Genomic DNA, 265,442 nt, shown 5'->3' on the forward strand with positions numbered 1-265,442 from the left:
AAGAACCGTTTTGATTTGGGACGTGCGTTGTTTTCATTCTGTCACAGTTTCTGTGTCTTCCTCTGAAACGGTTACCTGGTGCCCTACTTGTGTTTACTGCTGACTTGTCTCGCTCCTGTTTGGAGATAATTGCCTCTGAGTAGCTGGGGATTGAGAGAGGGCTACTTTAAATACCCCAGAGTCCCACACTGTTATCTCTCGATGCATTATTCACAAACAATCACGGTTTTACTATTTCACTCCAAAGCCTCCATTGTGCTTGTGTGTACTCACTCACGAGCCCTTAATCTTCAAACTCACTCCCACCCTCGGTCCAAAAAATAATGGAATGTTTTGAAAGGTGGACAAAGGATCTGCTTCTTTGTTTGATAGTTGCAATTAACCACCAAAGGATTTGCACAATTACACTTCTGATGGGAAAATTAATAAGGCTGCAGAAAAGATGAAAGGCCTCAAACTGTGTCTAACTTAGTTTTATTCGAGTCTTTGGGCTGTTTTGTTAAATTAAGCTGGACCTGATTATCGCTGTTTATCGGATTTGCTTCTTCACTTCAGACAGTCAGGAAATCCTCAGTATGTATCCTGCAGGGACGTCATGCCTTTTAGTAGAGGAGGACATAATTGAGGCCACCTGTTCTCAAAAAGGCAGACATTTATAGGAGTAAAAGCTTTTCCATGGTGATGAAGTTGAGCATCCTCTGCTGCTTTATAAAAGATGTGTTGCACTGACAAACAGAGGAGATAATGAATGAAAACAGCTGAAAAGAACGCCACCTGCACATGCTTGAATTTCACCTCGTATCAAATTATCTTATGAAACTGATAAAGCCACATACCAGCCTTTGAGTCTGAGTTGCACAAAGCAGTAGTTTGCTGCAAACACAAGAGGGAGCTCCATCATCTGTTGAGTGTTTGTGAATGGGCGAGAGGTTGGAGTTGTCAGTAAATCTGCAGGGAAATCCTCTCCCGAGCAACTGTGACTTTCTGTTATGTAATATGACAAATGTTGAGCGACTGCTTGTGTGATTGTGGGGAAAAGTCAGGTTTGATATATTGCGAGTCGCATGTGTGGAATTAACCCTCCGATCCCAAAGTAGTTCATTCACTGTGGGCTCATTTTTCAATGCGATATAAAGTCCTGCACCTCTGTGGAAACAGAACAACCATGAAGAGAAGGAGAGAGAACTCAAAAGTGCCTTATGTGCATCAAGACGCAAAATATGCCAATAAACATAAAAATGAAAGCTGATTATCTTTAATTATTTTAGAAAAAAAGGGGGGAAACCTGTGCTCATTGTAAACACTGCCTGCAATTCAACCGAAAAATCTTACATTTTTAGTAAGGTGATTGTTGGATAAACTTGAGACACTAATGGCCTCTCAGTTACACCAAGTAGCGCAGAATATTTAGTGTTTTACAGGATCCAGTTATTATAAATGATTTATTTTGGACCAGTTTTTTAATTGAGACATGCAGAAGAGAGATACTTTGATGAAATATCACAATGTTAAGCTCACATTTGTTTATTTTTGTAGACAGAACTGCATGTCACAGATGATTAATAAAAGAAAAGCTGAAAATCGCTGATACTCTCTGATCTTTTTAGTTTCTATCTCTGATAAATGGTGTAATTTTGACTATGTTTTTACAAGACAACGTGTCTTTCATGCTGGCTGGTGCGGGTTCCGTTTTTTTTTTTTTTTTGCTCTTTGGCAACAATTTTTGTCAAATTAATTATTTGACAAAAAAATCTAAAAACTTGGAACTGACATTCACAGCACTTTCCAAGTTCCCACAGCTGTTACGAATAATTAAAAAAAGAAATCCTTACCCTGCAGAGTACAGATATTTTACCACTACCATGACAACAATCATAGAGTTTTCAGTTTTTACAGAATCCAGTAAGTACAAATGATTCATTTTGGGCCAATTATTGAGATGTGCAGAAGAAAGCTATCTTGATGAAATATCACCATTTAAGCTCAGATTTAGTTAATTTTTGGAGATGGAACTGCACGTCAAGCATGGTTAATTAAAGAAAAGCTGAAAGTCTGATGATTCAATTTTTTTTAACTTTCTGTCTCTGGATAAATGGTGAAATTTCGGCTATTTTTTTCATAAGACATCATGTCTTTCATGTCTGCCGGCAGGATTGTTTTTTTGTTTTTTTTTTTTGTTCTTGGGCAGCTGCAGATGATACCAAATTGCAAATTTAGGGACTTCTGTGATGTGATGTCATAAAGCTAATTGATTTTTTTTCTTATGTGCATGTGGGTCTAGTAATACTGATGCACAACGAGAGAACAGGTGCAGTTTCCACTCAATAGTCCCCCTGTGTGCAGCCATAACATCCTTATGTCACAGTGTCAAGCAAATCCCCGCACAATGGCGACGTGTAGAAACATGCACATTAAACAATCGTGCAAAAGTGCAACAGATGGTTAGCAATTAAGAAACATGTCGTAACATCAGCGCTCCTACATCGGGAAGTGAGAGACGGGCTGCGTGTTTAAACTGGCAAGTGTTCATGAATGACAGAATGAATTAAGGTAAATGTGTTAATTAGTGCACAAGGGGAGGGAGGAATTAATATCAAGGTGTGATGGCAGGAAAGAGGCAACAAGCAGGGGTGGCAGTAGAAATTTTAGGGCCTGAGAGGAGATTCTGGATCAGTGGCCCCCCTGAACTTTTGAAATTTAAGAAAACTGAGTTGAATATTTGCAGTGAAAAAGTGGAGAAGGAGCTCATTTTCAGCTCCTCCTGGAAGCGGTTCAAAAAGCATTAATTCATGCCTCATTGTTCAGGTTGTTGTAGCTGGAGAGGTACACACAAACATACCCACACACTCACGTCTGGCAGTTCTGTGGCTCTTCCCTCCCACCGGCAGATGGATGGGGTTAATATCATAATTAAGCACCTCAGCCGACGGTTCCTGTTTACCGCTGGGTTGCTAGGCAGTGACATCAGCTGATCCCTCCCTCCTTCCTCTCTAATCCCTTCCCTCTGCCTCACACTCCCTCACACACACTCGCCACTGTCTCTGCTCTCTCTCTCTTCCAGATAGGCAGCACAGACGTGGACAGAGTGTGGCGGTATAGGAAGAGGAGAGAGCGGGAGGGTCGGTAGTAGAGGCTCAGACAGCATGGTCTGGGTCTGAGGACGAAGCAGCAGCAGCAGCAGCAGCAGCAGCCTTCACAACTCCATGTAGACCTGAGTGGTGACATCCACACAGCACCTGGACCCGTCCGCCCAGCAGCACCACCCAGGACGACACCCGCTTTTTTTGCTTTTTTTTTCCAGAGGAGCAACAGGAGGACGAGGGTTTGTTTGTATTCTTTGGCGGGTTTTTTTTCTTTTCTTTTCTCAGTTTTTTTTTCTTTTTTTTGTTTGTTTTGGGAGTAGGCTCCGGGCTGGACCGCATGCATGACACAACGCAAAGGCGAGAAACCCACCATCAGCATCCAGGAGCACATGGCCATTGACGTGTGCCCTGGCCCCATCCAGCCTATCAAGCAGATCTCGGACTACTTTCCCCGTTACCCGCGGGGCCTCCCCCCTGCTGCGCCCCACCAGGCGGGCCACATCGGGCCCCTGCGCTCTGCCCTCTCCACCTCCTCGGCTGCTGCCTCCGCCACCACCGCTGCTGAAAGTGACCGCCCAAATGAGGATAACCCAGACCGGGCTTGTGCCGGAGCCGCCGCCTCCTCTCCGGCCGTCAGGAGGGACGAGGAGCCCGATGTGGAGGGATACGACTCCGATGACTCCAGTGAGTGATGACTGTTTGGTGTTTTCCAACATGTCTACATGTGCGTGCGTCTATCCCTTTTAGTTCTCCCTCTCTCTTGTTACTGCATCTCCATTTTTTTTTTGCCACCGGTTGCCAGGCATCCCTCCAGCCTTGTGGCTTTGTGGCTTTATCTGTCACCTTTTCTTCTCTCGGCTCCCTCGTCCATCTCTTTCTATCTCCGATCGCCTGCTGTATGTGCGCGTGCATGTGTGTTGTGCGTATCTCTGTGCTGCAGCTAACTCTTTGCCTCAGTCGACAGACAGCCAACTGTTGCTGCTGCAAAGAATACAGCTCCCCCCTCCTCTTCCTCTTCTTTCTCCTCAGCTATCGTCCAGCTGAAAGGAGGATATGTGTGATTTTATGACTGCATGTGTCTTTCAACCACTGTATGTGAGCATTTTTCATCTTCCTCGTGTCGACGGGGTGCTTGATCTGTGCCGTCGATTAGTCTCCTCACCGGACCGAATGATTCATGGCTTCTTGATGAAGCCTCAAATTAGTCGCAGTTTTGCTCTCAGCGGAGTCTGAGTGCGTCTGTAAGCTCATCCACACTCTGCACTGACATGACGGGCAACTTCCACTGTTTGTGTGTTAGTTCTCAAATCATAAAGATGTCTGTGTGTCCATATCAGTCTCCATCACAGGAGGAAGCCTCCTCTCAGTAAGCCTTTGCCAAATATCACTGCTTTAGTGTGACAGGTTTGAGTGGCTGAATATTAATGGAAATTAATGCGCAGCAACTGCAAATCACAGAGACGGAACAAGATTCCTACATCCTGCAAAACCATTTTCACTCTTGATAGAAAGATATTATGACAGTCTGCACCAGCGCTGAGAACTTGAGTAATTGTTCTGCCAAAGCGAACCTCCGGATCTGCCAGATGATTGAGTGAAACACAGCGAAGGTGTTTCTGTTTCAGCATTCGGCCGAGTGTGTTATCGTGTCAGACTCTTGCAGCTCTCACTGGAGGTATACCTTAAGTGTCCTCTGCACAAGAGACTTGTGATTGCAGGTTAATGTGTGACAGCAGTGCAGCTTCTGTGAGAACTAATCCATGCAGAGCGGCATGCTGAGGGGGCTTAGGCCAGCTCTAATCCAGAACTGGACAGGAGCTGCCCGGCAGGGCGGGGGATGGTAGAGAGCAAGAGGAGGCAGGTTGGCTTGGCAGATGTTGCTCTATGACCTCTATAACCAGGACATCACTGAGGAGAGAAAAGAGATGTGCATACATGCTTTTTCTAATTTGTGAGAGCGGCCCTCCATTAACGAGAGAATCGACTTTTGCACCGAGATATGACTCTCAGAGGGCGTTTGCTCTTTTGTTTTTGACAATCACAACAGCGTTCCTGTTGGTTCATTGTGAAGAGTGTGTGGGAATTAATATTATCAACTGTAAAGTGATACTTGTGGTCTCTTTGAGACTAATAGAGTACCTCTAGCAGCTATTTGCGTACGTTTTCAGTCTAACAGTTTTTTTTTTCCAAGGCATTTACACTGAACAAACACAGAAATGCAGAATGCACCTAATTCTTTTTTATGATCTAATTTAGCCAACTGTGCACCAAGTTTTTGAGCTGGTAACAAAGTCTCAGTCATCGAGTTAATCAACACAGTTCTCAGATGTGGCTTTAAAGGACAATGATCAGATAGTGTGACCGGTACTTTGACTCTCCTTTGACCAGTTACTACAAAATCCAGCTTTATTCTGATGACATAATGCCATAGATGACAAGATGAAGAGGAGAACTGGTTGTTGGATGCTAGTATGTCAGCCTCAAATCTCCACAACTACACCGTTTGTCATAGGAGCTTCAGTAGAAACCAGCTGGACTTCTATTGCAGGTTCTTTCAAAAACCTACAACAGAAGTCCAGCTGGTTTCTACTGAAGTTCCTACAGTTACCATGACCTGGATGACTGAGAATCTCCACAACTACACCGTTTGTCGTAGGAGCTTCAGTAGAAATCAACTAGACATCTCTTGAAGGTTGTTTCAAGAACCAACAAGAGAAGTCCAACTGATATCATACACCGACATACATTTTTTGTCATAGGAGCTTCTTTCAAGAACCTACAAGAGAAGTCCACTTGGATGATTGCGAATCTTCACAGACGTACGCCGCTTGTCGTAGGAGTCTTCAGTAGAAACCAATTGGACTTCTCTTGTAGGTTCTTGAAAGAACCAGCAAGAGAAATCCAGCTGATTTCTACAGGGTGACCCAAAGTTTGGAAACAAATGAAAAGTCTATCATCCAAATAATATAATGTTATTTCAATAAATCAGTACCACAGATATATTCAGAAAAGTATCAGATTAGTGTAAAACAAACATATTTCAACATGTTCATGTTTGTTTCTTATACAAAGTTGTGAACGTTTCCACCACCTGGTTACACTGGTATCTTCTGGAATGTATCTTCATTCATGCTTATGAAGGTTCCTCAAACTGGCCAGTAAATGTTGCCTCATAGTACTTTTCAATGTTTAAAAAATTAAAACTGTCAGATACTTTACCATCAAGAGTTTTGAAATCTGACACTGATGGCCTGCATTTTGAAGTTATGCTCCAGCATACCTGTACCTTATGGTTCTATTAATTTTCTTCCGAGTTATTGCACTCGGCAAATACTATGCTTTTAAGTTATTTTATTATGGTAAAACAAAAATGGGTAAAATAAGAGTGAATTCATGCACCCCCAACTGAAATAGACACTGCAGTTAAACTTTGTTTCCAAACTTTTCGGTCACCCTGTACTAAAGCTCTTACAATTGCCATTATCAGGATGACTAAGAATCTACACAACTACACCGTTTGTTGTAAGAGCTTCAGTAGATATCAACTGGACATCTCTTGTAGGTTTTTGAAATCAACTTAACTTCTCTTGTAGATTCTTGAAAGAACATGCAAGAGACGTACAGCTCGTTTCTGCCTGAAGCTCCTACAATTACCATGACCTGGATGACTGAGAATCTCCACAGACACACATAGATGTTCTTCAGAGAAATCGTTTTCAGACTGCATGGTATGACAGATAATCTGCCACATGATGATTGTGAATGATCGACAACCTCATTAACTCTGTCTGTTGCAGATGTGTGACTCGTTACTGACCTTTAATTTCTGTTCCATCACCTCGCTCTTCATCCGTCCATTATCTTTTCCAATACGGTGGTTGTTTCATGACCTGTTGCAAAGATGCTGTGTGTTGGTATCACCTTGTGTTAAAAATAATGGATAGCATATGGAATATCTGGTCCTAAGATTGGGGTCGGGGCCAACAGTGGGAATTTTAAAGCAATTTACACAAATCAATGTGCAATTCTTTGTTTTGTGTCTGTTGTTGCAGAGAAATGTGATTAGCAACATCAGATGTTGGGCTGTGACACAGAATCACTGTTCTACTTTAACCCAGCTTAATTTAACACTTAATCACTGACCTGAGGTCAGTAAGCTTTATACAAGTCTCTGTGCTCCTTTACTAGCTAAACTCTCCATTATTTTGTGCTTGAAATGCGGAATACCTGCCTCCTCTGGTTGCTACAGTATTATACAGCTCTTAAATCAGGTATTATGGCTCAAGTGAAATACTTGATGTGTGTATTCTCTCAGAAAATGATCCTGGGTATCGGTAGATGATTCAAAACTGACAGGGAGCAACAAACCCTTGATCAGGACGTCCCTGGATAGAATTAATATTTTTGTTTGTTTTCAGTTCTTTGTTCAGAAAACAGAAAACATATGAATATGCAGGTATACATAGCTGTTGTTGCAATTTCAGTATAAAATAATCAGGTTGAAATTATTTAATATGCTGTAAATGCCACCCTTTCCTGTTGAATTATAATTCATTTAGGCTAATTAGGTGAACAGGTAGAGTGCACTTAGCACACTGTAGCTGATTTAGTTCATCTAGAGATAATACGCAGATTGTTTTTTGTTTTCCCTACAACCAGTTGATTGGTTGGAGAGTCGTTACAAATTCACACAAGATTTTCTTTGGTTGACTGCAGCCTTGGCAAAGATGTATTTGCATTCTGGATTTAGATAGCAATGTAAAGTGAATCTGCTACTGCTAACGTGAGCAATCGAAGGGTTTATGGGTAAAAATAGAGGAACCAGCACCTCCACCTTCATTTATTGTTTCACAACGTCCATTCTAGAACAACAAATATTAATATGTTGACATTATATGCTGTATTTTTATGCTTTTGCTCAGTTTATGAAGTAAAAGTTCACTGACTTCCTTTACTGACATTTAGCTACATGTATGATGCAAAAATCCACTTTGATTTTGCTGTGACACAAACAACTCAGGGTGTCTCAGTCAAATAAAGTCCAATCAAACGTACAGCATCACTGTACGACTTCTGACGACAAGCTCTGAAACCATTTATTTGTTGTACAACTCTTTGTCTGTTAAGGCAGAAAAGCACTGCCCATTTAGAATTGACTGCTATTATGAGTGGATGCTTTGACACGCCACTTACTGGAGAAGTTGTTATTGGGAGGGCTGAAAAGCTCAATGTGCATCAAACCAAGTGTTTGCCTGATCCTCTAAAAGCATCTGAAAACACCTCTGTGACAGTGGAATCCAGCAGGAGGGGCTACATCTGCCAGTTTCAAAGTGTTAAAGCATCTGGATAGAATGTTAGTTTTAATCCATCTCTAAAGTGGCATTTTCTCGACAACAGTGGCCGTCCAATCCGTTAAGGACGCGAGAAATGGCGAGTGCTTGCTACATGCAACAGGTGACACACCGTGTCACATGTGTGTACCTGTAAGTTTATTAAAGAGGATTTGGTGCGCAAACATGAGGATCAGTCACACTACAGGTTTATGGAAACGTCAAACCGCCGGCTCCTCTCCATCCTCCCTGCTAATAAGACAATTAGACACAAACATCTGCTCGAACATTGTCTTAATGATTTTGCAATCACCTGAAGAGTCATCAGTGGTGCAGGATAATTACAATGTCAACTCCTCTTTCAAGAAAGGAAAAAAAAAGAAGAGCCAAACAAGGAAGGAGCATAGAAAGTGTCAACTGTATTGGATGAGTTATCCAAAGTATGACTCATCTGTGTGCTTGTCACCAGCCTCAAGTACTGTCTAATGAAGGTAGGCACTAAAATATATAATTAAAAAAGGAATAACAAGTGGCTGTTTGGGTCTGATGCAATGTCCCAATAATCCCAGGCTGCTGCTGCTGCCATGGGAGCTTGAAAGGAGAAACATAATGCATATAAACATAATACTGCAGCAGCACACAAGTGTGCTTTAAGAAATGGAATCACAGGCTCAATGATTAAGACCTACTGTACTTTATGTAGAAAAATGAGCACTTCAAGGCTTTAACACTGCAGGTGATGCATGCATATGGTGTTCCTGGCTTGGGTTTGTGTACGATTCTTATTTCTGTGGCGACATTAGCAAAAAAACATGACCTCATGCTGGGACACTCCAGGCACAGATGCAACGCAGTTTTATATTGGAAATTGCTCAAACATCAACAGCAATCATCAGGTTTTGATCTCAGATTAGCCATTTCAGACTTGTCATTTTTTGCACTGAAGCTTGACAGGCATCCAGCAAGAAATCGCCTCAGCGGGCCAAAAACACAATGCAACCACAAGACATATTACAGCTTTTGTGTCTGTATGCATTTCTTTGATTAGGAACAACTTGTTCCTCGCTGGCAACAAAAGCCTCCGCAATTTCTTTCAGTTCAACATCTACGGCATTTGAAAATACTTTGCTGGATATTCACTTTCTGACGTCAAGACCTTGTGAAGCAGACAAAGGAAAAGAATATTATTAAAAGTAGAAGGGGTTTCTTGAAGATATTTAAAATGTGGTGACAAATAAGCCCTGGAATGCAACAACAAACATCACAGATTGCTGTTGAAAGGGTTTTTCCTTTAAGATACGCTGCTGCTATAATTTGCAGTGCTGAAAGACTTGCTGAAGGACAGCTGAAACCAAGGCTATTTGATAAAAACTCACAATAAAAGCGAGGAACATCCTATCAGTCTGGCAGACATAACAGCTTCTACTGGATGACAACAAGCTTATAAGAATTAAAGAAAAGAAAATGGAATTTTAACAACTTTCTTCTCTTATCAGCTTCCCTTGTGTGTGTGTGTTTCCAGCTTTATTTAATCTTGGAGGGTTAGTAGCATTTTATCATTGTTTGTTGTGCAGCTGATCTGATAATTCCTGGACTCATACATATGAATCACACACCGAGGTGAAGTAATTTCTCCCTCTTGGCGGTGAAGCAAGCACCGCTGTGATCCAAATGGGGAAAAAAGCTGCTTTCATTTCAATTTGTTTGTCTTTGAAAAAAGTTGTAACTTTTTACCCCTGTTGCGGTGCAAAATTCAAGAGAAAAGGAACTCTGTGCTTCCTGTTGGTGCTCTAAAAGAACCGGCGCTGCCCCAAATTGGCTCTTCGCGGTCCTGCGGGACTCGATCCAGTATCTGCATGCTTCCTCTGGAGGGTGGATGGGGGGAGGGGGGAGCAGCGTGGCGGCGTTCTCCCTCCTGAGCCAAATCACACGGGGACATCTCAATCCTCGCAAAGAACCTGCTGGCTAATCTGCATAACAGCAACATTTCCACTGATTTTCTGTGACTCAACCTTGATTTTAATTGAAGCGGAAAAGTGCATCGCCCACCGAGTGTCCCAGCTCCCCCGCCGAGGAGGGAGGGAGGAACCAGAACCGTTCGGTCATCCGGATCTGTGCCACATTAATTAATGATTGTTTGTCGCGTCCACGAAGAGGCCACATCCTCGCCGGTCGGGAGGAATAGCCGGTGTGACCCACATGACAGAGCGGGCTCTTGTGTTTTTGAGAGATAAGCCTCGGAGCCGTATGTGTTGACAGGGCCGGTGCAGGGCGGCTGGGGGGTTAGAGGGAGCCACTAATGTATGCACTCACTGGTCTCCCCCGAGATGTTTTGCTCTGGCAGCGCTGCCGTCTCCTCAGCACAGGAGTTGAGCTACAGTGTTTGCTTGTAGTTGTCATCTGGTGAGAGGAGATGCAGCCGGAGCATGACAGAAGTGTCGAAAACGAAAGGATAGTGATCCGTCAGGGAAAGTGAATGGAATCAGCAGCTGTGTTTTTTATGGAGCTGCAGCCAGGAGAGTTTCCTCATAAAAAAAATGTTTATTAGGATCTTAATTAAGATGATAAATTATTCAAAGATGGTGCATGTTAAATATTGATGCGCTTCCATATAATCATACAGTACACTGACATTTTTTATTGCTTTTTCTGTCATGCGTCCACCTACAAAGATAATGGAGACTTTTTTCCAATCTCCTATATTGATAACCTACATATAGAGCCCCTTTAAATGTCAACTAGGTTCTACAAAGCACTCTACATTGTGTTTCTAATGCGCTCTTACACAGTGGTTAGCACTGTCACCTCACAGCTAGAAGATCCCCGGTTCGCGCCCTGGATCTTTCTACATGGAGCTTACATGTTCTCCCTGCACATACTTGGGTTTTTTCAGGTACTCCGGCTTCCTCCCACAGTCCAAAAACATGCAGAGGCTCATGATGAGCCCCAGGGTATGGACCTAGGACTCTGGGGTGTTCTCTGGTGTTTTGCGACATTGATGAGCATCCTGGATCTTTTGGGTTTTGTGGGTAACAGGATGGAGCTTCTGTGGATCAAGTGTGTCCAGTGGGATCTTTTAGGATCTTTGGAGTTTAAAGGCTTGAGCTCTTTGTTGCTTTCCTGAACAATTTTTGGTCAGGGTCTTCGTTTTACCTTGGTAGGTCGTACATGTCAAAGTAACATCCACATACATGAGTATTATACACTTTACCTGTTAGTGGTTTCATGTTGTGACTGACTGATTCTTGTGCGTGACTGACCAATGAAGGACAGTACAGGGTTTAGACAGACTTTCCAGTGCGGTTTTCAGCCTTATGCAGAACTTTAAAAACATGGCATCATCGTGAGTGGCGACTCTGGTGAGCTATGCAAATGTATTCATCCTGAATATTAAAGCACATTTCTTAACTTTGCTGTTATTTTTGGATATTTTATTAAAGAACTTTGACCAAAATATATACTGAGTGGGACATTCCCTTCTCTCTCATGTCATGAAAAGAGTGTTTCTACATTATTAGTGCATTTTTTGTTCCTTATTGCCTGAAAGATCCACCAATACTGATACACTGGATAACAATTTAATTGGATGCTCTTTGTAATAATGTTACATTGAACAAAAGTCAGACTGTGGTGGGGATTCACTGACTAAACCACTGGACTGATATCAGAACTACATTGACCTTATTACTAGAATCCTATCAGCCAGATGTGGCCCATCTGCATTAACTCAGTATTTAGCATCATAGCAATCGCTGGCCTCTGTGCAGTGATTTTTACAGCTTTTAAAGCAACACAGATGATAATTTAGACAATCAGGACATCTAAGCGTAGATTGCAGAAGAGTGTCAGCTGGAAAGAAGTTGAATCGATGGTCATTTGAGACTACTAAAACTGTATCTTCCTAAGGTTTAAGTTTAGTTTTTGGGACAGTTAAGAAGGCTTTTGGGATGACCATGAAGTATTTTGTGGAATTTTAAGGAGTAGCTACCACCAGTGTTGCCATCGTGATTGTGCTGCCATCTAGTGGTTCCTCTGCTCTACAGCTTAATGCTACATCACAGCTGGATGTGCTCAGAGGTTTAACAGACTATATCCCACCCTGTCTTCACAAAATTAGGCTCCTATACAACTAAACTGCAATGTCATTTAGGGTTGGCAAGATGAGTAATTTCAACATATTTTTGAACCTGTATAGAAAAAGACAGAAGCCTGAAGGTTAAGAAAGTAAAAGACGAGGATGGAGGCAGAAATTCATCCAGGAGACCAAGACTTGCTTCTTGCATCTGACCATTATTCTTAAGTTTCATTTTTGACTTGTGTATTTTTTGTTTTTTGCTCAGTGTTTGGTTAAATTTAGACCCAAAAACAACATGGTTAGGCTTGGTTGTAATTTCCCCAATGATAACGACTTAGTTGAGGTTCGGCACTGGAAGTACTTGGTTAAGTTTTTTTTTTTTTTTTTTACAAAATATCACCCTTTCACAACATGTTTGAAGTTTTTCCTCCATTTTCTATGAATTCCGCCCTAGCTAATATATGATTGGTTCACTGAAAACATACAACAGTAAAACAGTGAAGTGAATGACAAAGATGTGTTGATTTGAATGTAATCCAGCAGAAAATACAATTCCCTCAAAACATGATTGAAAACTGAGTTCCGCTATATGGAAATGTAAATTCTGGGAGACCGGGGTGCTACATCACAACCTAAAAGTGATGAAGAAATAACCAAAGTGTGTAGCGGAACTTCAAACTATTCAGGTTAATTCAGCAGTGCTCAGGATTCAGGGCTTTCCACAGGATTTAGTCTGACTTGAACTTGTTTGAAAGTTCAGCAGTACTCTGGGGCTCTGCCATGTCGTGCCTCGTAGTTAATTAAAATCATTTTAAAATTGCTTCTAAAACAAATCGGGAGCCTGAGCAATGAGGCTAAATCTAAAGTAATTTTCTCTCTAAGCCTTCAGAACCTCCTCGGTGGTCCAGCGAGAGCACATATCCACAAAACCTTGATAATGCCAGGAAAAGAAATGGCAGGTGTGAGAGACGAATAATTTAATATTTCCCTGTGCACCGTACCAATTTACATTTAGTGAAGAACATTTTTTGTCTTTTCTGTGTTACATAAGTAAAAGACTTGCAGCTAAATCAGAGACTAAGTTAGGAATAGATACTAAAATCCTCAACGATACTCGGTGGAACCACTTAGCAGGCTGTAGAGTCACAGAAGCATTTTTCCAAACACACTAACAATGCGTCTTCGAGTGGGAAACACCTGCTACTTAGCAAGCAGTTTAGCAGTAACGTGGAAATGCTTTGGGTATCTGACCAGCAGGATAATCTCCTAAAAACTCAGCGTATTCCTTTAAGGATGGCAGCCGAGGAAGCCATCTGTTGCCTCTCCGTGAGAAAAAAACAAAAAACAAAAACGCCATTTCCAGACCTCTGTGAAATTGAGGCCTGCATCAATCCACTTGAAAACATCCCCTGAGCCTCATAATGCTCAGTTCAATGTAAAGAGTGGGTTCAGCGCTGCCCTACCCGGCACAGGAGAATCCTATTAAGAGTCTATCTGCAAGCTGTCATGCAGTAGTAATGAGTCACTGTGGTGTCCCGTGCTTTCCTGTGACTAACAAAGCAGGCCAGATTGTCAGCCCGGTCACATTATGGGTTATTATTATTGGCGCTGTCTCTCTACAGGAACCACTGAGTGTTTTAAGTTAGCTGCAGCTCGGCTTCATCAGATCCAAACTCTTGCCTCTGCTCCCCTCCGCTTCATCCCGCTAAGCACATTATGTAATGATAATGCCAGCTATTACACAGATCCATTTGGCGTCTGGGGCTGTCATCATCATGTGGGGAGAAATGTTGTTTGGCTTCGGTTTGTCACACTTTGCATGCACATGTTGAGAGAGTGTGTCTAAATATTGCTGGTAAAATACAGAATCCACCTGTTGTTTTTTTTTTTTTTTAAATCCCAGAGTGGCAGAGTGCTTCATCTCCCCACTCACCGAGCAACAGTAGACTCGCTCCATTTGCCAAAATTTAATCCCAGAGTCTGATCACATCTCTGCCCACACGCGGCGATGAATCAAAAACTTAACAAACTTAACCGTTACTTTATCGAGTGTGCGCTCGGTCCGCAGAGAGTTCGGTTGGATTTTTTTAGCCTTTAGTCTCTTCAGTATCTTCGGGTCTGATTGTGCAGTTTAATGAGGCCACAGTTGGGATGTCTGAGGATTAAAGTTCAAAGCTTTCAAGTTGTTACTTCTGACTGTTATTTTCAGTTCAGGGCAAAATTTGTCTGGAGTGCTTGATGATCAAATTTACATTATAGTCTCAATGAGAAGCCATTATGGTTCCATCAAAGGACAATGTGGAGCAGTGGCTTAGTCTTGTTTTAACTCTCTCATGTTAGAAGTTACTGGGATTGCAAAATTGCAGCTCAGACAAAGGTTGGTTCGGCTGTAGAATGAGCCACTGCAGATATGAAACCCTCATTTATCCGCTGTATTACAGAACCTGAGTCAGTTTTATTTCTAGTAGCAGCAGCAGGAAGCCATTTCCAGGAAGTTAGCAACTAGCTGGTGAAAAACACAAAACCTCCAAAGGCTTAATAGATAGATTTTTATTAAGTAGATGTTGGAGACCCAAGCAGAGCAAAAAGGAGAATTTAAATTCATCAACTGGACAGAATCAAGACTTCTAATATGTGCTGTTCCATGTTTTGCCAATTTGTTAGCTATTCTAACTTTGCTTTAATTATCATGGTAGCATAAATTAGTCAGGTTACTTTGTAATATTAATCACATTTTTTTTAGAAAGCACTTTGACTTTATTGGTTAGTATGTGTTAGTTCTTTAATCTGTGCTGGTGGTTAGCACTTTCGCCTTGCAGCAAGAAGATCCCTGGTTCAAATCCCGGGGTGGGCCTGGGATCTTTCTGCATGGAGTTTGCATGTTCTCCCTGTGCATGTGTGGGTTTTCTCCGGGTACTCCGGCTTCCTCCCACAGTCCAAAAATATGCTGAGGTTAATTGACGACTCTAAATTGCCTGTAGGTGTGAATGTGGGAGTGGTTGTTGCGACAGACTGGCGACCTGTCCAGGGTGTCCCCTGCCTTCGCCAGAGTCAGCTGAGATAGGCTCCAGCACCCCCCGTGACCCTAGTGAGGATAAAGCGGTATATAGAGAATGGATGGATAGTTCTGTAATCTGCTAGTAGAAATTCCATTGATACAAGTGTGATAGAGGAAATATTCTTTCAGTATGATCATAGTTGAAAATATCCTCCTGTTTTCTTGCTGTGTTGGCATCAGTTACTGATTAAAACAGACACTGTCTTGATTACTCATCACTATCACCTAGTAACCATTATAAGAGCTGCAGTGTATGGACCTAAATCGATGACTTCAACATATCTGTAATCCTTTTAAACCCAGGAACACACAAAAAATTTAACTTCCTCTCCTGTTTTGTCAACAAAAAAAAAAAAACGAACAAAACGACAAACAACAAGGGATTGTAATCACTATAGGTGGGTCTCATTAATCTGTTTTCAGTGAGGTACAGTTTGGTTTTCATGGACATTTCAGTTTGTAGCCTAATGGATGTGAAATTGCAGAGCTTTTTGGGATTTTGGCAGCAACCTGTTTTGTTCTCTGTGATGTGTTTGGACCAATATTGGTGCTGAAATGTGGAAAAAGGCTTAATTAAATCACTTCACACACCTTGAAGTACATCACTAGTGCGAGCCCATTAGTGAGGGGCCAGCTCTAACTTGTGCCATGTTGAAAGTGGTACAGAAACTAAGCAAGAGTGGCGTTACAACTTTTATGGAAAAGCATTCATTAAAAAATGAAGCCGACACGTTCACATGCCTTCAGATTAATGGAAAGGAACATATATCTGTAATACAGGGCTGTAAAAAGAAAAGTATTTACAGAAATCTTCTGTTGTTGCATATTTGTCACATAAAAAGATAAACTAATTCTAATGTAAGACAAAGACAACACAAGAAAACATAAAATGCAGTTTAAATGATGATTTTATTTTTGGAAAGAAAAATGCTGCTCTATGTGTAAAAATAATTTCCCCCTTAGCTACCAATCTACCAAATGACTAAATGCATTTGTCAGTTGGGTTCAGTTTCACCATCCTCACTCACATATGGTTATTGCCAGGCTTGTTGAATCTGAACTTATCTAATTAGAACCTGTCTTCATTATGAACTAGCTAAAGGGTCTCAAAAGCAACAAATGATGCCACATTCTGAAGAGATTCAAGAACAGTTGAGAGAAGAAGTCACTGACATTCATCAGTCTGGAGGGTTCCAAAGCCATTGCTGAGGCTCTGAGACTCCAGAGTGAGAGACATTATCCACAAATGGAGGAACATGGAACAGTGGTGAACCTTTCCACCCAGGAGTGGACCAACAACCAACATCGGCATCTAATCAAGGAGTCACAAAAGAACCCAGAGGAACATCTAAAGATCTGCAGAACTCGCTGACCTCAGTTACGGTCCATCTACATGATTCCACAATAAGGAAGACTCTGGGAGGAAATGGATTCATGGGAGAGTTGAAAGGATCAAACCACTATTGACCAGAAAGAACATAAAGGTTCTTCTGGCATTTTCAAAAAAAATATCTGGATGAGCTGCAAGACTTTTGGGAAAACATCCTGTCGAATGATGAGTCAAAAGTGGAACTTTCTGGAAGACATGGGTCCGTTACATCCAAGAAGAGTGGACCAGAATTCCTCCATGGTGGTTCAAAAGACTGATCACAAGCTGGAACAAACATTTAGCTGCAGTTCTTTCTGCCAAACCACTTATTAGATTCAGGGGGGAATTACTTTTTCACAGGGATGATAGAGGTTTTTAATAAATCTTCTATAAATCCTCATTTAAAAACTGCTTTTTGTGTTTTGTGGGTTATCTCTGTCTAATATTCAAAAAATATGACTATTAGTTTGATGATCTGGAACATTTGAGTGTGAAAAATATGCAGAAATAAAATATTTCTGTACAGCACTGTATAGTTCTGCACGTACGAGAACGACAGACACCAAACACATCCATTTTAGAGCATAACTGCACCCGAACACATAAATCACCCATTTTCTTTGTGTTATGACCTGATCACATGGCCAATAACGACAGTAATGATACCATTTTCATTTGTATGGTACAGTTCATGCAGAAAGTGCAGCTCAAAGGGCTCTACATCAACAAAAGTGAAAGATTAAAGATAAAACATAAAGATATAAGTCTTACCTCAGCTTTAGTTGTCATTTTTTAGATTAAAAAGTTCAGAATAAGTGATTTCTTGCTCTTTTCCTCTGTTTTCTGGATGATTACCGATTATATAATGGTGCAAAGGAACCCCACGTTGAGCTGGAAGCTTTGTTTTCATCTCTTGGGACCCCATTTAGGAGCGTTGTATATTAGTAGATAATTAGTAGCCTGGTCTTCAGTCATTTCACAGTTGTTCCATCACTTGTTGTGTTTTTACTCCTAGTACGACGCATATCTGTGCACTCGATTTTTCTTGTGTTTTTCTCAGTGAATCAAAGGTTGAGCTCAGCTACAACCCAGAGGAGCTTCTTCTTAATCAGACCCAGACTCTTAAACTCTCACTCGGTCAAAGAGGCTTCCGTTCTTTCCTCCGAGTTCGTCACAATACTCCCCGAGAAGATGCCAAACTTGTGCTCTTTCAGAGTTTCTGTAACCCACCTCAGCTGGATCGATAATAGGTCTCTGCCCTCCTTCTTTGGACTCTTAGAAGCCACATCTTTCAGTCTTTCAGTGTGTTCTCCCGTAGGAGGGGAAGCTCATTGAGTTGTACAATGCAGCTCTGCAGCAGACGGACCACAGCGTCTGGCTTCACAGAGCAGCGCCGGGCTGGAAATGCTTTCTGAGTTTACCTGGACTAATACCAACCACGCAGGAGGGTTTCCTTGTGTAGGTGTATTGTGTGATTTGCTTTATTGTCTGTGAAAGTGGATTTGATTTCGTCGGGGTGGGGGATGTCCGTCCTGCCAGATGGTCTCCAGACGACTGCGTGCTTAAAGATTATGTATGTAATCTCTAATCACGCTGCGCTGAAGTTAAAGAGAAATGACATTTACATGGTAATTCAATACATTTTAATTTGGAATGGAGTGACGAATGAAAGTGGGCGAGTAGTAGGACAGAAAGGCCATCAGATCCTTAAAACCGAAAGGGTTTAACCCTGTGGGAACACGAATGTGCTGAGAAAATGTCAACGAGACAAAAACAAACCCTGTAGTTCTCATGTCATGCTGCAGAATGTCGGCGTTACAGTGTTGCCTTTGTGGAATCTGCAAGACAAGATCAGCAGTTTATATTTTAGATGAATTTTTAGAGTTTTGGTTTCATGTCTACAACAGGTGTCCAACACATAAACCTCTGGTATCTTTAAAATGTTTGGAATTTTATGATTTTTGTTTGTCCTTTTTTTCTGCAATAAGTTGAAATTTTGGCTCAAAAGTGGCAAAGAAACTTGAAAATCCCGTGAAAAAAACACAAGCTCCTCCTCTTGGGAGTAAAAAATATGGTCCTTCATTCCAAAGAAAGTGCAAATTTTGGTCTTATAGTGGCACTAGAGAAAATTTAGAGAGGGTCACAAGAAAGATGGTCAATCTTTCTTTGTTTCCTCTTAATTACTGATGAAAAAACGTAGGTCTGGACAGTATTTTCATTTTCACACTTGCTGCTAGTGCTTGCTGGTATGGGTGACAATTTTTAAAATGCTTAATTTCAGATAAATTTCATGACAAAAGACCAGGAGAGCAAAGGTTTAGTTCGAATTTAACCACTTTGCTTTAAATTCAACCAGTCTGGCCTATTTATCAAGGTACATTGCTGATAATTTTACCATTAAAACACAAAAATACACGTTTTCACAATAATGACATTCAATCGAACAACTTTCTTATTAACCATTGATGAAGCATCTTTTGCTCATACACATTGTTTTATCTCCTCGCGCACCAAGTGGTGTAAAATTATCCAGCAAGTTGAAATTTAGGCACTGTGATTGAAATTAGCTAAAAGGTTTATGAGTAAAATGACATATTTATGGAAGGAGATATTTCTTAAGGTGAAAGGATGAGATACAACTACTGCAAATCAAGCACTTCTGACAGTATGGTGACATTTTCTTGTCCATTCAGAGCCCATTTAGCATGCTTGTTGTGCCTCAGAAAAAGAAAAGCTCATCACAGAGAAGCTCACATACGGATCCTCGACAGCAACGCTCCATTTTTATCCTGATGTTGTTACTCAACAGCCTCAAAAGCTGCACTTTAGTTGGGGAGTAAAGTGCGGAGGTGTTGCAGCTTTACCTCATCTGCAGAGGTTGTTGGACCTCTTTTATATTTCATCAAACCATATACTTACACCTGTTTTCAATTTCCTCCAGTATGTTGTGACTGAAAATACAAGATGCATCTTTTTTCCTCTGATTATTTGTCTTTGCAGTTTCACCTAAATATAAAGTAGTGGATTTATTTCTTGCAGTTTTTTTTAACTCATACAGTCGAAAAAGTGAGTAAATGTACCACGTGAAGGTCCTTGGCAAGCCTTCACTTAATTGCTTTTTCATCCTCACATGCGTGCTGTGAAATCACCGGAGACAAGTTGCAGGACACGCTGTCCTCTGGTCACCGGAGATAAATCCACACGGCAGCAAAGGGTCAAAAGAAACCACTGTTATCAAATCGCCAAAAAAATCCCATCCCGCTAAGTGCATTCTTCTCGGCTCGCAGAGATTAAATATTTGACTACAGGAGTCTATTAGTTCCAGCTGTTCCGTCCGCTGCTTCGTATTCACACGATCACTCAACTTGATTTAGATTCTGTCTTGAACTTCTTGCAGCGTGAAGATAGATAGAAGTCAATGAGTAGCAGCTCCATACTGTTCCTTTGGATTCACAGTAACTTTGAAGTCTCTGTGGCGGTGTTGTCTTCCGTTACGCTCCCTGAGGTGTGACATGATAATGAAGCCGAGCAGAAAAAAGGCCTGTGTGCTTATTCTCCAGTGCATTAGCAGCAGCAGTCAGTCAATCTCAGTGTGTGCCATAAGAAAGCGCATCAATACTTCTTTAAAATGGAAATCTACTGCCGTTAGTTTGAACACAGTTTTTGTAGCTTGGTGTTGGGCCTCTCCATAAAAACACATCACAGTCACTGTACAACCATGTTTATCTACCACTGTGAAAAAAAATCTAGTTCTGGTTGTAATTTGAATGCAATCTATATGTAACAGGGTCGATTATACATTAATATATGTGTGTGTATATGGAATACAGTATATTGTACTTTAGTTATTGTGATAATCACACAAAATCTGTGTCTGTGGATTTGTTTTTGTTTGTTTTTGTTTCAGTTAATGCCTGACTAGTTGAGCCTCCTTGTCAGTAAGCGGAACTTTGGTTCGGTTTGCATTACTACAGCCACATTCTATGTAACACTGCCCTCTATAAGTGGCGTTTTCGCGCCGATTTTCTCCCCTTTTGTCATGAATCTCTGTGGGAGAGGTAAGCGGTTTTGCTGTCCGGTGAAATTCCTGTTCTGGCAAGCTAAAACTTGTCACAAGATGCTTACTTTGTTATCATTTGATCTGTGTAGGGGCATGTGTTGTGGCGATCACTGACAGGAGGATTTTCTGTTAATATTTACATGTCAGGTATGTTATTTTCTGTTTGAAAAACTTAACGTTAGCCCTTTTGTCATGAATCTCTGTGGGAGAGGGGCATGTGTTGTGGCGATCACTGACAGGAGGATTTTCTGTTAATATTTTCATGTCAGGAGCCGGAAAACAAATGGAGACTGCCTCCAAAGAGATGCACGCCTGAGTCTTTCATAACACAACGCAGAGACAGAAACAAACCGGTCACATATATCCTGTATAGTCATACATCTTTGCATATACAGTGCCTATCATAAGTATTCACCCCGTTTGATGTTTTACCCTTTTATTGCTTTCATAAATCAATCATGGTCAATAAAATTTAGCTCTTTTAACAAAAAATTTTTTGGAAAAACTCTTTAATGTCAAAGTGAAAACATATTTCTATAAAGTAATGTTAATGAAAGAAAATTATATAAATAAAAACAGTTGTTTGCATAATTATTCACCCCCTTTTTAATTTAATGGTCTAATTCAATAGAGGTCCATCAAATTGTTGCCAGTAGTCTCACAATTAGTGAAATGAAGATCACCTGAGTGGTGTGGGTGTGTTTCAAGTGACTGAGTTGTAAAACAGCTGTGTCTGAAGGGTCCAGAGAGTGGTTGATCAGTATTCCTGGTTACCATTACACCATGAAGACAGGAGAACACTCTAAGCAACTCAGAGAAAGGGTTATTGAGAAGTACAATTCAGGGGATGGTTACAAAAAAAATTCCAAGGCACTGAACATCCCCCGGAGTTCAGTGAAATCAATTATCAAGAAATGGAAGGAATATGGCACTTGTGTGAATCTGCCTGGATCAGGCCGCCCTCGTAAACTGAGTGACCGTGCAAGTAGGAGACTAGTGAGAGAAGCCACCAAGACCCCTACAACTACTCTGAAGGAGTTACAAGCTTCAGCTGCTGAGATGGGAGAGACTGTGCATGTAGCAACTGCTGCCCGGGTTCTTCACCGGTCAAAGCTTTATGGGAGAGTGGCAATGAGAAAGCCACTGTTGAAGAAAAGTCATATTAGATCTCGACTAGAGTTTGCCAAAAAGCACGTGGAAGACTCCATGGTCAAGTGGAAGAAGATTCTTTGGTCTGATGAGACCAAAATTGAGCTTTTTGGCCATCAGACAAGACGTCATGTTTGGCGGAAACCAAACACTGCACATCAGCAAAAACACACCATCCCCACTGTGAAGCATGGTGGTGGCAGCATTATGCTGTGGGGATGTTTCTCAGCAACTGGACCTGGAAGGCTTGTAAAGATAGAGGGCAGAATGAATGCTGCAAAATACACTGAAATCCTGGGGGACAATCTTTTTCAGTCTGCAAGAGAATTACGTCTTGGGAGAAGATTTATTTTCCAGCAAGACAATGATCCAAAACATACTGCAAAAGCTACACAGGAATGGTTAAAAAGAACCAGGTAAATGTTCTGGAGTGGCCGAGTCAAAGCCCAGATCTCAATCCTATAGAGAATTTGTGGCTCGACTTGAAAAGGGCCGTTCATGCCCGATACCCGCGCAACCTGACAGAGCTTGAGCAGTTTTGCAAAGAAGAATGGAGCAAAATTGCAGTGGGCAGATGTGCAAGACTGACTGAGACCTATCCACACAGACTCACTGCTGTGATTGCAGCCAAAGGTGCGTCTACTAAATACTGACTTGAAGGGGGTGAATAATTATGCAAACAATTATTTTCATTTATATAATTTTCTTTCATTAACATTACTTTATAGAAATCTGTTTTCACTTTGACATTAAAGATTTTTTTCGTTAAAAGAGTTTAATTTTATTGACCGTGATTGATTTATGAAAGCAATAAAAGGGTAAAACATCAAAGGGGGTAAGTACTTATGATAGGCACTGTAAATCTAGCTTGGAAAATCCAAACTGAATCTCCATGTAATCTCCTATCTCCATGTTGGGAGATAGAGGAGAGTCAGTTTGGCATTGTGCGAATTGAATCACGTTTCCCTCCCGGTACAGTTTGGTACGACCAATCATAGCATGGGAGGCGGGAGGTAATGCTGCGTCATCTTCAGTGCCTGGATTACCCATAAAGATGATGCCGGAGGAGGAGGAGGGGGGCCACCGACGTAAAACAAGAAGGAGAGAGAGAGAGAGAGAGAGAGAGAGAGAGAGAGAGAGAGGAGGGGGGCCAAAGCGAATCTTTTTGTGGTCTCTTGGTGTTTTGGATGGCGTTAGTCGTTGCCTCTTTTCACTTGACGTTTCCGACGATGAGGAGCCAGTGGATGGCTCGTTACTTTCGGCTTCTTGCCATTGTTTGTACAGAGGAAAATCCCGTTCGAAACATGTGAGTAAATTTAAGCAACTTTTACACATACGCACCGACTTGGTTTGGCTCCGATTTAAAGTTATTCCTAACACCGCTAATCATTCAGAAGGAGTCTTTTGTTGCGTAGCCTTTTCAAAAATAAGTGTTGTACTTGAGAGTACCCCATGTATTCCCAGATTCTTGTGACAAAAACGGCAGTAATCATTCACCGCGACGCTTTCTCGGCTGCATGCCATTGTTGTTTGGACTACATGGACTACAAGGTCGATTTGTTTGTGCGTCACATCGTGTTACGTTCTTTCTCGTTCAAGCTGCATTCGTTAGCCCCTCCTTTTTGAAATCGTCTCGTATCATCGCAATGCCAGACTGCCTTTATTTGTATTTATATTAATACATAAGTAAAGTCAGTCTGGATTTTCCAAGCAACTGTAAATCATCATTAGGCTTGTTTTACCTTTTAATGAGCCTTTGCTAATAATCATCAGGACACTGGCGAAGTTTCAGATGAGGTTGTACTCGGATCTTTGGCTGGTAAAGTGGCAAAATGTGCCCTCACATTTGTAGTTGTAGAGTTTGATTCTCCAAATTAAGACTGAGACGATGCGTTTCTCAACCAGCAAATCTTTAATTAGAAGAGCACATAGGGTACATAGGTAGCTCAACTGATTGAACAGACAACCCATAAACAGGAGCTACAGTCCCCTGCCTGCTTCTTGACAAAATCTGTCTCAAAAAGGCCAAAAATATAACTTGGAAAAAAGAACACATAATCCATAAATTTGTCTTGTTGGTGTTAAGCTAAAATGTAGACTACCGTTCAAAAGTTTGGGGTTACTTAGGAATGTCCTTATTTTTGAAAGGAAAACAGTTTTATTCAGTGAAGATAACATTAAACTAATGAGAAATGCAGTCTGGACATTGTTAATGTGGTAAATGACTATTCTAGGTGGAAACGGCTGATTTTTAATGGATTATCTCCATAGGGGTACAGAGGAACATTTCCAGCAACCATCACTCCTGTGTTCTAATGCTACATTGTGTTAGCTAATGGTGTTGAAAGGCTAACTGATGATTAGAAAACCCTTGTGCATTTATGTTAGCACATGAATAAAAATGTGAGTTTTCGTAGAAAGCATGAAATTGTCTGGGTGATGCCAAACATTTGAAAGGTAGTGTAAATCGCCATGGGCTTGTTTAACCTTTTAATGAGGCTTTGCTAACAATCTTCAGGATGTTGAGTAAGTTTTAGACAAGGTTGTACTGGAATCTTTGGATTGTAAGCAGGAAAATGAGCAATCGAATTTGTAATTGTTGTCAAGTTGATTCTCCAAATTAAGACTGAGACAGTGTGTTTGTTGACCAACAAATCATTAATTAGAAAAACACATAATTTGTTCATTTGGATTGTTTGTGTTAGGCTAAAATGTAAAGCAATGAAATTAATTTGCAATGTTTCGCCTGTATGTTTGTACATACAGAAGGCATTCAGTCACAGTTTTACTCACTGTCGGCTCATTTTTCCCTACTATATAAAGCCTTGCCCCTCTATGGAAACAGAACAACCATGACTAGAAGTACAGGGAACTCAAACATGAGTTCTTTGCAGTACGGATACAATTATGATGCCCGAAATCTTAAAGAAAAAAAAGTTACAATGAAAGCCAAATTTCTGTGGTTGTTTATTCTACAAAAACTTGAAAAAGAAAAAAAAACTCTTCAATAAACATACAAGACATCGTTTTAAGTACATGTTGGTGTTGCTAGGATTGCAAAAAATGACTTATTAAAAATTAAATAAAAGAGGAATTACACACACCTGACCAGGGCACATCTAAAATGTGCTGTAATTCCTCCACCGTTCACCTGATTTGGATGTAAACACCCTCAAAGTAAAGCTGAAAGTCTGCACTTAAAACACATCTTGATTGTCTCATTTCAAATCCATTGTGACAGTGAACAGATCCGAAATGCTGAAAATTGTGCCAATGTCCAAATATTCATGGACCTGACTGTAAACTTTACTACTACTTTCTCTTCTTTATAAACACAGCCTGCAGTTCAGTCGAACAGTCCCCAAATTTTTGTTGTGTGAGTGTTAGTTGAAGCTGAGTCAGTACTGGTTTCAATTTTTAGGTGTCTACAGAATCTGGTTTGGACAAACGGTTTAGTTTTTGCAAATTTTTCAAACAGGCATCAAATATAGTGATTTTTGATAAAATGCCACAATTTTGAACTCAAATTTGGTTCCTTTTTCAAAGAAACAACACAAAGATGAGTAGTTCAAAGACCATGAGGAAGCGAAAAACTGACAATTCTTACTGTGATGGGAACCACAGTGATACAGAGTGGATGGTTCTCCAGCCATCAACAGGATCAGTCATGTTTAACTGGAATCCAGCTGAAGGACAAAGTGGGCCACATCAAGCAGTCGAGGTTTTCAGAGGACCGCTGACCCTGACCTCAAACATCTGTGCAGTAAAACATCTCTCTGTATTGCAACTTAATGTAATCCAGACAGCAACTACACTGCAAAAATTTCAAAGTTCATTCAGCTTAGAAATGTCAGTTAATCTGCTGCCTTTAAAACACAAATTTTAGTTGATGAATTAGTTTGAAGTCGTCAAATGAGTTGCGAAAGTGTAAAACTAGCTCAGTTAAGAAAATATAGATGGATAGATAGATAGATAGATAGATAGATAGATAGATAGATAGATAGATAGATAGATAGATAGATAGATAGATAGATAGATCTTTATTGTCCCCAAGGGGATATTCGTTGTCACAGGCACTGTCAAGTACATACAAAATACACACATCATGAACAGTTAGACACAGGACAATAGGACAATACACGTGCTGGTGAGAGACAGGTGGGAAACATACTACAGGTGATTAAGAGTAGCAATGGTGGAGGGCAAAGCATTTGCTGAAGCGCACCCGTTTCCAACTAAGAGTCCTGTACCTCCGGCCAGAGGGCAGTAGGGAGAAGTGAGTGTGGAGGGGATGGTCCGGGTCCCTGCTGACTGTCCGAGCAATGCGTGTCACAGCTCTGTTGTCAAGGTGGGAGAGGTCTATGGTGTGCAGATTAATAATTTTGGATGCTATGTGTGTGATCTTAGTGAGTCTATTTCTGTTGGAGATAGAGAGCATGTTGAAGTAGCAGGGAGAGCAGTATAAAAGGATGGGTTGTATGATGCTGGTGTACAGAGAGGGAAGAGCGTACGGAGGATGTGGAGTCTTTTTTCGGAGTGTTTATGGATTTCAGAAGCATGTTGTTCAAAGCTAAGTTTATTGTCAAGTATGAGTCCGAGGTATTTGAAATGATGAACACGTTCGACTGTTTGGCCATGAATGGTGGTAGCAGCCAGGTCCAGGGTGCTTGAGTGGGTGTGGATGAGTAGCTCCTTTGTTTTGGTCACATTCAGTTCCAGGTAGTTCTCTGAGCACCACCTGGTGAAGTGCGTGACAAAATAAATGAAAAGATTTGCTTTCCTTTTTACATTTTATTTAAAGTTTTAAAAAGTTTCTTCATCATTTAACGTTAAGAACTTACAGCCTCAGGTATCAAAGTCATTTTTAATAGAGTACAAGTTCTTATGGTTAAACTAGTTCAGATTATTGTGAAAACAGATGACTGTAACGTCATTAAGCATGTACTAAATTCTGTTTTCTCAAACCACAAAAACCATGACTTTTTTTTCTGGGAAATTTGCTGATATTGCTTCTTGTAAACTTCATTTAGTGAATCGAGTGAACTGTTCATTCATTTCGTTTGCTATTTTAAGTCGAAATGTCCAAGCGGACCCATATTTAAGGTGTAAAGTGATCTGAACATAAAACATTTGAACTTTTACATTAACTATAAATGAGCAAAACTACTATATTTGCATTAAGTAAACAAAAAAGCAGATATGCTGCTTAGATTAAATTTCTTTATTATATTTCACAGTGTGATTTTTTTCTCCAAACATATTTGCAGAAGATCGGGTGTTTAAATAAATGAGGATGACTACTTGTGGACAAGTTCTACTGAAATGCTGAGTTCCTCAACTTATTCAAATGTAAGTTTAATGTTAAAATATCTCATGAGTCATGAATTCAGCAACATTGATGGCCTGTCCTGGAAAATGTCAAAGTTTAAAAAAAAAAAAAAAACTAGTCTTGACATGTTTTTTTTTTTTTTGAAATACTGTATAGTTTAACTTCCTTTAGATAAGTTTTACCTGTTTTTTTTTTTATCTTTATCTGTATTGTATTTTTAAAAGTTTGTTGTATGTTTTTTTGTTTTTTTTGGAGCTGAGAGATAAATTTCGCAGACAAACAAGTACAGTATTTACCTCTGAAGTACACAAGTTTCTGTAAATTGTCCTTAGGTTCAGCCTCATAGTCCACACATTTTCCACATCTGCTCCAAAGCAAACTTTACCGTACAGAGGGGAGAAACGCCTGCAGCTCTTTGCTCGACTCCACTCCATTAGCATTTATTCTTCTCCCACCAGGTAGAAATGTGTGTGCTGCTGAAGAGAGTGTCAGAAAAAAAAAATCCCACACAGCGCTCTGAACAATAATTCAGAGAGCTGCTTCATCACACCATTTCCAAGAACCGATGCTGTGATTTTCAAAGGTCTGACTCCCTGCAGCTTCTTGTCTTTTCCTTGTGTGTTCTGACTCATGGTGTCTCCACAAGGCTCTTAGTTTCCTTTTAATTGCTTGTTAGTTTTTATTTGTAATCTACGACACACGCTAATGCACAAACAAAACTCAGTAAATATTGAAGTATTCTCACCGTTGTTTGCAGGAAGTAGTTTACTTCATGGCAATCGGTGACAGCTTAGAAAACATGTAATATGGAGACTTTTATTATTATTTTTGAGTGGGTTGATCTTGGATTTCCGTCTAAAATAACTTTCAGGCAATGAAATGTGACTTCACAGTGCAGTTTTTTGTACATCACAGCCCTAATCGCCTACCAGAGGACCGGAAAAGGGTGCCAAGGAGGAAATGGGAATGCTGCCCCACATTATGTAGACGGGGAAACTGACAGAAAGATAAAAATACATACAGTATACGTACACCGAGGTAGAAATACATTTTACTTAATGGGTCTGGAGTTGCAGCTTGAATACTACACTCACAATGCTACGCAAACTCCCGTTTCTCTTATGTAAACCTCTTTATTCAACAGAGCGGGATTAGAGAATTGTGTAATATGGCGTATGTTTTAAATCGAGGATTTCTTTTTCGCTCCCGACAGTCAAAGCTCTGCCATTAGTGAATGAAATCTGCACATAAAGTACAGCAGGACTTATTGCAAAACGGCCTCATCAGCAGAAATCAATATTTGTATCAAGCACTAAGTGGGGTGTTCCCCGCTTCATGCAATCACATTAAAATGAACAAAAACCCCAGACGTTATGCATAGACTCCGAGCTCTCAGCAGCTATCTAATCACATAACCGAGTAGAAAAAATGACCACCTTTCATCTCCTAATGTACCCACGCTGTCTGCAGTGAGCTTCAGGACCACCTGGTGATGCAGTGGACTTCAGGATGAGACAAACAAACCAGAACTTGTGCGTGCAGCTCATATCAAAAAGCCCGTTTCGCCCTCAGAGCGAATCAGACTTTGGCCGGATCCGGTGTTGCTCTGACGCAGGAGAAGCAGTCAATTGTGAGAACATGAAGTGTGATAAATAAAGAGTGCTGCTTGGCTGTTTGAATCATCCATGAGGCTAAAGTACTGCAGCAACCCTGCACTGACCAAATGTGCTTTGGCTTCATGACAGACTCAGAACTGTAGCATCCCTGATATTCTGTCTCTATAATAATCATGTAGTTCTCTTCTTTGTTGGCTGTTGCATTGTGTTTATTCCCAATTAAAGTCTCAAGTTGCTCACAAAGGTCCTGAACAAGCTGACTTCAAACTAGCAACAGATGGCCAGCTGACAGCAAAAGCATTTTGTGAATGAGGAAATAATTTCCCATAACAAAGGATCCAACTGATACACTAATTTCCAGCCTGAAGTGCTAATCAGGAAGCTTTTCAAACCAATAATTCAACAGGACACTCAGTCAGTAAAGACGTGGTGACCTTTGAGTAACAAACTTTAGATGTTAAAGGTAGAGTAAGTAACACAGCTACATTAGAATGTGGGGAAAAAAAGACCAGACCAAGGATTTGTGCACTTAAATGGTCCCAAATTTGCAGCAATGTTCAGAAAATTCTTAAATTATTCAGTGAAATGGTGCGTTTCGTTGTGGTCACATGCCATTAAAGTCATATCGCACAATAAAACACGAACAGTATGAAACATCAGAGAGTCCAGAAGACAAACTAGCTAGCCAATCTGTAGTTTTGTCATTGTGTTGTTTGTATTGATTGATTTAGTCTTGTCACATTAGCTACAGAAGCTATAGTGGATTCATCTAATGCTAAAAGTTATCCATTAGAATTACGTCCGGTAACTCAACCTGCTGCTACTTTATAGAATAAAATGAGGGTTTCAGAAGCCGAAACCAGAGAATTGGTCACTGCTATAATTCATGCTAGCCCCAAAAAAATCACTTCCCTAACCCTATCTTTCGACATGTTGTTCTTTCATGTCCACTGAGAAGTACCAGTTCAACTCTTTCTTTTTTTGACAAAGCCATATTTAATCTGTGGAGGCAAAAAATACATAGTTATTGAGATTTCCTGTGCGTCCAGACTGTAGGGACACCCCGTATAATTTCTGTAACATTTTATGGTCTAGATTTTAGTGGGAAAGTGATCTAACCCACAACCCGAGCATAGTGTTACAGTGGAATGTTAGACCATTCTTCAAAACACAAAACTTCAGAAAGTGAATCAGACCACTCTGCTTCCAAACCCTTCAAATGACATAATGTAAATATACGTGGCTATGACGTGGATACAGCTTTATAATGTCACTTTATTATTTATTTCTGTCCTAATCAGTCAAACAGATTAGCATCTCTAATAGTGGTGAAGACACCAACTCCCATGATGCTCACAATGTCATCTTTTAGTCCTTGCAGCAACAGGTGAATATCAGACTGTGAAAGTAAAATCAATTGTTGGCTTCTAGGTCACTGTTTATTTAGATATCAGCTGAGGAGAGAGAAAAGTCCGACATGATTCCAGGTTCAGCTGAAAAGTGTTTTAGTGATGTGAGTTGTGTCTCTTACACAACTAGGATCAGAAAATAGAGACTTGAGGCCTCCAAACCTGAGGTCGACTTATGTAATGTAAACTATGTTCCGGGTCCATCTAGGGTGATGCCTTCTCATCTCCAGGAAGCTGCTTCGTGTCAGGAATGTAGGACTTAGTTTCTGATGTGGTCGAGAATAACTCGGAAGGTTAAGGTTTACAGAAACCATTTTCAATAAACCAACAGGAAACTAGTTTTGTGGTTGCTGTCATGGTTTAAAGTAGCTGTCATTCTTGTTCTTTTCTGAGAGAGAGGGGGGTGATGGACAGCATTAGTAATGAAATATATTTACAGAGAAGTGTTTTTTAGGTTCAACATTTGTTGCATTTTCCACAAGATGCTGAAGCTTCCTCATCTCTAGCAACTTCCTCCACCATCTCCTGGAGGTTCCCCAGCAGCTCTCAGGCCTTATAGGTGATATAAGCCCTCCAGTAAGTCCTTTGTTGGGCCCCGGGGCCTCCGTCCACCAGACCATCCCTGGTAGACGTCTAGATTGAAATGTGTTGGGAGGATCCTTGTCAGGCGCCAGAACTTCCTCAAGTGTTGGAGCAGCAGGTTTAGTCTGAGCTCCTCTTTGCAGTTAAACCCAGCAGTTCTGCAGAGAAAACTAATTTCAGCTGCTTGTATTTGCAGTTTTGTACTTTTAGAGTTCATAAGGACACAGACCAGCTCCTTCATCAGCTCTAAGGTGAGGTAGAATGACGACATTACTGCAGAGTCTGCATGTTTCAGCTACGTCTTTAGTTATTCCTTTGATTGAAAGACCCCTAGCAGCAGATTATGCAGCACGATACATTGCATTGCTTTTTTTTCTGTCATCTGTAAATGCCTATTTACTCGACATCTGTAAGTATCCATCTACTTGCACACCGGCCAGACAGTATTTTACTACACTATTCCACAGTATCCATTGCTTGTTTTTTAGTGTCTTTGTCTATTTACTTTTTTCTACTGTCTTGCATGTTTGCACTTGGGTCTGACAGAATTTAAATCATTTCAGTCCTGTCTATGTCCTCTACATATAGCAGAATTGACAGTAAGGTTGGCAGAACCAATGACAGAATCTCCCACAACCTAACATCCTTATTGTCTGACTCACCGGTTGTAGGATGTTGGTATAATTCTCCTTCTGTTACCTACGTAATGATAATAATACCTTTATTTAAAGAACTGCTAAAGAACAGTGCTAACAAAGTGCTTTGACAGTCAAAAATTGCGACACAGACAATCAAGCGAGATACAGGAGACAAATCAGAACAGTTAATACAATAAATAGTAAAAATGATAAGTTAAATGAATAATTAGTTAGATTAGCACTCATATCAAACAAGGGAACCCGGTGATTTAAAAAATTAAGAATAAAATTGAAGATTAAAAGTTAGAAATCAAAAATTAGATGATTAAGGAATTAAAGACGACATCACACCAAAGAAACAGGCAGTTAAAAGTAAAATAAAAGGAGTGAACATCTAAAATAAACAGGACATAATATATAAAATAGAGCACTAAAACTGAATGAAGCAAAAAGTAAACTTCACACAAAAGCAAGTCTGTAAAAGTGGGTTTTCAGAAGTGATCTTACATGTTGCTGTTTTCAAAATCCGCTTCACTGTGAGAAACAGCAGCAACCTCAGCAAACAACCACGCTGAAATCTCAAGATTTGCAGAGGATTTCTATCCATCTTTAAGGTCACATAGCAAGGTTTTTCCTGTAAATTAGCCATTTTAATGACGTGCTCGCCTCCCTGTATGCAAATGTTCCGCCAAAACAATTACACTTGTCGCTATTTTAAGGAAACCTGAAGCTTTATCCTCACATTAGCACCACCTTAAGTGACTGTGATTGGTTTCTAGTGTGTGTTTTCCCCCTTTATACCAGTATGTCACTGAAGTGCAGCCACATTATTTTGTTCTACAGAATAAACTTGCAAAACATGACCAATCAAACCTCTACTGGGCCACAACCACAGTGCACTAGAGAATTGTTTTTGTTGGCAGTTTGAAAGGTATTAGCAGTATTTACAGCAGCTTTGCTTAATATGTTACTGATGACACAGGTAACCATTAAAAGCTGTTCAAGTAAACTGAATCAAATATAATATATGAGATATAAAATATGTGAAAAAGCAGTGATTTGTAGCTACGATTCAACAGACATGTTTGCCATAATTTGTTCCTCATCATGTTCAAAGCACCATTTTCTAGCCTTAAAGCGTTTCATAGACATCTCAGGCTAACAATGGGCTCAAAGCGTGCTTTACAGTAAACTGGAGCTTTGTTGTGAAACTCCGTCTCTCATCAAGGTCAACCCTCCCACCTCCTGCTATAGAGAATTCTCTGAAAAGCTCCGTTTGTATACATCTGAGTGCAGTTTGATCTGAGCCTGCTGCCTCTAATGAGTCGGCAACACCTTGGTAAGCTGCCCCTTGAGCTCCCCAGAGATGTGTTTACACTGGTAAAGGTCCGGATGTAGCGCAACGATACAGAGCCGCTGTTTGACGGAGGTTTCAGGGTCTTCCGTTTTCATTTTCGTTCATGCTGAGGCGGACATGTTGTGATTTATTCAATAAGCGCATTATGTGCAGTATGAAAACAAGCTGTGCATTGTACTAATGTGGTGTGCAGCATCTGTGTAAACAATGTAGTGGAGAGAAATAACACACAAATAGATACCGAGACGTTTTTGGACAGTTTTCTATTTTTGAAGTGGCTTTGGAGACATGAAATGATTTTCTGTTGCCGTCCGAAGATAGACTGTTTATATTTTGTTATCCTTCACCCACTTTCATGGCTTTATGGCTTCTCAGAGTCCGGAATTGAAGCATTGGGTAAAAGATTTACATGCATTTTTGCTGATATTCCAGGCAGTCGGCCTTTTCTAGGTGCAACCAAAGCTGATAACAGAGCTGCCTCGCTCTGGGAGGTTGCAGCTACAAGTAGAGTTACAGGCTGAATAAAGCCTCCTACAGGTCGTATGACATTTAAAATCAAAGCAGACTCCCCTGGCAGCAGAACACTCCTCTTTGTTTGATAAATGTTAGATTGATTGCCTGGAAAATTGAGTAATTTAATTCTATTTTAAAGCGCAATTTGAAGCAATGAAGGTTCATGCCGACATCGCTTGTTTAGGTTCTTTTTCGACCATCGTGTCGGATTAAATTCAGGCAGTGGCAGATCTAGAAAATTTTACTTGGGGTGGCAAGGTGGCATGGGAGGATGGTAAGTGGTAACCCACATACGTGCAAACAGATTCAAACTATTTATTGTTAAATGATGCAATGTTTCAACACAGTACCCAAGTGTTCAAACAAAACAAAACTACAACTCTTAAAAAGTAAAAGTAAAACCAAGTATAAAACAGCAGATAATACCTGCTTAATTACCTCAAATTAAAGTTTGATTTAATTTTCCCAATACTGACTCGGTCATGGGCGATCCGTGAAAAGTGCTGCTCTGTGCTGAACTCCGCCTATTTTGCCCATTTTTGAAGTTGAAAATTATTGTTATTCAATGCTTTTTATTTATTTGTATTATTTTCTACATTGTAAAAGATTTTTTGTTTACCACATAATTCCATATTGTTCTTTTATAGTTTTGATGTCTTCTATATTAACGTACAATATATAAAATAATTAAATTAAACCATTGAATAAGAAAGTGTGTTTAAACTTTTGACTGGTAGTGTAAGTATTTATGTATATATTTGAGTTCCGTTTTACAGCAAAAATTGCATCATGCTGTGCCATGGAAATGAAATTTTGACGTAACTATTCACTTTTGGTCCATTTATCTGTTTTTGTCATGTATTGAGAAGCTTGTGGACATAGTGGTGATTTGTTTTTACAGGTACAATTGCAAGAAGATAAAAGTTAGGGGGGCATCTTGTGGGGTAAGGCTCTACAGTGGGGGAGCAGCTGCCCCTCTTGCCCCCCTTTATATCCACCCCTGACTTCAGGTGTTTTCACTCTAAAAAGAAATATGTCAGTTTACTTTCTGTTGATATTACTGGAAAGTAAAATTATAGAGTGGTCAAAATTTCAGTGAGAGTCCTGTTTTTCTGAGTTAAGGATTGATTTAAAGAAAAAATAAAGACACACACACAAAAAACCCACTTCAGTGCACTTTGCAGCTTTCTGTTTAATCGTTTTGATCTCTTACGTTTTTAGCGAGTTTCAGTTGATACAGATCTATAGGTATTGGCTCAGAGCATCCTAATTGAGCAGTTTAGAAATGCATTCACAAGCGTTTCCTAAATCTACTGTAAATCCATTGAAGATCAGACTGAACATCAGATTACGGAGCTGCTGATGCAACAAACTTTAAAATCCAAACTGACTGCAGAAAGCTTCGGAGTCCAACATTATGCTTCCTCCGTCGTTTTACCAACTGAAAACACAGACTTGCCAGATTCCAGAAAGTTAAAAATGTAGTCAGTACAGCTCCAAGTCTCCTCTGCATCTCAATCTGGAGATTCCCACAACCTGTCTTATTCTGCACAGCCTCTCCATGATGATGAAAATCTATTTTTCTAGCTTAACTGGAGCTATAATCAGCTCTCATACTGCGTGGAGTGTTCCCAGGTAAAACATGATCCGACCATAGACTGTATATAAAGATGGACGTAGCATTTGGCTCCAAAAATGAAGCCCACCCGGAGGTGTCAAAAACTTGCAATATCACGCTGTCCGCTAGGGTTGGCTCCAAAAAGCTTTTGCTCCATAAACCCCAATTCATCACCGGAAAAAATAAAAATTGATAGACTGATTTTCTACAGCTCAGGATTTTTTTTCCTGTTAGTTTTCATGGTCAAAATGAGAGATCAGGTGGCCGATCTTAAAATAAATCAATACTGAATTTTAAATAAATCGTTAAGTTGGCGGAGCCAGGGGGCGTGGCTATACTTGATAGACAGTCTTGTCTGGAATGATTGACAGATCCTTTAGGGCGAACAGAAGCCTCTGCGATAAAATGTGGGTGGGATAAGAGAGTCTTCAGCTCTCAGTCTGGCCTGCCCATAGACTGGTCCTGCCCCTAGTTGCTCTCCGATCCAGCCTGTTTGATGACGCTTTTTACGTCACTGGCTCCAAAAATCCAAAATGGCGACCAGGAAGAAGCAAAATCCGGGCTTCATTTTCTCAGCGTTGAAACCAACGGGTGACGTCACGGTTAGTTCACGCCTGGATCAGACTGGATGTGAATGGCTCAGATTCAAACTGTGGGCATCAACTACACTGGGATATATTATCTTTTGCAGGTGTATCTAATTGCTATAATAACCTCTGGAGATGCATTATAAACCAAAATCTCTTCATTCTGTTTAATGGCGACTTACAACCATTCACAATTCCAACATTAATGCACCATTGAAACCCTTTATATTGAGGTTTTTTTGCAGACTTTGTGGAGTTTAGAACTGTAGATGCACGAGTGTTGTGTGGTGACTCATTATTTAGTTAGATTTTACAATTGTGCAGTTTTGCAAAGTTGGTTTTTGTGCTTGATATCATGGCAGGGTTGTTATTCATTAGCCTGCTAGCTTTAAGTCTGTTTAGTTTGGGTTTAGGTGCATACAGTGCAGGACTTTTGCAGTCAGCAGACCTCACATCAAGCTACAACGAAGGTCTGTAAATGCATCCAAACTCCAGACTTGGTGCTACCACTTTGCTTGAAGCTATTTTTCAGAATTTCTGGTTGAAATGTGACAAGAAAAAAAAGCGTGGATAAACTCCTGATGCTTGGATAATGCAGTGTTTCCCCTACCATTATATTAGGGGGGCACCCCACCCCCCAACGGCACCCCCCCCCGCCCCCCAGAAGGTCAAGTTAAATTAAAATAATTGTTACTTTTTTACACGCAAACTTTAGTTTTCCTGCATAAAGGCCGCTCCACATGCTGTCCTTACAGCACTCGCTGCAGCACTCCACTGTGTCTACTCCCCCCTCCCTCCGTCTTGTAAACAGTCCCACTGCCCCCCACCCCACAGTCCCCACACACACAAACACCAGTTTGCAGTGGCGTGTCTCGTGTTTTACTTTCTACAACAAACTACGGCCAAAATATAGAGTTATTTCAGCCATAAAATAAAGAAGCAGAAGAAAAACCACCTCTGATGACAGTGACGCGCGCCATGAGGTAATTACGACCGTATAGCGGGGCCATGTGTTGTTGTTCTCAATCGTGTAGGAGTGTTAAAAATGAAAAAAGAACGAAGGGAAGTGGGACCCGCGATGAACCTTCATAGAGATAATAAAAAAAATGAAGACGCTCTTTTTAACAGCATGACTTCTTATGATGCAAAATTGGTCCTTTGAGACAACATCTGTCGTAATATTGGGCCTAAAATAAATAAATTATTATTATTATTATTATTATTATAAAATAACTAGATGAAGCCTTTCAACACCGTAACGTAAAAATGGGCTAAAAATGATTCACACGCTCAATAAGTGGTACAAAATGGTGAAAATTATATATTTTAATATCGGCATGCACGCACACGTGTACACACACACAAGCGTGAGCGCACATGTGAGCAGACTCCCGCCAGCGACTGTCGGAGAATGGCACATGAAAAACAAAGCAAAATCTCAGCGTTTTTTAAACGTTCACAGTCACAGGGTGATAATGGCAACACCAGCCGCCCCTCTGGCTCTTCAAGCAGTAGCACCCAGAGCAGCTCTGCCTCTCCCGGGCCAAGTGACAGCAGCCAAAGTTCTGCACGGCAAGCCCCCCCACCTGCCCCGCAGCAAAAGTCATCATCTCACCACCGCATGTCGGGCTTTGACCCAGCTTGGTTGTCAGAGGGGAAATATTCCCCCTGGCTGTACAAAACTGATATTGGTAAGTAATTAATGCTTAGAGCACACTATGCGATATCAGGCCAATTTTAGTTTAGTGTCGGGTGAGACAAGAGCAGACAAGCTCCGACAAAAAACCTAGCCAAAATCGGCCTGATATCGTGTTGTTAGCTCTAGGCATAAGCAAGTAATTAATAAAAATACATACATAAATGTAGGTAGGTAGGTAGATAGATAGAGAGGCACTGGAGATGTTCTTCCAGAAGCCCAGGAAGATTCACAGCAGTGACAAAAGCTGCACACTTTGTGGACAATAGTCCTGAAAACACCCTTATTATTTCTTTCAGATTTGTTCATTTTTTTTATCCAAATGTCATTTATTTATTATAATTTATTTTGTTACAGTTTTTTTCAGTATTATGTATATATGTTATATTGTAATTAAAACATATTATGACTCAAATTCCTTATTTCGAGTTTTTGTACAACGGCGACAACGACCGACGCGAAAACAACCGCCCCCCCCCCCCACTCCCCCACCCCAAGGCACCAACCCTAGGGGAAACACTGTAATGTGCCTGCAACATACGCATAATGACCATTTCTACTGCTTTAAAGTAATAAATTCAACAATATTGTCATGCTATATCCGACATTTTGATCAGCTAAGTTACTCTAAAGTATTACTGTCCAAATGTGGCATCCACTTTGTTTAATTGTCCTCTAATCCCTACAGGTGTTTCACAATAAAAGTCCCGTTAAGTAATGTAGGGTTTCTTTCCACTTAAGGCCTACTGGGCTATTAATTTGAAGCCCTGCTCAGAGTGTTGACCTTACATTAGCAGGGTAATGCTGAAGCTTTAACAGGGTGAACGGGATCAAAGGAGGCTCCTCGCTAAAATATGACCAATCATACTCATCAAACAGTGGGAATTAGAAATAAAGGGCCTGCCTCTAATACAATACTACTTCAAATAAAGGCCTGTCACGCTCCGCAGTTTGGATAAATAAGGGACCTGCTCACTGTTTGCATATCCAAATTTAATCATAATATGAAAAAATGAAAAACATATAGAAGAAGAGGCACGTCTTCCAGAGTGAGACGCCAAAAACTCAGACAAAAAGTGAAATTTTATACTTTTGCCTAATCAAAACTGTAAATTAGAGAGTGAATAACTAATCTGAGGCAGCAGAAATTTTGGTTTTAAAACACCATCCTGCTGCTGGAATCCTTGACTGGACAGAGTTACACAAACCAGTATCTTATCTTCTGTTTTTAAATACAGAAGAAGAAAAATGTGGAGGATTTGGAGCTGTTTCAAGACACGTTTGGAGGTCAGGAGTAATTAATCTAATGAGTAATATAACAAATTGCTTTCGCTGTTAATGTATTGATGAAATAATTTTTAATTTCCCTGGTAATTTGTCCAGCTGTGTTAATGACTTACCCATAATGGCTGCTGATTTAACACTTGATTATTTTCGAATTGAAATTCCAAAACCGCACAATAGCTCACGCCAAAACCGCGATTTCGGAACGAGATTTGCTTTCTAGCGTCCTGAGATTTGGATACAGACCACAACAAATAGCGATCGCCAGGTAATGTGGAGGTTTTCGTTCACTTCTCATCTCTAGTATGTTGTGGGACACTCGTTGAGACTATCCGAGCCGGTCAGTGTGGGGAAAAAAGCATGTTAGGGTGGACTTTGACGCGGGGGGGGCAAGTTGCCCCATACTTTTCGCTAGCTGAGCTGCTAGCTGAGCTGCTAAGCTGCCTGCCTGGCTAAATACTGGAGCTATGTCGAAAATTCATTTCTCCATCACTCACATGTATGAAAAGACGTGAAAACAGACCCCAGGTTGAAAAAAACGAAGTTCCCCTTTAAGCGCACCAGTGCAGCCAAAAGTTAGTCTCAAATCCTGCAAATAATATATGTTTAATTCAAAATTACTTAAATTCACAATGTATAAATCTGTTGTTGGGGTGTCATATTAGAAAGTGGTACCAACACGAACGTGTCAAGGAGGGGAGGGAGGGAAGGACGAGGCTGTAACTCTGAGAACAGATACTATCTTCTAGCATCAAGGCAGCGTCTTCAATCAGAAACATGAAAAGAGCGAGCGCTTCACAGAGTGCAGCTGACTTGTCTTGCTTGAATGCACTTCATGATGAAGCCCAACCTCTAAATGCTCTCTCTGGGTTCATGTGTCTGCGAATGTCTCACGCCGTGGCATTGTTTCACTTTCATCGTGGCTCGTGTGCTGTGTTTATGTCGTGGTATTTTTCTTTTTATCAATGAGGGCTCGGTCTCTCCGCCTGTGTTTTCTGTCATTACTGGTGCACGCTCTGTGTTTCATATGCCCTGGGTGGGTTGGTGGGTGGATTTTTCAAGCAGAAACTACACATTCTACAATCTATACCCAATCTGCACTTCGTTTGGCCTCGGTGAGTTTCCAGATTTTTTTTTCTGCGTGTGGCATTTTAGGTTTTTCTTTTTTTCTTTTTTTGTGATAGAGCTCAGAGAACTTTATGAGACCGAGAAAGAGGAGTCAAAGCAGGACGAAGGGGATACGGTGAGGGTGTGGGCTGGAAACAAACCGAGGATGTCTAGTTTACATCCCTGCAGGCATCGGGATGCCCTCTGAGCAAAAAAAGAAAAAAGAAATAAAACCACACAACCTGGACCCCTCTCTGGAAGTCTGAGTGCACAGATCATTTTAAGTGTCAGATAATGTCCTCGAGGTCCGGCATCGCACAGTCTGGAGCCACATTCAGCCCTCAGAGAAGCACAGCATGGATAATGGTCAGTACTTTTCGAAGCAGACTGGCCTTACATTTCAAGTACCACACATTTTCATTGTGTGGATGCCAGTGTTGCTCTGGACACCGCTTTGGCGCAGACTGAAATGTTTCAGCAAATATAGAAACAATCAAAGTGCAATGAAATTTTGTAGACATTTATGTTTCTCAGATCTCATCAGCAGGCTAGAGTTTCCCCTCATGATGTGAAACCTGCCTTCTAATGTCAATTATATTCAGTGTCCATGGTTCCCTGCTGATTTATTGTAATGATGCAGGTTAAACGCCACTGTGATATTTACATATTAACATACATTTTGTATGTATTTTGTAACTCAAATAGTCTGAGAGGAAACGACTTCTACACCTCCTCTTGTTTTCAGGCTTTAAATCAGGCTTTTAAAAGAATCTAAGCTGAGAAAAGAGACACTGACCGATCACAGGACATTTTGGGGAGCAAGGATTGTTGCTGTTGGCTTCATGTCGCTTCAGAAAGCTTGATTCAATATTGAAAAATCCTGCAGGAAAAGTGGCTCTACCTACAAGTGATCTCAGGCACAGTCTTTTTGATCAATTCTTGTTCATCAGTTTGTCTTTTTTGGGTTGACCAAAAAGACTGCATCTTTTAAAAACTTACCTAATTTCGATCCCCACTGAAGTAGTCTCCTTGTGCAGCAATACAGCGTTGCCTGTGCTTCTATCCCAGAAGTCCCACTATGTAAATATGTCAAGCACCATCTAAGATCTGTGAATCTCTTAAAAAGAACTCTTCAACGTGAATTTCATTTTGGAGAAGAGGAAGCAGTCACAGGGAGGAAATCTGGAGATGATTGTGCTGTTGTAGCCATGCATAATAGCCCTGCTGCACTGGAGTATTTGCGTGCCATTATGCCACAGTTCAGGTGATTTGTGACAAATGTTTTCCCTCAAACACCTCACATTATTTCAGTAAAACTCTATCATAATAGTCTGATTCTGGGGGATGAATTCATGGTACGAAACCATGTAAATGTTGTAGAAAATAGTGAGCTAACTCCTGGTCCTCCATTATGGCGTGCTGTCTGGTTTTGGAAACTGCAGTTCTAAAACTATGTTGTTTCTTCACTGAATGGTAGCTGCAGACCCACCTTTATAACCTGTGATGATTCTCCACAAGAAGGTTGGATCGTACTGGGCTTGTTGACTCTCTTGTTAACATTTATTAATCAATTGTCTGGTAACTTGAAGGTAAATTGAGGAAAATGGTGCATATCAATGAAAGCAAAGTCTGATCCTGCAGTAAATATGTCGTTGTTTCTCTCTCTGGTGTCCATGATGTGCAGGTGAAGGAGAAAATGTCCATGACACTGACTTTCTTTAAAAGTATTTTATTAAAGGAAAGAGCAGCATCAGTACAGACAGAACCTGCCTGGAAGGAGCCGGCCAATTGAATCCTCCTTGCTTGACAATGACCAGCAATCAGGTTTTATAGGTTTTCAACATATAGGAGGGGTTAAAACAAATGGTTCTTTATTGCCTACCATATGGGGAAAGCAGAGAGCATCCCCAAACAAACCCCCCATGTCTACAACAGCTGAAGAATCCCTAAATCAGTATTTTGGACAAAAGAACCCTCCTAAAAACACCTCCAGCAGGGCTCTGTAAACAGGAGAACACTTTCCCATGGCATGGGTAGGATATAATGCAGGTTCCATCTGTGGTCAGAGGCACCAGAGCAAACACTGCATCTCCTTTCAAATACTAGAACAAACAAAACAGATTCCAGTCTACTAACTTAATAAGTAATACATGTAACAGATCAGATACCACAAATACATCCCAACATCCACAGAATTCATACTGGTTGTTAGGAAAGGCATTGAGAACCGCGACCCGGCCCCGGATAAGCGGAAGAAAATGGATGGATGGACTGAGAACAGAAACTTGAAGTTGCTTCCAAACGTTTGGTGCAATGTATATTTTTTTTACTGTCAGAAAAAAATATTAAAACTTTTTTGATCACTTAACTTCTCTTCTAATTTATCCTGTGCTTTGATTTTACCTACATCCCTGCAAAATGAGCAATATCCCACCAGCCACAGCTGTACTTTGTGTTCAGGCTATAAATGCCAAATGCTAGCATGCTAACAAGCTAAACGGAGCTGGTTTATTTCGACAAACATCTGTTTTTTTAACTCTGACATTTTGGCTGCAGGTTCTAAATCCTCTCTTATCTCCAAGACCTTTTTAAGTCGTTATTTTTTAAGTTTTCTCATAATGATTAAATATAGATTAATGAATTCTGAGATACTTAGTGCATCACGGTGCTGGCGCAGAAAAAGCCACTTGCGCTGCTGTTTAGTATGAAACTCCATTTACCCATCTGATTATGATGTGCTTCCTTGTGGCTGCTCTCTGATTGAGAATGACTTCCCCATCTCCATCACTTGTCTCCTCCAGCTCAGCAGGAGCACAGGAATGTGAATTTCCATCTGTATGCGTCTGTTTATGAAGTGCACTCTCTATAGTCTAAAATACAGGCTTCTCATGAGGTTTTCACGTGAGCATGGGGACTTGTAATTTGCAGGTTTAGCAACAAATCTTCCGCCTCAGGGTAACCTCTGAAGGAATAAACAGGCTCTGCTCATTGACTTTATGTGAAATCTCTTGAAGTCCTTCAGCAGCCAAGAGAAAAAAATCCACCAAAATCACATATACGCAGTGTGAGCGGAGACATATTTCCTCCTGTTGATTAAATCACTTTTCTGTTGATTAAATCATTAGCAACAGTCCACTCGCTCACAGGGGTATTTCGGGTTCCGGCCTTCTCCATGTGAGTGCGTCCCCGAAGTGTCTGCTGAATAATTATAATTAACAGTATCAATACTTCTGCACAGTGCTTTCATTAGGTCAGCATACAAGAAATAAATGTGTTGCATATTCAATCAGCAGCACAAGATGTTTGGTAACAGGAAGGTTCAGGAACACAGAGTTCATTAGAGTTTATTCTGTAAATGAGACCAAGATCTTGCCTTTAAGATGCCTTGTTGCAGTGATGGACCAGATCTAAAGTACCTGCAGTGCTCCTGTAGAATCTATAAGCCTCTAAAGTCTTTGTGTTACGATTCTTCAACACTGTCTGGGTGTTTTGTCCAGAAAGGCTGTAACTTTGGAAGATAAATCCAATTCATTTTCTCACTTAAGACCCCTGAAGCCTCATATTGGCTTCATTTGAAATTCAGATTACACAGAATGAGACTGTGAATTTTCTCCCCCATCTCTGAGACTGGAATAAGATGAGGGATGATGGCCAGGAAAAGCAATTAGAGTCACCAATAACTCTTTGAGCAGATCTACAGTATAGAATTCACAAATTGATTTAAGATGTGAATCCGTCCTTTGAATAGCCTCCATTTAGTCATTTTTACATTGCTGATGCTACATACAGAAAACACAATCCACATGGTATTATATTACTGTTATTGTATTATAGGGGGAAAACAGTATAATGTGGATAACATCTGTGTATTATCAGCTCTTTGATGAGCAGAAAGTCCTCATAGTGTGTAAATCACAAACGTATTTCCATGTATTTATTTGCTGATAATAACAACTATTCTTTTTCTTCTTCTTACTATTATTATTATTATTATTATTGTTACCAGTTGATATGTTCACAGAGAATGCAATGAATTAGGAATCTTGGAAAAAAGGTAAATAAATAAAAAAACATTTCCTCCTTATTTTATTTCAACATTTCTAAAATGTATTTTTACCAAAGCAGTTTTTTCTTTTTACTTTTTTGTTTTTAACAAGAGTTAATACCACTGTGAAAAGTACAAATTCATAATCAATGAACAAAACAGTCTGGGTTTTTTTTTTTTTTATTGAAAGTACAGTACTGGAAAAAAGTTTTAATTTTTTATTTACAAAACAAAGTCTAGGTAATGAGCAGCGAGCAGATTGACTGTTGGTACACCCCTAAAAACAAAACAACAAAAAAATATTTTATTACAGATTTTCTGTTAAATATTAGATTTATTTTTACAATTTTAAAACAGGGTGCACCATCATTTCAACAAAAATGTCATTTTTCAAAAAGAAAAATTAGTACATTTTTACAACAAAATCCTCTTTAAATAACAGGCAAATGTTGATGCAACAATAATTTTCTTTTTTTATTTTTAATGTCTTGTTTGTTTTCTATAGATACATCATTAGAAGTTATAATTACTATTATTATTTTCAGTGAAATCCCCATTAAACAAAATAATGGGAAAATATAATTCTGTTTTGTTTTGTTTTTTACTGTTGGCACAGCATTATTTTATTTTATTTTTTCCAAAATGTCCTGTATTTTACCATAGAAACACCGTTTACAATGTAAATTTTCTGTATATTTTTAAAAAATATTATTATTACCTTTCTACTCTTCCTACGCCATTCATTTTTAGAAAATGTTCAGTTTTTCACTATAGATACACGATCATTATTATTATTACTATTTATAAAATATTTATTTATTATATTTGATTGTATATTATTAATATACACAATTTTAAACAAAATAGCAAATTCCTCATTGAAATACTGAAAATGTCCTGTTTGTTATTCTATTTTTTATTTTTTATTTTGTGGACACTGTTATTTAACAGAAAATTTCCTTTTTTTATTTTTTATTTTTAAAGCTAACCTGGTAAATGAGCCACCAGTGTGTTTTCTTTTTATTTTAAGGGTCCGGGGTCATGCAGGAATTCACTCAGGGCAGGCAGTCTTTTTCCATTTTTTTTCTTCTTTTATTGGAATTTAAAAATATTTCATTTCATTTAGTTATTGCTGATTATCGGCCGCTCAGGTGAAAAACCGGCTGCCTCTCCGGACTCTCAGCAGGCTTAGCAGGCTACGCGACTCTGAGTGCTGTTTCTTTGTGCGCCGCTAATCAACCAGCATTTAAAACACCTGTGAAATGAAGCTGCGCTGTGAGGTGATCAACCCACCTGTGCCCATAAGTGCCATCAATCACCACCAACAGCGACACCCACACATTCAAGTTTGACTTCACAGTTATTTTACAGATTTATTCCTCAGAGTGCAGGAGTGAGTTGTGTCGTTCAGATGCAGCTGAGGTTCAGATTGCATCTTGAGCCCGTTTGCTGCAGATTCAGTAAGGTGTGGCACTGGCGGCTCCATCTTCAGCTCTGCTAACAGCGCTTCGGTCTAACAGCACATCGCTCGCAAACGTACAAAATGGATCCAGTGGATAAAAGCAATTAGAGCTTACTTTTCCTCTCTCTCTGCGGCTCCGTTGATCACGCCCAAAGAATAATCTTTTCTTTCCTAAATCCCCTCCTGATTTCTCACTTCCCGGAAGATGAATCGTGCTATTAATTGGAATTGAAATACCGAACATTATAATGAGCCCCTGCTTACATTTTGTTGCTCATTTTTCAAGCGCTTTTTTACTCTCAGCCCCCATTGGTCATTTTCAATTAATCCCGGGGCTCGCTGTATTCGGCATCCACACTTTTAGACAAAGATTTATCGTGCCCTCCTTCCTCCTCGCTGTCCACCTGCAGCCTTCCTGTCGCCTGCTTCCTGCCAATAAACTGCCTCCCGTGGCTTAATTCAGTACAAGTGAGGTGAAAAAGCATTAGTAATCATGAGTCACTTTCACCCCGCCCTTCACAGCGCGGTCACGAGCCTCCACATTTTTGGGACTTTTGCTCAGCGAGAGCTCCAAGGATGATCTGACAGACGAAACTTCTTCTTCAAACTTCTGAAGCGAAATTGAGATATAGAAAAGCAAACAGCAGCTGATGTACACACAGCAAAATGTATTTAACACATACATCACTCACGCTTGCATCGAACAAACACAGTAAAAATAAACAACAGCGAGCAGCATTTAAATTCTATATGTATAAGAAACTTCCTGTTTTCTGTGAAGGAGAAAATAGAATTCAGTAGGTGTATCAATAGTGAAAATCCATGCAAAAGCACTCAGCAGGAGCTTTCCTGCTGGCTTCTACAACACAGTATCCGACCACAGACTCCTGCTGGCTAACATAATGTAATCCGTCTGTCTGCTGCTCTCCACACACTCAAAACTCACAAATGCTTTGTCCCCCTCCATTTAATCAGAGACACTGAAACAACCGGGCTTCCTGTTTTGGCACTCACACACCTTCTGCTCCTTAAACCTATGGCTGCGAGACGCTCCTCAACACAAATCCGATCCCGATGGTTGGTATAGCAACAAGTTTGCAAGGTCGCTGTTTAAAAGAAACTGTTCTTAGTCATCTTAGTTTTTCTTCAGTGACGGATGAGGCTCTGTTTTTAAAAGAAATCCTCAGTAGCTATGTTCACATGACTGGCGTTTGTTTCCTTATGTATAGGCTGCACGATAATCTGCACAACTGTAAATGCGACTTGAATGAAGGCAAATGCATCAAATATTTTTGCTTAAAACAATAAGAAAACTCCCATAGTTCTCATTTTCACCACCAATTTGCGAGAAAAGTCAGCGCGATTGAGCATAATTCACTCTAATTTGCAGGTTATTACCAAACCTAAGTGTTATTTTTTTGAGTTTATTGATAAGAAACAGATGCAGGCTTCACATGTTCACAGCAAAATGAACAAGAAAACAACACAAGAAACACTAAAAAGGATTTGGTTACAAAAAGAAATCACTTGCATGGAAATGTTTTGGCTGAAGAAAAGATGCTATTGACCAAAAACAAACTGCTTTTTTTTTTTATAGAAGTACTTTTGTTTCATTTTTGGATAGATAGATAGATAGATAGACTCTTTATTGTCATTGTATAAACATACAAAGTGCACCATGCTCAATAAACAAATTAAAACATTAATGCAGATATACTCCCTTACCCTCCACTCCCCTTTAGCTTATATTACTTTCAAATTTATACATTGTATGTGTTGTATGTACAGGGATTTTTTGACTTACATCAGAATTCCGTTTCATATGTACATAAGTACAAAAATGCTGTAAAATAAAAATGCTTTGCAATCACAATTGATTTCATAGAAGCAGATCTTTTCACATGTTCAAGTGGAAGTGGCTTTTTATTGCCAATGAGGATCAAGACAGTCATGCGACTTAGGTCAGGCAACCAGCTGATGTTTGTCGGTGTTTGGCCCTTTTCTGAGCATTTTATTTTACCTAATTTCACTTCCACGGCGATGGCTTTCCTTTTCTTTGAAGCACTGCCATCAGAAGAGTCTGACTTACGCTTGAGAGTCATAATGAAGGGCGAAAAAGTTTCCAAATAACAACACAGATGAAAGAAAGTGAATGTACCACAATCCAATGTGGCGTACAACCCGCAAATGTAAACAAAGCTGTCTTCCTCGTATAGCGCCACACGACAATGTATTCATCTGCTAACAAATTTGTTTTAGCGTTGCAAACACCGTCGGAATGATGGAACAACACTTTCTTATAAAGTTTATGGGAGATGTTGACATAACCATGGGATGCAGTAGGTCGAGGATATTTTACACACGACCAGTCAAAAGTTTGAACACACCTTCTCTTTTAATGTTTTTTCTGTATATTCTGAGAGTATCTACAATATAAAAAGTTATGAAAATAAAGAAAAAACATTAAATGAGAAGATGTGTGCAAATTTCTTACTGGTAGCCTCCATATATATATATTGGTGGATTTTTTTTACCAGTCTGATGGTGAGCAAATGCAGTGTATGTTATGTATGACAGTAAAGTGACTATTCCATTCTATTCTAGCAGCCTGGTACCACGATAAAACATTTGAATAGCACACCAAGTCATTTTGTTTGTCTCTACATGCTACGACGAATATCCCCCTCCTCTTGACCTGAAGCTTCAGTATTTTATGTCCTATTTTAACAGCTTGAAGCGACGTGAAAAGCATGAAATCCGTAGACGTGACACATGCAATGTGCCTGGAGTGGCATGCTTTTTGTACACAATCCCATGATGTAAATAAAAAAACACCCTGCCCATTCTAGGATGATAAAGTCTTTCCAAATTCTTGTATTTTGTCATATCACCGCCTTAGTTTTTTCTTAACGTGGATTAGAAAGCAGATGCTCCTCTCAGAGCCGACGGCAAGCACTCTCCTGTCCATGAGCCTCACTCGTATTCCCGGTGGCTCCATGTGTGACTGGGGGAGCTGAGCCTGAATTAAATCAGAGGGCAGAGCTCCACGTCCAGAGAGGAGGCCATCAGCACTCGGCTGTAACACGTACTGTACATGTGTTAAATGTTCACCAGCGGAGCATCAGGGCAGAGACCGGACCTGAATAAAAAACACACAGCGGTGAAATAAAGGGTGAGTGATTGTGACATTTTGTAGTGCAAAAAAAAAATAAAAATCATTCCTGCGTTAATGCACCACCCAGCTAGATTGTTCAGTAACACAAATCAAACACACCCAGGATGATCGTTGACCAACAGGCTGATCACGGTGGATCCCTCAAACAACATTTACTGACCTTCAGTGAGGCTTTTTGGACTGAAATATTTATCAGTGTCGCTGCTGCGAAGAATCTTTGAAAGTTTTGAGGAGCTCAGTGGAACAAAGAGGCTCAATACATGAACAATCCACGAGCAAACACATTCAAACCGGTGAGTGAAAGCGACAAATCTTGAATGGATGTAGCTAAAAATCAGACCATCAACAACCACTGTGTTGCCTAGCAACATGATGTTTTTGCATGTAAAAACTGTGTAGAGCTGGTTACTGTGGAGTTTATATTCTTTATACGACCCTGTGTTGTGTTAATATTCCATAGGCTATGTGCATGTTCTGCAGCAGCACTTTTTTGTGCTGTTCAGAGTTTTGTCCTTATTGCTGTAATCAAGTGGATGCAAATCAGTCCACAGAAAAGAGATTTACTTTTCTTCTGATCAGGGAATAAGGTGATATTGTTAAACAAGTTTGACTCCCCACTGCTCTTTTGAATGTAATGCACTTGCTCACATCCCATCTGACATATACATTTTACTCTCTTTTTAGAGTAACATTTTTACTTTCCTTGACAAATCCGCTTTAAAGTCACAGCACTTTTACTTGAGCACTTGATTCAACTTTGATTAATGGAAACCAGTTGCTGCATTAACAGTAGGAGAAAACATATTCAAAATCACTGGTATGGCTTGTTAATGCAGCCCTGTACTCTCCTACAACTAAATGACTGAACTGCATTAGTAACTATATTTGAAAGAAAACATATTTTCTGCCATATCCTGTTTGCTTGTTGAAATAAGTTTCAAATCAACAAATAATTAATATTATTTTATTGTCACTTATTTTCAGCCAACCAATCATGCAGTTGATGGGGTAAGAGATCCTTCAAATGTTATACCAATTTCTTAAACTTAACTATGTTATTTTGGTTCAAAAACTTAATCAAGCTTTTAACATATAGTTAAAGCTGCAGAAAGTACAATTTACTTCAACCCAGCCATGTGATTTATAGGTGCCTAAACCTAAGCAAGCATCCATCCATCCATTATCGATACATCACTTATCCTCATTAGGGTCGTGGGGGCTGGAGTCTATCCCAGCTGACTGAGGGTGAAGACAGGGGATATCCTGGACAGGTCACCAGTCTGTCACAGGGTTACATATAGAGACAGACAATTTAGAGTCGCCAATTAACCTGAGCGTGTTTTTGAACTGTGGGAGGAAGCCGGCGTACCTGGAGAAAACCCACGTATGCACAGGGAGAAGGTGCAAACTTCACACAGGAAGATCCTGGGAAGGCAGGGAAGCAATCTGGGGACCTTCTAGCTGCAAGGCGAAAGTGCTAACCACCAAGCACTATGGCAAACAGCTCAACAAAAGCAATGGGTGAAAATTAAATCTAAAATTTTTGTGCCACCATCTTCTGCTCAGGTGGACTTTAAATCTGAATCTTTTCCTTCGACGTCACAGTCTTACCTTTCAGGGAGAATACGCTTCCTTCAAAATGTAAATAAGAATGCAGTTCCGTTGCGTATTAATCTAATCTTTCAGAGACAGGGTTGATCAGTGTGTTGCAGGGAACGATGTTGGACAGGGAGCATTGTTGTCTCGCTGGTTGCTGGTGGTTTGACTCCAGTTTATTTGGCTGTTGCATTAAAAAAAAAAAGTCAATGACACGACTTTGCTCATGTCAGGCTTCTTTTGGTGTGATATTTCCACACCCAGATAGCAAACTATGGGTGAATCAATGTTGAATCTATGTTGAGACCTAACGTCGAAATTATACAGAAAGCGCAAGGTTGATAAAATGTTGAGTCAACGTTTGCTTTTCAACCATAAATCACACTTTACCCAGATAGCAAAAGATGTTAAATCAATGTTGAATTAGGGTTAAGAAGGTTGAATTGTGGTTACGGTTGAAGACTGATGGTTGGATCAACGTTGATTCAACAACATTTTGTCAACATTGAAGTTTGTGTTTAAAAGATGCCATTGAATCTACGTTGTATTTTGGTTTAATTAAAATGTTTGACAGGTCAATGTTTAATTAATGTTGAATCTATGTTTGCAAACATATAATCTATGTAAGCAAACGTTGACTCAACATTTTATCAACCTTGCGCTTTCTGTATAATTTCTACGTTAGGTCTCAACATAGATTCAACATTGATTCACCCATAGTTTGCTATCTGGGCACCTAATAATCGCTAATCCACACAGAACACCCAATAAATGTAGCAACTTATCTTAAGTGTTGCTGCTGTGATCTCAATCAGAAGAAAATGCCTTGATTTTTTTTTTCCTTTTCACCTCCTGATTCCAGTTTACCCATCAGATGAAGGCAGTGTGTGGTGGATATTGAGGCAGTGATGGTTTGTACGATTGGAGGGTATTAAAGGAGCACTATTCCTGTGGGGAATTCCTGGGCTGAGAGCATGCAAACTGGGGAAAAGAGCCAGATTCTCCTTTCAGAGTTCACAGAGTAAGGTTCAATTATTGTCTGAAAAAACAAAGGTCGAGTGCCAATCAAATGATCAGAGACAATGGCACTTGTATTCTTTAATTTGTCCTGAATGTCGCACTGCAATATGTAATATGGCTTTTTTTCTTGTTTTTTTTCTTTTTTTTAAACAGGAGATTGCAACAGATGAAAAGGGACTGTTTCACATTTTATAACAGTGGCCTTGAGGAGAAAACACAGCTGCTGTTTTGAAGTCTGTGCTGTGTGGAATGTTTAAAAGGAGGTCAGAAAGGAGAAAAAAATCAAGATGTTTAGCCTTGCTATTCACTGGGCTCGTTTTATTGTTCGGTCAGAAGTCACTGACGCAGATGGTTCAGACTGGAGACGTCAGAGAGAACATGAAACCTCTATTTTCCAGGAGCAGAAGTACACCGGTCCTTTGTTAAGGGAGATTTTACCTCAGTAATTGATGCAAGCAATGGAATCTTGAAATAATCCTGCAGTAAGCCTGCAAAATGTTTCACTGATCAACAAGATAAGCTCTTTTATCCTGATGATGAAGGCAGCAGCTCGGTGGAGGATAATCACAAGCCTGTTTACATTATGCATTAGCCGTCCTTTATTCACTGAGTTTCTTTGCGAGAATTACGACTGTAATTGAATAATTTAAATATAATCACGATGGACTTTCTATTTCTTGACTTATTTGCTTTTGTGCTCAAAGCGTGCCTTTCCATCCCTCTTTCTTCAGAGTCCCCAGGGAACCGGCGTTTTATGAAGACTCGTCCAATTATCCGATGCCAAAGTTAGAAGGACAAAGGCCAATCAAATAATCAGTCTGGAGAACACTTGTGCGCTTTAATTTTGCCTGAGGATCACACCTGAGGGCTATTGCTTTTTCAACACGAGAGCCTCTGTGAAGGGGCAATTTCACATTTTATAACAGCGGCCTTGAGAGACAGAGTCATCCCATTTGATGGGTTCTTTTCAGAACTGTGAGGATTGACAGAGAGTCGAGGCTGGTCTCTCGTGGACGTAGAGGCGTTTGCTCGCATCGTTTAATCATCGCTGACTATTATGTCATATTATGTATTTACAGTCGGTCATTTTACAGCTGGTTTCATGAGTCTGAACCCCATCAGAGCGCAACAGTGTTTCAACCTCGAACCTTTACTCTCATAATTTTCATCGTATTGATCAAACGCAGCTGCTTCGACTTAGATCCATACATGCTGCTCTGGGTGTCTTTGACTAAACCCTTCTAAACACATCTGTGAATGTAAGTTACATTTGTAGTTTTTCTCCATGAAAATAGTCCATTCCTGTATTAAAATTGCTTAGATGTAGCTCTACACTGTTGCTTTGCCTCAAATATTCAGTTCAATTTATTGTCATTCAGACATGTTGGGAACAAAGTTTGTAACCAGGTCCTGCAGCATAACAAAAGTAACAAGAAAAGAACTAAGAGAGTGCAGTACTCCACCATGGCTGCTCAGTCGTATGATTTCCAACGGATGAAATCTTTAATAGGAAATTACCTTGCAGTGTTGTGCATGTGTACGTTATGTACGGATGCCAAATGGCGTGATCTAAATATCTAGCAGGTAGTGGGAATTGATGGGACCCAGAAACACCCACAATTTAATCGATTGTTCCTTGTATCATTTCTAACGGATAAATCCCATTAAGTCCGCAGCGGTTGATCTGTAGTAGGATCGTAATCATGTGATCATCAGCCGGCAGCTTATGTAGTGTTCACTTGTCATATTTGCAGTGACGCTGTGACGCTATCTCGCAATGATACAGAAATCTTTAACAAGTCTCTGGATCCAGACTATAAGACGCATCACTGCCAAAATCTAATCACTAGATCCTTGTGCCATTTTTGACCTTCCCTGAAAATTTCATCTAAATCCGTTTGTCCACTTTTGAGTAATGTTGCTAACAGACAGACGAACAAACGTACACCAAGATAGACCATAGCCATCCTTTTTAGTCCCCTCCTTATTTTCGTTTTTTTTGTTCCTTCCCTCTGTTGCTCATAGGGAATCCAAAGATAACTTAGTATTGTTGAATTTTCTGTTTATTGTTTGGAATTCTTTAGGTCTGTACTTTGCTATGCTAAGCACTTTAAGATGACATACACTACCGTTCAAAAGTTTGGGGTCACACACACCATTTCATGTTTTCACTTTTACTCATGTGCTAACATAATGGAACAGGGGTTTTCTAATCATCAATGAGTCTTTCAACACCATTAGGTAACACAATGTAGCATTAGAACACAGGAGTGATGGTTGCTGGAAATGTTCCTCTGTACCCCTATGGAGATATTCCATTAAAAATCAGCCGTTTACAGCTAGAATAGTCATTTACCCCATAAAGAATTTCTAGACAGCATTTCTGATTTATTTAGTATCATCTTCATTGGAAAAAAAATGCTTTAGTTTCAAAGATAGGGACATTTCTAAGTGACCCCAAACTTTTGAATGATAGAGTATGTTGTGAATTTGTGCTCTATAAATAAGATTGAATTGAACCTTTGGTACACAAACAAATAACCTACAATACTGTGATAAATAGAACACTTAGTTTAAGAATATGCAGATCTATGAAGTGCATGATTTTCTTTTCACCGATCCCACCACAGCAAAATTCCTGGAAAACGTAATAATGAAGTAATTCAGCCATACATGTTTGAGCCATAAACCAATTTTGAAAGCTCCACTCCGCAAGTTGACCACTTTGGTTCTTTAGGTTTGTAATGTATGAAACCTTGAAAGTTTAAAATCATGCACATCTGTGGCATTGATTGCTTATTTCGCTCATGATGTGTCTTCTAATATATTAAAAATAGCACCATTTGGAGATGTTGACGGGGTAAATTTACGTACTTACAGGTAGAGGCAGTCTTTAAGACAGACATTTCTCTGGCTGTGTTTCCATTACCCTTAGATTTGCGCAAAAAGTAAATAGCGAAATAAAAAACTGGTAATGGAAACACCAGAATTTCGAAAAAGGACTAAAATATCGCTAAAAAGTTTTTACGCTCTCATGAGGTGGTTTTTAAGACGTTTCGATATTGAAAAATATCGCAAAAGCGCAATGGAAACACTTTTTCTGCAATTATACGTCACCAGACGTGACGTACCTGGTCACATGACCAGTTCTCTCGGAGTAAATGTGGCGCGGTACGTGTGGACAGAAGAGGAGACCGAGGCTTTTCTTGCCATTATTCTTGAGAAAAACATCACTGCCATACTAGACAGCAAACAGCAGAGGAATGCAGAGCGTTATAAGGAGATAGAAACAGGTTTTGGGCGTTCGTCTTCCTGCAGTGAAATCTCGCGGGATGATATTTTACGAGAGTTACGATGCTTCTGCCCAGAACAACCTTCAATGGAAACACGTTCAAAGTGAAAAAATACTTCGTCAAAATTTTAGAAATATCGCATTTATTTTGCGAAAAACTGTAATGGAAACCCAGCTTCTGACTACATCTGAATGTGTTGATGTCTGAATAAGCAACCTGTTCACGTCTCAGTAAACGTCAACAATCTCACTAGGTCACATCGAGTAACATTTACGTAGCTTTCAACTCTGACCTGCATGCCGACGCATTAATGTATAATCACACACAAGATTACAATGTAGTGACGATTTCATGCATTACAGTGGGTTCATGGCCCTGCGCTGATGTCTGCTTGTGTAGCTCTGTGTTTATGTAGAATGAGGGATTATGGGAGTTAACCAATACAGAAGTACAGAGACATGCTATCATGCGGTTCTCCTACACTCCAGAAAAATCCAGAAAAATGTAAATGATTCCTCTTGTATGATGAACAATGCATGCATTTATTAGAACTTTTTGTCCCTACTATTGCAACAGGCCTGCCTTTAACACTCTCCGATGTAGATCCATTGTTTATATTGCTTGGTTTCATCTCACTACAACTTCTGTCTTTTCTGTAACAGAGGTAAAAGCAACAGGACCAACAATAGCATGAACAGGAGGAGTCTGTATTTTTGGTTGTTCCACTTCCTTAGTCTGAAAATGGCGTCAGATAGCTGTGAAAAGTGGACCTGCATCTGCAAAAGTTCTGCAAAATTCTCCTTTTTATATCACTTTATGTACTGTAATGACACACAAATGGCAGATATGCTCTCCATCAGCATTGTGGGTAAAACTATTAGAAACATAAATGTAAAACCAATGTCTAAATGACAGAATATCATCACTTTAGCAGATGGATGCAATGTTGCAGATTCCATGACAAGGGCTGCTTTGGCTTCAAACAAAAAAACAAGAAGAACTTTTCAAAACTCAGTGTTGTTTAATGTGCTTTTCTGTACTTTTTGGTGCTCTTGCCTTGTGTATAGCAAATTAATCCACAGGCTTTTCCATGCAGGTTTAGAACAAAGGTTAGGTGCTGTATGTGGTCCAGGTCTGGGATGAATTTGGGGTTGTAAATGCTCACAGGGTCTAAGAATCAGCTAATCTGGGGGTAGGTTTTCTGTGGTGCAGAAGAGGAAGACACTAGGTTGCCAGTGAAATTATAATGTGAGGGATGGCCCTCTTAAACAGTGTTAATTTTTGACTGTTTGGTCACTGATATACAGTAGGAACTGCTCTTTGAAGATGCATTTTTACATTGATTTTTTTGCACAAAGTTACTTTTGTAATGTTGAACGTGATTTTTTCAGGTCAATTTTGATCCCCAAAATTTCCCTATGGTTGTTTTGAAGGCAGAATCAACCGCAGCCCTTATTACTAACTTTTTTACACATCTGTAAAGCTGCAGCTCGACACAATTTTTTGCAGTTTGTCACTGAGATCCATTGCTGAGCCACATCATTGCAATAGTTCCCGCTTTGTTGAAGGGTTTCAGTTACAGACTGAACAATTTTGTTTCTGTTTGCCCAGTTGGAACAACAGCTGAGCAAATCACAGGTTTAAAGGCAGGAAGAGGATAAAGGTAGCGATGCTAACCCGGTCCAAAGCTTAAATAAATGTCCCACAAAGCACATCAGTGATAAACTCAACTGATTAGGGAAAAATCACTTGTGGTAATAAAGTGATCACAAAATCAGACGTACTAACAAAATGACGATACATCTTTTTCAGCTACCTGTTGAGGGAGTGCTTTTGTTGTCAGATTTCTCCTTTTAAAGCAATAAAGCCTTTCACATCGTCGTGGTGACTTGTCTAATTACTGAACAGTCAGTGTGTTCAAAAAGACGAGATGTCGTTGTTTTTGGTTTTAACATCTCTGAAGGGTCTACTTGCTGAGTTTCTCGGAGCTGTCAGCGATACGATAAGGTGGACATTTGACTCATGTAATTATCATTTCCAGTCTACACCATAATATGTAAAATGTCACTCAAAGTCATATTATTGATGAACTTTCTCTCTCGATTCCCGCTAACATTCATGTCCATTTATTCAATTCATCCTCAAGGGCAAAGCACTGTATGGCGTCTCTTTCAACATGATCGCTGTATATTTATAATTGCTAATTGTTCTGACATTTAATAATGATAAGCGAGACGTCACCAGAGATGACGGGTTACAGGAACGTGAGATGAATTAATGATATGAGGCTGTAAATAGCCACAGAGATATAACGACAGCTAACCTCTCTGAACCAACACGACAGGGCTGATAACATTTCAGGTCTTCTTTACCTTCCTTTTTATTGGCAGGTCTAATAAAAGATGGAGCAGGTAGAGTTATCACTATGCAGATCAGCCCAGTGAATATGCACTCGCTTGCACATAGACTGATATTTATGAAGTGCATCTAGGTTAGAGGTCGACCGATGTGGGATTTTTAAAGGCCGATGCCGATGCCGATTTTTGAAAAAAAATTCAGCCGATGGCCGATATCTAAGGCCGATTTTGGAAGCCGATATTCAAGGCCGATATACCTATATATATATATATATATATATATATATATATATATATATATATATCAGTATATGTACAAAGCATTGATTATGAAAGACAATTGCGAATTTGCGACACTAAAAGAAGAAACATGTGTATGCTAAAAATTAAACTCTACCATTGCAGTAGTAGAACTCTTAACATTTATTTAACTTTAAATTGCACACAGAAAAATACAATATCAAAACGTAACCTGAGTGACATTTTGTAAACAAATCAAACTGTAAAACTGTAAATTGAAAAGTGGCTTCAGTGCAAATTGCTCAGTATCAAAGATTAATGTTATCACACAATAAAACTTTAAATTGCACACAAAAAATACAATATCAAAACGTAACCTGAGTGAGATTTTGTAAACAAATCAAACTGTAAAACTGTAAATTGAAAAGTGGCTTCAGTGCAAATTGCTCAGTATCAATGATTAATGTTATCACACAATAAAATGAACACTTCTAAAATATAAATAAAAATGTAGTGCAGTTTGGCATTAGAAATAAATAAACACAAATATACACATTACACAAAATAAAACACAAAATAAAATACCAGAGTTAAAAATAAAATGGACATTAACCTTCAGTCTTTGGATCAACTGTCCTCAGTGCCTTAACAAATCCTTTGTTCATATTTATGCAACATGGAAAAAGTGAAGCATCACACAAATATAAAGAATAAATATGTAAACAGTTGCAAAGTTGAAACATTTATGAAAAAACAAACTTATTTGCAGTGTGCTACTTACACTACAAAGATTTTAAAGAACTGTGCATGTAAACAGTGTTTTGTTGGATCTGACACTTTCCTTAATACTCCCATTTTAGAAGAGGAAGATTGCCTGCAGGAAAAAAAAAAAGGTTAATGTAAGTACCATTGGACAATTGTGTAAGAAATTAATGAGGAATAGACATTAAATTACTGTTTAATTTGTAAAGGCTGTCAATAATCCAGAAGTTTTCCATCTTATTTTTATAACAAATACCTTTTTTCACCAGTTGTTTTTGTAATAAAAACTTTAAAATACTGTTTGTTTTCCTGTATTATTATTACTACATTAAAAGTATAATAATTATATTGCAATACAGTGTTTTTTTTTGTTTTTTTTGTTTTTTTACTCCATTCATTACATAAAATATGAGTAATCTTGCACAACATGAGTGTTTTGTTATCCCACACAGCTTTTGATGAACAACTATATTCAATTACAGGATCAAACCAACACTAACTCATGTGTGGTGCTGCTGATATAAAAGTTATCTCTAGCATAACTAGACTTCTATTACTTAATTACGTAGCTCTTAGGCTTCGCTATTGGCTAATAATTCCCTTTACGTTTCCATCACTGTACTAAATTAAAGTTGAAAACTGATGACACCGCTAAAGGTGCGACTGCAGAGATAGCTTAAGCCGACTGTGCAATTGTTATTATGTCAGGAGGTCGTATGTAACTTAACCAAACTTTAGCGGACATGTTTTTAGTCCTGGAGCCAAGATTAATCCTGGAGCCAAGACGCAACAAGTGGATCTGTCATTGCCTACTGCACATATTCTCAATAATGCTTTTGCAATACGCATTAGTGCTCTTTGTATGTCTGTGGCATGAACCAAATCGTTAGTCTTTTTGTTGTTGAAGCCTCACTATGTAGCTAAGTTATTTGCTAACTATGCTAACATGGAGGATTGTTGCATGTTTGAGCCTGACGCTGGAAGTTAAACAGCTAACCTACGGTTTAATACCCACTCAGTAAAGATTTTTAAAGGCTACATCAACACTGTGTATTCGTTAAAACAAAGAAACAAATCTTTTACCTTTTCGGGAGCCTGATAGATTGCACTCGGCGTGTCCCATCTCCCAACTCCACGCTGCTCTGAACCCGGGGTCCTCCAGCTAAAGGACCCCATCAGTAAGCGGTGGCCTTAAGGGTGCCTGATCAAAAATCAGCTTTTTATTTATTCCATCGGCCGATGGCCGATGTTGAAAAAAATTCATCCATCGGCCCAAAACATCGGCCGGCCGATACATCGGACGACCTCTAATCTAGGTGAACATATAGTATGATTTAAAGATTGGAAAAGTATCTTTCAGTGAGTGTGTACAGCTGTGTACATATCTCCACTGGTCTGGTGACAACTCTAGATTTCGGGAACTCTAGTTTGCAATTTGCGCTTGTTTGCCCAATTTGGATGGTATCGGCCCATTAAATGGCTACACACATATGGACCCGTGGGAATTTCCAATTTCCTTATCGTTGATCATTGATAAACAGGAAGCATCGCTGAAAGCATCTCCAAACTTTGTGTGAAAAAGTGCTTGTGAAGTCTCTAGTAAAGTCATCTTTACAGAAAATGTACAAAATTGAGCTTTTAGACAATGTAAAAGCAGCATAAAGTCGTTATTTAACCCGAATCATGAGGGTTTACGAACCTAAACTTCGCCAACTGAAATTGCATAAACACGGTGAAAAAATGATGACTGTTCAAGTCTGGAGTTGGACTCGAGTCTTCTGACTGTGATTTAGTGTCTCTACCATCCTCTTCAACCTCCAGATGTGGACTTTGTTCCTCATTGTGAGTGTAAAATCACAGCTGCTCCATCATTAAATGAGGTGACGACGGAGCTCCATTAAATGAGGTGATAACAACCAGCTGAGCCAACTAGAGGGTGGAGGAGGTTCCTAATGGCCCGTATGAAAGGCACTGATTTGCGAAACAGTCAATTAACGGGCTGATGGCACCTGAAACATGCGGTCATTACTGGATACTGTCGTTTAGTCAAAGTTGCTGGTCTCTCCGAGATACAAGGAGGTGTCATCCACGTCAATGCTCAACACCGATAGACGTAAAAGTGCAAATCACAGGACTTGCACTGAAGAGACTATTTGGATTTTATTTTATGAGTCTTGCTGTTTGGTTACAGTGAAACACTGATACTACTTGGTCGGATTTGTGATTTTGGTTAAGCAACAGTGACAACACCAACTAAGAATGTCAGGCTGCAGTCTCTCCATCTATCTCTAATGTTCAGAAAATTTTAAGGGTAAACCACACCAACAATTGGAATAAAAGAAGCTAAAGGGAAACTAGTGTGTGTAAGTGTGACACCAAGGACCGTAAATAAAAGTCAACTGGCTTTCTCAGTGTGGTGCCTCCAACTGTCGCCTTCTACTTCATGTACTTCCTGACTCCTACTAACTCACAGCTAGTCCAAAAAGGAGCAAAGATGTGTGGTAGGAGTGGTCAGGGATGTTTTGTGTATCCAGGTTTCACCCTTGAATGAAATAGCAAACATATCGTTGGGTTGTCCGGGATTGTAATATTGTTAGCAACATGGAGAATAAAAACACATCATTGCAATTGGAAACAGACTTTACACCTATTTCCCCCTAACAGGAAGTACACATTTTAAAGCTTTCATTGTGAACACAAACTCTTTTCCTCTTTTTCCTTGTAAATGTATTTAAACCTCATTTCAGTGCTTTCATACCATGTAAGAAAGACTAAATCCATCTTTCCAAGAACAAAATCCTTCTACAGATGTAAACATATCTTCTCTGGTTGCCCTCAAACCTTATCCTTTTGCATAAAAGTAGCTCCAATAACATACATTTCCTCTCCAGCAACAAAAATGTACATAAAATGAACCGATAAATAATAAATGGCTCTTACTTTCACACCATGCAAATATCTCTAGGCCAGATATCATCCTGTGATGGCCCCTAACCTGTCATGCCAAACAACCTTGCCCTTAACCCTTTGCGCTTCAGTGCGTAGTAGGTGTACCGCCGGCGGTACACCTACTAATTTGCATAGGAATTTAAAGAATGTCCGACGGCTGCAAACGCGATTATACAAACGCTATACGCCGATGGAAAGCTTAGATTCTGATGAATCCGCCGGTATAAACCACTTTCAGATGTGATTACCACAGCGGGTGAGAAAAACACATTTGTCCGACAAAAACAAATATTCATCCATCCGTTCTCTATACACGGCTTCAACGCACACAGCGCGACTCACATTTCCGGGTTCATTATTACACACAGAAAAAAAGATTCCACAAAAAACGGCCATAATCCAACCTTTTACATCCAAACGACACAAGCCAGTAAACTATTTTATCCAAAACATGTCCTGAAGTCGGTATAAAATCCCCGAATCGGTCGTTTTCAAGGAAATGCACCTCGCGATGTGCGTCCAATATTCCCTGTATTTTTCGTAATTTTTTTTATTTAAAAATAGAATATTAGCGTTTTTTTTTAAATGGTTGAGTTGCATAATAATTCACCTGCTGTACAGTTGTCATGAAACTGTAAATTAACTATAAAGACTAAAATCCTGTTTGGTTCCAGGTTGTAAATATGTTCATTTGTGCTGCAAAGTTGGTCATTTTAACATGGAGTTCTTTGGGGATTGACTCACTTCTGCAGTCAGCCTCTAGTGGTCACATGAGGAACTGCAGTTTTCTTGACTTTCTAGCTCTAAAAGTTGCCACTTATTCTTGATAAAGTGACTGAATCTGACAAGTTGGGAGTAAGTTCAGGCTTTGAGATTGTGGATCACTTGAATATATCTGATAATATGAGGTATCATCTGGTTTTTAACTGCAGGGAGAAGCAACAGCCATCCGCCATGTCTGTTGTAGATATTATACCGTCTGTAGCTATTTTTATGAGGGATTACACAAACAATAATAAAATGAAGGCAGCTGGGATCAGATTGGCATGACTGGAAGTTTTCAGGATAAGATTTTTATTAAATTTACATCTGTTGAATCTCTACTGTATACTTCTTTTTGTCTTGTCCGGTGTTTTCTCTTTATTGTCTTTTGTCTCCTGACCTTGTTTCCATGCAGTTTGCAGACGCTCTTTAAAATAACCCAGTCAGTGTGGCTCCTTTATTGGTTTTTCTACAGTTCTGTAACATATTAAAATGCATTCTCAGAAACTTTATTACACTGATTATCACAGACCTATTTAATTGCTTTAAAAGAAGCTGCCCACACAATAAAAATCTGACTGAGTGGAATGAATGATCAAAAAAAAGAAAGATGGATCTTACAAACTGGCTTATGGACTCAGATCTAAGGGGTTTCCGATCTCTTATGTTCCTTCAAAGCAGCACAAAGAGGCACTACAGTGTAAAAAGTCAAATTTTTACAGCTGCAGCACCGACCTGCTGTGTAAATCATGTCCTTTTTTTAGACGGCCAGATACAGCCTTTACAAAAAAACAGAACAAAGCCCTTTATTCTGTATTGGGTGACTGTAACACCAAACAAAAATAAGCCACAGACTCACATGAGAGCAGCTTTCCGGCCTTATGACTCTTTCTTATGAGCAGGCAAATGCTTTATTTGGGTTTGCCAATGAGCTCCCAAAGTGCAACGCTACCATCCATTAGCAGGAGGCTAATTAGCGCGCTGTCCTTGGCTGGTAAGCTACAGTTGGCAGCACAGGTGTTAATAGGCCATGTGACCGCAGACATCCTGACATGTCACTGCAGGAAAACCACAGATGTTACTAAAAGCATCAATAATGACTGCATGCGCTCCATTTAGGTCCATTAATTACAAAGTTCTGTTGCTCACCTGAGAACTGCATCAGTGTTCAGAGTCATCCACTCATTATTTACCCTACTGTACAAAATGCACAACCTCACTCCACAGGCACTGTAAAAATGAATAAATACATAAATAACCCTTTTTTACAAGAATTTACTATTATCTTACATATTTTCCCTATTTTGTTAGATAATAACGAATAAATTAAAAAAATATACATGTATTTTTACAAATAACAATACAAAATTTCAACATACAATTAAACAATTTTTCACCATCTTTATATCAGCAAAAACGTTATTTTGCAGATATTTGCCATTATTTTAAATCAAAAAAATATTTGAAAGAACAATTCTGTACATTAAAGCTGCTGTCCGGAGTTTGAATCGCAGCGTCTCCCAAAACACTGTTGGTCCCTCCCTCCCTCTGATTTCGCCCCTTTATTTGTGCACGCGCTCAGTACATGAGAGGAGTGCCCGGAGTGCTGCAGCATCTTGCCTGTTTTGCTGTTTTCCACTCTTCTACATTTAGTACATTTAGTAAATAATAAAGGAATTACGTTAGAATTCTGTATTGAATCTAACTTGTCCTAATACCAAAATAACATGAGTCTGCTAGGACTAACGAGTAAAGTTTCAATATGTGATTACACTCGTGGATCCCTCTCGATGACGTTGTTTATCAAACTTAGTGCATTTACGCGTGTATATGTGTTACATTGTTTATTTGTTTCTATCTAGAGTTCAGAATTGCATGACTCCTCTGACGAAGAGTATGTCCCAGACGCCCCAACATCTTCCTCCAGAGGTCGGGCATCTAAACGTCAGCCGGGCTATGGAGGCCGTGGTCGGGGAGCGACGCGAGCACCCCGAGCCAAAAAACGTCCTGCAGTCTCTTGGCCTGACAAGCCGTGGGATTGGTAACTTTTCTGGAAGTTGCTGAGCCCTGATCCTCTCTCCTCCACAAGCAAAACAAATGTGCTCGCGGTTGTGTAGTGCGTAGCTCGCCCACCTCTGCATGGGCTTGCTTGCTGTGCGCGTAACCGTTGATTGACAGCATGACAAAGCTGAAGCTCGAACTTGATTGGTCGGCAGCGACCGGCGCTTTTTGGAATAACATGGGGGTCTATGAGAGGAAGGCGGAGCTCAGGAATAAATTTTCATATCGCATCATACTAACATTATATTATAGTATCGAACTAGCCTAACACATTTAAGCTTTGTTAAAAAATGACACATAAATTGAAAACAAACGGAAACTCCGGACACGAGCTTTAAGATATTAATATTTTATTTATTTTGTCTACTTTGTTAAGTTACTGATATGTACTAAATATGTATTTTTACAAATAGTAAACTGTTCTTTTACAACATTTGACTGTCAAATTATGCTATTTTTTACTGTATTTAAATCAGTAGGAAAGTTGTTTTAAAGATATTTGCCATTATTTATGTAAGAAAATGTATGTATATTTAGATTTTTGGGTTTTCTGTTCAAAATAGTGAGATCATATCATTAATTAATCACTATGAGATTACATGTGTTGTGAATTGGTACTAAATAAATAAATGGTTTGAAAGAAATTAACTTTTATGTTACAGATTTCCCTGTTTTGACAAATTGCATACAATAACTTGTAAAAAAAATAGAAGAAAAAAATATTAATTTAAGCACTAACCCTATAAAACAGAGACAGCCGCTAAATAAAGTTCAGATCAAAAATCTGTATTCTTACAAAGTGCAATACAGCATTTGAACTGTACTTAAATCAGCAGAACTATTGCTAGTTTTGGAGACATTTGCCATTATTTGAAAGAAAAATTACGTATATTGAAACTGAAAAATGCACATTTCTGTTAAACTGTTGTATTATAGATTTTGGATGGCATAAAAGACAAAAACAGAAAAACAAAAGAAAAAAATTCATTTATAAGTAATAGCCAATCAGCAATCTGTACTCAACACAATCTCACTCCGAATGCACTTTATAAATATATATATAACTATTTACTATTATTTTGAACTTTTCCCCTATTTTGTTTGGCTACGGATAATGAGTAAAATCACAAAAAAATATGCAAGCCCTATTAAACAGGGGACTACTGTATGTTCTTCTTACTATATTTAAATCAGCAAAAATACAGCCATAAAAATGATGTATGTTAAGACTGAAAAACACTAAGAAATAAAAGGTTGACTGTTGTGTTTTAGATTTTGAATCACAAAAAGAAATTAATTTACATGTGAACCTGAAAGAACAGGGAAAAACTGTTGCTAATGTCCACATCACAAATCAGTATTTTTACAGATAATAGTTTTTTATTTTGTAGCATTTGACCATAAAATTACACTTTTGTATTGTATTTAAATAATTATAAATACTTTTTTTTTACAAATATTTGCCCTTATTTTTTTCATGAATTTTAACATTGAAAATCGTAATAATTTCTTAAACTATTATGTTACAGATAGTGCCTGTTAAGTTAAATTACAGGTAATTAATAAAATCACAAAAAACACATTTATTCTTATTAACCCTAATAATCTGACTGTAAATAATGTTAGTATCGGCACTGCACAGGCACTGTAAAAAGACTTCTTTGGAGCATTTTACTATTATTTCACGTATTTTTATTGCCTGTTTTGTTAAATTACGGATCATTTTAAAAGAATGCAAAAAACATGCTCATTCTTGTTTTTGTTTTTTTTAAAAAAAGATAAAAATCATCTGCATCAGAATCTGTTTTCAGCTGTAAAATATCATTATTTTATAGGTGCCTGCTCTTCTTTTCAGTTTTCACAGTTTTTCAACATGATGGGGTTCCCTTGCTGCCACGTATTCTTTACTGTTGTTTTTTATTTATTTATTTATTTATTTTTACAGCTTAAAGGTACAATTACCTGCCAGCAGAACACTCCTGGTGCTTTTTTCCACCTTCCCTTACAATTTACTCTGAAACATAAAAACAAAAAGTCGATATCTTCTGCAGCTCCCAGTTTTAACAGCTACAAGCCTATTTGCACATTACTCAGGCTATCGATGTGGAGGGAAACACAAGGTCGCACAAGGATAACACAGTGCGCTACGATGTACGCTTTATCTCCCCCTGCCTAAACTTGCCTCCATTCTTGAACGGAGGCATCCACAGGCCTGCTCAGTGAACCGTGAGATGTTTTGGTATTCAACCCAGGCACGAGAGCGAAATCACTCAAGTCATGTCTGACGGCAGGTTATCGATCTGCAGGCAATTTTATTCCACTGCAATTCAGCATGCGACCAAATCCTATCGTTGGTGCACATCTTTAATCCGCCGGACGGCTGGCGGATTGGCTCGGGGGCAGAACACAGTCGAGATGGAGCGCAGCGTTTTGCCGTTTGTCGTTACGGCTGCAGGGGGGCTGTAGATCCTCATTCATTCATAAATCTCTGCTCTATGAGGTGTGTCTCTGTCAATTCCACTGCTGCTGGCGGCAAGAGAGCAGTCAGAAGACAACTACTGTGAACCCACACCTCTCATTTTGTATATTTTGGACCATTTTGATCAGTTTCCTGACATCCAATGTTGATTCAGAACCTCTAATCATGACAGATTCCTACTATTTCAACTGTTTCTAGACTATTTTCCCCAAAGGTACGTTTTCAGATTCATCTGTTTTTGAATGCAGTGACATTATTTGATTGAAAAATGTCATAAACACAAATTCGAGCTGTCTGCACATTTTAAAGGTCTGAACATCCAAATGTAACGGTGGAAACGTGTTTTGCGAGGGCAGGAATAGCTGACGTCTGAAACAGAGGCAGGGCGTCTGACACTGGTCGGTGGAAGAAGGCACGTCTTACTAATTATAACAACAGTGTTGTTGCTGCTGTTGTTGTGTTTGATGCCTGGTAGCTGCATCTTCACGCTGACTTAATAATGACAGCAGATTATATCGTCTCTTTCGAGGGAATGAGATGCTTTTTTGATTGTTTCTAGAAGATCTTTGGACACAAACAAAACCACAGGGTCTGATTTAGTTTTCTTTGGCTTTGGGAGCTCCTCAATACATGATTGCATCTTTATTTATTGACTGATTGTAGGTGTTTTAAGGTAATGACTACCTTTTTAAATAAGAAAATAGACTCCAGAATGGCTTCTACCTGCACGTTATGTGGTCTTACAATGTTTATATTTGTGGTATGAAACTGCATCACCAAAATAGATGTTTTCTCTGTTGTGGTGTCAAGTAGCCAGAGGATGGATAACACTTTGAGTATAAAAAGAAGGAGATGGTCAGTAAGGTCATGTAGCTGTGTGGTTGATTCATTCCTGTGCATCCCTCTCATTTTCACACGTTTATTGTTCTTGGTGACTCATGTTGCATATTTTATTTAACGAACGGTGTCCGTCATGATCCTTCCAAGCTGCATTAATGTACAAAAACCTGTGTAAAACCACGATCTGCATATCAGAAATTCTTTTTAAAAATTTTCTTTTAGTGGTGGGATACGATTAAAAGAATTAATCTTATTAATTAGAATTTTTTGTAATTAATTACATTTTTGTCAAATAGCAATATTTATCACAATAAGCAAAATTTTTCTATTCAAATAAATTTTGGTTGACGACCGAATGAACAGGCACAAACGTGAACTTAAACAGCAAAAACGTTTATGTGTCATTTCTACTTATCTGCATTTTTCATCTGTCTACTACATTCACAGATCACTGCAAACTCAAAGTCCAATTATAGCAATAATATTCAACATTTTAAGACTTTTTGGAAACTGAAGCACTTTCAGTGCGTAGAAAAGTGGTCTATTATGGGATGGCTACACCGTTTGTCGGTGCCAGGACTGTTGTAGCTAACATTAGCTCTGGTGCTATCAACAGTTTTGTATTGAGGTGATACCGTTGGCTTGAAGTGTTCGCTTTATCCAAGGTGCCATCGGGAAGATTTAAAAAAGAAAACTTTCCACCCAACAAGCTCAATGTGGCCTCGTTTTCCATCACTGTTCACCAAACGTTCTTGTCGCTGACATCACTCAGTGCTTCCTGTGCATCTTCCTCACGACCGATGAACAGACTTTCGATTCATTACCGCCACCTACTGCGCTGGAGTGGTCATCAATGTTACCAGTGTGCCAGAAATTAGGCAACTGAGAAAAGTGCGATTGAATGTCTTACTTTTTCTGTAATTAATTCAAAATTAACACATTACAGTCCTTGCCCTAATTTCTTGATAACAAATTTAGTGAAACAAATCCCATATTTACAGCTCGGTGAAGCGGAGAGGCTAATGAGGAGGGAGATGATCAGAGCTGAGAGATTTCAGTTGTCACTTATCATTCTGAAAAGATCCTGTCGTGGACTGGTATTTCACAGGGTGATAAAAAAAATGGAGTTTGGCAGTTTGTGGGAGGAAATCCACTTGGAAATATCAACCGCATGGGAAAGTTGTACTCTACAGGGTGTAGGAAATCTCCATCCATCCATCCTCTATACACTGCCTTATCCTCACTAGGGTCGTGGGGGGTGCTGGAGTCTATCCCAGCTGACTCAGGCGAAGGCAGGGGACACCCTGGACAGGTCGCCAGTCTGTCACAGGGCTACATATACAGACAGACAATCACACTCACATTCACACCTATGGGCAATTTAGAGTGATCAATTAACCTCAGCATATTTTTGGACTGTGGGAGGAAGCCGGAGTACCCGGAGAAAACCCACGCATGCACAGGGAGAACATGCAAACTCCATGCAGAAAGATCCCAGGCTGGGATTTGAACCGGGGATCTTCTTGCTGCAAGGTGAAAGTGCTAACCACTACGTCACTGTGCAGCCCTGTAGGAAATCTCATTAACTATAATTTTTTTTGCCTCCACAGATTAAATATGGGGCTGCAATGTTTGTCTTGCTCTGCAGTGACATCATTACAACCACAACTCTCACTGTAGTGGTTAGCACTTTCGCCTTGCAGCAAGAAAATCCCCGGTTCAAATCCCGGGGTGGGCCTGGGATCTTTCTGCATGGATTTTGCATGTTCTCCCTGTGCACGCGTGGGTTTTCTTCAGGCACTCCGGCTTCCTCCCTCAATCCAAAAATATGCTGAGGTTAATTGGCTACCCTAAATCGTCCGTAGGTGTGAATGTGAGTGTGACTGTTTGTCTGTATATGTAGCCCTGCGACAGACTGGCGACCTGTCCAGGGTGTCCCCTGCCTTCGCCCGAGTCAGCTGAGATAGGCTCCAGCACCCCCGCAACCCAAGTGAGGATAAAGCGGTGTATAGAGAATGGATGGATGGAGATTAAATATGGCTTTGTTTAAAGAAAAGTTGAACTGAGATTTCTCAGTGGAGGTGAAGGATGGAGATAGCAGATGGATTTAGTGCATGTCATCCAAGGAGGATTCCACTTGACTTTCCTACGTTGGTGAGGGTGGTTAAAAAGTTTAAAGAAACAGGCGGTGTCATGGACAAACCGTGTTCTGAATGAGCAAATGTATCAGCCGAAATTAAAGAAGTGGTCATGGCTAAAATTCATGCTAGACCCAAAAAGTCACTTCCCTAACTCTAACCCCTGTCCTAGCCATAGTCTGTATCTTCACTCCAATGCCAACCTCTAATCCTAACCCTAACCCTAACCCTACATATTCCCAACAGAACGAGGTCGACTTAAACAAAACACACAAACACACACACACAGAACACACGCCATCCCCCTCTCACCGACGCAATTAATTCCTTAGGGTTAGGGTTAGGGAAGTGACTTTGTGATGTTAGCATGACTTTTAGCCATGACCAATTCTTTAGTTTTGGCTGATGCATTTGCTCATCCAGAACGAGGTTTGTCCATGGTCCTTTTCTTTAATCTTTTTAACCACCATGGAAAAGTCAAACGGAATCCTCCTTGGATGAACGTGCATTAAATTCATCTGCTATCTTTTGATATGACCGTCATTCACATTCACTGAGAAGTATCAGTTCAACTCTTTCTTCTTTCGGGAAAAAATTATAGTTAATAAGATGTCCTATGTGTCCAGACTTTAGGGACACCCTTTTTGTACTGCATGTAGAGGAAGTGGAAGAAGAAACGTGGCTGCATAATCGAGGGAAAATCTGTGAGTGATGTGAGGAGAAGATGCATGATTTTCAGTGAACAAGAGACCTTTTCCACGAAGCAGGTGGGAGGAAAACATTGCAAGTCTTTGGTGGAAACTCCCAGGTGTCTGAGAGAATCTGCAGGTAGATGGTGGTGCTGCATAAAGGCGAACATGCATGAGTGCCATTCAGAGGCATTCAGAAGGCTGTTTCTTCAACAATTTGACATATTTCTTTTTTCTTTCAGAAAATTCCAAACCCTTGACAGCCAGTTAAATTAACCAGTGTGCTTGATTAATGCACAAGGCCACATGGAGGTAGAAACGTGTGGGTGTTGGCTCCAATTTGCTTTTTATTAGTAGTCAAGTCACTGTTATTTATGCAGCACGTTTCAACCAGACATTGACCAAAAGGGCTTTGTCACAGAGGAATAAGATTAATGTTACAAATTACCTCAGAGGTTTCTCTATTAAAGACCCACCGAGGAAGATTTTAGCGGAAATGTAGCGTTGCCAAAGCAACGCTACATTTCCCATGAGTCTCGGCGCGCACTGTCGCAAACCGTCGTACCCACACAGTGTTTTTGGCACAAAGTTAGTCAACTAAACCAGTCACAGTCAAACTAATCCCAGAGTCTACTAACCACACATCGCAAGCAACACACACAAAAGACAAAAGAATTGTATCAAACTTACAAAGAGCTAAAGTTAAGTACCTGTCTAGGAGAAGCACAGCCAGCTCGGCATCTGTTTTGATTCCTTTTTGCTCCAGGAATTCTCTCCACCTCTGAAATGCCTGTCCAAGATGAACTTTTCTTTTGCTTCGTTGTCGATCTGACAACCTTTTTGCTTGCAGACTTTGCTCTGTTCGCTTCCTTTTGCGCTCCATGTGTGCCGTCTTCTCAACCAACTCTCCGCTCTGCTACTGCTAAAAACAACTAGCTTCCGCTCTGCTACGCTCCGTCAGCGCACGCGCACCGTATTTGCTGTAATCGCTCCGTCTCTCACAGGAAATTCTGGACGAGTCGACAAAAAGTTAATAAAATGCAAATATTTACAAAACCAAAATGATTCATGAATCAAAAATGGGGGCATTAATAAGTGTTAATAACGAAGATTCATCCACATTAATATGAGACTTTGTTACGAGCATAAAAATCTTCCTCGGTGGGTCTTTAAGGTGAAGACCCAACACTATATGATACAGATTTTAGACAGCGCAATATATATCATATCAAATTACTGGACTGGTTTAAAAATGCTAGGTTAAGACCAAAATTTGTAAAAGAAATTCAATAAATCTAACAATTCCCTTTGTCGTGGAGAGGAAAAAATGCAATTCAACATGAAAAACCTTTTGCAAAACTAAAAGATGGTGAGCCATTTGCCAAAACTAGTACTACACTTAAAAAAATAACATTTAGGCATCATTTTTTTTTAGTTTTTGCAGCTTCTAATCAAATTATTTTCAATCAACAAACTGCATTGAATTAGAGGAATCAGCTTTTCCTTTTGCGGCATGGATCAGTGGGTAGAGTGGCCGTCTTGCAACCGGAGGGTTGCCGGTTCGATCCTCGGCCCGTTGTGTTCATGTCGAGGTGTCCCTGAGCAAGACACCTAACCCCTAATTGCTCCTGATGGGGTCGTGGTTAGCGCCTTGCATGGCAGCTTCCGCCATCAGTGTGTGAATGGGTAAATGTGATGTATCATGTAAAGCGCTTTGGGTACCTTGCAGGTATAGTAAAGTGCTATATAAATACAGACCATTTACCATTTTGCAAGGCATGTTAACATAGAAGAGGGACTGAAATCCTAATCCTAACTGAAGAAATTTAAATTATAAAGTCAATTTTATTATTTTTACCCCAACTTGAAAACAACTAACACAAAAATTTCAGTTAAATATGCAGTGTTGATGCAGTACCAACATTAGTGTATCAGCCTGACCCTTCAAAATAATGAAAATGCAACTTAAAAGGTTTATTTACATCAACAAATTAGATTATTAATCTTGCATTTGGGGCTGCACAGTGGGATAGTGGTTAGCACTTTCGCCTTGCAGCAAGAAGATCCCCGGTTCAAACCCCGGGGTGGGCCTGGGATCTTTCTGCATGGAGTTTGCATGTTCTCCCTGTGTATGCGTGGGTTTTCTCTGGGTACTCCGGCTTCCTCCCACAGTCCAAAAATATGCTGAGGTTAACTGATTACTCTAAATTGCCCGTAGGTGTGAATGTGAGTGTGATTGTGTGTCTGTATATGTAGCCCTGTGACAGACTGGCGACCTGTCCAGGGTGTCCCCTGCCTTCGCCCGAGTCAGCTGGGATAGACTCCAGCACCCCACACGACCCTAATGAGGATAAAGCGGTGTATAGAGGATGGGTGGATGGATCTTGCATTTGATGAAATGATGGAAGTAGGTCTTTTGAATCGCTTTTTAGAATATAGCAATAATAGCTTCTTTCTGTCTTCTCACTCATTTCTTGAAATCCGTTCTAAAAATCGAACACTTCACAAGCCACTGGCATTTATGCAGCACATTTAAACATCCTGATTGGTTTTCACTAAGAAAAGAACATTACTGGTGTTATGAATTAAGCTAACAAGTTTAAATATTGGGATTTAGACCTCATAGTGATATTTAAGGTGTGGATTTACCAGAGTAATTTACATATTAAGGATTCCAACATTACAAAAAAGGATACAAAATGCAAGTTTACCAAGCTGCAGCTGATAATAAAGCTAATACTGTGCAGTGTTCTAAATTTATGGAGGTTAAGCTAGCTAAATTTGAAGTAAAGTTGTGACTCAAGCATAATATACATGAAAATCCCCCAAAAATCCAAGGATTCCCTGTATCATCTATGAACAAGTTTTTAGTTTTTTTTTTGGTTTCTGTTATATTTATTTAATTATTTGACCCCATCCATTAAAATTCAAGTATGTCCATATATACACACACAATAGGAGTCAATCCTGTCATTTTTCTATCCTTTCCAGGTCGGACATGTATACTTTAATTTCTCCAGTATTACATCTCACCACTGTGTAGCCTGGAGTAGCTTTAGCTGAGGTACAGGTAAGCTGGTGTGCTTGAGCTGCAACATGTGTCGTTGGACTGGATGTAGAGGCAGAGACTTCCAGGATCTGCACGTTGTGGAGCAATCAACGCCCACATCTAAGTCATTTTAAGGCAAGATGAGTGTTATTTTTATGAGGAACAACATCTAAATATGTCATTTTGAGACCAAAAATTAGTTTTCAGAGTTTAATTGGTGACCAGAGAGGAACAGATAAAAGTTACGTGATGTTAAGCCATCTGAAAACGTCACAAGTGCTGAGTTGTTGAGGGTGATTGAGCATAAAAAGTGCTTGTCTTATTTGTTTAATTCAGTCTGCCTTGAATCAAATGCTACAAGATGACTTTGTAATTTAATGAAAAAGGCAGCAGATCAGAAAATTGTCATTGAGAAAACCTGATTGTTTATGTACGAGGAGACTCTGGACGGACATTTCTTTTGTGCTGTAGTGCAGTGTAGTTTAACTACTGTTTAGTGAATGCAAAGCTTCTGTTTCTCTGTAGGCCTACAGACTTTTAAAAAAGACGAGACACTGAAGCCCTCTGCTGCTGCAAAGGAAATGTGACTAGCCTGCTGAGTGACAAAATGTCTGAATAACATCCTCTGTCATTTCACATTCAACCCTTATAGACTACACTCTGCAGTCTGTTGCATCCAACCATTTATGCACCGAATCCCCGCATATAAATATTTATGGAAATCACTGAACACATCCATGAAAATGAGCGAATGTCACCGTCTCGCTGAAAGCTGCCGTCAGGGACTTTTTATTCATTTCCATGCATCCTGTTAATCCTGCTCGAATGTACCTTGACCCCTGCTCGTCTTAAATCATCTGGCCACACACACTGACCACATGCAGCCACAATGCTTTTTCTAATGTGATTGTTTCCAGCCAAATGCATATTCCCCCCTTCCACAGCCACCCATTTGTTCCTCCCTTGATATTAGATCAGGTCTGGCTCGGTGTGGGGAGCTATTTGATGGGGGGGATTCGGAATTGTCTGCCTCATCCATTCCCCAGCTCGCCCAGTTCCTAGCAACCAACAAGATTAGACTGTCTGTTTCTCAGCGGTTAGGGAAGACCCAGAGTGCAGGCAGATCCCATAATCATGTTATACAGATTTAATGCAGGCACACCACATAAACACATATGTGGCTGTGGCGACACACGACGGACGTAAATCACTTGTTGCACGTCTCCCTTGGTTTCACCCTCTGATTGACAACTGGATGGATGTCGGAGGCTTCGGAGGCGTCCTTGAGGAGAGTTTACGACGAACAGCCATAAAAGTAAATGAACTTGAAATGGCCACCTGGCTTTGATCAACAACCCAATCAGCTCTTCACGTATCAAGGACCGAATCACGCCTTGGAGCAACATCCAGGATCCGCAACGTTAGGCCTGAAGGAAACCCTGAGCCAAGCCCTACGTGATGCTGCAGCTGCAGGGAGAAAAGCCGTATAATGCATGATAACACGGAGATAAGACAACAATGCAGAGAAGAAGAAACACGATGATAGATAGCTGGGATTACTGTCATAGAGGCTGATCCTCCGCGAGGTAAAATCACTGTGTGACAGGTGCCTGACAGGGCAAAGACAGACGACTGCATACAAACACACGGGCTTATGAAGCAACACACTATTCAGCATCATACAGTAGAGACACGTGCACACACGCACACACACACACACACACACACATGCACACACACACGTGCACACACAAATGGAAGAAGCCAGATTTATCTGAAAATAGAGCCGATGTTTACGTTTGACTTGCTCTGCTCTCTGCTGCCAGAAATTCATCATACAGCAGTGACTCAACCGACAGCCAGTTCATGTAAACTTGTACTGTTCTAAAGCCCTGACTAGATGCAAGAATGGACGAAACCTCCTCGACGTTGCCAACAGATTTCCTGAACAGAGGTTTTGAAGCCGGAAATTTGTACTACTATGCAAGAACATGCTTGTGTGTAGAAAACATCAGTGGTGGAAAAAAGTTTTCGAAGTGACTTAAAATTTTGCACATCGTATCTCAAATACTAGCATGAAATATTTGTGGAAAAATCCTTTTTGTGTTTCAAAAGGTGTACAAACAAAATGATATTTTTTGTTTATTGTTTAGAAGAAAAATTAACAAAATTAAATTCTTGACAGTTTCAGTGCGTTAGTTCTCAACGTTTGTCTTTATCAAAGTCAACAAATAACAGTGAATCTGTATCTTCAGGCGTGTTTCCTGCGTTCAGTTCCTTGTTTTAGGCAATTTTCTCTCTGAAGAACTTTAAAATGTGCTGGCTTTTTATAAACACGAAGCACGGTAACAAAAATTGTGTCTTTTAATAAAAAGCATGACCTTCATTAGTGGTACCAAAATGATCCAATACTCAAAATTTCTGATGTATTTTATGGAACCAATCAATTTTAAATTTTTAATGGCTTTTTTAGGATTTGTTTAGTATTTGAATGTGACTGTACTAAAGAAATTGCACTTGAAGAGCTAAGAGTGATCCTTAATGCAATATTTCACAAATGCATGGGGTGACTTTTTCCACTACTCTACTTTAGATGTAACCTACAGTGTGTGTATGTGTGAACAAATTCATCTGAGAAAGAAATATTTTACTAAATTTATGTCCATAACTCTCCATGTGTGCATCAACAAGGGAGTATAAATAAATATTTTGAGTATATATAAAAGTATTGTTGCCTCGTTTTGAGCAAATTAATGTAAGTCTCACACATCCGCTGAATGTGTCTTACAGTGTTTCAGCTCAGAATGCAACATACAAGACTGATTTGACTCTGCACGTGTGGTTGACATAAATTTTTAAGTTTCACTTCAAAACTCAGCTGAATTTGTTGTGAACACTTGCCGTTTTAATCTCATGTGTATTGCGAGTTTGTTAGACAACATTGCGTACACAGTCTGTAGTTTAGGTCTTTGGTCCCAAACAGTCAAATATTTATAGTATGTGGAGACAAAACGACCTCAAAGAGACACATGGTGCATAAACAAGGCCCAAATCAACAAAAACAAGTCTCCAAATAACAATAATTTGAGAAAAATAACAAAAAGAAATACAAGAAAAATAAGACGCGCCTCGAACAAAATTAGATACAAAACAACACAAAATAAAAACAAGACACATAACAACATGAGACAAAAAACAAAGAAAGATGCAAAATAACACATAAACAAAAATGAAGCACAAAACTACACAAATCAACAAAAACAAGTCTCAAAACAAAATTTTTGACAAAAACAACAAAAGAAGGCACAAAATAACAAAAATAAGTCAAAAAACAACAAAATGAGATGTGAAACGACACAAATCAAACAAAAACAAGACACAAATCTGCACAAATCAACAAAAGCAAGACTCAAAACAATAATTTGAGAAAAAATATTTTGTTTGATGCTGTAAAAAATGTTTATTTCTGCTGTAAAATTGGATATTTTAACATGAAGGTCTTTGAGAATTGACTCCTTTTTGGAATCAGCCTCAAGTGGTCATTTGAGGAACTGCATTTTTTTATGGTACTTCATTTTTCAGCCTCGGAAGTTGCTGCTTGTTTAAAACCCACAAGTGGTTTATTATTACAGAAAGACCTAAAGAATAGCATACAAAAAGGTAGAATCACAAGAAGTAAGATTATTCAGTGCTGCTGCTGCTCTTTGTCGTTTCATTACTGTATCAGGAGCAGGAGCTCTTGTCTGTGGTGACACACTATGTGGGCAGGTGCTTCACAGTTGATGCTCAGCGCTGATCAGACTCAAAGATTAAGCTCTGCATCAATCAGACAGCTCTCCATCACACCGACACAGAGCGTCCCCGCTGCAGCACATCTCAGGCAGTCTGCTTGCATTTCCATTCAACATGCATCTCCCTAATGGAACACATGCTAGCATTGCTTTATCACGCGATGCTATCAGACTGTTTGTGGCCTAACGAGCAGTGCATTATCAATTTTGCAGGAGTTGGATTGGTGATTTATTGCTGGGAACGTCAGAATGCAGGACAGTGAGATTCATCATTTTATTAAGGAGGTTTGGTTGTAGTTACTTGAAGGGCTAGTTGTGAAGTGAAGTGAAGTGTTGCAGCTGAGGAGCTAACCGCTAACGCACAGGAACCAATAATTCTCTGAATGCGAAGACTTTTCTCTGTTCTGTGCCATTTACTATCCACTGGAAGACAAAAATTAGGTAGTTGCCGATAGACGACAAGCTATTCTGAAAAATCGAATCACAAAATACTTTTTATTTCTGATCTGTTGCACAGCTGGGCAACAGTGTGTTAGAAAAGAGATTAAATAGGTTAATGTTAAGGAAACACTGTGCTCATGATTAAAAGCTGAGTGTGGAAAATAGAAATGAATGCTAACATGTGTTAAAGAGATCAAATTCCATTCAAATGAAAACAGCTAAATGCTGCCAAATAGATTTCTTTCTGCTGGCTCATAGAACACATGAATGGGATCAAATAAAATCTCAGGGCTTTCTAGGGTTTTCAAGTGTCATTGGACTGAATGGATTAAATTCTGATACTAGGAAAAATCATTAATTTAATTAGGAATTAGGTATCATTAACATTTTAACTGTGCTGCTATTATAACTGCCTCTGCTAATCAATCCAGGACTCTTCTCAAAGGAAAAAAATCAACAAATTAATGACATATTTATATTGCTTTATTTAGTCTTTTTTAATTCCTCTATTTCACTTGTTCCTTTTTAAGTAAAAAATTGAATGCAGGACTGTTTCTTTGAATGCACAGTAAAACCACTATTGAGTACCTCCTCTACCGCCCCCCACAGCGACATTCAGTCACAGAAAGAGGTGAAAATAAAGCAAGACAAAGAGTTTGTCTGCAGCTTCTAAATCACTAAATCCTCTCTGTGTTGAGCTCTGAAACTGAATTTCTGAACAGCAGATGATGCTCTGACAGACTTTTTTCGCTGCAGCACATCTCAGCGCAGAAACACTGGCGGTCTGCCGGTATATCCATACGACATACATCTTCCTAATGGAACACATGCTCGCGTAGACCCCACCATAACGCAATGCTGTCAGACTCAACATGTTTGTACTTTAAAGAACAGTGTGTTATAATGTTGCATACACCCATATCTAAAAAAAAACAGCTGGTTAATGTTTTTTTTTCGTCATTAACCCACATTTGTATAATTTATTTTGTACTATATGAAGGCTTCAGGCTATGAGCACAAATACACACCTGTAGCAACAGAGAGTAGCGAGATGAGCTACCAGCTACCATTTCTAGGTGATAAACTTTCACTGGATGCATCCAGGCTTCCAGCAAAAGCACTGTTTGTATTGAAATTAAAACCTTCAACATAATATTGTATAAATCTCCCTTGCACCAGGAAACAAGCTAGGACCCTTTAAAACATGGACGTAGGACTTCTGTTGGTGTCCCAGGGTGTCCAGTACCGGGTGTCCTGTGGATTGTGGATGCTGTTGATGCTCAATCAGTTAAGGGGCTGCTGTTGTCAGTGTGCTTGGTCTGCAATAAACTTTAGTTGCTATAGGACAAAATCACAGCCACGATTGCCAGAACCAAAGATTTCCCGGCAGAACACTGAAGTTATAACGAGATAATCAGTGGTTTGAGGTTTGTTGTGGTTGATTAGTGGGTATGTAGATACAGTTGCATTGTCTAGTGCCTTTGGTGGTCTGTGAGACTGCATGTAAAGTATTGTTTTAGTCTTATTCTAAACAGGCTGTTTTAGTGTCTGTAGCTTGAACTGAATCTAAACGGCTGCTGTCCATGCCTCCTTTAGAAAGTAGACTCTCTCTGCATGTGTTTTTGACAGTGTTCTTTTAAAAGCTAAATTTGTTGTTGTTAAAAATAACATGCCCTTTTTTTTTTTTACTGCTATTGCTGTTGGTGTGTTTGGTCTCCAGTCATTTTTAGGTGGTTGGTACATGCCACAGTATCATCTATATGAATGCCAGGACCAAAGATTTCCCAGCAGAACATTTCAGCGTAACAAGATGATCAATGGTTTTCACCTGTTGGTGGTTTGTTGTGGATGATTGGTGAGTATCTAGTTGCAGATGCAGCATGTTGAGGGTGGAGTGTTGTCTACTGCCTTTTGGTGCTTCATAGGGACTGATTAACCCCCCTCCAACTGTCAGGAACATCTTGCTATTGGTTGGTTGCGTAAATTCATGATTAAAAATTCACTGAAATTCACAACATTGTAGAAATGCAATTCCCAAGTGCTGTTCAGCATTTTTTAAAGACCAGCTTGTGCTTTACCAGTCCTTGTACGTAAGCCAATAAGTGGTTAGCAGACTTGCATGTGGTTCTGTTTATACTACAATAGGGCCACGCTGGTCTGCATAGATGATTGCATTTCCCTTCATATTGAACACAGAAATACACATGGGGTCATTTTTGCAGCATATTTTATTTTCCTGAGGTGTATGAAACATTGTATATCTGGAGAATGTAGAACTTTGGGCTCCGCTCATGGCAGCATGTATAAATCAAAGCACCTAGGACATCTTATATTTGGTGGTCAGTAGTGCAAATAAATGGGTCAGAGTTCACACAAATTCAACTCATTGCTAAAATATAGAAATGCAGTTCCAAACGCCGTTGTGCATTTTTTTAAAAAGAGCAGTTTGTGCATTACGTGTCCGTGTGTGCCGATCATTAAGTGGACAGCAGACCTGGATGTGGTTTATACTATAATGGGGCCACACTGGTCTGCACAGATAGTCGCATTTCCTTTCATATTGAACACAGAAACACACAGAGGATAGCAGCATATTTCAGCACCGTGCCACTTAACATTGTTGAGGTGTGTTGAACACCATGAATGGACATAGCACAGGATATCTGGAGAATGTAGAACTTTGGACTCTGTTAATGGCAGCGTGTACAAATCAAATCATCTTCAAAGTTCCAGCAGCAACTACACCAGTCTTTAAAGGGGAACTTCGGTTTTTTTCAGCCTGGGGTCTGTTTTCATATGTCATTTCATACATGTGAGTGATGGAGAAATGAATTTTCGACATAGCTCCAGTATTTAGCCAGGCAGGCAGCTTAGCAGCTCAGCTAGCAGCTTGGCTAGCGAAAAGTATGGGCAGCTGCCCCCCCCCCCCCCCCCCCCCCCCCCCCCCCCCCCCCCCCCCCCCCCCCCCCCCCCCCCCCCCCCCCCCCCCCCCCCCCCCCCCCCCCCCCCCCCCCCCCCCCCCCCCCCCCCCCCCCCCCCCCCCCCCCCCCCGCAGTCAAAGTCCGCCCTAATGTTTTTTTTTCCCCACACTGACCGGCTCGGATAGTCTCAACGAGTGTCCCACAAAACATACTAGAGATGAGAAGTGAACGAAACCTCCACATTACCTGGCGATCGCTATTTGTTGTGGTCTGTATCCAAATCTCAGGACGCTAGAAAGCAAATCTCGTTCTTGATAGATTTCGGAACGAAATTTGCTTTCTAGCGTCCTGAGATTTGTGTATTTTTGGTTGTTGTATACACTAGAGGAACTCTCCACTTTTTGCTTTTTCTTCCATTTTATTTGATGGTTGTAGGAAACACTTCATCATTTTCCCCAACAAGGAGCCAAATCTACACATCATTTTTTAAACAGTTGAAAATATGCGTCTGTGCCCTTTGGCTTGTTTCTTCATGTTAAGTTACTCTTACTTTTCTCATCAAACATTTTGACACTCAATAGATGCTCGTGCAATAGCCCACAGCCCACGTTGAAATATATCACAGGAGGAGGCGACGTCCGTAAGTCATCCATCATCTACCTGCTGCATCGCTCTGGAAAGTCAGGACCTCAATATATTTTACCTCAAGCAGTAGTTTGGATGCAGTTTTTGCTTCTGGCTTTGTATTTTTCACTGCTGGATTGTTGGATCCTCCTTCCAGAAATCCTCTGAGTTTGCCAATGCTTTTGACTTCTGAGCAGGTCAGGAAATGACCTGCAGTTTGGTTTTCTGTCAGCATTAGACCCACATCGCTGTCTTTGCTGACTGTCACCGCAGTCGTTGCCAAACTGCGATAACATGCACAAACTTTTGGTTTCAGCAGACGAAGCTGAAGTTTTTTTTTTTTTTTTTTTTTTGTGGAGCAAAGAAATGTGTCAAACAGAGAAAATACATTCTCTCTTCAGCACTTATGGATCTAAAGGTTCATAGAGCACGGAGAGAGAACCAGCTCAGTGCCTCATGGTGATGCTAATATCACCTTTTATCAGCTGATGGATAAAAACCTTCACTGCTGTGTTTTATGCGATACATGCTGTACAGCATCTCATCCCTTTATTGCTATGCAGCATCATCCCAAGGCCCTTTTCAGAGCCGTAATGAGATATACAGAATTCCGCGTGTAGACATACATGTCCCGACTACAAAAGCTTTCAGCTGCATGCGTGTGCACGGTGTCGTTTCTTATCAGTCTGCTGTCATTCTGTCGACAGAATTTCATATTGCAGGGGGGTTAAAAAAGCTGAAAAAAACAGAAGCAAAAAGCACTCCTCTCCCTGTCTAATCCACTGGGCTGCGACACTGAATGTACAGCGTGGTGGAGAAGATAACTTCTCTCAGGGAGGCTGCCAGGCACAACTCTTGATCACCACCTCTCTTCATCTTTGTTCGCTCTCAAATTTTCTGAATTAAAAAAAAAATGCAGTCAAAGTTTGCCCAATAGCTAAACAGTGTTTTATCTGTCGAGGCTTAGAATGGAACTTTGACTATTAACTCCAAAGGGGATGATGGATTTTCTACTCGCTCACTTAGAGTGGATTAACACAGTGTGTGACAACAGTATCATAGAGGTGTTATACAGGCCAGTGTCTTCAAAGTCACCTTTTGTTCCTGTAAGCCAATTGACAACTTGACAGCTTAATCCCACTAAAGGAAGCGGGTGAAGTTCCATTTTATGCATGAAAGACTGGACTGACTTTTTAGCATTTGCTAGCCGAAGCTGAAAATTCAAACAATCCCCAACCTTTGCACATCTGAATGCTATTAAATTATTCATGTTCACTTGTCCTGTCCAGAATTCTTATCGTTTTAAGTGTAGTAATTTGCATTTTTGGTGTATCTGCTTAGACAGCTGCCACAGCTTAAAGGCGTCTGCTGTGCTTTATAGTTATTAAAAACATGAATTAAAGTGTCTGCACATATGGTGTCCAGCCAAAACGTCCACGGCTGAATATGAACAAAGACAACCTCATATAAGTTATAAAGTACACTTCCTCTATTCAACCCTCTGAGCCTGCAGCTGTTTCTGGGTGATTTTTCCCTCCTTTTACCTGTTTCCACTCACTGTGGGCTCATTCTTCACTGCAATTTATAGCCCTGCACCTCTTTGGAAACAGCACAACAATGAATAGAAATAGTGAGAACTTAGAATTTTTTTCTGTGCAATAAAACAAAATTATGATGCCATAAATCATAATTATTTCTGATAATTTATTTCACAAAATTGACAAGTACTGGAATCAATCCCAAGTTCCTACAGGTGTTATCAATGCTGGAAAACAAAAACAACTCTACATGCAACAAATATTTCATTACTTATAACTTTAATTTGTCTCCACACTTGTCGCCTACTTGCCTTGAGTAAACACTGCCTGCAGTTCAGCTGCAAAGTTCCTGAATTCTTGTCATGTGACTGTTGTGTGCAGGTGAACCACCAATGGCTTCACAGTTGTGCCAAAAACTGCAGAATTTTTATTTTTTATTTTTTACAGAATCTAGTTTAGAAAAAAGCTTTAATTCTGGCAATTTTCTAAACAAGACATGTAGCATGTTTTTGATAAACTATGACAATTTTAAGCTTAGGTCTGGTCTATTTTCTGGTTGTATCTGCATATTTTTACAGTAGATAAATGGTGTCAATTTGGTGATTTTGTTTGTTTTTGTTTACTTTATTTCAAGATAACACGCCTTGCAATCCCACCAGGCAGCTTTTAGAGTTCAGAGGGTTGGAAAAAAAATAAAAATAAATGCTTCAAAAGACCAAATCACAAAGCAGAAATGTCCTTTAATCAGGAATACCAGATACACTGTCTGCTCTGCCAAGACAAAAATCTAGCCAAAAACAAATTTCTTCACAAAGCTCATTAAAAAGCCAAATCTGCATTTTGTGTTATCTTGAGACAACTGAAGCCACAATGGAGAATTATTCGCAGTGTTGATGATGGAAGACACACTAGGACAGTGTAGAAAGAGAAATAAAAATACACCAAAGAGAGAAAAAACCAAGGGAAAAACGGAACAATTAACTACTTCACTAGTACTTGCAAATGTGTGCAGATGCAAGGCAAAAATATGAGTGTATATGGATTACTAAATGAAGGAGACAAGTATGGAGACAAATTAAAACAAAGCAGTCAGTCCAGAATTGGAGGACATTTTACATCCCACCCATCAAATTTTAAATAATCCACGTACAAAAATGCTAAAACATGCAGTTGTTGTTGTGTAAAAGTACTAATCCTGAGAACCAAATCTAAAAAAAATATTTTTTAAAAACACCAAACAAGTCTGGAGTTCCTCCTAAAAGGCCCTTTTACTCTTGTCCCACCCCCCCTGATGACCAAACTGAATCTCAAATAAAACAGTTAAAATGAAATTTAAATCTCTTTTTTTGGCATTATTTTTTCCTTGATGTCTCATGTAGTTGTTGGATCATTTTTTAATGGACACAATATTTTAAATCCTGTTAGCATAAACCTTTTTAGCTGGTAGAAAAAGAAGAAAACAGTGAATCATACGATACGCTGGAATTAACATCATCAAACAGTTCCATGAGACTGGGTGGAGCAAAGCTATGCCAGCCTTCACTGAATGTCTCACTCTGTCTCACATTATTCAGGATACGACTGATTCTTTTTGCATTTTTCCATCAGTCAGTTTGTCCTCTTAGTCAGCAGTAACAGCTAGCTAAATATCTAGCTTCTACTGCTGAGAAAAAAGCTAGCATTAGCATGGATTTAGCAACCCTGTTACTGTGATTAGAGTAGGGTTGGCAAACAACAAATAAAACATGGAATAAAAATGGTACTGCTGATGTCTAAGCTGAGCCAGTCAAGCCTTTGATAGTTTATCACCTATTATTGGATGAATGTGGAGCAGAAATCAGAAAAGAGAAGGTTTATTTTTCAAATATTTTGAAACCAAATATCCTCCAATTCTGGAACGACCCACAAGTACTGAAATATTTGTATTATGTAGAGTGGATTTGTTGTTTTTTGCCAGTATTGGTAACACCTGTACGGACGTGGAAAAATATACAGCTTGTTTTGTCTATTTTGTAAAATAAATAATCACAGAAATTTAAAATTTTAACTCTATTTTTAATGATTTATTGCATTGTAATTTTGTTTTTTCTACTTCTAGCCACATTTATGCTGTTTTCCAAAGAGGTGCAGGACTGTAAATTGCAAGTTGAAAAATGAACCCACAGTGAGTAAAAACAGGTAAAAAGAGAGAAAACAATCACCCAGAAACAGGCTGCAGGCCCAGAATATAAACGGAGGGACTGTTTATGTAAGCGGTACTACGTTATGTTTATGCTCTCGTTATTAATAATTGGGGCACCACCCTAGATCTCTAGGGAAAAAATTTAATATTAATAAAATTATTAATATTCATAAAATTTTGATCAATCTCATATCAAAAAGTCTTGAATCCTCGTTTAAATTGACCACATTCTACACAAAGAAACACAAGACTGTAATTTGGTCTATAATGAGGTATTTATTAACTATTCTATGAAAATAATGACAAGTGAACTATGTACAATGTAGATATGGTGTGTGTGTGTGCGTGCAGGACTACGTGTGTGCGTGGAATGTGGGAGTGTGTGTGTGGTGTGTGTGCATGTGTGAGGGATGTGGAAGTAAGGTGCGAGAGAGAAGGAAAATATGGTGAGGATTAGCCAGAGCTAACCTGACGAGGAATCGGTAATTTGGATTAAGAATTCTAATGATTTGTAAAAAGAATAAATTGATTAAATTAATTAATTGACCAAGCTGTTAGTACATCACCCATAGAATGGAATCAGAGCAAACTCAGCTGGAGTTATTGAAGTGAACCGTCATGGGGGCTGGGGACTTGCGAGGGCCTTCAGATTCGCAGCACCACGGTCTGGACCTGCGGTTCGGAGCGGTGCGTCGTCGTTGTGGTGGCCTAGATGTCCTGCGCGGGTTGATCGGTTCTATGCAAAGACCTGGTCCAACAGGTCTCCGTAGTTCTCAGCTGAGTGTTTAAAAATGATGGTTCTCAGGCTTTAGCCAAGAAAAAATGGGTGTTGATGAAAAACGGTCAAAATTAAGAAAAATAAATGCTGGTTCTGAAATCGGTTCTTCAGATTAAAACGAATAACGTTGGTGTTAAAATTGAGCAAAATGTCTCCTTAAGTTACAAAAATATTAAGAGATAAATAGTTAACAAACTTAGATGGTGAGGGAATTTTGAAGATAGGAAAACGCGCTTTAGGTAAAAAAATAATGAGAGAGACTTTGGTTGGCCTCTCAGGAAGAGAGGGGTAAGAGAGAAGGTCGGTAAGAGAGAGTAAGAGAGGGAAGATGTGGGCTACGGCTGACTTTATCTGTGGGTCCAGCTAAGGGGAGGACTCTGGGCGGAGAAGAGAGAACTTTTAGGCGCGAGTCTGGTGGAATTTGGAATCTCTTTGTTCTCACAGAGTAGAGAAGAAAGAGGAATCCAGAATGGATAAAATATGATATTAAACGCGCAAAACACGATCTGTCTATCCCACCATATTCAGTTGTGTGGAAGTGGAAATGTGTAGATTAATACATATGTTCATATGATGTGAATCATTTCATTCATAACTGTATGTTTATGTTTATGACATTAAAAATATGTATCACAGTGAGAATATAACAACAAGTCAGGATTGGTAACAGGTAAATACAATGGTCATCATTCAACCTAAATGGAGAGGAAATTCAGAGGTTAATAAGGGATTCAGTCCAAAATCATAGTATCCTGGGGAAGAAATGATTAAACATCACAAATTAGTATCTAGACTTCTGTGAAAGATAGAATCTTGATTTTCGGATATGTTAATGATGAATGATTCCATTGACATTGGTAATTCCTGTAAACACCAAATATATTCCAGAAATATTAATTTGGCAAGGTTTTTAAGTTCAGTTCCAGTCTCTTTGTTTCAGTCAAAGAGAGAGAGAGGGTGACTCCAGCCTTCAGCCAATAAAGTTTTACGACTTGTTATCTGATCTGCTGGAATGCAGAGACATCTCCGGCTGAGGGTCTCCTGAAGCTGAAAAGGGATTTTAGCATGAAAGTTCATTAAACAACATCCATAGCATATAATTGAAGTCATTGTCTTTTAAAAAGAAGAAGTTATTCCAGGGGTTAAATGTTCACAGGAGTTCCATCCTTCTGTGAATGAAACCTACAGAAATACAAAATGTCTCAATCTTCCTATAGAGATGGGTGTTGGTCAGTGCTGGAGAGAGGGAGAGCTATCTGAGTTTGATCAGCTCAGGAATTCCAGGGCCTTTGCAGTCTTGCTACATTTATGTGCATATACACCAATCACTATCACAAGAAGCTTAAATATTCCAGCCAAGTGTTTGACAACAGGTAGAAAATGAAGATATATGTACAAGACTTAAATGAAAGTCCATCATAGATTTTCTCGCAGCAGCAAATTAAAATCAATACAGAACTTCAGGCACGTGAAGTGAAACAGAGAAATTCGGGTTTTCCAATTCAGAAACGTAAAAACTCTTAAAGGAACTGACTGTTTATAGCAAATAGTTAACAGTTAGCAGCAAGGAGGGAGTATTATTCCCTTAAAACTGCACACGCTAGGTCGATACCAGCAATAAAGCACAAAACATAAGGTCAGAAGCTTATGGCAGCTGAGCTCTTGAAGTTGTTTTTTGCAGACATTTAAGGTTACATAATCCTTTACAGATTTAGTTCCATTGACAAACCTCCAGTGTTGATTGAGATAAAGTTTCATAACTGGGTTGTGTGGTTTGGCTTCTTCAAATCACAGAAATGCCAAGCCGTTCTCAGTGTTTTCAGCCCATTAAAAGACGATTTCAGCCTCGTCTTCAGCTCCTAGTTGGCTCAGCAGGTGTTATCGCTGCATTAAAACGGAGGTGGAAGCAGACAGAGGTCAGACATAGCAGGTTAGTGTGCAGAAATGGTGACAAAGGTCCTTTTAGAATCGGTTTCTGGAGGCTTTGCTTCGTGTCCTGTCTGGGTCTGTTATTTTTACATGTCACTGTTTGGTCACATTTCACAACATTGTTCATTTATTTTAAAGATTTTGGAAATACATAAAAACAGCAGTAAAATTAGGGAAAAATAAAGTGAATATACAACATAAAATAACATTAAAAAAAGTTGAAATTATTGAATAACAGATAATTTATTCACTTAATTAAAAACTGTAAACAATTTCAGTTATACTAATATTTATTTGCTTAAAATATTATTTTGCTTAAAATATTATTTTAAGGAAACATTATTGCTGCAGATTGTTTCCCGGGTAAATTCTGAAATAAATGTAAATATCAATAAAATTACAAAAATAATGAATTTACATGCTTAAAGTAAACTAACATTTTCTTTTTTAAAAAAGTACCTGTGTAACTGTAAGTAACAGAAGATTTTTTTCTACATAAAAATACTTAAAAAAACTTCAAAAATGTGTTATATTTCACAAATATACTTTTTAGTGTCAATCAGGATTAATATTGTAACATTTCTAAAATTAAGTACAACTAGGGACAACTAACAGAATAGTATTGGTTCTTAACTGTGCATATATTTATTATCTTGTATTTCTTGTTAATTTCCTTATTTTTGTTCCTACTAATTTCACAAAGCTGTCCCATTTATTTTACAGAGTTTGGAAATGCATAAAAATATCAGTAAAATTCTAGAAAACAACAGAGTTGACAACATTAAAGAACATTTTTTAAAAACTCGTACATGAACAACAGAATTTTTTTCACTGAGTTATTTTTTCTGTTACAGATTTTAAAAGGAGAAATGATTGTATTTTAATGAGCATTTTATGTTTATTTTACTTTAATTTTGGTTCCTCCCACCCAGAATTATTATTATTATTATTATTTGCATTTTTTCTTTCTGTCTTTTTTTTCTACAACAGTTTGGCAGAGTCAAGACGTTAACTGGAAAGGAAGAGATCATGCTTTTATTTGTTGTTCACAACCTGTTTTTTCACAATTTAAATATAGTTAATTAGCCGTTAAATATACAGAAGAAAATACACACAATCACATATAAATGAAGGCAAGGAAACACTTTTTAATCAAGGAAAATAGCTGTATTTTATGAGCATGTTATGTCTGTTTATCTCATTTATTTAATATACATATGTATGCATACTTTATTTATTTCCCAGTATGTTTTTATTGCTCCTTCCCGAGAATTATTGATTTTTTAAAAATACTTGGTTAGGAGAAAAGATCACGATTTGGGTTTTAATTGTCATTCACAACCTGTTTTTTCATGTTCATTTCGAGGCAAAAAGAAACTTTGATGCTGTATTTTGTGTGACTGAAGGCTTATTCACATTATCTTCTTTTATTCCAATGAGTTTCTGGTCCACTAGAAGGTTCAGTTGTGCTGCCTCTCTTCACAGCCTTTCTTCTTGGTGCTTCACTTTTTTTTATTTTTTACTTGTTATGTAGGAAACTGTTGCTCTTCAATCTGTGAGTCGAACTTTTTTGGTTAATACATGATCAGTGACTGCTGGATGCAACCACAGACTGTATATAAGATGGACGTAGCATCTGGCTCCAGAATTGAAGCCCACCCGTAAGTGTCAAAAACTTGCAATATCACGCCGTCCGCTAGGGTTGGCTCCAAAAGCTTTTCTCCATAACCCCAATTCATCACGGAAAAATAAAATTGATAGATTGATGTTCTAACAGCTCAGGATTTTTCCAGTTAGTTTTCATGGTCAAATGAGAGATCAGGTGGCCGATCTTAAAATAAAATCAATACTGAATTTTAAATAAATCATTAAAGTTGGCGGAGCCAGGGGGCGTGGCTATACTTGATTGACAGTCCCATTGACTGGTCCTGCCCCCTAGTTGCTCTCCGGGTCCAGCCTGTTTGATGACGCTTTTTACGTCACTGGCTCCAAAAAATCCCAAATGCCGACCAGGAAGTCAACAAAATCTGGGCTTCATTTTCTCGGCGTTGAAACCAACGGGTGACGTCACGGTTAGTTACGCCTGGATGCAACCAATGAGGCATTCTGTCCATGGAAGTAATTAAAAGCCACAGTTCTGTCAGAGTTTGTTTTTCTACAATACATGAAGGAATAACTGTTCTCAGACTTCTGGTAGATCTACCAGCAATCCTCAGCTGAGCTTATTTGAGGCTGTTAGTTGGTCTTCAACCGTCTCCTTAGAGTCCTGTGGCCGCGGACTGATCGTCTTTTCAGACTCTCAGCAGACTCCCCACTTCCACACACAGATCTGGTTCATTTCAGGGCCTGACACAGTGTTTTATAAATAAAGACGACTGTACTTTCTCTGTGTAAAAGCCTCAACCTGAAAATGAGTAATGAAATATCCTGGCAGCCCAGGTCACCGGAAGGACGGAGCCGTACAAGAACTGATAATTAGTGGAAATTAAAGAAAGATTGATGCTTGATGATGACAGAACAATTAAAGACCCTGGTTTTGTGTTCATTCTGTGTCGAAAAATGGTCGGATCTCTAAACAGGAAGGAATCCAGGCTGAATGTGGAGTCTGTTTCCACTCACAGTGAGACTATTGAACATTTGTCTGATTCATTATGGAGGGATTTTCAGGACACAGTTTCTCTCCTAATGACTGATATCAGCTTCCATAATCAGCTGACTTTTATTCTGAACCGGCCTGAAGCTGGAATCCATGGAAGGTAATGATGAGGTCTGAGCTTCATCACAACAACACAAAGACATCTGAGGTGCAAAAGAAAAATATGACTTTAATGTCCTCATCTTTTAGTGATAGCTTAAAAGATAGATAGATTTTATTAGTAGTAAGTAGTAGCATATTTTTATTAGAAATTATTTTTTTCTGTAAATTCCTTTGTATTTGAAACATTCCTTTCCATATTTTCAATGCACAAGATAATGAAATTGCAAATAAAACAGATTAAATTAAATGCCATGTCTAATGTGAAATGCCACTAATTTACTGCTGACTATAAATAACAAAAACATTTCCACTTCGCTTTCACAAATGTGCCCTCTGTTCATATAGTAGGTGAAACTGTAAAATCCAAGTTTAATAGTGTCCCTATGTTTCTAAAATTATAATTAGTGACATAGAACCAGACAAAGAATGACTGGTTCTACATTTTTACATCGACATTTTCTGGAAGTTTTCACAACAAAACTGTAGTTTGAACGTGTTTTAATCAGTGTATTATGTCTATGAAAATTGACAAAATGCTGTTTTAATCATTGCACGCCATTTATTGTCATAGCTATCTATAAAACTACATATTATGGGTAAATTTTGTTGTTTTTACACATGTATAAATCCTACATTAAACATTAAAAAAAAATTATATATATATATATATATATATATATATATATACACCACACACACAAGCTCATGTAAAACAAAAGCTAGAAACTGTAATTTGAAAATAGCCCCTTATTAGTTTTTAAAACATTTTTTACAGTGCATCAATGTCAATACCTCTATCCAATACTTTCCATGACATTTTGAAAAGACATTCATGATTCTAGTGAATAAACAAACAAACAAATAAAGTTGCATAATAATTTTTTTAAACTGACAAAGCAAACATTTTATGGGTTTTATTTTATAGACGAATTGATATATTTTTGAAATACACAAAGATATTAATAAAATACAAAAGTAGATTCAATTAAAATTACATGTAAATGCCATTAAACACTGCTGACTGTAATAGTTTTTCTTATTGCATGTCATTTATCATATCTACCCATTAAACTAAATGTTATAGGTAATTTTGTTGTTTTTAACAGTTATAAATCCTACATTAAACATGTATAAAAATAGATATATACAAGCTCATAGAAAACTAAAGCTGGGAAACTGTATTTAAACAATTCACTGCTGGAATATGAACATTTTTTACAGTAGTAGAAATGCGACTGCAAGTCACTTTATCTACTACTTGACGTTCATGATCTGTGATTCCTATTGACTTTTTTGGCAGTTTTCTGTGAAATGTCTCACAAAAAATAGATTAATATGACATTTAGTTTAGTAATTCCTGTTTGCACTTTATGTTTATTGCTAAATAATAAGATGCTAAATTGGCCACTATAAGCATGTAAACTTCACCAGCAGGGCCGAGCTGCTGACATCTCAGTGGACACTCAGTCTTGATATTACTACGAAGTGTCTCAGAAATTGATGCTTGTCCTTAGATCCACTTTCACACGACGACAGCGACTTCTTCAAAGTCAGACAGAGTGACCCTGTGATGGAAGCTAAAAGACAGACATGCCGGTTATTAGAATTCAAATCATTTTTACAGCTTAAGTGGAGCCCTTTTAACACTTTCTTTGCTTTTTGCTGTTTTTTTGTCTTTAAAGGGCGAAATGTCCTCCAGTCTGAAGGACAAGATGATACTTTAGCTGTCGCCTCTCATAATGACCATTATTACAGTATTCTTGATCTTTTGCCAAATGACAATCACACAAACTAATCTGAGTATATTTTGATCTACTTCTGTGGCAAGATGAATAGAGTTACTAAACTAAAACTACCTGTTTTAAATATATTTACATTAACTGGACAGAAATAAAAATACACTTTTCAAAAAACAAAGAACTTAATGAAAGAGAATTATGCAATTCAAAGGCATTGGCGTCCATGTTTGTTGGCACTGGATGTCTGCATAAACTGTGGGTCAGGCTGTGTGGCTGTTGTCGAGTTTCTTTCCCTGACAAATACCTCCGTTTTTCTGGCTCAGAATTGGCAACGCACAAGAAAAAAGCATGACATGTCCATGTACAGAAACAGTGACACTTCATGACCTGATTTGCCAGAAATCTCTGCACTTTCCTGTTATTTCTGACCATTTGATAAATTAAAATGTGCATTACATTTGAGTAAATGAAACTCCAATTACTAAACCCGTGAAAAAACAGAATCTTCAGTTCTACTCATTTTGATGCTCGTGATTTTCTTTGCTGTGGTTGAAAGCTCCTAATAAGTACCTCTGTGCAGGAAAAATATTGATTATAACTCATGTTATGGTGTGAATTTTGCAATTTTTACACACTTGACCTAAGCAGCAACTTTTGGTTCTGAAAAGTGGTGTCAGAAAGTGTAGTTCCTCTAATGACCACTTGAGGCTCCAAAAGCAAATCAATCCCCATAGACCTCAATGTTAAAATGTCCAACTTTAGAGCAGAAATAAACATGTTTACAGCCTGGAACAAAAACAGTTTAGTCTCTATAGCTAAGTTGTACTTTCATAGCAGCCCAGCAGAGGCTGAATTTTTATACAACTCACCCGTTTAAAGTGTGTTAAAGCTTAAATTTATGCAAAGTCAGGTGGGAGCCGTGACAAGACTGTTTGCATGACCAACCTAAACTCCACCTGTTTACCCATTTATGGATTAGTTTAGGATAATGAGGAGCTCAAACTGATCTACTAATCTATTAACATCTAATGAAACGCCACCACTGGTGAGACTTGACTGTTATGGCTGCAGCATCACTGGTGTATTCTGAGCTCAAACAGGCCTAATCCAACAGTTAAACAATCCAGCTGCTCCTCATTCCACCTTATCAGTGATTATTCCTTCAGCCTTAACCTGCCTAGTATCTAAAGCTTACAAGACACACAGTCATGTAAGCGTGAATACAGAATATTTCAGTGGTGCGAGCCAAATAAGGGGAAGTGGGAGAACACAGACGAAATACGACACACTTCAGTGGCCGTGGTAATTAAAAGGAGTGTGACCTCTGCTCCTGCCAGTCCCACTAATCTGTGGAGCCGCCACGCAGGTTAATAGATGTACACCGTTTTAAAAAAACCTCTTTGTAAAAATGTCCTTGTGTGACATCACATTGTCTCTGTTTGATATGTTTTTGTTGTGAAAATCGGAAAATGCAACTGAGATTGGTTTAAATATTCAAATGTTCTAACATTGCTGCAGATCGTTTATGATTTAATTTTTCTGGGAGAAAATTGGACTCAAAATGGAGCTTGAACCGATGCCAGGCCAGTTAAGTGTTACTGGGTTGTCCCCAGTAACAGGACGTAAAAAGGGGAGTTGGTGTCTGGAGATTCGGTGGTGAATGTGACGATGGCTTTAGAGCAGACTTCCAGACTTCCAGATTGAGGAAGTTTTTATTCATGTGGGTGTTTGGTGACGCCTTCTGGACCTGCAGAACATTCAATATCAGCAACAGGTAACATTCAACAAACGATTCCTCCCCTGACGTAGTGACAGAATCCCACCTACCAGCTCTGTAGTTTAGTGAGTAGCATTAAACTTTACTTCCTCATCACCACAGAGCTGCTGGATGTCAGCAGTGAGTTATAAAGGAAGAGGAGTTTCTGTGATAACATCTTTAGACTTGAATCATCTGTGGCAAGTGTAATCTAGTATTCCAGATGAATATCAGAAAAAATCTAAAGAGGGATATCAGGTGGGCTCGGGTTCGGGCTTAAAAGTTGTTTTTCTGTATTAATAACGGTGCTGCTTCTTGCTAAAAATGACTAAGAATGTAAAATAAATTTTAAAAAAACTAAGAACTTGGAAGAAAAAAACTGAAAATTTAACATCAAAAAAGGTAAAAAAAAAAAAGTATAATACTTAAAAAATTGTACAGAAGGTGAAAATAATGACCAATAACATCTCTAAGATATTTGTAAAATAATGATATTAAATACAGTAAAACTGTATATTTTTACCTTTACACATTGTAAAAAAGAAATTTGTGTTTGTAAAAAGTACTGATTTTCAATGTGGACATATTTTACAGTTTTGGCCTGTTTTTGTTGTTGTTATTGCTTTTGCTAGATATTATTTAACAAAAAAAATCTGTAATGCATGATGCATAATATTTATTTTAACTAAAGACTTATAGCTGAAAAATAAAATGTTTTGTTGATTTGATTACAGTAAAACACTACTAAACAATAAAGAATGCCTTACTATTTCAAAATATACAGATGTTTTAATTAAAATATTAGCAATTTAAATAACAGAAGGGGGCTGTAAAATATATTTATACATTTGCAATTTGTGACTGAAGAAATATACTGTTAGTATATTTAAATACTCTAAAAATTTCTTTGTTTTACAGATATTTGATATAAATTTGCAATTTTTGAATGTTAAATTATTCCAGAATTTTTAACCATATTTAACCGTTTCTAAAGGATTTTTTAAAAATTTTATTTAACAGTGCACATTGTTTTAAATAGTTGTTAATATCGGTAAAATAAAATGTTTTGCTGATTTTAATACATTAAAAACATTGACATTTTACAGTCAAACACAAAAAAGAAAGCATTACTATTTTAAAAATACAGATTTTTTTATGACAACATTAACAATTTAATAATACAGAGGAAACATTTGAAATAATTAGTATTTTTACAATATGTGACCGAAATAATATAATTTTACCGTAATAAAACTCACAAAAAATCTTGTTAATTTTACAAAAATTTGCTGTTATAGTTTTACAATGTGTGACTGAAGAAATATAGTTTTACTATAATAAAATACACACAAAAAACTCAGGTACTTGCTCTTAATGTTGCCATTTTTTACAGTTTTGCATTTTTAAATGGATTTTAACTGTATATAGAGGATTTCTTAAAATGATTATTTTACAGTGCATATGATATCGGTTTTGAAAGTCGTATCACAGTTCCTTTCTGCTCAATCACCACTGATTTAGAAATATTTTTCATCAAATGTTGAAGATTATCAACTTCAAGATTTCTAATGATACCAACTATGAATACAATTTGCATTCTTCAATAAAGTCCTTTTCTTATTCTGCATGTTTTCTCTCAATACCGGAACAAACTGATTAAAAAAAACACAAACAAAACCAAAACATAATATGGAATTGTTGGACCTTAACATAAGCATTCCACACAGTCTGATAAAACCGTTTAGAATAATCCAATTTAACGTGTAGAGCTGTAGAGATGCTGGGTTAAAATCCCCACAGCGGCGTGCTCTTCCAGCCTCATGTTGCTTCACACATAGAAGAATGATCCCATCAGTTCCACACAGCGAGGTGTATAGATGTCGAAATAGAATGTAGAGCTCAGATATCAGCTTGGTGCCCGTTATCAGCCGCTGTCCTGGCTTTAGGTCTTACAGCTGCTGCTCAGCGCCCTGATGGAAAGCAAATCACTGGATTTTTGTCCTGTTGCTGTGGATGAAAGGTGAAAATGTAGATCAACTCGGCAGGTAAATCTGTTAAATGGGATTTTCCGATGGGATTTTTTGGTAAAATGTTCACCTGGCATGAAAAGATATGAGAAAAACATGTCTTTTTTACTCGAAATTGGCTTGTTTACTAAATTGTTATTAGGGCAATGCATCACCTAAATCAGGGGTGTCAAACATGCGGCCCGTGGTCCAAAAGCGGTTCACCAGAGAGTCCAATCTGGCCCTCTACATGACTTTGTAAAATGTAAAAATTGCACAGAAGATATTAACTGCAAATTGCAAATTTGTAAAACCATAAATTTAGAATCATTTCTAGATCTCGACAAGTTGTTTTGATCATAAAATAAAATGCTAGATTGCTCACTGTTCTTTTGTCGTTTTGTGCCTCATTTTTGTAATACTTTATCCCGTTTTTGAGTTTTTTTTCGTCTGACTTTTGTTGTTTGCTTCATGTTTTTGTTGTTTTGTTTAGCATTTTTGTCGGTTTGTGTTTCCTTTTTGTCTCCTTTGTGTCTTTTGTCTTATTTTTGTCATTTTGTGTTTGCTTTATTTGTTGTTTTTTGGTCTTGTTTTTGTTGTTTTGTGTCTTTTTCCTCTGTGTGTCGATTGTACATTCTTTTAGCGCTTTGTGTCTCATTCTTGGTTGTTTTTAGTCTTTTTTGTCTGACTTTACAGACACTCTGATCTGTAGGTTGTAATGTGTAAATGATAAACTGAGGCATAATGTTTTTGAAACTGAATTTATTTTTCTTTTGAAATTTCAGCCACAGTTCATAATGTTTTGCTAAAAGATAATTCCTTAAATATGAACATTTTCAGAATGCACTTCTTTACATTTAAACAAAGGGAAAATGTGGAGTTGTCATTAGTTATAGATTATTATGATTTGATTTTACTGTTCTGCCCCACTTGAAATCAAATTGGGCTCAATGTGGCCTAAACTAAGATGAGTTTGACACCCTTGACCTAATTAATGAAATATGATATATGTAATTATATAAGTATTAAATGTCTTGCATTGCTGTAGATATATTTACAGCTGACATTTACGCCTATTGACTCAGTTCAGGGTGCTTGAAAGTGGCTTTGTTTAACATTTAATAAGATCCACTTCATACGTGACATACAAAATGTGAAACACAAACACTCATTACTTTGCTATAGAGCAGATGTTTTAGTGTCAAAATACTTTACTGCACAGAACACATGGGTGGTTCTGGATTACTATGAACTGTCTGAAGGCAATAAGATGTTCCATTGTTTCCTAAGTTTTATTTCTCATTAACATGCAAATGTGTGCAGTCATGAGCTCCGAAATCTAATCATGTCCTCTGTAGGTGGAAGCTGAGGTGGCAAGTGGGGGAAGTTTCTATCGTCTCTCAGCAAACGGCCCCCGATGTCAAGAGCAGATTAGTTTGTAAAGTGCACAGATCAGAGCATTGGGCGCTTTCAAATCTTGTGACAACTCAGGTCAAAATCCCAATTTTTTTCTCATCAGACAACAAATCGACTCTGTGGTTAAAAAAGCAAAAACAAATAACGTCTTTTACAGAATCTGTCATCTCCCATGTGGGTTTTCCTGACTAATGAGAGGCACATAATGGGATGCTGAAGCAAAGCATGCAATCTAATTGTTCATTCAAGTACCACATAAGCAGACAAATTAACACTTGGGCAATTTGTCCCTTAGACTGCAGTAACATGATGTGCGAAGTGGGACTTCCCCCGCTTTCTGATACATGGTCAGGGTTTGAGAAGATGAGACAATACGCACATTTTCATTTTTATTTGTCACTGACTCAAAGCGAGTCACCAAAAAAATTCCAAGTTTTATGTTTGTGATACTGAAATACTTTGCCCTTATGAGTCTGAGTAGTTATACAAGTGGAGTATTGAGATTAATGAATGTCTAAAGGAAAGAGTTTGACATTTTAGAAAACTAATTAGGCTTATTTGATTTCTTGCCGAGAGTAGGATGAAAAGATCAATGTGACTAGTGAGGCTAAATTAGCTTAGCACAAGCTAGCCTAGCTCTGCTTAAAATAAATTAAATCCACCTACAAGCAAACTGAAAGCTCACTAACCTCACACGTAAATCAAAATTTATTTTTATTTTTTTTTTTTATTTTTTTTTTTTTTTTCTCTTTTTTGTCTGCATTTATTCTCATTGTTTAACTCCATGAAAGGGGTGTCAACACTTTATGAGATTAATGCATATTTTAGTCTTGCAGCCAAATATCTTATTATTTGGTGCATGCGTGTGACCATCACCAGCCCTCCCTGAAAGCTAAGCTGACACTTTTTATTACATTACCCTGTTTAAGAGCCAGGGAGGGCAGTGCTACACCTCAGTGGTGATGTGAGGGGAAACAAAGGGGTGGACAGGACGAGAGGGGATGGACAGGGACAGGGTCTAGCAAGCAATGCTATTACATCTGAAGAATATCAGGTGTTGTGCTATTCCCAACTAATAATTACCCATCAATAAGACAAAAAAGCAAACACATACACAAGAGAACAGAAAACCAAACAAACAATAAATAAATAAATAAATGAAAGAATAATTAGCCAGACAGTACTAAACACCATAGTTGTGGGTGTCATGTTAGTATAGAGTGGAATAGGCCAGATGATACTAGAGGAAGATACTAGAGAAAAGGAGAGAGGGTTTAGTTTGAGATTAGACTCTGGAGAGAGTCTCAGCACATTCCGGCGGGTCCCATCACTGCTCAACAGCGGAACTCGACAGGAGCTGGTGGGACCTGAGCAAACATGCACATGCAAGTGTGAAAGACCCCGAAGCCCAGAACAGCCATCACAGCAGTGCAGTGCCAAGCCGACAGGGCACCCCCCCACAGGCCGAGGAGCCACGGGGCAGCGCCCCCAGAGAGCAACCGGGGCCACCATGTACCACACGGACCCCGAAGACAAGAGGGCGAAGCTACCAACACCCCCAGCACGCCGGAACCGGCCCAGGCAGCCCGGGGCAAGCGGACCCACCCGCCACCCAAACCCCAACCCCGCCCGCCCCAGCCCCCACCAAACCCCCACACCCCACCACCCCACCCACCCACACCCCACCCACCCCCACCCCCAAGGGGGGCCGACGGCCCCAAGCAGCCGGGAAGCCAGACACAGGGGCAGAGCGCCCCGCCGAAGGGACGGCAACCAGCCCAACACCGGGGCAGGCCGCCACCGGAGGCCGGCCGGAGGGAACCGGAGCCGGGACCCAATGCGAGTCCAGAGGGCAAAAATGGACAGAGCAGTGGGGCCCGGCAACGCCAATGGGGGGGGCACCCCGCATACCCACCCGCACCAGCCCCCGGGCGAGCACAGCACACCCAAGGCCCCCACATCCCGCGACACGAACCAACCCCCCCACCAGGATAGAGGCACCACACACAACCAGCCCGCGCCAAAGCCACAGCACCCACCAGGACAGCCAGTCCAGATCCCGCAGCCCAACAAGGGTCACCGCACCAGCCGGGACCAGCAGGACACGCAGGAGAACCCCCACAGGCCCCGGACCCCCGGCCCCGGGGACCCCCAGCCACAGCGACACGGATGATGGTGCACCCCGCCGCCCCATAGCCGTAAAGCCATATGGGGGCCAGATCCCACCAGAGAGGCCATAACGGTGAAACCCACCCGTTATTCTCCTATTAATATGTCTCCCGATCCCTAACGGGAAACATTATCCCAGCACCGTGGTAGTGTAACCCTGGGTGTCATGTGGTGCATTAAAAGTGGGAAGGCTGGGGGGGCGTTAGCCAACCCAGACCTAGCCCCAAGGTGAGTGTGTGTGGTGCATTAAAAAAAAAGATTGGAGAGCAGGGGAGGCAGGCAAGAGGGTGATGAGGGGGAGACAGGGCCGTATAGCCCTGCCACCCGCCCCACCACAGTGCCCATCGTTCCCACCCCCACCTGCCCTCGGGGCCCTAAATGTTGTGTCCCTATATGTGCCTAAAGGTTGCTATTTACAGTGAGGTGTGAAAAATGTGAGGTGCACAATCAGAGGCATTCTGGTGTGGATCTGGCCCAAGAGGACAAAGCAGTGGGGGAGGCAGGTAGCAAGACCACCGGTACTGACGCAGAGGGCCCCCAGAGCCAAGAGGCAAGGGACCGGGGAGGGCCCACACGAACCAACTGGCCCAGCCGGCACAAGAACCCCCCGGGAGCTGCAGATCAGAGCAGCGCCCCGGCAGGCACCGTAGCCCCAACACAGGTCAGCCACATGCGGCGCCCCACCCCGAAGGGGGGACCAGGCCGCGCCACAAGGAAGCGAGGGCCACAAGCCGCCACACCCACCCAGGAGCCGGCACGACAAGGACGCAGGGCGCCCACCCCGCAGCGCCCCCGAGACCTCACCCACCCCACCACACCCCAGGACAGCACCAGGCCCGGACGGAGGCCCCCAGCCAGCAGAAACTGGACTCCAGTGGGGGCACACAGGCCAGGATGAAGGCCTGTGCCCAGGTGGGCCAGAGCCACCCCCCAGAGAGAACACCCAGCCCCCGCGCCAGACCACCCGCCCGCAGAGGGCCACCGGCCCCCCACGGGAGAGGGAGAGGGGCGAGGAGGGGCGGGCAGGCAGGAGAGGAGGGAGGAGGAGGGTAGCGGAGCAGGAAGGGACAGGGGAGCAACGGAGGGGCCGACTCACCCGAAGCCCCCCGGACCAGCCAGGCGCCCAGGAGAGATCAGCCGCCGACACCCCAAGGTCCAGGGAGAGCGTGCAGACCCAGCAGACCTAGAGCTCAATGGGGGAGACACCCGAGACATCCAACACCAGGGAGAGGGGCACAAGCCACCCCGACCCCGCAGAGCCAGAGAGCAACCCCGGGAACCCTAGAGGAAGGTCACCACCAGTGCATGCATACGGTCTTGAAGTCCATGGTGCTATCAATCTTTGAGAGTTGTAGTGTTAATAAACTGAAATAAAACAGGAAAGTTAGACCATATGCACAGACAGAACAGGTATTACAGATTTTTTTTTTTTTTTTTTTTTTTAAATAATGGAGGCAGTGGCATACGCCCACATACAAGCAGGAGCTATAAGTTAATATTTAATGAATTAATAAATGGAGACCATTTTTCTTTAAATGAGTCCAATTGTTTTTTCCGGGTAGCAGACATTCTCTCCAGTGAAATGTGTTCTGTGAGGAGGTTTAGCCAATGGATGATGTTGAGGGCTTTCTTATCTTTCCAGTTGACTAAAATAGTTTTTTTGGCAATGGCGATAGCTGCAAGTGTGGGTTGGATGTGGATAACCGGTAAGGCTGTTAGCGTTAGGTCACCAATTAGGCAAATGTTCGGGGAATGTGGAATCCCACAGCCCAAAATATCGGAGAGTTTCTGTGTGATTAGTGCCCAGAATTGATAGACAGGTGTACATAGCCAAAGGGCGTGAAAATATGTGTCAGCCATGTTTTGAGTGCATTGAGTACATGTGTCTGAGTTTGAGAAGCCCATTTTATATAATTTATATTGGGTTATATGCGTTCTATGAAGAACCTTAAATTGGATCAGTTGTAAGTTGGTATTTTTTGTCATTTTAAATGTGTTTTCACAGATCTGGGTCCAAAAATCAGAGTCAAAGGATTTGGACAAGTCTTCTTCCCATTTGTGAGTTGGTAGGTGAATAGAATCTGTCTTTGAGAGTAAACTATAAATTTTTGAGAGGTTCTTTTTGTTTCTTGGAGACAGTTTCGCAATATATTTGACAAATTCAGGTGGCTGTAAATCAGTTGGCTGTGGATTAGACTGAAGCGATGGAATTCTACTTGTAAGCGTCTTCTTTACCTGTAGGTAGTGGAGGAAGTTTCCATTTCTTATTTCGAATGTTTGGAATAAGTTTGTATATGTCCTAAATATGTTATCATCAAAAAGGTGGTGGAGGTGGGTGACTCCTCTCTCTGCCCACGTCCTGAAATAAAGAGCTATTTTATTGTTTGCAAAATCAGGGTTGTGCCAGATTGGGGACAGTATGCTGGGTTTTAATTGGGAGCCTGTGACCTCCAATGTTTTCCACCAGGCAGACAAGGTGGAGGCAATCATTGGGTTCTTGAAGCAGGAGTGATGTTTAAGGGCGGAAGTGATAAAGGGCAGGTCAGAGATTTTGATCTGGTTACAATCTAACTGTTCTAGTTCCAGCCAGGAGTTATATTCTACATGTGGATGAATCCATTTGGTGATATACTGAAGTTGGTTGGCTAAGTAATAATACATGAAGTTGGGGGCTCCCAGTCCCCCTTCTGATTTATTCCTCTGGAGGGTGGCCAGACTGATTTTAGCCTTTTTGTTCTTTGAATAGAATTTACCAATGGCAGAGTCTAACGATTGAAACCACTTTGATGTGGGTTTAAACGGAATCATGGAAAAGAGGTAGTTGATTTTAGGTAATATTTTCATTTTAACCGTAGCTAATCGTCCCAAAAGGGAGATGGGGAGGTTATTCCATCGCCTTAGATCATCACAGACTTTATCCAAAAGTGGGGTGTAGTTCAGGTGAACTAGCTCTGAGAGTTTGGAGGAAATATTTATGCCTAGATATCTGATGTTGCCAGTAGGAATAGAATAATTCGAGGTTTGGACTGTGGGATTCCATGAGTTTTCTGTTAAAGGTAATATGATTGATTTTGACCAGTTGATGGAGTAGTCTGAAAGACGTGAGAAGGTTGTAATGAGGTAAAATACTTCCTTCACTGAGGTTTTCGGTTCTTGTAGGTAAAGTAAAATGTCATCTGCGTATAGGTTAATTTTGTGTTCAGTCTCCAGAGCACATATACCTTTGATATCAGTGCTTTGACGTACAGCTGTTGCTAATGGTTCGATAAAGATCGCAAACAATAAAGGAGAGAGTGGGCATCCTTGTCTCGTTCCCCTTTGCAAACTGAAACTTTGTGCACAAGCTAGCCTAGCTCTGCTTAAAATAAATTAAATCCACCTACAAGCAAACTGAAAGCTCACTAACCTCACACGTAAATCAAAATTTAAAAGGAACAGCAAATCCTGTTTTAAGGAAGCTGTGTTCCGGTAACCTCCTGGCGTTACCATTGGTTGTCTCCCAACTGATCCAACCAGAAATACTTCAGCATATGACCTTGAAAATGATGTGAAATCGTCGTTACAGAATTTTGAAAAAGTATATTAATATCTTATGAGCAGGGATGTCCCGGGAATATGAATTTTTATTGATTGTGTCGACACATGTCTATAAACTGTTACTCATCTATTTCTTTATTATTTCATTGCTCTCTCCTCAACTTTTGACTAATTTTTAGCACACAGTTGTTGTTGTTTTTCTGATTACTGAACAATGTGAGATAAGATTCAGTGCAGGTAAAATCCTTGTTTGCATATCAACTTGGCCAGTAAAGTTTATAGCTCAGTAGGTAGAGTGGCCGTCTCGCAACCGGAGGGTTGCGGTTCAATCCCCTGGCCTGTTGTGCTCGTGTCAAGGTGTCCCTGAGCAAGACACCTAACCCCTAATGGTTCCAGGGGTGCTGTACCGCGACTGACCCTCCGCTCTGACCCCCCGATGGGGGGATATGCGAAAATCGGAATTTCCCCTTGTGGGATTAATAAGCGACATAAAATAATCCGTTTTTATGTGGAAATGTGAAAAAAGTTACAAAAATAACCATCTGACGTTCCTCTGGAATGTATGAAAACTGTCTTACTGAAATCCAACTTAAGTTGTCCCTAGTGTGTTGTCCAAACATCCTAGAAGTCTCTGTCATGGTACTCCTTTTACTAGCTAAACTCCCATAATGGTCTCTCCTTGCCAACATGGAAGTGCGACCTTTCTCTGGTCACTATAGGGTTAAACACCTTACAGTGGCTTAAGGAGTCTAATATTTTGTTTACATTACCTTTACTTCTGGATATACAGTGCCTTGTGAGCAGCGGAGCTTCTACAGCTGATCGCCGCTGCTTGGGACACACGTCTCAATTCTGATCACAGATGTATTAAAACTGACTCCCGAGACACACACATGTTTTGCACACACTGTTGGTCAGTGAGATCTGGCTGGTACAACTGTGTCCGACCAGTAGCGCGAACGCGGAAATGCCCGGCAGCAGGGTCCGTGTACGTCGCCGTCATTCTATTTTCGATTTGGGGTCAAAACACTAAAAACGGATAACGGCCGTTTCCCGTTTTTCGTTTTCAAAACAAAAATCGGAAAACGGAAAACCAATCCGTTTTCCGATTTTCTTTTTTTCAATAAAAACGGATATCAAAAAACAAATTAGAAGTTAAATTTCATTTTTTGATATCCGTTTTTTAACTACACTTTTGCAAGACAAACATCAGAAATGACGGCGACGTACACGGACCCACTCTCCTAGAACCAAATCAAAACATAAATGTTGTTAACCCTTTAAGCTGCAGTCAATTCCAGCCATTTTCAGTACAAAAAATCGCTAATATTTGTAAATAAAAAATATGACGAGAAATACAGGGAATATTGGACGCGCATCGCGAGGTGCATTTCCTTGAAAATGACCTATTCTTGGTAAATATACCGACTTCAAGACATGTTTTGGACAAAATATTTTACTGGCTTGTGTCGTCTGGATGTCCAAGGTTGGATTATGGCCACTTTTTGTGGAATATTTGCATCTGTGTGTAATAATGAACCCGGAAATGTGAGTCGCGCTGTGTACGTTGAAGCCGTGTACAGAGAAAGGATGGATGGATATTCGTTGTTTGTCGGACAAATGTGTTTATATTACCCGCTGTGGTAATCACATCTGAAAGTGGTTTATACCGGCGGATTCATGAGAATCTAAGCTTTCCATCGGCGTATAGTGTTTGTATAATCGCGTTTGCAGCCTTCGGACATTCTTTAAATTCCTATGCAAATTAGTAAGTGTACCACCGGCGGTACACTGAAGTTTTTAAACTGCACAAACACATGAGTGCAAATAGTGCTTCTCTTACATGTTAACGTGCTTGAAATCCATTGTACCCAATTTGCTTGCCCTTTGGGGTAACTCTTGTGATATCAGGCTATAAAAATAATAAATAAATAAAAAACGGATATCAAAAAATGAAATTTAACTTCTAGTTTGTTTTTTGATATCTGTTTTATTGAAAAAAAGAAAATCGGAAAACGGATTGGTTTTCCGTTTTCCGATTTTTGTTTTGAAAACGGGAAACGGCCGTTATCCGTTTTTGGTGTTTTTTGACCCCAAATCGAAAATAGAATGACGGCGACGTACACGGACCCAGCAGCCGACCACGCGAGTTTCGTGTGACGGACTGGCTTGGCTCCGTGCCAGTGGAAACGCAAACTGGTTTTTAGAATGAACCAACTAAGCTCTGAACTAGCACTAGATCCTGGAGGCAGAAGGTGGAAACACGGTATATGGGTGCGATCGATTCTTCATTTTTAATAATCTCAAACATTGAAAAAAAAATCTAATTTTCAAAATCATCTGGTGGGCCAGATATTATTCCTGATGGGCCAGTTTTGGCCCGCAGGCCGCCAATTGCCGACCACTGCTGTATAGGAACGCAATTTGTGGAGAGGTTGCAGGAGGGATCCATCCATCCATCCGTCCATCATCTGTCGATCCATCATCCATCTTTCCATCCATCCGTCCATCATCTGTCCATCTGTCTATCCATTCATCCATACATCCATACATCCATCATTCATCTATCCTCCATCTATCCATCCGTCCATCCATCCATCCATCCATCCATCCGTCCATTATATGTCCATCTGTCTATCCATCCATCCATCCATCCTTCTGTCCATCTTTATTCCATCATCCATCCGTCCATCCATCCATCATTCATCATCCATCCATCCATCCATCCACCTGCCTGTCCATCATTCATTCATCCATCCATCCATCCATGCATCCATCCATCCTTCTGTCCATCTTTCTTCCATCATCCATCAGTCCGCCCATCCATCCATCCATCTGCCTGTCCATCATTCATTCATCCATCCATCCATCCATCCATCCTTCCTTCTGTCTGTCCATCCTTCCATCCATCTTTCTTCCATCATCCATCAGTCCATCCATCCATCCGTCCATCCATCCATCCATCCATCCATCCATCCATCTATCATCCATCCATCTATCATCCATCCATCCTTCTGTCCATCCATCTGTCCATCCATCCATCCATCCATCCATCCATTCAATCTCAACAAAAAGTCCATCCCAGGTCTGCCCTAGAATTTTCTCCGAGGCATCCTAGACAGGTGTCTAAATCAACTGAACCGTGCCTTTTTGATGAGGAGGACCAGTTGTTGTACTCGGAACACCTCCCCAATGAACATAAATTTGACACCCATTGGAGGAAACCAATTTCTATAGCTTGTATCTGTGATCTTGTTTTCTTAGGTGGTTGTCATAGTCGAGATTTGGAGCGTAAATCAACCACTGATTCCACGATTTTGCCTTTTGGCTAAGCTGAAGGGGACTTTAGATAAAATTCAAATTTAATCCTAGCAGTAATACTGCATTACATAGTCATTTTTAAATTCGTAGACATAGATAACAAAGAAATAGAATCCCAGAGTCTATCTTCTTCTTGCACCTGATTTTGCAAGACATATTACTTTGTGCTCAATTTATGCAGTTCGTCTTTGAGCTATTTACAGCTAATGGCACCCTAATTGCTCCTCCATTCCTCTTGAATGCGCTCAAAAAAATAGATGGCGGTGATGGTTCACAGGGTTTGCTGATTAGCAAATGTTCCAACTGCCTGTTGATCATTAGTCAAAATCAGAATAAAAAAAACAAAACAGTCTCTCAGCTGCCATCAGAAAAAAAAAGAGTCATGGATTCATTTAAGAGCTTTGAAGAGAAAGTCTGAGCATGTGGAAGTGCGACGTACTCAGCCCTGGCAGTGTATCATGAACTTGGCTCTCAGCTGGGAGGTGAGTGTCCGGTCAGCGTCACTCACTGGGAATTGCCTCTGCAGTTTCGCCTGAAGGCAAGTAAGAGAGCTGAGCATTGTGGTGGCTGCACTGACAGCAGCCATCACTCAGAAATCCTCCCGTCGGCTCCTTCATCAGATCTATTAACACTGTAACGGCCAATCAGTTCTATAAACAGCAGTCCGACACGTGCACCATGATGTGTGACGGTCTAAATTAGGCTCTTTTGTTGTTGTTTTTTGCCGTTTCCTCGTTTTCCTGGTTTTTCTTTTGCCCTCTCAGCTCTCTTTTGAAAACAGATTTTCAAAATGTCACTTGATGCACAAATCACGAGGAGCCAAGTGTGACTCAGGGCTATCAGCCTTTGTGTTGCCTTGTTGAGTGTTTTTGCTACAAGCCAAGGGCTTCTCTAAAATTTGCTCAGGTTAATGTGCCTTGAGATTAGCCCACATAACCACTCAGAGCAATGGATGTTATTACTTACTGTATGTTCACAGGTTAATGGGTAATGATGATGGGGGCGAAATGGAGCTTTCATTCTATTTCACAGCTGTTCCTTATAGCATCAGAGGCTGTTACTGGTCAACACTTGGTATGTAGTGGATTCAAACTGTGACCAAATATGACTTACTGCTGTTTTCTGACACACAAATTGATATCGTACGCGAAAGGACTGTGGAATAAATGCTTCCTGTTTGAAAGTGATAACATAACAAATCGACACCTACGCAGGCTTGTGTGCTTTTTCAAATGCGTCATACGTTTCTACAGCTGACTTTTAATCAATGGCCCGCCGAGCAAATGTTCCCTCTTTGGACATTCGTGTCAATCCAAATCCTCAGTCCATCGCTGAAAAAAACAAGACAACAACAACAACAACAACAACAACAACAAACACAGTCGATGTGCTTCAAAACGTCGCTTCGAGCAGTGTCTCTGCTAACAGGTAGCGCCTTCCCTCAGAACATAAATCATTACGCACAGTGGGAAAAGCACATTTTGTAGAAGAAATGACGAGGCCGTAAACATTTTAACAGCCTTTCAACACTTGTCATCCTCGACTTGCTGGAAAACAATCACATCAACTGATTTAGCTCCTGTTTTCAACAGCAGACTCCTCTGCCGGATCTTCACCTGATGTTTGTCAGTATTTCAACATCTCATTAATTCAACATATTTACAAGCATCCTAGACAGTTTCCCTCTGCACTCCCAAGTATTCTGTTGATGCTCTCACATCTTCTTTCTTGAAGAAAACTGAAGCAATCAAAATAAATTTGAAGCCATTTTGTTTCAGAGCAACTCAACAACTTCTAATAAAAGACTGTAGTACAAATAATTACGACGTGAAATTATTCCTTTTCTTTCCCAGCAAATACGTAATTGATGATTCATTGCAGAAAATTGGGTAATTATTGCTTTCAGAACTCGTAAGTAGCTACTTGAAATTGAATTAGATCTATCAGCATTTCCTGAGACTGAGAGAAATTAAGCTGCACAATGCTAAAAAAAAGAATAATAATAAAAAAAAAAACGACTCCACTTTATTATGCTCCTGTACAGCATTGTTGCATCTAACTGGGCAGAACCCCACAGCTACCCAGATGGCTCATGCATCTGCAGTGTAAAATAGTGTTTACAAGCTGCACCTTCACAAACTTGCTTAATGGGATCCCACTGTTCACCTAAATACAGAGACGAACATTGGCAATGTCATGGTAAATTAGGCACTAATGTTGAAATGAAGGAATTTATTGAAAGACAAACTACGTCTTGTTGCTCAGACTCCTCATAAGAAAACCTCTGTTTGTGTTTCTCATGTCACAGTGAAGCTAATTAAATCTGTTTAACGAACTGTGATCCTTTGCAGATTCTCATAGAGGAGAGGCTGAACAGTTTGGACTGAAAATACTAGTGGTGGAATGTAACTAAGTAGATTCACTCAATACTGAAGTGCAGTTTTGAGGTACTTTACTTGAGTTTCCATCTTGTGCGACTTTGTGCTTCCATTTTACCCTATTTCACTGTGAAATATACTTCTTTCTACTCCACTCTATTTAGCCGACAGCTTTGTCTACTTTTAAAATGAAGATTTACACAACAAGCCTCTAAAATACAACAAATGGTTCCAGATTGAACCAGTGGTTTCCAATTCTGCTGCTCCTTACTAAAAGCACTGTAGAGTCTGTCTGATTGCTAACAGCTCCACCAAATAGTGAACTTTTTTCCTCGATACTCCTCACATCTATTCAGTAAATGTTTAAATGATCCAATGTCTCAGCACAAACCAAAGATAAGAAAAAAAGTCCCAAAAAAATGAAAACAGATTTGTGTATCAGAGCATTGGTTTTTCTTCCTTCCTCTCCCATTAATCATGTTTGGAGCTCAGATTTATCTGCTGTCTCTGAATATAAAACTGCATATAAAGTAGCTTAAACCAACTCTGACTGCAACAGTAACATTCTGCTGACACACTGATACTGCACTATTAATAATCTATTTGTTCAAATAGTAATATATCAGCCAGAGGGAGCAAACCAGTACTTTTACTTAAATGCTTGAACTACAGTTTGCTGCTAACGTACTTTTACATAAGTATGACTTTTCATGCAGAACTTGAGTATTTATTTAAGTAAAGAACCAAAGAATTTCTTTCACCGCTGGGAAGTCCACAGTGTATAGTATTAAGACTAAAATCTAGTGTTATCACATCTGGTTATTAAAAGAACAAAATGAAGGAATTTTCATTAATTCTGTTTGAATATAAGTGTAAAGCTTTGTTAGAGGCATTAACCGCCTTGAAGAAAAGGAATTAAAACCATAAGAACACTGATAATGTTGCTCTTCTTAGAGACAAACCTAATTTCTCTGAATGCCTGCCCAGATCTGAGGGTTTTTTTCAGAGTTTCAACCAGGACTGATGTTCGCTCACTGATGAATGTGTCCCCTGTTGGAGAAACAATTGATAAATCGGAGCTTTGTAGACCAGAGCCAAAATCAATTAAGAAAACAGACAGGATAAGATCAGTGCAGCTGTATAGGCTTTTGTCGGCAAGTTATAAAAATAGCACCTCTTAAATTAGCTAATTTCTTCGATGACAAACGTCTACTGTTTCTAGCAACAATCGCTATTGTACCATGAAAATGACAGCGTGGGATTTCTGCTTGTGGAAAGTTTGACCTGATGCAGTTAGATAAGTTGTTGGTGTAGCGCAACAAAACTCTTCAAGTCTTTGACTCGAAGAAACAGTCTAGACATAGTTAATGTGGTAAATGACTATTGTAGCTGGAAACGGCTGATTTTTAATGGAATATCTCCATAGGGGTACAGAGGAACATTTCCAGCAACCATCACTCCTGTGTTGTGATGTTATTTTGTGTTAGCTAATGGTGTTGAAAGACTACTTGATAATCAGAAAACTCTTGTACACTTATGTTGGCACATGAATAAAAGTGTGAGTTTTCATGGAAAACATGAAATTGTCTGGATGACCCCAAACTTTTGAATGGCAGCGTATATAGTGCAGATTGACAACATATGTCATCTCAAAGCTCTTAGCATAGTAAAAGACAGACGTTACAAATTACAGAGAACAGAAAACCCAACAATCCAAAGATGTCTTTCGACTCCCTGTGAGCGATGATGGGAAGGAACGATCAAAATCCTAGAACGGGGGGGGGAGACAAAACTCTGACAGAACCAGGCTCTGGGAAGGTGGCCATCTGCCTCAACTGGTTGGGTGAGGGTGAGGATGAGGAGGGTAGGGATAAAATACAATAAGGACAGGATTTACTTAAACATTCTGGACTCAACTTGAAGCCTGAGTGGGCAGTTTTGCACTTTGCTTCAAACAGTGACTGTACTCGGTGATTGTAAAACTTTGTAAGGCATTAATCAGAAAGCAAACAAAATGCCTTCTTGGTTGTTGTGTGCGTTGGGGGTGGAGGTGGTGAAGAGGTTCAGTCACTGCTGATGAGCTCAGCTCTCTGTAGAGCAGCATTGATTCACTGCCGTGTAGGAGACACCAGACGATTCTAATCACAAATAAGGAGCAGAGTTGAAACTAGTGGAATTTAATGCTCTGGAAGCGAACCAACAATTGATACCAAGTCTTTTCAAGGGGTAATAATGTTGACGGAGCCATGCAGCCAGGTGGATAAATAGACCTCTCTGTAACTTATGTGGTGCAATCATTAAGAGCCAATGAAATAGCTCTGTTTAATATGCTCAGCTTGTATTTTCTTTCCTCTCTTGTTTGCTTTTTAATAGTAAAAGTCTCTAAAACATTGTCTGTTAAATTTCCAACTATGGTCCAAAAAATATTATATCTAATTCCATCCCTGCCGTCCCATAGTTGTAAAAAAGCATTATTAGTGAAACGAATATGGCCTTTCTGTCTGAATAATTAACCTATCAACTATTATAACCCACAGACAAAGCTCTGATTTATCTACTAAATCACTGAATATATCACACCTGTCAGAAATTCCTCATGTAACCTTTCCAGGACTTTAGCTGTTGTCTGTCCCTTTGCTAACCTCTCAGCAAGTCTGTTTGTCGCACAACTGCATCCACCATTTGCAACACCTGCTACACAGCTGAGCTTTCTTCACTCATGTTATTACCATTAATGCCAGTAAACCTTGTCTCTGTCTATACATATATGTTTGCCGCACCAGGCTTCAGGATTTCTACAGATTTGCATTGCAATGTTGATTTTCTCCCTGTTGCTGAATTGTGTTAACTTGGCAAAAGCATATAAATAAAATGTCAGTTCAACATCGGAAGGAACAGATAGAATCTTCTGCACAAGTGAAACAATCAGGAGGCTGCTTAAGCAGAAATCTAGAGGGAAAAGACCAATTGTTCAATAGACAAACCAAAGCATCAGGCAAATTAGAGAATCACTAAAGTTTACAAAGGCCCCACGAAGCCTTTATTTAATCAGAAAATCTAATTAGGAGCTCTTTGGAACAAGAGAACTGAAGAGACGGGTACAGAGAGAAAACAGATGCTGCACTGACAGGCGGTTACAAACAACATCAAGTGTAAAAATTCAGAATAAACAGCTTAAATTCATTGAATAGGATGGGATGCTAAGTTTTAAAGTTGGCTTTGAAGGCAGTTTTTCCAAGGTCATTATTTACCAGTCAGGTATCAAAAGTTAGCTATAGTGCTGGTATGTGGTCTAAAGGATAAAACAGTTATTTTAAATTCAAGATGTGGTCATAAAAACAGCTTTAGATGAATGTAGCCACCACCATGTCATCCATTGGTTCTCAGACAATCATTTTGAGGCTCGTATTCGGAAATTCAGCATTGCTATTTTGCTATTTTGGAACTGGATGTTGAAACTGATGAGTACATCTGACTGGTTGACTTTAAAGGCCAATACTTAGAGTATATTCTGCTTTATCATTTATTTTCATCTAAATGTGACCATAATCTACAAACTGAACATAATGAAGAGATTTTATACTAGCAGTTAAAACCAATAGGAAAATGTGTACAGAGGTAATAAATCAAGTAGGATAGTTTTCTCATAGACTTCTATACAATCTGACTTAATTTGCATCTAGAGGAATCACCCCCTACTGGCTATTAGAAAGAATGCAGGTTTAAGGCACTTCTTTACTTTGCTAGTGGATGAAAATGCAGGTGATTATTCATCTGAGGGTCTTGGAAATTTGTACAAATTGTCATATCAGTCCTTCAAATAGTTGTCGAGATGTACACAGAGAGTATAAAACTATACTTGAAAAGTCAACTACTGACTCAAAGCAGATTACACAGCTCAAATTTTTAAGAGGAGGTGGTAATGACTATAAGCAGAACTACAAATCTAGAAATTAATGCTGCACACTTGCTTGTGTAAATATCAGAGTGTGAGTAAAGCAAGTGTTATTTCCTACCAGCAACACAATGCTTTAGAAACTGTGAGGCCTTTTGAAGCCCACGCACGTCTTTTTTTTTTGTTTTTAACGTCGTGCTGGTTGAAATGTTTTCATCTTGACAACATTTGATCGAAGCAGGAAGCGAGAGTCCCTTTCCACTTGGTATTTTAAAAGGACAAAGGATGAGATCACGTCGTAATTTGTTTCGGTTCGTGATTCGGAGGCTGCTGCTGCGTATTAGTGAAGCTCTACACTGCTGAGTGTAAAGAAAGGCTGCTTAATTAAAAGTGCAGTGAGTCCAACTGTATACCTGAATAATGCAGAGTGGGCTACCTCAGTTGGGAGAAAGGTTGCTTAGGAGGTAATTAAACCTTAAATTTGTCACCGTGCCAAACCAACAGCTCTTAGTTTAAAAAATCTGAAAAGAGTCAACACGATTTTATCTTTATCTAATCGAATTATTCAAATTAAATGGACACATACTGAGAAATCCTTTTAGTCTGTTTAACATGCAACAATTGAATTGTGTCTATTAAATTTTCCAGTTTCACCACTTAACCATTGCACTGCCCACCTGCATGGAATAAATCCATTATTTCTCTTGTACTTGGCAGTGTTTTGCTCCAGCATGTTTTTCTGTTCGTTTCTCACTCTTTTGTCTTCACTTTCTGCTCTCCGTCGGTGTGCACAATATGTTTACTGGTAGCAGGACATGAGTTTTTGTGCTACAAAGAACAACAGGTTGGAGCTGCTCATTTACTCCCTCGCTGCAGAGACTGTTTGCAAAGCAACCACCGTATATGTGAATGTCAGCTCAGCCTGACATGAGACTCAAACAGTACCTGCCCAGGGTTTTTTTTTTTGGTTTCCCCAACTGGGCTGTTGCTGTTGGAACTCCATTAATCATTCAGAACAATCAATGTGAAATAGGATCCTAAATAATACACATGGAAAGTTCTCGTCTTCTAGTTGAGCACCTCTCGCTTTTTCTAAAATGCATTAACAAAGAGATTGATACGAAATACAAAACTCCATCTGGACTTTGTGTTTCTGCTGATTCTTATGCCTAAGTGTTGCCATACTATGAGATTTTCTTTCAGGGTTTCCTTTCAAGTGATCAAATCAAGCGAGCAGAGGTGGATTTCTTCCCTGTCTGTGCACAATGAAGACGTGTTTTTTCAGCTGCTAACTCCCTTTTCGTCTGTCTTTACAGCTACATTGGGAACCTTGGAATTCAGTTTGCAGTACGACCAGGAGAACAATGCACTGCACTGCACCATTAACAAAGCCAAGGTGAGCTGCCATGATTTATTTAAACATTTTTGCTTGGGTGTAACTCAGTTTATCTGTGAACAGTCACAGTTGAACATCTCTGCAAAGTCAGCCTCGGGCTTTCTGGTTCTGCTGAATAAACTCAGCAAATGTGCACCGATAGCAGTTGTTTTATATTCAGTTAAACAGATCCCAGTTCAGTCATTAATCACTGTACGAGCAGCTGTCAATATAGACTGACTGACTGACAGTTTTTCAGTGTTTTCTCAGATTTAAAGATGAATATTTTTGCAGGTGTCTGTGTCAACCTCCACTTTCTGGCAAAAAATCCTGCAGAATAGCAACTTCACACGTCCCGCTACTACTTGTGAAAGAGATATTTACATCCACTTTCATCCCAGAATTATATCTAAAGCATATTGCTAGCAAACAGGACAAGAATATGCATCCAACTGATAGTTTTTTCTAAGATAAATTGGCATTATTTACTAGGTTTTAATGCAACATTTGGCAAAAAAAAAAAATTGACAGCTAAAGATAATTTTATTTGGAACTGGCAGAGATCAAAACAGAGGTAAAAGGGCAATGATTGTAAGACTTGTGTAAAATATGAAATTGTGACCTTTTGGCATACAGCCAATTGTTTTTTTTAAGATAATAAAGTGTTATTCAGTCATTTTTAATGTAACTCTAGGCTGTTGCCTGCGTCAGTCTGAAGGTACTGGCAAAAATCCTGCAAAATATCGACTTAACACGTCTCACTACTACTTGTGAAAGAAATATATCTACTTTCAACATCTACTTTCATCCCATAATTATATCTAAAGCATATTTCTAGCAAACAGGAAAGGGATGTGCATCCAACTGATAATTTTTCTTACATAAATTGGTATTATTTACTAGGTTTTGATGCAACTTTTGACAAAAATGTGACAGCTAAAGGTAATTTTCTCACGAACTGGTGGAGACCAAAACAGAGTTAAAAGAACAAGGATTGTTAGACTTGTGGGAATTTTCAAAAGGTGGCTTTTTGACATCCAGTCAATGGTTTTTCTAAGATAATTAAGTAGCATTCAGTAGTCTTTAATGCAACCTTGGCTGGTGCCTGTGTCAGTCTAAACTTACTGACAAATAATTCTGTGGAATAACGACTTACCACGTCCCACTACTACTTGTGAGATATTTATGTCTACTTTCATCCCAGAATTACTTCTAAACATATTGCTTGCAAAGAGGACAAGGATATGCTTCCAACTGATAGTTTTTCTAAGATAAATTGGCATTATTTAGTAGACTTTGATGCAACATTAGGCAAAAGTGTGACAGCTAAAGATCATCGTATCTGGAATTGGTGGAGCCCAAAACAGAGCTGAAAAGACAATGATTATTAGACTTGTGTGAAATATCAAATTGTGACCTGTTGGGATCCAGTCAGTAGTTTTTTCAAGATAATTTAGTGTTAGTCAGGGGTATTTTAAGCTGGTGTCTGTGTCAACCTACACTTACTGGCAGAAATCTTGCAGAATAGCGACTTAACACGTCCCACTACTACTTGTGAAAGAGATAGTTCCATCCACTTTCATTACAGAATTATCCCTAAAACATATTGCTACCAAACAGGACAAGAATATACAGTCAACTGATAGTTTTTTTCTAAGATATATTGGCATTATTTAGTAGATTTTGATGTAATGTTTGCAAAAATGTGGCAGCTAAAGATCATTGTATCTGGAACTTTTGGAGACCAAAACAGAACTGAAAAGACAGTTATGCAAAATGTCAAATGGTGGCCTTCTGGCATCAAATCAACAGTTTTTCTGAGATTAATCAGCATTATTCAGTAAGTTTAAATGCTACTTTAGGCAGAAAAGCACGCAAAAAATGTAGCAGTGAAGAACATTTTCTTTGGGACTAGTGGAGACCAAAACAGAACTAAAAGGACAGTGATTATTAGACTTGTGTAAAATATCAAATGGTGGCCTTTTGGCATCCAGTCAGTCTTTTTTCTAAGATAAATTGGCATTATTCAGTAAATTTTAACAAAACCTTCAGCAAAACAGTGACAGCTAAATATCACTTTCTCTGGAACTGGTGGAGACCAAAACATTGCTGAAAGGACAGTGATTATTAGAGTCGCTGTAAAATATCAAATGTTGGCCTTTCCATACCTAAACTCATCAAAGACTCACTATTATTAGAGCAGACCTTTATTTTTTCATTTCCTCTGGTTTTGAGATACATTTTAATATATTCTGCTGTGAATCTTGCTTTCTGATGTTCTCACATTTCTCATAATATTTAGCTGTTTGTGTCCTCTACAGATTTACTTTTTACATCCACACTTAGCTGTTTCCTGCTAATTTCAGTTGAGGACAAACAACATGCCACTCTAATCTCTCAGTTGTTTCTATGTTTCTCCTTTGAACGGAAACGCTGCTCTTCTCTCTAACTAATTAACTCTAATCAGATCTGCCTCGTCTGACGTTCTCTGCTGCTGTCAATAAAACTCAGCTCTTCCTGCCTCAGTTGTGTTGCCATGCCAATAGAGCTTTTAAGTTCAATTTTTCCTGTGCAAATAGCCACTGCAATCCAAACTGGCATTTTCATTTTTTCATTCAAAGGTTGCTTCTTATTATTATTGAGGCTTATATATTATTTTAGTGAGAGCTGCACTGCCGAAGACCTTAAAGCCATCGATTTCAGAGAGTATTAGTGTTGGAGCTGCTGGTGAACATTCGTACTGACACTGATGAATTCTTCAATAAATATGTAATTAACCAAACATCCGGCACATTGGAGGTGGACAGCAGTAGCTAAACCTTATCTGTTTCTTAATAAAAAGCCAATTCCTATCTAATATATAATGAGTGGGGAAGTGTCTTCCTCCATCATCCCCTCCTCGGTGTTTGTTGTGATGAAGTGGTGGTTCTGAAAGCCATGGCTGCAGTCAGCAGCTTTAACTCTTCCTGTCTGTCTGCCTGAATGGCCGCTACAGAGGAAAGTGGACATCAGAGGAGCCAGTCTTGGCAGAAGTGTCGGACAGCGGAGTGGGCATCGGGCCATCGTGATTTATGGCGGTTATTTTCTATACCGTTCAGCCTCTAGACTTCAGCTGCTGCCTGGCCGAGCAGAGAAAACGATTTCTCTCCCTCAAATAATGTATATAGCCATTTCCATGATTGAATTTGTTTACTAAACTCCTTATTGGTTTTTCTAACCATAGATTTTTTTTGTTGTTGTCGTTGCCTTTGCTGCCAAAGCTGCAGTCGCTCCAATAGTTGTAACCGTCCAGGCCGCAATTAAGCATTTCACTAATGAGATGTTATGGATCCTGGCTCATGAAAGAATGAGAGGTGTACAGGAAACATTCTAGGTTCTGTAGACTGACACTGGGGGTTAGACTGGCAGCAGGCTCAGAATTTTCTATTTATGCAACAGTGACAGCTCACATGTACAATGCCTATATTATCATAGCCTCAGTGGCATTTGGTCAGAAAAATAAATGTCATTCATTGCTGAAACTGACAAAAGGTCGGCAGACAACATAACTAAAACAAACAAAAGAGGTTAAAGAGGGTCCAAAAGGCCGCTGATCCGGTGATTATTCCTACATGAATTAAGAGCTGAATTTCATTTGCATAAAATGGGTTTTAAAAAGAAATGCATTAAATGTGGAGAATTCAGAGTGGCTCATCTGTTTATACAACTAGACCTGTTCGACTCTTAATCACAGTGGCATTCTCCAGCTGTGGAAGCCCAAAAGAAACAACTCCATGCATTTTTTGCTAGAATCTTAATCTCTATTTTCGAGCCTATAGGAATATCATGACATAATTGTAGACTTAAAAGAAGCAGGCAGTCAGGCAGGACGATTGATTGTTTATTTAGAATTGTAGTTACCAGGTTCACTGGTTGCTCGATAAGCCTTAATTCACCCAAATTCTCATTGGTCAGGCAACTGCAGGTGTACATCTGAAGTCGTCTAGGTTTAAACCATTATTCACCATTTTCACAACTTCTGCCTTGCGTTGCTAAATAGAGACTGCTTGGTTTAACTTATTTAATGTTTGCTGGACATTTACTTGAAGTCAGCTCTAATCTCAGCCAAGATTTTCTTTGGTTTTCTACAGTCATAGTTTTATTTCTTGCAGTGTATCATACTCATTTTGTCATTTGTCACCACATATTACAAGCCGTTCTACTGCCAGTGTCAGGGCAGCCTAAGGGCGAAGTTCTTGAAAATTTCAGCAATGAGTCTCTAATGACTAAAGCTCTTGTTTTCCATGAACTCGGTGCTGATGAGCTTTTCCTATTTCACATCATTTTGTAATGATCATATCCGTGTTAACAGCTGCCATTATTTTTGTTATTACTGAGCCTTATATGGGAAAAGTCATGCACAACAACTCAGACTAGTCATGAAGATGTTTCACATACACTACCATTCAAAAGTTTGGGGGTGCCGAGGCAATTTCATGTTTTACATGAGAACTCAACATTTTATTCATATGCTAACATAATTTCACAAGGGTTTTCAAATCATCAATGAGCCTTTCAACACCATTAGCTAACACAATGTAGCATTAGAACACAGGAGTGATGGTTGCTGGAAATGTTCCTCTGTACCCCTATGGAGATATTCCATTAAAAATCAGCCGTTTACAGCTAGAATGGTCATTTACCACAATGACAATGTCTATACTGTATTTCTGATTAATTGTTTTATGTTATTTTCATTGGAAAAAAAGCTGTTTTTCTTTCAAAAACAAGGACATTTCGAAGTGACCCCAAACTTTTGAATGGTAGTGTATCTGCAACTTCAGTTATTGGATGAGTAAAAACTGAATTTCAGATATTCCTAACTTAAATTTGACTAGTCAAAGGGACATTTTAGATATCCTGAATCCTAATTTTGACTTGTCACAGTTTAATTACAACCAGTCAAAATGATGTTGATACCTGCATTGTTTCTTGTAGACTGTCTAACTCAGGTATTTAACGTTTAAGCAGCTTTATCCCTGCCTGATGTAATCCCACAGGTTGGGGAAACACAGCAATCTATGACAAACTTAAGATCAGAGTTTGATGACTAACATCAGTCTGACTAACATCAGTCTGACTAATGTGATGTCTGCATGTGTCTCGGCCAAGTCGTTGCAAGAATGTATGACTTTGTAATTGCCTAATCTGTCACAGTGACCAGTCTTAACACACATAAATATTGTGCAGTCTGAACCCGGCATTATTCTCTGTCTGACACATTAGTATTACACGATTCCTAATTGATTTGCCTTCAACTGTTGTGGCTGTAACATCTCTGTTTGACTCCTTGCAGCATCCATGACAGCCTTGGCAAAGAAGACTTTCTGCCTGCAGGTTGAAGACAATATTAAAGATGCTGTCAGTTTCCTCTTACATGTACAGCCAGAACCTTTCAGTAATCATGAGCAGTTTCGGTATCAGTTTTGGTATCAGTTGTGGCGTCCCTCAGGGATCCATCTCAGGTCGTTTGCCCTTTTCATGATTGCTTCGTAACATGTGACAAGCAACAGGCCCTACAGATTGTTTTGCAGATTTAAAAAGTTAGATGGATTGTAGTTTGACCCACTGGATATCGGTTGCAAGTACAAGTACACTGGCACTGTATTTTACGCCACTTTCTCCTCTGCTTTTGCTATCTACATGTTCCAATAACTGATTTGTGCTGGATGTCAGGGCTAGTTTTTCACTAAATGAACAATTTCATGACAGTGTTGACCTTCTTGCAAGCAAATGTTCCACCAAATGATTCTTGCACCATGCTTTTGAGGGGACATCATTGCCACATCCTTCCTTTAGTTTGGCCTAATGAAGCTGTGATTGGCTAAAAGAAATACAAACACATCAGTGTGTTTTTATTTTACCCCATAGAAAAATGATAGGGAGGTGTCAGACCATTCTCTACTGCAGTGTTTGAACAGTAACAAATATGATCCTCCAGCAAAAGGGAAAACTAAGAATATGTTACCCGTGATAAAAAAAGTGAAAATTAAATTTGAAAATGCAAATGAGCTTCTGAGTTTTTTAACCGGAATCCCTCAATCTGAGGAGAAAAGGGAGATTAAAAATTCACAGTCTGTTGTTAATGATGTTCCTAAAATGTATGTTTTTGTAAATAAAAAATGAGCCCTAAATATGATGAACGAGTTGCAGGAAGTGGGCCGGTACATCTTAAATATCCTGACGACAGTAGGCCACACCATTCTTCCCTGCAGAATGGTCTGGCTATGTGTGGCTAGAAGGTTTGTAATGTAACGAAAGTACACTCCACCATAGCTGTAGCTATAAAAAAAAATTGCTTAAAAAAAAATAGCAATTTAGTACTCTAGCATGTAGCTTTTGTATAACTACCTGTTCAAATGTAGACGTCATAAGCCATTGTCTTGGATAAAAAACTGCAACATGTGGTACTGGAGACACCTACTGTAGCGGGAACTAGCAATAGGCGGTTTGGAGTACTATCTGGATGTCTGTGGACAGATTTGGTCAACATGGTAGCATCACTGCCATGCATAATTCAGTTGCTGAACTTTCCAGATGTGTAGTTGAAATCAGAATGAAGACTGAGTTCAAAGACAGCTGTGGAGTATTCACATAATAATGACGGAGCATACGGTGGTTGGGGGTCACCATGTTGAAGGGCATTCGGGCTGATGTGATCCCGTCGTATATGGCATGTAGTTATTGGATGACACCCTTTTCCTTTTCATCCATGTCATTCTGCAAGAACAGACAGGCCTAGATCTGCAGCTTCATCCAGCAGAGAGAAACCTGCACACATCTCATACATTTCAAGATTGTCACTCGCCCACCACACTAAATGCTCCATATATTATTTCCTTCTTATTCTCACTGCTCTATTATTACAAAGCAAATTAAGTATCTCTGTCAGTCATTTCATGTGTTTCTATTTTTTTCCAGTGCTTTTTATGATTCAGTAAGAAGGAATGAGTAATTCACTGTTCCTGTCTTATCCTTATTACTGCACAAAAATAACAGCAGCCGCAGCGTTCATTATATTCCTTGTTCCACTAATTGAGTCGCTCATTAAGGCTCAGTGAAACAGATTTTTGTGCTTGTATAATCCTCGATATTTTCTTATGGGTAGAGAGAAAGCCTGCAAATAGTTCTAAGAGAGTAGTGGAGCAGTTTTTCTATAAAATATACACATAAAAGTCTGTGGGTTTCTTGCCAGCTGCACCTGGTAATCTACTGTTAATTTGTAAGTGGAACTGAAGGGCTCTGAACCATGCAATAAGTATGAAGGCAGTAGGACAAAAGGCCCATACACTCTCTCCTGTTAACATTTAATTAAATCCTTCACTGTGACATGTCAACAGGAGGAGAGCCAGAAACATTTGATGATACTACCTTTTAGTTTTTTAATGAAAGCTACTTTTACAAGGTGAAATTACTGCAGTTGAAAACCTTTTTGTTTCTTTACACCACAGGGCAAGTTCTAGCACTGATCCTTTGGCACTCATGTCCCTTATTCTGGAGGACTTTTTTATGGCGCGATACTGTGTGTCATCTCTAGGGTATTTACCTTGTCAAAGTGGGCTTTCTTTTATTTCCACATGACATCCATCTCACCAAGTAATTCATCGCTGGAGGGGGAAAACTGGCACTTATTTGAACCAAATTACTCAGTGACATCAAATAGTGTTTCAATTAAGCCGGGGTGTGGACACAAACGTTGTAGCTACAAGCGCTGATGACTGTCTTGGCTGTCTGTCAAATATAAGACGGTTAAGATAACAGTAATCAGTTAATGACTGTTTGTTCATTTTATGAAGTGATTCCATTTGGGTATGTATGTCATAATTAAACCTTTGTGTATTGGACACCTGCGGCCCAGTCGGTGCTACATTCTTCCAACGTACAACTTCTTTTTAATGTAGTACTAATCTTGCCTGGGGACCAGACAGCCTTTATATTGTGTATTACAAATACACATAAAGTCAGTCTGGAACTGCTCCATTGAACCAAATCTAGCCCAGAGGCGGGACTACCGATCACAGCTTGAACTGGAGAGAGCCAATCAGCGTAACACATGTGTGACGCAATCACTAAGCGACTTAACAATTGCCTTTCCGCCATGATGTTTTGTAGTTTTAACAGCTTCCTTCGCCGTACAGGGGTCCTGAGGAAAATCTAAGCTCTCCCTTTCAACAGTGGAGGGCAGCATTACGCATTCTATCGTACAGCCTGCCGGAATTAAAAATACATCCTTTTTAAAAAGAAAAGCTTTAAGAGCTGCTTCTTGTTGAGGTTTTAAGGACAAATTCAGCCCGTGCAAAACAGAGGAAAGCGCACGAGCGAAACCTCGCTCTGTTGCGGTCGCCAACTCGGCCCTGAAGATGACGCATCGTTAACTCCCGCCTCTGGTGCTCTGATTGGTTCGGTCTGATCTGCTCGGAGCTTGAAAACCTGTCAAAATGTGTCAATGGAGGAGGGCTAGACCGTATTCCCGTATATCCCTTATAACGGGAATACAGTCTAGCTAAGCTAGGCTAGTACTAATCAGACAGTGCACAGTCTAAAGATATTTACTGAGCTCTTCAGATTTTAACACATTTCACACAGTTTCCACCTCTTTGATGGAAGATTACTATAGGCTAGCTAGTAAGACACAACATGTAAATAAGACAACTTTTGAGAAGCTGTGTTAAATTATGTGTGAGGCTTTCTACTTTGGCATTTTCCAAACCAGAATCATTAAAATGCAACCTTTGAAAAGGCTGCCCAACATTGGAGAGGATCCCTAGAACCAACTAAAATTTTGATTAAAATGGATGCAGCATTTTTGTGATTCATTACTGTTGCTTTTGAGAATTTGGAAAACAGATTCAGCAGTGTTGGTATTTACTGACTCATTGTTATAAGACTCCTTTATGCATTTAAGAATTTCTGGAATTCACCAAGTTAATAAGTAAAATATCCATCCATCCATCCATCAATCCATTAATCCATCCCTCCATTCATCCATCATCCATTCATCCATCCATCCATCATATATCATCATCCCTTCATCCATTCATCATATGTCATTCATCCATTCATCCATCCATCCATTCATCATATATCATTCATCCATCCATTCATCATATATCATCCATCCATTCATCCATCCATCCATCCATTCATCCATCATATATCATCCATCCATCCATCCATCATACTGTATATCATCCATCCATCCATTCATCCATCCATCATATATCATCCATCCATCCATCCATCCATCATACTGTATATCATCCATCCATCCATCATCCATCCATCATATATCATCCATCCATCCATCCATCCATCATACTGTATATCATCCATCCATCCATCATCCATCCATCATATATCATCTATTCATCCATCTTCCACCCATCATATATCATCCATCCATCCATCATCCATCCATCACATATCATCCATCCATCATACTGTATATCATCCATACATCCATCATATATCATCCATCCATCCATCCATCCATCCATCATACATAATATCATCTATCCATCCATCATATATCATCCATCCATCCATCCATTCATCCATCATATATCATCCATCCATCCATCCATTATACTGTATATCATCCATCCATCCATCCATCATATATCATCCATCCATCATCCATCCATTCATCGTATATAATCCATCCATCCATCCATCAATCCTTCATATATCATCCATCCATCCATTCATCATATATCATCCATCCATCATCCATCCATCCATCATACTGTATATCATCCATCCATCCATCCATCATATATCATTCATTGATCATCCATCCATCCATCCATCATATATCATCATCCATCATCCATCCATTCATCGTATATAATCCATCCATCCATCCATCATATATCATCCATCCATCCATCCATCATATATATCCATCCATCCATTCATCATATATCATCCATCCATCATCCATCCATCCATCCATCCATCCATCCATTCATCATATATCATCCATCATCCATCCATCATACTGTATATCATCCATCCATCCATCCATCCATCCATCATATATCATTCATTGATCATCCATCCATCCATCCATCCATCCATTCATCATATATCATCCATCATCCATCCATCATACTGTATATCATCCATCCATCCAACCATCCATCCATCCATCCATCATATATCATTCATTGATCATCCATCCATCCATCCATCATATATCATGCATCCATCCATCATCCATCAATCATATATCATCCATCCATCCATCCATCCATCCATCATCAATCCATTCATCCATCATATATCATCCATCCATCAAATTTGCATTTTAATTTTTTTATCTCAAGAGTCTGGCGATGGAAAAAAGGAGAAATATTGTATTTTAAGATTTATGCATGAAGCCTGAGGCTGTTCACTTTGGCCTTACAGTTGTGGGGTTGTTACAGAAAAATTATTGAGTTATGTATGTGGTTTGACAGGCCATAATCAAAAAGAAAAAGTATTTTAAATACATCAAGGAAGCCAACCTAGCATTTTGATCCTGAATCAGGAGGTAGTGACATGAAGGTGGAAAAAAAAATGAGATAAATCCAGCTAATGCATAGACTCACCAGTGGATCCAAGAACTTTCAAACTAATTCAACTAACATTCAAAATTCAGTTTAATATCATAGTGTAACACAAGACTATGCAACGAGTACACAGATCCAGTTCTTTTGTGCTACTCATTTAAAAAAAAAAAGACAAATTATCTAAAGAATAAATGATCAAGTAATAGAAATTAAACCTTTCTTGTGGTACGACGTGGAGGATGAAGTCAGATATCTTACAGCTTGAGGACAGAAACTGCTTTGATGTGTATGTACAGCAGCAGATACTTTCGTGGATGGATGTTGTTGTTGACGCCTCATCTCCCCAACATCAGTGGTGCTTGGTGGAAGTGGATCAATAAAACCCCAGAACCCTCCTATCTTTTGCAATGCACATTCCATATTAGTTTGTCATGTTTTCTGTTAGGACACTGTCTTTTGCTGCTCTGTAAAAGCTTACAAGAATTTGACAATAATTTAGATATGTTGGACTGTTCGCCAGTCTCGCCTTGTTTAACCCTTGTCTCAGGTTAAAGTTGGTCCAGCTCTCCGTTTAAAGGGTTAGATTCTTTCTGCCTATTAGTATTTCCCCTAACAGGTTTCAGCAGAATAAATTAAGCTGGAATCGAGAGACACTCGCCCAGGTTCTAACTGCCTTGCATCCGAATGTCTCACCCCTCTTATCTGATAAATGCTATCCCACCAAGCAGCCTCTCTAAGTGGTAGAATTGATCTATCATTCACATTCGTTATCGGACAGCTTCTCTCTTAAGGACTTGCATGCACTTGGTGCTATTCCTGGGTTCGTTTTAGAGGTTTGGAAAGAACTAACCTCAGGGGTAATGTTTAAACACTCTCACTTTGGACTAAGTAACCTCTTTAAGAACCATTGGATTGAATGCACACAATCAACTTAACTTTTTACCACTATGCAGATTTTCAGTGGTTTATAATAATTTCATTAGGCTTCTCTTTAAATGCAATAGAGCGTTTTATTAAGCAAATTTTAGCAAGAGCACAGCATCAATTCATGATTAAAACAATTAATTATTTCTGATTAAAAATGATACTAAAGTAAATAAATTGAGCGTACCTGACAATCTTCTCTAATTATTAAATTTAGGAGAGAGAGCAAACAGCGTGGCCACTACCGTATCACTCGGTCTTGTCTTGCGTCTGGGAAAAGCACTCAGTTGTCCGGAGGACTCGGTACGATGTCTTATTTGTGGACAAAAGGATCTTATCCCTCGGCAGGGGGGAGCGGAGGAGTCCTGTAAGCCAATCGTGGTCTGGCAGTTATCTCTGGAATCGGCTGGAGCGTTAGTGCTTACGCCCCAGCTGTCTTCTCTGTGGTATGGTGGTGATGGAAAAACCCTCGTCTGTTCAGGCTGTAGTGGGTCACTGGGTCTCCCAGCCCCGGGGAGGGGAACAGCCCGGTGCTGTTGCCTCCTTTGCCTCTTCGGGTGTAGTCGGTTCTTCCCTCTATTGGTTTCTTCTGGATAACTGCAGTACCTCTTAGGACTCTCCGTTTGGCAGAGTGTGGTCTTCGCTTGTTGAACAAAGTCAGAAAAAGACTTTGCTTCCAACGATGTCCTCAGCGATCTCTGGAGCCTAAGTCCCGCGTCGTCTTCCCGTCTCTTGGGCAAAAGAGGAAGGTGAAGATTCTTCAGAACTCCGGCCAAGTTCCCTTTGCAGCTCTTCTTAGCAGCTCCGGCGAACAACTCCCCAATAATGTCTCTGCTCTCCCATTCTTATACTCTCTCCAGACACACAAAACTGGCTAGGTACGCCCTCTGACACCGTCTAACTTATGCCTTCAACTTTGTCATCACATACATCAGTAATACAGAAGTCATGTTGTTACAGCAAATACACAGTGTCCACATTTTGTTTAACACACACACATTTCAGCCCACCCTTTTGGGTTTTTCCCAAACTTCCCTTTTTTCTGAGGAGGCTGCAATGTCATTGTGGCTGCCGAGTCATGGTGACTGTTGTTTACTGCACTTCTGCTTTCTTAAGGCCTGGACACACAAGCCTATGAGGCCTGTACGCACACACGGAGCCTAAACAAGGATTACTTCACACAGAATCACTTCTTAAATCATTCCTCTCAATCTGAACATAATAAATCATCTGAATCATTACTTTAATCAAATCAACACTTCAAAATTGTATATATATTCCAGCAAGCATAATCATATGGTTAACTTATAATGTTTCTTCTTAAGATCTTTACTTATCTGCTTCAAAACCGTTGTTACCTTAGGGCCATAATGAGCCTGAGTCCTCTCTGAGACCTCAACATCTGCATCCCACTTGACAGGACATTGAGCTTTCTTTACCAAAACGGAAATGTGTGATATCACGACAAATTCTCTTTGATATTAATTCCCAGAAACCAAAAACTGTTGACCTCAGCTCCAGTGATGCAGTCAGGTGTGTCTTAGCCTCCCTTTTTCACCTCCTTGGTTTTTGTTGAATCAGTGGCTCACAGACTGAACGAAATGACAATGATTGATTTTTATCTCCCAAAATCAGTCAAAACTCATCCATAAAGCTTTAGTAACTGTGGCATAACTGCGTATTCAGCAGGGAAGTTAATATGTTTATTTTGATATCTTTATTTCTTCGGTTTTGAAGTAAACAATCAAATATCCAAATGTTGCTGCATCTGCGAAGCTGAAATCTTTTTAATACTCACCAGAAGTCAGCAGTTGTGTGCAAGAGTTGGGAGAGTCTGGGGAAGCTTTGTTTCAATATGTGCTTTCTGACAGTAAACACACACTTCGCTAAAAATTCTGCTTTCCTGCCAATAGTTTTTCCAGTAAAAGAGGTTTTTATGTTGACAAGAATTTCTAGTAAATACCGAGAGACAACATATTAAAGCTTTTCCCTGAAAACTAACAGATTGCATATTAGCATAGAAGTATTAGTGTGTCAGCAGCATGTTACTGTTGTGGCCGTAGGTTTGAAATACTTTATAGCAGTTTTACATACAGCAGATACATGTGAGGTCTTCTAACATGATTAATCAGAAAAAAAACTGAAAAATATCATTTTTAGTTTAGTCTTCAGTTTTTGCTGAGGAAAAAGAATAATTGGGACATTTATTGACATGAAACAATGTGAGAAGTTAGAAGAGAAAAACTCTGATAAATGAGCTGGACAGCACACAGTTTTATTAAGAAGCCAAAAAGATTGGAAATGACTGGTTTAATCTCTAAAAATGTCAGATTTTCTAAGTTTATTGTATTTTCCTTAACAGAAAATATCCATCCTAAAAGTAACTAATGCTTCCAGATAAACGTAGTGGAATAGAAAGTATATCTCCCTCTGAAATGGATGTCAAAGATAGGATAAAATGGAAATACTCGAGTAAAGGACCTCAAAATTGTACTTCTACTTGTGCAAATGTACTTTTGTCCATTGCTGCAGATTTCAAAACTGCAGGTAGCGACTGGAAAAGGACAATTGCTTTTTTATAAAAACACTTTTGCTCAAATTATAGCACAGATATGAAAGTGATGGTGTGTAACTTAATTTCAGGATCAAACTGTAACTTTTGTCAACAAGATGTTAGGTTCTACCTCACATCCTGACCTTCCTAACGTCACTCCTTCTATAGCTTCACCATCTTCACAGGCTGCTTGCTGCACTAAGTGAATCAGACCATTGTAATGGCTCACATGACAGAAATAAGTTAATTTAGCTCCTGCAAACAGGCTTTAATTGATTTAAAAGGGGGTACACACACATGTGGACGTAGAGGGAGGCAGAAATAGCCCACAGATGACCGTACTTCCTCTTCATGGATGGAGAACGGGGACTCCAGAACAGACAAACAAGTGTTGATCCAAATCTCAGTCTTTGGGGGTGTTTCACTTTCAGATAAGCCTTTGGTGAGATTTTAGTGAATTGCATAGAATGGCTCATAGACGTTAGACATGAATAGAGTTGTCCCTGATACTGTAGCAGGTTTATACTGATAAAACTCAATAAGGTCACTACCTTTAAAGCTACAAGGCAAATGACATTTTCCATCTGTCTCACTTCTGAGTTTGACATGCTGAATTTCCACTCGGTCGTACTGTTCAGAAGAGAGCATGTACCACACCGAAGCACGTGTACCATACGAGCCAAATTAGCTCGAGTGCAGCGATTACTTGTCAGAAATCTCACTTTACATCTCGTTCACTCTGCAACAGTGGGGGGAAATGGGAAAAGCAGAGCCAAAGAAATACAAAACAAACCATTCCAATTCCAACTGAACAAAAAACTGAGAGATCCAAATTCTGTCAATGTCAATGGTGCCTCATTGTCATGAATATGTAAATGTAGATCAAGGCAAAGGTCCTCTCTGGACACAATGTGCTGCTTGTGTCAATGTATCATACATTTTTAAATATGAGCAGAGGCAGGCATGGTCACATCATGTTCAGTTACTAGTAATATTAATAGGAGTTGGTAATTAGGACAACTGTAAGTATGTTTCCATATGTTAAAATGGCATTACAAAAGTTGATGTTTACCTTGAAGAAATCTTACTACCATAAAGGTTCCATATGTTGAAAATCCATTCTTATGTATGTTGTGGCTGTTGCAAACTTGGAGGTGTAAAGTAAAAGCCGTTGATATATGGAGATGTTTTCCTTTGCCATTCCTCAAGCCTCCAAACCAAGAGTTAGCCTAATAAACCAATAGTCATCCAGGTCAAACTTTGTATAATCCTGCCTGATCACTGCTTCTAGGTGGACAATTTAGAACAAGCCATTGCCTCAAAGTCCACCAAGTTTATTTACTTTCTAGACCTCCTTCTATTAACCATAAAATGTCTCAGCTATAAGCAAAGCTCACCAAATGTTCTGCTGTTGGTTTGCAAGAGTGAATGCAAAAGTCTTCACGCACTCCCAGCATCTGAGGAACTGTAGACTCAGTGGACTGAAATTACTATTGATGGTAATGTCACCTCAACAACAGGAAAATCTTCAGTGCTGGCACATTATGTGGCTAATGTGGCTAACGTTAGCATTAGTTTTAATGACATGCCCACAGCTCAGAGTTCTGTGGAAAAGCTGAGGGACATTCAGAGATGATGGAAATGAGTTAAAACAACGGTTGTGCCATGAATTTGGTGATTTATTTCATGTAAAATGATCATGATCAATGATCAACTGTTTCAAGCACACTCACAGAGAGAGTCTTCTTCCTGAAGGGGGCGTGAACAGCAGAAGCTCAGCTGCATTAGGAGCTACAGATACTGAAACAGCCTATTTTGAGCAGGATGGAAACCAGAAGACATGCACTCACAGTCAAATAAACCCTCTGAAAAACTGACAGACACGTTCTGAGGACACATTAGTCTTTCATTGATTTCCAGAAAAAAGGACAATATAGGATCTTTAAAGCCAGAAGTAACAGGCTTTAAGAAAATGACAGGCAATTATTTTACCCCGTCTCTTACAAAATATGGTTTTTATATGCTATACTACATGACGTGCTGTTGAGTTGTTACTGCTTACTGTACAACAATAAATGGTCTTTGCTGTATTCAGCCCAAACATTTTCTTTTTTTTTTTTTCAAAATCCTTTATCAGGATCCCCAGACTCACTTGAACTGTATGCTTCATGATCAGACACTGAGTTCATCTTGTCAAGCAGCCATAACTCTCCCCAGTAAGATAAAATGTATGTCCTGGTGACATTATTTTATGTGCACATACTTCTAAATGCTTATTTTATTCATTACTGTGCAGAATATCCTGTAATATACATGTAGCATGTCACAAGCTGTTTGAAGAAGCTAAAACACATCTTAATGCACTGACATGTGGTTTGAAAATATAAGCATAGAAGCTATCAGGGTAAATTCTGTTTGAATGACAGCTCTACGTGCTGCAGCACAAACAAAAATCATCTTCTTGCAAACAAAATAACTGTGCAGTTCTATTTTGTACCATTTCGAATCTCACTGCGTAACACTGTCACTTTCTTTAGTTCCTCCTGCCTCAGCTCAATAAAGAATTCTCCGCTTCCTCATGTGATAACATTACAGTGCGTCTAAAATCAGGCAAAGCCAGATAGTCTCCGTCACTGCACTCCAGTTCTCCTGCAGCCATCCTTCTACCTCGTTATGCCTCAACACATCAGCACACTACCAGAAAATTGTCCACAGAGCTACTCCCTGCAGCAGGTGCGTCTGTATGGAAAAACGCATTCCTGGCTCCTCTGCAGTCGTTCTGGTTACTCAGCTACACAAGAGCTGAAAATTTAAGTTCTGATCCTCAATCCTACACTTGTCTCTGAAACAACAAGCAAATGTTGCTGTTCGGCTTCACGGAAAACAAGAAACAGCCTATTAGCGCCTGACACCTGTGCTGTGTCAGCTTTCAATCTCCTGCCCGTCGGACACAGCAGCCTGGAAGGGCTGATGGCGTCCACATCACTGCTCCTCAGTGATTTCACTCACTCCTGACTTTTCCCATTTATTATCTTAGCGGGTGACAGTCGCAGCCGATCTGGGGTCTTTTTACATCTCGCTGTGTTCACTCTAATAGGCTCTTACTCGTTCTCGCTACCTGCTGCTTGTCTGTCAGCTGGAATGATGTGTTTTGACTGATGGACACGGAACTGACACATGAAGCCCATGTTAAAAGTTTACAGGTTTCTTTGTTCCTTTGTGCCCTTGTCGCAGCGTGGCCTGGAGATGACGATACTAGGGAGTCTGTCAGCTTGTCTATCCATCTGGCTGACAATTTGGTGCACAATATGATGTCTCAACAACTGCTGGTCTGTCAGATTTCCTCAAAATTCTTCCATTATTAGTCCTAATATAGACGCCAGCAATGAACACTGCTTTTCTGTCGTCTGAATGAACGTTGTGCAGCAGTTATACACTTCAAACTCTGCTGTTATGTTTTCTGGTCTGACATTTTTAATCGAACCATCATGGAATCAGGGACTTCTTTGTGGTACAGTAAGTGCAGTTCAGTTAAGTCACAACCTACTTGGGTTCAGACTTCCAGAGTTCTGTGAGAAGTTACTGTAGCCAAAAGTGACCGTTTGCCTCCTTCACAGTTGGCTTCAGCTCCGTGCTGCTGTCCAAGTTTTTCAGAACTTTGCAATCTGTGCACTATGGGCAGCACAGCATATTCTCTTCAGTGAGTTATTGCAAAAGGAAGCATTGATCATAAAGACGGACATTGACGGACTTTAGTTTTTTGTAACACATTGTGGAGTTGCATTTCTAAATCTGTAATGAGAAGACTAAGAAAACCTCAGGCACTGGCTCGAAAGTGTCCGCTGTCAATATGCCATAATCTGAAAACCTCATTAAGGCTTTCAGAAGAATGGTTGTGGTGCCTATTAGTCTAAAAGATCTCCAGATTATTTTAAATAAATCATCTACGAGTGGTTTCAAATTACTGCCACTTAGTCGAGTGGAGCAATTCTTGCAAAAAGAAGTCTCCAAAGTCCTCAAAATTAACCACAGGATCTGCAGGTAGTTCTAAAATTCTGAGTGCTGCATCTACAATCAGAATGAGACAGCACAAATTTGGACTGCATGGGAGGATTTCCCTAAAGACTATTAGAGTCAACCTACAGGTTGCCAATGAACAAAGAAACACAGACTTTGCTCTGGACAGATAAATCAAAGATGAAGGTGGTTGGCCACATTAACAGTAAATATATTTGCAGACCAAAAAGCCTCACGCCAACTGTGCTGGTGGAAAAGTTTTGGTTGCTGCCTCACTCACTTGGCAGCTTGCAGCCATTGATTCATCTTTCAATTCTACATCATATCACATGATATCGCTAGAAGAAATGTGAGCTCATCTATCCGAGAGTTGAACCAGAAGTGGGTCTTTTCAGCAGCATAATGATGCCGAGTACGCCAAGGAATGGCTCGAAAAGAAGAAAAGGAGGGACAGTCTTAGTCAAAACTCAGATTAGAATCCCATTGAAATGTTGTGGAGGGATCTGACATGGACAGGATGATTTTACAAAACATCTACAATAAGTTATTTCTTATAATGATGCCTGATGCTTCATTATATTCCTCATTTACTTCCTCTCTAGTCATAGCATAGTTCAGTCCCTGCCATTCATCTTCACATATTAAACAGCTGTGTGTACTTCTCTTCTTTCTGTAAAACAGCTCCTCCCTCAGTAGAAAAGACAAGTTTGCTGCCCTTATCAATGAATCAGACATCGTCTTACAATTCAATTGCAAACCGGAGACCTGTTTATTCAGCACCACCTACACGACAACCTACATTAACACTCCATTATACTCTTTCATTCTCTTCTTCTTCTTCTGCAGACTGCCCTTTCACCGCCTGATATGCCCACACAAGTGTGGGAGCGCACACAAACGCACACTTTCTGGCTCGGTTTCTCAGAGATGTTTTTGCCGTTTTGTATTCATTATCTTTTATTGTTTAATCTATTTTCATGTCACTGATGTTACATAAAAAGGCTTCACGAAAACATCTTGTCTTGTCATGTGCAACCCCTGCATCACAGTGAATGGAAGAAAACATTTTTAAAAATCTGAGACAGGCTTTATTTTTACTTTTCAACTTGTCATATCTCTGCTGTAAATATCGATGAAATGTCCAACAGACATTCCCATGAGGGCGTTCAGAAAAGGGTGGAGGGAGTCGCTGCTCTGTCACGGTCACAGCAAAATCAATTGTGATTCATTTCACAATTGATTTGTTTTCTTTGCCTATTGTTTAAAAGTCCATTGTTAAGTTTGTGATTCATCAGCTTAAAGGAACATTTTTTTTAAAATATGAGAAATGTTTGCTTGTTTGAAGCAAAACAGAGACTAGATTTATATCAGCGTCTGTTATGGACAGAACTTTAGCTTAGAGGCAGTTAGTGTAGCTTAGCATAATGACTGAGCAACAATAGAGCATTAATCCTTGCCTGGCTCTGGTTTAAACACGTCTATATGCCTCTAATCTTGTATGGCCAGACCTTTCTCCACTGCACTGTGTCAGTGCTGGAAAATGGTCTGACTGCAACTCAATGACATTCTGCTGTAGGTTGGTTTGTTTGTGTTTCTTTAACCAATCACAATCATCTTGGACAGTAATAAGCAGGAATCTCCATGCAAAATGAGCTCGGAGGAACTTGTGTTGGTGGAGCAATTCCATGTGAGGAGATGAGCACTGTCATTAAAGTAGCTACCACGAATTAAAGATGCACACCGATCAGCCATAACACTGAAACCACTTGCCTCATATTATATAGGTCTTCCTCACTCCACTGAAAGAGCCTCTGGGGGTGTCTTGTGGTGCTTGATAGCAGGGAGCTAGTAGGAAATGCTTCGGATCCTGTTGGTTGCAGGTTGGGCCTTCATGGATCTGGTTAGTTTTGAGTCAGTCATATTGGGATCTGGTCAACACTTTGGGTTCTTTGGTTTCTGAGAAACTAAAGAGGTGTGGCACTGCTGTCACTATCAGTAATTCTTAAGACTGTTTCCATTGAAGGTGTGTTTGATCTGCAGGTATGTTTAGGTGGACAGTACACGTCAGAGTAGCATCCACATGAATGCCAGGACCAAAGGTTTCCTATTAAAACATTGCATTGCAACCTTGTCTCCGCAAAATGATGTTCCTAGACAACTAAGCAGCATTCCCAATTTATTCTTACCTTTGTGTCTAATACTAATATCTTTGCCATGTATTTTAATGCTTCACTGTTGTTTTTACCTAATCAATCTTATATTAAATGAGGCAGAACTTGTCGCTTTGGTAACCCAGAAAATAAAGGAGAGACCTCGATCATGTATCTTAAGGATCTTTTTCCTTAAACCAAACCAAGTATTGTTAGTGCTTAACTTTCACCAAGATCCTAAAATTTCAGAGTGTCCAACAAAATGTGATATATTCCCAAACCAAACCACTTCAACCCTACCAGAAAGAGTGAAATCTGAATGTTAACAACAATAACAACAAATAAAAACTTCTCCTGCCTCTTCTTGCAGGCTTTGTTGCTCTTTCATAATCAAAACAATCTGACAGAATTCCATTCAAAGCACAACTGAGAATTTACTTTAGTTGTATAGGAATGTCATTTCATGGAGACAGGCTAGTGATGTATTGCAATGATACGATCTATGTCATTCATGTTGTCTGTCAGTAGTTTTAACGATGTGACTGATTGGTGTATGTAAGCAGTGTGATGTGACTCCTACTGCTAAAAAAAGACAAACATAATTTGATAATCAGTGGCCTGGAGGTTCAGCTCTGGAGGGGCTCAGCAAACTCATTAAAACTGCACATAATTTGCCAGATGTTTGTGGCTTTTGCAGATATTTAAAAATTAAATATCACAGAAGCTTGTGTGAAGTGGCATAGATTGGTTCATAGGTCAAGTCAGTGTAAAAAAAAATGGCGATGCTTTTGTGGGAAAAAAGATCGATATCGAGCATCCGAGTCCTGCAAGATGGACTGAGGGGCGTTCACAAGATGTTTTGATCCTACAAACAGTGGCGGCTGGTGAAAAATATTCTAGGTGGGGCTGTGCCATATCAAGTCAGTTTCAGTAACCATCCCGATACAACTGAACAGAAACGGCAGGATATCAGTGTTCTGTGAAATAATAATTATTTAATGCCAATATTAATAACGAGGCATTTTTGCACAAGACATGAACAACATATTGCATAACCACAATTCTGGCAATAAATTATATATACAGCTGAGCACATGAAACAGTGCATTAGTGTTGAATTGACGACTCAAGTATTATGTTAAGTGTTAAGTATATTCAGAAATTACACACGTGGACAAAATTGTTGGTACCCCTCAGTTAAAGAAGGAAAAACCCACAATTCTCACTGAAATCACTTGAAACTCACAAAAGTAACAATAAATAAAAATTTATTGAAAATGAAATAATCAAAATCAGCCATCACTTTTGAATTGTTGATTAACATAATTATTTAAAAAAACAAACTAATGAAATAGGGCTGGACAAAAATGATGGTACCCATAACTTAATATTTTTTTGCACAACCTTTTGAGGCAATCACTGCAATTAAACGATTTCTGTATTTGTCAATGAGCGTTCTGCAGCTGTCAACAGGTATTTTGGCCCACTCCTCATGAGCAAACAGCTCCAGTTGTCTCAGGTTTGATGAGTGTCTTCTCCAAATGGCATGTTTCAGCTCCTTCCACATATGTTCAATGGGATTCAGATCTGGGCTCATAGAAGGCCACTTTAGAATAGTCCAAAGCTTTTCCCTCAGCCATTCTTGGGTGTTTTTGGCTGTGTGTTTTGGATCGTTGTCCTGTTGGAAGACCCATGACCTGCGACTGAGACCAAGCTTTCTGACACTAGGCAGCACATTTCTCTCCAGAATGCCTTGATAGTCTTCAGATTTCATCGTACCTTGCACACTTTCAAGACACCCTGTGCCAGATGCAGCAAAGCAGCCCCAAAACATTACTGAGCCTCCTCCATGTTTCACCGTAGGGACAGTGTTCTTTTCTTCGTATGCTTGGTTTTTGAGTCTATGAACATAGAGTTGATGTGCCTTACCAAAAAGCTCCAGTTTGGTCTCATCTGTCCAAAGGACATTCTCCCAGAAGCTTTGTGGCTTGTCAACATGCATTTTTGCAAATTCCAGTCTGGCTTTTTTATGAGTTTTTTTCAGCAGTGGTGTCCTCCTTGGTCGTCTCCCATGAAGTCCACTTTGGCTCAAACAACGACGAATGGTGCGATCTGACACTGATGTACCTTGGCCTTGGAGTTCACCTTTAATTTCTTTGGAGGTTGCTCTGGGCTCTTTGGATACAATTCCAACGATCCGTCTCTTCAATTTGTCATCAATTTTCCTCTTGCGGCCACGTCCAGGGAGGTTGGCTACTGTCCCGTGGGTCTTGAACTTCTGAATAATACACACGTGGACAAAATTATGTTAATCAACAATTCAAAAGTAATGGCTGTTTTTGATTATTTAATTTTCAATAAATTTTTATTTATTGTTACTTTTGTGAGTTTCAAGTGATTTCAGTGAGAATTGTGGGTTTTTCCTTCTTTAACTGAGGGGTACCAACAATTTTGTCCACGTGTGTATTATTCAGAAGTTCAAGACCCACGGGACAGTAGCCAACCTCCCTGGACGTGGCCGCAAGAGGAAAATTGATGACAAATTGAAGAGACGGATTGAAGAGCTCTGGGCTCTTTGGATACAATTCCAACGATCCGTCTCTTCAATTTGTCATCAATTTTCCTCTTGCGGCCACATCCAGGGAGGTTGGCTACTGTCCCGTGGGTCTTGAACTTCTGAATAATATGAGCCACTGTTGTCACAGGAACTTCAAGCTGTTTAGAGATGGTCTTATAGCCTTTACCTTTAAGATGTTTGTCTATCATTTTTTTTGGATGTCCTGGGACAATTCTCTCCTTCGCTTTCTGTTGTCCATGTTCAGTGTGGTACACACCTTTTCACCAAACAGCAGGGTGACTACTTGTCTCCCTTTAAATAGGCAGACTGACTGATTATGAGTTTGGAAACACCTGTGATGTCAATTAAATGACACACCTGAGTTAATCATGTCACTCTGGTCAAATAGTTTTCAATCTTTTATAGAGGTACCATCATTTTTGTCCAGGCCTGTTTCATTAGTTTGTTTTTTAAAATAATTATGTTAATCAACAATTCAAAAGTAATGGCTGTTTTTGATTATTTCATTTTCAATAAATTTTTATTTATTGTTACTTTTGTGAGTTTCAAGTGATTTCAGTGAGAATTGTGGGTTTTTCCTTCTTTAACTGAGGGGTACCAACAATTTTGTCCACGTGTGTAATACTACAACATGAAAATACTGTACAGTAATTTATGATAAAGCTAAATGTTACTAACTGATCAGAACTGCAACAATTAAGTGATTTTTCAATTAGCAGACAAAGAAAAATACAATCTGCAACAATTTTGATGATTTCAACATTTCAGTGAACAAGCCAGAAAATCATGAGCGGATTACATAAGCAAACACATACTACTATATAGACAAAATATCCAAAAATTACTCAGTGCAATACATTGCTGGATGATGTGCTAAAGTCAACTTTATACAAAGAAAAATCTGGTCAAGGGAATAAATGTGTGTCTGTATACAGACAGACAGTATCTTCTGTTGAAGATTACTTTGCATGAATATGAAACAGGCCTGGATAAAAATGATGGTAGCACGAGCGCAGTCTATTGGCCAGCCGCCACTGCCTACAAATATAGTGAAATCTGAGTCAATACATAGCCTTTGATTCATTATCTGCATGTGGGTTGCTAGCTGATAAGTTGCTGTAGCGAAAGGGGGATTTTGTAAACAAAAACATTCACCTAGCTTAGCAGAATCCACATCCAGTGAGTTCGACTGATACACTTCTACATCTCACCTGTTTGTTTTGTACATGTGCAGAAATGTAAAATCATCAATTTGTCTTCTATGATAGAATTATTTCTTTGCAAACACTTCTTCATTCTTCCACCAACATTTTCTGGCTACAGATTAGCAGACATGTGTTGGGTTGGTATCTCTATAGGCAGGATGGGACCAAACCTGGTAACCTGTGATGACAAGACTTCACACTTACAGTCACTACACCTAGCCAAGAACAAAATTACTCAGCATGAATCCCAATAAAACCATAATCTGTAGATTTACATGTACACTACTGTTTAAAGTTTGAAGTCACTTAGAAATGTCCTTATTTTTGAAAGAAAAGCAGCTTTTTCAATGAAGATAATATGAAACTGATCAGAAATACAGTCTAGACATTGCTAATGTGGTAAATGACTATTCTAGCTGGAAACAGCTGATTTTTAATGGAATATCTCCATAGGGGTACAGAGGAACATTTTCAGCAACCATCACTCCCGTGTTCTAATGCTACATTGTGTTAGCTGAGTGTGCTAAAAGGCTAGTTGATCAGAAAACCCTTGAGCAGTTATGCTAGCACATCAATAAAAATTGTGAGTTTTCATGGAAAACATGCAATTGTCTGGGTGACCCCAAACCTTTGAAAGGTAGTGTATATTTCAGTTTTTCAAGCAACCTGTTGCCACAATTAAATGCTTGTTTGCAAAATACAAATTCAAATTTACTGAGATAGTTAAACCTTTTAAGTTGCAAACATTGTTTTGATGAGTTGTGTTGACATGATAATGTTGGTAATTGCAGCAACAAAATTCCATATAGTATGGTAATACGATAGTAATTTAATTAAATTTGCTTCGTAATTTAATTCTTGTTCATCTTCAGTTCAGGATTCCAAGTCATTAATTTTTAAAAAAAAAATTATGGTTATGTGACCAATACCACTAAATACCACTAATCATAGGGGGAAAACTAATTCTATTGATTCAACTTAGTTTGTTTTTTGAACGTAATTTCATTAGAAGCTGTCATTGCTGAAAAACACTGATGCATTATTTTTTGTTGAGTTTAAATGTTTGTTTTTAAAGTGAAACAATCAAGATCCACCGTGTTCAATAGTGAGATTTAGAGGTGTTTGACAACACTTTATTCCATACTGGACAGATCCAGGCTACAGCAGCTATAGTCTTATTTGCTACGCTAAGCTAACTAGCGCTGTGGTTGCTCAGATTTATTTATTTAAAGGGCATGCCACCTCTATTTATCATTTCAAATGTGCTCTTTTTCGTTGTTCTTCAATGTGTTTCTTCCACTAAATGCAGGTGTTTGCATGTTGTTATGTGTTGAAACTTATTTGTCTGCTGTGATCTTGGGTATTGTGTGGGTTTTCGTGAGCGGGAACAACTGTTAAAACGATCCTCAGCAGCAGAAGCAGCAGCAGAAGCAGCAGCAGAACGACAACTCAGAGGTGTTTTCTGCCAGATTAGTTTACTTATTGTCACAGACTGTCAGGGGTTGTCTCGGATCTAATCAATTTAAAGCCGGATGTAAACAAGTAAAATGATGAGTTTGTGGTGAAGTTGTCTGCAACAGATTCAGTGCAGCTTTAATCAATTCCTCCACACAGATTGTTTCTGCAGAAAATACTTCTTCTGACAGAATACAAACCACTTCTGCTTGTTTCAGTTTTTATTTCAATCACATTTTTTGTTGTCTTGTTCTCTTTGCATGTAAATTCAACTGCCTCGCCCTTTATTTCACATGATCAATGCTTTTTCTTTTCTTTTTCTTTTTCTCCTCCACCTTTTGCATGCTCTCATCACCTCTGTGTTGCTGCTTTATGTTTGCTGGATAAAAAAAAACAGCTTCCGATCCCCAGATACAAGAAGGTAAGCCGCAGAAATAAGATCAAATCCCAACCAGTCCCGACCAATCAATGCTTAGTTTGATCCAACCAGACCCGGTGAACCCTGATCGAACCCCCACCGACCCTCTGACCTCCCTCTCATTATCATGTGATTCTATGTTTCCTGTGAATGAATGTTTGATGTTTCCTGTGCCATTCTTCAAAAGTTGTGAAGCAGTTCAGAATGTCAATAACTACTTACCAAGACGAGTCAATTAATGAATGATTTGAAAACGAATCGTGACAGTAGTGAGCTAACCGATGTGCTGATTGACCGTAGCAGAGTCAAAGGTCATCCACTCTGCTGTTTAATTAAAGATAAACTCCAACCCGAGTACTAGATGCTCCTACGCATCATGAATCATGTTGCTCAGGTAGTTATTTTTAATTAGCTGCTGCAATTTAGGTTTTTGGTGAACCCACTTTTCCTGAACCAAAATCCTGCTTTCATTAGACATTTCCCTCAACAATGCTCTACGCTTGTGCAATTAGGCAGCTAGTTTTGCACATAATGTTGGTTTGGTGGCTTAGAGATCAACACGCTGCAAGTTTGGAAAACACATGCAGACAGTAAAAGTACATGGAGTAAACTTTTGAATTCACAATTAAAATGCTGAACAACAGCAAATATAGAAGCGTGAGAGGGATCATCGTTGCTTTTTGGAAAATGATTTGTTTCACTGGACAGGATATTAGCTGTTTATCCAGTGTTGGTGTGTTTTGGTATCCCCCAGAACTTTCCACTGTTTTAGCCTTGTGTTGTGCTGTTGTGTAATTTCTTGTATTTGTTTGTGCTTCGAGCAAATGAAGTGAAGTATGTTGAACTCTCTGTGCTAGCAAGTGTACACAGAAGACTCCTGAAAAAGATATCCATGTTCTGTTAGGATAAACTGCCCTGCAAACAAAATAAAACTGAAGATTTCACATTATGTAAAACAACAAGTAAATTCTCAACCTAAAGTTCACCAAATGTTTTGCTTGAACAATGATGATCAATCAATCACTGCAGCTCTAAACTCCAGATCATCTTTCCTGAACTGAGCAAAGTCGATTGAGATGCAGAAGATATTGCAGCGTATCAATGTGTTCACACTGGAAGTTCGTGTTGAGGGTCAGTCCAGAATTGGACTTCAAAATTTTTGCAAAATAGACCTCCTCTTTTACAAATTTCTGCTCCATGTACATCAATAATAAGTAATAAACTATCCAAGCCTTGGTTGGCTCAGCCTGTGATTCACTGTTTTCTTCTTCTTCTACCAGCTAAAAGGTTATGCTAACAGAGCTGTTATGGGACACACGTTCCATGCAAAATAATTATTGTTTAAAATTGTTAAAAGTATTACTATTTAAAGGAGACATCAATGAAAACAACAATACCAAAAAAAGGAAATTTCAATTTCATAGCTGTTTTATTAAAACATTTTCAAGCATGCTTTTCTGCTATTTTTTTTTTTTTGATTTGGTCTCAGGACAAGTATATTTACACAACAATTGCATGTTTTAGTATTTTGTACATGGATTTTTTGAAATTTGAGGGGTGGGACCTGAAATGTCCTCCAATTCTGCATTGACGCTTGTAGAGACCAAAGGGCTTCACAAAGATGCAACTTTAACTTTCTTTGTATTAGACGGCTCAACCAAACCAAATTTAATGTGCATTATGAAGGTGGTTTTTGACTTTCTTTGTTTCATCTTCTGTGCACGCTCACAAAAAAGTTGGAATTTACGCATCATGTGACTCTTCTTCTGCACAAACTTGACCAATTGTGTGTCGCCTACTTTAGTCAAATGGTTGTTACTATGGAGAGATATGAATAAGTAAAAGTTTGTTATGGTTTAAAAGCACTGCTTATGTAAATGATGCAAGTGATCTGAGAAAAGATGGTGTTGATGAAACTTTGTTCTGGTGCCAGCCATCTCGATAAGCGTTGTGTTGCAGGATATACAGAATGTTGAGTGTTTTCTTTTCGGTGCTGCTTTATAGGAAAACTCAAAATGTTACTGCGTTTGGTTGACATCTTCTCAAGACAGATACAGCTTCTACAAATGCATCAAGTTATTGATTGCATTTGAAGCAGAAAGTTTGACATTGAATCACAATAGAGCTTATAGCAAATAAATCCGATGATGCACAGGCAATTTAGTGATATCCTCACAGGTATGGTCTGGACATATACAGTCAGTATCACTTTGTCTGAGAGTGAGACAAGAAAAATTGCAGTTGATTCTGAGGCGAGACAGAGACCTTCAAAGAGTATTGCTGAGACAGCAAATGATGTATGGGAGGTAAAAAAGTGGGGGCGTGTTTGTTAGTTTAGTGTAGACGGACACTTTATTGTTTGAAAAGGTTGACTAATCACTGCCGACATAAACCTTGTAGAAGCAAACGGTAAAGTGCAGGTACACTGATTTTTTTCACACTATAATACTAATATAATGCACTGTCAACTGTATTTCTCTAATTACCACTGTGTGCAAACACAGTCTTGATAATATACTGTGAGGTTGTTTTGCCACTAACAGAAAATTATGCGAGATGTGACAGTTTAATCAAACTGCTCCTGTGGTAGAGTTTTATTTGTTTCTATTTTGAAAATCCCAATTATTTGTCCCTTAACTTTGCATTTCAACCGCAATTAGGGCAATTAGTTTTACATTTATTTCTCAGATGTAAGCTGCGTCCTTATTTCTGTAAGAAATGCTCTCAAAGCAAGCCTTGCACTTTCCATTGCTGATTTGCATTCCAGTGTTCTGCATTACAGCGAAAGGAAATACCTCAACTTAACTTTACCTCCTCCGTGTTTGGCTAATTACCCCTGAGAAACAAAAAAATCTCTCCATTACCCTTGTAAATGCTAGTTTAGTTTGTCCTCTGTGGTCACAAATCAGCTTCTCCGCTGTGTTTTTTCTCACCGAATCAATGCCTTGTTATCAACGACACGACCGGCATTGGAGCTAACGTGTCCCGGCGTGACCCTGCGACTCAACCCCCGCCTCCTCCGTAATCCCCTCTTTCGTCTCCGCTGACATTCAACGGTGATGAATGGGACCCATCTGCCAGATCTCCATATTGCCTCCTTCCATCACCGCAGGATTGTCTTCTGGTAGCCTTGACTCGAGCGTCTCTGCTGACCCCAGGTGGCTTCTAGAAATTAACCCCTTCCTTTACGCGACAGTCGGTTAGCTCCCTCTGGATTAGACAGACGCCCCTCTTCTCATCCATCCTGTTATCTGCTGCTGCTGCTGCTGGTGATTGATGCGTCCTCCACCTGCATGTTAGCAGGCCAGTCAGATATGGTAATGAAGACATATGCCCCGAAGATGAGGAGGCTGATAGCACGTTGGAAAATAAGCAGCCACATGACATGTGACTCGCAAAACAAAACAAAGGATTCATATATAACAGACAAAACTTAAAGGATTCATGCTGGGGAAGGATTCCACCAGGAGACCAAAAGCAAAGGGAACAAAGACATTCAAAGTAAAAAAGAAACACATGCAATCAAAACTGTATCTATGAAAACTAAATGCCCAGAACAATGGATGGCAACAATAATGACAAGCGAGCAGGCGGTAAGAAGATAAGAGAGGTGGAGAACAAACAAGTTCTTCAGCCATTTTATCTAAATCCGTTTGTTGGTTAGTGAGCCTAAAATGTCGGGGCTCCTGCACAGGAAATCAAAAACAGTGGCTCAAATCTTTCTGATCATCCAGCTGCTGGTGTTTCCTCTTTTTTTAGTGTTCCCAGACTTCAGTAGTAACCTTTTTAAACCAAAAGGAGTAAAGGTTTTCTGTGCACCAGCCAGAAAACTGTTGGTGTTAATGACACTTCCTGTGTTTCTGTATTGTATTTTTATGAACATTTTGACAATACTGTTTTAGAAAAGGTTAATGGAAATGGCAGAATGTGAAACAATAATCCTAAATTTCACAAAAAGCTTTTTTTTTCACATAAAGTGGTTTTCTGCTTTTTCGGAAATATTCGATGCACATGATGGAAGATGGTAAAACCTTTTTACAATAAATTCTGTTCTTCAAAACATTTAACCCACATGACTGACCAGCTCTTTCCACTTCTTTCGTTTCTTTCAATTCCAGTTGACATGAAAGAATAACTACCACCTTCTTGATTGAAACAATTCCTGGAGACTTCTGTCCATTTTTCAAATCAATGTTATTTATATGGAACATTTAAAGCAGCCAGAGTTAACCCAAGTGCTGCACATGCTAAGAGTGAGGCAGCAACACAAATAAGAACAAAAGACAATCGATTTGTGAAAGAAAATGAAATATATAAAATGTAAAACAATGCAAAGTGGGATGTCACATCATAAGATCAATTTATAAGATAAAACAAATACAAAATACTAAAAATGATGATCATAAAGAGTTACTAAAAGCCAAGAAAAGCAAGCATGTGTTGAGATTTTTCTTATTGTTACTAAAGGGTCGCCCGGATGACTCAGTGGGTCAAGCAGGGGACCCAGGTACAGGGGCTTCACCAATGCAGCGGCCTGGGTTCAATTCCTGCTCCTGGCCCCTTGCTGCATGTCTTTTTCCTGCTCTTCTTCCTCCTTTCCTGTCTGTCTCCACTGCACCCATCCAATAAAAGCAAAAAAAATTAAAATGTTAATAGAGAAGAAGCTTTTTAATCTGAGATGAAGATTATTCCAAAGCTTTGGAGCTGCTACAGGAAAAGCTCAATGTTCCTTTTACCCACCAGCCTCGAACACAGAACAGTTACCAGCAGCTGATCTAAAGGTTGAGCTGCCGACTCATGCATGGCTTTAGAATAGAATAGGAATAGAACAGGAGGCCTGTATTGTCATTGAACAAAGTACAACAAATTTAAAGAGCTGTTCCCTAAGTGCACCAACCATATACACAATAAAACATTCTAAAACTCTATAAAACACTATAGAAACACATTTGTTGTAGCAAACAAATAAAACACTCTCATCAAGTAGCCGGTACAGGCAATGGGAGATGTCAAAGTTTTATTCGTTTCCTCTTTTTTCGGGGGGGATTGGTGAACAGTTGGATTTATTCCTGGCTTCTCCAACTGTGTTTATTGCAGCTAACATCTCCTTTACTGCTACCTTGTAATGACAAAACACAATGGAGTTCATTTGTTGCTATGTTTACCAGTTCAGTCAGCACGTTTACATGAGACCTGTAATTCCTCTTTAATTTGGAATTAAAGTTAATTCCGCTTTAAAATCTCCTTGTAAACACTTAATTCCGAATTAAAAGTTAATTCTGAATAAACTTAATTCTGAATAAACTACTTGGTTTATTCCGATGTTAATTCCAAATAAACTAATTCCTGTGTACATTCTATTCATGTATACAGTAAATTTCGCTTTAGTTAATTCCGGTCATTCTATGCATGCTCGGCTCCTCACCTAGCGATGACGTAGCGACGTACACGTTCTGCGACCTTACTGGCATAACAGAAGTAGTACTCCATTGTCGAGGTGCTGTTTCAACACGAGAATAAAAAGCAAAGCGAAAAGCTTGCTTATTAGTTGTTCCTCCATGTTTTTGGGGAAAAGAAATGCCGCGGCAAATGGAGTTTGTTTTCTTCTGGTAAACGGATACGTCACGTCCACTCCCTGTCCAATTAGAATCCTTTCACCTAACACCCAAGCGTTAAAGGTCCATGTAAACCTTAATTTGGAATTAATATTTCCATGTAAACTCGAAGCACAAAACTTTAATTCCAAATGAGTTGATTCTGAATTAATAATTCTGAATTAAAAAACTTCATATAACTGTGGCCAGTGTTGACAGCCTGTTACTCTTTACATTTAACCAGTTGGGTAGTGCTGTGGGTGGGGCATTTACAAAGACCACTGCATCAGGGTGGGAGTAGTGCATTTTAAAGTGGGGGTTTAATATCTTCCTTTTCTTCTTCGACCAGCGTCATCCTCAGAGAAAGTGCTCTTGCTGGAAAAACCTTCTTGTTTTTCTGCCTCAGTCAACATTGCAGTTTCCTTGTCGATGTTTCTTCATCTCCCTCCTTTTCTGTCGGTTTCTTGTCACTGTCCACAGCTTCTTCTTCTTCCCTGTTATAAATGTGGAGTTTTTTTCGGCTGAAAGTATTTTCAATATTTGCTAAAGGGTTTCTGCGTTTTGATATATTTTGTTGAAAATCAGTTAAGACAAAAGAAGTCTTTGAACATCTAACAGGAGGAGAGGGGTGAGAGTGTTGAAAAGACTCCTGCACATGGTCAACCTTGCAAAACTACTTTTATTTTGCAACGTTTCAGTGCAGGACTTTTTTCAGATAAATGGTTTGGTCCAAAGCCCTGTGACAGACTGGCGACCTGTTCAGGGTGTCCCCTGCCTTCGCCCGAGTCAGCTGGGATAGGCTCCAGCACCCCCCGCGACCCTAGTGAGGATAAAGCGGTGTATAGTGGATGGATGGATGGATGGTTTGGTCCAAAAAGAGAAACCATTTTAAACAGGAACTGACTGTAACTCTGCCACCAATGAACATACTCTATGTACCATGGGGAGGCACTCAATGGAAATTTTTCACACCATGAAATATAAATACATCCAAAAGGTTTTTTTGTACCATTTTTGTATTTGTGTTTTTGGTACTAAACCATTTGAATGATAAAAATCCAGCACTGAGACATCACTATTTTTCCACATTAGACAGTCAAGAATCAGTTAAAACAAACTAACAAAAAAAATGTAGCTAACAACCAGCAAGATGCTGAATATTTGATCCAATAATCTGCTAAACTGAATAGCAATTGATCCCTAGCAGTCAAAACTACACACAAAAACAAGGCCGAAGCTGTAAAACTTCTTAAACCTTCTTTTCTTCCCTTGTTTTTGCACTGGGTTATGTGAAATAACCACCTACTGTGTGAACTTTGAAGCAGTGAGTCAGTGACTTTGAAGCCACTCAAAATTAGTCATTTTCACCTCTAGCTAGAGTTGGCACTTAAAAGTCAATACATGCATTTAGATGCACATTTGGAAGCAAGAAAATCTTTCCTCCCTGATAAAACCTACAGCAGCTTACAGTGCGCTTCTACGTAAATGTGACAAATGTGACTCCAGTGTCCAGGTTCGTTTCCTGTTAATCTCCAGCTAAAAACCCGACACCGTTACACATGCCAAACCTCACTTCCTCTAAAAGATGACGCTCAAAATTCGTCCCTACTAAAAACGAAAGAAAAAAGGCAGCTCGGCTTCATTCTGCAGCATTTGAAGGCCGTTATTTGAAGCGTTATGAGTGAGTATGTGTGAGATGAGAGGTGTGTGGATACACTCCCATCTGCCTTTTGCGGTGGTCATTTTTTCCTCCAACCCTCGGTAATTATGATCAACAGAGCATTCACAGTGTGCTCGTGCAATCAGCAGCGTGATGCAGCTGTCTTTTCATCCCGGTCCAACCCCACATAATGTGTCTCATCTCATTGACAGCTCAGGTGTTTGCTGAAGGCAACAATAGAGGCGGATGAAGATGGCACTTTAACCTCCCCAATCAGCTCTCATGGTGCTCTCTCAGTAACTTCTTTGTGCGGAAAGCACAGTCAACAAAAGAAAACACAAAAAAAAGAAAAGACTACGGCTAAATATCAGCGAAAGTGTAACATTTCAACACCCCGAGGTGCATATAATAGAAAAAAATGGAAATCAATGAACAAGGAGTTGCAGACGAACTTACAGTTTCAGAGCTATGTTAGGCTTTGAGACAGTTTCTATTTTTTGCAGCAACAAAAAATAAAGCAGGGGTTGTATTCCACATCGAGCATGTGAAATAGATATATAGCTGAATGTTTTACATGTTTCTGCCGCAGCTGCTGCTTGAATAAGAGGGGAGAAAATAAGGAATCAGATTGAGGAGGAAGGGTCACGGCTGCTGCAGAGATTGGGGTTGCAGAGTGAATGTTGACTGTGTTGCATCGTCTTATTTTCTTAACGCGGCGGAAGCTCTCTGCCTCTCAGCTTTGCATCACTTAGCTTTTTCTTTGCTGGTCCAGAGCTTCTATTTTGAACTCCTACAGTGTTTTCAACGATAAAATAAAAGCTTTAAGTTTAAGAAACACACCAAACACAGCCACAACATTAAAACTACCTGGCTAGGTTCATATGTTGCTGCCGAAACAGACCTGAAACATCCAGATCTGGACCCTAAAGACCTCTGAAAGTGTTCAGACAGCAGCAGATTCTTTAAGGCCTGGAAGTTCTAAGAGGGATCAGAGTTGCTTTCCTCCACTGTAATTCTGTTCCTTTATTTAAATATGCTGCTAAACCCTTGCACCTCTGTTCCATTTCAGCACTATATGTACATTACAGTGCAATATTTTACATTTTTATTCTACCTTGAACTGTCCCCAAAGGGACAAATAAGGTGCTTTGAATTGAACTGTAGTCAAAATGCTCAATCATTACACTCAGATGACTGTATTAAATGCCGAAAGGAAATGGACATTCAATAAAGGTGTAAACAATAAGACAACCCAGATTATTAGGGTATTAAATGAATGTACAATTAAATAAAGCCAAAAAAGATTGGAGGTCTGGGTAATTTGGAGGCTAAGCTGACACCTTTAACTCATCCTTGAACTATTCCTGAGCAATGAACAGAAAGAGGCACTGCGGTCAGGAGATAGTTCTGCCATGAAGGGATGGATGTGGTCTGTATCTGCGTTTATGTAACATACACGTGAATGGAAGGTTTTAGTGCAGACCATCACAGTGCCACCACTGGCTCGCCTTCTTTCCCTAGTGCATCCCGCTACCATTTCCTGCCCTGGTCAACGATAAAACTTGATTCATCAGACCAGGCCACCTTCTTCCATTTGCTCCATCTCACTTCCTCAGTGGAGGTATTTTTTGCCTTACAGGAGTCAACATGAGCTCTTTGACTGGTCTGCAGCTACACTGTGTTAAACACAGTGAAGTCCTAGCACCTTTTTTTTTTAACTTAGTTTTTTTTTTTTTTAACATATTAGATGCGCAACATGTGAGACTCTTAAATGATCTTCGAAAACCACCTCCACCTGCTGCCAAAACAGCTCTGATCATTGTTACACAAACATAGGACCTCTATGGGTGTCCTGTTTTGTCTGGTCCTGGGACATCGGCAGTGGATCCCTGAGGTCCACAGGGTTCCTGGATGGGACCTCTATGGATCAGATTTGTACCAGTAAAAAACTGTGTTGGTACAAAAATATGATCTACTCCAGATTTAAACCTCTAAGTATAAAGGTTTTTGATCTAGACCGGATTATAAAGTGGTCCAGATGCAAAGAAACACAATAAACTTGATTTCTTTTACATTTTGGCACAGAAAATAATTGTTTTTCATATCACAAATGATGTTTTAAAGAATCTTTAGCCTTTGTACAATGATCTATTCGAGATTTGACCAATTTGAACACAGAAAGTAGGATAAATCATCTTCCATCTCTACATGACAGTCTAGTCCAGAATCTAGTTCATTCACTTTTACCTGTCAGTGGTTTTACTGTTGTGGCTGAGGAGTGTAACTGCAAAATGAATTAAAATAACAAAGAAAAAACTGGCTAAAGTCCTGGCGTCAACTGTATTTTTCTGACATCTTTCTGTCGTAGAAGCTTTAAGGTTGTAGCAGTTTTTGTGCTACAGTCAAGGGCGTAACTTTGGGTCTTCCATTTGGGGGGGTTAAACTCTGTGCCTGTTTATTGGTATTTACTGAATCGTTTACTTTTGTAAAAGGAGTCGTGGTCATTTGGCATGCCTGTATTAGAAATACATTTGTGATTTACTTGAAGTTGTTGCAGCTGTGTACTTATGTATTTATGCAACAATGACCAATTAATTCCTATTGTGTTTAAGTACTAGCTAGCAAGACCGTAGCAGCTTCCACTTAATTGATTTTGGGTTTATGTCAACTATCTATGAAAAGAAAAATCAAGAACTTTAAAGATTAATCAATTGCATCACTGTATTGACACAACTAAAGTACAAACAGAAAATGTCTTATGCACAATTCATGGCAACACTCAATACATCACACAATACAGGGTGGCACACTGGAGTGCAGCTTGCACCTCTATTCTGGTGTGGAGCATGTATAGAGAAAGCCAACACAGTACAAGGGCTAAGGTATGTTACCTGGTCATTTGTGCCTCCTGTGCTGCCTTTCCCTGTGCTCTCTCTCCCTCTCTTTGGTCACCTGATGATCCTCCATCACCTGGACTTCCTCTGTCACCTCCTCCTCCTCTCTCTTGCTCAACTGTTGCACCTCCTCTGTCACCTCCTCTCTCTCTCTCCTCATCTGTACTTCTCCCTCTCTGGTCACCTGCCTCTCTTTCATGGCCTGTTCACCAATCATATTCTTGAACCTGGTATAAAAAAGCTTAGTTAATGTTAAAATGATATCAGCCCGGTTAAAAATGACCAGTAAGGTCAAAGAATAATTTGAGGAAATAAATACATTCAGGTATTTCCCAAATTTTGTCAAGATTCACGAGATGAAGTACTTCTCTTCCCCTCCTCTGTCACTGTCACCGGCTGCGTGCTCCGCAGCCACCCTGCTGCAGCAGAGCGTCTGTTGTCACCATGGTTACCGCTTCAGGCCGACGCAGACATTCCTGTTCCTTCAGGATTTAGAAATGCCTGGAAAAATGTAGCGTCTGTGTATGCTAATGCGTTGTTTGATCAGTAAAATAGCTTCACTACTGAAAAGATATTTGATGTGGAAAGCAGCGACGTTACGACCTGCCCGGTTCCCCCGAGAAATGTAGTTGAACTACGCCGCCATCCATCACTGTGTATTGGAGCAAAGTCAGCAAACAGCCCTTTAAGTTACAATTCAGTGAAAACTGACATTGGTCCTAAACAGTACATCCCCGACACTCTCTGGCTGTACCTCACAGGACAAGCTCAAACCAACTCCAGTCACAAATCATCAGCTAACTTAACAGGACAGGTAGGCTATTTTACCTCTTTTTGGTCAAGATATTTCCTTTTTTTAGTTGTTGGTGTCGACCAACAATGAAGAATTGTTGTTTGTCCTTTTCGCGCTCTTTTCATTTCTTCACGGCTGTTCTGTCTCCATCCATGCCAAATATACAGGGTCAGGGAAAAGTGAACGTTACGTAGAGGAGGCGCCGCGGGTTGGTGATACCAAGTATTCGGTGGGGGTGTGGGGGGTTACATTAAGATGATTAAACTTGCTACTGTTTTGTTGGAAAATGATATTAATAATAAAAATCAACAAGATAATTAACGCTTTTGTTACATTGGAAAAATGTGATTATATTGTGGGGGTTACATTAGCTGAACGTGATTTTTGTGGGGTCATGACCCCCAACAAATACCTGCTGTTTTGGAGATTCTCAGTCATCTAGTCATCACATTTTAGACCTTCAGATTCTTCTGCTTCCAACACTTTAACTTCAACAACTGGCTGTTCACTTGCTGTCTAATATATTCAATTTTGCCACTTTATTAAGATCGTCAATTTTATTCACTTCACCTGTCAGTAGTTTTAATGTTATGGCGAACTGGAAGATTGGTGCCTTTTGCCTTCTTGTCTCATCACGCTGATTTATCTGCATGGACTTATACATAGGAGAGACTAAACAACAGCTTCACAAGCACATGGCTCAACACAGGAGAGCGGATCTACGGGACAAAACTCAGCAGTTCACCTGCATCTGAAGGATGAAGGGCATTCCTTTGAAGACAACAATGTCCACAATTTGGACAGAGAGGACAGATAGCTTGAGAGAGAAGTGAAATTGGAAACAGTCATCTCTAAACAGAGAGGGGGTTTGTGACACCACTTATCAGATAACTATTATACAGTAAGAAGGTCTCTCCCAGGAAGTTTCACCATCGTTAACATCTTGAGTCACTCCTAACTTGGGAGATTCACATCCTTTGTTGTGTAAACTGGCAGACCCATCACCATGATTGCTGTCATTGATGGTAGAACACCCCACATTCTCCAAAGAATTTCCACCTGTAGACTGTGAGTCCTGGTCGTTAATGGGCCATTAGCAGTGTGACCTGGAGTGACTATAAATTCTGTAACTCCCCATTAGTCAGTCAGAACTGAAGAAGCCTCTTGGATGAAGGTGAAACATCTTCAAGAAACCAGAAGAGAAGTCCAGCTGACTTCGACTGAAGCGCCTATGAATACCATGACCTGGATGACTGAGAATCTTCACAGACACTATCTGCACTCTTTGACACAAGAAAATGTTTCTTCCTAAAGACAGACACAACTGCAGCCTGTAAAAACTTTCAGAATATGGCTTGAATTCCCAGAGGCTCGGCTTCAAGCCTCTGGCAACGCACGACTTGGCCATCAAGCCAAATTTCAATAGACGTGGGTCATTTTTCTTTTATATTTGAGTGGGAAGTCATTTTTACTGCGCTCTCAAGATGCAAACAAACAAAGGCCTCTGGCAATGTTTGAGCACACATTTAATGAGCACAAGTTACCATGGGGAAAAATACACTTTTTCATTGAACTGCTACTTTTTTGCCCTGGGTTTTACCTCTCGGGCGAAATATAAGGTCTCCGGCCTTATTAAAGCAGGTCGTTTGTGGCCCGAGAGAGAAACATCTTCTGTGCATCTTTTTAGGGCTAAAAAACCCCCACACGTTTAATGCAAATTTTTTAGCAAATTTTCTAGAACTGAGCATCAATTTCATTACTTATGTCATGTTCATATCAAGAATACTGATTATGATTTCACGTAGGATTAACTAATAATACAAATTTACAAAACAACTTGTACATTGATATGAAGGTGTACGAATGTAGAACGTTGTATTTGGGGTTAAAAAAAATCAGATTCTATTTTGGTTGTATTCTAAAAGCAGCTTTACAAACAGTGTGTGATTCTCAGTTATTTCACTTCTTGATTCAACTTTCATTTATGATTATTCTTATTTTTTGTAATACAAATAATAAGATGATGGATACAAGAAGCCGATGCTGGCAGCGTTTCAGCACCACAGTGGGTTTCGCTTTTGTTTTTGTTTTTGTTTTTTGTTTGTTTTTGGCATCAAGATTTAGTGTTTAAGGGAAAATTATTGAAGAAGTTTATGATATTATGATACCACACAATATATATCTGATTTCTTTATAAGTGAGTTATTGCTAAATCATCAACATTCCTGAATCATAAATCAACAAATCCTAATCCTAATTTTACACTTGATGCATGATGATGAAGTTGTGGAAAAATCAAAATGAATGACAAAAATAGCATACAGGTAATTAGGGCTGCAACTAATGATTATATTCACTGGTGATTAATCGGTTAAATCACTACATTTTGATAGATAGTTATTTGGTCTATAAAATGTCCAAAAAAATTGGTGCAGTGCTCAAGATGACGTCCTCAAATGTCGTGTTTTCTCCACAGCCCAAAGATATTTCATTTACTACGAATTATAGCAATGTATTATCAATATAAAAAACAACTAGACTCGAAGAAAAAAAGAAAATAGTTGCATTTAATTTTTTTTAAAAATGAAATCGTGGGATTTAAGTTTTTTTTTAAATGAAAAAGTACTTAAACCAATTAGTCTATTTTCGAAATAGCTGGCAAACCGCCCAAAAAAAATTCTTAAATCATTCTTTCAGAGGGGCTCGTGTCTAATTAAGATCTAGTTCACACTCTGCAGATGTGGAAAATTAGCAGCAGAATTATTTATTTGTGTTTCTGATTTACTTCTTAACCAACATAGCTTCTTTATTTGCATGATTGCCTCTACAGTATGTAAAACCAGTCATTCTAATGTTTGTAAGCAATGATTTAATGCACACTACTCACGGTACATCCTGTTGTATTCAACCTTTATTTAACCATGAATTCCCTTAAAATTAAAATATCTTTTTCTTGGCAGACCTGACCCAGAAGGCACACTATTATAAATGTGTAAATGACATGGGACAAAAACAAAGCACATCAAAACAACCAAAGGATTTCGACACACGGAACAAAATCCAGCTTATGAGTAGCTTCCACACTATCCAGTTACAAATCTTCAGATCGCAGCTTTGAACTCTGTGGGGAGACACAATCATTAAGCTGTAGTGTGGTTCTGAATGTTATTCCAGGACCAGCCTACAAAATAGGAGAAACATGGCTCCGCTGAGTTCACAGCAAACCCTGGGCTCCCTGTACAGCAGCTATTTAGATGAGGGAGATTTCAAACAGCAGTTGGTTGGTGATAGAAAATTACACAAATAAGAGAGCAGTTTAACCTTTATTGCTTTGTAAATGAAAATAAACCAGTGCTGCTGCCTCCATTGGTGTAATAAAGACAAAGAAACAAGATAATAAAGTACAATTAGTCGAATATGTAATATAGAGAGCTACAAAGAAGCAGCAGCATGAATATATAAATGGTTTCTATTGTGTAGACTGCATAAGAACATAACCTCAATATGCATTTTCCTGACTGCTCAACTAAAGCAGCATTTTGATTGTGAAAAGCCAGGCTAATTTCAGTTTTTACACCTAATTAAGTAAAGTCCCTCACTGTAGCACAATCATACAAACACAAATGTTTCAATTCTGCACAATCGGGAATAGGTGAAAATTAAAAAAAATAAAAGTAAAATTTAAAACTCCAAATTAAAAAGCCAATTTATATGTCTACTGTTAAAAAAATTTAAAAAATGGGCCACAACTATAAATAAAATATACATTAAAAATCTGTATTTTAAAAACAGTAATTAATTCTTTTAAAATGTATGACTGTAAAACTGCACTGTACACTACATTTAAATCAGCAAAAACGCCTTCACTTATATTTGCCAATATTTTTCCATTTCAACATATTTTTTTCTGGCATCTTTGCTTCAAGATTTTTTTTTTTTTGACAGCATTTTCAACAGTTTAATTAGTTTGTCTGAGGAGGCTTGTTTCCCTAAAATCACATTGCTATTCAGCTAAACTGCATTTCAAACCTGGATTGGAAAGCCTGGAACTTCATTCATTTCTTTTCCTTCCTTTTTTTTTTTTTTAAGGTACTAGATCAAGCAGGACTCGTCACATTTAAATGTGTTGTAAAAACTTGTATTGTAAAACTGTATTTTAATTCCAATCCAGATTCTTTGAACAGCAGATTTTTGAACAACCCGAGCTGTGCAAAGTGTTGTACGTATGCAACAAAATATGTGCAAAGTCAGAGCACAGGATAAAAACGTGTAAAATCTATTTGTAATATAAAATAAATATAATATAAAATAAATACAAGGATAGCAGGATAACAACATGCAAGATCAAAGTCTGAAGTAAAGTAAATATAAAATATTCTTCCACTGTGGTTTCATACAAATACCTTATTTTCCGGTTTTGCACATGGGACAACCAGGAATAGGTCGAAACAGAAAAAAAGGAAAATTGAAAAAAAGAAAAATTTAAATATTACTTTTTTCCACATTGGCTGTTATAAACAATAGAAAACCTGAAACGGGCCAAAACTGTAAAAAACATCCATATAAAAAAAATCTGTATTTTACAAATGATTTACAATGTGTGACTGTAAACTGCAAAATTAAATCAGCTACAAAAATCCTTCCTTTGGTATTTTGCCAGAAACTTTCTCAGGGATTCAGAGTTGAATTCTAATGTAAAATATTCATGAATTACATTTTCCCATTGTAGCACCAACATGCAAATTTATTTTTCCGGTTTTGCACAGGGGGCTGCGTAGTGGTTAGCACTTCCGCCTTGCAGCAAGAAGATCCCTGGTTCGAGTCTTTCTGCATTCGATCTTTCTGCATGGAGTTTGCATGTTCTCCCTGTGCATGCGTGGGTTTTCTCCGGGTACTCCGGCTTCCTCCCACAGTCCAAAAATGATAACTCTAAATTGCCCGTAAGTGTGAATGTGAGAGTGATTGTTTGTCTGTATATGTAGCCCTGTGACAGACTAGTGACCTGTCCAGGGTGTCCTCTGCCTTCGCCCGAGTCAGCTGGGATAGGCTCCAGCACCCCCCGCGACCCTAGTGAGGATAAAGCGGTGTATAGAGGACGGATGGATGGATGTTTTGCACAGGTGACAGTCATGAATAACAGTAATCACAAAATGTCTGTTATACACTGACCTACATGCATAACTTTCTCATCAATGTTTCACTTTTAAGGCACAAGAATGACAACAAAATATTGGAAGTGCAGAAGGTTTCCTGTCCGATCAGAACACCAATGGCTGACTGCATGCAGACGAATCTGTAGAACCCAAACGAAATGAAAAAGACCAGGAGAAAGTCAATTCAATTCATCCTCTATACACCGCTTTATCCTCATTAGGGTTGCGGGGGGTGCTGGAGCCTATCCCAGCTGACTTGGGCGAAGGCAGGGGACACCCTGGACAGGTCACCAGTCTGTCACAGGGCTACATATACAGACAAACAATCACACTCACATTCACACCTACGGGCAATTTAGAGTAATCAATTAACCTCAGCATATTTTTGGACTGTGGGAGGAAGCCAGAGTACCCGGCGAAAACCCACGCATGCTCAGGGAGAACATGCAAACTCCATGCAGAAAGATCCCAGGCCCACCCCAGGATTCGAACCAGGGATCTTCTTGCTGCAAGGCAAAAGTGCTAACCACTAGACCACTGAGCAGCCCCAATTCAATTCAGTTCAATTCAATTTTATTTATATAGCGCCAATGTCTTGAGACATTCAAGTTATCTCAAGATGCTTTACAGAACCCTATGAACCTCCACAGCAAGCCTTAAGTCGACAATAGTAAGAAAAAAACTCCCTTTTTACGGGAAGTAACCTTGAGCAGAACCCGGCTCTTTATATGTGAGGACCAATCTGCCGCTGGTCGGCGGGTTGGGAGGGACAGAAAAGACAGAGAGAGTGGTAGAGAGGGAGAAGAATGGGTTGGGGAACAAGGAACATAGGATACATGCATGATAAGCTAGATGATACGTACCAAATACAAGCTAACAGTGAAACTGATGCATAAGTTGACTGTTAGGATGTAAGGCTCTGGCATTAAATATACTACATGTGTAGCTGCTACGTAAGATTCAAACAGTGTGTTGATGAGCATATCAAGTATGGTAAGGCTATGGTTAGTCCCTCTCATCTCGTTAGTCTTCCCCCTTAAACTGATTTCATTGTCTGTCTTCGTAATGTGCTCTCCTCTGTCTGGACTGCCAGCGTCTTTTCCTCAGATGTCAGAGAGCTGAGTGCATCCGACACCGAGAGTCAAAGCCTGGACATGTTTATGAGAGTCGGCTAAAGAAATTAGTGTCACTGTGGTTTTATTTTGTGCAGACAGGATCTAAAGCAGTAGCGCTGCCTTATTAGAGGCGCAGTTGAGTGTGTCATTGTGCTGCCAGTAATTCCTGCTGAGTGCTGTGCTTTGAGCCCAGCTCTTCTATTAAGCCTGATAATTGTGGGAGAATAGATGTCGTGTTTGTGTTATTTTTTCCATCTTTGGTCCATTAAATAGGAAAAAAAAAACACAGAAACACAGGGAACAATTAAATAATGGAGCTGAGATGGTAATAAAGAATTTTCTGTGCTGTTTTCCATGAGAAATGGAATCTCTGTGTTGCGAGATCATAAAGCCGCCGGGTTTTTAAGCCGCATTATCCTTTATTATTCTGAGCGGTTTATTATTCTGGGTGGTTTATTATTTTGGATCCTTTATTATTCTGGATGATTTATTATTCTGGGTGTCTGATTTTACTGACTGTTCATCACTGTGAGATCCAGGCGATGGTTACATTTCATTATTTCATACGTAGGTTCATATAATCTGCTATTTGCTGTTTAGTATAATCTGATATTTCTTGTACTGCTTCTATTATCCAACAGGAGTATCCCATATTGTAAACTGCAGTAAACACACTAGGACTCAGAGCTTAAAGCTGTCAGGAAAAGCCAAAAATAAGACCTCTGAGGGGCCAGAGGAGCCTATGTCAAAGCCACTTAACTATTGATAGGTCAGAAGTGGAAGCTGAGAGGCCAGCAGGATCTCTCTTTTATATCATACTCTCAGCTGGAGAGTCAAGTATTTCACGCTGAGTATGTGAAGGACTCCACTAGTTGCTCGTCTACAATGTAAAAACAAGAATTAAACAAAAAAACTGTTGTAAACGTATTTGTTGAGTAATTTGCTGAATTTTTACAGATTTCCCCCATTTTCTGAGGTTAGCTTTGATTCGACTTTATTGGCTTTGCACAGAGCACAAGTATGAACACAACAAAATGCAGTTTAGCAGCTAACCAGAAGAGCAAAAGCTGCAGAAAAATGCATTATTTACATTATGGGTCAATACCGTGGCATAATCACACTAATTATATGAATATAAGAGCTGTAGATACAATGTAAGATTGATAAATGTACATGCACAGGCAGAAAAGTGAGTAGTATGTATAAGTATAAGTAGTATAAGTATAAGTAGTGTGAACAGTATAAACAGTATAGATAGTATGTATGTTAGCAGTATACACACAATATTAACAACGTAAATAGTATGAGATATATGCAATATTTAAACAAGATGAAAATTACACATAATACCAGTAGTATACAGTTCACAGAAAAATTCGTTATTAGTTTTTGTGTACATACTAACCCTAAAAACTGGCTACACCAGTAAATATTGTCCACAAGAACGATCAGTTTTGTTTGATTTTTTTTTTCACAATTTATCGGTCCTTTTATGTTTGTGTTGTTGTATTTAAATCAGAAAAAGTCCTTATGTTACATATGTCTGAAATTATTAGATTATTTTTAATACTACATTACAGATGCTATCTAATCAAATCACAGGAAAAAAAAACATTAGTTTACATGTTGACTGTGAAAAAACAAAACAAACAGAAAAAACAAGTCAAAATTGTAAATGATATTCACATCTAAAATATGTATTTTTACAAATAATCATTATTTGTTTTTCCATTTACAATGTGTGACTGTGTAATTCCACAGTTTTACCTTATTTTACAGATACACTGCAAAAACTCAACGTCTCACCAAGTCTGTTTGTCTTATTTTTAGTCAGAATGTCTCATCTGACTTGATTTAAGACAAATTAACTTAACAAGTGACATCTCAGCAAGATGGAGAAACTTGTTTTAATTCAAACAATCTTGAAATTATCTTGTTTTGAACCTCGCGTTGTCCTGCGGGTCAAATTGACCCGTTTTAACATTTGAAAATGTGAAAAAATAAATATTTTCTACAGTGAAATCTTCCACATTTTCAACACTTTTTTGAGGACATTTTTGAACATGTTCTGTTGGAAAAAAGAAATGTTAAACAAAATGTTTCTTTTAGAACATTCGGGAAAAAATTTGATCCAAAATCCAGCAAAATTCGCTGGATTTTGGTGATTTTTTTCCCGAATGTTCTTAAAGAAAATATTGGAAGTTTTACTGATATATATGGAATCACTTTAGATCTTTTTAGAATTTTTTGGAAGATTTTTACTCACTTTTTGGAAATATTTACAATTTTTATATATTTTCTTGCCAAGTTTGGGGATTTTTTGAAAATGAAACTATTAAGGGAAACTTTTAAGGAATTTTCTTCCTGAAGATTTTTAGAAATTTGGGGGATTTTTTGCTGAATTTTTTTCAGACAAGGCAACAATATTTTTCGGTGCCGTAAATGAGGACATCAAGAGAGTTAATACACCTAAGCTTGATAATCCTGGTAAAATATAGCTTAAAATAAATCTTCCCAACTTGTTTCAAGATCTCAGTATTCTAAATATATCTTATTTGTTCTACTGGCAGATTTTTTACTTATTTCAAGGTAAAAGTTCCTTGAAATACGTTTTTTTTCTTGTTTTGAGAGGTGCACTTTTTCCAGTGTATTTACCTTTATTTCAGTGCAGTTTTTGAGCATAACAGCATTATTGAGAGTAAAAAACTGGGTTTAACCCCAAATACAAAGAAAGCGTACACTATGACAGTAGCGAAGAAAACAGAGCCACCCACATACGCCCGTATCTAAGATAACAGCAAAAGGAGATGAAATCAAACAGACCAAGAAGTTCAGCTACCTCGGCAGCATGCTAACATCAGACGGCAGATCAGTCCAGGAAATCAAGAGACGTACTGACATAGCCAAAGAGACTTTTAACAAGAAAAAGACCATCTTCACGAATACACGCATCAGTACGCCGACAAAAGTAGCAATCCTCAGATGCTACATCTGGTCAATCTTGCTGTATGGATGCGAAACGTGGACAATATCAAACAATATGCAGAAGAGACTCCAGGCAACGGAAATGTGGTTCTTACGGAGAACGCTAAAGATACCGTGGAGAGAAAGAGTAACCAATGAAGAGGTGCTTACAAGAGCAAATACGAAAAGAACAATGATGGCAACCATCAAATCAAGGAAAATTAAATTCCTAGGACATGTGATGAGGAGGAAGAGTATAGAAAATCTGACAATAACAGGCAAAATAGAAGGGAAGAAAGCTAGAAAGAAAGGTCGCTCAGAGAAACTGGAGTGTAGAGCAACAAGTTCAAAAGTGTGACATTCCTGGTTCTGTTGTGCTGTCCCTGAAAATGACTCAACAGATATTTTGTGAAGGTGTTCAACAGCCACACAGGGTGACATAAACTGTGAGAGGCTCAGATAAATTTCTCACAGGCCATAAAGACTACATTTGTAGGGAACATCTCTGCTTTTTTTTCTGTAGAAACACCAAAAGACTGCAGAAAGACCAACCTCCATCCACTGGGGGTTTTAGTTACCTCCGCCAAGGAGGTTATGTGACACCCGGCATCTGTCTGTCTGTCTGTCTGTCTGTTAGCAAGATAACTCAAAAACGCCTGGGCAGATTCAGATGAAATTTGGAGGGGATGTAGACTATGGTAAGAGGAAGAGCTGATTTAATTTTGGTGGCAATCTGGAAAGGATCCTGGATTCTGGATCACTTTGAATTTTTTAGTATGTTTTAGTATGTGGTCCAAAATATGACAAAAACATCATAGGTTAGTATGTCTTCCAACAAATTGGAGCAAGGTGTCCAGATAGCTCAACTGGTTAAGAAGGTGATTCATAAACAGAACTGTGTCAGAGATGCAGGTTTGATTCCAGCTCATGATCCTTTACTGCATGGGTTTCCTGCTTTCCTCTCTGTCCTTGGCAGAGGTCTGCTCTCTGAGTGCTTTTCTAGTTATTGATGGAAAACATCTGCGGGATTGCTGATACTCAGCATAAAACTAAATGTTCAGTCACGACGGTTTTGAGGCTGGTTCTTGTCTACTGTCCATATAAATGTGGCTCTTTACAAGTACAAGGACTGTCTTTTATCCAACTCACTCCATTGTGATATTGCTTTGTTTTTGTTTGTTAGTCAGTTAAAGCTGTTGTGTCTGAAAATGTGCTTCTGGACAGCTATATTTTTCTTTATAAACATATCATTCTAACATTTCTTTTATTTGAACTCATTTATTATGAGGCTCCTTTTGGAGGGATTTTACTGTTTGTGCAGTTCTATTATATTATTATGCCAAGCTGTGTCATTGGATTAGTTTACATCTCACATTTTGTGTGGTCTTGGGTTTGTTTGTTTGTTTTTTTTTACCAGAAATAGCACTTTTTTATATAAGAGATAATAGATTTGCAGATCCTGTTCTAGCTGTGTTTTATATGATGACCCAGGGGCTGTTATCTCACTTTTATGACCTTCCACCAAGAGGCTATTTGTACTCATTAAAACCATAATTTCCTCATTTGTATCAGTTAAATAAAATGAAATATAGCTGTGGAGCCTCAGAATTGTCGCTCGTAAGACAACATGAAACTAAGGCGAGATTAGATTTAGAGGGTTGGAATAATAAAATTACGCCAAGTTTTTAATTTATGTGACAAAATAATTGATTGACCTTCAATCTTCGAGATAGCCTGTCATTAAAAATGTGAAAATAGAGCTGCCTTCGCCTACACAGTAATATAATAAATAATAGATGCACAGAAAAAAACAACATGCAAACAAAAGTTTAAGCACAACAAAAAATTAGAAATGCAACAACTTGAATCTGTGTTTCAGTTATGACACTTTCCAATAAAACCATGTTCAACTAACTAATAACATTAAGTTAGGGAAATTAGTTTTTCCTCTACAGTCAGAGGAACTTTTAATTAGTTAATAACCCAAACGTGTTGTTTGAACAGTAGCGACAATTCCGGCTGTGAACATTTTCCCCAGAGTCTTGGATGGTGTCCTGTTGGTTTTGCAGGGCGAGCAGACTCTATACTTTTTTAAAAGATGCTTAAAGGTGAACGGTGTGTTCACATGTGATGAAAAGGGGTCGTGACAAAGTGGGTGTGAGAATAATCCCTCCACCACAGGAGGTTAAACCAACCATATGAGTTAAATGCACCCAGCGCTTTAATGGAGGTTTTTTACTTCCTCTCTATGTTCTCTCTGCATTCCACTCCCTCTAGTACCTTTCACTCCACTCAGATGTGGTATTGTCTTATTGTTATCGTTGTGTGACCTTTATGTTGTGCCCTCTGAGCCTCATTGATTTTTTATTTTTTTTTTGTCCGGTCCGGCAACAGAGCAGGCAGAATGGGGATCTGGCTGCTGCATTGTGCCATACAAGTTTGCTTTTCCAAGGGGAGTTTATAAGTATAAGACTCCCCTTGATACTGTACAGTAATTTATTTAGTTTGAATACTTGTTGATTAGTTAAATATACATAAGTTTGCCGGACCTGACAGGGGAAAGGCAGAAAGACAGAAACAAGGAGAAAGAAAAAAAACAACAACAACAAGGGGGGATAGTGAAGAGAAGAGGAAGGGTGCAAGAATACAATTATCTTTCAATTGAAACCGACACAACAGACAACAAGCTAGTACACCTTAACAAAGACACACCAGAACGCATCCTACGGGTTTTGTTAGGAAACACAGTTAGTAATTATTCAGATCATCTATGTGAGGCAAACAAACTGAGGAAACATGTCTTTTGATATTCTGGCACCAGGACAAACTTAACATCCCACAAGACAACATGGTTGCTATGTCCACATGCAGAGTACGGTGCAATTGTGACTGTGATCATGCAACTATGACCTCTGACCTCCGTGAAGGCCAGAAGTGGGCCCGAAAGCCCACAAGACCCAGGCGAGCCGGCAGCAATCCCAGAGTAGAGATCCGAGCCACCAAACCACGAGGACGACCACAGAGACCGGCAGCCGCCAACCCCGCCAGGGGCCGGAGGCCCAGGGCGGACCCAGCACAGGACCCCGGGCCCCAGGCATCCAAGAGGCAACCCCCGCCCCTTGGTTTTGCAGGGCGTGCAGACTCTATACTTTTTTAAAAGATGCTTAAAGGTGAACGGTGTGTTCACATGTGATGAAAAGGGGTCGTGACAAAGTGGGTGTGAGAATAATCCCTCCACCACGGGAGGTTAAACCAACCATATGAGTTAAATGCACCCAGCGCTTTAATGGAGGTTTTTTACTTCCTCTCTATGTTCTCTCTGCATTCCACTCCCTCTAGTACCTTTCACTCCACTCAGATGTGGTATTGTCTTATTGTTATCGTTGTGTGACCTTTATGTTGTGCCCTCTGAGCCTCATTGATTTGCTCTTTAAAGGAATGTAAACTTGTTTTTTTAAGTCAGTTCTTCTGTGTTTCTTCACATCACAATGAGAAACCCTGAGGTGTTACTGCACTGAATGCCTCCTGCACTACAGATTTTGTGCAATGGTTTATAACGTGCACTTAATTTTAACTGATTCACAGATTTTATTTAACTTTGAGGATGACATTAATGTTCTCCAGAAGAAAACTGCTCACACTAAGCTTTGTCTAACTTGATAACTGTCATGAAATCTACTGAGAATATTGTGGGAAGACACTCCATGATCGTCTTTTTGCACTATTGTAATAACAAATCTTCAGTAACAAGCAGATTTTTCATTAAATCATATTGATAATTGTTCTTCCACAGAGCAGTCTGGAAAGATTTTGGTCACCACCTCACCTGTCAGTGTTATGAAGGGTTGCTGCAGGTTGTCAAAAACGCTGTTGAGGTTTTTTAATCTTAAAATTCATGCATACGTCTCTGTGTTTCTTCTATAGGGCCTCAAGCCGATGGACCACAATGGGCTGTCAGATCCCTATGTCAAGTTGCACCTACTGCCCGGCGCCAGCAAGGTCTGTAAAATATTAGTAATTCATAATAAATGTGTGCTGCACTTTCTGACTTTCAGTGTGGAAAGTCAAAATTAATTTGACTTGTTCCTTGGATTTACTGTAGATAAAGCTTGCTTTTACAGGTTAGCATAGCTTTGCATAAAAAGGACATATAAACAGTTAGCCTCACCAAACAGCATCACGAACACTAACAAATTAAGGGGCGGAAAGGCTCAGTGGGTAGAGTAGCCGTCTTGCAACTGGAGGGTTGCTGGTTCGATCATATCGAGGTGTCCCTGAGCAAGACACCTAACCCCTAATTGCTCCTGATGGGTAGTGGTTAGCGCCTTGCTTGGCAGCTTCCGCCATCAGTGTGTGAATGGATGAATGTGATATATCTTGTAAAGCGCTTTGGGTATCTTTCAGGTATAGTAAAAGCGCTACATAAATACAGACCATTTACCATTAATGTTTCATCTTAGTTGTTTAAAATCTCTGTAACAAGAAATACAAAAATGAGTAGTCCCAAGCTTCCCAGCTGTTTCTACTAGGGATGGGAATTTCGACTAATTTCCGAACCGACTAGTCGCTAATTTTATTGGCGACTAGTCGGTTCGGAAAACCTGCAATTTAACCCTTTAAGCGCCAAAGTCGCAATATTGCGACAAGCAACATTGCTGAACATAACAAGCCATAGCTTCAAATATACTGCCTAGTGTGCCTCATGTACTGTACACCAGGAGATGGCGGACATCTGGAACTTCAATCTGAGCATCAGTTGTGGGCGTGTTTTCATTCAAAGTTTTGGAGTTTACAGAGTTTGAAAACCGAGGAGACGAGACTCGCCGTCAGAGCGTATCAGAGCGCAAGACGGCACATTTTAGAGTGAGAAATCTCACCATACCGAGAGGTCTGATCAACGCTGACAAAGTACTTTGTCAAGTAATGGCTTACTCATATTCTGAAGAGGAATATTCACCCTCTGATGAAGATGTTCAGTCGTCCACTGAGACAGAAAGTGCCGCTGCGTCTGTGCAGCGGGTCGGTGTGCCATGACAGTCCACGAGCAGCACATACTGGAGCCGATGCTTTGCTTCAGGGTGGCAGGAAGGGACGTGGTGGGTGTAGTTGGAGTGGTCAAAACACCGCTAATGATGAGGGGGATAGCGGGGGTTGAAAAAATAGACAAGCATATGCTACTGGCAGGATCAACCAGGTAGCCCAGATGGGACGAACGTGCAGCGCACGCCCGAGCGTAGAGCTGCATGGCGGCACCCGGTCGGGGGGGTGGGGGGGGACACTAGCGTTTAACCGACTAGTAAAATACTAAATGTTTAATATACGAGTAGGCGGTTAAACGATTAAACGACTAGTCGCGCACATCCCTAGTTTCTACTTGTGTCTCGTCTTTATGCTAAGCAAAGCTAAGCTACCCACATCCCAACATTAGCTCAACATTAGCACAAATATCCAATGATAAGAGGAGTTGTGTAAATGTATGTGTGTGTGTGTGTGTGTGTGTGTGTGTGTGTGTGTGTGTGTGTGTGTGTGTGTGTGTGTGTGTGTTTGTGTGTGTATGTATATATATATATATATATATATATATATATATATATATTGCAAAAGTTCTGTTACCCTCAGTTTCATGATCTTTAGAGATGTTTACATGTCGGAGTGAAAAATTCTATTAAACAAACTGAAAGTTCTACCTTATAGGCGTGTCATTAATACAAATTTGTTCTCCGGTGAAGTTGTATCAAGATGGAAGTCAAAAGAGTTGAGATATCTGCTCTCCTTCGTGCTGGCCACAACAAGTCTGACAGACCCAAACAGCTGAACATCAGTCGCATGACCGTCCACAGAGTCGCGGAGAGGCTCAAGAATGGTGAAGATCTTTCAGGTCTTCACCATGGTGAAGACCTGACATGTAAACTTCTCTAAAGATCATGAAACCGAGTGCAACAGAACTTTTCCAAAGCCCGGTATATATATATATATATATATATATATATATATATATATATATATAAACAGCCCATAACAAATAATGTCTGTGCCATCACGTACCATTTTTTAAGTCCTAAGTTTTGCATTTGGGAACCACTTTCTTAAGTGTTTTTGGATGGGAAAATGGTTACGCAAAAACAACATTCAATATCAAGTTCAAAGCTATTTATCTGCCACAGAATGATGAATATGTATTTGCACTTTTTGGCAGCTTGCATGGTAGCAATTTGCAAAAAGCCACCTTCTAAAGTACACTCTACTTTTAATCTATTTTGCTCTAAATGGAACCATAATTTACTAAATAAGCATCATGTTGTGTTGAACAAGATATGAAATTAGCATTTGAGACCAAAACTAAAAAGGAGAAAATGCTTAATGAAGTAGTAAATAAAGTAAGAATTAGGACCATTTCTAATTGAATTTTATATAAACTGATTTTGTTTTACAACCAGAAGAGTCGCCCCCTGCTGGTTTTTGGCAAGAATGCAGGTTTAAGGCTTCACTTTTCAGACCCAGAAACTATGTCCTTCTTTCATAAACAGCCTATAGTGAAATACAAAAGCAATACTGGCCACTCTCTGCATCCAAAGAGTTTAATATACCATAGAAACAGAGCTTTAAATGCTGCTTTCTTATTTTCGGTGACTGTAATCTGATCAGATCCTCTAAAAGTATTCAAATGATTGGTTGCTGGTGTTCCCAGAGCTTTCAGGAATATGTATATTTTGCATTCAGGCCTTCTTGTGGTTTTCCCAGAGCTGTAAAGAGACCCATATGAGCAGAAGGCTAATGATGTGTTTCATGATTCGGGGAGCACCACAGTGTGGGTTTGTCGGTGCAGAGCTTCATCAGTGTAAACATTAACTGACCGACCTAACGCACCCACTTAACGATGACGTGCTTCACTTGGGAAGATCTCGTCTCTTACAATCACGCCGCGAGTCTGGGTTTGATCTGCTCAGTGTCGCAAGTGGATGCACTTGAATAGGCGTAACTTTTGAAATGTTGTAGAAGAGCCATTAAATCTCTCAGTGGGCTCCGTGTGTCAGACCCCAATTGCTGCTTTTCAGCCGGTGTAATTACAAAACGGAATCCAAGATTGAAACATTTCAGAGTGACTCACTGGTTGTTTTATTAGAGACGATGAATTCTTTAGCTTGCTTGCATCCTTGAGGGCGATTTAATCCTTTCATTAAAGTCCTCAAATCTAATATAGATCCTGTGAATGAATACATTTCACAAAAGCAGCTTATTAAAAGCCAAAGCTGTGTGATTATCCATCTACCTGACTCACCTCTCCCTTTCTTCTAATACCTATTCAGACTCGTTTCTTTTTAACTGAACTCTGTAATTGTTTAGAAATCTGCTCGGCATTGAATTTTTAGCTCTGACTTTGTACCACGGTCACATAAAGTGTAAAGTTACGTCTGACAGTTATGTGATAAGCTCATGAACAATCGTGTATGAGTTACCCTTTTCTAATGATATATGATTATTGTGGGTCATTTTTTAAAGTTTGGTCATCAAACCCTAAAAGCTCATCTCAGTGCGTCAAAGTATTTAAAGTTTTTTCCAGCAAATTAATCTTTAAATGCCTTAAAACGAATGGCTAGCGGCTAAGTTAGACAGCAAATTACCCTGAAACAACACAATACAATACTGTAATTAATACGATCTGGATCCTAGTGGATAATAAAAGTGACAGAACAGTGAAATATTAAGAAAATACAGAAGACACAAACTGATAAATCTCAATCTTACATAAACAGATGAAAACATCCTAATTTAATAACTTCTATTCCTATTCAGTTATAGTCACCTTTATTAATGAAGCCTAGATATGAATGATAGCTTATCTGCTATCACATGCTGTTAAAACAGTATATTTATTGTGTATCGGTCCTAAATATCGGTTATCGATCTTTCTTGAGCATTAATAATGGACATCGGCACTGGAAAACCCATATCAGAACCTTGAGCTTGACCTTAGAGTATATCAAGTTCAGCTTTCAGCAGTCTAAACTTCATTTTTTGTTTGACTTTGATTTCTAAACTTGATTTACAGTTCTTGTTTAAGGCTTTATACAATTCAGGACTCTGTGGAAGCTACTGTAGCTATTTAATAATAATAATTTCTAATTGTTTCAAAGTCTTGGATCCTGTAGGATTAGTTTTAATACATGCCAAAAAAACTCCTGATGAACTCAAATTGTAGAAAATTGTGTATTTGAATTCATTTTTGATGTTTTTGCTTTAAAATGAGACCTTTACAATAATTAGATTATTTATTAAATATCAGGATTTTAAGCTGAGATTTGTTAATTTTTTGTTGAAACCTCACATCACTGATGCGTACATTAAGGCTAAATGTTGAAAATCTTTCAGTTCTTTCACATTTTTTCACTTCTAGCTCAAAAACGCGATGGGATTTTGCCGATTTTTGCAAAAAAATTAGCCTTCCTTTCAAACCCATCAGCAGGTTTTGGGGTGGAGGATTACACTGTTACCTAGAAGACAGGTCAAAGGCAATTAAAACATAATTAGGGTTCACCCTCTGGGTACCATGAATGCTGCACTAGACTTCTTGGTCGATAAGATGTTAACATCTTGGTCAAAGTGTTGCTTTGGTGAGCAGACATCCCCAGAGCTAAAGTCCTAGTGTGACTCAAATAAACGGCATAAAAACCCAATAAATGAATAAAAATACAGAATAGAAGTGACCTTTTTCACCAAGAAACCTCGATTAAATGTACATAACATCTTCTCACTTGGGGAAATGGTGTGAATGGAACGTATTTTTATGTGATTGCATTGGTTTTAGAGTTGGTTGAAAAAGTGAGCAGGGTTGTTATTATCTGGTCTGGATTTCCGAACCAAAAACTCTCAACTGAGTCCGTTATATTTCTGCAGATGGATGGAAACAGCCCATGATGCACATGCAACCCTTCTGTCTGCAGTACGTACCATTTTCAGTCTCTTCACATACAAGCTGTTTAACCCCCAACTGCTCCATATGTGCAGATCCTGATGGCGCTTTCCTGAAATTTAAAGACGGATTAATTAGCAGGAAAATAAAGATGGAATTGTAGTTATTAAAGTCTGGAAATAGCCACTCAGAAAGCGAGAAAGCCTGCAATGAAACAGTAATTTAATGATTGTCCTCCAACGCATGGAACAGGCCCAAAAAACAAATCTGCCTGCTGCTGGTTTGAATTGGACCACTCCTCTGTGATCACTCGAGTTAAAGGAGAAATCTGCCAACTGTAGAACTCATCTGTGATAATATCCACCCAACAGGTTTGGTCCAGAGCCAGATATTTCACCAACCAGTGTCCAGATTACTGTGTATGTTCATCACACCCCGAGGATGATCAAATCACTGCAGAATCAGGGTGTTTTTACTGGAGTGCGTCTGTTTGTTGTAAAATTTCCGGTTATGACTGCCTGTCTCCTGTAAATATCTGTAAACTCTCCACTGTGCAGAGATAAACATGGAGGAAGTTGTTCAAAGAAGCACCATGTATACAAACTGTGGTGGCTTCAGGGTAAAAATACTCCTTTGTCAGTGAATGACACATAACTACGTCAGTGTGATTCATCACTTTATTTGATTTCCTACAAGATTCTTGCTGTGGCCTTCGCAATATCAAATATGATGTTTAGCAGGCTTAGTGCTTTTTTATTACTGTTAATTTACTGTTGTAGATGATCAAATCAGACGTCATTATTCTGTCAAAACATCCATCCGACGTAGAAAAAACCCACCAGCACCTCTGACGCTCACTCACTAACGTGTTCTTTACTTCATGCAGGTGTTATGCTGCATATGTTTCTTTACAAGCAGTGACTGAACTTCCAGGTGTTCTAAAATGACAGTGTATTTGCCTAATTTGGTACAATGCAGTGGAGATAAAATAAAAGTCTTCGGACTGGTGACCTGCTCATTATCCAAAAACAGCACACTGATTAGATCCGACTTTATTGCCATTTCATAGAGTGAAAGTAGTAAGGACAAGGAAATGCAGTCCAGCATCAGTAGCAGCAGTAAAGTGCGTTTTACAGTGCGATGTATACAGTACGTTACAGTATAAACAGAATTAATAGCATGGATAGACGCTATGAACACACCAGTATATGAATATACGATATGAATCAGATCAACTAAATTTACAAGTAGAGATAAATAGTGGTATGAGCAGTATAAACAGTAAGCAGTATGGAAAGTATAAGTAGTGTGAACAGAACAGACAGTGTGACCATGGGTGTCAAACATATGGCCCACGGGCCAAAAGCAGCCCACCAGAGGGTCCAATCCAAACTGTGTGACAACTTTTCAATAAGCAAAATGTCACGTCTGCGGTAACGGGCTCCAGATAGGGGCAGTACTCTCCCCCTCCCTTCCTGAGATTAATCAGCAGGTGCAGCTGGAGCAGGAGGCGGCAGGTGTGCTGCACCGGCAATCAGCTGATCCGGAGCGAGCAGGGGGGAGCAGTTCAACCAATCTACTCCTCAGACCATAGAAGCAGACCTCAGTCATCACTTGATGCCTGACCATGAACAAAGCAACACCTGGAATCTCACCTGCTCAAGCCATTCTCCGTTCCACCAACTTCAAGCCTCACTGGTCTGTTTCCACTCCACTCCTGGGATCCATCCTCGTCTCAGACCAAACACTCCTCACCTGGTTCTGGCCACCACATGCCAACCCACATCGTCTTCTGCTCCACTCCACGCCACGCCATTGTTTACTTCTGCACCTGTCAGCCACGTCTCCTGTTCCCCACTCAATCCTCTGTCAGCTAAGTCCTTAGTCCTGAGCCAGGTTAGTAGTTACTTCAAGTAGCATTATATTTGGATTCTAATAGTTGCTTCAGCAACTTTCCATTGTTGTATAGTAGTAGTAGTAGTGTTCGGTATGGCTTCTGATTGTTTCGTATTTTCTACTTTGCTTTGAAATTGCACTTGCATTAAGAATTTTCAGGTTGTTCATGATGTTTTGAAAAAAGATAGTCTGATAAATCTGAACATTTTCAGAATGTACTTTTTAAAACAAAAACAAAGGGAAAAATGTGGAGTTGTCCTTATTTATAGGTCCCTTTATGTGGCCCCTGAACTAAAATGAGTTTAGCAGATGCTTTTATCCAAAGCGACATACATCTGAGAGTAGATACGACACAAGCGAGGACCTAGTCAGGAGAATACAACCTGGATAAGTGCTATAAAACAAGTGCAAGTCTGATAGGACCTTGGTGCCTACAGGTAGTGCTGGAGGTAATAGGAATTCATGTTTTTCTCCTTTCTTATTATTTGCAGTCTGACACCCTTGGTGTAAATGGTATTAATGCTATGAGACATATGCAGTATGAACACTATAAACAGTCTATAGGATATGAAATGGAGCATATATGCAGTTTATAAAATACACTTTAACATGCAAATACCCTGAAAACTGCCTGCTATTGTCCTAATCCATACAGACTATATGAGCGAAAATTATTCAGAGGTGTCCATAGGTTGTTTCTTCAGATAGAGTCAAGCATATATGTTCCTCCAGTAGTAACTGTCTTAATGGCAGGACAGTACTGTAACATCCACTACAGGAAAGAGAATTTATTGTATGAAGCAGAGAAACCTGGAAAAAGAGTTATTATAAAAGAGAAAACGTAATGAGAAAAGGGCGATCAAATGGAGCATCAATTTTACTCTTAATTCTGTCCCTGAGCTCTTTTTTTCTGGCATTCATTTTATTTTTATTCAGTTTGATTTGTTTTATTTAATTTTATAAAGATTGTTTTCTCAGATTAGCAGTATGTTATCTTTAGCTTAGCTTAGAGTCATGTAACATCACCAGTGGCGGCTGGTGGTGAAATTTGTTGGGTGGCCTAACAAATGCATAATACCAATTAAATGGTTAACTCAGCTGCAAAAGCAACATCACCTATGATACACACAGTTACATCAATTACAGGTACACTATACTTTTTTAGTGCTCTACATCAACACTCTCTCTCACTCACTCTCTCTCTCTCTCTCTCACACACACACACACCACTACAAAACGTGTTCCAACTGCAATGACTGCCCACAGATAGCCTGTTGCACCTGTCTTATTACAACTGTTTGGTGACATGTAGTGCAAAACACACCTTCAGTACAACAGATGACCTCAGCAAAAACAAGGTGTCACAGTCCTTTAACAGGTTAACATGGGCCTACCTTATTTGAAAAGAAGCTCACATCGACGGCCGATGTGATCCCAGTCTCTTAACTTCCAGCTTTTCCTCCAAAGACATTGAGGAAAATGGACATGCATATAATAGCAGCACCGCTGCGTCAGCTCACTGCTCTTGGTCAAAGTCAAGGCCTGTGGGCTGACTGAAGTTAGCCCAAATGATCAGTAAATTACGGGGGCGGGACATGACACCTGTCAATCACTTATAAGAACGAAATGAATGAAAGTGGACTGTATCTGCTGGAGCTGTAAAAAATAAGCCCATTTAGAGATATTCTATGTTTTTCTTTTAACTGATTGGTGCTGTTGCTACCTTCGGTTTCACCTAAACTTAAAACAATCTGCTGTAAGTTATTTAAAAAATAATTTTCTCATCTTTTTTGTGTTGGCCTGGGAGGGCTTAGCCCTGTTAGCCCATTTATACCAGCCGTCCCTGAACATCACTAGTATTACATCTGTGTAGATTCTCGGTCATTCAGGTCATGGTAATCCTGAGAACTTCAGCTGAAGAAAGATAAGAGGCCTTCAAGAATAAAAAAAGAGAGAAATCCAGTTACCTTCTACTTAAACTCTTAAAGGTAATAGTAAAACATCACAATAATGAAGAAGAAATGAAGAATCTTACCTTGTACTGGGATTGCTGGTTCCAAGAGATAGAAAGTCTTACTGTTTGTTATATTTTATTTCTACATACATGCTCCTCCAGTAGGAACTGTCTTAATGGGAGGATGGCACTGTAACAGCCACTACAGGAAACTATAAAGTCAGAATTTAAAAACTGAAGTGAAGAAACTTGGGGGGGGGGAGAGTCATTGCAAAAGAGAAAACGCAAATTAATGGAGCATGCAATTTTACTGTTAGTTCTGCTCTTTTTTTTTGGCACTTTTTAAATTTCATTTTCTTGAATTTTCCTGCAGAGTCATCTGCACTTTCTGGAAACTCATTTCAGCTGGATGTTCGATTACATTTATCCAAACCAGAGTCTGCAAAGTTGACTTTAAAGTTAATGTGAAATCAACCGGAATCATCCTGTATGACCTGAAACTCTCTCATCCAGCATTTCCTGACTCCTTCATTAGAGACTCTCCACCTCCTGCTCCTTTACTGAATGTTGGCTCTTAAAATTAGAGCAACATGAAGACGTTTCCAGCGGAAGCTGGACTGTTTTTTGTAAAAGACCTGCCAGCAATATCACAAACACACAACAAATGAATTACCATTTCTTCAGAATGCTGAAAGAGGTCAGGATGCTTACTTTATATTATCTTTGGCTCGCTCCTCCTGCCATCTGCTCTCCTTCCTGCTGATTAAGTGGTCCAGTGCATCTCCAATGAATGGACATCACGGCATCAGAGTCAGCGCTCGCATCCCCAAAATGCAGCTTCTAAGCTGATTTAAATGTACTTCAACAGTAGGCAATTATTTTTAGGGTCTGACAAACGTCTAGCTCTCGCAGCAGGGCTGGTGTTGTATCCGTTTCCGCTGATTGGTTTGAGTTTACGTAAGAAGTTCTTCATTCTTCATGCGTCCTGCTGTGGTTGGCTATCACTGTTAATGTCAACTATCCAGCTGCTTTCAGCTTAGTGGCAGGAATTTATATGACGTGTCGTGGATTATTTGACTGGTAAGTCAAATTAAACTCTCCATGAGGACATGCAGCCCCTCGGATTTGTCTCGTGTCTCGGCTGGAGGCCTCACAGAAGCCTCTGAATATTCCTGCCAGCATAACGCGACGTCTTCTCTCTCCCCGCTCAGATATTCTCTCAGCTTGTTCTCAAAATAATCATTAGGCTCGGTCTCAGAGCCTCATTATGAGCCACTAAAAAGGTCATAAGTTCTGCTTGCACTCTAATCAGAAGTGAAGTTTCACGCTCTGCTGCAAAGCCAGATCGCAGCTTCATCTCCTCCGAGGCCACAATCAAACACAATGAAACACCTGCAATTATTCCCGATTAGACTGTCAAGAGCTGACAGGAATTGAATACTGTAATATGGTGATGTGAAAGTGATAAAGTGGTGCAGTTGACAAACCTGGCATTCAGTAGGTGCAACAAATATTTGAATATATTTAAGAACGCACACGGAATTGAAGACATGATGATACAGTCAGGAGTTTCTCATTAGGAGGCTGATGAAATGAGAACTTGATTGTTTTTCTAAACCTTTGTTTCAGAAATCAGTTCAGGAAGCTAGACCGAACTGTTTATTTGCCACAATGAAAGCACTAAAATGAGAAATGAGAGCAAAAATTAGATTGTGAAGACAAATTCACTTGCGGAAATACAAAAAATACTTCTTATTTCTTTTTATAAATGAACTCCATGTCTTCTCAGAACAGAACACAAATAGTTTTGTGGCCCAGACCATTAATCCAAACACAAAACACAAGGTTGAGTCACAAAGACACTGATTTTTGTAAGCCACGTCTGGTTATTATGTTATTTGTCCAGCAGCACTGACTCTTCACAGTGATGAGCTGTCTGTCAGCTGGACCTAACACCCGTTAGTAAGTGTAACTGCTCACAGCCACAAGGTGGGACGCTGCTGAGTTTATAGTAAAACAGCATTTGAACAGCTCAGCTTCATGCACGTGTTCACCTCTGAATTATGGACTGATGCGAGCTTTAACATTAGTTGTTAGAAGTTTAGTGTTTAGTGAAATTTAGTGGGGAAACTGTTCAGTTATTTAAATAAGCTGACAAGTTTTACAATATCTTGGCTGTGAGAAATGACTTCAACTGCATATAAAATGGGAATTTTCTGTCACGTTATGCGGTTCAGTATACAAGACAGCCTTACATGCAAAAAAGACAACAAAACCAAGTTCCCATAACAATGAAAAACTGTCGTACTCTGAAGACTTGAGGGAATTCCTAGGTGTCTTTGCAAAAGTCTTAAAGGTCTCATATTCTGCATATTTATGAGTTCATAATTTTATTTTTGGCATTAACTAGAATATATTTATGTTCTATAGTGTTCAAAAAACACATTGTTTTTCTCATACTGTACATTTTTGCAGAATATTTTCTCATCTTCTGTCTAAGGCACTACTGTGTCTTTAAGACCGGTCTGCTCTGATTGGTCAGTTGGTCTAACAAAGGCCAGGTAACTCTGTTAGCATGTAGCTATAGCTCTTGTTTAAGGGTCAGACCAACAAGCCCTCAAACTCATACGACCGCACAGGTCGTATGTAACGTGCCCCTGAATACGACCCATGAGAGCGTATTTAGGCTAGCGCCCCTATGGGGGACAGGAAGGCATTACGGGATTTAATTCGCGAAACGGCTTTTCCCTCGCCAAATGGCTTTATCCTCAATTTCGCAAGACGGGTTTAGGGTTAGGGTTAGGGTTAGGGTTAGTGTTAGGTCAAAGTTTGTTCATGGTGACGTTTCAGCTGAGACACCGGAGTGTCGATATTTACTCAACCGCTAGAGGTCGCTTAACTTCAAAACGTAACACTTGGTCGTAATACGAGCGTGTACAGACGACCTATGCGGTTGTTTTTTTCAAGGAGAACAGTCTCGTCAGACCAGCTGCTAGTTCGGCGTTATGTCAATATATTACATGGGTTAGGGTTAATAAGTAACAGGAGAACAGTCTGGACTTCAAATGAGGCTTTTCAGGCAGGTAAGAACCTTTTGCTTGCACAAAAACAGGCACATGAGACTCTGAAGAAAAGCGAAGCCCCAAAAACTGAACATAAACTGTCTAATGACTAGAATACATGCTTTAGCATTTAGCCTTACTAAAGTGTTTACTTCATTTACCAATGTCCTAGTAAGAGACGCATTTCGAACACTTTTGGACACAAACATAAAAGAATAATTCCCTCCATTTTTTTGTTTGATTCCAACACACTTTTCCCAAATTGTGAATCACATTTTCAGTTAATTTTAGTTAATGTGTGGATAAATAACATCTCAGAAAGCAACTGGATTAGTGTGAATTAACTTACACCTGATTAGTCCTGGTTTTATTTAAGCCCTGATTGCGAAACTGGGCCCAAATGTCCATACAACTAGTCAGCAACATGATAGAAGATTTCCAGGGGCTTTTAAACAGATATCCAATATAGGCTTTACCCTTCAACATTGGCAGCACCTTGTACAGCCATGGCCATAAGTTTGGACACAGCATGACTTCCTATGTCTGTTTTGATGTCTATTACAGAACATAACTAATATTTTTTGACAGCACCAGTTTAATTAGTCAACAAATCAACAAGGGATATAATATTATCAATAAATTCCAACAATTGGAACAACTTTGTTCCCAAAACATAATATTAGAAGAAAATAACAAAAAAATGCAGTACTTTCACAACAATTTGGTAAGAAGAACAAAATGACACCAAACTCTTTTGATGTTTATTTTAAATATGAAACTTAATATAGTTCTCAGGAGTTGTGTACTATATTGTAAGTGACAATTTTGTGGTATTTTCTAAGATTCACAAGCATCATGGTACTTGTGTCCAAACTTATGGCCATGGCTGTAGGTGCAAAACGTCATTCTGCAGAGATAGAGTTGCACAATTAATAATTACCTCACTAATTCTAGATATTTTCTAAATTCGTATGAAAAGTTGGCAGACAACATACAAGAAATAAGTTGAATAAGATGCTTTCAAGTTGCGCTACAAGGTGTTTTACAAGCCTCGCCTAAATAAACTACTAAAAATAAGGAGAACATCTCATCTGCAACAACTGGAATGACCCTTTTCTGGTGTGCTGGTGGTGAAAACATACATTATTCTCGTGTATCTGCTGTTGTACTGTATGTGATCACAGGTAGAATGACATGTGCCAAAAAGAACAAAGAATTTCAGGCAGAACAGATGATTTTTTGCTTGACTTGTGAACAACGCAGATGGTAATAAAAAGCTGCAGGTGTCACAGTTTTAATCCAGTAGTTTGCGGCTGGTTAAATTAAAGGTTACTGAGCTGTATTAAAACTGTCTGTGCTTCAGTTTTGTCGCCTGTCTTTCTTTTTAAACTCAACCAGGGGTGCAGAAGTGAATGCAAAAACAAACGACTGGCTGGAGAGCAAAGCCTTTTTAGCCTCTGCGGCCGAAATGGTTGCGACTCCAGTTGCTCATTTGTAGCAGCGTCGTCCATCTGTGAGCAGCTGGCGGAGGTGAATTATTTTATTCCATGACGATTGCACCTGTAGAAGAGATTAAAACCCCACCTCTGCTGCAGATTCACTCGTTCTCCGTCTAATTGGCTGCTTTCGTTTATCTCCACCTGCAGCATTCTCACTCTGACGTTCTGTAATTTAAAGGACCTTTTAAAGCTTTGCAACCCTTTAATTGAATCATACCTTTGCGTCCACCTGTTGGATTTATCGACACCTCTGATCGCATTGAAATTCATGTGACCACTTCATCTGCTTTTTATGGTCCCGCCAACAATCCACTTAGCAACTCCCAAGAGCGGCGTGTAAAATAATCAAGGTGACCCCGAGAAACAGTTAGAGCACCTTGACCTTCACACAGTGGATGGAAACAGTGATGACGTACCCACATGGACAGATAGAATATCACTGACCGACTTATTCATGGAGATTTGCATTACAAGCACAATATCTTATGTGCTATGTCAGTGTTTTCTACCTTTAAAAAGGAAAAATGGTTTGATTTTCACCAGGTTAGCTTGTGCAGTTCTGATTTTACATGCCCATACAGTAAATACCTCAGTTTGTATGATTGGGGTGGTATACTAGGTCATAGATGGGACTGAAACAGAAACATTCAACCTTCAAAATACACACATTTTCTAGTATAAAATCTAAATTTTTACCTCATTAATGAGTCCATGTGGTGTTTCCTATGTATATTTTAGATTTTTATGTTTTTTTAATCCAAAATAAGCAGTCGGTATCATAGCTGAGTATTTTACTTTGAAACTGCAGCATACCAATGAACAAAAACACAAGACTTTGTTAAATCAGTTTTTCTGGACAAATGTTTCTGAAGCTTAAACACTGTTTGAACCTTGTAGTTTGAGAACAAGGCTAATAAAACTGCATTTTCCAGGTAAATACAATCAAAACGATCAAGGCTGAGCCTCATGTTTACTCCAGAACACAATGGAGATCCTTTTTATTCAAAAACACTGCTTTCAAATTAAAATGTATTGGTATGGACGTAAACTGCTACTGCTTACTTTGACCTCCACTGTGTATTTAGTCATTGTGCTTTTCCATTTTTTTTTGTCTGTTTCCAATCTCGTGCATCCTGCATCTCTTCTCCTGCACACGTGCTTCTACTTTTGTTTGTTAGGTCTGGAGTTTTATTTTTATTTTTTTGCCTCGCTATATTTGAATTTCTCTGTTTGAACTGTTCCCCTCACCACCTGGATTCTTTCCACCTTCCATTTGTGTCTCATCCCACCACAGCAAACTTTTTAATTAAAGCTAAATGCCGTCTGAATTTCAGTCCTCATTCCTCACCGTGCAAAGCTGTTTGATAAAAGCTCTTAAAAATCTAAACTCCTTCTAGATATTAAAATGTAAATAAGTCAACCTACAACAAACTGTGAAGCTGCAACAACTGCATTCCAACGATAACTGCACAAATAAGAACTGTGGGCAGTGATGTAAAGCTCTGGAACTAGTACTAACATATATTTGAGTATAAAGAGACAAAAGTCATAAAATAGGCTTACTAGACAGTTGAATTATGGGCTTAGTATTTCTAAAGTCTTGGCTGCAGCCTTGATTTTTAGCAACTGAATGAATAAATCATAATACTGGTCATCTACTGGCATTTTTGTCTTATAACGAGGAGACTCAGTGAGTCAGACAAAACATTAGAATTACTCAACACACATGTTAACCAAGTCTTACGACACCTCCATGTTCAGCCTGATGCAACACATTTAATAGGGTTTTAAATAAACCTGACAACACTTTATAATTTAGGACAGAAAGAAAGGAGGTAAGAGACAGGGGTGAAAGTAAGCCGGAACGGTCCGAAACTGCGTACCGGCAAAAGATCTGGGGGCGGAACGCAGTTCCAAGAAAAGCTCCGGTGGCGGTACGCCGCTCTTCCACCGGTATCTATGGGTATGCCGCCCGGCTGCCTGCTATCGACCGGAGTTCACTCAGCAGTACGTGAGTGCGCATGCGTGTCTACTTCTGTAACACAGCGATTGTTATGGCCAGTAGCAGCCAATAGCAAATAGGTGCGCTTGATTTATTGCACTGGGACATTTTCCACAACTAGTCAATAGACGTCAATAAGCGCCGCTCGCGCCGGGACGGGGCGAGCAATAAATTACACCTGAAATTCCACACGTTCTTGTGATTGGCTGAAAAACTTTCAACAGGATTTACAACGGAGGGCTGCACAGTGGGCTAGTGGTTAGCACTTTCGCCTTGCAGCAAGAAGATCCCTGGTTCAAATCCCAGCCTGGGATCTTTCTGCATGGAGTTTGCATGTTCTCCCTGTGCATGCGTGGGTTTTCTCCGGGTACTCCAGCTTCCTCCCACAGTCCAAAAATATGCTGAGGGTAATTGGTTACTCTAAATTGCCCGTAGGTGTGAATGTGAGTGTGATTGTGTGTCTGTATATGTAGCCCTGTGACAGACTGGCGACCTGTCCAGAGTGTCCCTTGCCTTCACCCGAGTCAGCTGGGATAGACTCCAGCACCCCCCGCGACCCTAGTGAGGATAAAGCGGTGTAGAGAATGGATGGATGGATGGATTTACAACGGTTAGCATCGACGGACATAATGGTAATAGTTCCAGCAAGAACTTAAAACTACTTTCACCCCTGGTAAGAGATGAATAATTAGGAGAAAGCCTGCCAGATTCACATTTAATAATTCCATGAAATTATAAAATAAAAATATTGTACTCGCGTTTTTATGCAGAATGTGATTAGCGGCCTTAAAAAAACATTGTTTTGAACACTCAGAGTGAATGTGTGCGTGTGCGTGTGCGTGTGCGTGTGTGTGTGTTTAACAATCTTCCTGTGGGAATCAACCGCTGATTGAGGCAGAAACAATCAGCGAGAGCCTTGTTACATGGAACCCTGTCATCAGACTTGCAAATAATGGCGCCGGCTAATTGATTAAATTCAACAAAATCACATGTCCTCACCCATGGCTCGTAACACGACGTCTTCATCCTCATGTTGTCACCTTCGTGCTGCCAGGATTTCCCCACACAGTATTCCACTGATAAAAACCGTGTCGGTTGTCACAGTCATTTTCATCACCTCGCTAAATTGCAATGAATGCCAATGTGACAGAAATATGTGAGTGAAAATGTGATGTCGATATTGATGCAATTCTTGGTAATCAAGCCTCTCTCTGCCTGTTTGTCTGATATGCACATCAAAGATCTTATACAGTGTAGTATGCATCTATTAGTGTTAGTAGTATTATCATTTTTAATCCTCATTTCAGTGATCTTAGCAAGTTTGAACTCCCTCCTAGAGAAGGAAACCACAATTTATTCCTTACAACTGAAGACTCTTAACTGGTTGTGTAGTGAAGGACACCTGACGGAGCTTCATGCCTGCAATAACTGACTTTTTGGTCAATCTTAGGCATCAAGATTTGTAAAAATAAAGGAAACTTGTTCACAAATCATTGCTTATTTACATATCTAGTACCAACACAACATTAGCATTGGTTTGGAGTCATATGACTGCCTGGACGCTGTAATTCCAGTATTTGCTCTCCTTTTTGCTCTGTTTTTGGTCTCCTCCATTGAAAACAGCAGCAATGGAGCTGAAAATTTGCTGAAACTTGCCTTTCATTGCCTATTTGTCTGATATGCACATCAAAGATCTTATACAGCGCAGTATGAGTCTATTAGCCATAGTAGTATTATCATTTTAAATGCTCATTTCAGTGATCTTAACAGGTTTGAACTCCCTCCTAGAAAAAGAAAACCACAAATTATTTCTTACAACTGAAGACTCTTAACTGGTTGTGTACTTTAAATACACTCAAAGGAGCTTATTTGGTGTTCATGCCTGCAGTAACTGATTTTTTTTTGGTCATTCTGGGGCATCAAGATTTGTAGAAATATAGCAAACTTGTTCACAAATGGTTGCATACTTATATATTCTCTACCAACACAACAATAGCATTGGGCTGGAATCATGTTTGTGACCATCTGGACAGCTGTAAATTCAATATTTGCTCTCCTTTTATCTCTGTTTTTGGTCTTCTCCATCGAAAACAGCAGTAATGAAGCTGAAAATTTGCTGAAACTTGCTATGACTCACCACAAAACTGAACAAATCTCTGCAAGTTCATCACTACAACCAACACACCGTCATCTGTCAGAAAAACGTTAATTACAGAAGCTACTTTTGTTAAATCTAAAGCAATATCAAGTACCCTTGTTCTTTTGTGTCACAGTGTTTACCCACAATGCAACTGGACTAACAACAGTTTGGCCACAGATTTCTGTGCGTTAACGTGCCGACTTGTCTTCAGTGACTTCCCTCGAGGGTGTTTATCAGACTTCACACACTCCCACTGGAGCCACAAAAAGGCTTTTTACAAAGTCTTCACATATTTCCCCGAGACACACAAACAGATTTTGATGTGTAAAACTGGTGCAGTTCTGCTTTAGGGCTCTTTATTTCATTGTTGGTCTTCTTTTGATGTATTTTTTATTTAAAATCTGAAACTTTTTTTAATGTTGCTTGTCTTAATATTTATATATCAGAAAAATTGACTTTAGACATCACATTTTCTTCTGTCATACGCTCAACTGGTCTGCATTTTGCTTTTTTCTGAGTGTGATAAAAGGGGATTAATAGTTTTTTTTTTGAGGAATTTTTGTAAAATCCACAGCACCATAATGTTAAAAGTTAAGAATTGCGACAAACAGTTGTGTGAACTGGAATTTCATTTATTTAAGCACTGTAGACTGAAGGCATGTGTGGCTAAGCTTGTTGTCTCACCATATTCAACTAACAGCTTTTCTACTGTATATCGGGGCGACAGATAAGTATTTACTCAGTATTAGAGGAACATGACTTCCTCAGAAAATGCAGTATTATGCTCTAGTATCATAATCAACAATTCATTTTTGTGTGGTCTCACTGTGAGCTACATGCTGCGGCTGATTCTTCATCCAACATAGATCTGTAAGCCTGTGCTTTCGCCCCACATACTGCAACAAAGTGGTAGCTTTTCTAGAAATCAGACATCCTGAGACAGCAAACCTGAGACACGTTGGGTTTGCTGTTTCCATCTGACTTTATGCTAAGTTAAGCTAAGCTAAGCTAACCATATCTTGACTCCATGCACACACATTGAAGCTGAATCAGACTTCTCATCTCATTCTAGAAAGGAAAGTAACTGCATTTTCCTTTATTTAGTGGCTTTAATATTCAAAGTAATTATTCAGGGAGTAAACCTTTCAGGTTGTTATAATGTTTTGATCAAGACAGTTTATTGACAGTTAGACCGTTTCCCCTAAAACGAAGGGAAAAATTAGTTACTTATAGGTAATTATGCTGGGATTTTACTGCTCTTACCCACTTGAGATAAAAAAAATTGGATCTGTATGTGGCCCCTGAACTAAAATGATCCTTTCATTTAAACTTCTTTTTATGGAGAGATGTTTTCCTTCCTGTCATATTGCAGATATACACTACTGTTCAAAAGTTCGGGGTCACCCGGGTAATTTCATGTTTTCCATGTAAGCTAACACTTTTATTCATGTGCTAACATAACTGCACAAGGATTTTCTAATCATCAATGAGCCTTTCAACAGCATTAGCTAACACAATGTAGCATTAGAACCAGAGGTGGGTAGTAATGAGTTACATTTACTCCGTTACATTTACTTAAGTAATTTTTTTGAAAAAAAATGTACTTCTAAGAGTAGTTTTTCTCTGCCATACTTTTTACTTTTACTGGAGTAGATTTATGATGAAGAAACGCTACTCTTACTCCGTTAGACCGGGCGACACTCCACTCGTTCCTTTTTATTGACCACATTAGATCTGCTTTATTTTGCCAGAGATACGCCCTCAGCGGATCTACCACATGACTGTGTTTCACCAATCAGCTGACACAACAATAATCACATGACTTCATTTCACCAGACGTCGCCCTGCGGTCACATTAGCAGCGTAGCAGCACAAACTCTTCACACGCAGCAGACAGGGAATGAAAAAACGGAGGCGTTTTCGAGAAATTTGATCTTGCTTCGGAGTCCAATCATTAGCATAGCATTAGCATGGATATCTGTCATTTGTCTTCTGTTTACTAACACGGCCGAAGTGAAGCGTGATGTCAGGCTTGATAGGTCCGCATGATACGGAGGGGATACAGCATTCACATACAGTCTATGTCGTAGACTCTGTGAGCATGCAGAATATCTTTTCACTGGAAGTAGTTTGCACTGTTCAAACATACAAACGTTACCTTACTACAGGTATTTGTTTGAAAGCTTTATGTTGTGGAAAAACTGAGATTTAGAAATTTGTGTTTTTGTGCCTTAAAGGCACATCATTTTGTAAAGATGTTTATTATTTTTGGTATTTTTAAAATTTTATTATTTGGAAATACCAGAATTTGCACATTTTACTTTTTTTTCTGTCTGAGCTCATAATTTCTAAAAAATAAATCGGACATTACATTCAATCAGTTACTCAGTACTTTCAGTACTTGAGTAGTCTTTTCACCAAATACTTTTTTACTCCTGAGTAATTTTTTGGATGATTACTTCTACTTGAGTGATATTATTTTGAAGTAACGTTACTCTTACTTAAGTCCAATTTTTGGCTACTCTACCCACCTCTGATTAGAACACAGGAGTGATGGTTGCTGGAAATGTTCCTCTGTACCCCTATGTAGATATTCCAATAAAAATCAGCCATTTCCAGCTAGAATAGTCATTTACCACATTAACTATGTCTACACTGGATTTATCATTCATTTAATATAATGTTCTTTGAAACAACTGCTTTTTTGTTTTTAAAAATAAGGACATTTTTAAGTGACCCCAAACTTCTGAACAGCAGTTTATGTATCAATGATAAGTGACTGGAGGTATTTTTGTCTTTGAGGTTTTGTTCCCGTGTTGTTTCAGATTGTAGCTCAAGTACAACGAGAACATTGTTTTCTCAGAAATGTATTGTTGACAGAAACATAATCAGACGGAGACAGAACAGCCGCTGTAACAATCTTCAGTGTTCAACACGTCGGACTCCGTGTTTTTCATTCTTTCCCTGCACTGCCTTAATTACGCCTGTCGCTTTATGTAAATCCAGTCTGCTGTTTATATTTCTTTCCTGACAGTGTTCAATATGCCGCGATGAGCTTGTTGTGTTTGCCACCACACGTCAATGCATTAACAAATTCTCGCCCGGCCAGAGAGGCTTCGTACGTTTTCAAGGATGTTGGTGTGATTCTGGCAGCATTTCAATGGAACTGAAACCTGAGAGAATGAGCTCAAGGAGGAGGAGCCTCGAGTTATTCAGTTATGACTGATACTCACTTCTGTTTGATCTCTGTGTCTTTCAGGCCAATAAACTCCGAACCAAGACCCTGCACAACACACTCAACCCTGTCTGGAGCGAGACCCTGACCTACTACGGCATCACCGACGAGGATATGGTCCGCAAGACACTCAGGTAAAGTCAAAATTATAGTTCCCCAGGAGTGGAAGGAGGTTAGCGGTAGGACAGAAAGGGCAAGGAGTTTGAAAGAAGGAGTGGCAAAAAGGTAACTAATGTGAGGACAGAAATGTCTTAAAATGAGAGTGCATATGGGCGTTTTTCCTGACACTTAAGTGTATTCTTCATGATTTAACTCCTCAGGATGCAAGAAGCAGTCACATGACAAATTATTTTTCTCTTTTTCATCAGTCTTATGATGCCTTACACAACAGCATCCCCTGTCGAATCAATCAAATACTCGCAAATGGGCCCCATTTAGATGTTGTACCAATTTTTTAAAAAGTCTTCAGTGTCAGATGCATCTGTGTTTCTGCACTTTGAGCTCCTCCAGAAGCCTCCACGGATGTCCTTGATGTATATTTACCCTCCAAAGTGTCTCAAAGGCATGTTAACTTAACAAAAATCAGCATAATTGCTCAATATATTGAAAAAAGAAACTGGAAAAGGGTCATTCCAGAATTGGAGGACATTTAGCCTTAAATATTTTTGAAATATTAACCTGTCTCTTTTACAATATTTTGCTCCATGTTCATCAGTAATAGATAATGAACTATGAAAGGCTTGATCGGTCCAGCTTACACATAAACAGTGCCATTTTTATTTCATGTTTTTTATTTGTTGTTTGCTAACCCTACTCTAATCACAGTAACAGGGTTGCTAATCCACGCTAATGCTAGCTTTTTCTCAGCAGTAGAAGCTAGATATTTAGCTAGCTGTTACTGCTGACCAAGAGGACAAATTGACTGATGGAAAAAAGTAAAGAAAAAGTAAAAACTATTTGTCTTCTCCTGATAGTATGCTTAGTAAGGTTGCATGAGGTTGAGCAAGACATTCAATCAAGGTTGACAATGTTATGAAAATATGAAAAATAGAAGAGAGGACATAGCTTTGCTCTACTCATTCTTTAGAAAACTGTTTGATGATGTTAATTCCATCATTTCATGTGATTCACTGTTTTCTTCTTCTTCTACCAGCTAGAAGGTTTTGCTAACAGGGTTGTTGTAAGATACACGCTCCATGCATAATAATTATTATTTAATATATTATGTTGATTTTTAAAAAAATGTTCCTACAATTACAAGAGACATCAATGAAAAAAAAGTAATGCCAAAAAATGGAGATTTAAATTTCATTTCAACTGTTTTATTTGAGATTCAATTTGGTCATCGGGGCATTGGAACAAGAGAAAAATGGCATTTCAGAGGGAACTCCAGACTTATTTGGTGTTTTAGAAAATATTTTCCAACATTCTATTCTCTTATTTTTTTTAGATTTGGTCTTAGGACAAGTACATTTACACAACAACTGCTGTTTTAGTGTTTTGTACATGGATTCTTTGGAATTTGATGGGTGGGACATAAAATGTCCTCCAGTTCTGGAATGACCCAAAAGCAAAAGGAATGGCTTGAACTAATTGTCTGTGATGTACTGAACCAGATTCTGTTAAAAGACAACAAAAAAATTGCTCCAAAGTGCAATGGAGAAGCCTTGAGTCACTCAACTAACGCCATCAGGCAGCAAAATTTCAGACTTTTTTTGGTTGAACTGCAGGATGTGTTCACACAGAGCAGAGAGGAGACAAGTGTAGGATAGTATAAGTATAAGTAGTAAAAAATCCTAAAAGTTTGTAAAGTCACCTTTTTTTCCTATATTTGTAACACTTGTGAGCACTTGGAAGATCTTTTTTTTTTTTTTGTAAAATAACCAAACAAAGAAACTTTTTAATGAGTTATGACATAACTGTGTGATCCTGCACAGAAGACCTTTATGAGTTCTGTCTACTTCTCATCATGGTTGTGCTGTTTCTGTAGAGGTGCAGGACTTTATATTGCAGTGAAAAGTGAACCTGCAGTGAGTAAAAATGTAACGGGAGCAACATTTAAAAAGAGGATGCAGGAAACATGTATTAAAATAATAAAAAAAAATCACCCAGGGAATGGAAGAGATGTAGAAAAACAAGAGGAATTAAAGCTGCAAGCAGCATTGAGCGGGACCTCGCCCCGCCCCCCACGCAGCCGGCAAGCAAGTGCCGTCCGTGACCGAAGATGAAAGCCAGAGGAGTTCCTCTGGTAGAATATTGTACGATTTCGGAGGAGATAATCTTTAAAGGGTTTTCATATTTTGGGTTGTAGCGCCCCCCAGATTGAAGATAGCTCAAATCGTTCGGACAGGTTTTCATAGAGCTCGAGCGGGGGAACGTGCGTGCCAAATTTCATAAAAAATTATGCACGTTTAGGGGGTCAAATTAAGCGAAACATGGTTTCAGGTGAAGACAAACTTTGACAGCTTATAAAAAAAAAACTAGACAAGTTAGCCTTTTTCTTTTGATAACTTTTGTTTGGCTGGATATTCACTATAATCTGTGCAAATATGACGCCGAAATATTGTACGGTTTTGGAGGAGATACTGTTTAAAGGGTTTTCATATTTTGGGTTATAGCGCCCCCTACATTGAAGATAGCTCAAATCAGTCGATCAGGTTTTCGTAGAGCTCGAGCAGACAAACGCATGAGTGGTGGTTGCATGTCTGTACGACATTCCTGCGCGAAGAGCTGAGGTTATTTTGGATGTTTGCAAGTTTTCGTGTCCCTAGGTGGCGCTATAGAGTTTTTCCAGAATTTGTTTTCAGAATATTGAAATTTTCAGCAGACCGGACCTGCGTCCCAAATTTCAGCAAAATACATCCATGTTTAGGGGGCGAAATTGAAGCGAAACATTGTTTCAGGTGAAGACAAACTTTGACAGCTTTTTAAACAAAAACTAGAAAAGTTAGCCTTTTTCTTTTGATGACTTTTGTTTGGCTGGATATTCACTATAATCTGTGCAAATATGAAGCCGAAATATTGTACGGTTTCGGAGGAGATAATGTTGTAAGGGTTTTCATATTTGGGGTTATAGCGCCCCCTAGATTGAAGATAGCTCAAATCGGTCGGACAGGTTTTCGTAGAGCTCGAGCGGACAAACGTGAGTGGTGGTTGCATGTCTCTACGGCATTCCTGTGCGAAGAGCTGCGGCCTTTTGTGTTGCCCTTATGGTTTGTTGCCGTTTGTCATGTCCCTAGGTGGCGCTATAGAGTTTTTGTAGATCGTTTTTTCAGAATATCAAATTTTTCACATGACCCGACGTGCTTGCCAAATTTCATAAAAAGTTATGCACGTTTAGGGGGTCAAATTAAGTGAAACGTGCGGGGAAGAAGAAGAAGAAACGGAGCAAATACAATAGGGACTCGCCAGCTCCGCTGGCTCGGTCCCTAATAAAAGTAAGCGAAGAAAAAGCAAAAAGAAGAGAACAAAGACAAGAAAGTGAAAAGAAAGGAATGAAAAAGGGATAAAAGAAGAAGGGAGAGCTGCTGTGGGTCTGTTTTAAAGTGTTTAGAAAACAATTTCCAGGAAGTAGTGATGTTTGACAGTACGCTGTCCTCTCTGCTCCTCAGGTAAATTACTGTATTATAGCCTCCATTTGACGGCAGACATTTTATCCAGGAGTGACTGATGTTCCCATTTATCCCGTGTATTCATTTTCACAGCAAATTATGATGTGAGTCTGCAACCTGAACGTGTGATCGCCTCCTGACCAGAGCAGGCAAAGCTATTGTGTGTGTTTTATTTCCAAACAGCTCTCACATTTAGGTGGAAAGGACTTTTTGTTTGGTCGCTTATTTACTGCAACACCTGAGAAAAACCTGGAGCCAAAACTTCACCTTCCCGTTATAAGCACGACTCTCTTATGCAATCTAAGCGTTACTTCACCGTTCTTTGCTCCTGTATTTTTACCAAAGTGCAATCAAGTGTTGGAGGTAGGTTATGCAATCGTGTGCATAATCATGTTGGGAGCTACAGTGTGTTTCCCAGTGATGGTGGGCCGTGTGCAGTGGAGGGTTTTAGCTTGTTTTTGTCTGCTGTTTTCCCCCGAAAGCATCCCAGTAACCAGTGTTTTTGTTACACAGTTTGGACTCCTACCTGCCGCTGGACTTCCTCAGAGGACCAGTTGCATTACATCACCTGACAGTCTCATCGTAGGTTTGTTCTATATTGAGGAAGAGCAGGTGTCATGGCCAAAAACAGGGAATGGATTGGCTGTAATGGCCAGGTGTAGGTCATTTCAGGTGATACCAGTCAGTGTGTTGGTCTGTCACATGCTCAGTCCATCGTTTTTTTCCCAGTCTGAAAGGTCTCAACAACCATTTTTGTGCAGACATTCATAACCTGCAGGGGATGAATCATCACGGTTTTCATGTTAGAACGCTCGTGTATCCAAAATAAGCATTGCGTCACAATGACACGATGGGCTTTTGTGGTTTCACGTTAAATCTCCTAACAAAAATCTGGGGTTTCTTGAAATTTATCCTTCAGTTCATCTGGTTCCAACTGTCACGAATTGGGGTGTAGAACCCAAGCAGCAGGCACAGGCAGGTGGGTGAGATTAATAATAATTTAATGGAAAAACAGACAAATTCTTAAATAAGGAGGCAGGTGGGAAACAATGGGGGAAGAAAATAAACTAACCAAACTAAACTAAACTAAGGACGGACCCGAAGGCGGAGCTAAACTAGACATAAAACAAAACTAAATTACGGGGTTAGGGAGACTCACAGATTGTCCAGGGTTTTGAAGGTGGAAGCGGGCAGAACGGATGGAGCCGATGGAGATAATGTGGCGAGTACAGGGAAACAGGCAAATAGTCCGAAGGGGAGTCAGAGTCCAGGAAGCGGCGTGCAGGAGGCGGTGAACGGAGTGCAGGGTAAAGCAGAGTGACGAGTGGCATGGAGGATGAAGTAATGAACCGGCATCGAGCTGCGTATGGAGCCAGGCTTTATACGGCGCTGATCGTTCATTCACGCTGGCTGTGCACTCAGCACAGCCGCTCGTCATTACGCTGATGAGCCGGCTCGTTGGAGCCAGAGGGGCGTGACACCAACGTCTGAAATAATTCAAATTGTCAGCTAGTTTTGTAGACAAACATATAAAACCACTAGTGACATCCCCTTAGTTATGTACTGTAGGTGCTATTGATAGTTGAATTCTGAGCATGTCTGCAGGCTGACGTTCACATTTAGGTCAACATACAGCCTTTCAGAGCTTCACTGTACAGTACACTATATTTCAGGGATGCATTGGATTTTTGTCCATATGCTGATATTTTCAGCTCTTTTTCACAGATGCCAATTCCACACCCCCAGCAGTTTCTGGTGATTTTTTGCTCCCATCACATTTCTGCTCAGTGTGGGCTCCTTTTTCATTGCAATAAAAAGTCCTGCACGTCTGTGGGAAAAGAACAACCATGGATGGAAGTAGAGAGAACTCAGAAATGTCTGCTGTGCGTAAGGACACAGTTAGAAGGCCATAAAACATGAAAAAGAAAGAACAAATGTTGAATTTCTTTGATCATTCATATTAGAAAAAAACATTCTTCACAAGAAAAAACATAAGGAAAAAATGGAGATTCTACATTTTTATTTACCCCTGTACTTGTCTCCTCTCAGTTCTGTGTAAACACATCCTGCAGTTCAACCCATTGCAGTCAAAAAGTCTATTAATTCTTGTCACATGACTGTAAGTTGCCGCTCAATCACAAATAACTTTACAGCTTTGCTAATGTATGCAGAATTTGTATTTTTTCTAGAATCTGGTGAATGCAAAAGGTTTGTTTTTGACGGATTTTTAAATGAGACATGTCGAATGAAGGGATTTTGATACAGATATTAATATTATATAATATTACGGGTTTATGCTTTGATTTAGTTAATTTTTCCAGTGGAACAGCTCATCACAGACAAGAGGCTCAAGGATTGTTGTAAAGTTGAAATTCCAGCAATTCTTTGAGTTTTTGCAGTTTCTGACTCTGCTAAATGATGTAATTTGGGCTTCTTTTTAACCCTCGTGTTGTCCTTACTAAAAAATGTTGTTGCCTTGTCTGAAAAAAGTCCAAAAATTCCCCCAATTTATAAAAATTTGAAAAATCTTCAGGAAGAAAATTTCTGAAAGGTTTCCTTCAAAAGCTTTATTTTTTAAAATAAAAAATCCCCAAAGTTGACAGCGAAATTCACTGGATTTTGGTTGATTTTTTTCTGAATGTTCTTAAACATTTTTTTCATTTGTTTTTTTCCACCAAAAAATATTCAAAAATTTCCTAAAAAAAAGTTTGAAAATGTGGAAGTTTTCACTGTGACTTTTTTTTCAATTTGACCCGAAGGACAACAGGAGGGTTAAAGACAATATGCCTTTTAAATCCACCAGCAGGTAGTGGTGTTCAGAGAACATATTAAAACGCCTACTTTTATCATAATAGCCATTAGTGCATAAATAATTGGGTTCGCTTTTAACATCCCCAGATATTAAAATTAGATTGTTTTTCTATCTATCTATCTGTCTATCTGTCTCTGTCTGTCTGTAAAATACAACACTGTTCGAAGTACACATCCATCGTACAAGATAAGAAAAGTATTTCATCTGACATGTAAAACATATTTAGTTTTATGTTTTCATACAAAAGGGAATAAATTGGCCGGTGTTTCTGTTTCACTTCAAAGCTTTTGTCCACCAATAAAAAAAGATGGTGCACCCATGCTATATTTATATTCCAACGCTGTATTCTAAATGGGAAGTTTTTTATGATATAAAACCTTTAAAAATCCAAAACTGAAAAGAAAAGTCAATGTTCATGCAACTTAAAGTACTTTCTGTTGCAATGCACCACATTTTAGAGGTGAAAGCTTGAATTTAGGGGTGGGATGAAATAAGTTTTCATTTCTTCCCTCTCCCTTTCGAACATGTTGAAGCTTTTGTTTTCCTCTCATTCTCCTTATATGAGAAGCATGATGGACGATTTAGTTGTTTTTGTGAATCATTCATTGAATGTTATTAATTACATGTTCGGAATAAATAAATTAACTGAACTGACAGCTGCACACAGCTGGACAGCAGTGATGCAAAATCATCCTCAAGAACAGAGTCAACTACTGAATATCTGAATATTATAGGATAAATTATAAACTACATTGCTAGTTCGTATTTTCATGCACATCAAATCATCATAGATGGTTTCATTTAATTTCATCTGTTTTCATTGCTAAACCTATCGATTCGGAGTCTTCTAATAAAACTACTTCCTGCCACACATCAGGAGCTGGAAAGACTGAGTTGTATCTGAGCGGCTGCTGAAGTAATTGCTGAAATGCTGTTATTGACTGGTAACCTTTTCAACACGCTGCAAGTCCATCGTTGGGTTATTTTGTGTTGCGGGGCAGAAAAAGAACAACTGTGTTGTCGCTGCATTGAATAACAGCCATAAAGGTGTGCAGCATCGGCGGCAGAGATGTGATCTGATGGACTCACGAGTCAAAAAAACACAGCTTGATTGGCCATTTAGCAGAAACAATGAACTGTGAGAAAAAAGGGCCAGCACGTTTTCCAAACAGCATGACTCATTTTCTTTTTGTAAATTGAAATCTGAATTCGGCACCACCTCCAGCAGATGAGTTATTACTGTTCTTATTATTATTCTTATTGTGAGTCTGGTTACAGCACATCTCATACAGTGCTCATACATGCCGCTCATGCATGACGGCTGCATGTTTTCCTCCATGCATAGCGGCTGATTATGCCCAGAAAGGCACTCCAGACAAACAGTATTCCTCTTCATGAGCCTGACATGGCCACATATTTGAATCATGTCCTGTCAGGGTTCGCTCTCTGCATTTATTAAAGACATGGGTCTGCTGGGAGCACCAATAATTGGCTTCCATTACAGATTTAATGAAATGGTGGAGAGGCGTATAGACCCGTCTGCAAAGTAAAAACCTAAAGCTTTTGTTTTGAATTGGGAGCCACGTCTCAGTTCACTGTCAAACATTGATTTCTGTAAGCCTACCGTGTTACATTACGAGCCTTCATTTCCCTTGCAGAGGGTTGCGTTGAAACGAGGCCGTGCGGTTTTGTGTTCAGCGGTAACACATAGAAAAGATGGGTGCACAATGCAAATCAGAAAACAGTCTGAACGCACCGTGCAGCACAACGCAGTTCAATCCGAGCGGCACTAATTGAGTAAATAAGACGAGCGCAGCAAGACGCATTCAAGATGAATCCGTGATTTGGTTTTAAATGTGAACATTGTCCGTTTTCAGCGAGCTAAGAGTTCCCACCCTCTCGTTTAATTCGTGTATGACTGAATGCTTCCTAATGCATAATTATTCCGTCATTTCATGTCACACTGATTGAGTTTGACAAAGATCTGATGAACTCCATCGCTGCAGTGACACCAGGGTTTGGCTGCAGAGCTGAGGCCCCTGTGATTTAGAGGGAGTGTGGCTGGAGAGTTGAAGTGAAGACTTTGGTGAGAACTGAATCCTCTGTGATGGCTTTCCAGGTGGAAAATGACAGTTTTTTTATGGTTTTAAGTCTCCTCTCAGCTCCAAAACCTGAACCTGAGCCTCGCTTTATTCACGTCCTTCTCTGTCTGCTCTTCTTGCCTCAGGATCTCAGTGTGTGATGAGGACAAATTCCGCCACAACGAGTTCATTGGGGAAACACGAATCCCCCTCAAGAAGCTGAAGCCCAACCAAATAAAAAACTTCAACAACTGCCTGGAGAAACAGTTACCGGTAAGTCCATCGAGCCACACGTTTTTCACGCTGTTTTTTTAAACTAACTACTCCAGCCATTCAAAATGTGCTTGTTTGAACTGCTTGGATTTTACTATTGCTGCTTGCTTTACACTCACACTGCTCGACACTGACTGGGTTGGCTTTTCAAAATAAAATTTAAATTATGTGATGCATAATTAGGTCTCCCCAGAACCCTAACTCTAACCAATCTTTCTTTTTTTCCATCAGTTATTAGAAAGACTACTTTGTCTCTAACTGTAAAGATTTGTTGTTAGTTGATTAATGTAGCAGTTCATGTGCCCAAAATAAATGTCAAAGTCTTGTCTCCATATGTCAAAAGATTGAACAGTACACAAAGTGATAATAATGCATTTTTATTCATAAAAAGTACTGAATCTACACTAATAGCAGATTATGAAACTGTGAAATAACTAATAGAGCAGTTTATTTATGATTTCCCTAATCACTTAAACTTCTGATTATAATGTAATTGCAAATTTTCTAAAATATATCATCCATTCATCATTTATACACCACTTAATCCTCATTAGGGTCACAGAGGCTGGAGTCTATCCCAGCTGACTTAGGGTGAAGGTAGGGGACACCTGGACAGGTCACCAGTCTATCACAGGACTACATATAGAGACAAACAATCACACTCACATTCACACCTCAATTTAGAATTACCAATTAATCTGAACATATTTTGGACTCTGGGAGGAAGTGGGAGAAATACGATAGATCAAATGCAGTAAAATAAAAACCTCCCGGCTGCTTGAAAAGCTCACTAGTCTGAGTTGAAGATAAGTCCACAGAGGGACAAAACTACTAGATTCTGAAGGCTTGGCTGAAGCCAGCACAAAATTGTCACCACAAAGGATTGATTGAACTTTTATGTAGTGTATTTACTTATTTTATTCATTGTCTCACACTGATAGACTTTGATGCAAATTAGCTGCTAGCAAACTCTGGTGTGATTACTTTTATTTGTGCATTTTCAATCAATCAATCAGTCAATCAATCAATCAATCATCCATCCATTCTCTATACACCGCTTTATCCTCACTAGGGTCGCGGGGGGTGCTGGAGTCTATCCCAGCTGACTCAGGTGAAGGCAGGGGACACCCTGGACAGGTCACCAGTCTGTCACAGGGCTACATATACAGACAGACAATCACACTCACACTCACATTCACACCTACGGGCAATTTAGAATAATCAGTTAACCTCAGCATATTTTTGGACTGTGGGAGGAAGCCGGAGTACCCGGAGAAAACCCACGCATGCACAGGGAGAACATGCAAACTCCATGCAGAAGGATCCCAGGCCGGGATTTGAACCAGGATCTTCTTGCTGCAAGGCGAAAGTGCTAACCACTACATTACTGTGCATCATCAATCAATCAATCAATCAATCAATCAATCAATCAATCAATCAATCAATCAATCAATCAAATTTTATTTCTATAGCTCTGTACAACAACCCAAAGGGTGACCAAAGTGCTTCACAGTGAAAACAGCAGAATAAATTAAAACAATACAGTGACTTAAAACTGAGACAGCAGTAAAATATACAATAAAATAATCACTAAAATATACATCTAAAAGTTAGTACATAAAATTGAAATTTTCCCTGCAATAAAAAGAAGAAATAGAAATAAAAACTAATTAATGAAGCTGTTGTTATTGTTGTTCTGTATGTATAAATGTGTGCAGCTCTCTTGCTTCAGAGACTCTCATTAAGATTCTGCTGCAGGTTTCTAATAAACGTAGAGAAAAAAACTCCTAAACGGCTCAAAGCAACAATCAAAACTTCAGCTCCTGTTGTCCATAAAAGAAAAGCAGATTACATTCATATATTTATTGGTGAGTCTCATTACTCTGTTAGTTCCCTTTTTATTATAGGCATATCAGTTTGTAATAAATGAGAAATTTTTCAGACTTTGGTATGAAAGCTGCACCTCTGGATGTGTTTTTGGATTAACGTTGGGGATAAATACGGAAAAATCCTCTAAGTTCCTTCACATAACTTGAAGTGTTGCATGTGCATTATGTATTGGGACACCATACAGTTCAGCTTGAAATTGTTGGAAATTTGCTAAATTTGTCTAACTTCTACAAATAAAGTGGCCAGGATGCTCATTTGGACATGAAGCCGACATGTTTAGACGCTGTCAGATTAACAGAAACAAGAGCAGATGTGGCTACAGAGACAATAGTGGAGCAAACTTATATAACCACAAGTGCACTCGAAGAGTGCAGTTCTCGAAGCCAGTCAGAATTTTAAATAAAGTGATCCAGATCTGCACCAGCATTTAATGCATTCTTCCTTTCGGCCATGCTCCGTCTCTCTATCGGGTTTCATGAAATTCAGCTGGATGGTTTTTGCATAATCCTACTGACGGACAAACAAACAGACAAACAAATGGAGCTTAATTCCTCCACCGGCTCTCGTCTCAGTGGAAGAATTAAGGTTTGCAGCAACAGTTGTTTCGTCAAGTTTGGCTGTTTTTTCTGTGATACTATACATTATTACACATGGCAAAGTAAAACTGTGCTGTATGAAGGATTATTTATAGCATTATTAGGCTTATACTGGACAGAAAAAATCAGCAAAAGAAGTGATTTATATTAAGCTGAGAACAAACCAGACAATCAGTGAAAAGGAACCCTGAACAATGGAGCAATTAAGTCAGCATGTGGGCAGCTGAGAGGTTTTTAGATATTTAATTCAGATTTTTTTTTGAGAGGACCTTGAATGCAACATTTCATGGCTTCGGTGTGGTTTATAAACGACCTGTGGGAGTGCTAATTTAATCAGGGCCATTTTATTTTTCAAAGCTGAGGGACGTAACATGGCAGCAACCGCTGGGCAGCGAGGCTCTGACCTTCCTGTGTGTCTCCACTGTGAGCGATTCGGTCGCAGCAGTAGTTCAGCAGATGCAGGAGTTTATTATACTGAAGTATTTTCCAGCTAATTAAATAATCCAGTGTGTTGTAAACAATCTCTACTGCTTGTCTCACTTGTATTTTTATCATTTCACTATTTCAGTTTGGTTTCTGAGATCATGTTTATCTCACTTTTCACACAATTTTCCTGAATAATGAGATTTTATACCTTTAGGGAGATACATGGCAAAGTGTTCGACCCCCTTCTACTATTTTTGCCTATTTCTCACACGTAAACATTCCAGATCGTTAACTAATGTTTATACTTATGGAATATTAGACAGAGATAACCCACAAAACACTAAATGTTGTTTGTAAATGATGGTTTATTGAAGATTTATTGAAAACTGATAAAAAGTAATTGCCTCCCTGAATCTAATAAGTGGTTTGGCAGCAACAACTGCAGCTAAATGTTTGTTCCAGATTATGATCAGTCTTTTACACCATGGAGGAATTCTGGTCCACTCTTCTCTGCAGAATAGGTGTAATGTATGTGTAATGTGGTCACATTAGATGGTTTTTGATCATGAACTGTCCTTTTAAGGTGTTACCAAAACATCTCAGACTTTGACCACTCCAGAACCTTCATTTATTTTTATTTTTATTTTTATTTTTAGCCACACAGAGGTGGACTTGCTTGTCTCTTTGGGTCTTTGTCTTGCTGCATAAACCATTAGTGTTGAGCTTTAGGTCATGAACTGATGGTGGATTTTCTTCAGGAGGATTTTCTGACAGAGAGCAGAATTCATGGCCCCATCAATGATGACAAGTTGTCCAGGTCCTCCAATCATCATACTACCACCACCATGTTTCACTGCTGGTATCATGGTCTTCTAGTGAAATACAGTATTAGCTTTACACCAGATGGAACAGACCCATGTCTTCCAGAAAGTTCCTCCTTTGATTCATCAGTCCACAGGATGTTATCCAGAAGTTTTGAAGCCCATCCAGATGTTTTTTGTAAATACCAGATGAACCTTTTTGTTCTTTCTGGTCAGTAGTGGTTTGATCCTTCCAACTCTCCCATGGATCAATTTCCTCCCAGAGTCTTCCTTATTGTAGAATCATGTAGAAGGACCTTAACTGGTGCCAGTGGGGTCTGCAGATCTTTAGATGTTTCTCTGGGTTCTTTTGTGACTCCTGGATTAGATGTCGATGTTCTTGGAGAAATGTTGGTCATTGGTCCACTCCTGAAGGTTCACCACTGTTCCATGTTCCTCCATTTGTGGATAATGTCTCTCACTGTGGTTCTCTGGAGTCCCCGAAACTCAGCAATGACTTTGGAACCCTCCAGACTGATGAACGTCAGTGACTTTGTTTCTCAACTGTTCTTGAATCTTTAGAACATGGCATCATGTGCTGCTTTTTCAGAGCCTTTAGCTACTTCACAATGAAGACAGGTTCTATCTAGTGATATTTAGATCCACCAAGCCTGGCAGGAATCATATGTGTGTGGATGGAGAAACTGAAACCAATTGCAAAATGAATTTGGCCATTTAGTAGATTGGTAGCTAAGGGGGCGATTACTTTTTCACGTAGTGGTCTGGACAACATTTTTCCTTCTAATAATCAAATCATCATCTCAAAACTGCATTTTTTGTTTTCTTGGGTTTGTTTGATGATGTGAAACATTTCCATCCATCCATTTTCTTCCGCTTATCCGGGGCTGGGTCGCGAAGGCAGCAGGCGAAGCAGGTCGTTCCAGACGTCCCTCCCCCCAGCAATGCTTTCCAGCTCTTCCTGGGGATCCCGAGGCGTTCCCAGGCCAGACGAGATATATAATCCCTCAAGCGAGTTCCTGGTCTACCCCGGGGTCTCCTCCCAGACGGACGTGCTCGGAAAACCTCCAAAGGAAGTCTCCCTGGAGGCATCCGTATCAGATAGCCAAACCACCTCAACTGGCTCCTTTCGATGCGAAGGAGCAGCGGCTCTACTTCAAGCTCCCTCCGGATGTCTGAGCGCCTCACCCTATCTCTAAGGCTGAGCCCAGCCACCCTACGGAGGAAGCTCATTTCGGCCACTTGTATCTGCGATCTTGTTCTTTCGGTCACTACCCAAAGCTCATGACCATAGGTGAGGGTTGGAACGTAGATGGACTGGTAAATTGAGAGCTTCGCTTTACGGCTCAGCTCCCTCTTCACCTTGACGGTTCGGTACAACGCCTGCATTACTGCTGACGCCGCACCAATCCGCCTGTCTATCTCTCGCTCCATTTTCCCATCACTCGTGAACAAGATCCCGAGATACTTAAACTCCTTCGCTTGGGGAAGCAACTCCCCCCCAACCCGGAGGGAGCACTCCACCGGTTTCCGGCAGAGAACCATGGCCTCGAACTTGGATGTGCTGATCCGCATCCCTGCCGCTTCACACTCAGCTGCAAACCGCTCCAGTGCGTGCTGGAGGTCATGGTCTGAGAACGCCAACAAAACCACATCATCCGCAAAAAGCAGAGATGCGATCCCGAGGCCCCCAAACCGGAAACCCTCCCCACCACGACTAAGCCTCGAAATCCTGTCCATGAAAGCCACAAACAGGACAGTATAGACGTGTCAACCAGGACAGTCCAACAATGTCCAGAGCCTTCAGCATCTCAGGGCGAATCTCGTCCACACCTGGCGCCTTGCCACCGAGGAGCTTCTTAACTACCTCGGTGACCTCTACCACGAATATGGACGAAGATCCCCCTGAGTCTTCAGGCTCTGCCTCCTCCATAGAGAACGTGTTTATCGGGTTCAGGAGTTCCTCGAAGTGCTCTTTCCACCGCTCGACGATATCCTCACCCCGACTGTACAGAACCTGAGCGAAGCCCTGCCTCCCCTCCCTGAGGCGTCAAACGGTTTGCCAGAACTTCTCCGAGGCCGACCGAAAGTCCTTCTCCATGGCCTCCCTGAACTCCTCCCACACCCGAGTTTTAGCTTCCACAACTGCCACAGCTGCCGCCCTTTTGGCCAGCTGCTTCGGGAGACCCCCGAGCCAACCAGGCTCGAAAAGCCTCCTTTTTCAGCCTGACGGCCTCCCTCACCGCTGGTGTCCACCAGCGGGTCTTTGGATTGCCACCACAACAGGCACCAGTGACCTTCAGACCACAGCTCCTAACAGCTGCTTCTGCAATGGAGGCTTTGAACATGGACCACTCAGAATCTATGTTCACAACTTCCCCCGGGATGCAGGAGAAACTCTTCCGGAGGTGGGAGTTGAAACCCCTATGGACAGGGTCCTCCGCCAGACGTTCCCAGTTCACCCGCACTACACGTTTGGGTTTACCAGGTCTGTCCGGCAGTCTTCCCCGCCATCGGATCCAACTCACCACCAGGTGGTGATCAGTTGACAGCTCTGCACCTCTCTTCACCCGAGTGTCCAAAACATACGGCCACAGGTCTGACGATACGACTATAAAGTCGATCATTGACCTTTGGCCTAGGGTGCTCTGGTACCAAGTACACTTATGAGCAACCTTATGCTCGAACATGGTGTTTGTTATGGCCAATCCATGACGAGCACAGAAGTCCAATAACAAAACACCACTCAGGGTTCAGATCAGGCAAGCCATTCCTCCCAATCACCCCCTCCAGTTTTCTCCATCACTGCCCACGTGAGCGTTGAAGTCTCCCAGGAGAACTATGGAATCCCCGGGCAGTACCCCTTCCAGGACCCCACCCAGAGATTCCAAGAAGGCCGAATCCTCCGAACTGCTGTTCGGCGCATAAGCACAGACAACAGTCAGAGTTTTCCCCTCCGCAACACGAAGTCGCAGAGAGGCGACCCTCTCGTTCTCCGGGGAGAACTTCAACAAAGCAGTGCTCAGCCGGGGGCTTGTGAGTATCCCCACACCCGCCCGGTGCCTCTCATTTTGGGCAACTCCAGAGTAGGAGAGAGTCCAACCCCTCTCCAGTATTCTGGTTCCAGAACCTTTGCTGTGCGTGGAGTTGAGCCCAACTATATCTAGCCGGTATCGCTCCACCTCCCGCACCAGCTCAGGTTCCTTCCCCGCCAGTGAGGTGACGTTCCATGTCCCCAGAGCTAGTCTACGCCACCAGGGGGCGGCACGCCCAGGCGCCCGCATGTGAAACATTCACGAGTGGCAAATATGCAAAAATGGAAGATTACTGTAGGGAGGCAAATACTTTTTCACTGCACTGTATGTGGAGCCTTTTATTACAGTTTTGCACAGAGAAAAAAATGCATGTTGTAAAAACATCTGGATTGTTTCCTTTGTTAACACATTTTTACTTTTCACTGGGTGAATGTGAGCTAATTCGCATAACAAGTATGAGCAGGATTGTTGTGCTGCAGCAAAAGATCCCATTAAAGCCAAGCATGGGTTTTCCATATAAAAGATGTCGGTAATTGCAAAAAGAAACAACAGCATCCATAAGGATTTAGTTTAAAGCACACGACAGATTAGAGCGTTGAGCCTGTAAGTGCGTTGCTGGAGTGGATTATGTGTTATGAGAGACTGAGAGTGGGGTGAAGTGTCATTGAACTGTGTTTGAATATCCTTTTGAAATTGCCTGCACAGTTTATGGTGTAAAACATTAAAAAATAATAATAAATGGATGCAGTGTAATTTTGGATCACCCATATTTGGAGTATGGAGCCACTGTCTTGTGCTTGGAGAGACAGGTTCCTGTTGCTCCTCTCATATGCTTTTGTTGTCTGTGTGGGAGTGTGAAACAGCGTCCAAAAATACAGAATTTGCTTTTGCAAAACTGGCGTCAAACAACCGCAGTGCATTCATCATTCCGGGCCTCGATTTGGTCTAGGTTTGTTTTATGTAAGTGCGTGTTAGGCTTCCTAAAACGTCCATATTTAGGTTAGATTTTTTTATTTATCATACAGTGATTCGAGCCATAAAAGCAGCAGAAACCGCAAATACAGTGCTGTAAAAGCAAAAAACAAAACATACAATGATAACATCTCTTGTGGTACAATCTCAGAATATCTCCACTTTAGAAAATGTATGCTCTTTAACTGTAAGTGTTATTTTATAGATTTTCCCTATTTTGTTAAATTATAGACAATAAATCACATGAAAAATATTAATTTAAATGTTAACTGTTTAAAAAGACAGGTCAAAACTTGAAATTATGTCCACATTCATATTTAATTTTTTTTTTCACATGGCATTTTGTTCTTTTACAATGTGTGTCTATTGAATGACAGTGTTTTGCTATATTTAAATGAACAAAAAACATAATATTATTGTTTAACAGACCCTGGTTGTTATTTGAAAGATTTATTTTTTTGTTTGTAATTTTTGACAGCTAAAACAGATCATATGTAGTAAAAAATAAATGAATAAATGTTACCCCAATAAATCCGGCCAAAACTGTAAATAATATCTGAATCAAATGTGTATTTTAACAAATGGTAATTGATTTTATTTTACATTTGGGAATTTAAAAAACACTGTTTTTTGTCATTATTTCACCCGAATATCCCGAATATCCGAATATTCGTTCGCTACGGCGGTATCCGGATATCAATTTTGAATTTTGAATTTTTGAATTTTGGTGTCCAAATCTTTGCCGGACGTCACGCTTCACTTCGTTGCATAAACACAAGACAAGATGTTGAAGACCTCCGCTGTTTGGGAATTCTTCAGTTTATCTGACGACAGCCCCGGACGTTTCCGGGCGGACCGAATATTTGGCTGCCAGAAACCACTATTCGGGCCAGCCCTATATTTGTTGTTTTGTTTTGTTAAAAAATGTGCATTAAGAATTAGAAAATATGTTAAATAATCTTTACTATATTTTTTTTTACGGCTACACCTAATTTTGTTCTAGGAAAATCATAGAAAAAGTGTTAATTTACACATTAAACCCAAGAAAAAAGGGTGAAATTGTATGTAAAAATTTTGACATTGAGAATCGATATTTTTACAAATTTGAATTTTTGTTTTCAAACATTTGACCAGAGAATTTTTTTTTTTTGAAAAAACTGTTTTGAAATCAGCCAAAAATATCACTATTTGACAGATATTTGCCATTATTGGAAAGAAAAAATGCGTACATTAACAATTTTAAAATGGTAAATACATTTTTAGGAGTTATTTAACAGATTTTCTCTGTTTTGGTAAATTCCAAATGACATCTAGTAAAAGCACAGGAATAAAATATTAATTTACATATTCAGCATAAAAAAACGACAAAACAGTAGATAATATCCACATCAATAGTCTGCATTTTTGCAATTTTTTTATTATCATTATTTGTATATCATCTGACTATTAAATTCCACTTTTTTTCTTTATTTTTACTGCAAAAGTATGATTATTTACAGATATGTGCTTTTATTTGAAAGAAAATGTTGCACATTAAGGGCTGGGTTTTATTAAATTATAGACAATAAATAGTAAAATCACAGGAAAAAATGTATTAATTCACATGTTAAAACAGGGCAAAACTGTGAATACTAATTTTGTATATTTCACATTTTTACAACATGACCAAAAAATGAAACTGTTTTACTATATTCAAATTTGTTAAAAACTTATTAACTCATTAGTTTACAGATTGTCTTCACCAGTGGCGGCTGGTGGTGAAATTTGTTGGGTGGGCTAACAAATGCATAATACCGATTAAATGGTTAACACAGCTGCAAAAGCAACATCACCTATGATACACACAGTTACATCAATTACAGGTACACTATACTTTTTTAGTGCTCTACATCAACACTCTCTCTCTCTCACTCACTCACTTTCTCATTCACACACATACACACACACACACACACACACACACACACACACACACACACACACACTGTGTATTCCTATCCTTGTGGGGACCTAACATTGACTCCCATTCATATCTAACCCCTAACCCTTACCCTAACCCTAACCTTAACACAGACCAAAACAATGCCTAACCCTAAAGAAACGTTTTTGTACTTTTTCAGTAACGACAACATGGCCAAGAAAACTGTTTCCCCTCATGGGGACCCAAATGAGGTCGACAAAAATGACATTTCTTTTGGTTTTCCTATGGTTGTGAGGACATTAGGTCCCCACAACCCCTATAATTACCCGCCCACACACACACACACACACACACAACTACAAAACGTGTTCCAACTGCAACGACTGCCCACAGATAGCCTGTTGCACCTGTCTTATTACAACTGTTTGGTGACATGTAGTGCAAAACACGCCTTCAGTACAACAGATGACCTCAGCAAAAACAAGGTGTCACAGTCCTTTAACAGGTTAACATGGGCCTACCTTATTTGAAAAGAAGCTCACATCGACGGCCGATGTGATCCCAGTCTCTTAACTTCCAGCTTTTCCTCCAAAGACATTGAGGAAAATGGACATGAAAGCAAATAATCCACCTCGTTCATGCTAACGCCCGCCATAGCTTAACCTTTTCTCGCTGCGTCAAAGGCCTGTGGGCTGACTGAAGCTAGCCCAAACGATCAGTGAATTACGGGGGCGGGACATGACACCTGTCAATCACTTGCAAGAATGAAATGAATGAAAGCTACCGCTGTGTTAACTTGCTGCTATTGGTCAAAGTCAAGGCCTGTGGGATGACTGAAGTTAGCCCAAATGATCAGTAAATCACGGGGGCGGGACATGACACCTGTCAATCACTTACAAGAACAAAATGAATGAAAGCGGACTGTATCTGCTGGAGCTGTTAAAAAAATAAGCCCATTTAGAGATATTCTATGTTTTTCTTTTGACTGATTGGTGCTGTTGCTATCTTTGTTTTCACCTAAACTTAAAACAATCTCTTGTAAGTTATTTAAAAAATAATTTTCTCATCTTTTTTGTGTTGGCCTGGGAGGGCTTAGCCCTGTTAGCCCATTTATACTAGCCGTCCCTGGGCTTCACAGTTTTTGAACAATTATGTATTTCATCATGTTTCAATATATTCCTGCCATAAGATTTTTAGCGTTTTTCTCTGGATTTGTTTTCTATTTGTTTGTTTTTCTGTCTAAAAGATAGTGGCATGAATAAAGGTCTGCACAGTGGGATCAGGGTTCCTGTTGACAGTAGATATAAAGTACTTTTGCAGCCTCCACAACAAAAAGCACAACCTGACAGTGATATCTGCGGCTCAGTCTTCACCTTTACTGCAACTAAATGTGAAAATATCTCAGAAAATAAAGACAAATCTTCATGAAACTGTTGCTTACAGCTTTGCGACAGCTGCCCACAGTGTAGCTAGATGTATTTATTCTGTGTACAGTTTATACCTTACATAAGTGCTCACTACATGCATTCTTATATGGAGCCTTCTTCAGTGAAGGAGGAGGTTTTGTAGCTCTGACCGTCACAGCATGCAGGGATTTGAAGAGCAGCTTGAGAGCTGACGTTTGTGTCAGATTCCACAAGTGTTTTTTTCATTTCTGCCTCAGTTGGGTTGTGTTGCTATTTTAGACCGTCATGTCAGGTGTCTCAGCCTTGCAAGGGGAGAGTTTAAAGCACAGGTTGGCCGTTTTCACACAGAAATGCTTGGAGGCAGAGTGAAGCTGTGAGCTCAGGCAGGTAGCTGTGCTCTGTTTGCTCTGCTTGCTCTGCGGTGCAGAGTTCTGTCTGGACACAGGATGTTGTTTTATGTACTGGGGAGAACAGAGAGAAGCACCGACCATTTAATCATCTCATCCAGCAGCTTGCAGTGCCTATCTTATTGATGGCTTTGGCCTGACAGTGGAACATTTTGACGGGCTTGTTCAGCTCATAAAGTCAGTCCAGCAGCGAGCCTGCAGAGTGGACCAGTAGAAATGTAGTCACTGAAGACTGCCAAATTTATATCATTTTAACTGGTTTATCTTCACATTTTTGTACATACTGGGAGATTAAAGCTGCTGTCCTGAGTTTCCGTTTGTTTTCAATTTATGTATCATTTTTTAACAAAGCTTAAATGTGTTAGTCTAGTTCGATACTATAATATAAAGTTAGTGTAACGCGATATGAAAATTTATTCCTGAGCTCAGCCTTCCTCTCATAGACCCCCATGTTATTCCAAAAAGCGCCGGTCGCTGCCGACCAATCAAGTTCGAGCTTCAGCTTTGTCATGCTGTCAATCAACGGTTACGCGCACAGCAAGCAAGCCCCTGCAGAGGTGGGCGAGCTACGCACTACGCAACCGCGCGCACATTTGTTTTGCTTGTGGAGGAGCTGAGAGAGCATCAGGGCTCAGCAACTTCCAGAAAAGTTACCAATCCCACGGCTTGTCAGGCCAAGAGACTGCAGGACGTTTTTTGGCTCGGGGTGCTCGCGTCGCTCCCCATAGCCCGCCTGACGGCTTCGTTTAGATACCCGACCTCTGGAGGAAGATGTTGGGGCGTCTGGGACATACTCTTCGTCAGAGGAGTCATGCAATTCTGAACTCTAGATAGAAATAAATAAACAATGTAACACATATACACGCGTAAATGCACTAAGTTTGATAAACAACGTCATCGAGAGGGATACACGAGTGTAATCACATATTGAAACTTTACTCGTTCATCCTAGCAGATTCATGTTATTTTGGTATTAGGAGAAGTTAGACTCAATACAGCATTCTAACGTAATTCCTTTATTATTTTCTAAATGTACTAAATGTAGAAGAGTGGAAAACAGCAAAACAGGCGAGATGCTGCAGCACTCTGGGCACTCCTCTCATGTACTGCGCGCGTGCACAAATAAAGGGGCGAAATCAGAGGGAGGGAGGGACCAACAGTGTTCTGGGAGACGCTGCGATTCAAACTCCGGACAGCAGCTTTAAAGAGGCCAGTCCCCATTAATGTGCAGCAAACATGTACCTGAATGCAACAAATTTACACAAAAACAAGCTCATGCAACATTCAGAACCACTGTCCCACTATATTTACCACTTCACAGATGAAACCAAATGTCAACGTAAAGGTCCGTGCATGACGGAGGATCTGCTTGTATTTCTTGGTCATTTCTATGTTCCTGCACTGCTGTATCCTCGCTAACATTGTGACCAATCACCCATTTTTCTATCTAATACATGAGTCTCCCAGCCCCAGCTTCCTGCCTCTCCAGTAAAAATGTAGCACAGGAAAACTCTTCTTCACATTTTTGCACACACTGGGAGTTTAAGGGACTTGTACGCATGTTAAAGTTAAAGCACAGAGGCCAATCCCCATAAATGTGCAGCAAACATGTACCTGAATGCAACGTATTTGCATAAAAGCAAGCTCATTCAACCTTCAAAACCATGTTTACTTCCACTGTTGCAGTAAATTTACCATTTTACATTTGAAGCCACATGTTGATATAAAGGCCTGTGTATGTTTTGGTCATTTCTATGTCCCTGGACTGCTGTGTCCTTGCCATTTTTTCTATCTAATGTCTGAGTCTCCCAGGCCCTGGTCTGGATCTGTGCCCAGTGCTGGCACCAGTTTACAACCTGCAGAGTGAACCAGCAGAAATGTAGCAACCAAAAACTACCAAATTTATACCATTTAAACTGGTTTATCGTAGGATTTTTGCACAGATTAAGAATTTATAGTGCTTGTATGCATGTTTGAGTGAAAGCAAGAGGCAAACTCCCATAAATGTGAGGCAAACATGTACCTGATTGCAACATATTTGCATAAAAAACAAGCTCATGTAACATTCAACACCATGTTTACTTCTATTATCAGAGTATATTTACTTGGGATCTGGATCTGCCCCCAGGACTGGTACCAGTTTACAACCTGCAGAGTAGACCAGTCACAATGTAGTGACCGAAACCTACCAAATTTATATCATTTTTATTGATTTGTCTTCACATTTTTGCACACACTGGGAGTTTATAGAGTTTGTGTGCATGTTAAAATTAAAGCAAAAGGCCAGTCCCTATAAATGTGCAGCAAATATCTACCTGAATGCAAGAAATTTGCACTGAATCAAGCTCATGCAACAGTTAAAACCATGTTTACTTCCATTCTCACAGTATGTTTACCAGTGTTCTGGTTCTGCTCCCAGCACTGGCACCACTTTACAACCTGCAGAGGGGACCAGTAGCAATGTAGTAACCGAAAACTACCAAATTTATATGATTTTAATTGATTTATCTACACATTTTTGCAGCCTGTCCTCAAACCAAAAACAACCACATAGGTCGTCTGTACACGCCCGTATTACGACCGAGTGTTACGTTTTGACTATGCGACCTCTGGCAGCTGAGTAAATACACTCTGGTGTCGCAGGTGAAACGTCACCATGAACAAACTTTTATCTTAAGACTATCCCTATCCCTTTCCATCACCCTAACCCTAACCATAACCCTAAACCCGTGTTGGGAAAGTGAGGAAAAAGCCGTTTCGTGAGGGAAAAGCCGTTTCTCGAATTAAATCCTGTAATATGTTCCTTTTCCCCGTTAGGGGCGCTAACGTAAATACGATCTCATGGGTCGTATTCCGGTGCACGTTACATACGACCGATGCGATCGTATGAATTTGAGAACTTGTATTTTTGCTTAGCCTAACCGCGCTAGACCCAGCTCTGAAGACACAAGGGTCTAGGAACTCTCGACAGGGAGGGAGGCGGGCTAAAAGGTTGTCTTTCAAATCACTCTGCAGTAATTGGGTAGGTATACAACCAATCAGCGCAACGAATAGGCTGACGTAGTTCCTAGAGCACCGGAAATCAGAGGATGCGGTAGTTCGGTGAAGCCTTATTTATACAGTCAATGGGTGAAGCTCAGGTATATTACAGACATGTTAACAGAAAGATTATTCAGAGTCGGTGCTAATGGAGCTCAACGGCTGTTCTCGTTTTTGTTGTCGACCTTGGCAGAGAATTAAATTCATTGCCGTGGGTTGTCTAGCGCGGCTTGGCTAGTTGTTTCCGGTTGTTTCTGTCAGAATCGTCGCGTCTCTGTCGTCACTTAGTTACGCCCGCCTTCTGACTCTACACTTCATGGTGATTCGTCGGCCAGTTTTAGGAGCATCCAACCTCGAGGCTTACCAAGGGTAAATAGAACCACCCTGGCAGAGAATTAAATTTGTTGCCGTGGGTTGTCTAACGCGGCTAGGCTCATTTTTGCCCACACTGGGAGCTTACAGTGTTTGCATGCATGTTAAGGGTAAAGCAAAAAGCCTATCCCTATAAATGTGCAGCAAACATGTACCTGAATGTAGCAAATTTGAACAGAAACAAGCTCATGCAACATCGTCACAACATATTTACCACTTTACAGGTGAAGTCACATGTTGATATAAAGGCCTGTGCATGACAGAGGAACCGTTGGTGTGTTTTGGTCATTTCCTTGCTAACACTGTGACCAATCACCCCTCTATCTAATGCCTGAGTCTCCCAGCCCCTGCTCTGGATCTGCCTCCAGTACTGGCACCAGTTTACAGCCTGCAGAGGGCCTGAGCAGTGTGAGAGCCAGCAGCCTAATCTGGCAATAAATCTTGGATCAGTGTCTCAGAGCAATACATTTTGCTATTCCCTCAGCTCAGTTGGACGGCGCAAGGATTAACCGTAAGAGATGGGCACAAATTTGCAGCTCACCCTGTTGCCGTTTTGAAAAATGGCAGGTTTTTGGATTGTGCTTTGTCTCATCGCATGCGTATAAACATGAGTTTCAAAGCAGAGCACCAGCTGTTGATGTACTGAATACCTGCAGACAGCGTTCATCGTTCCAGCATAACAAGACATGTTGATAATCTTGACTTTTATTGTCCCCAGAGGATGGTATCTAGTCACATTGATCACATCTGATTGTCCTCTTGAGCAGGACACCCTTGAACTCAGAGATTTGGGTCCATCAGAGCTGAATGTGGAGCCAGAGAAGGTTAATATTCTTCTCACTGCACAAACAAACACTATAAAGCTGCAGTATTTACTAAAACCTGCAATAACTGGAGTTTTGGTGACTTGGGTGCAGCAGAATACACAATATAAACACTTTATTATATTTTTGTGACAAACCTGTTAGCAAACAGCTGCTATTTAAGTCTCCAGTAGATGCTGAGTGTTTCTTGGGGTTTTCAGCCTCATATTGAATTTAAAACTCAGTTTATTTAGTCTCCTGAGCGAAAATATAACTTCATTGTGCTCCAGAGCTGAAACAATTGAGGACTTTGTGTTGATTAATCTTTTAACTGTTTTCAAAAATCTTACAATTTCCAGCATTTCGATGATTCAGAGTTTAGTTGGACAATAAAGAGAATTTTAATGTCAGCTTGAGTATTTTTTGTGTTATTTTCTGATATTTTACAGTCCAATCAATTAATCAGTGAACTGAGACGATGGTCTCCACATTGATCACTTGTATTTTGTGAGTACCAGCTGGGTGCTGTCTCTGTCTAGCTGTATTTTGTTGCAGCGAATTCAACGTAAATTCAAATTAAGTGCTAAAAGAAACAGGAGATGAACACAGGAATGTTTTTTGTAAACATGTAAAAACAGTTGTGTGAATACTGAGAACTAGAACTTCCTTGAGCTTCCTTACCTAAATAATCAAGGTCAGCTAACCTGCCATTAGCCATTTTTTGATATTTTCTTGTTTATATTGTAAATAAAAACTGCTACACACAGTAAATAGTTCAGGTGTTATATGCAGGGCTGTTGTCTCATTTATCCAGATCAATAAGGATTTTTATAAAAAGAAGAAGAGACCAAATGCATTGTTATCATCAACTAATTTCATAAATTACTCATAACTGTCCCCAACATGGAGACAGGATCGATCGGGACAGTAACAGTAAATGATTCATTTCTACACTTCAGAGTCACAGTTTATGAGCTGCAGTTAAATGTTGCACCAAAGAATCCTGAATGAATGAAAATGAATCATTTTACTGTGAAAGTGTTATCTGTTTGCTAAAGTCATAAAAAATATATAATTTCTGTTTGATAAAATTTTTCTATTAGGAATGTTTTCCACATTAAAGTGTGTTTATGGCTGCTTTACTCTCTTATCATTGAAATACCTACCAAAATATGGTAACAGGGGGAGCTGAGTGACAATGAAAGCATAAAGAAATTGCTAAGTTTTTTCCCTACAGTCACCTTAAAAGCTAAAATATTAACTGTACCTGTAGTCATCTGTGTAAAACAGATCATTTTAAACCATCGGTAGTGAGGAAAATTTCAAACCAAAGTGTATCTGGATGACACTTCTAAAACTATAATTACATTTTGGGCTTTTGGGTTTAGTACACCGGTGGCACCCCCTGACCACCCCTGGTTCAGTCTCTGAGCACTAAAAACAGTCTCACCTGGTTTTACCTCCTTTTTTAAATCAACACAGCTTCCTCTGTCATCTGTGTTTGTAATATTTGACAGTGAATGTCACCACCTTGTACGCCGGGGCCTCTTTTCTTGTAAAATGTGTCTGATACGCTCACTAAAGTAAGAAAATATATAGATTTTTCTATCAGATAAAGTTTTTCTAATGGAAATGTTTTTCACATTAAAGCGTCTTTATGGCTGCTTTACTCCCTTATCATTAAAAAAACTACTGAAATATGGTAAGGGGAGCCGAGTACAAATAAAAACACATTTTATTGCTCAATAAGTCACACTTCGACAGAACTTTTAGTGCTAAAGTCATAAATAAACTATGTATGTCTTGCCTAAAAGGGTGAATTTTTTCCCTACAGTCACCTTAAAAACCGAAATCCTACCTGTACCTGTTGTCGTCTACGTAAATCAGATAAATGATAACAGGAAGCAGTGAGTAAAATTTTATCCCAGAGTATATCAGTGTGAGATTTCCAATGCTATAATAGCATTAGATCTTCAAGGCACCTCCTGGCCACCCCTGGTTCAGCCTCTGAGCACCAAAAACCATCTCACCTGCTTTTACCTCCTTTCTGCCTTCTCTGTCCCCTCTGTTTGTATATTTGAGAGTGAATGCCAGCGCCCTGTATGCCGCGGCCTCTTTTCTTGCATCAGCACAATAGTTGGCGCCTCACCGTCCCCTCAGAGGTGTTGATCTGACCGATCCAACCAGGACATTGGCCGGAGATGTGTTTTGGCGCAGCTTCTTACTGCTTCGTATCCAGAACTACCCACGCATTGTTTCAAAGAGGGTCAGTCATGAGATGTGGACACAAAAAAAGACCTGTGCTCCTCCTAGAATGTCAAAATATTCTTTAAGATACATGCAAAGATGGCTGTGGTTTGAATTTTATACATCTAAAATCTGGAATTGATTATGAGCTCAGCCGCCCGACCCAGTCAAAGGAACACTCTCTGTTATCCTGGGATATTATCAGACCTTTTTCTTAGTAATACCTCTGTTTCCCTGGTAACCCCCAAGGGACCGTGTAATACCTGGAAGCCAGTCAATACGCTTGGAGTATTATTGTGCTGGGTTGCCACCTATGTGCTGCTTTGTTGTCCGTGTCTGTGGAGTTGAGGGAAAGGTGAAGCGAGTGCAGCGTGAGATGTATGTTTCATTCTGTTGTTAAGCACCGTTCGGAGAGTGACGTTGAGACCGTCGCATCAGAGGTGTCCGGTTATATTGTGCATTAGATTCAATTAATGGACATCCTCTAGCCAATCATAATCGAGTTTTCCCCCGGGCAATGGTACAATTAGCTGGGAAACGTTAAGCAAACACTCCTGCTCAGCATTGTGTTTGCCTATGTAAATTGATTTTATGTTTGACTAGATTAATGGAAAGAGGAAGAGGGGAGTCATAGAAGGACTGGACGAGAACAGACCTCAAGTCTATTCAGAGTATAGAAGCCACTGACGACTGATGAATGATGTTAGATGGCGATCAGGAGTTCATTTGTTAATTTGTTTGTAAGTGCACCTAAAAAAATCTAGAAATGGGATGCTAGTCAGGCTAAAAGGAGGAAAAGTGTAAGTGCCAAATTGGGGGAAAAAAAGATACTAAATCCTGTAAACATGTCTGCACTTGGCAGGTATGCTGACCTTGTTTCCATCCAGGCAGCCTGAGGTTCCTCCTCATCTCAATGTCTTGATGCTTTTGGATTCAACCTCTTGTTGGTTTGTCACAGATTTCGAAAGAGCGTATCCTGTTAACGAAGACGAGAACAGTGTCAGAAATCATCCACACATTTCCTATTTCCTACTCCCTATCTATAGTGAGCTATGTAGGCAAAAGTACCACTTTCAGACTCTACTTGAGTCTAAATGCAATAATTATGTTTCAGATCAATGTTGGCCTCGTGAGCGAACCAACACACTTCTGTCTAAGCATATTTTCCAAAATTACCAAATAAAAATCCATTTTTTCCTTTGTTCATGTTGTGATACATCACTCTGTATCCATTAAACATATTAATGCAAAGCTGTTCTGTTTAATTTTAAGATTTTTGCACCATAACCCATGGATTTGTCCTGCTTGTTGTTATTACAACAAGTTAAACATATAGAAAACATATATTGCTTAGAAAATATGTCTTAAAACTACAATCTTAACACTATAAAATATGTTTTAACACTATAGAATACATCTTAGCACTCTAAAATACTACTTAACACTATAAAATATGTCAACACTATATACAAGGGAAGGACCCAGAGCGCAGTACTACGCCAAGGTGCTCAGTCGTATCATTTCCAGCAGCTGAAAACTTGAAAAAATTTGTGGCAAAAATCACAGCAACATAGAATGTGGCCATTTAATATAGATGTACCCACAAACACAATGACCTTGCGCTGAGCACAGGCGTGTGTTATGCACGTGTATGTATGTGAGGATACCGAATTGCGTGACCTAAATATGTATATATGAATTGATGGGACTCGGAAACACCCCCACAATTTAATTAGTTGTATCATTTCCAACGAATAAGTCCCGATAAGTCCACAGCAGTTGATTTATAGTAGGATCACAATCATGTGATCATCAGCAGGCAACTGACGTAGTGTTCACTTGTTGTCATAGTTACTGTGAGATTGTCCACTATCTTGCAATGATACAGAAATCTTTAACAAATCTGTGGATCCAGACTACACGCCCCATCACTGCCAAAATCTAATCACTTGGTCCTTGTGTCATTTCTGACCTTCCCTGAAAATTTCATCCCAGTCCATTAGTCTGTTTTTGAATAATGGTGCAAAAATACAGACAGATAAATGTATACCAATCGTCACATAACTCCGTCATTCCTTGGCGGTGGAATAAAATATGTCTTAACACTTTAAAACAGCCATCAGAAATATGTGTAAATGACCCCAGTCCTAAGTTGGTTCTTCCATCCGTCTGCCATTCTCCTGTGCCAATGCATGATGGTACATTTTGTTGATCATTGGACATCGTCTGTACACCCCTTCTCATGGTGCATTGTGGGATACTTTGTGTGCACTACATAGGGTGCAACTATTGCCACTTAACATTCAGACAGCACTACAAAATAAGATAAACTTTATTGATCCCTCACTGGGGAAATTTACAGCAGCTGGATACAGATGAAGCAGGACAAGAGTAGCAGTACAACAAGGCTACAAAATAAAGACAAAACAGAGACAATGTACCATGCAGAATGAATCTATAAACGGATATGTACACATATGACTAGATGAAGTTACATACTATGTGCAGGCATGGCATGGAGGATAATGTATCCACAGTTCTGTCATTGCAGTAAAAAACGTTGTGGCGGGGAGAGCAAGACGCAGTTTGTAGTGTTAAGACATATTTTATATTTTTAAGATGTATTTCAAAGTGATAAGATGTATTTTAAAGTGTTAAGACGTATTTTATACTGTTAAGATGTATTTCAAAGTGTTAAGACACATTTTATGGTGTTGAGACGTATTTTAAAGCATTACGAATATTTCTTAAAGATGATGTTGCTACACATGAGGAGCTGTAACAGAACATAGTTATATCTTGTTGATTGATCTGGAAAAGCTGTAGAAGAGAACACCGTGCTACCTTCTGTTGCTGGGCTGTAAGGAAGTGGCAAATACCCTGTCTAGCACACTAATTATCGTGTAGTGAGTGATTTCAGACACTGACAGGGACTACAGTGGGATGTCCCAAACATGTATGTACAACAGAAGATGACACACGACAAAACGGATTTGACAGTGAACCGACACGACGCCTGCAACTTGTTGCCTTGCCAGATTAAATGGATGCCGAGTCCACAAGTCCAGTGAGACGTCTTGTAAAAGTCATCTGTGATTCATGTAGAGGGAGTCAGTTCCCCGGAGATATCTGATTAGTGCCCTGCTGTGGACGCTGCTGGACAGATTGCTCGGCTCAGACTTGTGTAGAACAAGACTGTGGTGGAGACAGAAGTCTGTGTCTGCACAGGCTTCTCCTTAGGCCTGTGTTTCCTCCTTGTTTTATTGTTTTTATATTGTTTCTGAATGTGTTTCTGGCCGTCTGTGTTCGAAGGAGAAATCACATGAGGACATGGTGTTTTGAAATGGCAGCTTGCAGTACACCAAATCATAGCCGTTCAATCATTGGCATTAACAAGCCACAAACTCCACAATGCTCAGACTTTTTGGCATTTCTCAGGATGAATTTTTCTATCTGCTTTGTACCAGTTGTTACAGGGCAGCATAAGTTGCTAGAAAACCTAGAATAACAATGATAACCTGAACTAATGAGGGTTTTTTTACCACCTCAAGTCAGCAGGAAGAAGTTGCCCTGACATACTTTCACATTTTAAGCTTATACAGTGAACTTGTTTGCAAATGGTTGCTTATTTACGCATCCAGCATTTATAGAGCAACATTTGGAGTCCTGTTTGTTCCCACCAGGCTTTGCCCTCCTTTAGCTCTGGTTTTTACCAACTCCTGGGGGAAATATATGGCTCTTTATCTGCCAATTTCTCCACTATGTTCACCAACTAGTCTCTGTGTGTGGCAGATGAAAAAGCTCTATAAACAGTCAGGTTGTTATACAGCTTTTTCGCTGAAAAGCTGCTGGCAGGACAACTCAAACTGCGTCCTGTCAAAAAGGTCAAGCATTGCTCTTTGGATTACCCATTTTTAATCCATTAAAAGTCTCGTATTTTGCCCCTTTTTAGAAAATTAATGAAAGTCTCACATGTCCCCAGAATGTGATTTTAAAGATTTTAGCTCAAAATATCACAAATATGGTTAATTTCACCATGACTTTATAACTCCTGGCTCTAGTTCTTGTCCAAATGGGCTGTTTAAGTGTCCATAGCTTTAATTATAGCAGAGGTGCTGCTGTCCCCGCCCCCTTCAGGAAGAAGACTCCCTCTGCGTCTGTGTTTGACAGGATATAGGAAAAACTTCATAGTCGCTGACACATGAGGACTTTCTATTGTTTTTAACTTTATCCCTGAGTGATTATTCTACATGGGATTATCTCTCCCTGCCTTTGTCCGAGTCAGCTGGGATAGGCTCCAGCACCCCCTGCGACCCTAGTGAGGATAAAGTGGTGTATAGAGAATGGATGGATGGATGGATTATCTCTGAATTCGCAGCACAGAAATCATTTTTAACCTGTGTTTGGTGAGTTTGTCAGATGACGTTGTTATAAAATCAGCATTTTAGCGGTGCAGAGAACCACTTTAGAAAATGATTCTGAAGTGGCCGCTGGTTAATTTTAAAGGGCTGCATTTCAACCACTATTTCATCCACTTTGTATTGTCTGACAACAGAAACAAAAGATATGTAATAGTAATGTAAATGCGCTTCATCAGAAATTATACTATGGGGTCATTCCAGGTGAAATGACCAGATATTCCTTGGGGGTGTTGCTGCACCATCTTCAAATTAGTCCTAAATTTGTATGCCATTAGATAGTCACAAAAGTACTTTCTATGCAAACTTGTAGGCCTGTAGCTCAAATAGTTTCTGAGTTGTGGGGGTCTGAAATTTTCAGAATTTGGGCTATAAAAAGCCTCGCCAGCATTTTTTGCATCTTTCAGTGGTTATTTCTCAGCCTCTAAACATACCAGAGAGCTGTGAGTTGGTAAACAAGGCATGTAGCTAGTGCCCCACAAACATCCCCAGGTGTTTCCCTACACTCTGCAGGCCGTGGGGGCTTGCTAAAAATGCTAAAAAATTAAGAGACACCTACTCACGAGTGGAGTTTGGGACCTTAAAAATACTAGAAATACTGCACAGAAGTGTTCTAACACCCCTGGGTTCCATTCTACACAAACCTGTGTGATAACTTAGCAAACTGGAGCTTTCTAGGTACCTCAGTTTGGAAAATATGAGCTCCCAAAGCTGGACGAGATTTTAAATTGGCTATTTTGGGGGGCAAAAATCTCAGTGTGGGACAGGTACCAGAGACCCCAAATTTTTCTACAAGACAGTTCTATCTGTCGTCTATCACTGTGCAAAAAAGCAGCAGGGTTATATTTGTAGTTACTGAGATATTCTTACTCAAAATGGCATGGGTAATGTCAAAATCGTGTTTTGCTTTTCAGTACTTTAAATTGGGTACAAGTATTAGCAGTCATTCCAATGGTAGTATTATGTATGTTTTGTTCTTTTTGAAATGTTAGTTGTTAAAGGTGACTACCTTCAAAAAGTGTAATGGTATAACTTAGGTATACCTAAGTTATAACTTAGGTATAGGTTCTTTTGCTTGTAACATGACATTGTCCAATTAAATTTAACACGTTTAATCCCACTGCACTGATACTGTAAAATTCAACATTATTGTTGTATTTTTAAATTAATCAACCATAAACTACTACAGAGCTCCCTGAATTCAAGTTAGTACATGTAATTTGTATATGTATGTTATAATTACATGGATGCATTGCAAAAGGGTGTCAACATGTCATTACACTTTTTGAAGGTAGTCACCTTTAACAACTAACATTTCAAAAAGAACAAAACATACATAATACTACCATTGGAATGACTTCTAATACTTGTATCCCAATTTAAAGTACTGAAAAGCAAAAAAGTGTAATGCCCTTTTTGTGTCACAAGGTCTAGTTTAGAGCCATACCTGTAGATATCATGACATGTTGACACCCATTTGCAATGCATCCATGTAATTATAACATACATATACAAATTACATGTACTAACTTGAATTCATTTCAAAAAGAACAAAACATACATAATACTACCATTGGAATGACTACTAATACTTGTATCCCAATTTAAAGTACTGAAAAGCAAAAAACGATTTTGACATTACCCATGCCATTTTGAGTAAGAATATCTCAGTAACTACAAATATAACCCTGCTGCTTTTTTGCACAGTGATAGAAGACAGATGGAACTGTCTTGTAGAAAAATTTGGGGTCTCTGGTACCTGTCCCACACTGAGATTTTTGCCCCCCAAAATAGCCTATTTAAAATCTCGTCCAACTTTGGGAGCTCATATTTTCCAAACTGAGGTACCTAGAAAGCTCCAGTTTGCTAAGTTATCACACAGGTTTGTGTAGAATGGAACCCAGGGGTGTTAGAACACTTCTGTGCAGTATTTCTAGTATTTTTAAGGTCCCAAACTCCACTCGTGAGTAGGTGTCTCTTAATTTTTTAGCATTTTTAGCAAGCCCCCACGGCCTGCAGAGTGTAGGGAAACACCTGGGGATGTTTGTGGGGCACTAGCTACATGCCTTGTTTACCAACTCACAGCTCTCTGGTATGTTTAGAGGCTGAGAAATAACCACTGAAAGATGCAAAAAAAATGCTGGCGAGGCTTTTTATAGCCCAAATTCTGAAAATTTCAGACCCCCACAACTCAGAAACTATTTGAGCTACAGGCCTACAATTTTGCATAGAAAGTACTTTTGTGACTATCTAATGGCATACAAATTTAGAACTAATTTGAAGATGGTGCAGCAACCACCATCTGGTGAAACCACACGGAATGACCCTATGTTAAAATTCAGTATATGTGAGCACAGAGAGCAGGAGAGAAGCAAACAGCAGCTAATGTTGAAGCAGAATGGGCGACATGAAAACACAGTAACCCAACCAGTCTTTGGTCATTGGTCTGACCTGTGGGTTTATGACCAAAGCTAAAGGAGGCTACATTACTTCCACAACATGCTAGCACGAAGGATTTTCCAATTGTTGCAGTGGCATTGTCATTAACAATGAAAGTAATCCACTGGATCTTCAGTTCTTAAGATGCTGGGAGTGCATGAGTACTCTTGTGTTCACTCTTGCAAACAACAGTTGGTGCATTTTGTTTGTAGTGAAGACATTTTAGACTTTAGCACAAGCAGCTCTAGAAAGAGAATAAACCTGGTGGACTGTGAAGCAGCTGCTCATTCTGAATGGTTCACCTGGAAGCAATGAGGCAGTAAATAATCAAAATTATACAAATTTTGAGCAAGACAACTGTTGGACTCTCAGTGGGAACTTAAGAGCTCAGAAAAGTTCTTTCCTGTAAAAATCATTTTCCATAGATAGAAGGCAATTTTCATGCAGAGTCAGAAATGTTCACACCTTCAGCCTCATTTGGTTGTTAACATAGAGACAGAAAATGTGTTTTGTTTTTTATCACAGAGGGCTCCATCAGTGTTGCAAATGTACAGTTCTCAGTCTCAAATTTTCCTTGTCTATGTCAAATTTTGATTTATTGTGAATTTTCATTTGATTACTTAGTTCAAAATGACATAAACCAGTGACAAAAAATAGTAAGACATTGCATTTGATACGTTGATGGTAATTTTTTTGCTAGTTATATGTACTTTCTTTGTTTTACTTAAAATGCCATGTCCAAAATAGTCCACATCCCTTCTCAAAATTTAAGGGCAAAGCCTTTATTTGCCACCACACCAATTAAACAGTTATAATTGCTCGACAGCTTTCTGCATGTCCCCACTGGGATATTGTTCCACTCTTCTTGTGCTAATCTCCAGGTGTTTGGGGTTAAAAAGCTTTCTAGGCATCACTCTGGACTCTGGTTTGATCATCCAAACTGGTGATATTATGTTTTTCGACAATTTTAGCTGTATGTTTCCTCTTGTTGGATGGTCCAATGCTGCTGAAGGCTACATTTTTCTGCAGCCTGCCTGATGTTTTCCTCCAGAACATGAATGTATTCTGTTTTTTACTCATGATGCCACTTAGATTGACAAGTTGCCCTGTAAAATAATTGAAAACACCCCGAAAACATGGCATATCCATCACTATACCCGACCGTGAGGATGGTGTTCTTTGTATTGAATGTTTCTTCTTTCTTTCACCAAACAAAAATCACATTCCTGTTTCCAAATGCTCAATTTTTGTCCCATCCATTTGCCAAACTGATGACCAAAAGCTTTCTTTTTTGTCTGGGTGAGCTTTTGTAAAGGCTACAAAAACTTTTCTGTGTCTGTTTGAATTCTTCAGGATGGCCTTGGTGGTGATTCTTGGATCCTACTCGGAAATCCTTGTACTTTTTTGATTTAACTTTGCAATGTGGCCACTGGCACTTGAAAACACTTGTATATGGCTTTGTATCCTTCTCCTTGTCTAAAGCCCCAGTGCAGCAACCGGACATCCTCCCTAAGCTCTTTCCTTTTGGCCGTTAGCTAGTAATTGACTAATGAACTGTGGCATCAGCTTTTCTCAGTTTATACTGTATAAGGACACTTACCAGGACCATTCAGAGTGGCAGAAAATCAGCATTTTCTTTAAAAAATCAGGCAAATGAAGGAGCATAAATTCTGAGCGTCTCCCCATCTTCTGTCGCTTTTTGATGTAATTTCCAGCAAGAAGAAACCTACCGGTAAAATCAATCAATTTGACATGGATATGAATAATTTTGGGCTGAACTTTGCATTTGATTGAAGAAACAAAGTAAAGAGAGAGCTATACATCTCTGAGTTTAACTTTATAGCTTACCTCCAGTGTGAAATAGTGGGCAGTTTATCATAAATGAGTGAGGCAGAACGAGGCAGAAAAAAATCTAATGAATATCAATTTGAAGTGGCACAAACCAAATTGAAAGAACTCCGTGTTAATGCCCACATTTTCTTCTTCTCCGTCCACTTTCGAGTAGCTCTTGATAAGCTTGAAGTTGTTAAGCCTCCGTGCATTTGCTCTGCTGATATGGATGGCCTTATCCCATATATGCGGTTAAAAATAAATGCTGAGGTATAGGAAAACCCAGTATATTCACGCAATGAGGAAATGCGGCAGTGCTGCTGGTAAATTGCATTTGGAAGTCATTGGTTATAGCACTGTGGGAAAAAAAATAAAGTTCAAGTTATGTTCTTGGACCGTATTTCTGTAATTTTTCTACACTAAAGTATGTATTTTTCTCTCCAGAGAGCCTGAAGTATTTGTGTTCTTTGGAGCACCAAGAGAATGTCAAAAACATAATCATATGTTTTATTATTGATTAGATGTTATTGCAAACAATGGATGGATGGATGGATGGATGGAACAAAACCACATAGATTTAAGATTTACATGAATGTCAGGAAACAGCTGGGGTCTAGATCATCACTGACTCACTTGACCGATGGTTGATCAGATGGTTGGTTTTAGCTTCAGCAGCGACTAAATTAATCAACAAACTGAACAATCAATCGGTCTTTCCAAGCTACATGTTAAAAGAACATGAATATCATTGCAAATTAGTGTAGAAATAGCAGATAAAGATGTAGAAACTAAACTGCATTCGTGCCTGCAATGTTCTTTTCATACATATCAGTGCCTGACTTATTATAACTCAAGTTATTAATCATTTCAAAAATGACAAAAATCCCGAATTTGTTGCAATAGATAGTCTTAGAGTTAAGTTGTTTGTAATAAAATCCAGTCAGTAACAAAACATATGAGTTTTAGCAGAGCTATTCTTTCGTCAAAGCCCATTTTCTAGAAATTACATTTATTTGCAGCTAATTTGCATCATGAAAGGCAATACTGGCCAGATTACGTTTCCAATTAATTTAATGAGGAAATGATGTTCATTAAGGGCTGCACAGTGGAGTAGTGGTTAGCACTTTCACCTTGCAGCAATAAGATCCTGGTTCAATTCCCGGGGTGGGCCTGGGATCTTTCTGCATGGAGTTTGCATGTTCTCCCTGAGCATGTGTGTTTTCTCCGGGTACTCCGGCTTCCTCCCACAGTCCAAAAATATGCTGAGGTTACTTGATAACTCTAAATTGCCCGTAGGTGTGAATGTGAGTGTGATTGTGTGTCTGTATATGTAGCCCTATGACAGACTGGTGACCTGTCCAGGGTGTCCCCTGCCTTCGCCCGAGTCAGCTGGGATAGGCTCCAGCACCCCCCGCGACCCTAATGAGGATAAAGCGGTGTATAGAGAATGGATGGATGGATGGATGTTCATTAACATGTCTGGCAAGTTGCAAAGATGATTGATCCTGAATGTACTAGTACAATGAGCACTGGCAGCCTGATTTATTCATTATATGGTCTCACAATGCAATTTGTTTTTCTTGATAGAGAAATTATTGACGTTATCCAGAAAGGTTTTTCAGCACCAAAGGAAACCCACTAGCGGCAAAATGATAAGAACTGAAAATAATATATTAATATTAATATATTAATATTAATATTAATAAAATATATTTAAGCTTTGTCTATTTAGGTTTCATTTAGTCGTGCATAATAGACATTTTCTTTGTCAAATGGTCAGAAATAACAAAAAGATTTCTGTCAAATAAAAATTACTTGACTTCACTGCAGGTGGATCAGTCAGTTTTATGGTCTGGTGCAGTCACCCACCAAATGATCATTCTGAGCCATGAAGGTCAAGGAAATGTCATGGTCTGGTTTAATACTGAATTAAAGATATTGAATTATTTGTGCGGGTGTTGTGACGGTCTGGTGTTGTGTGATTTACTTCCTGATTTACGTTCTAAACCTTAACTATGGTCATGAGCTCTGCGATTTATACTGAAATTAAAATAAATGAGATTATGTATACAAGCGGCCAAAGTGAATTTCTTCCATAGGGTGGAGATACAGTGAGGAGTTCGGACATCTGTAGGGAGCTCAGAGTAGAGTGACTGCTTCTTCACACTGAAAGGAACCAGACGTGGTTCAGGCATCTGATTAAGATGCCTTCAGGGCAACTTCCTTTGGAGGTTTTGAGGGCAAGTCCAACTAGAAAGGGGTTCAGGACTTAGATTACATATCTCATCTGGCCTAGGAACGCCTCAGGATCACCCGGGAGGAGATGGATGGATGGACGGACGGACAGACGGACAGATGATGATGAATGGATGGATGGATGGATGGACAAAGGAATAGATGGATGCATGGATGGATGGATGGATGGCTGGACGGACAAAGGAATAGATGGATACATGGATGGATGGATGGATGGATGGATGGATGGATGGACGGACGGACGGACGGATGATGATGGATGGATGGACGGATGGATTGAGGATGGACGGATGATGATGGATGGAGGATGATGGATGGATGGATGGATGGATGGACAAAGGAATAGATGATGCATGGATGGACAGATAAATGGATGAGAGTATACTAGATGGATGGATGGATTAGTCTATAGATGGATGGATGGATGGATGGACGGACAGATGAATGGATGGTGGACTATTACTTAATCTAACATTTTTCATTGCCTAAACCAAACCACAGACTGAACTCAGGATCTGAACCTCGTTGCAGTAGCTCGAAACATAATCCAGTTAGTGATTGGATTCTACACTAGGGCTGCAACTAACGACGCGTCGACGAGTCGTCTGAGCACGATACGCCATCAAAAGCGGAAGTGAGCGCGCAATGCAACAGAAATCACCTTCCGACCGGAGCGCGGAACACAGACGGACATCGGCGCTGCATCGTGCATATATTATGTATGTCCAATGCAGCGCAGACGTCCGCATTTAGATACAGCTGTATAGTAAACGCTGACATCCATGTTTACGATAGAACGCGGACATTCGCGCTGCATTGTGCATACATAATACATGCACGATGCAGCGCCGATGTCCGTCCGTGTTCCGCGCTCCAGTCGGAAGGTGATTTCTGTTGCATTGCGCGCTCACTTCCGCTTTTGATGACGTATTGTGCTAAGATGACTCGTCGACGCATCGTTAGTTGCAGCCCTATTCTACACCACAATATATCAATTCAGGAGAACAATATAGTGCAACAGAAGAATTTCTTGGATATAAGGCTGTCTAGTTGCCCTCTGTTCTGTGTACTTTGATTTGGATCTCAATTTGACCTCCGGCGACCTCCGTTTCAATCTCCTTGGAAGTACCTGTGACGATAAACAGTAATTGCTGGTGTGTTTTTTGAACCTCGCTGTCCCAGAGATCTAAACAGTGCTACCTGAATGATGATGTCAGTCAGATGAGCTGAAGAGCGAGTCATTAGCTTTGCCTTTCCTCTCTAGCAGATAAAGAACTGCTGGGTGATGGAACATGCGTCACTCATTGTGATTCTTCCATGGATATGTTGCTACAGACACCTGGTTCATAATAGTATAAAAGGAAGGACTCCAATTTCAACAGGCTCATCGGCTCAGTCGTGGTACCTTATTTGATGATAGTGACCTTGAGACTGCCACTTTAATAAGAAAATAGAATAAATTAGACTCAACAAATATACACAAAATGATGAGTCAACACAGAACAAAGGAGACCCGTGTTTCCTCTTAAGTTGTTTCTTCCATAAACATGTTTTGTAGCCAAGAGGTATTTTTGTTACTTTCTCCTAAGATATAGGGAATTACTGGGCTGGAGTGTTTATGAACGTACAGTATCATAGCACAGAGACTCTACTTGTTCCATAGTGGTTGTCAATCAATATGCTTTTTGCAGAGCCGGCATTGATTGTTTGTAATCAAGGAGGCCGATTACCGATATTCACTGGCAAAAACCCAATATGGATGAAAATCTTGGTGCCAAAATTTAGAATAAACTCTAACACTGAGCCATGTGACTTGCCTTTATCTATGTTTAGCTAAACTTGAAAGAGGACTTCTCAGCATTTGTCCTTTGTTGTGTTATTAGGCTATGACTTGTGATGTGTAACCGATCAAATTTTGAGGGACTACAGGTCGAGACATTCATTAGAACCAAAGCAACACATATAGGAATTTATTTAATTTATAAGGACAAAAATGCTGAAGATCTGACCCAATGATGAGCCAGGTAGGTAATCGGCCAACCCCTTATTCCATAACACTTGTTGCATAAAATGATGTAGTGCATCTCTCTTTAACAGCCTGCAGAACACATTGAAAACAACCTGCCTTCTCTCTGTAGCCAAGTTTCTAAGCATCTAGTGGACCCATTTCAGTGACTAAGCTGTGGTCACTGTTATTTATTTTCTCTGTGTTGTCCAGGGTGAGAAAAGGTCTAACTTTGCTACTATTTTTGAGGCTTAATGCGAAACTGACAAATTGTGTGCCATGTATGGACTAAGGCGACTGAGAGTCAGTGGGACTGAAGTTATCCGGCATGACTAATTCTGCAGCCTGTGAGGGAAGCTGACGGTTTCAGATGACACATTCATACACACAAGTTATGTGTGTGTTTCCATCCATATTTAAACTGCGTATCTTATATTCTCAAGACCGATGGTCTCAGACCGTCTTTTTGAATAAAGAACTAAAGTCAAAAACGCCACAGTTAATGTGATGTTTGATTGAATTCTTTTGACAGGATGCGAAGTTATGCTCATCAGGGGAAGTGCAAAGTGTGTCTGGAATGAAAACAGGCTCAGTTTTCAGGTCGTGTGTCAGTTCAGATGCTTTTCTCGTCTCTAAAGAACGTGGCAAATTGATGCTGATGAGGCCATTAATTCATCATCTACGGCGGAGATGGCATCAATCAGCCAATCAGTGTTTGGCTGATTTTCAAGACACACAACTGTCAAGATGGTAAATGTTATAGCTGCTGTAAACATTTTATGAGTTCCTGGTGATTTTGTTGTCTACATAGATGATGTGATCATGATCGTCTGGGCATGAAGGGAATCCTGGCTGGCAGCCACTGTGGCATAAATACCTGAATATTACAGTCTATACAGGAAAACCTGGTTATATTTCTTCAATCTTTTCTTTCCTGCAGGTCAACAAGACTGAAGACAAGTCTCTGGAGGAACGTGGACGCATCATGATTTCTCTGAAGTACAACACCCAGAAGTCTTGCCTGGTAGTGGGGATCATACGCTGTGCTCACCTTGCCGCCATGGACGCCAACGGCTTCTCCGACCCCTACGTCAAAACGTCAGTATGCAAGCACATCCACTCAGAAACAGGCTGTTGTAACAGCAGCAAATTTCAGGGGGTAAAAAACATAAATACCCTTGAAACAATGAAGGTCATTTTCATCGTCAATCAATTATAATCAGAGGATCAAGTTAATCCTTCAGATATGGAGGAACATCTGATCATGCATAAGTAGCTAAACCATCAAACAGGTGGTCCAGGTTGGTCAAACTTGTTTGGAAAAGGAGACAACGGCAAAATGTTTATTTTTCACCAAAACATTTCTAAAACTGACTTTGCAGTAGATGAATATTATAGACCTTTTGACTGCTTTAGACCAGTGGTTCTCAACCCTGTTCCTCAGGACCCCATGTCCTCCTCGTCATCAAGCCTCTGCAGAAGCCTGATGACGAGCTGATCATTTGAGTCAGGTGTGTTGGAGCAGGGAAGCATCTAAAACATGCAGGACATAGGGTCCTGAGGAACAGGGTTGAGAACCACTGCTTTAGACAATCTGGATAAAAGTGATTTGTTCGACACATCTGACCACAAATTTTATTCCAGATCTGGGCATTCACTTTGGGTAAGGAGGTGTAATCAAAGCCAATAAAAATGATGCACAAGGCTATGACAACTGCATTTAAGCTGCTATAACTCACCTTTCACGTAGAGTGGTCTTAAAAATTCATACTTTTAAGCCTTAATACAATTTAAATAGGTAAGTTATAGAAAAATTCACCTTCCATACAGTTATCATGGACAGAGCAACTAGCTATAGAGACCAAAACCATTTTTGTTCCAGGCTGTAAACATGTTTATTTCTGCTGTAAATTTGAGCATCTTAACATGGAGGTCAATGGGGATTGACTCACTTTTGGAACCTGCCTCAAGTGGGCATTCAAGGTACTGCAGTTTTGCCCTTTCTACATTAATCTGATTAACTGGATGAAGACTTTAGGTATAATTCTTTCACTGGCCACACATTTCATAAAACTTTCACCCCTCCTTTGTTCAAAATCCTTCTCTTCACTACAGGAATCAAACAACAACAGCCTCTAGGCAACAATCTAACTCATCAACGTTTTTGCAGAGGATTTGGATTGTGCAGTAAGGCAGCCCTGGTAGTTTTTCCAGTACATTAACCGCTATAAAGACAATGGTAACCTCCTGAAATGGAAAAGTTAAAGCCAAACAGCCCCACAGTTATTATTTTAATGGACCACCATCGCTGCATCCTGGGCTCAGTTCCACGCAGTGCAGTTGTGATCAATTGAAAGAAATACAAACAGGAAAGATCATTTTACCCCATAACAGAATTATAATGAGGTGTAGTCAAATCATTTTGTATTGCAGAATGATCCATTTATGTGAGATTATTTCCGCATTGGCTTAAAATATTTTTTAGTTCCAGAGGATGCCGCTTTGTTCCAAAGGAGTTGTCAGTAAATTCAAGACAAGAATGGCTCCTCAGTGTCTTCTCAGAACATCTCTTACATCTGTTCCTCTGATTATATGTTTTAGGTCCTGGTGATGCTGCAGAATGAATCTGAGATCAAATGTTTCCCTGAAGTTTTTGTTGTGATAGAAATAAATCCAAACATACTGAGTCTCCCGAGCAACACTGTATGCAATGGAGTTCTTATTAAAAGAGAAAAAAATTAATTAAACATGAACATAAGATGATGTAAATTGTGTGTTTTAAAAGAAACAAGCCATTTTAATTTCAAGTTAAGTACCTGGCAGTATAGAGACACAAACTGTCCGGTGTTACAAAGGACAATGCAAAGTCATTAATCATATGGAACCAGTTTAAGATCACATCTTAAAGAGTTTCATTTGCTGAATAACTGACCAAACTCCGCAAAGCTAAAAAGCTGGACCTCAGGATATTTGGGTATTTTTATCCAAAAGATTAATCTGTTAATCAACTTTTCTTTCATCCTGCTTATTCTCAGAATAACAGATTGGTGATGCGGATTACAGTGCTTTTCTCCAGTCGTTGTTTTATTTCACAATGAAACTTTCATAACAAAATCACAACAGGGACTCCACTTAAGTCATTAGTGTCCTGTGAATTTAGACCAAAAGCAACAGGCAGTCAAATAACAAGATTTAAAAAGTGGAATCAGGAAATAATTGGGTTGAAAGTGGTTTCATGAAACAGAAAACAAACTTTAAGAATGACACTTGACACTAACGACACAAAAGAAATGCAAAAAGGAAGCAGAGTGAGCTGACATTTCCCTATTATTATATTAAATTTAACCGTTTTCTGACGCACACTAAACATGAAGATATAATTTGTTGTTTATGCAGTTAATTTGGAAGTTTCTTCTTCTACACATGAAATTGAAATAGGTAGAATTTAGTTTGATTTTGGACAATTTCAAACATTAAAAGGACAGAATCTGACCTTACGATTTTAGAAGAGGACGATTCAGAGGGTCACCAGCACCTTCATCAGCTATCGGTCTCCAGCTGTTGTGAATGTATTTACACATTTATTGGCAAATTGGCCTTCAGGTGAACCATCACCACCATCCTTAAGCTCACAGAAAATCTGAATGTGCATAAGAACAGCCAAAGATTTGTACATTCATGTAGGTGCATGAAATAGAAACACAGATTAACTTCAGCAACCTGTCGATCCTCCAAACACCGGATGCTCGCAGTAATGCTATTTTTAGTTGATGTGCTACCACAGTGTAGAAGTGCCGAAATGGATTAGCTGGCAGCGCTGATGGTTTAGCAGAAACGAGGTGGACTAGCCGTGATTATCAGCCGCATGAAAGACACAGCACAAGAGGCCATCCGCAGGGCTGCAATTTGAAGGAGAGTCCTATTTATCACACCTGAACATTTCCCAAGTCTTTCATCTGGCTGAGCAATGAAAGCGCAATTAATTTCCGACTCTGCTGTGCACACCTCGAGAACAAAAGCGTTTTGGAGGAGAAGGGCTGGCGACAATTTTCCAAGAGTCTGAGGTTGAGAAAATCTCCCTGAAGCTTCAAGGACACGTTGCCGATAATAGAGTTACAGACTGGCTCACGTGAGGCGGAGGAGTGGGGGTCGGTAAAGGAAATGTATACTCTGTCACACAAACAGGGCTGAAGCATTTCTCTCTTCTGTCAGTACCTGATGTCAAGCAAGAATTTATCTGAAGCAGGGGTGTCAAACTCATTTTAGTTCAGGGGCCACATTCAGCCCAATTTCATCTCAAGTGGGCCAGTAAAATCAGAGCATAATAACCTATAAATATCCACGACTCCAAATTTTTCATTTGTGCAAAAAAGTACATTCTGAAAATGTTCACATTTAAGGAACTATCTTTTTTACAAAACATTATGAACAACCTGAAATTTATTAGGAAAAACACATTCAATTTAAAAAACATTGTGCCTCAGTTTATCAATTGTGCGTTACAACCTTGAGATCACAGAATATCCATAAAGGCACAAAGTGTTTAGTCTCAGGTATCTGAAACTGAATGATACAGTATGTTGCTTTATGATCAACATGACATAAGTCACACAAAAAAAGACAAAAAGCAGAAAAAACAGGTGAAAATATTCTAAGAACGAGACACAAAGTGACAAAGAAATGGCCAAACCACACAAGCGAGACAACACACAAAACAACAAAAACAAGACAAAACTAATAAAGCGAAACACAAAATGACAAACATATGACAAAAAACAAGCGAGACAAAAAGGAAACATAAACCAACAAAAATGATACACAAAATGACAAAAGCATTAGACAAATGACAAAAGTCATTCAAAAAGCAACAAAAACAAGACAAAAGCGAGGCACAAAATGGCAAAAGAACAAGGAGTAATCTAGTATTTTACTCTATGATCAAAACACAGGTTGGATTGGACCCTCTGGCGGGCCGGTTTTGGCCCACAGGCCACATGTTTGACACCCCTGATCAGAAGCACCAAGTCGCAGCTGTTACCTGAACAATAAACTTGTCGCTGCATTGTGTTGGCGACAAATGTATATGCTGTGTGGCTTTAAATGCGTTTTAGTCAACATGACGAATGAGTAAACACCCTCCTTTAACGACTCTTCGCTCTAATGAAGTGGGTTTCATTCAGCTTAAAGACATAGTATCTTTAAATCGCACAGCTGTTCAATGAAATGGCAACAGCAGCGTACAAGTAACATTTAAAGTCGTGTTGTACAACAGCAGCGTTTGCATCCCAACTTTCACCTTCAGATTGCTTCGCCTGTGGGTCAGTAGTCCCATTACACGACAACAATTAGGTTCGCTGCAATGTCCTCATCAACAACAATTTCAGCTCCCACTCCTCCCTGGAGGGAAGTTCGTGAGCAACAACCCACTTATCCTCCCTTTAAGTCTATCTGTTACCTCTGGAAATGGAAGTCTGTGTGTGTCCGGTGAGCAAGACGGGGGTGTGACGACTGTAATTGCAATGAAATGCACCCAAAACGTTGCCCCAAAAAACTGCCAAACATACAGAAGTGCTAAACGGCTTCCACTTTTTGCATCATTTATGAAGGCGGAATTGAAACAAAGGTCTAACCTTCATGCAAACACATACACTGGTTGTACTTTCATAAACACACATCACATGCATGACTCCCAGAGCAGCAGTGGCTCCAAGAATCTGTTTTCACTGCTGACTCACTGACTGCAGGGAATACAAACTAATGTTAGAAGCAAATTAAAACTGAATTAAAATTGGCTCAGTTGCGTTTGTTCAGTTGAGAAGATTATACATTGTTCAAAACTACATTTAATCAACTTGTGTTTTCCTTCAGAGAAGTCAATACGACAGTCATTTAGACTTTCCACAGCATGATATTTATTTAAGCATCATTTTAAGAAACGGCTTAATGAGAACCAACAATATTGACACTGATGTTTTCTCTTTTTTAGCTTTAACAAGATTATACTCATAATATATCCGTCTATGAGTGTATAATGCTGTATTTAACCCTATGAACCCCATGTAATTTCAAAGATTTTTTTGCTCCTGTCTCATTTTTACTCACTGTTGGCTTATTTTTTAAATCCTGCACTTCTAAGGAAACGACACAACCATGACTAGAGGCATTTTGTGTAGTATGCCAAAATTATATCACAATGAATCCTAAAAACGAAACAAAGTTGAGCTTCTTGCATTACTTCCTTTACAAAAAATATAAAACTTGGAATCAACTTGTACAACTTTTTCCAAGTGCTAGGTGTTGCCAATATCTCTAAAAAGTATTGAAATCTTGACATTTTTAATCTGTCTTAATACTCGTCTTACCTACATCAAGTGAAACGACAATGAAATTGTTTTTGGCAAACTGTGTTACATTTAATTTTAACTGAATGTTGATTTGTGTGCGTACATTTCTCCCTTTTCAAGTACAGTAATTTGAACATTGAAATTGAAAACTATATATAGGCTACACATAGTCAGGTTGTATTTATGTTGCAGGCTTTACAACTCACATACTCTCAGTTGCCACTTCATCTAATTAAAGCCAATAAAGTTTCACACAGCAGCACAGTAAATCCTAAATGTGTAATGTTCTGTTTTTGTGGAGAGTGTTTCTGAGAGCTGGTGATTCATCGAGCTGCACTGGACTATTTTTATATGTATGAATCAGTTTAACAGCATACGTTTCAACAATGCTCTAAATTACAGCCTGCAAAATGACCAAACATTAAGTCAAAACCTCTCTGAAATGCTGTCAATCAGCACTAACCGTAGCTTGGGTAAAGTAGCAGTTATTGGTTTAGTTTTTGTAAAGTGTGCCTAATAAACTGGCACCTGAGCGTCATAAACTATGACCCCTAATGTTCCTCAAATCATTAAAGCAAAGGACATTAACCAGAACGAGTAGCCGTCATCCTGATGGAGCAGGAGTCACCTTTTCAGAGCATAAAAATCCAAATATCATGCTGACAAATTGAGATTAAGGGTTTAACTGGGCTCCATGCTGGAGGCCTGCAGTGATTTGATGCAGCCGGAGGATTCACTGTCGTGTTTTCAAGTCCATAATCTAATGCCAAAAAAAAAAAAAGAGAGAGAGAGAGACTAAACTGGAAAAGTCTCATTGTTAAACCAGGCATGTGTCGGACATCAGACCTGATAGAGGAGAACAGCAGCATCTACCAACCAGAGGAAATGTGTGTTAAATCAGATAAAGTAGTAATTCAGAGTGTGTGCTGTGAAGTAATGCAGATATATGGATCAACATAGGGCAGTACCAGAGCACCCCCTGGAGGACAGAACAATATAACAGCCACGAAATGCACAGTGTGATGCCTTTACTTTGTTCTGTGAGGCTTTATATCACTGATAAGGATTTGAAATGATGCCTCAACATCACGCTAGTCTTCAGAGATGTGTGGCATTTTCATTTTTTGCTGTTTCATCCTCCAAAATAGGCAGCAGGAAAAAGGTTGCACTGTTAAGCCTTCCTCCCTGCTCTTCCTCAGGTACCTGAAGCCTGACGAGAACAAAAAGTCAAAGCACAAGACGGCCGTGAAGAAGAAGACCCTCAATCCCGAGTTCAACGAGGTAAAATGAAACCCACAGCACCTGAGTTGAGTGTTTATTCAGTGACTTTCTGTGGTGAGGCCAATCAGTTGTCGGACTGACAAGAATCACATTTTTCTCAATTCTTCACCAGATGACTTTTAGAAAGCTGTCTCTAGATGAAGGTAGAATATGTCGCTAAAGTCCTGCTCGGCCAAACAGTAGCTCCGGTGTCTTTTGGCAGCGCTGAACCTCATTTCATTTCCTCTCGTCACTGGTAATCTTTGATGTTTCCCACCAAAGATTAGGACGGTGACGTGTTGATGAAACAGCTTTGGAAGCAAGTGTCAGAATAAAACTTGTAGTCATCTTCTGATTCTTTAAAGGGCCCGGAAATGTTTTTCCTGTCAGCTTCCCTCTTCTCTCACAAATGCATAGTTTTATTCTACCTGAGATGTTTCTGGTTTTTGTCCTTTCTTTTAGGGGTGAAGTGGGCAGAACTTGATCTGGAATGGGGAACATCACATACAATTTCTACAACTTCATTTAGCCTTTAGCTCTTCTGTCTAAGAGAGTGAATACAACACAAGCAAGGAGCTAGTGATAAGAGCCATAAAACAAGTTCAAGTGTGATCATAGGACTGTGGGGCCTACAGGCAGTGCGGGATTTAACAGGATTTTTTTTTTTTTTTTTAATTTAATGCAGTCTGTCAAGTGCAAAGCTATTCAAAGAAGAGTTGGGGCTCTAGTCTTTTCTTAAAGACTACGTACGTAGAAACATACACTACCGTTCAAAAGTTTGGGGTCACCCACACAATTTCATGTTTTCCCTGAATACTCAGTCTTTTACTCATGCTAGCAGAATTGCACAAGGGTTTTCTAATCATCAGTTAGCTTTTCAACAGCATTAGCTAACACAATGTAGCATTAGAACACAGGAGTGATGGTTGCTGGAAATGTTCCTCTGTACCCCTATGGAGATATTCCATTAAAAATCAGCCGCTTCCTGCTAGAATAGTCATTTACCACATTAACAATGTCTACGCTGTCTCTCTGGTTAATTTAATACTTTACTCGTTTAAAAAAAAGCTGCTTTTATTTCAAAAATAAGGACATTTATAAGATACCCCAAACTTTTGAACAGTAGTGTTTAATAAGACATGGTGATGTTTTGGTTGTAGTGATGAACTTGCAGAGATTTGCTCAGTTTTGTGGTGAGTCACTAGCTTAGCCATGCTACACCCATGTTTCTGACGGCACAAGGGTCTAGGGAAGCTCGACAGGGAGGGAGGCGGGCTAAAAGGTTGTCTATCAAATCCCTCTGCAGTAGTTGGGTAGGTATACAACCAATCAACGCAACGAATAGGCTGACGTAGTTCCGAGAGCGCCGGCGGATTGTGGCTAAGTCCCATTAGCTTCCCAACCAGCGGAGCCGCGGAGCCAACTGGTATGTTAAGGATTTGCCATGTCCCATCGGCATAAGTCCAAATACGTCTTTCTTCTCAATGAAACACTTAAGTGCCGTCCTTTGTTTATCTTTCAAGTTGAATTTTAGCTTCAAATCTTTAAGGGCTGTGGCCAAAGCCGAGTCGAAAGATAACTGTTTATTGTGCGCCGGTTGTTTCTGTCAGAATCGCCGCATCTCTGTCGTCACTTCGTTACGCCCGCCTTCTGACTCTACACTTCATGGTGATTGGTCCGGCCAGTTTTAGGAGAATCCAGCCTCGAGCCTTATGGAGGGTAACTAGACCCTCCCTGGCAGAGAATTAAATTCGTTGCCGTGGGTTGTCTAGCGCGGCTAGGCTAGTGAGTCACAGCAAAATTGAGGAAATTTTCAGCTCCATTACTGTCGCTTTTGATGGAGGAGACCAAAAATGGAGCTAAAAAGAGAGCAAATATTGGATTTACAGCTGTCCAGATGGTCACAAGTGTGACTCCAGCCCAATGCCATTGCTGTGTTGGTAGTGGATGTGTAAATAAGCAACCATTTGTGAACAAGTTTCCTATATTTTTACAAATTCTGATGCCCCAGAATGGTCAAAAAATCAGTTATCAGTTTCCTGATAGAATAGTCATTTACCACATTAACAATGTCGAGACTGAATTTCTGATTTAATTAATGTTATCTTCATAGAAAAAAGCTGCTTTTCTTTCAAAAATAAGGACATTGGTAAGTGATCCCAAACTTTTGAACAGTAGTGTATATTTATATAAAATATAATCTAGTAAAAATCAACATAATATATGTGAGTGTCAGTATTTTTGTTTGTTTGTTTGTGATCCAAATACTGTAGAGAAAAAATCAAATAATTATCCTTTAAAATAGTGACTTTCACATATTTTGCGTGTTATGAATGTTCCTGTGGTGCAGCGTTCAGTAATCGACCCAGAGCTGCTTAGTCTCTCAGCTCCAACACCGCCTCTGTAACCAGAACGATTGATTGCAAATTCTGTTGAATTTTAGAGATGCATTGCCTCTCTGCGGTCTCTGAGGACCCGGCCTTGTTCTGCAGCAGGATGCCAAACATGTTTTCAAGGCTGAGCGGTCCTCTTGGTTCGTCGTGGCACAGGGCAGCTTGGCTCGGACGGATCGGCCTGTATACGAGCGGACATCGCCGGCCAAACACTCACGCAGGCCAGCCGCTTGACATTTCCTCTGACATTTTTTGCGCCCATATTCCTCCATCACCTCTTGGCCTTTCTGTCAGAGACGAGCAGTGGAGGCCTCCTGCATGTCAGGGCATTGATTCCATTAAGGCGGAGCAGCAACCTTGATTGAACCACAGATTGGAATGCAGAATAAAAGCTTCACGCGGTGCAAATTGATATCAGAGCAAACTGCTTGTTTCATTAAGTGGACAGCGGACTTTATTGATTACGCTGTCATTGTATTATAGCGCCGTCTCCTCCGTGCTCAGTCAAGACACTTTTGACACTTTACTGGAAGTGTCCCGGACTAATAAAAATGAGATGCAGACTGCAGTGAATGATTACTGGAGACTGAGAGCAGATAGCGACTGTATTGTTTTGGGCTCCTACATAACATTAAAACTCAATGAGGCGCTCTGAATTATGTGAATCAATTTCAGCGGGAATGAATGAAACAAATGTCAGCTGCATTCAGGATCGTAATGATAATTATGCAGAACCAAAACCATGCAAAGGAATGTTTTGTTGTGGAGGTGATGAAGCAGAATCGACCTTCATGACTTTCAAACCCACATGGATGTAAATGTGGTTATATGTGATCATACTCCAGAGAGCTCTTATTTTGTTCCTGTTTTACTTCCTGCAGGAGTTCTGTTACGACATTAAATATGCAGACCTCACCAAGAAGACCTTGGAGGTGACCGTGTGGGACTACGACATCGGGAAGTCCAACGATTTCATAGGTAAGCACAGGTGGCTCCATCACAGACGATGAACAGGGGAGATGACGTGACAGATATTCAGCAGCTTCTGTGGCACAACTGGCCTTCTGTCCAGCTGAGGCTGCCATCTGCCCGAACCTCTGCAAGCCTGGAGGCTACGAAACAAACCAGCCCCGAGCCTCACCGGGGCCGTCCAGACTGTCCACATATTCTCATGATGCTCAAACCTGCTTCAAAGAGCTTCATTTATAGTTAAACTTTACATAAATGTGCTCTGTGGAGGTTGAGAGCATCACATTTTATCATGTGGTTTTAAGTTACAGATACATCACGTGTTTTGATTAATACATTTTGGAGCAATTTCTTTGGTGTGTAGGTAGGTACAGCAGCAATATATTAGACATACAGAAAATACATAAATAAGATAAAGGAGCAGAGCACATAAGGGATATGGAGATATAAAAAAATATGAAGGCATGATTATGTACAGAATGTGTCTACTAAAGCTAAAAGATTGTGTGGAGGGTGTTTATTCTCCTCCTGCATGATGGATAGTTTATTACAAAACTAAGACCATTTATCTAAATTATATTCTAGGAAGCATTACAGTAATTTATGACTAAACAGTCCCTGTTCTAGAGCTTTCAATGGAAACATAGCTGCTCAGCTTCCCTTTTTTAAGCTCAGTTTTCAAGCTTTTGTCCAAGCTGCCTTAAAAATCGACATTAATAGTTCCTATTTTGACCTTTTTAAGAGCAGGTGACCTCAAGTAGCTCATCTGATGCAATAAAAAGGCTCCTGGACAGCTTCTAAATGGACCTACAGGGAACATATTAACCCTCTGAACCACAAGCAGTTTCTGGGTGTCCCATATTTGCTCACTATTTTTCTCTGCAATATAAAGTCCTGCACCTCTGTGAAAATACAGAGAATTCACAAATGTTTTGTGTAGTATAGAATAACTGCAATGCCATCATTCATTAAGAAAAGAAAAGAAAAACTAAACTAAATGTACAGAAATGTAAAACCTGGAACTAGGAGATTTTTTCCATACTGTTGAAGAGAACAGTGACTCTAAATACCGCATATATTTTACCGACTACATTTTTAATTTGTTTTAATTTGCCTACCTCCTCTCTGTTCTGTGTAAACACTGCCTCCAGTTCAGCCGAGAACTGCCTGAATTTTGAGTGTTGGTCACAGCAGAGTTATTAGTGGCTTCACATTTGTGCTGTGAAAAGCAGATTATTTTTGTTGCTGTTTTACAAAATCTGGTTCATGCAACTAGTTCATTTTTGGCAGATTCTTAAACCAGACATGTAGAATAAAGCAATTTAGATGAAATATCGTTATTTTAAGCTGACATTTCCATGGAACAGCACACCACAGATGATTAGTTTAAGGAGCGTCAGAAGGATTCAAATCAGATTTTTTGTTACGTAGTTGTTAGTCAATGAAAAGTTTTCCAGTTACAGCAAACAGTTTATTTTTTGCAAACTTTTACTGTGAATTTTGAAATGAGATAAATTAAATGTCCTGGTGAGATGTCATGATTTGAAGCTTAGACTCAGGAATTTTCTTTCGGGGTCAATAAAGTTTTGTCTTATTTTATCAGCATTTGGCATCACAGCTGAGTAGTTCAAGGATGAGAAAGCTGAAAACTCAATATGTATTTCTGATTTTACAATTTCTGGCCGTGATACATGGCCTTCTTTGAAAGACAATATGCCTTTCCAGACGATTTTCGGGGTTCAGAAGGTTAACAGATGCATGTACCATTAATAAACCTCCTCATAAAGGGTGCACCGTCTTAAATACCATGTCAGTGTTCAGGTTTTTTTCTGCAGTTGCTAAGAGATTGTAATGATTTCCTAATGTGACACACTGTAAATCTACTACACGAGCCTCAGCATGTGACTCACGCTGCCTTTGTGCCTCCTTCTAGGTGGTGTTTCTCTGGGCATCAATGCAAACGGAGAGAGGCTCAAGCACTGGTTTGACTGCCTCAAAAACAAAGACAAAAAAATTGAGCGCTGGCACACGTTGACCAATGAATTACCCGGTTCACTAAATGACTGAAGACCCTCTGAAGTCCTGACGCCCAACCTGTTGACCCCAAACCATCCTCAGCTGCACCGGAAAGGACTGCCTTCTTTTTCCTAACTCGTCCTCCCAGCTCTTCTCTGGATTTTCCTCATGTTGGCCACCTGTGACACTCTTTTTGGGAATACGTTTCCTCTCAACAGGGCTCGGCAAAAAAAATATCCAAATCTTGTGCTCAGCTGCACACTTAAAGTAGGGATTGCTCAGCTGCGAATTTCTTTTCATTTTAGAATAACATGAATGACGGGGATTGTCGTGTTGATTTTTAGGCTTTCTGGTGAAGATTAAAAAAAAAGAGCAAATCCTGATCTGTGATGGGATCTTTCACAGCAGCTCAGTAATTCTCACCAATCCCCGAAACAGCACAAAAAAGAAGCCCTCACATTGTCATCCTGGTGGCTAAGAAGCAGAGCAGAACTTCAGGAGGTAAAATTATGGAGAAACTAACAAAGGATGTAGCAAATATTTCATATTGTACAGAAAAATGGAGTGGAATAGTTCTCATCTTCTCAGATAAACCTCCCATATTCAGCCGGTTTGACGGTAACGTTTAGTATTGCAGAGGAGCAGCTGAAGACAGATTAGCCTCGCGTTGGAGGATGGTGCACTTAAATATGATTGTAAAGCTGTTGGGGAGTGCAGGCCCCGTCATCATTCACCCTTTATGCAACAGAACCAACAGCGAACAGTTTGTTTTTACAGATCTGGAGCATTTGCACATTTAGTTTGAGTCATTTGGCGAGACGTGGTTTGAGAAGAACCGTCCTTAAAGTACAGTTCAAGTCAAGGCCTGAGTATGCTTCACACTAACTGGGTTATATGTAAGAAAAACAGCTTCATTGTTTGTTTCAGATACGTTTGTTGGGTTATGTTCAAGTGGCCTCTAACTTTGAGGGGTCAGGATCATGAAATCTTAGTTGACAATTTGCCCTTTTCTGTTGAGTTTTATACCTTTATTAGTTTAACTTCATCAATTGCAGACTTTTCATCTATGAAGTTGTTTAGCAGTTGGCAGACAAGTGGACTCACAAAGTACGTACTGTTTCATGCAGTATGGATACAATTGGGATGTGCTACTTTGTTATAATATTAGTTGATACTCGCGTGACAACATGGCATACGTGACGTAACTGTGGTGAAAGGCTAAAAACCCATGCTGGCTCCACTACCGTTCAAAAGTTTTGGGTCACTCAGAAATGTCCTAACTATTGAAAGAAAAGCTATTTTGTCATTGAAGACAACATTAATCAGAACTACACTCCAGACATTGTTAATACTGGAAACAGCTGATTTTTAATGGAATATCTCCATAGGGGTACAGAGGAACATTTCCAGCAACCATCACTCCTGTGTTCTAATGCTCCATTGTGTTAGCTAATGGTGTTGAAAGGCTAACTGATGATTAGAAAACCCTTGTGCAGTTATGTTAGCACATGAATAAAAGTGTGAACTTTTGAACGGTAGTGTAGTATGAAAATATAAGTTCTGTAATACATCCACAGTTCTGTCTCTGGGTATCACAGCTGTAAGTAATTTAGGCTGTACTGCCACCTTCTTTAAATACAGACTGTTGTGATGCTGTTATAAAATGGAGGTTTCACCCTGAACAGAGATCACAGATCACCTAAGTTTTATCAGATCTGAGTCAGATGTAACAGGACGTGAGTGTTTTTCTGTAACTTTCCGTACAGACTGAAGGCTGCTGGAAGCCGTCCGACTTTCCTGCAGCTTTTCGTCTTCGCCCCCCGCTGCTGCCACCGCCTGCTCTCGTCCGCCTTCCAGACGAGGAGCAAAGGTTCATCTTGAATGAGCTTGATCTCTTCCTTGAGGCATTTACGGTGGTGTGCACACAAAAGTTTTAGGGGAGTTCACTAAAAAGGAGCACAGTTAACAGCTTTACTTTTCTCACTTCTGCACAGCCGGTCAGATTCGAAAAGTTGCTGAACTTATCGCGTAGTGAGGATACTTCAGACATTGATCTACACTTTTAGAAGAAGCAAAACCTACATCTGAGTCTTTGAGTTATAGTTTCCAGACAGATTTGACCTGTTGCAACACTAGACGGATGTATTGTCTGACATAATGCTCCGTCCCGCTTTAATTATGTTCCCTACTTCCCCTCCTTCAGACGAAGATAGAAAGCCAAACAGCAGACTGTGTTTACATCCTTTAACTCACTGTGATAGCTACCAATGATCATGTCATGCGGAAAGGGTTTGGCTTTGTAAGACGTGACTGACTGACCTATGATTTCCGTGGTGGCACACGTCGAACACAGGGTTGCTATGGTTACTACATAGGGTCCAATAACTACTTGCAACCGCATTATGAAGCCAACACGACAAGTTTGAAGCATACTGAGGCCTTGATGGCCAGAGTTAACGTAGCCATAAGATCTGAGAGGATTTTGATGCTCACCTGTAAAGCTGACAGGAACTGAAGAAAAAAAAACACACAACAGAAAAATGATCTTCTGCTCACTTACAGTAACAATCCACGACATTACAAACAGATTCCTCGTGTGATCAACGAGATACTGCAAGGCGTCACAGCACCACCTACTCGGATAAGTCACTGATTTTTTCAGTGCAGCCCTGAATCTACAGAGCTGCCTAGTTTTCTGGTGTTCGGTCCATTCAGTCGTCTCTTCAGGGTAGCTGGTTTCTCATATAGTCACAAAGGCTCTAGATAGCAAACCCAGTGTGCATTTTAATAGAAGTACAGCTGGGAGATGAATCATGGGTGCTGTTTTCAATCAGCTAGAAGTCTCTCTGTGGCTTCTTAAGAGGGAACGCTTCAAAGGTCAGGGGTTCAAACTCAAAGAACAAGATGAAATTTTCTCCCAAAAAAGGTCCGTACAGGGTGAGTCCCGCCGAGTCAAAATTGAGGCGGAATCATGCGACAGCTGCTGCGTTTCTGTGATTAGTCAAGATGGTTATGGACTCTCACGGCGATTCTGAGGATGTGTGGGGTCATTTCAGCACAGAGGCGGAAACGTCCACGGTCGCCGCGCACAGCAATCACTTCACCGTGTGGGGAAGCAGAGGAGAAAGCGGCTGTAATCACAGACGGAAAGAAGTTCAGTGGGTGACCTGCCACGATGGACAAAACCACTCGTCCCACCACAATGCCACATGATTAGGCAGCTCTGTAGTGTGTGTGGCTTCATTGTTTACAGAAAACTCAGAATTTCAGCTTGTAACGGGGATGTACCTGCTGCGTGTCAAAAAGGGCCGAATTCAAATTTAAAAAGAAAACAAAGTTTACGTCAACTATTTAAAAAAAAGGGGTTAATAACAAAAGCATGCATTGTTTACAACAGCCTACTCTTGCTGAAGTTTGCTGCTGAAAAAGGGCAAAAAAAAAACACGCCCTCGCTGAAGTCACTGCGATTGTTCGGTCGTGCAACGCAAGCTTTGCTAAGACAGGCAGGGATGAGAAGGGCAGAATTTTTAGTATACTAGCAGTGTATGTATATTGTTACGATGTTGTTGAATCTTTTTTTGTTTTTATTTAAATGTAAGCAGCTCCACTATTAATGTATCAAACAAGAATGTACATGTTTAACCCCTTCTATTTCCACGGTAAATCCTCTGAGAATGTGCTCCGTGTTGTTGATATCGTTCACATGTCAAAGCTCTGTATTTCGAGCACACAAACACACACACACGTCTGGGAATAGAGACGGTTGAACCCGCGTCAGGCTACCAGGGGCTGCATCACTCAAGTCATATTCTGAGATGGCTCGAATTTTACTTTAAATAATTTCTGTTTTCCTTTCTTTCTTTTCAATAATTTATGTTAAAGTTTATTACCCCCGAGTCCCCAGTGCAGTCCTGAAAACTTGAGTTGCCCTCATGGATCGGTAGGTTGGGATGCATGCCATGTATTTGTGATTTTATGAGTTTGATTCCGCGCTATGACCTTTTTCTGCATGCCACCCCCCACCGCTCACCCACCTTTCTTGTAAATTTCCACCGTGCGCTGACTGGTAACGCCACACGCCACCATCAGGATTCCTGTCAGGCTCGCAATTCAGCTAACAGCTTTTTGTCGTCACCTCACCGGGCATGTTTGTTTCCAGGAGCATGTGTGGCTGCCCGTTTTGATAATTGCATCACTTGAACCGGCTAATTATCGCCGGTGGATCGTGAAAAACAGCCCTAATGTCCATTTGTTCTATTGTTTAACCTCCTTCACCCGTCGTTTCATTATCGACACGGTGTTGCTTGAATGATTAGATTCCTTTTTCGCACCACCTTCCGTTCACTTTTGAAGAAAATCTGATTTTGATAAGTGATATCGCACCTCCCAAAGCTGGGGGGAGGAAATCTGTAATGCATCACTTTGGGCCTCACATCTCCATTTCCTTTAAGTGTTAACAGCGTCTTCAGCCACATTGATTTTATGAGGCACAAACCGGCTGTGAAACATCGTTGGCATCTCAGTATACTCCTCGACACAACAGTGATCCCTCTCTCTCTGATGAATATGTAATGAATACAACCAACATGTGATTTTGATTTTGTAATCTGTCTGCCTTTGTATGCAAGCTCAATATTATGAAAAAGAAAACATAACTGCATGCGTATGTTCTTGGTTTTGTCATGAGATGACTTTGCCTAATGTTTGATACTGTTTTCTGTATAAAAAAACAAAATATATGACTGTGGATGCTCTAAGATTATGCTATAAGTCAGTCTTTCTTCTGAACAACATTTTGTACCTTTGAACACTATCGCATTGCCTGTTTGGCTGCTGTATTGACTATCTGGAAGCGTGACTTGATGTGAATTAAAATCTCTCCTTTGTTGTTTTGGTTCCTTTTTAACACTCAGGCACTTGTTTTCTGGTTTGTTGAATGTATGACTATAAATGCATTGTCTCAAATTATATTTTAGTCCTAAGCCAAAAGGAAAAAATGTTGTGCTTTTCCTTATTTCTGTTGCCGTTTTCTTTGCTCATTTCACTCTTAAAAGGCGCAGTAGCATGCCATCCTCACTGTAAAGCATGGTGGTGGAAGCATCATGTTGTGAAGCATGGTGGTGGCAGCATTATGATGTGGGGATGCTTCTCTGCAGCAGGTTCTGGAAGGATTAAGATAGAGGATAAAATGAATGCAGAAAAATATTGTAAAACCCTTAAGGACAACCTGATGCAGGCTCTAAGAGTGGTTGGACTTGGGAGAAGATTTGTTTTCAAGGAAAACAATGACTCAAAGCATTCAGTCAAAGTTATACAGAAATGATTGAAAGACAACAAGGTGAATGTTTTGAATGTCCAAATCAGAGCCCAGAGCTCAATCCCATTGAAAATTTATGGCTGGACTTGAAAAAAAACTGTTCACTCACAATCCCCAAGAAGCCTCACGAAACTTGAGAAAGAGTGTTCCGATGTGCAAAGCTGTTTGAGGCTTATCAACACAGGCTCAATAGCCTAATTATGCCCAAAGGTGCATCTACTAAATACCAACTTGAAAGACACAAATACACATGCAACCATTGATTTTAGAGTTTAAATTTTGAATTAATCAATATGGCGTTGAAATCTGTTTTTACTTTGACAAGAGTCTTTTTTTTTGCTAATTCTTGTCAAAAAGTCTAATTAATTTGACCATGAAAAGCAATAAAAGAGGAAATAAAGGAGAAAAATACTTTCTATAGGTGCCGTCTACAGCTTACTATGGCAAGAGTCACATGATCTGAAAGGTTTCCTCCATGAGTAAGTAGACAATATTAAAGGAATGATTCTAACAAACGCATACTACCTCCAACAATTACACTTGAACATCAGTGTGGCACAGTCATGTGTCAGACAATGCTAACATGATGTAGGTAGACTATTAAATAAGCTAAATAGCTTAGCGTATTAGCACGCTTCATATTTTGAGATGATGATTCATGTTCCAACATAAAAACAACAGGAATCATCAGTACAGCCAGAGGGGATCGTGAATGTCTGCACACAATACTGCAAACCATGATACTGAAATTACAGCAGAGAAGTGCTGCAGCGGTTTGATATCACATTTCCAAAGACAGATTTTTCAAAACTGATTCGAATTGGTGCAGCAGAAGCAGTGATATCCTGATGGCCTCATCTCCAAAAACACTGAATCCCTTATTTGCCATAATGCTAATCTTTTTAGAGAGATACTAAGATTTGCTCAAATACTGTATGTAAATCCAAAGAAGCACTTCTACTTTTGTTGAGGATTTCCATTTTATGCAACACTTCAGACACAATCAGAAAAAGATAAAACAATAAAAAACAATGAATGAAAGTACTGCAAAATACCAGAAAACAAACACCTTACAAACATGCAATAGCTTTATGATTATTCAGAATTACAGGCGTTGATGTCATTTCACATTAAGCATGTAAACATGGGTCTATTTTTGAGATTTTTTTTAAGACATTCTTGTTTACATTAAAGGTTTTTCCTTTCGTTTTTATGCACTTAACTTTCTACTTCACAATATTACAGAGGTAAATATTTGTCTTTTCATTCAGTTTTAGCTACTGGTTACTCTTCAGATTTCACTCTTTCATACCATTAGTGTCCAGTGAAACCAGCATGTGTCCAAATGGGGGGATTTTGAATGTAAACTGAAGGATTAAGTGTTCCATTATGAGCCGAGTGAATTCTCCTACTTCTTAAGCTAAATAAACAATTTAATAACCCTCCCGGATTAGCTGGAGACCAAGCTGAGAACAGGGCTGCTTTTCTGAGTGCAGGAAAAACTGTTTTTTAGAGAAAACACAGGAAACTCAATGTTTCACACCGTTTTGAATTCAGTCTCGATTCACCCGAGAAGGCTGTCCTGTGTTTTCAGTTTTAACTTCTTTTGTGTTTGCACTTTCAACAGCAAACATGACACACTTACACTACTGAAACTCCTGACTTCCAAACTCCATTGTTGTTCTGTATTAATTTAGTTTTAATCACTTGAATTGGGTAAATCTCTTCTGTGCACTCTCTATGTGTCACTTACCGTCAGCTAGTTTGGGACAAATGAAGGTGTATTCAGACCTGTTTGGTGATGTTAGAGGTTGTCTTTGCGTCGACTTTTGCATTTAATATTGTGGGCAATGTTTCTGGGAGTACAGTGTTCTGTTGGGTCCTGACTGTTTTGGTGGAAGTAAGGAGATATCAGCATTATTCCCCATTTGGTTGAGTTTGAGATTTAACCTACATCTTTTTGCTACATCAAAATAGACAAAATATATGTCTACTTTATATATATTTTGTCTATTTTGATGTATATTGAGATGACAACTTCATTTAGCAAAAATAAAAGGATATTTGATGAAAAAACTGTTTATGAGACCACTTCATTCATCAAAACAAAGGAACTGACTACACTCTTTGACATGTCTGCTAAACATGTCTGTTAGCATGTTTAGCAGATACCAAACACTGCATGTCATCACAAAGCATGATCCCCACCGTGAAGCATGGTGGTGGCAGTATCATGATGTGAAGCATGGTGGTGGCAGCATCATGATGTGAAGCATGGTGGTGGCAGCATCATGACGTTAAGCATGGTGGTGGCAGATTTATGATGTGAAGCATGGTGGTGGCAGCATCATGTTGTCAAGCATGGTGGTAGCAGCATCATGACGTGAAGCATGGTGGTGACAGCATCATGTTGTCAAGCATGGTGGTGGCAGCATCATGACGTTAAGCATGGTGGTGGTAGCATCATGATGTGAAGCATGGTGGTGGCAGCATCATGATGTGAAGCATGGTGGTGGTAGCATCATGACGTGAAGCACGGTGGTGGCAGCATTATGATGTGAAGCATGGTGGTGGCATCATTATGATGTGAAGCACGGTGGTGGTAGCATCATGATGTGAAGCAGGGTGGTGACAGCATTGTGATGTGAAGCATGGTGGTGGCATCATTATGATGTGAAGCATGGTGGTGGTAGCATCATGATGTGAAGCATGGTGGTGGCAGCATCATGACGTGAAGCATGGTGGTGGCAGCATTATGATGTGAAGCATGGTGGTGGTAGCATCGTGATGTGAAGCATGGTGGTGACAGCATCATGTTGTCAAGCATGGTGGTGGCAGCATCATGACGTTAAGCATGGTGGTGGCAGCGTCATGATGTGAAGCAAGGTGGTGGTAGCATCATGATGTGAAGCAGGGTGGTGACAGCATTATGATGTGAAGCATGGTGGTGGTAGCATCATGATGTGAAGCATGGTGGTGGCAGCATCATGACGTGAAGCATGGTGGTGGCAGCATTATGATGTGAAGCATGGTGGTGGTAGCATCGTGATGTGAAGCATGGTGGTGACAGCATCATGTTGTCAAGCATGGTGGTGGCAGCATCATGACGTGAAGCATGGTGGTGGCAGCGTCACGATGTGAAGCAAGGTGGTGGTAGCATCATGATGTGAAGCATGGTGGTGGCAGCATCATGATGTGAAGCATGGTGGTGGCATCATTATGATGTGAAGCACAGTGGTGGCAGCATCATGATGTGAAGCACGGTGGTGGTAGCATCATGATGTGAAGCACGGTGGTGGTAGCATCATGATGTGAAGCATGGTGGTGGCATCATTATGATGTGAAGCACGGTGGTGGTAGCATTATGATGTGAAGCACGGTGGTGGTAGCATCATGATGTGAAGCATGGTGGTTACATCATTATGATGTGAAGCACGGTGGTGGTAGCATTATGATGTGAAGCATGGTGGTGGTATCATCATGATGTGAAGCACGGTGGTGGTAGCATCATGACGTTAAGCATGGTGGTGGCAGCATTATGATGTGAAGCATGGTGGTGGCAGCATTATGATGTGAAGCAGGGTGGTGGCAGCATCATGACATTAAGCATGGTGGTGGCAGCATTATGATGTGAAGCATGGTGGTGGTAGCATCATGATGTGAAGCATGGTGGTGGCAGTATTATGATGTGAAGCATGGTGGTGGTAGCATCATGATGTGAAGCATGGTGGTGACAGCATCATGTTGTCAAGCATGGTGGTGGCAGCATCATGACGTTAAGCATGGTGGTGGCAGCATTATGATGTGAAGCACGGTGGTGGTAGCATCATGATGTGAAGCATGGTGGTGGCAGCATTATGATGTGAAGCATGGTGGTGGCATCATCATGATGTGAAGCATGGTGGTAGCATCATTATGATGTGAAGCATGGTGGTGGTAGCATCATGATGTGAAGCACGGTGGTGGTAGCATCATGATGTGAAGCATGGTGGTGGCATCATTATGATGTGAAGCACGGTGGTGGTAGCATTATGATGTGAAGCATGGTGGTGGCATCATCATGATGTGAAGCACGGTGGTGGTAGCAGATTTATGATGTGAAGCATGGTGGTGGCAGCATCATGACGTGAAGCATGGTGGTGGCAGCATTATGATGTGAAGCATGGTGGTGGTAGCATCGTGATGTGAAGCATGGTGGTGACAGCATCATGTTGTCAAGCATGGTGGTGGCAGCATCATGACGTGAAGCATGGTGGTGGCAGCGTCACGATGTGAAGCAAGGTGGTGGTAGCATCATGATGTGAAGCATGGTGGTGGCAGCATCATGATGTGAAGCATGGTGGTGGCATCATTATGATGTGAAGCACAGTGGTGGCAGCATCATGATGTGAAGCACGGTGGTGGTAGCATCATGATGTGAAGCATGGTGGTGGCATCATTATGATGTGAAGCACGGTGGTGGTAGCATTATGATGTGAAGCACGGTGGTGGTAGCATCATGATGTGAAGCATGGTGGTTACATCATTATGATGTGAAGCACGGTGGTGGTAGCATTATGATGTGAAGCATGGTGGTGGTATCATCATGATGTGAAGCACGGTGGTGGTAGCATCATGACGTTAAGCATGGTGGTGGCAGCATTATGATGTGAAGCATGGTGGTGGCAGCATTATGATGTGAAGCAGGGTGGTGGCAGCATCATGACATTAAGCATGGTGGTGGCAGCATTATGATGTGAAGCATGGTGGTGGTAGCATCATGATGTGAAGCATGGTGGTGGCAGTATTATGATGTGAAGCATGGTGGTGGTAGCATCATGATGTGAAGCATGGTGGTGACAGCATCATGTTGTCAAGCATGGTGGTGGCAGCATCATGACGTTAAGCATGGTGGTGGCAGCATTATGATGTGAAGCACGGTGGTGGTAGCATCATGATGTGAAGCATGGTGGTGGCAGCATTATGATGTGAAGCATGGTGGTGGCATCATCATGATGTGAAGCATGGTGGTAGCATCATTATGATGTGAAGCATGGTGGTGGTAGCATCATGATGTGAAGCACGGTGGTGGTAGCATCATGATGTGAAGCATGGTGGTGGCATCATTATGATGTGAAGCACGGTGGTGGTAGCATTATGATGTGAAGCATGGTGGTGGCATCATCATGATGTGAAGCACGGTGGTGGTAGCAGATTTATGATGTGAAGCATGGTGGTGGCATCATCATGATGTGAAGCACGGTGGTGGTAGCATCATGATGTGAAGCATGGTGGTGGCAGCATTATGATGTGAAGCATGGTGGTGGCAGCATTATGATGTGAAGCACGGTGGTGGCAGCATCATGTTGTGATGCACGGTGGTGGCAGCATCATGTTGTGATGCACGGTGGTGGCAGCATCATGTCAAATGAAGGGATTGTTTGGTGATAATAGAAGTTGTCGTTGCATCGACTTTTGCACTTCATGTTGTAGGCAACGTTTTTGGGAGTACAGTGTTCTGTTGTGTAGACTGTTTTGATAGAAGTAGGGAAATTGCAGCATTATTCGCCATTTAGTTTAGTTCGAGATTTAACCTACACTACCATTCAATAGTTTGAGGTCACTTAGAGATGTCTTTCTTTTTGAAAGAAAAGCATTTTTTTTCAATGGAGCTAGCATTAAATGAATCAGAAATAGTCTAGACATTGTTAATGTGGTAAATGACTATTGTAGCTGGAAACGGCTGTTTTTTAATGGAATGTCTACATAGGGCTACAGAGGAACATTTCCAGCAACCATCACTCCTGTGTTCTAATGCTACATTTTACTGTAAACTTCACATTCTACAGCAGAAGGCAGTAATTCATTTTACAGAAATTTAAATGTATTACAACATCAATATTTTAAAGATAACATAAAATACTGTATTTTTACAAGAAAATTTACAAAGGTTGAACTCATTTTGGATACTTTCTACAGTGGTAATTAGCTTATACTGCAGAAATGCATCATATTCCAGAAGATTAACCTCTTCAGGTTGCAAAAAGAAACTCTTACATCTCCCAAACTGAAATGTGACTATACTGGAGGAAAAGATGTACACTACCATTCAAAAGTTTGGGTTCACCCAGACAATTACATGTTTTCTATGAAAACTCACACTTTTATTCATGTGCTAACATAACTGCACAAGGGTTTTCTAATCATCAGTGAGCCTTTGAACACCATTAGCTAACACAATGTAGCATTAGAACACAGGAGTGATGGTTGCTGGAAATGTTCCTCTGTACCCTTAAGAGTCATTTACCACATTAACAATGTCTAGACTGTATTTCTGATTCATTTAATGTTATATTCATTGAAAAAATATGATTTTTTTTTTTTAAATGAGGACATTTCTAAGTGACCCCAAACTTCTGAACAGGAAAAGTTTTGAATTCCAGCTTTGAACGCCACTCTTTATAATGCAGGCTTGTTGTTATGAATGTAGAGTCTAATGACCCTGCAGACTTCATCAGAGGTTATTTTTCAGACGCACAGAAGTATATATGACTATCTTTAGGATTCATGGTAATCTGAAGCTTCAACAATTACTATTACATCACAGAGACTCATTCAGACACATCAAGTCTGGAGAGCTGCTCAGCAAACTAGATTCACTTCTAATCTATCTTTCACTGAGAGTTGTTCCCATTCAGATCCCAGCCGCAATGTACGTACAAAAGACAAGGCAATTTTTCAGGCAGTTTTCCTCTATGAGGACATTACAAGACAATTCAGAGAGATACGGATCTCCTTTTTGTGCCTTTAGCCGGGTTACCGTTGCAGAAAACCGTAAGGCTGCACAACTCCAATTCAGATGCAGGGAACAAAGAAAAATCAATTAGCTGTGTGACTGCCGATTTCTTTGTGCGCTCGTCTCCTAATGCAGCCCATTACAGCCAGCAGTGAAAGAGTCTGAACTCTGTCAGCAACATTCAGGCACTAATGTGGAGCCTCAGACTGGGTGTGAACTGCAGGGAAGCTGGGAGGGAGTTTGGTTCCTTTTAATAACACACTAGCTCCTCTGAAAACATTGAATATTCTTTGTTTCTGTTTTTCTGCTACTTCTGCAGTGTGTATCATGCATAAAAATGTAAGTGTTACTGATATATGATTCATGCATGAGGGCTATTCATCGCTAATTCACTTTAATAATTAGATCAGCATGCACAGTGTTCTGGCCATTACCATCGTTTTACTCACTTTAACTTACAGATAAAAAAAAACCTTCCTTGATGAAGTAGCAGGATGTCTTTTCTCTATTCTTATTATTCTGACTCTTAATAATAAGAATGACAAATAAGAAGCTACATAAAGTGCTTTCTAAAGGTTGTATCTGTCATTTCTGAGCACATTCTCTCTTTAAACAAAGAACAGAAACCCCAACAATCCAAAGTTGTCTTCGGATTGTTGGGGTCTCTTTCATTCATGTGCTAACATAATTGCACAAGGGTTTTTACATCATAAATAAGCCTTTCAACACCATTAGCTAACACAATGTAGCATTAGAACACAGGAGTGATGGTTGCTAGAAATGTTCCTCTGTACCCCTATGGAGGTATTCCATTAAAAATCAGCCGTTTCCAGTTAGAATAGTTATTTACCACATTAACAATTTCTAGCATTTAATGTTATATTCATTGACAATAACTGCATTTCTTTCAAAAATGAGGACATTTCTAAGTGACCCCAAACTTTTGAACAGTTGTAAGTCCTCATGAACTAGTAGAGGTGAAAGCAAAGCTAAGAAGAATGAATATTAGACTTAAGTTCATCAGCGGACCAGAAATGCAGCTTTTAATGATTTATTATGCTGTTGTTTGTCTGTTGTTGGTATCCACTTTGCTAGAACCAGAATTCCTTCCAAATGAAGCCATAAATTAATTAGTCAACCTTTACTAATCAGTATAACACTTAAATAGCATCATACAGACAACCTGGTAATGAATTTAATACTTGATGACAACAGTTGGGGTTGATCAGAACAAGTAAAACAGTAGAAATGGACAGAAAGTTTTAGTTGGCGAGTCTTTTTCTTCCTTCTTCCACTTTTTATCTTCAGAAATAAGCTTCATCGCTCAACCTTTCATTCATTTAATCACCTGGCACAGTTTCAAAGCCTGTCTCATCACAAAACGTGTATTTTTGTACCTGCTAACAGCATCTCTACAATTACTGCGTGACAACACATCTGTTAGGAAAATAATGTCGCCAACAGCACAATCGTTCTCAGCGAGGTGACAGAAAGTGCAATTTTGTCTGACAGCCTGCATTAGAAGGATATTTTTTAGGGACATACACAGAACCGTGGAGGATGGCCATTTACTTTCCTGCCAAGAGTCATATTTTTAGGGATGTTTTTGAACTTGTGATTTATGTCTTTCAGCACAACAGAAAATGAGGAAATTTGAGCTTTCAGCCATCTATCGAGCAAATGGAAAATGCATGAATTGATGAACGAGTGGCTCTGGTGGCTCATTGAGTCTTGCAGCCGAACCAAAAGGACTAAAACTCTGCAGGTAAAGAAGGAAATAAAGGAACAAAGCAGCTCAGATGGTGAAATGGGAGGCTGGGCTAAATAAGTTAATTTTCTTAAGTGATACTCCTGCGTTGACGGTTATCAGCAGGAGGTTTGGTGAGTGTGAATAAATGAAAGAGTTTGTACCTGATCTGGTGATCTGGTGACCATGGCAACTAGAGAAACCACACATTATGTAGTAATAATATGGAAATTAGATGCACTTTTTAAAAATCTGGAAGAAAGAGTGCTGTCATATTAAAAACTAAGGAGCAGTGTACAGTAAAACACACCAGTTTGACTTGGCTTTTTATATTCTTATTTTAACCATAAATCACATTAAGGTTTGCCTGTCCTGGACACCAACCAGGAAGATGAAATACACTATATTGCCAAAAGTATTCGCTCACATGCCTTGACTCACACATGAACATAAGTGACGTCCCATTCCTAATCCATAGGGTTCAATATGACGTTGGTCCCCCCTTTGCAGCTATAACAGCTTCAGCTCTTCTGGGAAGGCTGTCCACAAGGTTTAGGGGTGTGTTTATGGGAATTTTTGACCATTCTTCCAGAAGCACATTTGTGAGGTCACACACTGATGTTGGACCAGAAGGCCTGGCTCTCAGTCTCTGCTCTAATTCATCCCAAAGGTGTTCTGTCGGGTTGAGGTCAGGACTCTGTGCAGGCCAGTCAAGTTCATCCACACCAGACTCTGTCGTCCATGTCTTTATGGACCTTGCTTTGTGCACTGGTGCACAGTCATGTTGGAAGAAGAAGGGGCCAGTCCCAAACTGTTCCCACAAAGTTGGGAGCATGGAATTGTCCAAAATGTCTTGGTATGCTGAAGCATTCAAAGTTCCTTTCACTGGAACTAAGGGGCCAAGCCCAGCTCCTGAAAAACAAGCCCACACCATAATCCCCCCTCCATCAAACTTTACACTTGGCACAATGCAGTCCCACAAGTATCGTTCTCCTGGCAACCGCCAAACCCAGACTGGTCCATCAGACTGCCAGATGGAGAAGTGTGATTGGTCACTCCAGAGAAGGCCTCTCCACTGCTCTAGAGTCCAGTGGCGGCGTGCTTTACACCACTGCATCCCACGCTTTGCATTGCACTTGATGTATGGCTTGGATGCAGCTGCTCGGCCATGGAAACCCATTCCATGAAGCTCTCTGCTGAAGCACTGTTCTAGAGCTAATCTGAAGGCCACATGAAGTTTGAAGGTCTGTAGCGATCGACTCTGCAGAAAGTTGTCCACCTCTTGGCACTATGAGCCTCAGCATCCGCTGACCCCGCTCCGTCAGTTTACGTGGCCGACCACTTGGTGGCTGAGTTGCTGTCGTTCCCACACACTTTCACTTTCTTATAATACAGCTGACAGTTGACTGTGGAATATTTAGGAGTGAGGAAATGTCACCACTGGATTTGTTGCACAGGTGGCATCCTATCACTGTTCCCCGCTGGAATTCACTGAGCTCCTGAGAGCGACCCGTTCTATCACTAATGTTTGTAAAAGCAGTCTGCATGCCCAGGTGCTTGATTTTATTCACCTGTGGCCATGGAAGTGATTGGAACACCTGATTTTGATTATTTGGATGGGTGAGTGAATACTTTTGGCAATATGGTGTATCTGACACTCAAATACTGAAAATAGGATGACAGAGTATGAAGGTTTAAGGGTAAAAGAAGTTCTATAAGCCTTTAATCTGTACAAATTTAAATTTTAGTGTATGTTTTGAATTATTTTGCCTACCTTATTTATTATTTAGTAAAAGTAGACTGAAAAATAATCATAGCTCTGAATTAGTCAGATTCAAACTTTAACTTTACTATCATTGTGTAATGACAATATTTTTATTATTTTCAATAATTATTATTATTATTATTTTATAATTTACCCTGTTTTGTTCAATTCCAGACAATAACTGTTGAGAAAACATGTTTGTTTAAATGCTAACTCTAAAAATAAAAACTGTAAAAACTGTAAATAACATCCACATGAAAAATCTGTCATTTTTCAAATAGTTTTCTTTTCACAAAATGTGACCGTGAGATTATAGAGTTTAAAACAAATTAATTAAATAAATTACATCAGCTTTGTAAAAGTATTATTTTGAAGGTATTTTTTGTTATTTGATAGATTTTTTTAAATAATGTATTAATATGATTATTATTGTTGTTGTTATTGTTATGAGAATATTAATGTTATTATTTATCAATTGATTTATTAAATATTATTGTTAAATTAAGGATTGAAAAACAAATAATGACATTTACTTTACGGATCCTTCTGTTTTGTTAATTTCCTCCTCACAGAGGAACAAAATATTTAAAAAAAAATCCAAAATGCACATACTGTCCACACCAGAAATGTGCACTTTCACAATGTCTAACCATAAATTATATTGTTTTATTGTTTTTTAAATTAGCTTAAAAAAAATCATGATTTTGAGAATATTTGCATTTTGTTCGTTTGTTTGCTTACAGTTTTTGAGCATAACATATTTTTATTGGCGACCTTGCTGCCAGATTTTCTTCATTTTTTTAACAGTGTTTACATTTTAAATGAGCGTTTTTACTTAATTTTTTTACAGTGCACATCTCCTCATGCACAGGTGAGACTCTTTAGCTTTAGGACAAGAAAATGATCTTGCATGAGGCCCAATGTGAATTAAACAATAGTGACAGACTGTGAAATAGTTAAAAACAATAAACTGAGGTCTGTCGACGCCCATTATTAGCTTAGTGCAGCCAATTTAATATTTCTATTTGAATTTCTATTCATAGTTAATTAGATAAGGCTTGTAGAGTTCTTCTCCACTTTTGTAGACTTGCCTTTATAGTGAAGTTTACTTTTAGCTTGAATTAGTTTCAGAGTTCTATTCTGTATTTATGCACTATTTACCTGTTTATTTTATATGTTCTCTCTTATTTTTTTGTAACTTTAGCTGCCTTGTTCTTCGGTGTGATGTCTTTAATTCTTTGTATTTTTGATTTTTAGTCTTATCCTTCAGTTTTTTAACTGCGTAGTCTTTCTAATTATTCGTTTAGTTTATTATTATTATCATTTTTACTCTGTTTTATTTCATGCCTGTCTCCTTATGTCTGACTGTCCTAACACTGTTTTTAAGTGTGCTACATAAATAAAGATACTATTATCTAATTATCTAATATCAACATCTATTGCAGGTAAACAGTTTTTTGCTTATTTGTGAAAATCTGACTCTACATTCGTCTGTGAGATTCTTCTTATCGCTCCCTAATCACTGCTGCTTGCGTAACCTTTAGGTAACCGGCTTTAGTATTCTGTGGTCTCGAGGGTGAACAAAGTCCAGTCACCCATGGAGAACGGTGTTTGCACAGATCCCAGCTGTGGAGGGAGGCACCTCTAAGACGTGGCCTGAGTCCTGCCAACACTTTGGTTGTTCTCAGGATTTCATCTGGGTCACAGGGAAGAGATTACAGCTTACCTCCGTTTTTACAAGCCTCCGTCTGAGGCTCCGTTTTTTAGACGGAAACTCTGCAAAGTTGCCGCTCTCACTGCTGAAAGGTGGTCTTTTATTGACAGTAGAAGCACAAAAGTCACAACTGCAAATTGATTTAGTTAGATCTGGGACTCAAACACGTGCCTTTAATGATCCTGGAGTAAAGTCTGTGAAGCTACTGATGATTTGGTTTCTGCATCTCTTCTTGTAACAAACTAAGCTGATGAGGTTCTACGGCCAAATTAACCCCTTGAGAGCCCAGAGGACGGGCTTTTTAGTTTGACCTCTAATGACCTTCATTTGTCAGGCTGTCATCATTTGAGAGAAAGTTAATTGATATTTTGACAGATTTTAAATGCCAGAAAGGTGACTAAATAGTTTCCTACCATGGTAAACTCATTGTATTGTGGTTTTTTGATAGCCAGTCATCAAAACAAGACAATTACATACATTAAGCAGGTGTTCAATGATGGCGGCCATTTTTAATTGTTTTCTGACATTTTATGTGCATAAAAATGATCAAATATTTGTAAAAAAAAAATCATTAATACTGAAGACATCAAAAATATGAAACAATGTATATGGAATGTATGTCTCAGCACTAACAGATGACATCAAATCTGAGAGAGGGTCTCAGTGATGGCAGAACAAATGGGTCACAGACTCCCTGAGTCTTTCTCACACCTCTTTTTGTGTTGTAACTAACCGCCACACATCCACAACAAAACAAGACAGCAGAATGGGATGAGAATAAAAATCCATCTTATTTATTCTCCAGCTGAAGTAAGTTCCAGTCAGGCAGCAAAACGCCCCCAGACTCTGAGTTTTCTGCATCACAACCGAGCAGCTCTGGATTCTCAAGTGGACGGACGTGATGCCAAAGAGACAGACTGTCTGAAAGAGGACGACTAAACAAGCTGGAAAGAAGAAACTCCACGGGGTCAAGAATATCATCTTGGAAAGAAGAAACTCCACAGGGTCAAGAATATCATCTTGGAAAGAAGAAACTCCACGGGGTCAAGAATATCATCTTGGAAAGAAGAAACTCCACGGGGTCAAGAATATCATCTTGGCATCGTCTGCCGTTTGTGTTTCCAAGACTAAAAGATCCGACATCCCAGATTTACTGAGGAGTCAATAGAAAGAAAGCAACAGTTCACATCACACACAAACCCGATTACTGTGCTGTCATACTTATAAAAGACTGTAAATGCTGTTGTAACCTGATGGCATCATGCACAGAAGGAACTACAAATAATGCCATAAACTACAGTGCTACTTACCCCCGACAGAAACCTTCTATTTTTGCATATTTGTCAAAACATAAATGTTTTCGCTCATCAAATTACATTTAAAGTAACACAAGAAAAGACAAAATGCAGTTTTTAGATGATATATTTGTCGAAGCCCTTCTTGCCATACGTTGTAAAATAATTGCCCTCTTAGCTACTAATCTACCAAATGACCACACACTGAAGTTTGACAAGAAAAAAATGCAAGAATCTTGAACGAACAAGTGCAAAGGTTAAAATGATATTTCTTTGCTTGTATTTTACTCTCTGTGTGTCCTGCTGTTTGGTAGTTACTGCAGGCTATCTGCAATGTCCGAAATGTTAAATGTGACACATTTTAAAGACCTCTTCGTTAAATTTAAGACCTGACGTTTACTAAATGTAAAACATTCATGTAAATCATGTTTTTGCTGCTGCTGTTTTACTGAAACATCCACAGGAGCGACTTGAAAAAGTTGAGGAAGTAAAAGGACTTCTGCAGAATCGTGATATAATTGATGTTCTTGAACATGTGGTGCATTAATTAAGCGTTTATTTTTCCTCCCAGTGAAAGGTGGTGATTAACCTGAGGCAGCAGCTAGCTCAACATGCAGGATGTCTCAAAAACAGAGAGAAAAAGAACGACTTCTACACAATGCCCGGTTTGTTTGAGAGCCCTCATTACAACATTGTTTGCAGCAAATTAAAGACTTCTGACACATTTAATGATCATTTTAAAATAGACTTTTCAAGGACCCACAAACACCTTGTTAGACATGCCAATAATTAAAGCTGACACTGACAAGCTTCTTGGTGATTCAGTCCCAAGTGCAACATCATGACGTTGTGGAAGCATTGAAGATGCATTTAGAACACACTTGAAAAGATGCTAAAATGACACAAAAATGAAATAAAGTGCAAAAATAATATAAAACAATGCTTGAATAACACAAAAGACACAAAGATGACACAAAACAATGCTTAAATAATACAAAAATGACACAAGAATCACAAAAGTGACACAAAACAATGATTAATTAATACAAAGATGACACAAAAAGACACAAAAATGATACAAAATGACGCTTAAATTATACAAAAATAACACAGAGACACCTTGAGGTGGTGAACTTGATAGATGGACATGCTAATGAATGAACATGCATCTTGGTGATCCCATCACAAGAAGAGCATCATGAAGTTGTGGATGCATTGAAGATGCATTTAGAACACACTTGGAGGTAAAAAATCAAGAGTCTTGCTGTGGCTCTGCTGCTCATGACTGTTAATAGCCATTCGTTTGGAGTAAAATAAAGAACTTTAAAGGGAGCATTTGTGTCCTTTATGAGCTTTATTATTAGTGTTGACATAGTACCTTTCTAAACAAAGCAGACATTAAAACACAGTGGATGAAGCCAAGCAGGAAAACACAAAATATTTAACAGAACTAAATAAAACAGCTGTGTCGTTTCATGACAAATCATTCCTGCCGATTAGAATCAGCTGATTTTTTTTTTTTTTTTTTTTTTACTGAAGTCATGTAAAATTTTACCTTCATACTGTGAAAATAATTTTGACACAGAAGGAATTCTGACTAGATCTAGGTCAAAATGAGACCTTTTAATTTGCAATAACTTGTTCTGACCACCTGTCGCACATGAAGATACAGGGCTTAAACATATACTTCAAAAAGCACTTTTTAAAAATGTACTCTGGTGAAATATCAGATAACACAAACACATCCAGGGTAGCAACGATTGTACCTATGACTCTGTGTCCCTAGCATTAAACTGATGGAGTTTGCTGATAAAACAATGATATAATCCAATAATATTGTGCTGAACAAAAACAAGATTTCAGCTTCAGATTGTCTGGTTTGCTTGCAGTTTTTAACAGAAGTGAAATGTGTTTTTCAGCCCTGAAAATTCATGTTCTTCTCTACTTATTAAAGTATGAGTTCTCAAAACTACTGGAAAAAAGAGTGCATAACAAAAAGCAACCTTTATATACATAAAGGGTCCATAAATCAGAAACCATACGTAGTATGATGGTACATTTTTGCATGGCATTATTAAATATTCCGATGTTATTATGCATTTAAAATCAGCTGATTCTGAAGAGATTCACGGTGTCTCAGTGGTTAGCAAAGTCGCCTTGCAGTGCCCTGGCTTGGACCTGGAGTTTGCATGTTCTCCCTGTCTGTGGGCTTCCTCCCACAGTCCAAAAATATGCTGAGGTTACTTGGTAACTCTGAAAAGTCTGTACGTGTGAATGCAAGTGTGATTGTTTGTCTCTATGTGTAGCCCTGTGATAGACTGGTGACCTGTCCAGGGTGTCCTCTGCATTCACCCGAGTCAGCTGTGATAGACTCCAGCCCCCGCAATCCTAATGAGGATTAAGGGGTGTATAAATAATGGATGGGTGATTCTGAAGGGGTCAAGGGACAACTTTTTTCAGATTAGGTTGATTTTATATGGAACGACCCAACTTCAGTGCAACAGATTAAAAACAAGCAGAACAACATAGGAAAATATACAAGACCGAAATAAAATGACCACATTTAAACCAGCTAGGAGACAGTTGAGATCCGTCAGAGGGAATTCCATCATTTTGCATGAACAGTAGAAGTCTGATCAGCTCTAGTCACAAGGTTAGAATTAGGAACAGTCGGAAGGTTCCTCAAACTGTGATCAGTTTTATAAAGAGTTGAAAGTTAAACATCACAGATTTTGTATCCTTGTATCCTTAGCCCTACTTAGAGGTACTTGAACTGTAGTTGAAGTAAAGTACTGATTCAAATGAATGTTATCTTTCTGCTTTCTTTTTGTAGATCTATCTGCTTCGAGAAATATTTTGTCCTTTTAATTCTGGTAAAAGCGCAAAAATGATGTTTACTGCTCTTTCAGCACAGTATGTCTACATTTCTTCCAATTTTTGTGCTGAAACTCAGCCACTGATGGGAAACAACAAAATAAAGAAAAGGGAAGAATGGCTACTCTGATTAGGAACTCATATTTTACATTTTGCAGAAACTAATATATAAGCTGGGAAAATGGAGAACTTCAAGCAGATTTCATTTAAGTGAAGTTGCTGCAATGCAAACGGTTTACTTGAGAAGAATAAAATCATTCAAGTGCATCTAACTTAAGCTGGTGGCATTAATATTACTTGTTGGATAAACTTGAGTGCTACTTTTTGAAACATTTCATTTAAATTGATCCAGAAATGTATTTTTTTCAGTGTATGGCTGGTTCTGGTGCTGAGCTGTGCAGGTGGTGGCAGGTCTGTAAAACTGGACTCTGACATTTGGTCTTTGTAAATGGAAATGAAGTGTGTTTATTTGCATTCAGAGCAGAGAAACATCATCGTTCAGTATCAAACACATCACACAGCACTGCAGTAAGGCCTCATTTGCTTATTTAAATCTGCCAAGCTATAACAGGATGAGCAGCAGTTTATCAAACTGTCAGTTCCACTGTTGTTGTAAAGTCACTGCATTTAGCGTTACGGGTTATTACCTGCAGCCAAATCTACGGACTTACTGTAGGTGTTCAAAGAGGGCTGGAGAGGTGTTACTTTTTGAGTCTGCAGAGGTGTGAAAGTGCGAGCTGTTATCCCCGGGCCCATTTCTACGACTCATTACACTGAAACTACAAAAAAAACACACACACAAAAGACTTCTTGGAGGGACGTCTTGGTGCAGCCAGGAGGAAACATAATGGAGCAGGGTTTGGGATCATTTACAGAGGCTTTAACAAAGGGTAAGCATTTCAACCCACCTGCTCTCAGTGAAGTCATCTGGAACGGGTATTAACACTGACGCCTTTATCCAGCCGAAGCCCAGTTAATATCTGTGGAAACACATCGTTTGAGACCTTTACGGCTCCTGTGGAGAGGAAAGAAAACCATAAGTAACTCGGTGCATAGAGGTGTCGACTTATTGACCATCAGCTAAAATGACACAAAAGGGTGCTAGAATAACACAAAAATGACCAAACAACGACATAAAAGTGACACAAAATAATGCCCAAACAATGCAAAAATGACACAAAATGACACAAAAATGACACAACATGTGATGAAAATGATGCTTAAATAATACAAAATGACCAACAATTTTTAAATGAAACAATAAGATACATAAAATGACCAAACAATGACATAAAAGTGACACAAAATAATGCCCAAACAATACAAAAATTACACAAAATGTCTCAAAAATGACACGTCATGAATGTGAAAAAATGGTGCTTAAATAATACAAAATGACCAAACAATGCTTAAATAATACAAAAATGAAACAAAAAGACACATAAAATGACCAAACAATGGCATAAAAGTGACTCAAAATAATGCCCAAACAATACAAAAATGACACAAAAAGATACAAAATCGACACAAAATGACACGTGTGATGAAAGTGAAACAAAATGATGCTTAAATAATACAAAGATGACCAAACAATTTTTAAATAAACAAAAAGACACATAAAATGACCAAACAATGACATAAAAGTGACACAAAACAATGCCTAAACAATACAAAAATGACACAAAAATGACACGTCATGAATGTGAAATAAATAGTGCTTAGATAATACAAAAATGACACAAAAAGACACAAGAATGACATAAAAGAGACAAAACGATGCTTAAACAGTACAAATATGACAAAAAAATGATGCAACATGGCATAATAGTGACAGAATGATGCTTAAATAATGCTCAAACGACACAAAAATGACACAACATGACAGATAAAGGACCCAAAACGATGCTTAAATGATGCAAAAATGAAATTAAAATACACAAAAATGACACAACATGACTGAAAAGGGACCCATAATGACACTTAAATGACGCAAAAATGACATAAAAAGACAGAAAATGGACGCAAAACGATGCCTAAGTAATACAGAACATTACACAAAAATGACACAAAATGGTAAAAAGACACAAAAATGTCAGGGCCTCCTCCTCCCCCCTGTCCCACCTGGCATCCAAATCCCTTTTTCCTATCTTTCTCCCTCTCTCCCTCTCTCTGTTTCTCCTTCTCTCTGTCCGTCCCTCTCTCCTCTGCTACGTCAGGTGGAGCCCTGCCGCACAGCTGGCCCCACTTGACAATCAAGCACTCTCTCCTCAGAGTCTGGACAGCTGGGGCTCATCTGCTGATTACACCTCCCGACAATAAAAGACCGGCTCATCTCTCCTGACTTGGCCAGATCGTAGACTTGACTTCACTTGCCACCCAGCTGTCCAGATTCTCTCCTGCCCTGCCTGTTCCCAATGTGCTCCTCTCCTTGGCTTCCCCCATCATGCTCTCCTCCTTGGCTTCCCTGTTTGGTCCCCCTCCTGCGCCCCGGATCCACCGGTCGTCCCGGCGCCCCCCGGACCATCTGCGCCAGGCTTCCAACCCTCCTGCTGCCACCAGGGATCCGTCCACTGTCCAGCAGTCACACTCTGGTCATCCCCGGACCGCCGCCAACCGCTGATCCCCGACTGGTGCTCCATTACCGGACTCTCTTCCCCACACCCTCCCAGATTCATCTGGCTCTCCATTGGTCCACTACTCACCCCCTCCTGCAATAAATCACTCTCTTAAACCTGCTTCGATAGTGTGTTTTTTTGCTCGGGTGCACCTAGTCCTATTGTAACAAAAAATGACACAAAATGAAATAAAAATGGTACAAAAGGATGCTTAAATGAGACAAAATGACTTAAAAGTGACAAAAAATGATGCTTGAAAACTACAAAAATGACACAAAATGATCCTTAATACAAAAATGGCATAGAAGGACACAAAAAGTCAAAATATATGCTTAGATAATGCAAAAATTACAGAAAAAACAAAAAAATACATAAAGGTAACACAAAACGACATAACATGTTATGAAAGTGACACAAAATGATGTTTAAATACAAAAATGACATGAAGGGACACAAACGATGTTGAAACAGTACAAAAATGACACAAAAAGACATAAAAATGATGCAACATGACATAATAGTGACACAATGATGCTTAAATGACACAAAAATGTCATAAAAAATACAAAATAACACAAAACAACACTTAAATAATACAAACATGATACAAAAATGACAACATGACAGAAAAGGGACCGAAAACAATGCTTAAATATTGCAAAAATGACAGAAAAAGACACAACAATGACACAAACTGACATTCAAACAATGCTTAGATCATTCAAAAATGACACAAAAATAACTAAACGATGCTTAAATAATACAAAAATGACAGAAAGACAGAAAATGCATAAAAAACAACGTTTAGTAATACAGTAAATTACACAAAAATTACACAAAATGAAATAAAAACGACACAAAAGATGCTAAAATGAGGCAAATGACGTAAAAGTAACACAAAACAATACAGTCTCCTTAAATACTTACAAAAATGACACAAAAAGCACAAAAAATATGTGAAATTGACACAAAATGACACACACAAAAAAAAACATTGGCAAAGCCGCTACCTCGCCCGGAATAGGGAAACTGGGGCCTTCCCCTGGAGCCAGACCTGGGGGGGAGCTCGTACAGGAGCGTTTGGTGGCCGGGCCTTGGGGTCCCGTGGGGCTCGGTCGGGCATAGCCCGAAAAAGTAACACGGGGCCACCGCCCAGTGGGCCCACCACCTACAGGGTAGGAAGTCAGGGTCGAGTGCTATGCCCACCGGGCAGTAGGCAGGAGCAGGCGCATGGGTGTGCCGCCCCCTGGTGGCGGAGACTAGCTCTGGGGACGTGGAACGTCACCTCACTGGCGGGGAAGAAACCTGAGCTGGTGCGGGGGTGGAGCGATACCGGCTAGATATAGTTGGGCTCGCCTCCACGCACAGCAAGGGTTCTGGAACCAGAATCCTGGAGAGGGGTTGGACTCTCTCCTACTCCGGAGTTGCCCAGGGTGAGAGGCGCCGGGCGGGCGTGGGGATACTCACAAGCCCCTGGCTGAGCGCCGCTTTGTTGGAGTTCTCCCCGGAGAACGAGAGGGTCGCCTCTCTGCGACTTCGTGTTGCAGGGGGGAAAACTCTGACTGTTGTCTGTGCTTATGCGCCGAACAGCAGTTCAGAGTATTCGGCCTTCTTGGAGTCTCTGGGTGGGGTCCTGGAAGGGGTACTGCCCGGGGATTCCATAGTTCTCCTGGGAGGCTTCAACGCTCACATGGGCAACGATGGAGAAACCTGGAGGGGGGTGATTGGGAGGAACGGCCTGCCCGATCTGAACCCAAGTGGTGTTCTGTTATTGGACTTCTGTGCTAGTCATGATTTGGCCATAACAAACACCATGTTCGAGCATAAGGTTGCTCATAAGTGTACTTGGATCCGATGGCTGGGAAGACAGACCTGGTAAACCCAAACGTGTAATGCGGGTGAACTGGGAACGTCTGACAGAGGACCCTGTCCGTAGGGTTTTCAACCTCCACCTCCGGAAGAGTTTCTCCTGCATCCCGGGGGACGTTGGGTACATGGATTCTGAGTGGTCCATGTTCAAAGCCTCCATTGCAGAAGCAGCTGTTAGGAGCTGTGGTCTGAAGGTCACTGGTGCCTGTCACGGCGGCAATCCAAGGACCCGCTGGTGGACACCAGCGGTGAAGGAGGCCGTCAGGCTGAAAAAGGAGACTTTTCGAGCCTGGTTCGCTCGGGGGTCTCCCGAAGCAGCTGACAGGTACCGGCTGGCCAAAAGGGCGGCAGCTGCAGCAATTGTGGAAGCTAAAACTTGGGTGTGGGAGGAGTTCGGGGAGGCCATGGAGAAGGACTTTCAGTCGGCCTCGGGGAAGTTCTGGCAAACCATTCGACGCCTCAGGAAGGGGAGGCAGGGCTTCGCTCAGGCTGTGTACGGTTGGGGTGGAGAACCCATACTGGGGATATCGTCGAGCGGTGGAAAGAGCACTTCGAGGAACTCCTGAACCCGGTGAACACGTCCTCTATGGAGGAGGCAGAGCCTGAAGACTCGGGGGTATCTGCGTCCATATCCGTGGCAGAGGTCGCCGAGGTAGTTAAAAAGCTCCTCGGTGGCAAGACGCCAGGTGTGGACGAGATTCGCCCTGAGATGCTGAAGGCTCTGGACATTGTTGGACTGTCTTGGTTGACACGTCTATACAATGTCGCGTGGGCATCGGGTACAGTACCTGGGGAGTGGCAGACCGGGGTGTTGGTCCCTATTTTCAAAAAGGGGGATCGGAGAATCGGAGAGTGTGTGCCAACTACCGCGGTATCACACTTCTCAGCCTCCCCGGGAAAGTTTACTCTAGGGTGCTGGAAGGGAGGATCTGACCGATAGTCGAACCTCGGATTCAGGAGGAGCGGATTCCGTCCCGGTCGTGGAACAGCGGACCAGATCTTTACCCTTGCTGAGGGTCCCATGACCCTGCTGAGGGGGTCATGGGAGTATGACCTGCCAGTCTACATGTGTTTTGTAGATCTGGAGAAGGCCTACGACCGTGTCCCCCAAGGGGCTTTGTGGGGGGCACTGCGGGACTATGGGGTCCGAGGCGCGTTGTTACGGGCCGTTCGGTCCCTGTACAACCAAAGTGAGAGCTGTGTCCACATACTCGGCATTAAGTCAGACACGTTTCCGGTGGGTGTTGGACTCCGCCAGGGCTGCCCCTTGTCTCCAATCCTGTTTGTGGTTTTCACGGACAGGATTTCAAGGCGCAGTCGTGGTGGGGAGGGTTTTCGGTTTGGGAGCCTCAGGATCGCTTCTCTGCTTTTTGCGGATGATGTGGTTTTGTTGGCATCCTCAGACCATGACCTCCGGCACGCACTGGAACGGTTTGCAGCCGAGTGTGAAGCGGCAGGGATGTGGATCAACACCTCCAAGTCTGAGGCCATGGTTCTCTGCCGGAAACCGGTGGAGTACTCCCTCCGGGTTGGGGGGGGAGTTGCTTCCCCAAGCGAAGGAGTTTAAGTATCTCGGGATCTTGTTCACGAGTGATGGGAAAATGGAGCGAGAGATGGACAGGCGGATTGGTGCGGCGTCAGCAGTAATGCGGGCGTTGTACCAAACCGTTGTGGTGAAGAGGGAGCTGAGCCGTAAGGCGAAGCTCTCGATTTACCAGTCCATCTACGTTCCAACCCTCACCTATGGTCATGAGCTTTGGGTAGTGACCGAAAGAACAAGATCGTGGATACAAGCGGCCGAAATGAGCTTCCTCCGTAGGGTGGCTGGGCTCAGCCTTAGAGATAGGGTGAGGAGCTCAGACATCCGGAGGGAGCTCGGAGTAGAGTCGCTGCTCCTTCGCATCGAAAGGAGCCAGTTGAGGTGGTTTGGCCACTTGATTCGGATGCCTCCAGGGAGACTTCCTCTGGAGGTTTTCCGAGCACGTCCGTCTGGGAGGAGACCCCTTGGCAGACCCAGAACTCGCTGGAGAGATTATATATCTCGTCTGGCCTGGGAACGCCTCGGGATCCCCCAGGAAGAGCTGGAAAGCGTCGCTGGGGGGAGGGACGTCTGGAACGACCTGCTTCGCCTGCTGCCCCCGCGACCCGCCCCGGATAAGCGGAGGACAATGGATGGATGGATGGATGACACAAAAACAAACAATATGATGAAAGTTATACAAACTGATGCTTAAAATAATACAAAAATAACACAAAAAGAAACAAAAAATACGTAAAACTGACACAAAATGACATAAAAACAAACAAAATCACCAAAGTGACACAAACTGATGCGTAAATAACAGAAAAATTACACAAAATGACATAAAAGTGAGACAAAATGATGCTTGAATAATACAAAGATGACACAAAATGACATAAAAGGGACACAAAATGACATAAAAGTGACACAAAGCAGTGCTTAAATGGATAAACACTGAAGCACATACCGTAGTATTTACGAATAAATGCTCCGATATTGCACAGAGTTCAGGTTTGTTTATCCATTTACAGATCTTATGCAATAAAAAGTGTTTAATACTGTATAAATCATACATGAAAAGTAAATGAACCCTCGGTTCCATCTACAGTGCTGTGAAGTCTCCTGTCTGTGTATCTGATATAATATTTAAAATATATTCTATATTCTGTGTTTAATATTTCCAGTCTCCGACACAAGGGAATCTTGCTTGCATC

The 265,442-nt window shown here is 39.8% G+C and overlaps 1 protein-coding gene and 1 long non-coding RNA gene across 2 annotated transcripts; one reads left to right on the forward strand and one right to left on the reverse strand.

Moving 5' to 3' along the window:
• Positions 1-3,010: 3,010 nt before the first annotated feature.
• doc2b (double C2-like domains, beta) lies at positions 3,011-241,623 on the forward strand. Its single transcript, XM_051937386.1, has 9 exons — positions 3,011-3,767; positions 113,273-113,352; positions 163,322-163,396; positions 184,121-184,230; positions 192,747-192,873; positions 224,694-224,851; positions 231,297-231,378; positions 234,632-234,728; positions 236,653-241,623. The coding sequence occupies exons 1-9, from the start codon at positions 3,425-3,427 to the stop codon at positions 236,784-236,786; spliced, it is 1,206 nt and encodes a 401-aa protein (XP_051793346.1). The 5' UTR covers positions 3,011-3,424; the 3' UTR covers positions 236,787-241,623.
• On the reverse strand, positions 57,214-58,967 carry LOC127530511 (uncharacterized). Its single transcript, XR_007937091.1, has 2 exons — positions 58,894-58,967; positions 57,214-57,922 (listed from the first exon to the last, which is right to left on the reverse strand). It is a non-coding gene; the product is annotated as an uncharacterized LOC127530511 (long non-coding RNA).
• Positions 241,624-265,442: the final 23,819 nt, after the last annotated feature.

This window comes from Acanthochromis polyacanthus, chromosome 17 (assembly GCF_021347895.1).
Source record: "Acanthochromis polyacanthus isolate Apoly-LR-REF ecotype Palm Island chromosome 17, KAUST_Apoly_ChrSc, whole genome shotgun sequence".
Lineage (NCBI taxonomy): Eukaryota > Metazoa > Chordata > Actinopteri > Pomacentridae > Acanthochromis > Acanthochromis polyacanthus.

Coding starts and splice junctions, on each gene's coding strand:
- doc2b (XM_051937386.1), top strand. CDS start 3,425: ATGACACAACGCAAAGGCGAGAAACCCACCATCAGCATCCAGGAGCAC. Junction 113,353..163,321: donor GCACCATTAACAAAGCCAAG/GTGAGCTGCCAT, acceptor TTTCTTCTATAG/GGCCTCAAGCCGATGGACCA. Junction 184,231..192,746: donor ATGGTCCGCAAGACACTCAG/GTAAAGTCAAAA, acceptor TTCTTGCCTCAG/GATCTCAGTGTGTGATGAGG.